This window comes from Loxodonta africana, chromosome 15, assembly GCF_030014295.1.
Source record: "Loxodonta africana isolate mLoxAfr1 chromosome 15, mLoxAfr1.hap2, whole genome shotgun sequence".
Classification (NCBI taxonomy): domain Eukaryota; kingdom Metazoa; phylum Chordata; class Mammalia; order Proboscidea; family Elephantidae; genus Loxodonta; species Loxodonta africana.
In genome coordinates this window covers 59,778,070-60,066,427 of record NC_087356.1, presented here as the reverse complement: position 1 = coordinate 60,066,427, position 288,358 = coordinate 59,778,070, and the positions used below count along the sequence as shown (strand labels likewise).

General features: G+C 44.2%; 6 protein-coding genes across 14 annotated transcripts; 4 read left to right on the top strand and 2 right to left on the bottom strand.

Annotated features, from left to right (window-relative positions):
* Positions 1-151,823: 151,823 nt before the first annotated feature.
* On the bottom strand, positions 151,824-161,062 carry RPUSD4 (RNA pseudouridine synthase D4). 2 transcript variants are annotated; one of them, XM_003417478.4, is made up of 7 exons: positions 160,835-161,062; positions 160,303-160,468; positions 158,826-159,027; positions 154,441-154,534; positions 154,220-154,364; positions 153,525-153,622; positions 151,824-152,996 (listed from the first exon to the last, which is right to left on the bottom strand). In XM_003417478.4, the coding sequence occupies exons 1-7, from the start codon at positions 161,015-161,017 to the stop codon at positions 152,757-152,759; spliced, it is 1,128 nt and encodes a 375-aa protein (XP_003417526.2). In that variant the 5' UTR covers positions 161,018-161,062; the 3' UTR covers positions 151,824-152,756. The 2 variants fall into 2 exon arrangements, with proteins under 2 accessions (XP_003417526.2, XP_023412836.2); XM_023557068.2 differs by having other exon boundaries at positions 160,767-160,952.
* A 58-nt stretch (positions 161,063-161,120) lies between these two features.
* On the top strand, positions 161,121-239,179 carry FAM118B (family with sequence similarity 118 member B). Of its 3 annotated transcripts, XM_023557069.2 has the most exons (9): positions 161,121-161,205; positions 202,475-202,567; positions 206,785-207,037; positions 217,489-217,716; positions 220,676-220,804; positions 223,983-224,268; positions 235,657-235,760; positions 238,346-238,402; positions 238,666-239,179. In XM_023557069.2, exons 2-8 carry the CDS (start codon positions 202,482-202,484, stop codon positions 238,367-238,369), a joined length of 1,110 nt encoding a protein of 369 aa, XP_023412837.2. In that variant the 5' UTR covers positions 161,121-161,205; positions 202,475-202,481; the 3' UTR covers positions 238,370-238,402; positions 238,666-239,179. The 3 variants fall into 3 exon arrangements, with proteins under 3 accessions (XP_023412837.2, XP_064124960.1, XP_010595437.1); XM_064268890.1 differs by lacking the exons at positions 161,121-161,205; positions 235,657-235,760; XM_010597135.3 differs by lacking the exons at positions 161,121-161,205; positions 235,657-235,760 and having other exon boundaries at positions 238,343-238,402.
* A 256-nt stretch (positions 239,180-239,435) lies between these two features.
* SRPRA (SRP receptor subunit alpha) lies at positions 239,436-245,524 on the bottom strand. 2 transcript variants are annotated; one of them, XM_023557067.1, is made up of 14 exons: positions 245,308-245,524; positions 244,612-244,695; positions 244,152-244,315; positions 243,826-243,986; positions 243,411-243,591; positions 243,144-243,297; positions 242,626-242,717; positions 242,404-242,522; positions 242,194-242,280; positions 241,707-241,879; positions 241,389-241,602; positions 240,835-240,998; positions 240,649-240,747; positions 239,436-240,492 (listed from the first exon to the last, which is right to left on the bottom strand). In XM_023557067.1, exons 1-14 carry the CDS (start codon positions 245,422-245,424, stop codon positions 240,364-240,366), a joined length of 1,938 nt encoding a protein of 645 aa, XP_023412835.1. In that variant the 5' UTR covers positions 245,425-245,524; the 3' UTR covers positions 239,436-240,363. The 2 variants fall into 2 exon arrangements, with proteins under 2 accessions (XP_023412835.1, XP_003417466.1); XM_003417418.4 differs by having other exon boundaries at positions 243,411-243,573; positions 245,308-245,523.
* Positions 245,525-245,730: 206 nt separating this feature from the next.
* LOC100664817 (FAD-dependent oxidoreductase domain-containing protein 1) lies at positions 245,731-253,670 on the top strand. 4 transcript variants are annotated; one of them, XM_064268886.1, is made up of 12 exons: positions 245,752-245,934; positions 248,279-248,499; positions 249,186-249,296; positions 249,604-249,722; positions 250,977-251,071; positions 251,384-251,485; positions 251,835-251,911; positions 252,075-252,235; positions 252,414-252,543; positions 252,757-252,861; positions 253,074-253,332; positions 253,515-253,654. In XM_064268886.1, the coding sequence occupies exons 1-11, from the start codon at positions 245,850-245,852 to the stop codon at positions 253,326-253,328; spliced, it is 1,461 nt and encodes a 486-aa protein (XP_064124956.1). In that variant the 5' UTR covers positions 245,752-245,849; the 3' UTR covers positions 253,329-253,332; positions 253,515-253,654. The 4 variants fall into 4 exon arrangements, with proteins under 4 accessions (XP_064124957.1, XP_064124958.1, XP_064124956.1 ...); XM_064268887.1 differs by lacking the exon at positions 248,279-248,499 and having other exon boundaries at positions 245,731-245,934; XM_064268888.1 differs by lacking the exon at positions 253,074-253,332 and having other exon boundaries at positions 245,751-245,934; positions 253,515-253,670.
* Positions 253,671-256,846: 3,176 nt separating this feature from the next.
* Positions 256,847-262,955, top strand: LOC100660605 (FAD-dependent oxidoreductase domain-containing protein 1). The gene is made up of 11 exons (XM_064268311.1): positions 256,847-257,603; positions 257,841-258,067; positions 258,788-258,898; positions 259,189-259,307; positions 260,568-260,662; positions 260,977-261,078; positions 261,427-261,503; positions 261,667-261,827; positions 262,006-262,135; positions 262,349-262,405; positions 262,666-262,955. Exons 1-11 carry the CDS (start codon positions 257,477-257,479, stop codon positions 262,918-262,920), a joined length of 1,461 nt encoding a protein of 486 aa, XP_064124381.1. The 5' UTR covers positions 256,847-257,476; the 3' UTR covers positions 262,921-262,955.
* Positions 262,956-270,077: 7,122 nt separating this feature from the next.
* TIRAP (TIR domain containing adaptor protein) lies at positions 270,078-281,382 on the top strand. Of its 2 annotated transcripts, XM_010597134.3 has the most exons (7): positions 270,078-270,167; positions 270,754-270,920; positions 275,044-275,103; positions 275,317-275,440; positions 275,651-275,805; positions 277,017-277,595; positions 278,404-281,382. In XM_010597134.3, exons 5-7 carry the CDS (start codon positions 275,739-275,741, stop codon positions 278,421-278,423), a joined length of 666 nt encoding a protein of 221 aa, XP_010595436.1. In that variant the 5' UTR covers positions 270,078-270,167; positions 270,754-270,920; positions 275,044-275,103; positions 275,317-275,440; positions 275,651-275,738; the 3' UTR covers positions 278,424-281,382. The 2 variants fall into 2 exon arrangements, with proteins under 2 accessions (XP_010595436.1, XP_023412833.1); XM_023557065.2 differs by lacking the exon at positions 270,078-270,167 and having other exon boundaries at positions 270,217-270,920.
* The last annotated feature ends 6,976 nt before the right edge of the window (positions 281,383-288,358 follow it).

Here is a 288,358-nt window from a genome sequence, read left to right as displayed (position 1 = left end):
CGCACCTGCACAGTCTCCTGCTCCCAGTGTTCAATTCCCTGGCTGGGGCTGTAGCCCCTCACTGCCCCTGGTGGAAGGTCACATAGCAGTCACAAGTGGATGTTCTACGCATGTCTCTGGGCCTGGTCTTCTCCAACTGCTTCTGAAAGGCAACTTTAAGGAAGCTTGTGGGCTATTTTTAGATACCCTGCCCAATTGTTCTGGGGAATGGCTTTGTTTTTGCACCTTGGCCCATTTCTTATTATTTTGTTTGCAGATTTGGGGGCCCCTCTGTTCCCTGTCTTACTAAGTCTCTAGGTTCCACACTCAACTACCTATTACCTCCCTGGGAGTATGGTCTATTTCTCTTTTACTTGTTTCTCCTCTAACCACAGCAGTCTCTTCACTAATTCTCAAACAGACACCCTCCCATCTCAGTGCCTTTGCTCCCTGTCTTAGCACTGCAGTGTGGACAGTGCACACCAGGCCACATGGAACGAGAAATGAACGTGAGGTGAAAGGTTAGTCTTCTGAGAAGCTTGGCCAAAAGGGAAGCTGTCTAGGGTAGTAGCTAGAGAAGGACTTCCATTGAAAGGAAGGTTTAATTTTCTGTTTTTAATATGGGAGAGACTTGAATAAGTATGTATGCTAAGGAAAGGCAGAGCTTGAAGATTCTGGAAGATGGCAGGATAATGGAGTATGATCCTAGAGGACACAGGAAGAAATGGGATCCCAATACAAGCTCCTTCTACCAGAAACATTCTTTCCTATTGCAGGCCAGGTTCCCCAGGAAACAGACCCCGAGACTCTTGAGATATTCACGCAGGAGAATTACTGGGGAGTCATCTTGAGAAAACAACCTGTGAGAGAGCAAAGACAGAAGAATTAGGCAGAGCAAAGTTGAATGATGATGCAGCTGACCCCGTGGAGAGCTCTGGAGCTGGGGTGGCCCTTCAGAAACATCCCTAATTGAGGAAGGGGGCTGCTGAAGCAGACAGATTTATAGAAAGTGATGAGCAGTTCAGGACATTCTTTCCTGATGGACTCCCTTTTCTCCGTGAAACAGAAATTATTGAGAAAGAAGGTTTGGGGTCTTGAGAAGAGCTGTGGAAGTCTGGAATGGCCTCGGATGACAGTGGGAATTGGGAGTCACATGATAGGATCACAGTGTACTCTTGAGAGTACAGCGGAGAGCAGGTACCATAAACCTGTGGTGACACCATCTGCAGGCCTGGGTGATTTTCCTCAGCAGCGCTCAGCATCCAGCAGTTCAAGCAGAGGAGGAGACTGGAGCTAGATTCATCTAAGGTAGGTTTCTGAGTTTGGGGGGTGTTCCCTGCCCTATGGACGTGCCTCCTGTCCCAAATTAGGCTGAGAAGAGGGGGCCTATGTGTCTTGCCTGTACTTGAAGCTTTCTTCCACCCCTCAGGTTGCTATTTATGTTATCTTGGCCAGATCACCACTCTAAAAGTTGAAAAAAGGCAGAGTACAAATCAAACCATTCCCAGAATCAAACTTGAGGATGATTTACAGATCAGTGACTCAGATTCACGTGGATTAAATTTTCCTCTAACTATATATACTTGGTTAGAAAATCCTTAGAGCTGGGACTTGGGAGTGATGGATTCTGTGTGGACACCCAAGCTGTTACAAAGGGATAATTGTGTGTTCGTGTCCCAGTCCCTGGATCATTGGCCAAGGTCTGCGATCCTCTGCTGAAGACCACATAAATTCCCATGACTTCAGGCCCCAGGACCAAACTTCTAGGAGGCAAGACTTGTGCACCTGGGTAATAACCCAAGCCAAACCTCTAAGGAGGCCAGCCTGGGCCAAAGCTGGCAATGTGTGGCTAGCTTCTGCTACCTTCACCTATTCTTTCTGTTGAAGAGGGGAGGGGGGAGTGGGCTTGTGAACACAGGGCAAATGCCAAAATGGCCTCAAGGACGATAAGCTCAAGGTCAGTTCAGATCACTTCTTCCGTGTTAAGAAGTCCAAAAAAAGAGGATAGCAGGTTCATTTCTGGAATAAATGAATTCGGAGTGAATGTGAAGAAGAGAAGACCAATATTTCGTCAGGGACAAAATAAAGAGTCAAGAGGCCCAAGTTCTAACTCTGGCTTTGTGATTTTAAGATGTCACTATCTCCTCTAGGTTTTGGTACCATACCTGTCTCAGTTTCCTAATGCTGCTGAAACACAAATACTACAAGTGGGTGGCTTTAAAGAACAGAAATTTATTTTCTTACAGTTTCAGAGTATAAAAGTCCAAATTGGGGTTTTGGTCAGATTGATTCCTCCCTTGTAGGTAGTCCTGGGTATTCCTTTGTTTCTTAGTTTGTAGGCAGTCCTTACGTGGTGTGGCATCTGTCCCTGCAATCCCTCCCCTCCCCTCCACCATTGTTCTATCTCTGAATCCATTCTGCTCTTTTTGTAACTCATAAGTGATTCGATTTAGAACTCATCCTGCTCCACCGTGCTCAATTAGCATAACAAAGAAAACCCTATTTCCAGACAGTATTACATCCACAGGTATAGGGGTTAGGATTCTAACACTTATTTTGGTGGGGGACATAATTTAATCCATAACAGTACCAAACCAAGAAAAACCAAGTCTGTTGCCATCAGGTCGATTCTGACTCCTAGTGACCCTATAGGACAGAGTAGAGCTGTCCCATAGGGTTTCCAAGGAGCAGCTGGTGGATTCGAACTACTGAACTTTTGGTTAGCAGTCGAACTCTTAACCACTGTGCAACCAGTACACTCATGCGAAAAAGGAAAGGTTTGGATTGGTGAAGACTAAGGGTCTTTTCAGAACTTACCTACCTGGTTCTGTGTTCTGTATGCCTCAATTTAAAGCCATCCTTATTCTGCTATATCCATAATCTTTCTTCCTCCCGGTGGGGCATCGGGACATTTGGTGAGCTAAAAGGTATTGGGCTTTTCTTCAGGACCGTTTCTTGCTTGAAATTCAGTCAGTTCTCGAAGCTGTCATTCATTCAGTAAACACTCGATTTCACTCTACCACTGTAGCTAGAAGGAAATTAGACACATGGCAGCCTTCTGGGAAAGAAAATAAGAAGCCGACCTGGGCTCCCAGGGACCAATGAATTGGGCAAAAAATAGATTAGAGGCCAGCACTCAGACCCCAAACTTCCTCCCTTTCAGCTATCTAAGAGAGAAGTCTCTTTTTCCAGCCCTCACTTCCCCTCCCCTTACCTCTTAACCCCATAGTGAGGATGGAGAGGGGAAAGAGATAGAGAGGGGTGATGAGGCTTTGTGTCAGGTGGTAGGAGCTGGCAGCACTCCAGGCCTTGATCTCAAGGCTGCATTCCCTGAAAGGAATGATGGTGGGAGGGAAGCTAGTCAGAGTCTTGAGGCAGGATGCTGGCGCTTTAAGGATGGACTAGGCACGACAACAGCTGTCCTGCAGTTGGAGCTGAGCATCTGAACCTTGAGTTTGTATTTCTATAAAAACTCCCTCACTCCTTCTCCTCTACTCATTGCCTTGCTGTATGATGGGGTTATCATGAAGTTTAGAAAAATAAACAGAATCTAACCATAACTGTCTGAAAGTGCTAAATTACCAAGAAAGTCATAACAGATTAGCAGTGCAAATTAAGCCTGGGTGGGGAAAGGCCAGCACACTGAAGAGCTGGGAATTACCCACAAGAGTGGTGGTTCCTTGTCATCATTCCTTCTCTAGCATGAGCTGTCATTACACTTCTGCTCTCTCTGAAGGCTGAGGCAGATTGTCTCTAGAGACTGAGGCTTAAGAACGGGGAGATTTCATCAACAGATGAATGGATAAATAAATTAGGGTCTATTCACACAATGGAATACTACGTATCAATAAAGTACAATGATGAATCCATGAAACATTTCATCACATGGAGGAACCTGGAAGTCATTATGCTGAGTGAAATTAGTCAGTTGCAAAAGGACAAATATTATATGAGACCACTACTATAAGAACTCAAAAAACAGGTTAAACACAGAAGAAAATATTATTTGGTGGTTACTAGGGTGGGGAAGGAGGGAGGGAGAGGGGTACTCTTTAATTAGATAGGAGACAAGAATTACTTTAGGTGAAAGGAAAGACAACACACAATACAAGAGAGGTCAGCACAGCTGTACTAAACCAAAAGCAGAGAAGTTTCCTGAGTACAACTGAATGCTTCGAAGGCCAGAGCAGCAGGGGCAGGGGTCTGGGGACCATGGTTTCAGGGAACATCTAAGTCAGTTGGCATAATAAAATCATTCTGAATCCCAATTAGGTGAGTAGCATCTGGGGTCTTAAACACTAGTAAGGCGCATCAACTTGTCTCAACCCACCTGGAGCAAAGGAGCATGAAGAACACCAAAGACACAAGGTAATTATGAGCCCAAGAGACAGAAAGGGCCACATAAATCAGAGACTACACCAGCCTGAGACCAGAAGAATTAGATGTTGACTGGCTACAACCGACCACTGCCCTCATGGGGAACACAATGGAGAATCCCTGATTGAGCAGGAGAGCAGTGGGATGCAGACCTCAAACTCTCGTAAAAAGACCAGACTTAATCATCTGACTGAGACTAGAAGGACCTTGGAGGTCATGGTCCCCAGACCTTCTGTTAGCCCAAGACTGGAATCATTCCCAAAGCCAACTCTTCAGGCAGGGATTGGACTGGACTATAAGATAGAAAATGATACTGGTGAGGAATGAGCTTCTTGGCTCAAACAGACACATGAGACTATATGGGCAGCTCCTGTCTGGAGTGGAGATGAGAAGGCAGAGGGTGACAAAAGCTGGCTGAATGGATAAGGGGAATACAGGGTGGAGCGAAGGAGTGTGCTGTGTCATTAGGGGGAGAACAACTAGGAGCACATAGCAAGGTGTGTATAAATTTTTGTGTTAGAGACTGATCTGATTTGTAAACTTGCACTTAAAGCATAATCAAAAAAAAAAAAAAAAAGAACGAGGGGCTTTAAGGTGGGAATAGTAGCAGCCAGGACAATGGACTGAAAGTGCCTGGGCATATACATGGAGTCTGAGGTGGTGACTGGTAACTTGCTCCAAAGAACAACAGTATTTGATAGAGGCTGCACCAGATTGAAGGAGTTTCCTTCATCTGTCTTGTTTGGTTGTGTTCCTCCCCACCCCTCTCTTGTCATCCTCTTTCCCTCAATCCTGTTGGCCACCTAAGTTTGCCAGCCAGGGGTAGGAGTCTCATTATTTGTTCTCCCCCTTACATTTAAAAATAAATTTCCTATTAAAAAAAAAAAAAATGGAGGATATCTCTTTTAAAATCAGCCACTCTACAGGCTTGGAAAGAACTGACTAGTGCCATCTAGTCCAACCCATTCCCTACCATTTCCTCCCCTTGCAAGTTAAACTCTCTGTTTTTTCTTTTTCTGTGTTTAATTAAAAAAAAAAATTATTGCGGTAAAATATACATAACAAAACAGTTGCCATTTTAATGTACAATTCAGTGACATTAATTATATTCACCACATTAAAGAACCATCACCTCTATCCAGCCCAAAAGTTTTTCATTGCCCCAAACAGAAACTCAGTATTTCTTAAGCATTAACTCCCACTCTTCTATCCCCCTAGTCCTTGGTAACCTCTAATAAAATTTCATCTCCATGTATTTGCCTATTCTAAATATTTCATATAGTGAGATCATACAGTATTTTTCCTTTCATGTCTGACATTTCCCTCAGCATAATGAGTTGGAGAAGACCCTTGACGGGATGGATTGGCACAGTGGCTGCAACAATGGGTTAAACATAGCAACAGTTGGGAGGATAATGCAGGTCCAGGCAGTGTTTTGTTCTGTTGTACATAGGGTTGCTATGAGTCAGAAACAACCCCACCACACCTGACAACAACAACAATATTTTCGAGGTTCATCCATGTTATAGGATGTATCAGAACTTCATTTCTCTTTATGGCGGAATAATATTTCATTGTATGGATATACTATATTTTGTTTATTCATTCATCTGTTGCTGGACACTTGGGTTGTTTCCATCTTCTGTTTTAAAAGACAAGCTTCTTTATCTTCCCCCCAGGAACCTGTAGGGAGGCCTAAGGATTCAAAGCTCACAGTATATTAGAGCTGAAAAGGAGGTCGGAACATTGGTCTAATCCTTTACTTTACAAACAAATAAACTGAGGTTCACAGGGAGAAAGCATCTTGCCCCAAATCCCTCAGCTTGTGAGTGGAAGAGCTGGGACTACAACCCAGATCTCTTGAACCCCCAATATAGATCCACTCTCTGTAACAGCAAACCTCCAAACCTCTCATCTCATTACCCAATTCCTCTTTCTTCAACCTTAGTTATCTAGTGCAGCTATAACAGAAATACCACAAGTGGATGGCTTTAACAAAGAAGTTTATTCTCTCACGGTCTAGGAGGTTAGAAGTCCGAATTCAGGGTGCCAGCTCCAGGAGAAGGCTTTCTCTCTCTCAGCTCTAAGGGAAAGTCCTTGTCATCAATCTTTCTCAGCAGAGGAGCTCCTCCGCGCAGGAACCCCAGGTCCAAAGGACACGGTATTCTCTTGGCTCTTGTTTCCTGGTGGTATGAGGTCCCCATGTCTCTCTGCTCACTTCTGTCTTTATATCTCAAAAGAGATTGGCTCAAGACACAACCCAATCTTGTAGATTGAGTCCTGCCTCATTAACATAACAGTCGCTAATCCCATCTCATCGACATCACAGAGATACTATTTACAACACATAGGAAAATCACATCAGATGACAAAATAGTGAACAATCACACAATACTGAGAATCATGGCCCAGCCAAGTTGACAAATATTTTTAGGAGACACGATTCAATCCATGACACAACCTGTCCCTTCCTCATTTTTCACTGGATCCTTCTCAATGAATTTGCATATTTTTGGCCAGTTTGCAATTATAGCTTCTATGGCTTTGAAGTTTCCATATCTTAGTCTTAATGTTTCCTCAGTTCAAGTCAGTAGCTTACATTTTTTGAGCACCTACTGTGTGCAAGGCACTATGTGCCAGCCATGCAAAGATGACTAAGGCCCGGTCGTTGTTCTTGAAGATGGATACACACCCAGCAAGGAAGCTTCTGGATTTCTTTCTTACAAATAATCTGAGCCCTTCCTGTTGACTATACATCCCTGCGCCCCACTATGTCTTCAGGGTGTATGCAGGGTGCATTAGGAAGTAGAGGCTACCAAGTTAAGCTATAGTCTTCAAGATGCTGTTCTGGGTTCTGGAGGAGAGTCCTCCTAGCTCTCCTATCCCCCAGTCCAGGATACCAAAAAAAAAAAAAAAAAAAACAAACTCATTGCCATGGAGTTGATTCCAACTCACAGTGACCCTATAGAACAGAGTAGAGCTGCCCCATAGGGTTTCCAAGGAGCACCTGGTGGATTAGAACTGCTGACCTTTTGGTTAGCAGCTAAACTTTTAACCACTACACCACCAGGGTTTCCAGGATACGTGTGAGAAATAGGTTTTTAGTTAGCCAGCAGATTTAGGCTCAGATAACCTGTGCTTGTACTATACTTCTACAACTTATCAGCTATGAGACCACAGGCAAGTTATCTAATCTTTCTAAGCCTTGGTTTCTCCTGAAATGAGGCTAGTGAAAGCTACCTTGTAAGACTGTTGTGAGAGTCAGATAAAACAAGTGAATTTCCTAGCTCCATGCCTAGCACACAAGAAGAGACTTCCATAAATGCTATCACCTTCCTTTCTCTTGAGTTCTCCTCTTAAGTGACTGTATCACCCACAGCATGAAGCATGCTGCAGGGTGTCAATGCCTGTTTATCAAGAGGCTATTTTACTGTTGATTCTCTACCAGACACAGTGGATAAGGCTGATTTCCCACCTTTTAAATGTGGTTACCACCTCAATCTACCTAACTTAGACCCTCAGACCTGGGCTCAACACATACCCCTTCCTGCTGACCAAGCTCCCTCCCTTTGAGTCCAGCATTGCAAAAGAGTAGGCTGCCCTAATATGAGCCACAACTCTGTTTTGAAGAAGGTAAGATGAGGGGAAGTGGGGGTTTGTGGGTGGGTTGGGTATAATCCCAAAGGAGAAAAATCTTTCCCTGATGCATTATGAAAGATGCACTGGGTGTACTGTCAGAAGATATGGGTTGGACACCTAAACCTTCACCTGTTGTTTATGTGGTCTTAACCTCGCTGAGCCTCCATTGCCTCCTCTGTAAAAAGGGAATACAAAGGCTGTTTCGTTTAGTTGTTGTGAAGATTAGATTTGAAAAGCCATGTGAGCTAGCATAATAAAGAGGAAAGGCCCACATCAATATTATTTTTTCTCTCTTTTTTTTTTTTTTCTTGTTCCCCTACGACAACTCAAGTAAGGGCAGGCCTGGGCCAAATTCAGCTCTGGGGAAAGACAGTTTAGTCCTTGCTGAGCTGGAGAGTCCCATTTCACACTCTGCAGTCAGGGACACAAGCATGCGTCTCTCCACCTGAGCTGGGGAGGCAGGAGGTGAAGGGTGGGACTAAGAACCGGGAGCCCCAGAGCTATCACCATCTCCATCTATCTCAGGGAGTGCTCTTGGCAAGGAGCAATTGCTTCAGCTGCCAAGGTGAAATCCATCACTGGGGCCCTGGACTGAGATAAGATACAGGAATGTAAATCAAGGCTCCCAGAGATAAGAAGGCTCAACCTGGGGCCTAAAAAATGTAGCTATCCTGCCAGCTGCCCACTTCTGCAAAATTGCAAAGCATGAGATTGGGCTAGGTGGGGAAGGAACTCAGACCCCAGACTCCCTCCTCAAAGTGGGAGGAACCTCAACTTTGGGCTTCTCTCTTCTCTTTCTCTGTTTCCACAAGCCCCAGCCTGAGAGGAGCAACAGACATTTTTATTGAGTCCCTCAGCACAAACCTGAGAGGCCATCCAATGTCTTCAGAGATTAAGGACAAAGGTTTTGAGGTCAGGCAGTATGGGTTCAAATCCTAGCTCTTCTACTTAGTGAATTCCTGGGTGGTGAAAACAGTTAACGTGCTCAGCTACTAACGGCAAAGTTGGAGGTTCAAATCCATCCTGATGTACCTGGGAAGAAAGGCCTGGTGATCCACTTCCCAAAAATCAGCCATTGAAAACCCTATGGAGCACAATTCTACTCTGACCCACGTGGGCTTTCCGTGAGTCGGAGTCGACTCAGTGGCAAGTGGCGTTGGTATACACTTACTGTGTAATCTTGAACAATGTCCTTAATTTCTGTGAGCCTCAGTTGCCAAGTGGGATAATATCAATGCTGTTTTACAGAACTGTTTTCAAGTCTACATATGACAATTTTTATGGAGCATTTAGTAAAGTGCCTGGCACATAGAAATTGCTTAATCAATAATAGCTATAGTTTGGCAGATATTGGAGGAGCCAAATCCTCTGCAAAGACCCCTCTCTAACTTCCTTTTTATCTCATTCGTGCATTCATCTCTATAATTACCTGAACAATATTCCCCCAAAACAAATCTGGTCACATCGCTCCCATTTACTGAATGTTACTGAATAATGGCACTTCTCCTTGCCACCCCTTTCCAAGCCTTTGACAAGAGTATCAGCATATATATAAAGAATTCCCCTGACCCCCTGCCCCCACAAAAAAAAAAAAAAAAAGCCTGCACGTAAGTTTATATATGACTGGCTAAAATGGGAGAAATTACAAAGGAACTCTGAGTACACTCAGGTCATGACAAAAATAAATTTGTTAACTGATACCTGGAGGCCAAATATAGGATTCCAGGGTAGAAAGTGGCCAGGGAGATATGGGAAGGTGAATGAATAGTGACAGATAGGGAGTCCCCTGGGTCAGAGGAGTCATTTCTGCATCTGAAGGAGGCCCTTCCTATCCTTGAACTTCCTCCCAGCCTTATCATCATCTTTCCCTCTCTTCATTAACAATCAAGACACAAATATCTACTCCGTGCCTGGTTTTGGAAGGTGGTGGAAGTTTATAAATTAATCCTGCTCTAAAAGTGCCTACAATCTGATTAGAGAGAAAATCAACAAACTTGGGATGTCTCAAGGAGTCAGAGGGCCTGGTCTCATTACAGCTGAAGCCCATATAGAGATGAGGTGGGCTGAGGGGGACAAGTGATGAAGGCCCTGAAGAGTACAAAAGCGTTTAGATTGACTTAGTCAGCAAAGGGAGCTGTACGGCTTCTTGAACAAGAAACTTGTATGATGGACTGTCAGAGACCATGCAAGTGCATGTAGGAGGGCTGGACCTAAGTTCAAGACTTGACTTTGCCACTTACTAGCTGTGTGAGTGACACTGGGCACGTGAGGTAACCTCTCTCTTGGGTTTCTCATTTAGAATAGTAAAGCCTATCTTCCAGGTTTGTCTCAAAGCTATGAGGCATCATACATAAGGCCACTTTATGTAAATGCATGGATTGTGATAACTGAAATTGTGCCAAAGTAACTTTGAATGGGATGGGTGTGAGGGGGAGATGGGCACTGGGGGGAGGGCGGCAAGCTGGAGATGCATGGAGGGCTGCTATGGCAAGGCAAATGGGCAGTGATGAGGGTGAGCTGGGAGGGCGAGTTCCCATAATCTTCCTCTTTATCACGTCTATCCTGCTTCCGCCTGTGCTGGGAGCTGTGGAGAAAAAGTCAGATAGATGTAAACCCTCTCTAGGCCTAAAACCGCCCGTAAGAGGTCAACAGCTAAGAAGATGAGGGAATGACAGAACAAGAGTGGATATACAAATAGACAAGATTAACTATTCCCATTGTATACACAAGAGGCTTTGCTAACACTCAGCCAATTAGAAAACTAATCTAAACAGCCACCGACTTCCACATCTCTTCAGAGCTCTTTCAAACAGCTGTTCAGCTTGCACTTGCTGCCTGCCTTTCCGTAGGAAGTGACTGAGACTTTTCCTTGGGTCTGGTTCCCCACTTGAACCTCAAAGTCTCCTCAAGAGCAAAGGATTGCATCTCTTCCGTTCCCTGAACCTCGCTCTAGTGTCCTGTATGTCACTAAGTACAATGCTCCTTCCTCCTCACCCCCTCTGAGAAGCCTTCCTTCCTTGGCGCCCCCACACACAGGGGCCATTATAGCCATTTCCTTGTTATACTGCCATTTATCTGGGAGGCATAAAAACAAAAGGGTTAAAAGTTAAGTCTTTGAGGTCTGGAAAAATTGAGCTCATAAACTCCTAAATATCTTACCTACCATGACCTCTCTGAGATTCCATTTCCTCACGTAAAAAAAGGGTAATAATTGTACCTACCTATTTTTTATTAAGAATTAGGATCCCTGGTGGTGCAGTGGTTAAGAGCTTGGCTGCTAAGCAAAAGGTAGCAGTTCAAATCCACCAGTCACTCCTTAGAAACCCTATGGGGCAGTTCTACTCTGTCCTACAGAGTCACCATGAGTCAGAACCAACTCATAGGGATTAAAAGAGAAAGTGTATATAAAAGAATTTAGCACAGTTCTTGGCATCCTATAAACACTCCATACATGGTATTTGCTATTATTGTTAGTACTTCTAACACGATTATAACTATCATTGTTGTTAACTCTGAGTTCCCTGAGGGTGGGAAACAACTATGACTTCTGTGGCAGGTAGGCTCTAAAATGGCTCCTGATAGTCTCCAACTCTGGTATTCACGCCCTTGTGTAATACCCTTCCCTTCAGTGTGTGTGGGACCTGTGACTTGCTTCTAACCAATATAATATGGGAAAGTGGCAAGATATCACCTACGTCAATAGGTTACACAAGATTGTAACTTTCAGCTTGCTGGCAGACTCTCTCTCACCTTCTCAGCTTGAATGATTTAATGAAGTAAGCTGCCATGTTGGAAAGGCCCATGTGGCAAGGAATGAAGGCAACCTCTGGCCAATAGTAATCTAGGAACTGAGGCCATCAGTCAAACAACCCACAAGGGACTGAATTCTACCAACAACCACATGAGCTTGGAGGTGGATCCTTCCCCAGTTGACCTGCAGATGAGACTCCAGCCCTGGGCAACATCTTGAAGAAAGATGTGAGATATTCTAACACAAAAGACCCAGCTAAGCTGTGACAAGACTCCAGGCCCATAGAAATTGTGAGATAATAAATGTGTATTTTTTGCCACTAAGTTTATGGTAATTTGTTTTGCAACAACTAATACAACTTCTTTATATTCACAGTGCAGTACTTGGCACAGAGTGGAAGTAAAGTATGGGTTAGTGGATGAATGAATGATGGAGACTAATACATAAACTCATCAGGGCCTGAAAAATGTTCTGGGCTGTAAACACTGGCCTAGGTCTAACGAGAAGACTCTTTTCCAGTTGTCGTTGTTGTTAGTTGCCATTGAGTTGGCTCCAACACATAACAACCATAAGCATAACAGAACAAAATGTTGCCCAGTCCTGTGCCATTCTCACAATCAAAAACAACACCATGCATGATGAAAGGTGAAGAAATTGAAGTGTTCAAGGATTTCATTCCACATGGATCAATAATCAATGCCCAGGGAATGAGCAATCAAAAAAACAAACAATGCTCCCAAACACTTAGAGAAGAATTGACACCAATTCTGTTTAAACTCTTCCAAAAAATGTAGAAAGAATATACCTGAACTCATTCTATGAAGCAAACATAACCTTGATACCAAAACCAAACAAAGACACCACAAGAAAAGAAAATTACAGGCCAATACAATTTATGAATACAGATGCAAAAATTCTCAACGAAATACTAGCAAACAGACTCAAACACCATATTAATAGAGTCATACACCGTGACCAGGTGGGATTTATTCCAGGAATGCAGAAATGGTTCAACATTAGAAAATCAATCAATGCAATACACCACATCCATGGAATAGAGGAAAAGAACCACATGATCATCTCCACAGATTCAGAAAAAGTATTTGATAAAATCCAACACCCTTTTTTGATGACAGATATCAAAAAGATTGGACTAGAAGGAAAGTTCCTTGATATAATTCAGGGCATATATGAAAAGGCAACAGCCAACGTTATTCTCAATGGAGAAAGACTGACAGCTTTCCCTTTGAAATCAGGAACAAGACAAGTGTGCCCACTCACACAACTTCTCTTCAATATTGTATTAAAAATGCTAACCAGAGCAATAAGACAAGAAAAAGAAATAAAAGGTATTCAGATTGGAAAAGAAGAACTAAAATTATTTCTGTTTGCAGATGACATGACCCTATATATAGGAAATTCAAAAGAGTCCATTAAAAAAAACTTCTAGAGCTAATAGAATTTAACAAAGTTGTGGAGTACAAGGTCAACAAACAAAAAACCAGTTGGGTTACTATACACCAGCAATGAGAAATCTGAAAGGGAAATTAGGTAAACAATTCCATTTACAACAGCACCTAAGAGAATAAAAAATCTAGGAATATCTAACCAGGGATGTGAAGGATTTTTAAAACACTGCTGAAAGAAATTAAAGAAGACTGAAATAAATGGAAAGATCTTCCATGTTCAAGGATTGGAAGACTTAATATTGTTAAGATGTCAGTACTACATAAACTGATCTATAGACTCAACACAATCCCAATCAAAACCCCAAAAGTCTTCTTTACAGAAATGGATAGACCAATTCTCAACTTTATATGGAATGGCAAGAGGCTCTGGATAGCTGAAACAATGTTGGAAGAGAAGAACACAGTAGGAGGACTCACACTTCCTGATTTTAAAACAAATTATACAACTAAAGTAATCAAAACAGCCTGGCACTAGAATAACAATAGACACATAGACCAATGGAATAGAATTGAGAGTCCAGAAACAAACCCACACATCTACGGTCAAGTGATGTTTGACGAGGGTGCTAAGTCGATTTGATGGGACAAGAAGACTCTCTTTAATAAATAATAAAGAGTGCTGAGAAAATTGAATTTCCACGTGCAAAAAAATGTAACAGGATCCATGCCTCACACCATAGACAAAAACAAATTAAAAATGGATTAAGGACCTACAGATGACACTAAAACCATAAGATTCTTAGAAGTCCCTTAAGATAAACAATAACACCCAAGAGGAACATGCTCCTTAGAACACTCAATTATACGAGATCAAAAGGGCAACATTTGCCCAAAAGCAAAGACGAGAAGGCAGGAATGGGGTAGAAAATCAGGACAAAAGGAAACTGGGAATCTAGGATGGAAATGGGGAGAGTGCTAACACATTGTGAGGAATGACACCAATGTCATGGAACACTTTACATACAAACTATCAAATAGGAAACTAATTTGCTCTGTAAACTTTCACCTAATTCACAATTAAAAAAAAATTTTTTTTTCTTAGAAGAAAATGTAGGGACAATGCTGTCGGGCCTAGTTTTAACAATGGATTATCTGTATAACAAAAGCACAAACAGCAAAAGACAAAATAGATCAATGGAACTTTATAAAAATTAAAATTTTTTGTTCATCAAAAGACTATCAAAAAATGAAAAGAGAAGCTAGCTACTGGGAGAGCATCTTTGGAAACCATATATCCGATAAGAATCTAATAACCAAACTATATATAAAACTTCAACAACTTAACAACAAAAAAGTAACAAAAATCATAAAATGGGCAAAGTACTTGAATTGACATTTCACCAGAGAGGACATTCAAAATGGCCATCAAACACATGAAAGATGCTCAACATCATTAGCCATTGGAGAGATGCAAATCAAAAAACAAAATAACACACACACAAAATATTCAACGTTGGCAAGGATATTGGGAAATTGGGACCTTCATCCATTGCTGGTGGGAATGCAAAATGATACAGCATTTGTGGAAAACAGTGCGGCGATTCCTCAAAAAACTAAAAATACAAACTACCATAAACTACACAAAACCAAACTCATTGCCACTGCGTCAATTCTGACTCAGAGTGATCCTATAGGACAGAGTAGAACTGTCCCATAGGGTTTCCAAGGAGCATCTCGTGAATTCAAACTGCTGACGTTTTGGTTAGCAGCCAAGCTCTTAACCAGCAATTCCACTCCTAGCTATATACCCAAAAGACTTGAAAGCAGAGACTCAGACAGATATTTGTACACCAATGTTAACTGCAGCACTATTCACAAGTCAAAAGGTAAAAACAACCTAAATGCCCATAACAGATGAATGAATAAACAAAATGTAGTACGTAAGTACAATAAAATACTACTCAGCCAGTAAGAGAAATGAAGTTTCAATACATGCTACAATATGGACAGAGCTTGGAGACATTATGGTGAGTGAAATAACTCACTCATAAAACGACAAATATTGTATGGCCTCACTTATATAAAAAGATAAGAACAGGTAAATGTATAGAGACCAGAGTTCCTTAGTTTCTACCAGAGGCAGGAGGGAAAGAGAAAGGGGAGGGGGGGAATTTTGCTTATGGAGTTCTGAGTTTTGGTTTACAGTGATGGGAAAACCAAGTTGATTAAGGGTAGTATTGTACAGCCAAGTAAAGTAATTGCTGTCAATAAGTTGAAAAATCTTGAATTGGCAGAAGTTGTGTGATAGATACATTGACAATAATGACAAAAAAAAAGAGTAGCTACTGAGGCTGCTTGTGTACAATCAAACACCTCATGGGATTTGAGACCTTCGTTTGGAGGCTTAGGGTCATTATCTCATGGAACATCCCAGTTACTTGCCCTAATAACATGTTCAGCACTTCTATTCTACCAGCTAGTTTGCTGTGTAGCACCTAGGGCCTTAAAAGCTTGCAAGTGGCCATCCAAGACATGACAATTGGTCTCTATTTTCTCCTGGAGCAACAGAGGAAAAAGGAGAGTCAGGAATAGGAGGAGGAAATGGAATGTGTGGCTAATTGCCTCCATGATCAACTGCCTCCTTTGCCATGAGACCAAAAGAACTGGATAGTGTCCAGCTACTTTACTGAACATTTTGATCAAAGACTGTATAGAAGAACCCTCATCAAAAGGGGGAAATGCAGAACAGAATTTCAGATTCTCATAGAGTCCAGATTGTCTAGAGCCATGAAGGCTGGATGAACTCTTGAAACTATTGTTCTGAGATAACTTTTAATCCTTAAACCCAAAATATCCCTGGAAGTCTTCTTAAAACCAAACAATAGTGTAGCTTAACTAGTAAAGAATGTCTGCTTTGAATATTGTGCTCTTTTAAGATCTATCCACATGGGATCAAATTGACAAAAAGCAACTCGAAAGATTAGATAGGAACCTTAGAGGGCAGTGAGTTATGTTAATGGGGGAGAAACAATTCAGAAAAGGGGGGAAAATGTTTGCACAATGTCACTGAATTGTACATGTAGAAATTGTTGACTTGGTGTATGTTCTGTTATGAATATTCTCTACAATACCAACGACAAAAATAAAATGTAAAAAAAAAAAGAAATCAAACAATGTATTGCATTGGGCAAATTTTCTGCAAGAGACCTCTTTAAAGTGTTAAAAAACATCCCTTTGGTGACTAAGGTGGGCCTGACCCAAACCATGGCATTTTCAACCACCTCATGCGCATGAGAAGCCTGGACATGCAAAAGGAAGACCAAAGGTGAACTGTCGCATTTGAATTGTGGTGTTGGCAAAGAATATTAAATATACTATGGCCTGCCAGGAGAATGAAAAAATCAGTCTTGGGAGAAATACAGCCAGAAGGCTCCTTAGAAGTGAGGATAGCAAGACTTCATTTTGCTTACTTTAGACACGTCATCAGGAAAGACCAATTGCTAGAAAAGGATATCATGTTTGGTAGTGAAAAGAAGGGAAACCTCCATGAGATGAACTGACACAATAGCTACCCACTGCCTATATCTTTTGTCCATTTCTCTCCCTGTCCGTGACCCCAGGCCCCTCCTCCCCTCCACCGTCCTTGCTCAGCTTCTGGGTCCTGCATTTAGTCATTCTCTCTGAATTTTTATTTTCCTCCCTAAAAAAGTCCAGCTCTCTCTCAAATATCTGACCCTGGTGAACTGGAATAATTTCTGATGGAAAGCAGTCTTGTCCAGAAAATCCTCTTACCCACCCTGCTCAAGAATGTGGCTGCTGCTGATATTAACACAGACCTGCAGGCGTCTGCAGTGAGTGAGGAGCCGTGCCAGCAATGACCTCAGCCTGCACAGCAGGGCTCTCACCTATGAAAAGCCACAGCTCTGGGCTGCATCACAGCAGGACCCTCCCCTCTCCGAGCCCTTCCCCTGCTTGGCACCCCCACTGCATCCCTACTTTAATGCCCGGGTCACGACTTTTCTCCCGAGGCTGGTGCCACAGGCCGGGAGGGTGGTGCCATTAGGCCTGCGAGGGATGATGCTGTAGGTTCCTGTGTCTCTTCACATCCAAGTGGCCTTAGCTGAAGAATGGGACCTCATGGTTGGCGGCCCCGTTTCCTCCCCTCTTCTCTTGACTTGCCCCTCTCTGCCTACCCCACCAGTTCCAAGGGGTCCTGTTCAGTTTGAGAGGTATCAAACTTCTCTCCTTCTGCAAGAGGCACCCTCTCTGGAAACGCTGGGGCTCTGAGCAGAAACCGGAGACTGGGAAGCCTCATAGCGAAGCCTTCTCACTGTGCAGCTCAGCTTTCATCTGGGCCTTGGATTTTGCCCTAATCCAGCTCCCGTTGCTGAACCTGAACATGTCTAAAATGCAATAGAAACTCTTGTCAGCTTTTGGATTTCCCTCTCCTACTGGAAAGCTAAGAGAACTAGGGAGGCCCCAACTATAATCTGTTCCAACTTCCAAACGCCACAGTCTATCTCTTGATAATCCCAATAATTTTAACAACAGCTAACATGTATCTGGAGCCCTGGTGGTGCAGTGGTTAAGAGCCACGGCAAGCCGTGGGTGCTAACCAAAAAAAGAGGTCAGCAGTTCGAACCCACCAGCCACTCCTTGGAAACCCTAGGGGGCAGTTCTACTCTGTCGGATTACTATGAGTCGGAATCAACTCAACGGCAACGGGCTTGTTTGTTTTTTTGTTTGTTTGTTTTCAACATTTGCCTAACCCATTACTGAATACAAAGTATTTTTATGTATGCTCTTTCTCACAACCCTGTAATACTGTATTTTTAGCCCCAATTAACAGGTGAATATATTGTGGTTTGGAGAGGGTAAGTAACATTTTCCGGGTTCCATAGTGAGCAAGGGGTGGAACAGGAATCTCTACCAAGGTTTGTTGACTCAAAACCCCATACTGTTCCCCTATTGCTCACTCTCTCAAATCTGTAGTGGCCATTTCCCTTTAGTTTCACATCTTAATTACGTGGTGATCACTTTAAACAGAAGTGTACACACTCTGTTGCCCACTCCTGCTCCTTTAGCCATGGTCTTCTCCCCTGCCAACCCCTGGAGAGCCAGAATGACACACTCTATTCAGATTAGCAACGGACTGACCCCTGGCCTTCAGGTCAGAGTCCTAGGCTTTAACTTCTGGCTCCCTTTAAGAAGGGTGTGACTTTGAGCTGGTTACCGCACTGTTCTAGGCATTATAATGTGAAGATGGTAAATTGGATGATCTTTGAAGTCATTAGAAGCATTTAGCTCTAAAATTATGATCCTTTGATTCACTTCCCGGCTGGGCTCCCTCTTGGGAAAATGACTTGGACTGTCACCCTATGAATGCCACGTGGACTGTGGCTGAGGCTCTAGAGCACTTACCTAGCTGCTCCAGAGATGTGGGGGGCACTGCGCATTCCTGGCTCCTTTGTGCAGCCTTCCAATCTCACGTCGCTGTGGGCTCTTGCAGGTGAGACCACGCACTCCTCAAGGCCTCTGTCCTTGATTCTCATTGATGGATGGCTAGTGCCCAGCCTGGCACCACACCAGACAGGCTGGCACTTTGTTGATCTCATCGGGATGTGTGTGAGCCTGGGCTGAAGCTTATTCACAATCCCCATGCTCAGGGACACCCTAGAGCCTGCAGCTGCTCCCAGCTGTCTGGCTGGAACAATGAAGATCTGTCAGGTTTCCCAGCTGAGCCTTCTTTGCGGGGGTATTCAGCTTGCAGTATTCACTGGAGGCACCTCAGCTGCTTCCTGCTTCTTGGGTCTGCATCAGACCAGAGCCCCCAGAATCTGTGGGGTGGGGCATGGAGAGAGTTTCCTCATCATGTTATAGCAAGGAGTCCAACTTCCTAGGCCCGAAGGGACTCCACTGATCAAGGGACCCCTGGATCTCTGCTTCCAGGCATGGTGAGCAGCCACAGGGCCAGGAGTACAGTTCAGTGTTCAGAAATCTTTGGGAAGGTGGTTTTGTAGGTCACCTCTTCCAGTATTTAATCACTCTGATAAGACTCTTCCAGCAACTATCTTTCCCATAGTCAAACCATTTGTATAACCCTTAGTTTGAAGGGTTTGAAAGGTTTATCCTGCTGCCTGTCTCCCCAGTCAGCTGTCCTTCCATGACCAAGCATGCGACTTGCTGTGTCACCTACACACATGTCCCCCGCCCCTTTCCACTGCAACCCTAGTACTTTCCTTGGCTTTAGATCTCTGCCACAAGACTTATCTCCTCCCAAAAACTGCTGTGAGTGCTACCATGAGACCCTAGCTAGTCTATTCATTCTCATTTCGCTCTCTTCCCAGCTTTCTAAATAGTAATGCCAACTTGGTAACTTTTGCCAACACACTTACCTTTGTAATCTGTAGGTATTTCCTGTCACTATTGATTTTATGCTTACACGAATACCTACTCCACAAACTGGGAGCTCTTCCAGGGTACACACCAGGTCACCCCCTTCCCTTCTGAACTGGTGGCGCTTGAATTTCTGATTATTGACTATCAGGAAGTTCCGCCTAAGAGCTAACCCTCTGGCTACAGTTGGAGCCCATTTCCTGTTCGGTTGGGGCCTGGAAATGTGATAAGGGGTTTGGCCAGTTGCCAAGGCTGCCTGGTCCTCAAGGCCAGTGTGGAGATGTGAGGGTAAAATGCCTCCTGTTACATCAAAAGTGCTTCAGAACATTGCACAGTGGAAATGCGGATCTTCTTTGCACCCGACCTCCTGTCCCACCCAGACTGTAGTAGTGGAGAGACACCCCCAAGAAACACTTGTCAAGGGCAGTCACCCCCAGAAACGCATAGAAGGATAGTGCTGGGCTGGGGACACGTGGAGGGTCAGCAGAGGCAAGGTAGGGGCCCAGGTATCCAGCTCCACCCTCTGCTGCCCCTGAGAACAGGCTGGCTTGCTGGAGGCTTTTCTTGAGTCCTAATGAAAACCAAGTCGGAGCAGTGATGGAGGTGGGGGAGTGGGGGTGGGTGCAGAGCTGAGTTTACAGGCGCTTGCGTTTTCTTAACAGCTCCCTCCTCACACATTCCCCAGCATTTTTCTCTTTTATTAACGTGGCATCTTTCCCAGGCCACTTTATGGGGCCGCGTGTGTTTTCACTTATACTCTGATTGGGTTTGATCATGTTTTTCCCTACAAAGAACCTTCAGATGTTGATCAAGACCTCCCCTGCCCCTCTGCAAGGGCCCAGGCGAAGGAGCTAGGTCAGTCACAGCCGGACCCAGAGGCTCATCTCTCCATGGGACCCCAAGGGCGCCACTCTGTTTCCTACAGCATTAGGCACTTTACTGCATTAGGTTAGTAACTCATTTGGACCCAAGATAATACAATCTGGTTGGATTACTCACCGAAATCTTAAACAACTTCTGGCTCTAGCCCCAGAGGGCGAAGAGGAAGATTTGCCACAACTGAGGATTTTCCAAGAAAGGTACTGTAAACTCTGAAGGCCGCTGCCAAAGAGGAGCTCTGAAAAGGTTTTGACCAATAGCAGCTCTAGTGGGAGACAGCTTTTCCAGGAGTCTGCTTTCAAAGGCATGGCAGGCATTTTGGGATAGTCGAGATTTGGGATGCTTATTAAAAAAGACACTCAGGTTCCTTGCAGAAACCCCTTTCTCTTAACTCCTCTTTTCTCTTGTCAGTTCTAAGGGCCAAAACCAGGGTTTGGAGTTGTTTGGTTTTTTCTCTTTGAGCTTGGCTTTGTAAATACCACCCCACCCCCCAATCAGTCTCCTGATGTCTGGAAGATTGAGGTCACCCCACGAACCACTGTTCTGTCTCACTCAGATGTGAGGTGGCAGGCATCGTGGTACTCTCGTAATCCTTGAAACATTTCTCACCCTCTCTGAGCTGCAGGTCCTTCCTCTGCAAACTGAGGATAATAATACGTATCCTGCAGGGTTGTGAGGATTAAATGAAGTAATGTCTGTAAGGGACCTGGCATGTTAGAGGCCTAAGGAAATGCTAAGTATTTTTGTTTCTATTACTAACAGTAAGAAATTAACCAATATTCACTGACTCATTTGGAGAATCCGCTTCTGTTCCCTCATCCATCACCACCTTCATCCTGGCCCTCTCCCACTACAACCAGTCTTTTCCAGGATGTCTGTGGACAAAGTCCAATTCCCCAGTGTGTGCTCCAGGGCCACAATCTCTGAATCCCCTAGGAAATGTCGCTCTGAAATCATGTTCCTGTTGTCAGCAGCCTCTGGAAGAGGCCCCACAAGCCTTGATGTGGGAAGTTTTACAGGTACTGCTCATCTGGCTGGCAGATGTCACTTTGCTGCAAGGCAGAGTTCTGTCTTCCAGATGGGAGGGTGCCTGGGAGCCTTGAGGTAGGACTGGTTTTTCTCTGCTTGGAGCCACTGGGGAAAAATGCATATTGCCTCCTTCCAAAATCCTGGGGTCTTGAGCCAACTTATACGGAACTGACTGGGCCCTTGTCCCCTCAAATCCACATCCTGGCAATCAGCTGACTCCATCCCTCCCACCATCTCCAACACACATCTGAACACACACACACACACACACACACACACGCAAGAATATTTCTAAGCAGAATGAGAATAATACTAGATAACAGCAGAGAAAACACTGGAGTTTTCCTCACTAGGTAAAAGAATTACATTTATTTCAACATTTCTCAAGGAGGTAAAACAGGATACAGAGGCCCTCCCACTTTGGGGCTATCCCACGACATCTGAGCATTTTCCCAAAGGGAAGACAGAGAGAGGTAGCAGTGGCCAGTGCCTGAGTTCTCTTCCCCATCTCTCCCCTCCCAGGAACATCACGGGGGAAAAGGGGCATTGGTGGTTCAGTGGTCAAATGCTCACCTTCCATGTGGGAGACACAGGTCCGATTCTCAGCCAATGTACCTCTACTGTCATCATTACCCCTCAGTCAGTGGAGGCTTGCATGTTGCTATGATGGTGAATAGGTTTCAGCAGAGCTTCCAGACGAAGAAAGGCAATCTGCTTCTGAAAATCAGCCAGTGAAAACCCTGCGGGCCACAATGGTCCAATCCGCAAAGATCATGGCGACCAGACAGCATTTCACTCCATTGTCCTTGGGGTCACCGTTGAGTCAAGGGTTGACTTGATGGCAGCCAAAGACAAGTAACACCAGTGCCTACGCCTTCACCCGCAGAAGGTCCATTTCTGCCTCGACAAAACGAGACTATGTCTTGTCCATTAGGAGATGTTGTCCAACCTTATTGAGTTGGACTTGTTTAGGGAACTTTATGCAAAAATGCTCTCTACCTCATCACTTCTGGTAAAAATGCTTTTAGTCACGGGGGGTAGAAAACCCATTCACACCACCACGTATAAAGAGTGGAGACAAGGATAACTACAGTCAGAGAGAAAATTTTCCAAATAAATGAAGTATAGCCAGGCCTCATAGTTCCTCTCCTCGTGGGCTACATGGTCTCATCTCTACTTTTCTCTGTGCCTAATTTTGGTTTCACCGTATGGACCTCACTCTAGTCTTCATTGAACAAGAAGTATTAGCTTAGATCCCTACAACTACATGGTACAGAATCTGGGATTTTTTATTTCAAGCTATTAAGTGAGAAAAATGGTTGTTGTCTACCCAATAATTTGCCTGGCCTTTATTCCTTTTTTTTTTTTTATTCCTGGTCAGATTAGCTGTAGCTGATTACGGCAGCAAGGGCTGAAAGTAGAGAAACAGATTCTCAGAGCAGCAGGCAAAGGTGGTATCCCACCCACATATATGTAATATACCCACTGTGCGGTCCTGGGCTGTGAGAGGGACAGGTAGTACTCTCCGTAGGTGGAGCCATTTGTCTCAGCCAGGGGACTGGAGGTCGAAATCAGTGGCGAGGGGTGGGGGCAGGTGGACAGGGAGCAGGCACTGGAACAACTGCCACCTCCGTAGCACTCTGGGGATATTGTACAACTTCTCAAAAGAGGGCTTAATGAGGGCCTGTCCTGTAAAAATAGCACTGGATTCTGATTCCAACTGCCACTAAACCACAGAATGACCTTGAGAAAATTGTGTCATTCCCCCCCTCCCCTGTCTTAATTTTCCATTCAAAAAAAAGACAAAGCCAAAAGCAAAACAAAACAAAAACACTGGTAAATTAAATCTTTTTAAGTGCCTTTCTAACTAAAAATGAAACCTGTTGCCCTCAAGTCAGTTGTGACTCATAACGACCCCATGTGACAGAGCAGAACTGCCTGTAGGGTTTTCTTGGTTGTAATCATTACAGAAGCAGATTGCCAGGTCTTTCTTCTGCAGCTCTGCTGGGTGGGTTCCAACAGCCAACCTCTGGGTTAATAGTTGGACACAAACCATTTGTACTGCCCAGGGACCTCTAACCCCAAAGAATTCCCTAAGCCTATGTCCTTGCCACCCCCCTCCCCCACCCCATTCTCCTAATTTCCCAGAGATGCATTTGAACAGAGCTGTTTGACCATGATTTAGGTGGGGTCTTGCCAGCTGCCCCTTTCCCATGACAAACCACGCATCCCTAGTGATTAGTTCTTGTCAAAAGCTTTCAAGCCTAGCCCTTCAGTCATCCAAGAAAGTCCTGGGCCTTCCTCAGGGTGACAGAGGCCGGAAGCCTGACTTCGAGAAGCAGGTTTGTTTCTGAGCTTCTGAGGGGCCAACCGCAGGGCCTGAACACACATTCTCTGGCCTTGCCAAATGGACAGGCTGGGCACTGTGGCCCATCCTCCTGGGAGTCTCCCAGTTTGGGCCACCTGAGGCTGTGAGGACAGGAGAAGCTATAGGCAAGGGGTCAGTACAAGCACTCGGAAAGGCAGGGGGCATAAGTAGAATGGCGCTGGATAGCAAGCCTGGGAAATGGTGTGAATTCCAAGGGGAGGATGGCAAGGGCAGGTGAAATTTTTATGTGTCTTTGGCAGGAAATGATTCACATTCAAAGAATATGCAAAATGCCATTCGAATCAGCACCTGTTCACTCTGGAGCCAGTGTCTTCGGCCCATGGCATCTGAGGTTGAGCCTGGCTCTGGGTCTCCCCAGGGAAGGAAATATAGTACATTGAGATCCACTCTGGTGTTGACAAAGGCGCTACCCCTAAGTGGGGTGGGGAGAAGGAAAGTGTCCTCGGCCTCCATGGCTCCTTCCTGGCCCCAGTGGCCTGTCACACCGCCTTCCCCCTCCAGCTCAACCCCGGGCAGATGGCTGCAAATTCTGCAGGGACCTCTGAGCATTCCCTTGGCTAACAGCCACATTCCAGAACAGCATATGTTTCATCTCAAGCCCACAAGGTTTGCAACTTCAAGTGGAGCCAAAGAGAAAACCTTGGCTCAGGCTGCAGATTTCTTAGAAAAGGTGGGGGTGGGGAGGAGGACGTCAGGGAGGGTGAAGCTGTCTCAACGAAGAAGAACGTCTGAGTTCATGGAAAACCAGGTCCGAAATCTGTGACACCCTCACTCCTGATTCGTAACTCCACATCGCACCTACCAGGAGAAGAAACAACAGAACCGCCGAGCTACCTCCCGTCCAAACGCCTCTCATGCTTCCACATGGTTCTCCAACCTTCTGACTCAGCTCAGCCACTCTGCCTCAACTCACGGTCCCCTGAGTCAACTGCTCGGGGCCTAGGGCTGTGTGGGGTGAGGGGGAAGAGAAGAGGGGTTGTTCTCTCTGCACCTTGAAAAGTACCTGGACTTCACCTCCTCTAGCCTCCATCAAGATGTGGATTTCTCTGGTCTTCAGCTGCTGAAAGCAGGAAGGATTTAGGAAACACAGAGCGAAGGTAGATGGAAAGAGACAGGAAGGGTTGTAGGGTGGGAGAAACAAGAAGGTGCGAGCGAGAGCGGGGTGGGGGCAGAAGTGCAGAGAGGGGCTGGAGAAGGGCTGGAGGGGACAGCGAGGTCTCCTGGTGGTGAGGTGCAGGGGTGGAGCAGCAGGAAGGCGTTCCTCTGGGGTTCTGCTCTGTGGTAAGCAAACGCATTTCTGACAGCAAAGTAAACTGTGGTGTGCTGAGTTTACCCAGCTCCAGTAAGCAGAATTTGGAGTGTTTAATGTTTCCTTCCCACTGAATCAGTGGGCAGGCACTGAACATCGCCACTTGCTGTCTTCTGGGGAGTAGGGCAGAGAACCAAGTAGAGGGCTGTCAGCAGAGCCTGGGTCCCGGACCCCAGCCCAGGATGTGAGATTTGGAAGGGAGCTGGGAAGTTCAGCTACCATAGGTCCTAAGCTCGCCATCAGAGACAAAGAACCTAAATCACAACTCACTTCTTTGTCCCACCTCCTCCCTGCCTCACTCCCAGTCTACCCATCCACACACAACCATCCAACACTCTGCAGAGCATAGTTTTTGCTGCCATTGAGTTAACTCCAACTCATGGCAACCCCATGTGTGTCACAGTAGAACTGTGCTCCGTAGGGTTTTCAATGGCTGATTTTTTTTAAGTAGATTGCCAGGCCTTTCTTCCAAGGTACCTCTAGGTAGACTCCAATCACCAACCTATCACTTAGCAGCTGTCGTGGATTGAATTGTATCCCCCAAAAGTGTCTGTCAACTTGGCTAGGTCAAGATTCCCTTGACTGATTGTATGATTGTCTACCATGTTATCTTCTGATGTGATTTCCCTATATGTTGCAAATCCTATCACTATGATATAATAAAATGGATTAGCGGCAATTATACTGATGAGGTCTACAAGATTACACAGTGTCTTAAGCCAATCTGTTTTGAGATATAAAAGAGAGAAGTGAGCAGAGAGATATGGGGACCTCATACCACCAAGAAAGCAGCACTGGGAGTAGAGCACATCCTTTGGACCTGAGGTTCCTGCACTGAAATGCTCCCAGACCAAAGGAAGGCTGATGACAAGGACCTTCCTCCAGAGCCAACAGAGAAAGAAAGACTTCCCCTGGAACTGGTGCCCTGAATTTGGACTGCTAACCTACTGGACCATGAGAGAATAAAATTCTCTTTATTAAAGCCATCCACTTGTGGCATTTCTGTTATAGCAGCACTAGATGACTAAGACAGCAGCTGAGTATATTAACCATTGCACCACCCGGGAACTCCTCTGCAGAACATAGCCTGTTTATTTTTCTCATTGTACTTTCTTCATTAAATATCTCACGGATGAGTTTGGGGTTGAACCCTGTTGATGGGGGCTGGAGACTCAAACAGCCATGTTTATGTGACTGGATGCAGAGGACAGATGTACAGACCACAGAATAAATCGGGAAGACACCAGAGCTCAGCACCCAAGAATAAAATAAACCAACACTGGCACAATGCCCAGCAGTGTTGTGGGGTTTGTGCTAAGTGAGGATGAATGGGTTGAGCTATGCAGACAGCTAACTTTCCTTCTTTCCATCCAGGGAGGCTCCTGGGAAGTTACAGCTTGTGCAAGGTTCTTAAGTGAAATGGAGGAGAAAGGTGTGGACAGGAGGGCCTTTCAGGGAGTGTGGTAGACAGAAAGACAGGTTAGGGGGTAAGAGGGCCAGACAGGTGGTACATCTACCATGAGAGCATGTGCAAAGGGCAGGGAACAGACTTAGGGGAAGGAGGAGGTGGAGGACAGAGTGACCTTTGGGTACAGAGACAGATGCTGGTCCCAGAACTGTACCAGAAGGCTAGAATCCTGGGCTGCCATTGCCCCCTTCCCATCCCATACTCATAGGAAGGGAGGTACACTCTGGCCCTATAGAGCCAGGGGTGGATGTGTGGTGGGGAGGATGAAGATGCCACAATGACACCAAGAAGCAGCCCAGGCCGATGACCAGAACTTGGTATCCCCCTTAAGTGGTGGACATGGAGAGGGAGGGAGAACATAGCACACCAAGGTACAGGGCAGCCAGGATGAGTGTGGTTTAAAAAAAAGCAGGCCATTCGCTGCCTGGGAGTCAGGCAACTAGGGTGTGAGGATACTGGTCAGGGCAATAGTGGTGTGTATGAATTGTCGGTATGTCGTACTGTGATGGCTTGCCTGTTGCTGTAATACTGGAAGCTATGCCGCCAGTACATCAAACATCAGCAGGGTCACTCATAGTGGACAGGTTTAAATGGAGCTTCCAGACTAGGAAAGACTAGGAAGAAAGGCTTGGTAATTGACTTCCAAAAATTAGCCAACAAAAACCTTATGGATCACACCGGCAAAATTCTCACGAAAGGAGAGACTGAAAGGGCTGACTCAAGAGGGGGAGAGCAAGTGGGAGTACGGAGTAAGATGTATGTAAACTTATATGTGACAGACTGATTGGATTTGTAAACATTCACTTGAAGCTTAATAAAAGTTAATTAAAAAAAAAAAAAAACTTATGGATCACAAAAGAACGTTGTCTGACCCACTTCCTTTAGATCCACCATCAGGAGAGATCAATCGCTGGAGAAGGACATCCTGTTTGGTGACGCGGAGGGCCAGTGAGGACAACGGAGACCCTTGGTGAGGTAGATTGGTAGAGTAGCCATAAGGACGGACTCAAACGTGCCACCAATTAAGAGGATGAAGCAGGAGTGAGCAAGATTTGGTTCGGTTGGACATAAGGTCACCATGAGTCGCAGTCAACTTAACAGTAGCTATCTGTTTTTTTATCTGTCTGTCTATCTATCTATCTATTATATAAACGTGAGGGAGCTGCTATGGTATTTGTGAAATTAACTCAGCCATATTTTCCCGAGTCTCAATTATTTCACCTCTACAAAATATTTTAAAATAGCTCCCCGAAAGCAGGGAGGTAGAACAGATGAGCAGTTTTCAGATGAGGCTCCAAAGAGCACTGGGAGCTCCTCAGAGTCACACTGGACCACAAGGCAAGGACAGGAAAGGGGAGGCAGGTAGGAGCTCACACACAGGTGGGGCTTATTCCCAGCCCCTATTTTAACCGGAACACCTCAACTTTATCTATTTTATTTTTTTATGCTTTTATATAAGATTTCCTTGAAAGAAAGACTCACTATGTTTTTTTAAAAAAACTTAAAAACCACTTAAGTATAATTTCTCTCAGCAGTTCCCCCCCAGCTTTAGGAAGTACAATGCTGCAAAGGAACACGCAGCGAACACATATACCAACTTTTTGGCACAGCTCCCAAATTCAAACACTCTGACTGGTTGTCAGAACATTTGTTCTCATTTTTTGGTTGTTGTTGTTCAAAAATATATGATCAGGATGAGTATTTGTAACTCTCCTTCCCTTCATTTGGTTCAAGAATGGAAAAACATAGTAAGGCTCCACACTCCTCCAGCCTGTGCCTGTGGCAGGCATCACTAATCAATAACAACACTCTCCCACTGAGCCAGGAGACAGTCTCTGAATCTCTCTAAACAGAGTGCTCCAGGCAGCTGCCTCCAATCAGGAAGAGCTGGTGTATGAGTTGAAACCTCTCTGCTAGCAGAGATTTGGTTGGGTGTGTGACTCCAAGAATACAGAGCTGAAAGGACCACCACTGTCACTGCCCATTCCAATGTCTTTCCTGGTTCCTGGATCTTTAGGACAAGGTGCTGGTCCATATTTCCAACGGGGGACCAGGCCTGGCCTTAACTTCTGAGGGAAGAACTTAAAATTTCCCTGTTAACTTCCTGGGCCCTTGAGAAAGAGGGCTGCATCGTAGGGGAAATAGGGCCATATCTCACACTTGGCAATCTATTCAAGGTTCAGGGACAGTTACCATGTATGACTTTGAACTCTAGCTTTATATCTTCAGACTGTTCCCATCTGTTTATGCTCTACAGTTCCTGAAAGACTCTTAGGAAAAAATTTAAAGGGCTTTGAACTTGTTTAAAGGGGAAGTATAAAAAGAGGCAGAGACAGAACTGAATTCCAATTCCAGGGCTGGCTTGGGAAAGGTCATGATTATTCCATTGGAAGTCTCCAGAAAGGGGTGTAGGGAGCAGGAAGCAGGAAGCAAGTAGTCTGGGAACACTTTGAGGGCAGGGGACACTGCATACGAGTCAAGACAGAAGAGATGAAAAGGTGAAGGGGGATGAATCAGATGGATGGCTTTCAACTTTGTAAATAAGCAGAAGGCTTCTTATTCAAGGTCCTGGGTGGGGCAAACAGTTTGTGCTGGACCACTACCATAAAGGTTGTCCATTCGAACAAAGAAAGGCCTGATAATCTGCTTCTATAAAGATTAAAAACCCAAACCCAGTGCTGTTGAGCCGATTCCGACTCATAGGGACCCTATAGGACATAGTAGAACTGCCCCACAGAGTTTCCAAGGAGCCCCTGGCAGATTCGAACCGCCGACCCTTTGGTCCATAAAGATTACAGCCAAGAAAACCCTATGGAGCACTTCCACTCTGTAACACATGGAGTCACCTTGTGTAGGAACTGACTCGTCAGCAATGGGTTTGGCTTATTTGGTCCCTTCTTACTCAGATCTCCAGGAGATCAACCAGTGAAAAGGAGCAGCTCTGGTTGACTATGGAGAAGAGGCCTCCCTTGGAGCCCTGATGGCACAGTGGTTAAGAGCTCAGGCTGCTCATCAAAATAACGGCAGTTCAAATCCACCAGCCACTCCTTGGAAAACCTATGGGGCAGTTCTACTCTGTCCTATAGGATGGCTATGAGTCAGAATCTACTCAACAGTAATGGGTTGGTTTGGCTATTTTTTCCCTCTCCAGACTCGTGGGAGTGCAGTTATTGCCTGGGATCACCCAGCTTGTAAGTGGCTCAGCCAGGCTTCGAACCCCCAAGTGCTAATTACAAAGCAAACCCTGCATCATCCCACGGCCCCTCAGTAACAATGCTGGGCGGCTGCTCTGCTCACCACACCAGGTCCAGGGCCTAGAAGATGCGTGGAACGTAGAAGGTTCTCTGTAAAAGTTTGTGGAATGAATGAATCTATAATAACTGTCCTTTCTATTGACTCAAGAACTCCCTACGTGGTACAAATGGTTAAGCACTCAACTACTAGCTGAAAGTTTGGCGATTCGACCCACCCAGAGGTGCCTCAGAAGACAGGCTTGGGATCCGCTTCCGAAAGGTCAGAGCCGTGGAAACCCTATGGAGCAGTTCTACTCTGCACACGTGGCGTTGCCGTGAGTCAGAATCCACTCAACAACAACAACATGTTGACTCAGAGCTCTGCAAGTTACAAAGCACTCTGTAAATTATCTGCTTTGAAGGTCTACCTTCAGGAGGCTGGTTTCTTTGCTGTCTGGGCCCAGAACAGTCCTTCTGGGGCTGGGGGTGTGGCTGTAAACTGAGGCTCAGCAGGTGTGATCTTTTATCTCTGCATCTGGGCAGGGAGGTGCGTCCAGAGGCTGGAAACTTCAGGCTTCCTCTAAGAAGCCTCATTCCTGCCCTTACTTGGTCACTGAGCTGTGATCTGTCTCAGGACCCTCCAACGGGCTCCTCCTCACACTGTGCTCTGTGTATACCTTTAGCACAAACACTTCGGAGAGGTCGTGGAGAAAGGGGGTTCTGTGGAAAGCAGAGGGTGTCCTGGGGGGCCCAGGGAGAGAAGTCCCCTGCTATTTGTGGGGGGAGGACCCCACCCCGCCCAGGCCCCCTCCCTCACTGTCTCCTCCTCTCCTGGAGACAGATGAGCGTATCCACTGCAGTTCCTCCAGGCCCCCTCCAGCACCCACTCTCCACCTCAGACCCTGTGCACAGGCCTGCCAAGTTTGGGACATGAGAACAGGCCTGGCTCCCTGTGGGGAACATAGGGGGTGGAGCCAGGCCTGGCTGGGCCTCCAGGCTGGCCTGCCCTGGCCCCAGGGTTTAATAAACTCCAAGAGAGGTTTTCAAAGGCCACTTGATCTTCCCCATCAGGCAGCCCCTGTCTCCCTTTCAGAGCCGCGGGACTGGAAAGAAAAAAACGCTCAATGAACAAGGAGGCCAGAAAAAGCCGAGCCGCAGGGCACCTTCTATGAATTTCTGATGAACACACGGCCCTGTCTCCTGGGTCCCAGCCCAGTGCCGTCGGGGATGTTAGTTTAAGTCATTTTGCACGGTTCACTGGCTCTCTGAGAGGGGCTTGTCTCCAGCCTGCCCCTCTCTAACAAGCTCTTTTTACTTGGGGCTTCTCTGAGCCGAGACCTCAAACAATAGCAGCTTTCAAGGGGCTGGCCCTCCTCTGGCTGCTTCAGGCTCCCAGCCCCAGCCTCGTCCTCCCCACCCTTCTCTTGGCCTCCAGCAGTCACCTGCCTGAAGGCCTGCCCAGGGCCTGGCACACTTTAGGCCTTCAGAAAACATTTGTTCCCCCTCCCTTCCTGAGGCAAACAGGCAAAAAAAAAAAAAACAAAACCATTGCCCCTAGAGTCTATTTGGAATCAAAGCGACCCTATAAGATGGAGTAGAACTGCCCCACAGGGTTTCCAAGGCTGTAAATCTTTATGGAAGCCGACTGTCACATCTTTCTACTGCAAAAAGGCTGGTGGGCTCAAACTGCTGACCTTTTCTGGTTTGAACCGCTGACCTTTTGGTTAGCACTGCAGCCAAGTGTTTTAACCACTATACCACCAGGGCTCCTTCTACGAATGGGCAGAGGGGGAGTAAATATGCTCTGAGAAGCAGGCCCACCTGGTTGGACAGCTCTAGGGTACAATGGACAACATGAATGATGCCCCACACATCGTGCAAAAGGGATCCTGGGCAAGAGCAGCTAGCTCAGCCTGACAGTCAGGGCTTTCTGAGGCTATCCAGCCCTTTTGAAACTTTTGAGCAACTTCCTCCTCCCCTTCCCCCCCCCCCCAGGGGGAGTCCTTCCATGGTGCAAAGAGTTACTGGGCTCAGCTGCTAACAAAAAGGTTGGCGGTTCGAGTCCATCCAGCGGTGCCTCAGAAGAAAGGCCTGGAAATCTAACCCTAAAGATTACAGCCAAGAAAGCTCTATGGAGCACAGTTCTACTCTGTAACACGTGGGGTCACCAGGAGTCAGCATCAACTCATCGAGCACTGGTTTCTGGTTTAATCTGAGGAGACTACTGGCTTCCTCAAGGGCTATAGAGGGCCCCTCATCAACCAGGGAACCAGCAGAGGACTTACAAAATTGCCAGGGTGCCTAGGCCTGGCTGATTGATGGAGGAGCCCGGAAGGAGAGCGAAGCAGGCATGGAAGCGCCACCCCTGACACCCCAGCCAACACTCGCACTGGTCTGAGAAGAGGGCAGCTTCCCCCTCAGGCACAGGAGGTAGACCATTTCTCTCATCAGCCAGGGGGCTCTCTCCATTTTCCCAGCCCTCTTTCTTTACCCCTAGGCTCCCTCTCTTGCTCAGGATGGTGAGGAGCAGAAGTCCAGCCTTCCCTACCTCTAGTCTCCCCTCTGGCACTGTCGTGTCTTGAGAAAATACTCTAGGGAAAAAGAGGAGATTAATTAATCAGTAGAGTAGAGTCATTTATGTGTTTAGACTAAACCTCTGGCTAAAAGAAACAAACAAACAAATAAAGTTCATAAAAAAGAGGCAAATCAATATTTTGACTCAAGGAGAGTGTTGCCTTGACGTTTGGATCCTTTGATGGTGACCTTTGACCTGGGGAGCTCCAGAAAGCTTTTGAGCGACCATTCCATTGACATTCCACTCTGGGAGCGGCTCCAGCCTGCTCCTAAAACACCTGCCAGCAATTACAGGCCATGTCTCCAGTGCCCTAGGCCCCTCCTTTGGGACCATAGGGTCACTTACCTTTCGAGAGCCCCAAGCAGCCCCCCTTTGGGAAGTTGCTACCTAGGAGCAAGCCATTTGTTTGCCCAGTTATGTACCCTCTCACCAGCCTCCAGCCCTTACCTTACCCACCTGACCCTGCTCCGTACCAGTCACGTCCCTATCCAGTGCTAATAACCCTAGTAGTTTTGTGTTCATTGAAAAAAGAAAAAAAAAAAAAAAACCACCCCCCAAAATAATTGTAAAAGCTCAGGCCCACCAAACCTGAATTGGCGTCAGGCTGAACTAGTTGACTTTCTGTAGAGTCTGATGTCTTTGTCACACCTCCCCCAGCCCTGACAATAAGCCCAACTTCAGTTTCCATTGCATTCCCCATCCCTTGTACAGACCAATACTCTTCGCACACTGGGAGCTATGACATCACCTCTAGCAATCATTACGGTAATCCAAGAGGTCGAACTCCAATGACTCTTTGTGGCCAAGGTAGAAATAATTCTATTTGTCAAAGGAGGTTCATTCCCAGGGGCTTGGTTAACCAGGTGTTACAGGAACAGGATCAGACAGGGCCAGGTCACAGAAGGCAGGCCCAGTTTTTAAGCTAATTGGTCTCTTATCAGCTGAGTGGTGCTGGAACCTCAGACTTCCCTGTCTTGAGTTGCTGACAGTCCTGCATTGCGAGGAGGTGGCAGAGGGACTGGAGACAGTGGATGGAAAAGTGTTTCAAAGTGGGTGAGTCCATTTGTCAGATATTGCTGCTGTCGTTAGGTGCCTTGGAGTCAATTCCGACTCACTACGTTGACCCCATGTGTGCAGGGTAGAAATATTCCACAGGGTTCTCAAGGCTGTGGTGTTTTGGAAGATTTCCAGGCCTGTCTTCCGAGGCGCCTCTGGGTGAGTTCCAATCACCAACCTTTAGGTTAATAGTCTAGCGCTTAACCATTAGGCAGTCCAATCAGAGGCTCCTAAGACAGTGCTAATCGGGCAATATCTTAGGCCTTGATACAACCCAGGGTCAAACAGTATGAGATACTTAATGGCATGGACTGTGTCCAAGCCCTGACAGTGTACCTCTGTTGCAGGGCATGGAGAGACCAAGGCCCCCTGCTGACCAAGGCCCCAGGGGGAAGGTTCCCATCCAGCCTTGCCCACTGCCCCTCATTGCCAGCACTAAACAGATGCCCTGTCACACACTGTTCCACCTCCCTGCCTTGGCTGCAGAGCTGGACAGGGAAGCCAAGGGAGGAGAACAGGATGTGGGTGGAGAGCCTCACCCCCTCTACCCCCTGCAGCCCTGGGCAAATCAGGGGAAGGAGGAGGAAGAGCAGAAGGAAGCCACATCTGGTTTGAGTGAAGTTCCCAGCAGGGAGAGCAGGCTGGAATGCCAGAGGAAAAGGCTGGAGTTGGGGGGTGGGGGAAGCAGGGAGGGCTGGCATGGGCCCTGGCCAATCTAGGAGAGGAGAGGGAAAGTGGTTGGGGCTGGGGGAAAGCAAATAAACAGAGTGGTTAAGACAATAATAATAAAGAGGAGAGTCATTAAAGTGAAGAATGGAGATTGTGTCACACCCAAGACAAACAGAAACTAAATGGCCAGCATATTCAGTCTGCAGATGTCTGGCACTGAGGGAAGACACAGACGTCGACCCACTCCACCAGCAACAGCTGGAGAGCAGGTGGACAGGAGCCCCAGCCAGAGAGGCCTGCGAGGCTGCAGGGGAGCCATCCCCAGAAACGGGCTTCTCCTCCTCCAGCCTCAGGCCAGCCTGCCCCTAAGGTATGGCCCCAGCAAGAAGGGAATGGGAGGAGGAGAGGAAGGATGGGGTGCCACCCTGGAGGAGGCTTGGGCTCTCTGCCAGTTCAGTCTCCTTCCCAACTGTAGGGCCCTCCTCAGAAGGAGAATCCAGAGCCTCCCCATATTCTTATTCAGATGGAGTAATTTCTTCAAGTGGCCTCCCTGAAATGCTCTCTCTTTACTGGTTGGCCAACAGCTAATCGCCATGCTCATTTTAATGATTCCTCAGGGACTCTAAGACAGGAGTCAGTCTTTCTCCCTCCTGACAACTCAGGCCTCTGAGCTGACCTTCGAACTGTACCCAGCTGAGGGGTAAAGGAGATGGGAACTCGGTGTGCAGGGTATCCCCTCACTCATTGACTCGACAGTCTACTATGTGTCCCTGGCACTGTGTTAGGCACCTGGGTGTTACAAAGATGAATAAGACACAATTCTTCCACTAAAGGCATTTACAACCCAAGAATAAAGATAACTAATACTTTTTGAGTACCCATTCCATAATAAGCACTCTGCTGGATGCCTTCAAAAGGTCTACCCTAGGCGTCTGTCATGGATTGAATTGTGTCCCCCCAAAATACATGTATCAATTTGGCTAGGCCATGATTCCTAGTATTGTGTGATTGTCCACCATTTTGTCATCTGATGTGATTTCCCTATGTGTTGTAAATCCTATCACTATGATGTTAATGAGGTGGATTAGCAGCAGTTATATTGATGAGATCTACAAGATTAGATTGTGTCTTAAGCCAATATCTTTTGAGATATAAAGGAGAGAAATGAGCAGATGAGATGTGGGGACCTCATACCACCAAGAAAGCAGTGCCAGGAGCAGAGGGTGTCCTTGGGACCTGGGATTCCTCAGTCAAAAACTCCTAGACCAGGGGAAGATTGATGACAAGGACCTTCCTCCAGAGCCGACAGGGAAAGAAAGCCTTCCCCTGGAGCTGACACCCTGAATTTGGACTTCTAGCCTACTAGACTGTGAGAGAATAAATTTCTCTTTGTTAAAGCCATCCACTTGTGGTATTTCTGTTATGGCAGCGCTACATGACTAAGACAGCATCCAGATTTCAGCAAAGTGGTAGGATACAACAAAAATCAGTGGAATTCCTCTTTACAAACAAAGAGAACCTAGAAAAGGAAATCAGGAAATTAATACCATTTACAGTAGCCCCCCGAAAGATAAAATACTTAGGAATAAATCTAATCAGGGACATAAAAGACCTATACAAAGAAAATTACACAACACTACTGCAAGAAACTGGAAGAGACCTAAATAAGTAGAAAAACATACCACGCTCTTGGATAGGAAGACTCAACATCGTGAAAATGTCAAGAGTATCCAAAGCGATCTACAGATACAGTGCAATCCCAATCCAAATTTCAACAGCATTCTTTAACAAGACAGAGAAACTAATCACCAACTTCATATGAAAAGGTAAAAGGCCCCAGGTAAGCAAAGCATTATTGAAGAAGAAGAACAAAGAGGGAGGCCTCAGAGTACCTGATCTTAGAACCTACTATATAGCCACAGTAGTTGAAACAGCTTGGTACTGGTACAACAGACACATAGACCAATGGAACAGAATTGAGAACCCAGATGTAAATCCATCCATCTATGGGCAGCTGCTATTTGACAAAGGGCCAAATTCAGTTAAATGAGGAAAGGACAATCTGTTTAACAAATGGTGCTGGCATAACTGGATGTCCATCTGTAAAGAAATAACACAGGATCTATACCTCACATCACACACAAAAACTGACTCAAAATATATCGAAGACCTAAATATAAAACCTAAAATGATAGAGGAAGAAAAGATAGGGACAATACTAGGGATCCTAATACATGGCATAAAGGGAATTCACACCATAACAAACAATGCACAAATGCCAGAAGAGAAACTAGATAACTTGGAGCCCCCCAAAATTAAACATTTATGCTCATCAAAAGAGTTTACCAAAAGAGTAAAAAGAGAGCCTACAGGCAGAGAAAAAATTAGACAAGATTCTAGCCTCTAAAATCTATAAAATACTTCAACACCTAGACAACAAAAAGACAAATAATCCAATTGAAAAAATGGGCAAAGGATATGAACAGATACTGCACAAAAGAAAACATTCAGCCCCAGAGGAGTACTGCCCTAAGACACCCTTCTAACTTGGAACTGAAATCACTCCCAGAGGTCACCTTTCAGCCAAATAACAGACTGGCCTATAAAATAAACAATAACATGTGTGAAGAATGTGCTACTTAGAACAATTAACTATGTGAGACCAAAAGGGCAATGTCTGCCCAAATGCAAAGATGAGAAGGCCAGGAGGGGTAGGGAAACTGGACCAATGGGAAAGGGGAACCTGTGATAGAAATTGGGGAAGTGCTAACACACTGTGGGGATTGCAACCATGTAACAGGACAGTATGTGTTTGAATTATTGAATGAGAAACTAATTTACTGTGTACCTTTTCACCAAAAGCACAACATAATATTCAAAAAAAGAAGACATTCAGGCAGCTAGCAGACACATGAAGAAGTGCTCATGATCATTAGCCATTAGAGAAATGCAAATCAAAACTACAATGAGGTACCATCTTCCGCCGACAATACTAGCACTGATAAAAAAAACAGAAAATAATAAATGTTGGAGAGTTTGCAGGCAGATTGGAACTCTTATACACTGCAAGTGGGAATGTAAAATGGTACTACCGCTATGGAAAATGATGTGGTAGCTCCTTAAAAAGCTAGAAATGGAAATACCACATGATCCAGCAATCCCACTTCTAGGAATATTTCCCAGAGAAATAAGAGCCATCACACGAATAGACATATGCACACCCATGTTCATTGCAGCACTATTCACAATAGCAAAAAGATGGAAACAACCTAAGTGCTCATCCACAAATGAATGGATAAACAAATCATGGTATATACACACAATGGAATACTATGCAAAGATAAAGAACAATGATGAATCTCACAACATAGACGAATCTGGAGGGCATAAATGAAATAAGTCAATCCCAAAGGGCAAATATTATATGATACCACTAATATAAAAACTCAAGAAAAGATTTACACACAGAAAAAAACATTATTTGATGGTTATAATGGAGGAGAAGGACGGGAAGGGCAAGCCACTAACCAAGATAGTAGACGACTTTCAACTTTCGTGAAGGGAAAGACAACACACAATATAGGGGAAGCCAGCACAACTTGACCAAGGCAAAGTCAATGAAGCTTCCTAGGCACATCCAAACACCTTGAGGGACCGAGTTTCTGGGACTGAGGGCTGGGAACCATAGTTTTGGGGGATATCTAGGTCAATTGGCATAACACAGTTCATAAAGAAAATGTCCTACATCCTATTTTAGTGAGTAGCATTTGGGGTCTTAAAACCTTGTGAGCAGCCATCTAAGATACATCTATTGGTCCCATCCCGTCCAAGGCAAGGGAGAATGAAGAAAAGCAAAGACACAAGGAAAATATTAGCCCCAAGGACTAATGGACCACATGAAGCACAGCCTCCACCAGCCTGAGCCCAGAAGAACTAGATGGTGCCCAGCTACCACCACCAACCACTCTAACTGCGAGTACAATCGAGAGTCCCAAACAGAGCGGGAGGAAAATGTAGAACAAAATTCAAATTCACAAAAAAACACCAGACTTACTGATGTGACAGAGCCTGGAGGAACCACTGAAACTATGGCCCCTGGATACCCTGCTAACTCAGAACTGCAGCCACTTCTGAAGCCCACTCTTCAGACAAAGATTAAAACAGGCCTAGAAAACAAACAGTAACACACGCCAGGAATGTCTTAGTTCAATCAAATATAGAAGACCAAATGGGCAACTCCTGTCCAAAAGCAAGACAAGGAAGCAGGAAAACTCAATGAACGGACACAGGGACCCCAGAGTGGAAAGGGATAGAATGCTGTCACATTGCGGGGATTGCAACCGATGTCACATAACAATATGTGAATAAATTTTTGAATGAGAAATTAACTTCAGCTGTAAACTTTCACATAAAGCAAAATACAATTTTAAAAAAAAGGTCTACCTTATTTATTCTTCATAATAACCCTATTAGGTAGTGTTTTGGTCATCTAGGGCTGCTGTAACAGAAATACCACAAGTGGATGGCTCTAAGAGAAATTCATTCTCTCAGAGTCCAGGAGGATAGAAGTCCGAATTCTGGGTGCCAGCTCCAGGCGAAGGCTTTCTCTCTCTGCCAGCTCTGGCGGAAGGTCCTTGTCATCAGTCTTCCCTGGTCAAGGAGTTCCTCAGCACATGGCTCTGTGTCCAAAGGACACACTATTCTCCTGGCTCATGCTTCTTGGTGGTATGACGTCCCCATGTCTCTCTGCTCTCTTCTCTTTTATATCTTAAAAGAGATTGGGGGGGGCGGAGCCAAGATGGCGGACTAGGCAGACGCTACCTCGGATCCCTCTTACAACAAAGACACGGAAAAACAAGTGAATCGATCACATACATAACAATCTACGAACCCTGAACAACAAACACAGATTTAGTGACGGAGAACGAACTAATACGGGGAAGCAGCGATTGTTTCCAGAGCCTGGAGCCAGCGTACCAGTCAGGTACGGCACAAGCACAGAGAGCTGCTCTACCCCCCTGAACTAACCCCGGGAGGGGGACCAGCCGGTTCCACGGGCGGCGTGGGACGCAGCCAGTAGGAGAAGTCCCCGGGAGGCAGTGACTGGTCCTGGAGCAGAAGGAGCAGCATCCGAGCCGGGGAACCGTCCCGCAGGGATTTGGACTGGACGCAGGTACGGCATAAACACGGACAGTTGCTCCACCCCCCTGAACTAACCCCGGGAAGGGGACCAGCCGGGTCGCACGGGCGGCGTGGGACTCAGCCGGTAGGAGAAGTCCCCGGGAGGCAGCGACTGGTATTGGAGCAGGGAGAACAGCGTCCCAGCCGGGACACTCGGTCACGGCACAAGCACGGGGAGCTGCTCCACCCATCTGAACTAACCCCGGGAGGAGGCCCAACTGGTTCTCGGAGGTGGAACGGCCACACGGCTGGAGGGACGAGAAGTCCCCGGGAGGCAGCAACTGATTTTGGAGTCGAGAGTGCACCGTCCCAGTAGGGGAGCCTTAACGCTGGGCGTGGGGCTGGAAGCGGAGGATCTGACCGTGACTCCAGCGGGCCAGACCCCCCGGGGGCAATCTCCACACAGCCAGCACACATAGGCGACGCGCCCGCGGGAATCTCAGATATAATAATCATTCCAAGCAAGACAAGCAACTCTGGCTATATTCTGAGGTGCTACTCTCCTATCTCTCTGTTCCCTCCCCCACCCTCCCCAGGCGGCTTCATTAACATCCGAATAGCCTGAGCCAGAGGGAGAACTCTGATAGGGATCTGACTGCATTTTTTTTTTTTAGCGGATTTTCTGGAAAAACTAGTTTCCCAGTGACGGCTCGGAGACAACAATCCATATCAAGCCACTTAAAGAAGCAGACCATGACAGCTTCTCCAACCCCCCAAACAAAAGAATCAAAATCTTTCCCAAATGAAGATACAATCTTGGCATTATCAGATACAGACTATAAAAAACTAATTTACAGAATGCTTAATGATATCACAAATGAAATTAGGATAACTGCAGAAAAAGCCAAGGAACACACTGATAAAACTGTTGAACTCAAAAAGATTATTCAAGAACATACTGGAAAAATTAATAAGTTGCAAGAATCCATAGAGAGACATGTAGAAATCCAAAAGATTAACAATAAAATAACAGAATTAGACAATGCACTAGGAAGTCAGAGGAGCAGACTCGAGCAATTAGAATGCAGACTGGGACATCTGGAGGACCAGGGAATCAACACCAACATAGCTGAAAAAAAAATCAGATAAAAGAATTAAAAAAAATGAAGAAACCCTAAGAATTATGTGGGACTCTATCAAGAAGGATAACCTGCGAGTGATTGGAGTCCCAGAACAGGGAGGGAGGCAGAAAACACAGAGAAAAGAGTTGAAGAACTCCGGACAGAAAACTTCCCTGACATCATGAAAGACGAAAGGATATCTATCCAAGATGCTCATCGAACCCCATTTAAGATTGATTCAAAAAGAAAAACACCAAGACATATTATCATCAAACTTGCCAAAACCAAAGATAAAGAGAAAATTTTAAAAGCAGCCAGGGAGAAAAGAAAGGTTTCCTTCAAGGGAGAATCAATAAGAATATGTTCTGACTACTCAGCAGAAACCATGCAGGCAAGAAGGGAATGGGACGACATATACAGAACACTGAAGGAGAAAAACTGCCAGCCAAGGATCATATATCCAGCAAAACTCTCTCTGAAATATGAAGGCGAAATTAAGATATTTACAGACAAACACAAGTTTAGAGAATTTGCAAAAACCAAACCAAAGCTACAAGAAATACTAAAGGATATTGTTTGGTCAGAGAACCAATAATATCAGATATCAGCACAACACAAGGTCACAAAACAGAACGTCCTGATATCAACTCAAATAGGGAAATCACAAAAACAAACAAATTAAGATTAATTAAAAAAAAAAATACACATAACAGGGAATCATGGAAGTCAATAGGTAAAAGATCACAATAATCAAAAAGAGGGACTAAATACAGGAGGCATTGAACTGCCATATGGAGAGTGATACAAGGCGATATAGAACAATACAAGTTAGGTTTTTACTTAGAAAAATAGGGGTAAATAATAAGGTAACCACAAAAAGGTATAACAACTCTATAACTCAAGATAAAAACCAAGAAAAACGTAACGACTCAACTAACATAAAGTCAAGCACTATGAAAATGAGGATCTCACAATTTACTAAGACAAACACCTCAGCACAAAAAAGTATGTGGAAAAATGAAATTGTCAACAACACACATAAAAAGGCATCAAAATGACAGCACTAAAAACTTATTTATCTATAATTACCCTGAATGTAAATGGACTAAATGTACCAATAAAGAGACAGAGAGTCACAGACTGGATAAAGAAACACGATCCATCTATATGCTGCCTACAAGAGACACACCTTAGACTTAGAGACACAAACAAACTAAAACTCAAAGGATGGAAAAAAGTATATCAAGCAAACAATAAGCAAAAAAGAAGAGGAGTAGCAATATTAATTTCTGACAAAATAGACTTTAGACTTAAATCCACCACAAAGGATAAAGAAGGACACTATATAATGATAAAAGGGACAATTGATCAGGAAGACATAACCATGTTAAATATTTATGCACCCAATGACAGGGCTGCAAGATACGTAAATCAAGTTTTAACAGAATTGAAAAGCGAGATAGATACCTCCACAATTATAGTAGGAGACTTCAACACACCACTTTCGGAGAAGGACAGGACATCCAGTAAGAAGCTCAACAGAGACACGGAAGATCTAATTACAACAATCAACCAACTTGACCTCATTGACTTATACAGACCTCTCCACCCAACTGCTGCAAAATATACTTTTTTTTTCTAGCACACATGGAACATTCTCTAGAATAGACCACATATTAGGTCATAAAACAAACCTTTGCAGAGCCCAAAACATCAAAATATTACAAAGCATCTTCTCAGACCACAAGGCAATAAAACTAGAGATCAATAACAGAAAAACTAGGGAAAAGAAATCAAATACTTGGAAAATGAACAATACCCTCCTGAAAAAAGACTGGGTTATAGAAGACATCAAGGAGGGAATAAGGAAATTCATAGAAAGCAACGAGAATGAAAATACTTCCTATCAAAACCTCTGGGACACAGCAAAAGCAGTGCTCAGAGGCCAATTTATATCGATAAATGGATACATACAAAAAGAAGAAAGAGCCAAAATCAGAGAACTGTCCCTACAACTTGAACAAATAGAAACTGAGCAACAAAAGAATCCATCAGACACCAGAAGAAAACAAATAATAAAAATTAGAGCTGAACTAAATGAATTAGAGAACAGAAAAACAATTGAAAGAATTAACAAAGCCAAAAGCTGGTTCTTTGAAAAAATTAACAAAATTGATAAACCATTGGCTAGACTGACTAAAGAAATACAGGAAAGGAAACAAATAACCCGAATAAGAAATGAGAAGGACCACATCACAACAGAACCAAATGAAATTAAAAGAATCATTTCAGATTATTATGAAAAATTGTACTCTAACAAATTTGAAAACCTAGAAGAAATGGATGAATTCCTGGAAAAACACTACCTACCTAAACTAACACGTTCAGAAGTAGAACAACTAAATACACCCATAACAAAAAAAGAGATTGAAACGGTAATCAAAAAACGCCCAACAAAAAAAAGCCCTGGCCCGGACGGCTTCACTGCAGAGTTCTACCAAATTTCAGAGAAGAGTTAACACCACTACTACTAAAGGTATTCCAAAGCATAGAAAATGACGGAATACTACCCAACTCATTCTATGAAGCCACCATCTCCCTGATACCAAAACCAGGTAAAGACATTACAAAAAAAGAAAATTATAGACCTATATCCCTCATGAACATTGATGCAAAAATCCTCAACAAAATTCTAGCCAATAGAATCCAACAACACATCAAAAAAATAATTCACCCTGATCAAGTGGGATTTATACCAGGTATGCAAGGCTGGTTTAATATCAGAAAAACCATTAATGTAATCCATCACATAAATAAAACAAAAGACAAAAACCACATGATCTTATCAATTGATGCAGAAAAGGCATTTGACAAAGTCCAACACCCATTTATGATAAAAACTCTTACCAAAATAGGAATTGAAGGAAAATTCCTCAACATAATAAAGGGCATCTATGCAAAGCCAATAGCCAATATCACTCTAAATGGAGAGAACCTGAAAGCATTTCCCTTGAGAACGGGAACCAGACAAGGATGCCCTTTATCACCGCTCTTATTCAACATCGTGTTGGAAGTCTTAGCCAGGGCAATTAGGCTAGACAAAGAAATAAACGGTATCCGGATTGGCAAGGAAGAAGTAAAGTTATCACTATTTGCAGATGACATGATTATATACACAGAAAACCCTAAGGAATCCTCCAGAAAACTACTGAAACTAATAGAAGAGTTTGGCAGAGTCTCAGGTTATAAAATAAACATACAAAAATCACTTGGATTCCTCTACATCAACAAAAAGAACACCGAAGAGGAAATAACCAAATCAATACCATTCACAGTAGCCCCCAAGAAGATAAGATACTTAGGAATAAATCTTACCAAAGATGTAAAAGACCTATACGAAGAAAACTACAAAGCTCTACTACAAGAAATTCAAAAGGACATGCTTAAGTGGAAAAACATACCCCGCTCATGGATAGGAAGACTTAACATAGTAAAAATGTCTATTCTACCAAAAGCCATCTATACATTTAACGCACTTCCGATCCAAATTCCAATGTCATATTTTAAGGGGATAGAGAAACAAATCACCAATTTCATATGGAAGGGAAAGAAGCCCCGGATAAGCAAAGCACTAACTGAAAAAGAAGAAGAAAGTGGGAGGCCTCACCTTACCTGACTTCAGAACCTATCATACGGCCACAGTAGTCAAAACAGCCTGGTATTGGTACAACAACAGACACATAGACCAATGGAACAGAATTGAGAACCCAGACATAGATCCATCCATGTATGAGCAGCTGATATTTGACAAAGGACCAGTGTCAATTAACTGGGGAAAAGATAGCCTTTTTAACAAACGGTGCTGGCATAACTGGATATCCATTTGCAAAAGAATGAAACAGGACCCATACCTCACACCATGCACAAAAACTAACTCCAAGTGGATCAAAGACCTAAACATAAAGACTAAAACGATAAAGATCATGGAGGAAAAAATTGGGACAACCCTAGAAGCACTAATACAAGGTATAAACAGAATACAAAACATTACCAAAAATGATGAAGAGAAACCCGATAACTGGGAGCTCCTAAAAATCAAACACCTATGCTCATCTAAAGACTTCTCCAAAAGAGTAAAAAGACCACCTACAGATTGGGAAAGAATTTTCAGCTATGACATCTCCGACCAGCGCCTGATCTCTAAAATCTATATGATTCTGTCAAAACTCAACCACAAAAAGACAAACAACCCAATCAAGAAGTGGGCAAAGGATATGAACACACATTTCACTAAAGAAGATATTCAGGCAGCCAACAGATACATGAGAAAATGCTCTCGATCATTAGCCATTAGAGAAATGCAAATTAAAACTACCATGAGATTCCATCTCACACCACCAAGGCTGGCATTAATCCAAAAAACACAAAATAATAAATGTTGGAGAGGCTGCGGAGAGATTGGAACTCTCATACACTGCTGGTGGGAATGTAAAATGGTACAACCACTTTGGAAATCTATCTGGCGTTATCTTAAGCAGTTAGAAATAGAACTACCATACAACCCAGAAATCCCACCCCTAGGAATATACCCTAGAGATACAAGAGCCTTCGTACAAACAGATATATGCACACCCATGTTTATTGCAGCTCTGTTTACAATAGCAAAAAGTTGGAAGCAACCAAGGTGTCCATCAACGGATGAATGGGTAAATAAATTGTGGTATATTCACACAATGGAATACTACGCATCGATAAAGACCAGTGACGAATCTCTGAAACATTTCCTAACATGGAGGAACCTGGAAGGCATTATGCTGAGCGAAATGAGTCAGAGGCAAAAGGACAAATATTGTATAAGATCACTATTATAAGATCTTGAGAAATAGTAAACCTGAGAAGAACACATACTTTTGTGGTTACGAGGCGGGGAGGGAGGGAGGGTGGGAGAGGGTTTTTTATTGATTAATCAGTAGATAAGAACTGCTTTAGGTGAAGGGAAAGACAACACTCAATACATGGAAGGTCAGCTCAATTGGACTGGACCAAAAGCAAAGAAGTTTCCGGGATAAAATGAATGCTTCAAAGCTCAGCGGAGCAAGGGCGGGGGTCTGGGGAACATGGTTTGCGGGGACTTCTAAGTCAATTGGCAAAATAATTCTATTATGAAATCATTCTGCATCCCACTTTGAAATGTGGCGTCTGGGGTCTTAAATGCTAACAAGCGGCCATCTAAGATGCAGCAATTGGTCTCAACCCACCTGGAGCAAAGGAAAATGAAGAACACCAAGGCCACACGACAACTAAGAGCCCAAGAGACAGAAAGGGCCACATGAACCAGAGACCTACATCATCCTGAGACCAGAAGAACTAGTTGGTGCCCAGCCACAATCGATGACTGCCCTGACAGGGAGCACAGCAGAGGACCCCTGAGGGAGCAGGAGATCAGTGGGATACAGACCCCAAATTCTCATAAAAAGACCAAACTTAATGGTCTGACTGAGACTAGAGGAAACCCGGCGGCCATGCTCCCCAGACCTTCTGTTGACACAGGACAGGAAGCATCCCCGAAGACAACTCATCAGAAATGAAAGGGACTGGTCAGCGGGTGGGAGAGAGACGCTGATGAAGAGTAAGCTAATTATATCAGGTGGACACTTGAGATTGTGTTGGCAACTCTTGTCTGGAGGGGGGATGGGAGGATAGAGAGAGAGGGAAGCCGGCAAAAATTGTCAAGAAAGGAGAGACTGAAAGGGCTGACTCAAGAGGGGGAGAGCAAGTGGGAGTAGGGAGTGAGATGTATGTAAAGTTATATGTGACAGACTGATTGGATTTGTAAACGTTCACTTGAAGCTTAATAAAAGTTATTAAAAAAAAATGTTATAACCCATCTCATCATAATTCTATTTTAGTGCTCATGATGTCCTAAATTTGGCCACCACCCATCTGTCAGTTTTTCGTACTGTGGTGGCTTGAATTTTGCTGTGATGCTGGAAACTATGCCACTGGTATTTCAAATACCAGCAGGGTCGCCCACTGTGAACAGGTTTCAGCAGAGCTTCCAGCCTGAGACAGACTAGGAAGAAAGACTTGGTGACCTACTTCTGAAAATTAGCCAAAGAAAACACTATGGAACACTACAGAATATTGCCCAACATTGTGCTGGAAGATGAGCCCTCTAGGCTGAAAGTCACCACACAATGGCAGAAGCAATGGACTCAAACATGCCGAAGATCTTGAAGATCAGGACCAGGCAATGTTTTGTTTGTTTGTTTGTTTCTTCTGTTTACACGAGATTGCAATGAGTCCTGACGACAACAATAAAAGTCCCTTCAAGTCAAAAAAAAAAAAAAAAAGAGATTGGTTTCAAACACAACCTAATCTTGTAGATTGAGTTCTGTCTCATTAACATAACTGCCTCTAATCCTGCCTCATTAACATCATAGAGGCAGGATTTGTAACACATAGGAAAATCATGTCAGATGACAAAATGGTAGACAATCACACAATACTGGGAATCATGGCCTAGCCAAGTTGACACAAATTTTGGGAGGCACACAATTCAATCAACAACAGATAGGAATTATTACCTCATTGTTCTTACAGGGGAGGAGGCTGAGGACCAGGGCCACTAGGTGCTTTTTCCAGGGTCACAGAGCTAGTAAAGGGATGATCTATTATTCGAACCCAAGTCCATCTGATTCCAAAGCCCAGTGCTCTTGACACCATAAACAATCATAAAGTGAAGCAGAATTTGACAACTGCCAAATCAAACCACGTGGTCTTAAAGCAAGGGTCTCCTGTTTCACATTCACCCCTGCTCCCTGCCCCCTTAATTAAAACCAAAACTCATGGTCCTTCTCTGAGCAGCAGCAGGGAGGGGCTGGCACACCCCATCCCCAGCCAGGTCCAAGTGCCTGCAGGTGTCTAAGGAACGCTAATGGTTCACGGATTGGGGGATGGTCCACACAAGGCCAGGCTACGGCATTTGCTTCCCATTAAGCCCGCTCCCCTTCCTCTCCAGCCCCTTCCCCGGCAACATGCAGCTTTCAGGAACCAATTACCATGCCAAGAGTTTCTATCCCTCTGAAGCCACTGACACTGCTAACCAGACACAGATGGGGGAGGGTATGCCCGCCGTCCATTTCAGAGCAGGGCTTGCTTTGCCCCGAAGGACCACAATAGACAGAAGAATGGCTGGATAGTCCAGTTTCAACTCAGTCCCCAAAAGGAGGGGAGGTTTCAAAGAGCAATACGGTTATTATGAATGGTCTCTGTAGGGTTGGCTGAGTTGACTTGTACCTTCCCAGAGCTGGAGAGTCAGGAACCAGGGAGAACTGTGGATTTCAGAGACAGGCCAGGGAATCCATACAGGAAGAACGATGACTAGGTTTGAAATGAAGGTACAGGCCGGGAGAAATACCCTGCTGAAACCTTTGGTTAATAGACAGAGGTATCCAGAGTCTAGGTAACTTAAGTTCAAACAAATTGGGTTAAAACCTGTTCAGAAACTAGTCAGACAGGCTGAAACCTCATATTCCTCCTCTATTTCTTAGATTTCCCCACCAGCCTCACCATATTCTCTGACTCTTAAAATCCTACCCAATTTTCAGTTTTCCATAAACTCCCCATATATTCCTGGACAGATTTTTTTTTTTTCTTATTTTTAGTCCCTCAGCACACTGATTGTATTTTTTCAATTACCCAGTTTATTTATAACATATCTAAGTGTGAATTTATTTGTATGCATCCTTCTCAGAACTCTATATTTCTTAAATCTGAGGATGAATACATCAATTCTGGAAAATTGAATACTGTCATTCTCCCATTCTCTCTATTATTTTTTCTTCTGCAACTCCTTATAGAGGTAGTTTGGGCCCTCTTGTTCTATTCTCTATGCCTTTTAACTTCTCTTTCATATTTTTTATCTCCTCATCTTCCTGTGCTGCATTTGAGGTGATTTCCTCTGATCTGTCTTTCAGTTCATTAATTCTCTATTCAGCTTTGTCAAATATGCTGTTTGACGCATCCATTGAGTTTTTATTTCAATGACTATATTTTTCATTTCTAGAAAGTTTTACTTTGTTTTTTTGCCTGTTCTTTTTTAAAGTATTCTATTCTTTATGATTCTTTTTTTATCTCTTTAGTTATTTCAAACATGATTATTTTAAAGTCTCTCTCAGATTGTTATGTCGTTTATGTTATTGGAATGTTAAACCAGTTTGATATATCTATGGACTTTCCCCAATAGCGTACCATTTTCTTATGTGGTTTATAATTTTTTATTGTTAACACAACTTCAAAGGGGATTGTATTTTGCTGTGAGAATAATGTTTCTCTGGGGTGCATTCTTCCAGAATAGTTTTCTATTTCCTTCTGCTTGAAACCACATGAGTTTTATTGGTCTGGAACCTATGTTTATATTAACTTCTCAGCTTTGGGCTGCCAGCAGTGTAAATTCAGACACTATAGTCACATATGTATAGCTTAGACCAGGAGCTTCTACTTCTCACAGGAGATATTTATTCTATTCAGAGCCTGTGGGTATTTTTCCAGTCATAATTTCTCTGCAGGTGCATCACTCACGGCGTTCTACTTTTTGCAGAGACCTCAATTTTAGCTCTTTGCCTCTTATGAACTAGAGATCGTGTCACCTGCCCCCCGTATTAGCATGAGAACCACAGTCCAGGCACTTAGGGCTCCATCCAATCTGACATCCTCCAAGGCACAATCCCTGTGGCTTCAGCTTGTGGAATTTACCACTCAGACTTTCAGTGCTTTGTTTATCTATTAGCAATTTTTTCCTTGTGCTTTGTATTCTAGCTCATAAGTTTTTGCAAACGGATCAAGCACTCTTTGAAAGTCGCGTCTAATTCATCTTTGTTTCTCCTGCAGTGCCTAGCACAGTGCTCTGTCATAAGCCTCCTTACTTATCAAACATACACCATCCTTGTTATTATTGTTAGCTGCCATCAAGTTGTCCCGACAATGGAACAAAACACTGCCCAATCCTGCATGATCAGTTGCAGATCAGATGGTTGTGATCCACAGGGTTTTCATGAGCTGATTTTCAGAAGTAGACCACAAGGTCTTTCTTACTGGTCCATCCTAGTGCAGACATTCCACCAAAACCTTTTCAGCATCACATAAGCCTCCAGGGACAGATGGATGGTGGCTGCACATGAGGAGTTTTGGCCAGGAATTAAACCCAGGTCTCCCGCATGTAAGGCAAGAATTCTACCACTGAATTACCACTGCCCCCTACATCTTCCTTATACACCTGTTACGGATTAAATTTGTCCCTCCAAATTACGTGCTATAAGTCCTAACCCCTATACCTGTGGAAGTAATCCCATTCGGGAATGGGGCTTTCTTTGTTATGCTAATTAGGCCATATCAGTGTAGGGTTTGTTTTAAGTCAATCACTTTTGAGATATAAAAGGAGCAGATTAGACACAGAAGCAAGCAAGCACAAATGCGGGAAAGATAGATACCACATGCAGCTCTCCAAGAAATGCTGAGAAGAACTCTACCGAAGCTGAGACAAGGATTTTCCCCCAGAGCTGTTCTGCTTGTTAGAGCCACCCACTTGCTGTTATATCAGCACTGGGAAACTAAGACAACACCCAAATAAGACTCCTTCATATACACAGAATCTGATAAGCCAGGCGGGCAGAGAGGCCATCAAAGGAGGAGGCACAGAGCACAGAGGAGAAAAGAGGAAAGGCAGTGTAAGGACAAGACACTTCTCTGCTCTCTTCGAAGTTACAGTTTGTTTCCTAGGCAGCAATGCAAGTCCATACATAGAGATTCAGACGATAGTTAGACCAGGTTCTATCTAGCTGATCCCAGGCACTTATCAGCTGGGTGAACTCAGGAAAGTCGCTTTAGCTTTTGCAATTGTAGAATAGTAGTGGGGGATAGTAGGGGGATGGCCTGGGTGATCTCCAAGATCCCTGCCAGGTCCAACAGCCTCTAAAGCTACAAGCTGGACGCAAGCATCAGACACCTGTTATGGATTGAATAGTGTCCCTCAAAGTTATGTGTTGTAAATCCTAACCCCTACACCTGTGGATGTCATCCCATTTGGGAACAGGGTTTTCTTTTTTATGTTAATGAGTCATATCAGTTTAGGGTGTGTTTTAAGAGAGGAACAGCCAGGAAACTGGGATTCTCACTCTGTCCCCCATCTTTTTTCTCACCCTTAATTACCTTCCTGGAATTTTTCTTCTTCCCTATCCCTCCTTCCTCTGGCTTCTGATTTTCTCCCGATCTTCTTTCACCTTTCCCTGCTGCTCTTCCAAGTCTATCTCCCAGCTTTGTCCTATGTCTGCATCTTAGGAAAGGAGGTGGGAGCCGTGGTGGCAATGAGATCTCCTCCAGTGGTGGGGAGATGAGCCTCATGGATGAGCAGAAGGGAAAGACGATGACATAGTGACCCAGCACCTGGGCAAGCAGAAATCCCATCTGCCTCCAGCTTTAGGGGTTTCATGAGCCTTGGACTGGGGACCCTGTATCTTAATGAGCCTCTTGAGCCAGTTCAGAAACAATGAATCAAAACCAGCTGGAAGGCTACCCTCTGACCCAGTTAATGACTTGTTTATTGTCAGAGCAGCAGTGCATCATATAAGAGAATTTCAAAGTGTCACTAATTGGCAGAGGGCCAGTAAATAGCACCATATAAATCTTAACTCTTTGGTGACTCATGGGACATAAGTATCCCAACTACTTTTTATGTCTCTGGAGTTCTTTGGGAAGGAAGTAACCTGATTTTAATGTGTTTAGCTTTAAGGCGGGAGCCTTTTGAAATGCACGAAACTCAAAAATCCTGAGTGGGAGTCTCATTTTTGTGTAGACTGAGCATTGTCTTAGGTTATGCTTCCCAGGTGTGTGAATTTTCTAAACTTTTGACAGGTTTGCCTTTGTGTCCATAAGATAAGCTTCCTAACTGTTTCCCAGTCACTATGTTCTCAAGAGAGTGTAACTTATCGTGAGAATAAGCTATTGCCATGCAATCTTCATTCATTCATAGTGGCCATTTTCTCCTTTATGCCGTTCATTTTTTCCAGGTGTTACTGACTCTCTTCTTTTCTAGCTTCTGGACAGTAAACAATGTCTTTCCAGTAAGGAATAATGCATTGTAGTGGTACTTTACAAGAGACTTGAACTCCTATAAGTTACTCTTACATGCATTCATTGACTCATATCAGTAGGATTTACTACTTTCAGCATTGGCTAGAACATATGTAATCCCAGATAATGAGTATCAGAGAGTTCACTGGGACATATGAAATCCCAAATAATGGGTATCAAAATCCATAACTCATAACAAAATTCTGAATTGATCTTTTAATCTGCATGCCTTCCATTAGTGAAAACACACGATATCAACAAAAAATTCAAAGGAGAAAATAATTGGGTCACCAAAGTTAAGGTGCTTCAATGAGGGCTGAGGACAGCTACAGATGAGGCACACAGAGGAGGGTATTGGCAGGGGATGGCAAAAGGTACAGGGAGAGCACTCTTGTCAGCTACTGCTGCTTCTTCCCTGGGTCCATACTACCTTGAGGAGAATTAGGTGTTTGTTCTGTGACTGCGGAAAGGAAAGACAAAGCCCTGTGGTGGTCCTACTCTCACTGTTGGTGACAGTGTGCTACATACCCCTATCCCAAGATGTCTAATTTCCTGGGCACTGTATTATGGGAGAAGATGTCCACTTTCTGAGGACAGTCTCATTTGAGGTGAGATTAATGGATTCTGAAGAACTAAAGTCTAAGGTCTTCATACCCATTTATATACAGAAATGTTCTGTTTACAGAAGAACCTTGGCAAGACCCTTATTTCAATGGGCCTCTTAGGGCAGAGCTGGGAGGACAAGAAAGAAATGACTGATGGGATAAGAGAGGCCCCTTCCCATTCAGGACAATCCATGAGCTCCTACTGGGAAAAGGACAAGTAGACGGCCAGAGATGGGTGATGAATGAAAGAATGGATGTTCCTTTTTGTCCACTCAATCCTCTCATACATACAACCTGATCCTGCCCCTCACCCATCAGCAGCTTTAATTTAACGGAAGTTTTGCAGAATAAGAAAGCAAGAGTAAAAGAAAAAGGAGGGAAAAAACAAAAATTGGGGAATGAAAGAGGGGATTAGAGGGGAAGACACGAGGTCGGCATTTCAGACTGGCATTGACCTCCTGCCAAAGGCTTCAAAACCATCCTCTCCCTTCCCACACCTCCAAACACTGGGTCCTGATAACCGCAGCAGGTAGGGTCAGGTCAAGAAACCTCTGCTTTGAGGCCTGCTGGAGACTGGATGGTCTACTTCCCAGGCTCTGTGGAAGAGTACAATGATGGAGGAGGGGGCTAGGGGCTGATTCCTTAGGGTTGACTACTTTGTGTCTGGGCAGTGATGAGCCCAAAGGGGCCCAGCCTAATACCAGCTAAGTTTATGACCTGGGATATCAAGAAGCCATGTGTGGGCGGGGGGGGGGGAGTGGGGGGTGGAAAGTAAGATCTATATGCAATAGAGCTCACAAGATGTCCTGGGGTATCAAAAATGAGAACCAGTGCTGCCCAAATTTATGAAGCATACATCAGAGCCAACAGTGCAGCCAAGAACCCACAGGCAGGTTCCATTACTACAATCTCTATTTTACAGGTAGGTTACTGGGATTCAGATTCAGGATAGATTGAGTCCTATCAATCCATCAACCTAGATGAAATGGACAAATTCTTAGAAGCTAACAACTTACCCAAACTGGCTCAAGAAGAAATAGAAAGTCTCAAAAGACTTTTTATTTTCTATCTTTTAATCAGATCAGTGATCAAAACTCTCCCAATTAAAAAATGTCCTGGACAAGTTGGCTTCACTGGGGAATTATACCAAACATTTATAGAAGAATTGACATCAGTCATGTTTAATCTCTTCCAAAAGTTAGAGAAGGACGGAATACTCCTTAATTCATTCTATGAAGCAAACATAACCCTGATACCAAAACCAGAAAAAGACACCACAAGAAAAGAAAACTACAGGCCAATATGCCTTATGAATACAGATGCAAAAATCCTCAACAAAATACTGTCAAGCAGAATACAACAGCATATTAAAGGACCAAGTGGGATTTATTCCAATAATGCAGGGATGGTTCAACATCAGAAAATCAATCAATATAATATACCACATTAGTAGAACAAAGGAAAACAACCACATGATTGTCTCTATGGATGCGAAAAAGCACTTGATAAAATCCAACATCCTTTCTTGATGAAAAGTCTGAAGAAGATTAAAACAGAAGGAAAGTTCTTCAATATGATTCAGGGCATATATGAAAAATCAACAGCCAACATTATACTTAATGGAGAAAGATAAAGAGCTTTTCCCTTGAAATCAGGAACAAAAAAAGAGTGCCTGCTCTCACCATTTCTCTTCTACTCTACATTAGAAGTCCTAGCCAGAGCAACGAGACAAGAAAAAGAAATAAAAGATATTCAGATTGGAAAAGAAGAAGTAAAATTATCTGCATTTGCAGATGACAAGATCTTATACGTAGAAAATCTCAAAGGTTTCACAAGAAAACACCTAGAGCTAATAGAAGAACTTAGCAAAGTTGCAGGGTACAAGGCCAACAAAAAAAAATCAGTTGTGTTTCTATACACTAGCAATAAGAAGCCTATAAGGGAAATTATTTCATTTACAATAACATCTAAGGGAATAAAATACCTAAAAATAAATTTAACCAGGGATGTGAAGGACTTATATAATAAAAAATTATAAAACACTGCTGAAAGACGTTAAAGAAGACTTAAATAAATGGAAAGATCTTCCATGTTCATGGATTGGAAGACTTAATATTCTCATGCATGGACATGGAAGATCTTTCCATTTATTTAAGCCTTAAAAATTAAAGATTTTTGTTCATCAAAAGACTTTACTAAAAAAGAGTGGGAAGATAAGCCACCGATTGGGAGAATATCTTTGGATACCACATATCTGATATGAATCTAACAAACAAAATATATATAAAACTTTAACAATGTAACAACAAAGAGACAAACAACCCAACCATAAAATGGACAAAGTACTTGAACAGACATTTCACTGAAGAAGACATTCAGATGGCCACCAAAGACATGAAAAGATGCTCAATGTATTAACCATCAGAGAGATACAAATTAAAACCACACTGAGATACCATTTCAATCCCCCTAGGACAGCTAAGACTTTAAAAAAAGAAAGAAAGAAAAGAACAAGTGTTAGCAAGGATGTGGGGAAATTGGAACCCTTATCCATTTCTGGTTTTCAAGGATTTCGTTTTCCTTGGAGCCACAATTAACACCTATGGGAGAAAAAAAAAAAAAAAACCTATTGCTGTCGAGTCAATTGCAACTCATAGTGGCCCTATAGGGCAGAGTAGAACACCTTCCAGGGTTTCCAAGGAACAGCTGGTAGATTTGAACTGCTGACCTTTTGGTTAGCATTCTGAGCTCTTAACCACTGTGCTACCAGTGCTAGCAGCAGTCAAGAAGTCAAATGACGTATTGCATTGGGCAAATCTGCTGCAAAAGATCTCTTCAAAGTGTTAAAAAGTAAAGATGTCACCTTGAAGACTAAGGTGAGCCTGATTCAAGCCATGGTATTTTCAATCACCTCATATGCATGTGAAAGTTGGACAATGAATAAGAAAGACCAAAGAAGAATTGATGCATTTGAGTTATGGTATTGGCCAAGAATGTTGAACATACCATGGACTGCCAGAAGGACAAACAAATCTGTCTTGGAAGAAGTACAACCAGAATGCTCCTTAGAAGCAAGGATGGTGACACTTTGTCTCATGTACTTTGGACATCTATCAGGAGGGACCAAGTTCCTGGAGAAGGATATCATGCTTGGTAAAGTAAAGGGTCAGCAAAAAAGCAGAAGACCCTCAACGAGCCGGACTGGCACAGTGGCTGCAATAATGGGCTCAAACATTGCAATGATTGTGACGAGGCACAGGACCAGGCAGTGTTTCATTCTGTTGTACATGGGGTCACTATATGTCAGAACCAACTCAATGCCACCGAGCAACAATAATCAATTGCCAGGGGGAATGCAAAATGGTAGAGCTATTTTGGAAGACAGTGTGGCAGTTCCTCAAAAAACTAAAAATAGAATTACCATATGATCCATCAATTCCACTCCTAAGTACATACCCAAAAGACTTGAAAGCAGAGATTCAAAAGTATACTTGTACACCAATATTCATTCCAGCACTATCCACAATAGCCAAAAGGTAAAAGCTACCTAAATGCCTATCAGTGGGTGAATGGATAAACAAAATGTGGTATATACATACAATGGAATACTACTCAGCCAGTAAGAGAAATGAAGTCTTCAAGAATCCTGATCAAAAGGGGGAAAATGTAGAACAGCATTTTAAATTCTCATGGAATCCAAATTGCCAGGAGCAATGGAGACTGGAAGAATCCCTGAAGCCATTGCCCTGAGATAATATTTAAACCTTAAACCAAAAATGTCCTCTAAAGTCTCCTTAAAATGATAATTTAGGTTAACTAGTAAAGAATATCTGCCTTGAGTATTGTGCTCTTTTAAGATCTATCTATATGGGATCACTCCCACATATCTGTCAGTTTGTCATACTGTGGCACCCTGTGTGTTGCTGTGATGCTGGAAGCTATGTCACCAGTACTCAGATAACAGTCACCCATAGAGGATGGGTTTCAGCTGAGCTTCCAGACTAAGACAGACGAGTTGTGGAATGACATCAAGGACATCATACATGAAGAAAGCAAGAGGTCATTGAAAAGATATGAAAGAAAGAAAAGACAAAGACAGATGTTAGAGGAGACTCTGAAACTTGCTCACGAATGTCCAGCAGCTAAGGCAAAAGGAAGAAATGATGAAGTAAAAGAACTGAAGATTTCAAAGGGTGGCTTGAGAAGACAAAGTAAAGTATTATAATGACATGTGCAAAGAGCTGGAGAAAGAAAACCAAAGGGGAAGAACAAGCTCGGCATAGCCTAGGCTGAAAGAACTGAGGAAAAAATTCAAGCCTCGAGTTGCAATAGTGAAGGATAATTATAGGGAAAATATTAAACGACACAGGAAGCATCAAAAGAAGATGGAAGGAATACACAGATTCATTATACCAAAAAGAATTAGCCGATGTTCAACCATTTCAAAAGGTGGCATATAATCAGGAACCGATGGTATTGAAGGAAGAAATCCAAGCTGCTCTGAAGAAACAAAGCTCCAGGGATTGAAGGAATATCAATTGAGATGTTTCAACAAACAAATGCAGTGCTGGAGGTGCTCACAAGTCTATGCCAAGAAATATGGAAGACAGCTTCCTGGCCAACTGACTGAAAGAGATCCATATTTATGCCTATTCCCAAGAAAGGCAATCCAACCGAATGTGGAAATTATAGAACAATATCATTAATATCAGACGCAAGCAAAATTTTGCTGAAGATGATTCAGAAATGGCTGCAGCAGTATATAGACAGGGAACTGCCAGAAATTCAGGCCAGTTTCAGAAGAGAACGTGGAACCAGGGATATCATTGCTGGTGTCAGATGGATCCTGGCTGAAAGTAAGAATACTAGAAGGATGTTAACCTGTGTTTTATTGACTATGCAAAGGCATTCGACTGTGTGGATCATAACAAATTATGGATAACATCCCAAAGAACGGGAATTCCAGAACACCTAATTGTGCTCATGAGGAATCTTTACATAGATCAAGAGGCAGTTGTTCGGACAGAACAAAGGGATACTGCTTGGTTTGAAGTCAGGAAAGGTGTGGGTCAGGGTTATATTCTTTCACCATACCTATTCAATCTGTATGCTGGGAAAATAATCCGAGAAGCTGGACTATACGAAGAAGAAAGGGTCATCAGGATTGGAGCAAAACTCATTAACAACCTGCAATATGCAGATGACACAACCTTGCTTGCTGAAAGTGAAGACAACTTGAAGCACTTACTAATGAAGATCAAAGACCACAGCCTTCAGTATGGATTACACCTCAACATAAAGAAAACAAAAATCCTCACAACTGGACCAATAAGAAACATCATGATTAACGGAGAAAAGATTGACGTTGTCAAGGATTTCATTTTACTTGGATCCACAATCAACAGCCATGGAAGCAGCAGTCAGGAAATCAAACGACGCATTGCATTGTGTAAATCTGCTGCAAAGGACCTCTTCAAAGTGTGGAAGAGCAAGCCTGTTACCCTGAAGACAAGGTGCGCCTGACACAAGCCATGGTATTTTCAATCGCATCATATGCATGTGAAAGCTGGACAATGAATAAGGAAGACCGGGAAAAATTGACGCCTTTGAATCGTGGTGTTGGCGAAGAATGTTGAATATACCATGGACTGCCAAAAGAACAAACAAATCCGTCTTGGAAGAAGTACAACCAGAATGCTCCTTAGAAGCAAGGATGGCGAGACTGCATCTTACATACTTTGGACATGTTGTCAGGAGGGATCAATCCCTGGAGAAGGACATCAACCTTAACAAAGTACAGGATCAGCAGAAAAGAGAAAGACCCTCAAAGAGGTGGATTGACACAGTGGCTACAGCAATGAGCTCAAGCATAACAATGAATTTAAGGATGGTGCAGGACCGGGCAGTGTTTTCTTCTGTTGTGCATAAGGTCACTATGAGTTGGAACTGACTCGCACCTAACAACAACATATGGGATCAAATTGACAACAGCAAGTCAAAGATTAGATAGGAACCCTAGGGGACAGACAGTTTATGTGAATGGGGGAGGAACAACTCAAAAAGGGAAAGCGAGAATGATTGTGCAACTCAAAGCATATAATCAATGTCACTAAATTGTACATGTAGACACTGTTGAACTGGTGTATGTTTTTGCTGTGTACACTCTCAACAACAAAAATAAAATAAATTATTAAAAAAAAACTCCCCCCAACACTGTCATTGGTCTCTCAGTTTCCCTTCCTGGAGACCACCAATACTTCCAGGGTCTATGCATCCTTGGGAGCACTGGTGGTGCAATGGTTAAGCACTTGGCTGTTAGCTGAAAGACTGGCGGTTTGAACCCATCCTTTGGCTCCTAGGGAGAAAGGCCTAGTGATCTGCTTCTGTAAAGATTACAGCCAAGAAAACTCCATGGGGCAGTTCTACACTGTCATATGGGGTCGCTATGGTCAGGATTGACTCGACGGCACCTAATAAAAACAACACGTATCCTTCAGAGTCCCTGAGTGGTGGAAACAGTAAATGCACTCAGCTGCTAACTGGACAGTTGGAGGTTCAAGTCCACCCAGAGGTGCCTCAGAAGACAGGCCTAGTGATCTACTTCTGAAAAAAAATCAGTCATTGAAAACTATTGAGCACAATCCTACCCTGATATACACAAGGTCGCCCTGAGTCAGAATCAGCTTGAGAGCAATTGATTTGGTTTATGTATCCTTCAGAGACAGCCTACTTGTAGATCTTTAAAAAGGGAAACACCTTTCCCCAATGAAACAAACTTTCTGGGCTATTTTGGAGACTTCCCTGCATGGCAGAAGAGGGATAACTCTATGACTTCTGGCTCGTGTAGAATAGCAAAATCCTCTCTAAGATTCTACATACCAACACACACTTCTTATTCTCAGAGTAATAATAGCTAATACTGTGTGTGTTAGGAGCAGTGGTGGTGCAGTGGTTAAGATCTCAACTGCTATAACCAAAAGGTCAGCAGTTTGAATCCACCAGCTACTCTTTGGAAACACTTTGGGGCAGTTCTACTCTGTCCTATATGCTGTGTGTCAAAATCGACTCAACGGCAACAGTTTTTAAGTTTTTGGTATTGTGTGTGTAGTATGTCTCTTAGTAGTACGTGTACTAACGCTAACAGTAAGTAACCTTACAGTTAGTACTACTATGTCACCCCAGATATAGAAACTGAGGCTCCGAGAGATTCAGAAAATTTCCCCTATCCCATTTAGTAAGTGGCAGAAGGAGAATTTGAACCCAGGCCTGTCTAATTGCAGATCTTTGACTCTTAACCACTATGCAGTTGTTTCTAGAAAGAGAAAGGGGAAGGTCTGGACAGAGCAGAACCTAATATCAAGGCTCCCACTTCAATTTCCTGAAAGAGCACGCTTAAGTTTCTTTATGAGATTTTTCTTACCCACTCAGTCTTTGCAGTGAACTTCAGGTGAGAAAGATCTGTGTCAGGGAACACACGTGGTGCACACAGAGAAATACCCTCTGAGCAACCTGAGTATATAGGTCTCTCTTGAGCAAATGCCATATGGAAAGAAATCTCTTTGCAAAGAAGACCAGAGCCAGCATTCAAGAAGGAGGTACTGAGAGATCCAACATTCCTGGATTTGATCCCTCAATAGCTGCATTTGAATGGGCCCTGGAAAGACCTATGTAACCCCCACATCCACTTTGGGCTCCTGGCCGCAGGGTAGAAACACCCTGGTCCCTCTGAAGACACTGGAGGGGCCTCTGCCGACAGGCTTCCTGGGAGAAGCCGACCATCATGTCTGACAGAGATGATTGCACTAATAAGGTGAGAGGTGGCTGGCAGAGCCCTGCCTTGGCCCCAAGCCTGCAGTTAATGAGACTTCACAGGGAGAAAGTGCCTCCTGGGTGAGCGGGGGTGGGGTGAAGGGGCCCCAGAACAGCTGGAGGCCGGCAATCTTTAAGGCTGTTGATTAGGAGACAAAGAAAGAACTTTGCTCCCTGCGCCAAGGAGGGGTCAGACTCAAGGTATCCCTGGGAAGTGGCAGGGGAATTTATGAAGTGAGGAGGTAGCCGGTTTGATGAGCTGTCTGCTGGCCCCTGCCCTAACACTGTTGCCTCGACTCCTGCAAGCATTGCAGAAAGCATTCAACTGGAAAAGGCAAGACCACAGATCTTGCCGGCAAGCTGGGCAAATGAGTGCCCAGGAGTCCAGGGCGCCTGGAGGGGCTACGGGGGAACGAGGAACACATCATGACATGGATTGTAGAACAGGTTGGAAAGGGAGGAGACAGTGACAGCCCTTTCCTGAGTTCTCCCAAAGTCCAAAACCTCCTACCACTCACTTCCCAACTTGCCCCCAAAGCTGGACACCCACCTGAGGTAAGTGAACAGTCCGCAGTTGTGGTTGTGGCAGTCCCCAGCCTCCGAGGACAGTCTCATTATCATAAGGACTGCCCCCCATACCATTCCCACCCCAAAATTCTTGGACATATAAGGTGGAAAGGGGTGTGGAGCTTAAATAGGATAGAGTGGCTTTCAGCTCCTCTGAACAGGTGGGAAGTCAGGCATTGCATTTGGGGACATTGAAGAAATGAGTGAGAGGAGGGATATTACATACATTCAAGACTGTAGATTCAGACACTTCAGTTTCATAAATGACCAGGTTTTCATGGAAACCACAGTCCTTTTTTTTTTTTTTTAATGAAAAGAAGATGTGTTTTGGAGTGTGTGTTTGTGTTTGTGTGTGTGCGCGCGCGCACGCATAAGCACATGCGTGTGAACTTTAGCCCTTTAGAAAGACCAGAAACACAACTCGGGATGGTTCTCCCTGGCCATGTTAGCCAAGAGTGTAACTTCTTCCTCTAGCTCACCCATGTGGGACCCCTTCTTCCTCCTTCTACATCAGCTACTCAGCCCAAGGGGGCTGCTGGTAAATACTCTGACACCCACCTCCCCAACCAGTCCCACTAATCCCTCCTCCTCCCCCCACAGAACTTTCAGCTACCAGGAGCTCCCTCCGCCCTCCACCTGACCTTGCTCTGAGGAGCCTGGGCCGCACCCCAGCAGGGAGCTAACACGATGCCAGAGCCCATCCATCAGGACCAGCACGACGTCCCTGCTCCCTGCTCCCCGCCCGCACTGGGCCCACCGGAGGGCCTCCGGGAGCCCATCTGCTGCCACTTCCCCCACTGCAGCCCCTGGGTCTGACAGCCACTGTGGAGAAGTGATGAGCCCCTTCCCAGCCTGCTTCTCAGGCTGACAGCCACCCCCTCCGATCTGGTGACCCACTGGGATCCACAGAGACCAAAGCTTCAGGTCAAAGATAAAAAATGCCTGGCTATTCACAAAAAAATAAATTAAAAATGAAGGGCTCATCTGCATGTTATTTACATAACTAGCTAACGCCAGAACAGAAAGGACCTTCCCATTCCACTGCTGCTTTCCACTGTGTCCTCAACATTTTCTCCCCAGAGCTTCCCACGTTTCGCCCCCAGTCCCTGCAGAGTGGGCTTAAGCCTCAATCTTACCTCCAGCTCCCTCACTCCCCTGCTGCCCACCCAGCCCAGTACATGGCAGCACCCTGAGAAAAGCCAAGTCCCAGCATCCTGGCCTGTCCTCCCCACCCCCTGTAGACGCCCGCTGTCTGCAGGAGCGTGGGACATAACCAGAGGCTGACCGGGCCTGCCGAGGGCTTCGTTCCAGCTCTGCAGGTCTACAGGCCTGGGGAGAAGGCAGCAGGGCCGGCCCAGAGAGTGGAGGGGGTGGCTCAGAGTCCTGGGGCCGGCAGCAACAGCTCACACAGGATTTTTCTCCCCGCAGTGTTCTCTGCTCAGAGCCTGTGGGCCCCGGTCAGAAGCTTCCAGGGCTATAACAGGCTTTAGTTTATACACAAACAGCTGCGTTTTCCTACTACTGTTTACTGGGAAAGGGGCCCACCCCAGCATCCTCCCAGCTAGCTTGGCCTTAATCGTGAGTTTTAAGCCTGGCTTGGCCTGTCTGGGAGAGAAGGACAGTACAGCCTGTGAACGGGCACGTTATGGGGTGGTGAACCCAACTCCTGGGTCTGTTATTCTGTCTCCACCTCTGTTTCTCCATCTCTCTGGACTTCAGGTTCTGCTGTCTCCCAAATCCCTCATCCCACCCAAGTATAAACAAGCATACCAACCAAAAACCCAGCACGGTCGAGTCCATTCCGACTCATAGAGACTCTATAGGACAGAGTAGAACTGCCCCATACAGTTTCCAAGGAGCACCTGGCAGATTCGAACTGCCGACCCTTTGGTGAGCAGCCGTAGCACTTAACCACTACGCCATCAGGGTTTCCTAAACGAGCATAGAGAAGGATAAATGAGCATAGGAAATGGAAGCCAGTCATTTCAGATTTAGATTATTTGTCAGGCAAAGGAGCCACATGTGAGGTGGCTGAGTGGCCTGGACGCCTTCTCATCCCCTGAGGGTCTGCACACTGGAAATGCATATGGCCCCCGCTCCTTCCACACACACACCACCTAACCACCTCTCCCAAAGCCCTGTTACCAGGAAGCCTTCCCATGGATGGGCCACGTGGAAAAAGGGCAGATCTTCACCCCGAGGCGGGTGTCTGAAGGGGGTAGGATCAGAAGGACAGGCGCTGCTCCTAGACAAGTGTGGGAGGGCCTATGTCAGGCCACCCTGGCTGAGTTCCTGAGCCTTGCCTAAAGATGGCTAAGCCCCAGCCCCGGGGCCACAGGGAAGATAAGCCAGACTCAGGACCTGTTGTGATGTGTTAGGGAAGATTGCAGCCCTAGAGCCACTCTGTAGCTACCAGGGCCCAGAAGGGGGATGGAGGAGGAAGGTATCTCTCTGTCCAAAGCAGCTGGCCCTGGGGAGCAGAAAATAGTGAGCCCATCCCCTCCTGCCCTTTTTGAACCACACTGTAGCCACCTCTGGACAGGCAGTAGGGTAGGCTGTGGGTACGGTGAGCACAGAACCAGGCTGGGACCATTCACCTCAAGGCTGTGTGCCACAATGGCAAGTGCTTGGACCCTGGAGGCAGACTGCCTGATCCTCTAACTGAATAATCTTGAACAAGTGATTCAACATCTCTGTGCTCCAGTTTCCCTTCTTAAAATCAGGATGAAGAACTTACTTCCTATGATTGTGGCAAGGGTTAAAGGTGTTAGCACACACACAACACACTTCGAATGGGCCCAGCACATAGGAAGTGCTCAGTAATACTAACTGTAATATTCCCATCCACCACCCCTCTGTCAGTTTGTGGTACCATGATTGCTTGCGTGTTGCTATGATGCTGGAAACTATGCCACCAGGATTTCAAATACTAGCAGGATCACCCATGGTGGACAGGTTTCAGCAGAGCTTCAGAGCTTCCAGACGAAGACTAGAAAGACCCGGCAATCTACCTCCGAAAACTGGCCAATGAAAACCCTATGGATCACAACAGGATATTATCGGTTACGTACAGTGCTGGAAGGTGAGCCCCCTAGAAAACACTCAAAATACACAGTGGCGACAACAACGGATTCAGTCATACCAATGATCGTGAAGGCGATGCAGGACCAAGCAGCATTTAATCCTGTTCTACACACGGTCGTCACGAGTCAGAGCCAACTCAAGGACAACCAACAGCAACAGTATCCCCACAAAGGCCAGCATCGAAGAGTGACGGAAAAGGGGGAATCAAGGTTTGGGGCACTCATTTCTGTTTCAGTCTCCACACACTAAGGGACAACAGAGGTACAATGGCTGGAACCATCTCCAGGAATTTTATGTCTATCTTTACAATCTTTCTTTAGGAAAAAAAAAAAAAAAAAGTCAAGGAATCAAATTTCCACATCTCTAGTCTAATGCATGCGAAAGCTGGACGATGAATAAGGAAGACCAAAGAAGAATTGACGCCTTTGAACTGTGGTGTTGGCAAAGAACACTGAATACACCATGGACTGCCAAAAGAATGAACAAATCTGTCTTGGAAGAAGTCCAACCAGAATGCTCCTTAGAAGTGAGAACGGCGAGACTATGTCTCACATACTTTGGACATATTATCAGGAGGAATCAATCTCTGGAGAAGGACATCATACTTGGTAAAGTAGAGCATTATTGAAAAAGAGGAAGACCCTCAAGGAGATGCATTGACACAGTGGCTGCAACAATGGACTCGAGCATAACAACAATTGTGAGGATGGCGCAGGACTGGGCAGTGTTTCATTCTGTTGTACATAGGGTTGCTATGAGTCAGAACCTACTGGATGGCACCTAACAACAAGTTTAGTCATTCAGCCCCTGTCCCTCACCCTTCAACTTTGCTTCTCAGTGTGGCACAAGAAGAAAACAGGGGCCTTGGAGGCAGACAAACGAGGCTGAAATTCCAGTTCTGCCTAGGGCTGGCTGTGTATGTAGCTTTAAGCAAGTGACTTAAATGACTTGACCCTGCTCGGCTATAAAACACAGCTAATAATACCTAGGGACCGTGGTGGTTCAGTAGGACCATTCTCGCTCCCATGCGGGAGACTTGGGTTCGATTCCCAGCCAATACACCTCGTGCATGGCCACCACGCAGCTTGTATGTTATTATGATGATGAACAGGTTTCAGCAAATGGACTAGGAAGAAAGGTCTAGTGATCTACTTCTGAAAATCAGCCAATAAAAACCCTATGGACCACAACGGTCCAACCCACAACAAATCATGGGAATGATGCAGGATTGGGCATTGTTTTGTTCCATTGGGCACGGGGTCGCCATGAGTTGGGGGTGACTCAACAGCAGTTCACAACAACAATAGCACCTTTTGTACCTGACGAGCTGTGAGGATTAGACAGAATACTTTACACTAGTGTGCCTACAACAATGGGAAATGGCTGTCCCCTTCCCCCGAGAGGGGAAAACTTTGACTTCTGAGCAAGCTCTGTGTTACCAAGGGCAAGTTACGCAGCCTCATGCAGATGGGAGCCTCTCTCAAATCTCCTCAGATAATGTTCACAGAGGCCTCAGGGAGATGACAGAACACCAGACACAAGGATTCATTAGAGCTTTCGTTCGGAGTGAGAGACAGTTTGAGTCCAATCAACTCTCTGCTCCCAGAGAGACTCTCAAAGATGGGCCAGACAGAGATGGCAGGTTCCTACTGTGAGAAGAGTGGCTCACAGAATGGCTTTCAATGCATTCCTGGGAGAGAGATTTATGGCACTTGTTAGGCCTTTATAAATCACACACCCATGTGGCCCGCTTTGCCACCTGGCAGGTGGGCTCAGCACTCTGGCTGTCCCGATGATAGCATCTCTCTCTCATACACACCCAGAGGCACGCACACACACACACACACTCAGCCAAGGCCTTCCACGCAGGTGAACGGATATCCAAGCACTCAGGACAAGGCTGCCTGCTTGCGCACACACACATACATATACACACACACACAACCTGCGCTGTCTCCTTCCTGTGGACATAACAGCAAGTCATCTCCAGCTCCCTGCCAGAGTGGCAAAATGCCCCGTGGGCTGTGGCCCCCAGGCTCCCCTAACCCCCTCCCTGGGGAGAGTAAGGAAGGAGGGAGGGGCAGCTGGAGTGAGAAAACAAACCTCAGGCTCATTATCCCCCATCCCCAGCCTCTGCTTACAGAACAATTACAGGTCTCTAATCCAGAACAAAAAGCAAACATGGCTGTCCTCATGTCGCCCTGCTTCCTCTAATCAGGGCCCTGGACTCTAGCTCCCGTTTTCAATACAAATGTTCAATTAAACTTTCCTGGAGGTTTCAGTAATTGGGTCCCAAAGGAAGAGGTTCCCACAGAGACTGTGAGACTCAGAGACACTGAGACCCAGGAGGTGCACATATAGATAGCAACAGAGAACAGCAGACAGGGAGGGAGACAGTGGGAGAGGGGAGAAGGGACACCCCCAAAGACCCCCTTGGAAGGGCCACAAATCTTAAGGCTTCAGATTCACCCTAATAGTCAAGAAAAACTTTTCTGGAACTGTCTGCCCACAGATTCTGGCCTACTCTGAATTGGGCCGAGAGAGGAAATAAATCTTCGAGAACAGAGCACATACCTGCCTTCGGCTGCTATGGACTCATTGCCTTCTTGCTCATGGCACAGTAACCCTCTCCAGGGTTGCAGGCTCCTGCCCCATCAGCCTGAATCCCTGCCTCCCAGTGCCAACATCTCTGCCAGGTTTTGCCCAGGGTTGAATCAAGACACTTAGCCCTCCCCACCCCCACATTTGCTATGAATTGTTACGGGTAATAACCCCTCTTTTTTCCTGTAATATCTTAGCTGGAATGTCCTCAAAGGCAGGAATATTCTACTCCTATTCATTTTTATTCATAGAAGACTCAGAGAAGAGAAAAATCTGGTCCAAGAACACCCTGCAAGTAGGGCCTGAGCATGACCAGAATCCAGGTCTCTGGTGTCCCCAAGTTCTTTTCATCCCGTACCTTCAATCCACATAGGGAGGGGGCACGTCTGGGTTCCAGCCCAGCTCCATGGCTGACCTGCTATAACATAAGGGAAAGAAACTTCCCTCTTCTAACCACTTCCAGGGATTATTTTCCTCTATTGGAAACTTTCTCCTGCAAATCCTGAGGATGCTTCAGACACAGGACATCAGAATTCAAGAAGACCAGGCTCAAGACAATTTTTTAGAACAGCAGGAGGAGGTAGGGTTTAGTAGTTCTCCTTTCTTTGTTTTTTTTTTTTTTTTGGTTCCGTCTTGAGAAGTTAAGTTATAAGCCAGTCTGGGTAGGGGGGACTAAAGAAGGAGCCCAGCTGGCCCTCCTAATTACAAACCCTAAAGCTCTCTTGACAGATTTGTCTGGCAGTGTGGGATTGACTCTTCAAAACCCACTACAGGTTGCACCTGGTGGTCTTTGCTCATGACCCTTACACTACAGACAGGGTTGACTGGAAAAGGAAGATGTGGGGGGTAGGGGCCAGAAGCCCCTTCATCAGAGTGGAAGAGAGACAGACTCCGGAGACCTGGCTAGAGCACCCTTGGACAGGGCCACAGAAGGAATGGATGAACCTGGATGTTCAGGCCTCCACTTCAGGAAAGACAACTGTAGGTGGGTGTCTTAGTCATAGTGCTGCCATAACAGAAATAGCACAAGTGGATGGCTTTAACAGAGAGAAATTTATTTTCTCACAGTCTAATAGGTTACAAGCCCAAATTCAGGCCATCGGCTCCAAGGGAAGTCTTTCTCTCTCTGTCAGCTCTGGAGGAAGGTCCTTGTCCTCAATCTTCCCCTGGTTGAGGAGCTTCTCAGGCTCAGGGACCCTGTGTCCAAAGAATACACTCTGCTCCTGGTGCTGCTTTCTTGGTGGTATGAGGTCCCCAACTCTCTGCTTGCTTCCCTTTCCTTTTATCTCTTGAGAGATAAAAGGTAGTACAGGCCACACACCAGAGAAACTCCCTTTACCTTGGATCAGGGAGGTGACCTGAGTAAGGGCGGCATTATAATCCCACCCTAATTCTCTCAACATAAAATTACAATCACAAAATGGAGGACAACCATACAACACTGGGAATCATGGCCTAACCAAGTCGATACACACATTTTTGGGGGGACATATTTCAATCCATGACAGTGGGTTTCAACTAGAAGGTTCCTGGTTTGCCTCCTCTGGTGACCTCTATTAGTGTGGGCTGATGGCTCTCTGGTGCTTCTCTAAAACCTCATCTATCAAGCCTTCCCCAGACTGTGGGGTTACTACCTCTGGACCCCGTACCCTTGCTTCAGGAAGACTTGACGGTTACAGTCCAGCCCAAAGATGCTCATCCAGTATGACTAGAGCGGGCCCAAAGCCTCCAGCCAGGCAAGGCACGGGCCGCCCTTCTGGAGCCAGAAGCCAGTATGTGAAGTCTGTTGGGAGAGGAAAAGCAGATTGGGAGACACTCCCATGGCAGGGAGCCCAGGAGGCGAGCGCTGAGCCAGGAGCTTCCAAGGGAGTCTGGCTTTGGGCTTTAGGAGTCCCTTGTTCCCATTAACAAAGGCTCTAGGCCTCGAGTGCTCTGGAGAGGGTTGTTACTCTGAGCCAAAACACAAGACAGGAGGGACTTTTCTTGAGAGGTACCATTCTTTCCCCTCTGAGGCCAGATTCAGGGCTCCCTGACTCTCTTATCCTGGGCCAGGACTAGGACTTCCCTTCCCATGAATTAGGAGCAAGGACGATGCAAAAGAGAGGAAAAGGGTCATGTTTCCTTGGCCCTAAGCCACAAGTCCTAGGAAAGTGAAAGGGAAGGGCAGAAGTACCAAGATTCTCATGTCATCTGACTCGGGATTGGAAAATCAGATTTGTAAACTTAATGGCTTTCCAGTCTCACTTTTCTCAGTTGTCCCGGAAGTGTGACCACAATTGTGCTGGTAATTCCCCTCCTTCTACAACCCTCTTTTATACTTACCACTCTACCTGATTTTGGCACTGGATTGTCAGAAGAGGCAGGTGAACACTGGTGGTGGCCAGCCCAGGCCATGTGCTCACATATTCTGGATGCTTCTGATAAGGATGCTTCTAATGGTAATGATGATGATTTACTTTGCCTTCATTGAAGAAGCCTTTTGGTTATTGATCCTGCTTGGAGACAGTCCCAGGATGAGTCGGGCTATGAGAGAAGACATGAAAGAGGCCCTAGTAATCAGTTCCACCAGGAAATAAGCTGTGTTGGTGGAGGTAAAAGATGAATCCTAGGAGGTTGTAGACTGAAAGTGAAAAGAACATTACTGGGATCAATCTGTGGGAACAGAGGGAGGAGCAAGGCAGGGGAAATTGGTGAAAGTGAGGGTGGCAGGATTAATAGGCTTCCAGCCACGGTCCTATTGGATAAAGTGCAAATTCAGCAGAAGAAGACCAGGGCTATTGCTGGAGACTGTTCACAATAGAATGGAAATGCCCTAGGGATGTTTGAAATTCATCTTATAAACAATAGGTATTATGGATTGCAAGATATTTGCAGGAATATTTTCCTCCACGAAAGAGAAAAACATTGCAGGAAGAGGTATGTAGATTCCCAAACTCCATTTTCTCTTGGTGCCTTCACACCTTTTCACATGTAACTCCATCTGCTTGGAAAGCCCTCCCTTCCCCTATATACCTCTTCTTTGCTTCCCACTCCTCGCTAAGCTAGGTAGTCCTTCTCTGTGCTCACGGAGTTAGTGTGAGAATTGAGTTAAGTCATGTAAAACCCTTAAACAGAACCTGGGACATAAGCACTCAATAAAGATTGATATTTGTAGTTGTTAGTCAACCACAGTACCCTTTACACACCTCTACATGTAGCACCTACCTCTTTTCTGACAGTTTGTGGTACTGTGATGGCTTGCATGTTGCTATGATGCTGGAAGCTATGCCACCAGTATTTCATATACCACTGCGATCACCCATGGTGGACAGGTTTCAGTGGAGCTTTCAGACTAAGACACACTAGGAAGAAAGACTTGTCAATTTACTTTTAAAAATTAACCAATGAAAACCCTATGGATCATAAAAACATTGCCCAATATAGTGCTGGAAGATGAGCCTCTTAGGTTTGAAGGCGCTCAAAATACACAGTGGCAGAAAAAATGGACTCAAGCATACCAAAGATTGTGAAGATGGTGCACGACCAGGCAATGTTTTGTTCTGTTGTACATGGGGTCACCATGAATCAGAGCCAATTTGATGGCAACTAACAACAACAAGCATGTAGCACATGGTTTGTAGTCATATGCTTGCTTATTCTATCCACTTGACTGTGGCTAGCAAGAATTACTTCATTAAATGCCTTTGTATTCATAGAACCTGGGGTATGAGATTGTGCAGAGCCTGTTGTATGGTAAAAAAAAAAAAAAAGTTGTATGGTAAGTGATCATTAAATGCTGAATGAATAGGTAGATGAAAAATAAGTGACTATGCACCTGAATTTAGCGACCATTTCAAGAATAGATTTGACACATTGAACATTAATGACTGAAGACCAGATAGGTTGTGGAATGACATCAAGGACATTATACATGAAGAAAGCAAGAGGTCATTAAAAAGACAGGAAAGGAAAAAAAGACCAAAATGGATGTCAGAAGAGATTCTGAAACTTGTTCTTGAACGTCGAGCAGCTAAAGGAAAAGGAAGAAACGATGAAGTATAAGAGTTGAACAGAAGACTTCAAAGGGCAGCTCGAGAAGACAATGTAAAGTATTACAATGACATGTGCAGAAACCTGGAGTTAGAAAACCAAAAGGGAAGAACACGCTGGGCATTTCTCAAGCTGAAAGAACTGAAGAAAAAAATTCAACCTCGAGTTGCATTATTGAAGGATTCTACAGGGAAAATATTAAACGACGCAGGAAGCATCAAAAGAAGATGGAAGGAATACACAGAGTCACTATACCAAAAAGAATTGGTTGACCTAACCATTTCAGGAGGTAGCATATGATCAGGAACCAGTGGTACTGAAGGAAGAAGCCCAAACTGCACTGAAGGCATTGGCAAAAAACAAAAAACAAGGCTCCAGTAATTGATGGAATACCAACTGAGAAGTTTCAACAAACGGATACAACAGTGGAGGTGCTCACTCATCTATACCAAGAAATTTGGAAGACAGCTACCTGGCCAACTGACTGGAAGAGATCCATATTTTTGCCTATTCCCAAGAAAGGTGATCCAACCGAATGTGGAAATTATCAAACAATATCATTAACATCACACCTAAGCAAAATTTTGCTGAAGATCATTTGAAAGTTGCTGCAGCAGTATATTGACAGGAAACTGCCAAAAATTCAGGCCAGATTCAGAAGAGGACACGCAACCAGGGATATCATTGCTGATGTCAGATGGATCCCGGCTGAAAGCAGAGAATATCAGAAGGATGTTTACCTGTGTTTTATTGACTATGCAAAGGCATTCGACTGTGTAAATCATAACAAATTATGAATGACATTGTGAAGAACAGGAATTCCAGAACACTTAAGTGTGCTCATGAGGAACCTGTACATAGATCAAGAGGCAGTCGTTCAAACAGAACAAAGGGATACTGCGTGGTTTAAAGCCAGGAAAGGTGTGCATCCCTTCACTATACTTATTCAATCTGTATGCTGAGCAAATAATCCAAGAAGCTGGACTGTATAAAGAAGAATATGACATCAGGGTTGGAGGAAAATTCATTAACAACCTGCATTATGCAGATGACACAACCTTGCTTGCTGAAAGCAAAGAGGATTGAAGCACTTACTGATGAAGATCAAAGACTACAGCCTTCTGTATGTATTACACCTCAATATAAAGAAAACAAAAATTCTCACAACTGAGCCAATAAGCAACATAATGATAAACAGAGAAAAGATTGAAGTTGTCAAGGATTTCATTTTACTTGGATCCACAATGAATGCCCATGGAAGTAGCAGTCAAGAAATCTGATGCATTGCATTAGGCATATCGGCTGCAAAAGACCTCTCTAAAGTGTTAAAAAGCAGAGATGTCACCTTGAAGACTAAGGTGCACCTGACCCAAGCTATGGTATTTTCAATTGCCTCATATGCATGCAAAAGCTGGACAATGCATAAAGAAGACCAAAGAAGAACTGACACCTTTGAATTACAGTGTTGGCAAAGAATACTGACTATTCCCATGGACTGCTAAAAGAAGGAACAAATCTGTCTTGGAAGAAATACAGCCAGAATGCTCCTTAGAAGTAAGGATGACGAGACTATGTCTCACATACTTTGGACATGTTATCAGGAGGGATCAGACTCTGGGGAAGGACATCACGCTTGCTTGGTAAAGTAGAGGGTCAGTGAAAAAGAGGAAGACCCTCAATGAGATGGATTGACACAATGGCTGTAACAATGGGCTCAAGCATAACAACGATTGTGAGGATGGCTCAGGACCAGGCAGTGCTCCTTTCTACTGTCCATAGGGTCAGTATGAGGAACTGACTCTATGGCACCTAACAACAATAACATGCACTTTTGAGTTGCATTATGAGCAAAACATGTGCCTGCCACCAGAGGTGGCCATATCCCTTGGACATGTGTTCCTTCTCCCCCCATTCACTGGTTTAGACGTTCAGCCAAGAGCCTGTGGTCCACTGTCTTAGGAGCGAGTTCATTTTGCTTTTCTCCAAGGCAGCCAACATCAACAGCAACATGGAGATGAAAAACAGACCAGGACCGATGAAAGTGGTTCCTTCACCAGCTGAGGTTCCAAACTTTAACTCTTCTAATGAGACCCAGCTAGGAGTAATCAGGAAGTATCTAAAATTAGCTGTTTTAATTTAAGCAAGAGGGAAAAGGACTGACTCAGAATGGAGCACAGTCTCTAGTGGAGAGTCAGATTCCAAGAAACTTTAGGAAAACCAGAGCAGCATCTAGTGACCCAAATGGGCTCAAGACCCCCATGGCTCAATACTTGATCACAAATTAGAACGATTCATTGGTTGTTTGTCCCAGAACCACTGTGTTTCAAGTTAGAGAACAGAGGCCTGGGAAATATTAGCTGGAGTTGGATTGTAGGAGACGTTTCTCCTAACTGTCTAACTTCATTATTTTGGGTCTCACTTCCCACCACTAAAACTTAGGCACATAGTAGGTGTTTCACTGCCTTTGTCAAATTTTTCCTGACTATTCTGGCTCATAAAAAATGGGATCCCTAAATTCTCTGAACGACTAAGAGAAACTTACTGTCTTACCATTCATTTATTAATCCATCAAACATTTACTGAGCACCTACTATAAGGTAGATACTGAGACAGGGAGTAGGGATTCACACAAAGAGGAAAAAGACACAGAGCCTGCCTTAAGGAGCTCAGTGCTGGGGAACACACATGACAATACTGCAATATTATGTGATAATTGCTATATCAGAGGTAATAGATGTACCAGGGATAACAGGTGCACAGGTAGAGAAAAATCTAGGTCTGCCTAAGGGAATCAAGAAAGATTTCATTTGATACAGCACATGTTGCCTTGTGTTACTAGTTTTTTACTTCCTGACTTCCCGTATATAAGCAACTTGCAACCAGAGTATGCGTTTTCTAATTCTTCATATACCAACCTGCATAGAACCTTTCACATAGTGTTTTTGTTGTTGTTAGCTGCCATCAAGCTGACTCCAACTGGTGGCGACCCCACACACAACAGAAGGAAGTGGTGCCCAGTCATGTGTCATCCTCACAATTGTCAGCACATTCAAGTTCATTGTTGCAGCTACTATGCCCATCCATCTCACCAAGAATCTCCCTCGCCCTCTCTGGCCCTCTACTTCACCAAGCACAATGTCCTCCTCTAGCGACTGATCCCTCTTGATGACATGTCCAAAGCAAGTGAGTTGGACAATGTTTGTTTTTCATCGGTGATTGCCTAGGAATGTAGAGATTTTTCATTACAGCAAATGGTGGCTGATTCCATTCCTTTGACAATCTATAAAAATAAACTGAAAAGAGTTAGGATGAGAACCCTTGGATCAAGCCATGGGTGCCTAGTGAGGCTGTAGTATCTTCTTCCTTGAAATTTTTCAAACACAGGAAAGTTTACTGCCTTCCAGGATAATTTAGATGTGGCCCTCCCTAAGAGCAAGATAATGGATTAGATGACCTCCCAAGGGCCTACTGGCTCCAAGAACTGTCTTGTGTTCACAGTGTCCCAACAAAAGGCAAGAGATCATATCCTGTGAAGAGGGGAATTGGGGAATTAGATGGGTGGTGGTGGTGTTAGTTGCTGTCGGGTCAATTCTGATTGATGGCGACTCCATGTGTTACAGGGTAGAAATTCTCCTGTGTGAATAATAGCCAACATAAAGTTAATTCCCAAAATATGAAGATAACTCATATCCCCACTTACCCACTTCATCATTTCAACACCAGCCACCCACATGGGACTTTCTCTTTCTGACCCTAAGCACCCAGAGTCAGGTCTCCACAAGTTAGGACTCTCCTTCCAACGAAAAAACCAAACCCATTGCCGCTGAGTCAATTCCAACTCATAGTGATGCTACAAGCCAGAGTAGAACTGCCCCATAGGGTTTCCAAGGAGCTGCTGGTGGATTCGAACTGCTGATCTTTTGGTTAGCAGCCGAGCTGTTAACCATCGCGCCACCAGAAAAAAAAAAAAAAACCACATTCCCATCAAGTCGATTCTGACTCATAGCTACCCTATCAGATGGGGTAGAACTTTCCCATAGGGTTTCCAAGGAGCGCCTGGTGAATTCGAACTGTCACCCTTTGGTTAACAGCCGTAGCTCTTAACCACTGCTCCACCAGGGCTCCTGCCAAAAAAAGCAAACGCCAGCCTCTCTGCTCTTTCAATAATTCACTAGAATGACTCACAGAACTCACTGTATACTTACAGTTAAAAAAAAAAAAAAAACAGAAAGGATAAAAGCATAGAGATGCATCAGGCAAGGACTAGGAGAGGTACTGGTACCACAAGGCTTCCGTTGTCCCCAGGAACATGCCGCACTCTCTCATGTACATAGGTGTTCTCACCAGCACACGAGGCCCCAAAAGAGAGTGCTTCAACGCCCCAGGTCCCCTAGTCATTGGGACCTCAGCGTTTATGCATGACTTGGGCCTAAATGCACAGTTATGATCCATCCAATCAACGAATATGCATGACTGCATCAGGCTCTCTCCCTTCCTGAAGTCAGTTCTCCAGGTGTGGAGTCTGAGTCACCTTTACTTGACTGGCTATTCTGAAAAACAAAGAGCGTCTTAATTGCTCAGGCTACTTCCAGAAGCTAGAGTCAAAGGGCCAAACCAAGTTCTTTGTCCTACATCTTTGTAGGGTTTTCTTGGCTGTAATCTTAATAGAAGCTGATGTCAGTCCTTTAGTAGCACTGCTGAGTGGGTTCAAATCACTAACCTTTAGGCTAGCCACCAAGCACAAACTGTTTGGGCCATGTAGGGACCTGCGTGGGAAACCCTGGTGGCATAGTGGTTAAGTTGCTACAGCTGCTAACCAAAATGTCGGCAGTTCAAATCCATCAGGTGCTTCTTGGAAACCGTATGGGGCAGTTCTACTCTGTCCTATAGGGTCACTATGAGTCAGAACAGACTCAAAGGCAATGGGTTTGGTTAGGGACCTACATAGAGGGGTGGAACTGAGGATAATATCTGAATTCTTAACTCAGCTTTCACATCTGGTCCCACTCATCTTCTCTGCCTCATGGTCAAAATTTTCCTTGCTCCCTGGCACACCTACCTCACCAACATTCTGAATTTCTGCTCCCCAGACTCAACAGGTCCTCCACAGGTCTATACCTTGGCACAGGCTCAGGATCCCCTTTTCTGTCTTTATCCAAGAACCTCTACTTATCCTTTAAGAACCAACTCAAATACCACCTCCTCAATAAAGCCTTCCCTTATTTTCCCAGGCAGAGAAATCACTCAGTTTTCTGAGCAACCCTAGCATTTTATTTCTATCTCTGTTGTAATACTGACCATGCTATACTTATAAATGAGGCTGTTTTGATTAAAAAAAAAAAAAAAACAAGGGCAAAAATGATCTGGACCTCAAAGCCAGGCCTCTCAAAGCATAGTTCTTCCCAGTTCAACCACAGCCGAAGAAGTAAAACTGAAACAGACCTGAATTTTTAAAATTTAGGTGAACTGGAAAGATAACTGGAACTGGAAAAAGTATGAGTGGAAGCCCTGCTAGAAACCTAATCTTCCTCTTAGAAAACAAGGACAGCATACAGGTCACATAGCAACCGAATCTCTTGCCTATCAGATTTTGAGCACAATGGGAAGCAGCAGTGTCATGCTCAAAGATGGCGGCTGAACACACTGCTTTGAACTGTGTGTTGCCCTCCACGGTCCTGCCAGTAATCCAGTCTCAACCATCAGGCTTCTGAAAGGGCTCACTACGCCCCTTCCCAGTCTCGCATTCCAGGGCTTCAACCTGTAATTTTTCCCATTTCAGTTATCACTCTGGATCACCTAAACTGTAAAAATGCAGGACTGTTCCAGTTTTGCTTCATCGGCCATGACTGAACCGGTTCAAACTGGTTCAAAGCTCTGCCTCAAAGCCTGGAAAATATTCAGGGCACCACTGAGTTCATGAACTCGCACTGAAGCTCCGGTGCTTAATAGGAGTGTCAGCATTGCCTTGTGTCCTCGAAATCAGAGATCCCTGGGTGGTCCCTCTGGGGATTCTCCACTAACATGTCCCACTATTCCCTTTTTCATTCTCAGTACCTCCACTTCCCCCCGCCTCCGCCGCCATGTAATCGGTCACACCAAATTCTATCAATTGAAGTCCAAGGTATTTCTGAAATCTGTCCACTTTTCCCTGTTTCAACTGCTGCCCCCCTTAGTCCCAGCCAGTGGTTCTCAGCCATGAAGGCATATTGAAATCACCTGACTCTACAGCTGTACCATGGTTTCCCTCTATTCTTAGGTTAGAGACCACATTCCTTACTTTGGTGCCATGGCCATCACGGTCTGGCCCTCGCCACCCTTGCTAGCCCTTCCAGCCTTTTCTTTGGCTCTTCTCCTGTGCTTCCTGACACTGGCCTTTCTGTTCCTTCATGTGCCATGCTCTTTCCTCCTTGGAGCCTTCTTGGGTGCCATTTTCCCTGCCTGGAGAGTACTTCCTCTTTCTCTCACCTAGGTAACACCTTCTTCTTCACCCCCTAGAGGCAATAGGGTTTAAGAACATGAGCTCTAGAGCAAGACAGCCTAGATTCAAATTCCAGCTCCAGGACTGTATCTACTGAGTAGGTAACCTTCAGCATGTAAACCTCTTTACACTGTAGATTCTTCATCATGGTGTTGCTGGCTAGGGTTGAAGCCTCACAAAGTGACTGTGGGCAGAAGAGTCACCCAAAGGTGACCAGCGCAGTGATTTATTTAGATGTCCACCTCCCCTACTTTCTGCTAACTGCTTATGGAAGATCATGTCTTATTTACCTGGACCTGTGACTTCGCCTGACACTTAGTAAATACTCACTGTTCATTTTGCTGAATGAGAATGAATGTCCCTGTCCATGTTCCTAGATCAGACCCCTGCCTGGAGCTCCCTCTAATCTTCCAGTATTTGGGGTACTGGGCCCATCTCCAGCTTTCCCGAAACAGGACAATTTACAGATAGAGAAACATGGCTTCCTTTCTCTTTCCCCCATAAAAAAAGCAGAAAGCAAGTCTGGGCATCAAAAGCCTCTTTAAAACCAACATTTTGATGACTTAAGGATAAATGAATGAGAAACATACGGCTTAAATTTCCTTTATGATACACAGGGGCTCTTTCTGGACTCACTTTCCATTGCTGCCAAGCTAACGATGAGAGTGAGAGTTGCCCAATTCTCACATCATCAAGAGATTACTCCCCATATTTGGGAAATTTTCATGTGGCGAAGGAAGAAACGACAGCCAGTTCCTGAAGTCAGCTATGTGCCTAGTGGCTCTCTTGCCTGCTTCAGTGTCTTATGCCAGTCAAAAAGCGGTCTGGGGAGGTTGGGGGGGCCTTTCTGGAGCTAGCAGAGGGGTGGAGCAGAAGAGCACAGGATCTTCCGAAGATCAGAGACCAAGATGCTAATCTGGGATTTACCACTAGTAAAGCCACATAACTTCCCTGAGCTTTAGTTTTTGCCTTTGCAAAACGGGAATAATGGTCCTTGTTCGACCTATGCTGGAGTTGTAAGGACAGATGAGATGATATATAGTACAATGTCTGGTACACAGCAAAATGTTGTTGTTCTTCCTTTCTTCTTAGCCTATCTTAGTCTGGAAGCTCTGCTGAAACCTATTCAACAACACGTAAGCCTCCACTGAGAGACGGGTGGTGGCTGTGCACGAGGTTCATTGACTGAATCAAACTCAGGTCTCCCAAATGGAAGGCAAAGATTCTACCACTGAAGTACCATTGCCTTCAGACAGCAAATAACCAAAACCAAACCCATTGCCCTCGAGTTGATTCCAACCCATAGCGACCCTATAGGATAGAGTAGAACTCCCCCACAGGGTTTCCAAGGAGCAGTTTGTGGATTCAAACTGCCCACCTTTTGGTTAGCAGCCGAACACTTAACCATTGCGCCACCAGAGCTCCCACATAGCAAATAGTCAACATTAATTGACTCTAAAAACAATACAAAAGTCCTGGCTCCTGGTGACCTTGAGTTTGTGCTGTTTTCAGAGTTGGCTTCATTCGTTCCCTTCAAGTTGGAGCAACTGAGACTGCTTCAGTGGGAAAGAAGAACCCAGGAGACTTGGCCCTTAGTTTTGGTGTTGTTGGGGAGGAACCAGTGAGGAGATGCAAAGTTCAGGTAGTTAATTCCCAATGAAGTGAAAGCCCTCACTTCCCGAAGGCCCATTTCACATTCAGAGGGACTGGGGAATGCCTGTGATTTGGGTGTCTTTTTTAAACCTTTCAAGATTGACTTGCTCTGGCAAACAAACAAACAGCTCAGAGTCACAGCAGAAACCAGTTGGCAGAGCTTGAGGTAGAAAGCACTGGTTATCCCACAGCAGGAGGCAAGCCCGTGAGCAAGGCCATGCCCAGGTGGGTGCCAATCTGAACACATGGGTCCTCCCTGCCTGCTCTCTGTTGTTTATGGTGAAAACAAATTCAAGAAAAGCCCAAGCAAGGGTGTGGGAGTGAGGTGGGGCCTAGGGTGGGAAATCAGGCAGCAATGTGGAAGGGAATAGATGACGGAAAAAGATGAGTAGCTGCGGCTAAGTAACTGACAGCCCATAGTTTTTCCTTGTGGGAGCCTCCTCCCATCTCCTGCTCCCACCTTCTGTTTTCAAACTCTGTTTATTGAATTATATGTTAAGAGCCTACTCTGGGTCAGAGTGGTGAACAAGACAAAGTTCCTGCCTTCACTTAGAGCCTAGCAGAAGCCAGACATGAAAATAAGCCATGACAAGTGTGCTGGGCGTTGAGAAAGAGATGGGCAGTGTGCTCCAGGAACATATACCAGCCAAGCCTGATGGGTCTGGGTGATCAGGGAAGGCTTTCTGGAGAGAATGGTATCTAAGCCGGGACGGAAGGATCAACAGGAGTTTGGGAGGCAAATGGCTACAAGGGTGGAGAATGGGAAGAGTGTTAAGAGCTGTCCCGGTAAACGGTCAGTGTACAAAGGCCCTGGTTGATATATCTCCTTTGAGCAGTTTTTTCTTTTTTGCAGACATTCCATTTTGCCTTCCTGCATTTACAGATTTACAGATGGATACAGATACATGTGTAAATATCTGAGTTCTTTTTCACATGGTCCATAGACCCCTTGATATTGGAGTATGTGGCATGATATAGCTGGGATAGAGAATGTCACCTCACTTCACACGCTAGGGTATTGGAATTTCCACTCAGACTCAGGGAGACCCCTACTTACATGGGCATTTTCATGTTCATCTCCCCAACAGCACTGTCCTTTCCAACATTTTCATCAATGGCTTGGATGAAAACATAGGGATTACACATTGCAGTGGTTAAGAGCACACGGTGGAGTCATATGGACTTGGGTGCAAATCGCTGCTCCACAGTTTATTAGCTCCTGTAACAGTGGGAAAATTAATTAACTTCTCTAATCCTCAGTTTCTTCATGTGTAAAATGGGGCTGATAAAAGTGCCCACCTCATAGATTGTTGTCAGAGTTAAAGGGGGAAAAAAATCCATATAAAGTGATTACAGAAGCACTGACACATACGAATATACCACACGCATCCGCCATGTTGGAGAGAGAGTCGGGACAGACAAGACACCAACAGCGCCCAGGTGAGAAACTCCAGGTCTCCGAGTTGGGACCTATAGGCCAAATCAGTCAAGATAAAATAACAAGAACTAATGCAAAGTCCTCACTTAAATTGCACACACTCACACACACACACACACACACAGAGTGTTATAAGGGTGGGTTGTGGAAACCAGCAGAACGTATTTGGTGGGGAAAATGGGTTTTAGGAAGTCATAGGCACCTCACGCACAGCCACCGCTCATCCGTCAGTGGAGGCTTGTGTATTGCTATGATGCTGAACACATTTCACCAGAGCTTCCAGGCTAAGACGGACGAGGAAGAAAGGTCTGGCAATCTACTTCTGCAATCAGCCAGTGAAAATCACAATAGTCCGATCCCATTGTACATGGGCTTACCATGAGTACAGGCCAACTCCACAGCACCTAACAATGACAAGGCACATTAGGAACCCGAGTTTTGTACGGCTGCTAAAGATAAGGGTCACCAGTGATCTCAGGTAGTATTTAGACTAAAGAATGTGATCATGCAGCTCCAGTCTGTGGGTCAAATCGCCCCGAAGGATTGCAGCAAGCACATGGCACACTTTGAGAGGGATGTACTCAAGTAGACAGAAGCCAGGATGACGCAAGCACTGAAATTCATGGTAAGGAATGTTTGAGGGATCTGGCATTTTTAACCCACAGAAGAGAAGGCTCCCCAAATGCTATCTTCCGTTTAGTCATTCAAACATGTATAGAATGTCTATCATCAGGTAATGTGTGTGTGTTACTACAGCAGCCAGAAAATCTCCCTCTTCAAGGTCTTTTTGGAGGATACCACCCAGATCCCTTCTTCAAGGCTGACAGACCATTCCCAGCTGCTGGGAGTGTAGGCTGCCGGTGGTCACACCCTGTCCCTCACTGGGAACTGCCTTACCCGAGGCTGTGCTTCCTCCCAGGGGCAGGCCTGATACAGAGAATGAAAGGCCTGGCATCCTTGCCACAATATGGGAAAACTCTGAAGGGCTATCCCAGCTCCAGACCTCGTAATGGCACCAAAGGAAGCCTCAGTTGTAACTGTATTGGGATCAGCCTATCCCTCAGCCTACTCCCACCAGTCTCTTTTTTTAACAGGTAAGCCTCCCCATCAGAGTGTGGCCAGAGGAGAGACACAAACAAGTCACAGGCAATTGCAATACAACTGATATGGGCTAGATGTGGGGAAACCTTGGGGGCATAGAGGTTAAGAGCTATGCTGCTAACCAAAAGGTCGGCAGTTCAAATCCACCAGCCCCTCCTTGGAAACCATGTGGAGCAATTCTACTCTGTCCTATAGGGTCTCTATGAGTTGGAATCCACTGGAAGGCAATGGTTTTCGGTTTTTGTTTTTGTTTTTTTTTAGGTGTGGGGACAAGGTTCCTGGGTGGTGCAAGCAGCTTGTACTGCACTACTAACCTAAAGGTTGGCAGTTCAAACCCTCCCAGAGGCACCGTGGAAAAAAGCCTGGAGATCTACTTCCATAAAGATTACAGCCAAGAAACCCCATGGAGCAGTTCTACTCTGTAACACATGGGGTCGCCATGAGTCAGAATCGTTTGGGTTTTAACATTTGGTTTGGTTTTCAAACAGCACGAAGTGCCCTGGGAGTGCAGAGGAGGGACACCTAACCCAGGCTTGGGTGGTCAAGGAGGATCCCAGACAAGGCCATCCGAATTGAGATCCAACATGGCAAAAAAGATGTTTAACCTCCAGCTAGCCCTAAATAAAAGGAAGGAAGACCAGGCTCTTTCTTCTGAGCCCAAGCACAGCCGGACTGATGACCTTAGAGGAGTGGCTCTGCTCCCCACTGACCCTTCAGGTCTCTTGGATCACTGCCTAGAGCCTGGATGGACCAGGGCCCTTGTTTTTTACTGCTGGACACATCCAGCCCTTCAGAGTGACCCAGAACAGGGAGAAGCTGCTCTACATTTTGGGAATCCATTTTGCTACCCACCCCCAACCCCATCCTAAATGAAGTTGAGCTCAGAGATTAAAAGCTCATTCCTCTACAGGAAATGAAGGGCTATTGCCAAGACCGCCCAGCCGAGAAAATATGAACAAGATGACTCGTGCCGCTGACAAACTCATAACTCTTAGAGCCTCAAGGGAAGGCAGGAAGATGGGCCACCATCCCAGGCACTCCCATATTTGTTCTCAGCCGGGCTTCACCCCCAGAGTGTGGGAGTATGGGAAGTCCCTGGCTGCTGTGAGATCCACAGACATAAAATGTCCTGGCTCCCATGACTATGAATGGCCCATTCAACGAGCAGAGAGGCATGGCAGCCATACGGAAAAGCACAGGTTCTAGACCAGCTTCGTAAACAACTGGCTATGTGATCGTGAGCAAGTCAGTTCATCTCTAGGGACTTTGGCTTCTTTACCTATACAATGAGATTGTTGAGCTTCTGGACTTCTAAGATTTCTTCCATCCAATTCTATTTTCCAAAGAAGGGAATGGAAAAGCTGACCAATATGACTGGAACCTCACTGTCTGACAGCTGATGTCTCTAATCTACCAGTCCTATGTACGTCTGCTGCTGTTCTTATAGGTGAGTAGTGGACCCAGCGAAGTCAGTGAAACATCGCTTTAAAACCATTCTGGTGTTTCCCTCAGGATTCCAGGCCAAGGTGAAGGCTGATTAAAGCTTCAGACTGAGCAGGCAGATGTTTTCCTTACAGGTTTGGATGTCAGTTCGGGGCATCTCCCACACTGACTCTCTCACCCAGACTTCTCCCTCTACGTTCTCAGCACCCTGAGTCCACTTCAAAAGTCCAACATTGCCTCTGCCTTTTGTACAGATACATTGACCTAAAATTTAGGTAAGAGATGCCCTTGATGGAGCCTATTACTCCATCAGTCCCAATCTTTTCTTCAGGGAATGATTGAATCAAATGAATCAGCAAACATTTATTAACTGTTAAGTGAAAATCTACATGCCAGAGCCTATGGGGCTAGCAAAGACTATGAAACAGTCCTTTCTGTCTGTAGGGGCATGGAGAATTATGGGATATGAGTTTCCTCTTTCCCTTGACTATATCCCCATGGACAATTGTCAATTCCTAGGTGTCGTCTCCTATGCTGGGGCTGCCCAGGTGGCCACATTTTCCATGATACCTGGGTAGCACAGTTAGGACAGGGCTCCCTCTGACAGGGCTCCTAAGCCAAGATGTATACTTCTGCAAATGATGATTGGAAACCATTATTGCTACTAGCAACTGGGAACATCCTCTGTTATCTGGGAAGGCCATTTATTCTGAAAGAGTGACACACAGCATCAGGAAGAGCTAGCATGAGAGATGAATTAGTTACCCACTGCTACATAACAAATTACGACACACTTAGCGGCTAAAATAACACACATTTATTATCTCACAGCGTCTGTGGGTCAGGAGTTCAGGCATGGCTGAGTTAGGTCCTCTGCTTCACGGTCTCTCACAGTCTGCAGTCAAGGTATCAGCTAGGGCTGGGGTCACATCTGAGGCTCAGCTGGGGAGGATCTGCTCCTAAGCAGGATTCTTGGCAGGATTTGATTCCTTTGGGTTGTTGGACTGAGGGCCTCAGCTCCTTGTGTGCTGTTGGCCAGAAGCAGTCCTCAGCTCCTTGCCATGGGAGCCTCTCCAACAAGTTACGAAGACAATTGAAAAAGCTGATTGTAAGACGGAAGTTACGATCTTACATAACGTAAGCAAGGAAGTGACATCCCATCACCTTCACTGTATTCTATTTGTTAGAAGTAGGTCACAAGTCCTGCACATACTCAAGGGGAGGGGATCACTCAAGGGTGTGAATACCAGGAGGTGGGGAAATAGCCATCTTAGAGTCTGTTCAGCACAAGAGAGGAAGAAGAAAAAGAACACGGCCTATAGAGTCTCCAGCAAAATCACCTCTGGCAACCAATATGGGGACATGAGTCATAGCCAGGCCAGCTTCCATCCAAGAGGTATGTGTGCTGGACGTGAGAACCAGGTGGTGGCACCTCAGGATAAGGGAAAGAGTGTCAGAACAGACACACCCAGAGGCCAGGTGTGTGGTGGGTGACCATGGGATAGCCATGTGTTTCCCGAAAGAAGCGACAGGATTTAGTCACCATTCAGAGCAAGGAGGGGAGGCCATTGTCTAAAAACTCAGGAAGGGATGATGCAGCCCCCATGCCCTCGCTACAGCAACACACAGTATAACAAAGAGACATACGGGTCCACCACCCATATGTCTGTCTGTTGTACTGTGTGTTGCTGTGATCCTGGAAGCTATGCCACAGGTATTTCAGATACAAGCAGGGTCAATCCATGGTAGACAGGTTTCAGCAGAGCTTTCAAACTAAGGAGGAAAGACTAGGAAGAGAAGCCTGGAGATCTACGTCAAAAAATTAGCCAGTGAAAACCTCATGGATCACAACAGAACATTTGTCTGACTCACTTGCTTTGGATGCACCATCAGGAGGGAATCAGTCGCAGAAGGAGGGCATCATGGTTGTCGAAGTAGAGGGCCAGCAAGAGCAAGGGAGATCCTGGGTGAGATGGATTAGCACAGCAGCTGCAATGATGGCCTCCAACATGCCAGCACCTGTGAGGATGACACAGGACCAGACAGCATTTCATTCTGTTGTACACAGGTCATCATGAGTCAGTCAGCATGATGGCAGCTATCTATCTGTATCTGCTAGATTGTTGAGATACAAAACTATCTTTAGGGAGCTGTAGGGTAGGGGTGGAGAACTCTCGGCATAATTGGCCTTCTTTCCCCAGAATTCAGTGTGTCCTTCAGAGGCATCCTCATTCTTTGCCTTCTCCGAGTTCCTCTCCTCAAGCAGCTTCAGTGATCACAAATCTGTAAAACACTTTCTCTCCCCTGTGACGAGGGGCTCCTGCAGCATGAGGCTGTGGTTGAACTCTCAGGTCTGGAACTCCTACATACCTTGGGAGGTTCTGAAGTTGGCTCCTCTCTGCCATCTCAGTCAGGCAACCACACTGCTATGTAGGTCCCTCCTGCGAAAAGGCCCCAGTTGAGGGGACAATTTAGCTCAGGGCACATTGGGCCAAATTCACACAAAGACACCATATGGGCTAGTTGTAGCCCTGCCCCCAAGTCCCATCATAAGCTAGAGGCCACCACAGAGGCCAAGTTCAGCTAAGACTCCAACCAGTCACTTGCCTTTCTACATTGATAGGATCTTGAGGAAGTAACCTGCTTTTCATGGGTTACTAAGAGGCAAAGCAAGCTAGGAGATAAGGGTCAGCTCTCTGCTTTGAAAGGAGATCCTTTCCAAAGGGTGAGTTCTTCCCTTCTTCCCCTAGCTCCTCCAAGTTCACAGTCCAGCACCCAGCCTGTCTTCCACCATGTTCTTCTCCTCAGTTGGCAATGCTCACCAGAACAGCAACACATAGTGCCATGGCATCACAGAGAGATGGGCAGTCACAAGAAAGCCTCCCAAGGAATAGCAATCCAGATAGCAGAGGGCAGAAAACAGAAAATAATACTACTGCCCACCATTTATTAGAATGCTTACTTTGTGCAAGTCATTACTCAGGTGCTTTACAGACATCATCTCATAAATCCTCCCAACTGCCTGTGAAGGCATTAATAATAATATAATTGTTTTACAGACTGGGAAACTAGTTGGAGAAAGAAAGATTAGAGAAGAAAGAAAATCAGAGAGATTAACTTGACCAAAGCCCATAGCTGATAGAAGGATGATGGGGCCAGTACTTGACTCTATGCTCATTTTCAGTACTTGACTCTATGCTCATTTTCAACCTTGCCTGTCTTCTACAGACCTTCTAAGACAAAGATAGGAAAGTTCCAGATCACCTGCTTAGAGACAAGCGAGGAACCTGGGGGTCATAGTTGTCACCTTCCATTTCCTATCCTTCACAAATCCAGAGGTCCCGAGAGTTTTATCTTCCCCACAGACTATAAGTTTTATTTGAATAATTCAAAGTAAATGATTAAAATATTCTTATTAATTGATGGAGTCAGTGAAGGGGGAGGATTAAGAGAAGGCGAATAGAGAGATCATATGGACTCCTTGGGTGGTACAAACCGTTATGTGCGCAGCTGCTAGCCAAAAGGTTGGTGGTTTCAACCCACCCAGAGGCACCTCAGAAGAAAGGACTGGCGACCTGCTTCTGAAAGGTCACAGCCTTGAAAACCCTATGGAGCAGTTCTACTCTGCACACATGAGGTTGCCATGAGTCAGAATCGACTCGACACCAACTAGTTGGTTAGCCTGAGTAATCTCCAAGATTTACCTCCAAACTACATAAAGCAAGTACCTCTCCTTCACTATTTACCTCTCCTTGCCTTTTTGTACAAAGTACATAACTTATTCAATCCTCTGACTCATAGAAAAGGTGCTTCAGGCTATTGAAGATTCCCCTGAGCCACTGGAGATGCTGAAAAAACAAAGACAAAGGGCGGCGTGCCCTCCTGACTGCCTGACTCAAGATGAAGCAGGTAAAAGAAATTCTATTGCTGAGAAACGGTACAAAAGAGTTAAAAGTAGAAGGGCCCATATTTCCAAGGGTGTACACACCAAATCCTGAGGAGCAGAAGTGACAGAGATCAGAGAGATCCCACTATTCATTAAGCAAAGGGGGCTATTCTGACAGTAAGCACTCACAAAATGGTGTCCACAGCTTCCTCCATCATCTGGGTTAATTCTAACAGGACACCCTCTGAGGGAGAAATTGTGGAGTTGCTAATCTTAGAGATTTTTAGAGATGAGAAGACCAGGGCTCAGAGCCAGGGTGACAAAGTCATAAGGTGAGTCGATGGCTCCACACTCCATGCTCTGGGGCAGTGACATGAGCAGGAGGAAAGAAGAAAGGTATAAAGAGGAAGAGCTTTTCAACAAATGGTGCTGGGAAAACTGGATAGCCACAAGCGAGAGGATGAAGTTGGGCACCTACTTTACACTGTACACAAAAATTAACCCAAGTGGATCAAAGACCTAAATTTAAGAACCAAAACTATAAAACTTTCAGAAGATAACACAGGCATAAATCTTTGTGACCTCGCATTTGGCAAAGGAGTCTTAGATATGACACCAATAGCACAAACAACAAAGGAGAAAGACAGATAAATTGGACTTCATAAAATTAAAAGCTTTGGTTTCAAAGGAAACCATGTAGAAAGTGAAAATATTACCCACGGAATGCATGGAAATGTTTATAAATCATGTATCTTATAAGAGACTTGTATCTAGAATATACAAAGAACTTCTGTAAATCAACAATAAAAAGACAACTCAATTTAAAAATGAGCAGAGGGTCTGTATAGACATTTCCCCGAAGAAGATATACAAATGGCCAATAAGCACATAAAAAGATGCTTAGCATCATTAGTCATCAGGAAAATGCAAATCAAAACCACAATGAGATACTAAGGTGATATCTAGGTTGTCTAGTGCTGCCATAACAGAAATACCACAAGTGGATGGCTTTAACAAACAGAAGTTTATTCTCTCACGGTCTAGTAGGCTAGAAGTCCAAATTCAGGGTGCCAGCTCCGGGGGAAGCCTTTCTCTCTCTGTTGGTTCTGAAGGAAGGTCCTTGTCATCAATCTTCCCTTGGTCTCAGTGCAGGAACCTTGGGTCCAAAAGATGTGCTCTGTTCCTGGTGTTGCTTTCTTGGTGGTATGAGGTCCCCATGTCTTTCTTCTCTCTTCTATATCTGAAAAAAGTTTGACTTAAAACACAATCTAATATTACAGATTGAGTCCTGCCTCATTAACATAACTGCCACTAATTCCACCTCATCAACATCATAGAGATAGGATTTAGAACACACAGGAAAATTACAGCAGATGACTAAATGGTAGACGATCACACAATATGGAATCATGGCCTAACCAAACTGATACACATATTTGGGGGGGACACAATTCAATCCCTGACAGGTGAACACTCTATAAACCATAAACCAAACTGGTTGCTGTCCATTTGATTCTGACTCATAGAGACCCTATAGGACACAGTAGAATTGCCCCATAGTGTTCCCAAGGCTGTAATCATTACAAAAGCAGACTGCCACATCTTTCTCCCAAGGAGTGGCTGATGGGTTTGAACCACCAACGTTTCGGTTAGCAGCCAAGCGCTTATGCACCACATGGCCTCCTTTTTCACACCCTCTGGGATAGCTATGTTGGAGCCCTGGTGGAGCAGTGGTTAACAGCTACAGCTATAAACCAAAAGGTCAGCAGTTCAAATCCACCAACTGCTGCTCGGAAACCACATGGAGCAGTTCTACTCTGTCCTATAGGGTCGCTATGAGTCGAAATCGACTTGATGGCAACAGGCTGGGTTTCGTTTTGGTTAGGATAGCTATAATCAAAAAGTCAGATAATACAGGTGTTAGTGAGAACGTGGAGAAATCAGAACCCTCATTCACTGCTGGTGGGAATGTAAAATGGTGCAGCTGTTCGGAAAACAACCTGGCAGTTCCTCAAAGGCAAAACAGGTACCACGTGATCCAGCAATTCCATTCCTAGGTATGAAATGAAAACCTAATGTTTATAGCAGCATTATTCATGATAGATGAAAAGTGGAAACAACCCAAATGTTCATTAATTGATGAATGGATAAATGTAGTACATCTATACAACAGAATATTATTTAGCAATAAAAAAAATGAAATACTGATACATTCCTACAACATGGATGAACCTTGAAAACATGCTGAGTGAAATAAGCCAGTCACAAAGGACTACATATTTCACGATTCCACGTAGATGAAATGTCCAGAATAGGCAAATCCATAGGCAGAAAGCAGATTAGCGGGAACTTGGGGGTGGGTGATGGGTAAGGGGTGTGAGATTTCTTTTTGGGGTGATGAAAATGTTCTGAAATTGACTGTGACAATGATTGCTCATTTGTGTGAATATTCTTAAAACCACTGAATTGCAGACTTTCAAAGGGTGGATTGCATGGCATATGAATTACATCTCAATAAAACTGTTTAACAGAGAAAGAAAGAGATAACCTCATTTTCAAGGATAGAGATTCGTAACTTGGGGTCCATGAACCCACTGAGCTTGTAAGTGTGAAAACATTTGTGCATCTTCTAAGAAGCCTGTAGCTTTCATGGCATAGTGGTTAACAGCTCAGGCTGCGAACCAAAAGATCGGAGGTTCAAATCCACCAGGAGCTCCTTGGAAACCTTCTGGGGCAGTTCTACTCTGTCCTGTAGAGTCACTATGAGTTGAAATCGGTTCTACGGCACACAACAACAGGTGTGAGAGCATTCGTGCATCTTCTAAAGTTTCTAAAGACAAGAAAGAATCCCCTGCCTCAGGCTGACTTGAAGGTTGGGAAAGGCTCTCTTGGGAAGCTCCTTTACACTTAAACACAACCCCTCCTTGGTTCCCCTGGTGGAGCAGGAGGAGCAGCTCCGCCCACCTCCCCTTCTCTGGCCAGATTCCATTTCCCGTTCTGTTTATTTTATGTTCGCTCAGCTGTGGGGAGCTGGGTTAGCCACAGCTCACCCAGAGCAGCCGCTCTGACCACAGCCTGGAGTCCCGGCTCTGAGTGCTTTCAACCTCTTCCCTTCTCAGTCCTCTTCCTTTCCCCTGCCAGCTTCCCCAGAGGTGGACATCCCCTCGCTTCCTCCTGCTCCACGTGTTGTAGCCTTTAACTGGAAGCTTGTCTCACCCTGCTCTGACCTTTCCCTAAACTTTGATGTTTAGTGACCCAAAAGTAGGGTGACTATGAGACCTGGTTGCCTGCAGACATTTCTGGTTTCTGCTTGTTGTCCTGGCATAACTATCGAGTACCACCTTTCATTCTCAGAAGTTGACCAGCAGCAAAAGCATGGCTCCCTGGGGTGGGGAATTGCAGCTCTCAGCGATAATCACAGCTGCAGTACCGGGTATCCCCAGGTGCCAGGCACCGTGAGAAGCCTGTTACTGCCATTTTTCACCAGGCTCTAAAAAGAACCCTGCAAGATATGATAATTTTAATGGTCACCTTACCTAAACGGGGAGTCCTGGTGGCCAAGTGGTTAAAAGCCCTTCTGCTAACCAAAAAGTCAGCAGTTGGAATCTACCAGTCACTCCTTGGAAACCCTATGGGGGCAATTCTACTCTGTCCTATAGGGTCACTATGACTTAGAATCGACCAGACAGCAACAGGTTTTGTTTTTGTTTTTGTTTTTTTTACCTAAAGGTGGAATGCCCATGGCTTCCTGGGATAGGGAGCACTCCCAAGACTCCCAAAGCCATCCCCACCTGTGGAAGTTTTCACCCCAATCTCAGCAGACAGGCTTCCATTCTGTCCTGCTTTTTAAGACCTCAGCAGGAAGGATGGCACTGCCTCTCACAGGTCAGGCTTTGACTCCCATCTTGTCTCTCCTCGGTGGAGATGGAGGACCACTCTCCCTACAATTTTCTTTAAAGGCAACCCTGACATTCCTCACTAGCCCCTCCAGCTCCATCCATACCACGCTTAGCTTTCTCCTCCCCAGACTGAAAAATCCCCACCCCTCGATGTTTCATTACTCCTACTTTCATCAGCTCCTTGAGATCATAGGCCATGTCTTTTCCACATTCTTTCTCTTGTGATGGCAAACCATAGGTGCTGGATACATAAATTTTTTCCACAGTCTAGCTAAAGGTGCCAATCCATTGCACAAGGCCCATGGACCGTGAGGAGCCCAGATTGCTGGCGACAGTCGTAGGTGGCTCAATACAACCCTCTCCAGGAGACTGGGAACTAGAGGGGACCCTTGTGATTGTAGGAAGAATGGTGAACAGGGCAGGTGGGAGGGGCATTTCCTTCTCTTCCCATAGCCACCTCTCTAGAATTGCATACTCAGGGCTCTTCTCCAGGACCTGTCCTTTTTTAGCCAAACCTACTTCCTCTGCTCAAAAGAGAAAGGAAAGAAGTCATTTGCTGTATGCAGGGGCATGCAATGAAGAAGCAGGCCTTCCTAGATCTTGTATGCCCCTGGGGGTTTGTTTCTTTTTGTTTTTCCTTTTTGATAGTATTTATTACCCATTTGACAAGCATTTATTAAGCACTTTCTATGTTCCGGGCCTGTATTAGGCACAGGGTGTAATCATGAACAAGAGAAAGGAGGTGTCTCTGTCCCCTAGAGCTGTCTTTGATCATGACTTCCAAAGCTGGCCCCAGGGCTATTCCTAGAATGAAATGAGACACTGTTTTCTTGGTTCCCATACTCTGGATAGGAGCTTTGATAGTTAAGTGGCAGAATTTTCACTTTCCGTGCGGGAGACGGGGTTTGATTCCTGACCAGTGCACCTCGTGCACACATCACCGGTCTGTCATTGGAGGCTTGCATGTTGCTATGATGCTGTCTTAGTCATCTAGTGCTGCTATAACAGAAATACCACAAGTGGATGGCTTTAACAAACAGATTTATCTTCTCACAGACTAGGAGACCAGAAGTCCGAATTCAGGGTGCCAGCTCCAGGGGCAGACTTTCTCACTCTGTCAGCTCTGGGGGAAGATCCTTGTTATCAATCTTCCCAGGTTTAGGAGCTTCTCAGCTCAGGGACCCCAGGTCTAGAGGATGTGCTCCCCTCCTGGTTCTTCATTCTTGGTGGTAGGAGTTTCCTCCGTCTCTCTGCTTACTTCTCTCTTTTATATCTCAAAAGAGATTGACTCAAGATATAGCCTAATCTTGTAGATTGAATCTTGCTTCATCAACATAACTGCCTATAATCCTGCTTCATTAACAACATAGAGGTAGTCTTTACAACACACAGGAAAATCATATCAGATGACAAAATGGTGGACAATTGCACAATATTGGAAATTATGGCCTAGCTGAGTTGACACATATTTTTGGGGGGACACAATGCAGTCCATAACAGATGCTGAACAAGGAGCCCTAGTGGCATAAACAGTTAAGCGCTCGGCTGCTTGGCAGTTTGAACCCACTCCATGGGAGAAAGACCTGGCAATCTACTTCCATAAAGATTACAGCCAAGAAAACCCTATGGGGGCAGTTCTATTCTGTCACACAGAGTTGTTATAAGTCACAATCAACTGGATGGCACCCAACAACAACAACAACAATGATGCTGAACAGGTTTCAGTGGAACTTTCAGGCTAAGACAGACTAAGAAGAAAGGCCTGGCACTCTACTTCCAAAAATCAGCCAATGAATACCTACGGATCACCACGGTCCAGTCCTCAACTGATCATAAGGATGGCACAGGACTGAACGCTGTTTCCCTCTATTGTGCCTGAGATGGGGCCCACTCAATGGCAGCAATAACATGCTCTGGATACCTCCGTACTAGTGGGAACCTTTACATAGGGGCCCATGAGGGGAGTCAGAGAGTGTCTGGCTAACAATCAAGTTTTTGAGTCAGAACTGTTTTCAAATCTCAGTTGTTTCCCCTTGGGCAAGTTGTTTTATCTCCATCTTCTCTTTTCCAAAACCTAGAGAATGCCACCTACCTTGCGGGGTTATTTTGAGGGCCCAACGAGAAAGGGCTGTAATATGCTTAGCATGCTGTCTGGCACCTGAGGACACCCAGTTTGGGAGCTGTGATTATCACTGAGAGCGGCAGTTCCCCACCCCAGGGAATGGCAATGTTTCTGATGCCTGGTGACAATGTGCTCCAAGTTGCTAAAAATACAAATTTCTAAGCCCCAACCCAAACCCACTGAACTGGAAACTCCAGGGATGAGGCCTGGGAATTTACATTTTTAGCTTTCCAAATCCAGGCCCACCCGTTTATTTTCCCAAGCTCTTATTTGGGAGAATGGAGGTACAGTGGGGCTCCTCTGAACTGCCTCTGCACCCCACCATCCCCTCCCAGCCCTCCTGCCTCCACTGTGGAGCCGAGCGCCTCCCTCCCACTTCCTTCTCTAGGGCCGTGGTGGGTCCCTCTGAGTGAGGCGGCTGCTCATAAAGCCCCGATAAAAGGCGAGACGGACAGGAGAGGTCAGCTCACACAAGCTGCTCTGCCTTCCGTTCCATTTCCAAGTGGTAGTCACCTCATTAAACCCGGTCTCCCCACCGCCCTCCCCAGCCTCACCACCAAGGCCACCCCACACAGCCCCACACTCACACCCTCCTCCTGTCAGCCCCACCATGGAAGCCACAGTCTGGCTTGGAAAACAAGTGGCCAGGAAGAAGATGGGTGACGTCCTGGAGAACCCCCACCCCACTTTGGCAAGTCCATCCCCCCAAACTACCTTAAAGCCTGATGTAGAGAATGTGCTCAGAAATGTTTCTTAAACCCCAGTGTTACAAATTCGCAAACTGACACTGAGCAGCCAATCACAACGTGCACTTGGAAACCAGAGCCAGCCCTTCAAGCACCCTCCTGAGGGGACATGCGGGCCAGAGAAGGAAACACAGGTTTTAGGGGCAAACCCAGGTCCTGGCAATGCCAGAGATTTGCTGGGTGCGTGGGGCTGGCTTTTCATCTCTCCTGTTCTCAGTTTCCTCATCGGTAAAGGGAAGGTGACTGACATGATCAAATGAGGTAAGGAGTTACCAGTTGCCCTCAAGTCAACTTCGACTCATGGTGACCTCACATGTGTCAGAGTAGAACTGTGCTCCACAGGGTTTTCTGTGGCTGATTTTTCAGAAGTAGAGTACCAGTCCTTTCTTCCAAAATTCCTCTGGGTGGACTTGAACCTCCAACTTTTGGTTAGATGCCAAGCATGTTAACCATTTGCATCACCCAGGGGCTCCTTCAAATGAGATAGTGCCTATAAAAGAAGCTAGCTTAGCCACTGACTCCATGGAGGGCACGGTGGGAAACACCACACCCCACAGAGCTTGCTTCTGGGATGAGAACTGCAGGAAGGCAAGGTCACACAGAAGGAAGGACCTAAAGTCAACCGTGGGGTTTGGAGATGGTTCCCTGGGAGAGGGACGTCCAAACTGAGGCCTGAAGGAAGAGGACATTGGCCAGGCACAAGGCAATGGCGGGGGGGGGGGTACCAAGAGCAAGCTACACAGGGAAAGGTATGTGCAGAGGCCTCTGTGGAGGGAGTAGTTTCCAGTGGCTGCCATAAAGCAGCTTATAAGAGCAGAAATTTATTGCCTCACAGTACTGGAGCCTACAGGTCCAAATTCAGGGTGTTGGCAGGGTCATGTTCTCTCTGACGTCTCTAGGGGAAGCTCCTTCCTTGTCTGTCCTGGCTTCTGGTGGTCGCAGGTGTTCCTTGGCTTGTAGGTACGTCTTCACATGGCTGTCTTCCCTCTGTCTGTCTCTGTGTCTCTTTTCTTTTATAAGGATACCACTCAGATGGGATTAGGGCCTCCGCTATAAGGTAGCTGCAAGTCAGAATCGGCTCAATGGCAACAGGTTTGGTTTTTTTTTTACTGGAGCCCTGGTGGCATAGTGGTTAAGAGTTTGACTGCTAACCAAAAGGTCAGCTGTTCAAATCTACCAGCTGTTCCTTGGAAATTCTATGGGGCAGTTCTACTCTGTCCTAGAGGGTCGCTGTGGATCGGAATCGACTCGACAGCACCTAACAAAAACAACTCCAGTATGGGAATCCCTGGGTAACGCAAATGGTTAAGCCCTGGCCTACCAGTCGAAAAGTTAGCAGTTCAAACCTACCTGTGACACCTCAGAAGAAAGACCTGGTGATGTTTCCAAAAGCTCCCAACTTTGAAAGCCCTGTGGAGCAGTTCTACATTCAACACGTGGGGTCTCCATGAGTTGAAATCAATCCGATGTTAATTGGTCTGGTTTTGGTTTGGACTCTGGTATGACCTCACGTTAACTTAACTGATGCCATCTTCAAAGACCCTATTTCCAAATAAGGTTATGTTCACAGGTACCAGGAGGTTAGGACTGCAACATACCTTTCTACGGATGCTATCGGAAACCCTGGTGGTACGATGGTGAAGTGCCACGGCTGCTAACCAAAAGGTCAGCACTTTTCAACTCCACCAAGTGCTCCTTGGAAACTCTGGAGCAGTTCCGCTCTGACCTAAAGGGTGGCTATGAGTCGGAATCGACTCATTGCCAACAGGTTTGGTTTTGGCTTATTCAATTCATAACACTGCAAAACGGACCTTGTCACATTGACAATCAGGGAGAAAGAGAGCCTGCGACTCCAGTAGAGGGAGTAAGTGGAGCAAGCAAGGCGGAAGGGAGAGAGGGCCTTCCAGACTGTGGGGAGGATGCCATACTCTGTCTGGGGAACAGTGGGGACACTAAGATACCTTAAGCAGGGTAATGACATGATTCTTCTTTCAGTCTACAAGCCAGTTTATGAGCCAAAGGAGAAAGCCAATTTTATAGTCCTTTCTCAGGATTATGCCCGGAACCCACTGTGCAGAAAGGTCCTTCCCCTTCACCTATGCTCTGTCCACTGTTCACTACGGGAACAGACCATCCTATCCCTGCCATCAGCACACTCAGAAACTTCGGACTTGATATAAGGCTGAAGACACCCTTTAGGCAGTGGAGGGTTGGGATTTCTGCACAAAAGGTTTATGGGAAGCAACCACATTGTAAGAGAGGTCTGGGAACTTGTCTTAGGACAATATTGGCAGTGGAAAACGCTTTGGCAGTTTCTTAAAAAGTTAAACGTAGAACTACCGTATGACCTCATAATCTCCAATCCCAGGTATATACCCAAAAGAAATGAAAGCAGGAACACACGCAGAAACCTGGACGTTCATGCTCATTGTGGTACTGTTCAAAATAGCCAAAAGGCAGAAACGACTTAAATGTCCATCAACAGATGAACGGATAAACAAAATGTACATAGAGTGGGGTGTAGCTCAGCCAGAAAGAGAAATGAAGGCCTGATGCTTGCTACAACAGGGATGAACCTTGAAAACATTAAACCAAAAAACCAAACCCAATGCCGTCAAGTCAATTCCGACTCATAGCGACCCTTATAGGACAGACTAGAACTGCCCCATAGAGTTTCCAAGGAACGCCTGGAGGATTTGAACTGCAGACCCTTGGGTTAGCAGCTGTAGCACTTAACCGCTACGCCACCAGGGTTTCCTTGAAAACTTTATGCTGAGTGAAATAAGCCAGTCACAAAAGGACAAATACCATAATATCCCATTTATAGGAAGTAGGCAAATGTAGAAGACTAAAGTTTATTAGTAATTACCAGGGGTGGGAGAGAGATGGGGGCAGGGTTAGCCCTTAGGGGGCACTGAGTTTCTGCTCATGGTGGTGGAATGATTTGAAGAAAGGACAACAAGAAGAACGTAATCCATGTCACTGAACTGTACATGTAAAAATTGTGGAATTGGCAAATGTTTTGTTATGTATATTTTTACCACACAAAGAGCAATTTGCAGAGCAGGCACAGTGTGTACTTCGATTATATATTTATTTGTTGGGGGAGCTGGTGGAGACCAAGACAGGTTAAAGCCACCTCTCAGCCTACAGAGCCTCCAGCTACAGCATGTCAAAGAATAGGGGGCCATCCAGACTGCGGCTGCTGTGAGTGGTGTCCCTGGAGCTGGGACCAGGGTGAGACAAGTGAGGCCCCTGCTTGCCCCACATAAGTCCCAGCCCTGGTGGTCCTGGCGTGGCTGTTTTGGTGCCTGCCACAGGGGAACCGCGTGCTCCTTGCCCCTCCCTAACCTTTCCCACCTCTGCTCTTTCCCACAGAGGTTTTGTGGGGCTTCAGTGAGTGCTGTGACACCCTCCCTCCCTCACATGGGGGACAGGTGAAGGGGGACTCAGTGCTCCCCAGTCCTCTGACTCCCCAGCACCCCTTCACGTTAGAGGCTACAGCTGAGCCTCACCTAAGATGGGTGCTCTCCCTGGTGGTGCTTGACAAAGGGGAAACTGGAAAGAGGGTGGGGCTGCAGCGCCACCCAGAGGAGAGAGGGGGAATTAACACCAAGGGAAGACACCCAGAGCGCGGCCAGAGAGAGGCATGCGGAGGGGAGGAAGGCGGACAGACAGCAATGAGGGGAGAGATAAAACCTAAACAAGGAAGAGCCACTAGATGGGTAAAGCACACGGGAGCAGCAAGAGGAAGAACACATCAAAAGGCTGCCAGAGAGAAGGTGCAGAAATCATGACAGAGGCAGACAAGTAAAGACGGACTGAGGCAGTGTTATGGATTGAATTGTTTACATGTTGAAATCCTGGCCCCTGTGACCTGTAAATATCACCCTGTTTTTAAATAAGGATTTTTCTTTTGTTATGTTAATGAGGTCATGCCAGTGTGGGGTGGGTCCTAAACCTAGTCACTCCTGAATTACAAGAAGAGCAGAACAGACACAGAGACACAGGGGGAGGGAGCAGACAATGGAGACAGGTGTACCTACACGCCAGGAACGCCATGGATGGCCGGCAGCTACTAGAAGCTGAAGTAGACGAGGATGGACTCCCCCTCAAGCCATGCCCTGAATTCAGACGCCTAGCCTCCTGAACTGTGAGAAAATAAATTCCCACCCTAGTATTTCTGTTGTGGCAGCACTAAGAAACTAAGACAGCAGTCAGTTATATCTCGGTGCTTGATCCTGTCATGAGGATTCCTGACCTCAGTCCTGGGAATCAGAGCCTAGGAGTGTCTCTGTCACTAAATGCCTTCCTTTCCCAGTTTCCCACCTGGAGCTCTAGAGGAAGCTTCAAGCCACCCCATCCTCTCTGTGAGGTCCTGGCTGCAGCTAAAGACTCCGTAGGACAGGCTGGCTGGGTGCTGGGTCTGTGCGTGGTCCAGCCAGAGCCAGCCTTTGGGGAAGGGGGCTGTTTTGTGGGGTCCCAGGGACAAGGAGCACCTGAGAAGCACAAGAAGGAATCTAAGACCCACCAGCCAAACAGATCCTCACAGTCTCCTTCCAGGACAAGCAGAGCCAAAGATAGGGACTTTCTGGGTGTTTTGACATTGAGGGGTGGCTTGCCTACTGCTGCTGAGCCTGTGGCTATAAAACAACAAGCTCAAGGACTTGTCATTTAGTCAAGGGGACTCAGGCTTCCTGGTCTGCCGAGGCTCTGAGCCATTGTTACAGAAGTCCCCACCAAAATACGTGTTGTAATACTAACCCCTTATACCTGTGGATATAATCCCTTTTGGGAACAGAGCTTTTCTTTGTTATGTTAATGAGGCCACACCAATGTACGGATGTGTCTTAAACCAATCACAGTTGAGGTATAAAAGTATAGATTAGGCACAGAAGAAAGCAAGCACAGATGGGGAAGATAGAGGCTACATGCAGACCTCCAAAGAAATGCCAAGAATAAGCTGAGGCAAGGGTTTCTCCCCAGAGTGGACACACAGAGCCTTCCCCTAGAGCCTGTCCTCTTCTAGCCTCCTAAACTGTAAGAAAATAAATTTCTGTTCATTAAAGCCACCCACTTGTGCTATTTCTGTTACAGCAGCACTAAGAAACTAAGAGAGCCAACGACAGCTTCCGCTTCTGGGTGCTGGCCCTTCCCCACTCTCTCAGCCTCCCCTGGGCTTCTCCATCCTCTGCCCTTCATGCTCCCCTTCCCCACAGTTCTGAGTCCAAGGTCCTCCACCTGGCTCCTCTCCAGCCATGTCCCTTCCAGCTGCAAACCATATGCTCCAGTAACAGCAGATTCCTTGCAAACCCACTATAAACCACACAGCACTTTCTGCTGGAATGCCCTTCCCTTCTCCCCACCTGGCAAACTCTTACACACCCTTTAAGACCAGCCCCTCCAATCCAGGCCACACCTGCACTTTCTTAGTGGCCTTATAGAACCCTGGACACATCTACAAATTACTTCTCCCTCATAGATTTGCGTATCTGAAACCTGGGACCACCTGCAAGGCACTCCAGGCCAGGGGCTGTGATATCTTCGTGCTTGCAGCGCAGCTGCCCCACACACAGCCTGGGCCCGAAGGGTGCTGGAGGAACGGATGGTGGGTGAACAAATCAGACAGTCGTGATGAGAAGCCACACCTTGTCACTTACTCCCAGATGGTTCTCCGTGCCATTTCTGTCTTTCCAAGTAGACTGCAAGCACCTTGGGTGCAGGAACTGTATCGCTGGCTCCACTTGCCTGTCTCCCGTTTCAGACCACAGTGGGCACAAAAGGCTCCTATTGATGATAGGAAGTGTTGGAGTTTTGCTGTGTCCCAAGGGACTCTCCTGAATTCTTCAAGGCATCCCCAGGCCCCTGAGCTTCTGGGTGCCAGGGAAGGCACCAGGTCCACACCAGGCTTTAAGGAACACAAGGTCAGAGACACGCCACTCTTCCCAGTACCCCAAACCCTGGCCTGTGGCCTATTCAGGCTGATTCCAGAACAGCCCAGGGAAGGGGCTGACTAGGGAACTGGCAATGGAGGACTTCACTTCGGGAAACGCTGAGGCAAAGGAGGCAGAGAGCCGTACCAGATGTGCTGCTTTACGACTGAGATGACACCCGGTGCTGCTCTCATAAATGAGCACTGTGGGGAGAGGAGCTGTGTGCAGCTGCTGCTGCTGTCACCCCACCCCACCCAGCCTCACCGAGTGGCTGTGGTTACCTGCCTAATGGTTTTGGAATGAGCTGGGCTGGGGCCCTGGGCCTAGAACCTCAGCTCGAGAACTTTCTCTCCAGACAAACTCAACCCCAGTAAGGGCCAGGCTTGATTAGGGTGGTCAGGCCATGCAGCCCAGGGGGTGGAGGAAGGTTGGGCCTCGGGGGTTTTCTGCTGCTCTCTGGTTGAGGGCCCAGCTCCCACAGAGGTTAGGGCCCTCCCAGGACAGGCAGGCCACATGTGGGCTCTGGGAGTCACCCAGGTGTCCCACCCCTGAGAATACCTCCTGGCAGCTCACGCTCTGCTCAACATGTGCCTGAACCAGCACCCATCTAGCAGCAGGACAAGGCACTCGGTCACCTGCCTCACCTGACTGTCATTCCTGTCCCTTCAGCCTGTGGTAAGTCCACCACAGGGAGAGAACCCAGGAACACCCCCTCCAGGCAGAACTTTGCATAGAGGTCTCTTCCTGGCCCTGTGCCAGTACACAAAGCCTAGGGGTGGGGAGGCAGGACAGGCACAGAGCCCCTCAGAGAGCAGTCTGTGACCAGTGCCAGCTGGAGGTGTACACAAAGGTGGCTGTGTTCCCATCCCTGTGGGCCCTGGACCCTGCTCATCCCCAGGTGTCTGGAGCCGCCTGGCCTCTTCAGCCATCACGGGAATGGGAACCCAGCATTGACAGCTCTTGTCTCAGCCCTCTAGGCCTTATTAATGCTGGGGGAGGTGAGGACAACTTAATTCCCTGACCCAGACACAGGGCTGCCTGTCACATAGGGCAAGGCATCAGTGCCCCTCCCTCCCTAGGAGGCAGCACTGGGGAACAAAGCCCCTGGCCTCCCCATGCCCCAGGGCTCTCCCCTCTGCTCTGCTTCCAGCTCTGACCTCTCCTGCCCTCTCTCTACACCAATAACAGGCCTGATGGCAGCTAACGTGCCTCAGGAGGAGGGGGTGAGTGATGCTGCGTGCTGAGTGAGCCTGCTCCACAGGAGAGGAGGGGAAGAAGCTTTTCACATAGCAATCCCCTCTTTCCCTTTTAGGACAGGGAAAGGAGTTGGGGTCAGATCTGGGGGCTCCCTTACCCCAAGTACCCTGAGTTTCTGGATCCCAAACTAGAACCAAAAAGCCGTGTGTCTTCATGCCTCTTGCCTTCAAACCACCACACACTCTTCAAGGAGCCCAGGTCCTCAGCTCCTCAGGTGGACGCGCCCCGAGGAGCTGCTAGCACTGCCGTTTCTTCCCTGGCATCTTCCCATTTCCCAGGGTCCTTCTCTAGGTCAGGGCCACTGCCGGGGTGTTGGCCATGTCCTTCACCCAGAGTCTTTGGTCAGCAGCTCCATCTGTGGCGGACAACCCAGTTTGGGAAACACCTGGGTTCCCACCTTATCCTCAGGGTGGTCTCCTGAGCTAGCTTGGGGGCTTCTCACATGAGTTCCTGGGGCTCTAGCCCCTTGGGCATCACCCATCAGTATACACATCAAGGTCACTACCATGTCTAGCTCAGAACTCCATTGAAGGGGACCTTACACCTTTTCCTTTTTTTATTATTTTTTTCCTTTCCAAACTCTCCCCAATACAGTAGCAAGAACAGTATAGTTAAGGCTGCTCTTCATTCCCCTCCCACCTCCTGAGAGACTAATGGTCCCAAAGAGCATAACCATGAGACCTGCAAACTCTATAGAAAATTTGGTGGACATCTAAGACTGCCGCTTAAATTAGAGGGACTATAGCCCCTTGGATAAGAATGTGAGTCCAAACCTTAGCCTTCCACTGCCCAGCTGTGTGCCCCCAGGCACTTTGTCTAGCCCCATTTCTTCATCTCTAAACCATCTACCTGTCTTAGTTAGCTAGTGCTATTGAAACGCAAATACCACAGGTGAATGGCTTTAAAGAACAGAAATTCATTTTCTCACAGTTGTGGAGGCTGACAGTCCAAATCTGGGTCCCGGCCCTGTTGATTCCTTCCTTATCAGTAACCCTGGGCCTTCCTTGGTTCCTTGGTGTGTAGGTGATCCTCGCTTGGCGTCTGTCTTCCCCTGTGTGTGTGTGTGTGTATCTCTGTGTCTAGGTAGCTGCTCCTATAACTCAGAAGTGATTAGGTTTAGGATCCACCCTACACTGGCATGCCCTCAACTGATTGATGGCATTACAATACATTACATTGTGGAAGGTGGATACATTACAGTAGATGGGGTTATATCCACAGGGATGGGGGATAGGATCCCAAAACATATTTGGGGTGGACACACTGCTATCCGTAACATCACCCCATGGAATTGTTAGGAGGGTTAAATGAGATGATACAAATAAAGCACACGGCACCATGCCTGGCACAACAGAAGTGCTCACTATACGTGCACCACTACTGCTACACTGACCCCCTCGGTGGTGGTTGGTGGGCTCACTCTCTGGCCTCCCTCCCAGCCTGGGCACCGGCAGAATGGTCAGGACCTCTGGGAAGATGCCCCTCCAGCAATGGTCCAGACTTCAAACTTGGATCCACATTTTGAGTTCCTACACTGATCTCCTCCAAGATGCTGAATTTGTAGGCACCAGGCAAGGGGCTAAGTGTGTTGTTTCTTCTTCCAGACAGGTAATTATGGCATAATCAGACTACAGCCAGAAGGGATCCTGGAAGTTGTTTTATCTCTCTAGAGACTGAGATCTAGACAGCATAGACTTTGTCTCATCCCGCCATTTTACACGCAAGGGCACTGAGGCCCAGGGAAGTTGTGATACAGCTAGTTACAGGCAGAATGAAAAATAAACCCAGGCTTCCAAAATCCCTCTTGAATCATTTTTCCATTATAAGACACTCCTTCCTGTCCCAGCCACTCACCTCATTCTTTCCTGTTGTTCCAGCTCAGTCGGGGCCTGGGAAGGCTGGAAAGAGGACAACTGGGACGCCTTTGTTGATCTCTAAGACGCCTGGCTCATCTGACAGACAGACTAGGGGTAAAGCCTAGTTCTGCTGCCCACCTGTTGTGTGACCTTCAAAAATCAGTCCATCACCTCATTGTCCTCATCTGTAAAATGGAAATGAAAATTTAGAAAGAATATTATAGTCCCCAAGATGTTATTATTGGATCAATTTGTGCGGGGGGGGGGGGGAAACGTTATTATTGGAAGGTTTAAATAAGCTAACACATATAAGAGCCTCCGTGTGAGCAACAAAGGGGAGTATTATAATCACTGCTACCATCTGCTCCCTGGGGCAGTGACCCAGGAAGCCTGCCCTCTGTACAGGAAGAAGGAAGGGTAAAACTGGGTGTGAGTACAGACCCTCTAAGACTTCTTGCTTTCTTTCCTTCTTTGACTTTTCTTCCCTAGGCCAGAAAAGTAGGAAAACGGGGCAAAATCTGGTTTATAACACCAGGGAAAAAAAAAACAGGGAACCTCTTCTGGAAAATCCTGTAACTTTAGACAGGAAAAAGGCCAGACGAACTGGCTGGGCCAGGATGAGCTGGCAGTCATTCAGGCCTGGCTCTGAGAGGCCTGATGTGTGTGTGACCTAAGGAACACGAGGCGCCCCAGGAACCATGGCTCTCACCCACCTTTTCCTGTCTGTCTTTCTGCCTGGGCGTATCTTTTGCTTTCATCCCCTCTTCCTGGGATGGGAGCCCTCAGGAGGTGAGCTTCTTCCTTGCAGCCAGCAGCGTGTAAGGCCAGGCTGGGCAGCCCAGTGCTAGCAGTATAGCTGACAGGACTGGAGCATCCAGTGGGGAGTGGAGCCCCATGACCTCTGGGCCCCCTTCCAACACTGGCCTTCCCTGATTCCAGGGGAGAATCCTCTTCTCTGATGCAGAATTGGGTGTTTTATGCACATTGTAATACCACAAGCCCCTTAAAACCAACTGCACACGAAGTGGAGGCTCTGGTCTTGGCCCAGTCCCTCCTCCCCAGGTCCCTGCCCTGAGCCCCTCCCTCTCTCACCTCCAAAGAGGATGCCTTCCCAGGCCTGGAGCACATCACTGGGCAGGCAACAAGGTGGCACTTGGGAGGGAGAGAGGCTGAGGATGGGGACCAGGAGCCCAAAGCCCATCTGCCTGGAGCAGCCCCAAGGCCTAGGCTGAAGGGACTGGCCCCAGAGAACAGAGAGATGGAACAGGTGATGAAGACAGGCTGGCGTCTTCCCCCTTGGACGCCTGCGATGGGAAAGGAGATTGTCTCCAGCCCCCTTCCCCCGACCCTCACCTCCTGCCCCCTTCCTGACCTCTGGGGCCCACATCAAAGTGGGGATCCCTTCCCCTGCACAGCGCCCTGAATTGATCCAGGTCATCACTCCTGGCTTCTTGGAGTTGCTGACGGACAGATGCTAATGGCCCTAGAGTGCTGAAAGAAGACCCAGCTTGGGCTTTACACAACCTTCTCCCTCAGAACGGGCTCCCCAGGCTCTCGCACCAGGGGGCCTGCAGTCCTGCTGGGTGCTTTCTGGGCACCGCCCTCCCCACTCCCCTGGAAGAGTCTGGTGGGCATGTGCTGGGAAAAAGGGGTGTGCGTTGACCTCTGACCCTGGGGTTCAGAGCACACAGGTGAAGGTGGTGGGTGTTACGGTGGGGGTGAGGAATCTGAGTCCTGAAGCCAGGTCAGAAAGGCTGTGGGAGCAACACTGCGGGGGGTGGGGTCTGTGGGAATGAAGGAGCTGGGCTGCCTTCTTGTCGTTGCTAGTTGCCGTCAAGTTGATTCTGACTCACGGAAACCCCATTCGTGCAGAGTGGAACCGCTTCATAGGGTTTTCAAGGCTGTGACCTTTCAGAAGCAGATCGCCAGGCCTGTCTTCTGAGGTACCTCTGGTTGGGTTCAAACCGCCAACCTTTCAGCTAGTAGCTGAACACTTAACAGTTTGTGCCACCCAGGGACTCCTGGGCCTGCCTAGGAGGACTTTATCATCCAAGAAGCTTAGAGGACGAAATGGATGAGGCAGCTGAGACACTCAGGTTTTACATGTCTAAAACACATCATTAAAGCAGAGGCTTCCAAACTTTTCATTGTCTTCCTGTCTTTTATTGCTTTTATTCATCAAAATCATATATAACTATCAGTCAGTGCTTCCAATCAAAAAACAGCAATTTTTTTTTTTTTTTTTTTTGCTACTTGAGCCAAAATTAAATCATCCAAGAGCTAAGGGCTCTGACATTTCCCCTAAACTGCGCAACCGTGTGGTGGGTACAGGCATGTTTCTCTCAGGCTTTTGAAGGTTGAGACCAGCTTGATTGTACTTTCCACAGTTTTATAATGAACATGTAGTACTTTTATAACAGAGTGTTCATGAATCAAACCCTATTTCAAATTCACAATGGGAGCCAGAAGTGGCGGATTGTAGTGTACACCAACCGGTGAGCTCCCCCTCCTGCCCCTCCACCAGAGAACAGAAAACTCCAGAATTATGCTAGCTAAAAGCGTACATTTACAATGCTGGATTAGCCAAAGTCAGGGTTTTCAGGAGGTAAAGAGAACCAAATAAATGACTTTGGTGAAGGATGCCCTTAAGTGCTGTCAAGTCAATTTTCAGCTCCTAGCAACACCGTGTGACAGAGTAGAACTGCCCTACAGGGTTTTCTAGGCTGTGATCTTTACAGAAGCAGATCGCCAGGTCGTTGTCCCACGGAGCAGCTAGCGATGTGTTTAACCATTGCACCACCAGAGCTATTTATCTAGTGGAGGATACTTGATTAAAATCTTTTCCCATTTTTTGGAGTAATTTAATCCAGGTGAGGGATAAAATCTGGGGAGTTGGTGCCATCTGGTGGCAAAATCAGAAACTGCAGTTATTTCTGATTTTGCTTCACGTTAATATTTTAATAAAACTAAATTGTAAACTATGAAATTGCCTATATTCATTCTAGTTTGACCTCCACAAATGGAAACTTACCATCACAGTTCCATGGGGGAAAGAACAGTCTTTTCAGCAAATGGTGATAGGACAACTGGCTATTCACATGCAAACTTGGACACCTTCTTTATACCATACAAAAAAATTAATTCAAAATGGATCATAGACAATAGAGAGAATCAACAAAACCAGAAGTTGGTTTTTTGAAAAGATCAATAAAACTGACAAACCTTTAACTAGACTGAGACGGAAAAAAAAGAAAAGACGCAAATAACCAAAATAAGAAATGAAAGAGGAGACATTACAACTGACCCAAAAGAAATAAAGAGAATTATGACAGAATATTATGAACCATTGTACGGCAACAAACTGGACAACACAGATGAAATGGACAAATTCTTAGAAGCACACAACCTATCCAAACTGGTTCAAGAAGAAATAGAAAGTCTCGACAAACCCATAACAAGTAAACAGATCAGATCGGTGATCAAAAATCTTCCAACAAAAAAAATTTCTTGTAGCCATAAAACAAAACAAGACTAAAGAGGCACACCAGCCAAAGGGCAAAGACTAGAAGGCAGGAGGGGACAGGAAAGCTGGCAATAGGGAACTCAAGGTAGAGAAGGAAGAGTGTTGACATGTCGTGGGGTAACCAATGTCACAAAACAATATGTGTACTATTTAATGAGAAGCTAGTTTGTTCTGTAAACCTTCATCTAAAGCACGATAAAAAAAAAAAAAAATGTCCTGGACAAGTTGGCTTCACTGGGGAATTCTACCAAACATTTATAGAAGAATTGACATCGGTCCTGTTTAAACTCTTCCAAAAATTAGAGAAGGAAAAAACATTCCTTAATTCATTCTGTGAAGCAAACATAACCCTGATACCAAAACCAAACACACTACAAGAAAACTAAAGACCAATATCCCTTATGAATACAGATGCAAAAACCCTCATCAAAATACTAGCAAACGGAATCCAACAGCATATTAAAAGAGCCATATACCATAATCAAGTGGGATTTATCCCAGGAATGCAGGGATGGTTCAACATTAGGAAATCAATCAATGTAATACACCGCATCAATAGAACAAAGGAAAAGAACCACATGATTGTCTCTATGGATGCAGAAAAGCATCTGATAAAATCCAACACCCTTTCTTGATGAAAAGTCTCGAGAAGATTGAAATAGAAAAGTTCCTCAATGTGATTCAGGGCACATATGAAAAACCAACAGCCAATATTATATCAGGAGGGATCACTCCCTGGAGAAGGACATAATGCTCGGTAGAGGGTCAGTGAAAACAGAAGACCCTCAATGAGGTGTATTGACACAGTGGCTGTAACAATGGGCTGAAGCATAACAACTATTGTGAGGATAGTGCAGGACTGGGCAGTGTTTCGTTCTGTTGTATGTTGGGTCACTATGAGTCAGAACCAACTCGACAGCACCTAACAGCAACAACATTATACTTAATGGGGAAAGATTGACAGGTTTTCCCTTGAAATCAGCCACAAGAAAAGGGTGCCTACTCTCGCCACTTCTCTTCAATATTGTATTAGGAGTCCTAGCCAGAGCAATAAGACAAGAAAAAGAATCAAAAGGTATCCAGATTGGAAAAGAAAAAGTAAAATTATCTCTATTTGCAGATGACATGATCCCAAATATAGAAAATTCCAGAGAGTCTGCAAGAAAACATCTAGAGATAATAGAAGAATTAAGCTAAGTTGCAGGGTGCAAGGTCAACAAACAAAAATCAGTTGTGTTTCTATACACCAGCACTGAGAAATCTAAAAAGAAAATGAATCCATTTACAATAGCATCTAAGAGAATAGAATACCTAAGAATAAATCTAACCAGGGATGTGAAGGACTTATATAATGAAAACTAAAAATACTGCCGAAAGAGATTAAGGAAGACTTAAATGAATGGAAAGATTTTCCATGTTCATGGATTGGAAGACTTAATATTGTTAAGATGTCAACACTACCCAATGAGATCTATAAGTTCAACGCAGTCCTGATCAAAACTCCAGCAGCCTTCTTTACAGAAATGAAAAAAACGATCCTCAACTTTCCATGAAATGGCAAGAGGCCCTAAATAGTTAAAGCAATGTCGAAAGAGAAAAACAAAGTAGGAGGACTCACATTTGCTCATTTTGATATACATTATACAGCTACAGTAATCAAAACAGCCTGGTATGAGTATAACAACAGACACATAGACCAATGGAATAGAATTGAGAGTCCTCTTAAAACTAAACAATAGTTCAGCTTAATTAGTAAAAGAGGTCTGCCTTGAGCATTATGCTCTTTTAAGAACTATCTATATGGGATCAAAATGACAACAACTTGAAAGATTAGATAGGAACCTTAGGAAGCAGTGAGTTTATGTTAATGGGAGGAACAATTCAGAAAAGGAGCGTGAGAATGGTTCCACAACTTGAAGAACGTGGTCAATGCCACTAAATTGTACAGGTAGAAACTGTTATGTATGTTCTCAACAACAACAACAAAAAGTTATGAAAAAGAAAAGAATCATAGGCTTAATTGTAAGAATCTAAAACTATAAAACTCTTAGAAGAAAACATAGGAGTAAATGTCTATGACCTTAAATTGGTTTCTTTGGTAGTGTTTTTTAAGATATGACACCAAAAGTATAAGTAATAAGTGGAAAAATAAATTGGACTACATCAAAATTAAAAACTTTCGTGCTGCAAATGATATTAAGAAAGTGAAAAGACAACTCACGAAATGGAGAAAATTTTTGCAAATCATGTATTGATGTATCTGTTAAGGGTCTGGTACCACAATATGTAAACAACTCTTACAGCTCAATAATAGACAAATAACCCAATTTTAAAATGGGGAAACAATTTATATAGACATTTCTTCAAAAAAGATACATAAATGGGCAATAAGCACATGAAAAAATGCACATCGCTAGTCATCAAGGAAATGAAAATTAAAACCACAATGAGAAAGCACTTCGCATGCACCAGTATGGCTATAATCAGAAAGACCGGTAAGGTAATATAAGCACTGACGAGAAATTGGAACCTTCACACATTGATAAGGAACCCTGGTGGTTCAGTGGTTAAGCAGTCTCCTGCTAACCAAAAAGTCAGCGGTTTGAACCCACCAGCTGCTCTGTGGGACAAAGATGTGGCAATCTTCTACCATAAAGATTACAGCCTTGGAGACCTTATAGGGCAGTTCTACTCTGTCCTATGCAGTTGCTATGAGTTGGAATCGACTCAACAGCAAACAACAACAACAAACATTGATGGTGGGAATGTAAAATGGTGCAGCCACATTGGAAAACAGTTTGTCAGTTCCACAAAATGTTACAGAGAGGCACCATTAAAAAAAAAAGTTGTCTCTGAGTTGATTCCAACTCACGGTGATCCCACGTGTTTCAGAGCAGAACTGGGCTCTGTAGGGTTTTCCATGGCTGTGATCATGTGGAAGTAGATCACCAGGTCTTTCTTCCAAGGTGTCTCTGAGTGGACTTGAACCACCAACCGTGCAGTTAATAGCAGAACACTTAACTGTTTGTGCCACTTCAGTACTCCTACAGAGGTACCATATAGCCCAGAAATTCCACTTCTAGGTATATATCCAAGAGAAATGAAAGCTTACATCCACACAAAAATCTGTACGTGCGCATTCACACCAGCACTATTTATAACAGCCAGAAAATGAAATCATCAACCGATGAACAAACAAAATGTGGTATATCTGTAAAATGGAGTATTATTAGCCCATAAAAAGGAATGATGTACAGATGTATACTACACTATGGACGAACCTTGAAAATATTAGGTAAATGGAAGAGTTAGCCACAAAAGACCACATATTGTATGATTCCGTTTATATGAAATGTCCAAAATAGGCAAATCTATAGAGACAAAAAATGGATTAGTGGTTGCCTAAAGCTGAGTGTGAGTGGCTGGGGAGTGACTGCTGTTGGGTGCAGGATTTCTTTCTTTCTTTTTTTTTTTTTTCTTTAAATTTCAAGCATTTTACTCCTTCAAAGACGGTATAATTTTTAGCAACATTGTTTTTTTTTTTTTTTTGGTTTGGTTTAGTTGTTGTCATTAGGTGCCCTGAAGTCAGTTCCACCTCATAGCAACCCTATACACAACCGAACAAAACACTGTCCAGCATTGCACCATCCTCACAATCATTACTGTGTTTGAGCCCATTGTTGCAGCCATTGTGTCAATCATCTCGTCGTGGATCTTCCTGTTTTTTGCTGACTCTCTACTTTCCCAAGCAAAGTGTGTTTCTCCAGGGAATGGTCCCTCCTGATAACATGTCCAAAGTACATGAAACGAAGCTTCAGCATCTTCACTTTTTTTTTTAGTTTTTATTGTGCTTTAAGTGAAAGTTTACAAATCAAGTCAGTCTCTCACACAAAAACTTATATACACCTTGCTACATGCTCCCAATTACTCTCCCCCTAATGGGACAGCCCGCTCCCTCCCTCTACTCTCTCTTTTCATGTCCATTTCTCCAGCTTCTAACCCCCTCTCCTTCTCATCTCCCCTCCAGGCAGAGATGCCAACCTCGTCTCAAGTGTCCACCTGATACAAGAAGCTCACTCCGCACCAGCAACCCTCTCCAACCCATTGTCCAGTCCAATCTATGTCTGAATAGTTGGCTTCGGGAATGGTTCCTGTCCTGGGCCAACAGAAGGTCTGGGGGCCATGACCACCGGGGTCCTTCTAGTCTCAGTCAGACCATTAAGCCTGGTCTTTTTATGAGAATTTGGAGTCTGCATCCCCCTGCTCTCCTGCTCCCTCAGGGGTTCTCTGTTGTGTTCCCTGTCAGGGCAGTCATCGGTTGTAGCCGGGCACCATCTAGTTCTTCTGGTCTCCGGATGATGTAGCCGCTGGTTCATGTGGCCCTTTCTGTCTCTTGGGCTCGTAATTACCTCGTGTCCTTCATTCTCCTTTGATCCAGGTGGGTTGAGACTTATTGATGCATCTTAGATGGCCGCTTACTAGCGCTTAAGACCCCAGACGCCGCTCTTCAAAGTGGGATGCAGAATGTTTTCTCAATAGATTTTATTATGCCAATTGACTTAGATGTCCCCTGGCAGTATTTCTTTATGGGACCATAAAAATATTCTGCAATTAGTGGTGATGACTGCATAGTTCTGTGCATTATTCACTTTAAGGCGGGACATTTTACGGTATGTGAATTATATCTCAATAATATTTTTACATGGCAATTTATATGTTTCAATCTAATATATTAATTGAACTCATTCCATGTGTCAGGAACTCTTCTGAGAATTGTATATGCAGTATCTCATTTAATTTTAAAGTAACTCTCTAGAAACTGTTTTTGTCCCTGTTCTGCATGTGAGGGAACTAGAGCTCAGGTAAATTACCAAAAGTCATAGGAAATGGATAGCAAAGCACAATTTGAGCCCAAGCCTCTCTGGCTCCAGAGCCTGAAAACTTAACCACAGTGCTATAGCTGCCTCTCTGTTTGATAATCTTTTTTTTTTTCCTTTATTTATTATGCTTTAAGTGAAAGTTTACAAATCAAGTCAGTCTCTCATTCGAAAACTTCTGCACATCTTGCTATGTTCTCCTAGCTGCTCTCTCCCTAAAAGACAGCATACTCTTCTCCACCCTGTATATCCCGTGTCCATTCAACCAGCTCCTGTCCCTCTCTGCCTTCTTATCTCGCTTCCAGACTGGAGCTGCCCATATAGTCTCATGTGTCTACTTGAGCTAAGAAGCTCACTCCTCACCAGTATCATTTTCTGTCTTATAGTCCAGTCCTATCCCTGTCTGAAGAGCTGGCTGCAGGAATGGTTCCAGTCTTGGGCTAACAAAGGATCTGGGGATCATAACCTCTGGGTTCCCTCCAGTCTCATTCAGACCATTAAGTCTAGTCTTTTAACAAGAATTTGAGGTCTGCATCCCACTGTTCTCCTGCTCCATCAGGGATTCACTATTGTGTTCCCTTTCAGGGCAGTCATTGGTGGTAGCCAGGCACCATCTAGTTCTTCTGGTCTCAGTCTGATGTAGTCTCTGGCTTATGTGGCTTTTTCTGTCTCTTGGGGTCATCTTTATCTTGTGTCTTTAGTGTTCTTAATTCTCCTTAGCTCCAGATGCATTGGGGCCAATTGATGCATCTTAAGTGGCTGCTTGCTAGTGTTGAAGACCCCAGTGGTTAATCTTTTTTTGAGGGCTGACGATGTGCAGGGTGACACAAAGATGAAAGACTTGGCACCTGCCTCCAAGAAGCTCAGAGTCCAGGAGGAGACAGATATGGCTATAGGAAACGATTAAAATGTGCTGTCATAAGCACTGAATGATAAAGATGGGCTCGTGTGAATGGTGCTTGGGGAGCACCAGCGTGTTTTTCATTATAAGACTTTCAGTTCTTGTTTTTTAATCATGGCATGTAGAACTTTGATTAAAATAAAAATAATGAGAAACCATTTTCTTATACTAATCATATGACTAGGCTTCCCTGGGTGGCACAGTTTTCACCTGACTACTAAAAGGTTTTTTTTTTTTTTTTTTAATTATATGACTTAATACTAAATGAACCAAAAAAAAAAAAAAAACACCAAACCCATTGCTATCGAGTCAATTCCAACTCATAGCTATCCTACAGGACAGAGTAGGACTGCTCCACAGAGTTTCCAAGAACTGCCTAGTGGATTTGAACTGTCAATCTTTTGGTTAGCAGCCGTAGCACTTAGCCCCTACACCACCAGGGTTTCCTAAAAATCTTTTAACCGGTTGGTTCCTGGGTGGTGCAAATGGTTAAGTACCTGCCCTGCATCTCTCCCTCCCTGCTACCTCTGTCCAGCTGAGCCACAGCTAAGCAACTTGGTCCTGTACCTCTCCTTCCCTGTTGGCCCCATTTAGCTGCACCACAGCTGAGGGATTCAGCCCCATACTGCTTCCACCCCACTGCACCACAGCTCAGAGACCCAACTCCACACCCCTCACTCCCTGACAGCCCCAACCAGCTGTACCCCAGCTGAGTGTCCTGGCCCTGCACCCCTCCCTACCTACTGTCCCTGCCCCCCTGCATGACAGCTGAGTGACAGGGTGCCATGTCCTTCCCTCCCCATTGGCCACACCCTGCTGCGCCTCTCCATTCCTGCCAGCCCTGCTCCTCCTTGGTCATCCTGACAGAGCACCTGCTAACTGGAGAAAATCACCTTCACAGGCCTCACCCTTCTGCCCCATACAACACTTCCTTTGCCACCCACTGGCCCCACTCTGCCACCACAGCTAGAGTGTCCCTGACACTCAGGCCCAAAGCTGCACCAAGGCCACACCTCCCCTCCCCTACTGGCACTTGACCAGCTGCTGAACAGGGGAAAGCAAGCCCATACCACTCCCAGTCAGACATCACCATCCATCTGGCAAGGGGCCGTGAATGCTCCCACACTGCTGGACAAACATCAGGAGGCAGACAGCATTCACCCGTCCACTCTCAGACACTTTGCCAAACCAGTGTACAAACTAGTAGGCTCACCCTGACTGCTCCTCCCCTTCCCACCCAAACAAGGTAGTGAGCACTATTGTGCCTACAAATGAGCAAGCAGTGAAGCACACCTGGCCATCCCACCCTGGCATATCAAACAAAACAAAAAAGCAGATTGAAATAAACAAATACACAATCAATAAATAAAGAAAATAATACCTTAATGTCTAGGAAAGAGAAGACAATATCAAAACATACAGAAAAGCAGAAGAAGATGGCTCCAGCAAGTTACCAAAATAAAGAATCGGATAACCTTCTGGTAGAAGAAAAGGCACTAGAAGTACCTGATATGGAATTCAAAAGACTAACATATATGGCTGTAAATGAGATTAAGAAAAAGATCAAGGAAAACAGACAAAATCAAGGAAAACACAGGCAAATCAATAGAAGAATTCAGGAAAATAATACAAGAACAAAACATCAAAATAAATAAAAAGTTAGAAATCATACAAAAACTGCAGCTAGAAATTCAAAACAAATAACAAAATTTCAGAAATAAACAACTCAATAGGTTTTAGGAGCAAAGTTGAAACAATGGAAGACAGAGTCAGGGAAATTGAAGGCAAATCCATTGAGACTACTTTGTGTAAGGAAAAATCAGAGAAAAGAGCAAAGAAAATCTAAGAATTATGTGGCATAAAATCAAGGGCAAAAATTTGCATGTGATCACAGTTCCAGAACAGGGGGAGAATATGGAAAACACAAAGAAGATTGTTGAAGATTTGCTGGCAGAAAACTTCCCAATTAGGAAAGATGAAAAGCTGACTATTCAAGAAGCTCAACAAACTCCACCTAGGATAGACCCCAAAAGAATGTCATGAAGACTTATCATAATCACACTTGCCAAAACCATAGACAAAGAATCCTGCGAGCAGCTTGAGAAAAATGAAAAGTCACTTACAAAGGAAAAACAGTAAGACGAAGCCCTGATTACTCTGCAGAAACCATGCAAGCAAGAAGACAATGGGATTTCATAATAAAGCCTTGAAAGAAAACAACTGCCAACCAAAAATAATATAACCTGAAAGATTTCTCCCAAATAAAAGGGCAAAAATAGGACATTTTCAGATGAACAGAAATTAAGGGAATTTTGTAAAAACCAAACCAAACATACAAGAAATACTAAAGGAAGTCCTTCAGTTAGAGAACCGACAACAACCTGAGTGTAGAACACAGGACAGCAACAGCCAGATATCAACCCAGGTAAAGAACTCTCAATAATAAAACATAGCTAAAGGATTTAAAACAGGGAAACAGAGATGTCAATCTGTAAATGACGACAATGTCAAAAATAAATAAATAAAAGGGAGAATAAAAACGGTGTAGGTATAGAACTTCAAATGGAGAGGAAGTCAAGGAGATATCAAGTAATAAAATACTGGTTTAAACTTAGAAAGATAAAGGTAAATTTCAAGGTAACCAAAAAGAAACAACAAACCTACTCATCAAAATAAAAAAAGAAGAAAAACCTAAACACTCAGTAAGTACAAAATCTAGAATAACAAAGGAAATGAAAAGAAAATCCACAAACAAAAGGAAAGTAAGAGGAACAAAGAAAATGTCAGCACCACACACACACACACACACACACACACACACAAAGACACAACTAAATGACATCAATAAACTGTCTTAGTTATCTAGTGCTGCTATAACAAATATACCACAAGTAGATAGCTTTAGCAAAGAGAAATTCTCTCACACTCTCTTGTTGTTAGGTGCCATCGAGTCGGTTCTGACTCATAGCGACTCTTTGTACCACAGAACAAAACACTGCCTGGTCCTTTGCCATGCTCACAATTGTTGTTATGCTTAAGCCCATTGTTGCAGCCACTGTGTCAATCCATCTCATTGAGGGTTTTCTTCTTTTTTGCTGACCCTCTACTTTACTAAGCATGATGCCCTTCTCCAGGGACTGATTCCTTCTGATAACATGTCCAAAGTCTGTAATACGCAGTCTCACCATCCTTGCTTCTAAAAGGTATTCTGGTTGTGCTTCCTCCAAGACAGATTTGTTCATTCTTTTGGCAGTCCATGGTATATTCAATATCATTCTCCAACACCACAATTCAAAGGTGTCAATTCTTCTTCAGTCTTCCTTATTCATTGTCCAGCTTTCACATGCATACAATGTGATTGAAAACCCAGACACATAACAAGAGAACAGAATGAAGAAATTAAAAAAAAAAACTTCCAACAACAACAAAAAAAGTCCTGGCCTGGAAGGCTTCACTGAAGAATTCTACCAAACATTCAGAGAAGAGCTCACACCAGCACTACTCAACCTATTTCAGAGCATAGAAAATGAAGGAATACTCCTGAATTCATTCTATGAAGCCAATGTTTCCCGATACCAAAGCCCGGCAAAGACATCACAATAAAAGAAAATTACAGACCATGATCTCTTATGAATATAGATGCAAAAAATCTCAACGAAATTCTAGCCAATGGAATTCAGCATCATATAAAAAAAAAAGTTCCACTACGACCAACTGGCATTCATTCCAGGAATGCAAGGATGGTTCAACATCAGAAAAACAATTAGTGTATCCCACCACATAAATAGAACAAAACAAAAGAATCACATGATCATCTCAATGCAGAAAAAGCACTTGATAAAGTTCAATGCCTATTCCTGATAAAAACTCTCAATGAAATAGGTATAGAAGTGAAATTTCTCACATAATAAAGGTCATCTATACAAAACCAACAGTCAATATCATTCTCAATGGAGAGAAGCTGAAAGCATTCCCCCTGCGAATGGGAATAAGACAAAGATCCCCTTTGTCATCATTCTTATTCAATATTGTGCTGGCAGTCCTAGCTAGTGCAATAAGGCAAGAAAAAGAAATAAAGGGCACCCAAATTGGGAAGAGATAAGTAAAGCTATTCCTATTCGCAGATGATATGATACTATACATAGAGAATCCCAAGGATTCCACAAGAAAATACTGGAACGAATAGAAAGATTCAGCAGGGTAGCAAGTTACAAGATCAACATAACAAAAATCAGTTGGGTTCCTATACACTAACAAAGAGATTATGAGGATGGAATAGGATCGGGCAGAGTTTCGTTCTGTTGTACATAGGGTCACTATGAGTTGAAACCAACTCGACGGCACCTAACAACAAAAACAACAAAGAGAACTTCGAAAAGGAAATTAGAAAAAAATACCATTTATAATAGCCTCTAAAGACCAAAAAAAAAAAAAAGCTTAGGAATAAATCTAACCAGGGACGTAAAAGACCTGTAAAAAGAAACTACAAAACACTACTGCAAGAAACCAAAAGAGACCTACATAAATAGAAAAACATACTGTCTTAGTTATCTAGTGCTACTGTAACAGAAACACCACCAGGGGATAGCTTTAACAAAGACAAGATTATTTTCTAATGGTTTAGTAGGCTAAAAGTCCAAATTCAGGGCATCAGGTCCAGGGAAAGCCTTTCTCTCTCTGTCAGCTCTGGAGGGAGGTCCTTCTCATCAATCTTCCCCTGGACTAGGAGCTTCTCCACCCAGGAACCCTGGGTCCAGAGGACATGCTCTGCTCTTACACTGCTTTCTTGGTGGTATGAGGAGCCCGAGTCTCTGCTCGTCTCCCTTTCCTTTTACCTCTCATAAGATAAAAGGTGGTGCAGGCCACATCCCAAGGGCTCCCTTTACATTGGATCGGGGATGTGATCTGAGCAAGGGTGTTACTTCCCACCCTAATCCTCTTTAACCACAGGCAAGAGATTACGATTTATAACACACAGGAAAATCACAAAATGGAGGACAACCACACAATACTGGGAATCATGACCTAACCAAGTTGACATATATTTTGGGGGAACACAATTCAATTCATGACACTCTTTCCTTTGGCCCCCACAAAATTCATGTCCTTGCCACATGTTAAACACATTCACCCCCATCATATCATAGCAAAAGTCTTAAATCAGCTCCAAGTCCAAAATCCAAAAATTCCTCTTCATCTGTGAAATCTAGAATACAAGTTATCTGCTTCCAAAGTACATTGGTAGAATGGGCAAGCACAAGCTAGACATTTCCATTACAAATGGGAGAAACTGGAGGGAAAGAAGGCATAACAGGCACTGAAAAGCCAGCAGAACTCATTACATTAGCCCTTAGACCTTGAAAATAATCCTCTGTTCTCTAAGACCATTTACACAATGGCCCTGCCCTCCAGGCTCTAGGTATTGGCCAGACTTTCTGGATTCCGAGCGGAGGCCCCTCAGCCCTGGGCTTCAGCTCTGCTTTCAGACCCCCTGGGACAGCAATTCTGCTCCCTCGGCTTTAGGCACACCATTCTCCTAGTCCATCTGAGTGGCGACTCCACCCTTAGAAACACCAGAGGCCACGGCTCCACCCTTTGAAACCCCTGAGGTTGTGGCCATATGAGGTACCTCAGCCTTCTGTGTTCCTTGTCTCTTCAGTTTCTACTTCCTTGTTCCTTGGCCTTTCAGGCCCTGGGGCCTCTCAGGCCGAGTCTGCCCTGCTGGGGCAAGTGTTCCAAAGCCCATAACCCCACTGATAAGTGCCTGGAGCCACCCCACTCGGCCAGTAAAATTCGACTGAAAGGAGCGAGGAGGGGGCCAAGATGGCTGACTAGGTAGATGCTACCTCGGATCCCTCTTGCAACAAAGACTCGGAAAAACAAGTGAATCGACCACAGACACGACAATCTACGAACCCTGACCAAAAAACACACATTTAAAGAGTTGACCTGAGTGACAGAGACTGAGAACGAACAACTACGGGGAAGCAGCGACTGTTTTCAGAGCCTGGAGCCAGCGTCCCAGCCGAGGAACTTTGGCGCGGGGCTTAGGACTAGGCGCAGGGGAGCTGAGCACTGCGTCCTGTGACAGCACAAACATGGGGCGCAGCCCTACTCCCCTGAACTGGCCTCGGGAGGGGGCCCAGCAGGTCCGCGCAGGTGGCTTGGCAACGCGGCTGGTGGGAGGAGAAGTCGAAGGTAAGCAGCGACTTGTTTTGGAGCTGGGAGTGCAGCGTCCCAGCTCGAGAACCTTAGCACCAGGCTATGGACTGGGCACAGGAGAGCTGAGCTCAACATCCTGTGATGGTGCAAACACGGGGCACTGCCCCAGCCCCCTGAACTGACCTGGGGGGGGGCCAAGCCGGTCCACGCAGATAGCGCGGCAACACGGCTGGCCAGAGGAGAAGTCACCAGGAGGCAGCGACTGGTTTTGGAGCCGGGAGTGCAGCGTTCCAGCCGGGGAACCTTGACGCTGGGCTTTGGATTGGCAGTGGAGGAATTGACCGTGGCTTCTGTTTTTTTTTTTTTTTTTTTCTGAGACAACGCAAGCAGGGGACGTGGGCCTGACCCTCGGGGGCAATCTCTACCCAGCCAGCGCACACAGATAAAACAGTCATCCCAAGCAAGATAAGTAACTTTGTCTATATTCCGGGGTGCTACTCTCTCCTGTTTTTCTGAACCCTCCCCTCCCCTTCCCAGGTGGCTTCATTAACATTGGAATTTCCTGAACCAGAGGGAGAACTGCCCCGTGGTTTTTCTTTCCCTTTTTTTTTTTTTTGGTCTTTTCCTAACCTATTCTTCTGGCCTGAGAGAAGCAACCACGAAAAACCCAGGGACCAAAAATCCTTCCCTAATTGGACTAAAAACACAGAACCAGCTCCAGCCAAGCATATGTGATCCACAGTCTCTGGCTTTCATCCCTACAGGGAACAAGGTGGCTATTATAATGCAAAGGCATTTCTGATAGGGATCTGACTGCATTTGTTTTAGCGGATTTACTGGAAAAACAATTTTCCCAGGTCTGATATCTCTGCTTATTCAACAGAGCCCTCACTGACCCACAACAGGGCTGAAGCTCCCCCCAGACCACCTAGCCTCCTGCCTTAGGGGTCTAAGGAGGGTGACACCTACTAATCTGTAGAGGTACTTGCAATGGGGGCCTAAGGTACAGCTGCAGAGACCACCCACCAAGGTGCTTTAGGAATAGAGACACACCTACCTCACTGACACTTGGGGGAAGCCTGTCAGCATCCTGCCCTCCTGGAGTGTGAACCCCAGCTGCTACTAGATTCTGGTGCACACAACTATCACCACTACTTCTCAAGGTGAATAGGTGACAGTGTGCATCACACACTTGATGACCCAAAATCACATTCTACTCAAGAATAGTGAATGGACTCAGGCATATATATCTGGTAACAGCCCAAACCAGCTGGTAATAGGACATAAGTAAGTCAAGGGCTACAACAATCAAGACGGCACAATCTAGTAGCCCATCCACGTATATCAAAAGAAAACAAAACAAGATAAGACTCAGTGAGCAAATATAGAATAAATCACTACAACGTCTTAGTGATGGCTCGGAGACAGCAGTCGATATCAAACCACATAAAGAAGCAGACCATGACTGCTTCTACAACCCCCAAAACTAAAGAATCAAAATCCTTCCCAAATGAAGATACAATCCTGGAATTATCAGATACAGAATATAAAAAACTAATTTACAGAATGCTTAAAAAAAAAAATTTTTTTTTTTTAGTTTCAAGACATCAGGGATGACCTCAGAAATGAAATAAGGCAAACTGCAGAAAAAGCCAAGGAACACACTGATAAAGAAGTTGAAGAACTCAAAAAGATTATTCAAGAACATAGTGAAAAAATTAATAAGTTGCAAGAATCCATAGAGAGACAGCATTCAGAAATCCAAAAGATTAACAATAAAATTACTGAATTAGACAACGCAATAGGAAGTCAGAGGAGCAGACTCAAGCAATTAGAATGCAGAGTGGGAAATCTGGAGGACCAGGGAATTAACACCAACATAGCTGAAAAAAAAATCAGAAAAAAGAATTAAAAAAAATGAAGAAACCCTAAGAATCATGTGGGACTCTGTCAAGAAGGATAACTTCCGTGTGATTGGAGTCCCAGAACAGGGAGGGACAACAGAAAACACAGAGAGAATAGTTGAAGATCTGCTGACAGAAAACTTCCCTGACATCATGAAAGACGAAACAATATCTATCCAAGATGCTCATCGAACCCCATTTAAGATTGAGCCAAAAAGAAAAACACCAAGACATATTATCATTAAACTTGCCAAAACCAAAGATAAAGAGAAAATTTTAAAAGCAGCCGGGGATAAAAGAAAGGTCTCCTACAAGGGAGAATCAATAAGAATAAGCTCAGACTACTCAGCAGAAACCATGCAGGCAAGAAGGCAATGGGATGACATATACAGAGCACTGAAGGAGAAAAACTGGCAGCCAAGGATCGTGTATCCAGCAAAACTCTCTCTGAAATATGAAGGCGAAATTAAGATATTCACAGATAAACACAAGCTTAGAGAATTTGCAAAAACCAAACCAAAGCTACAAGAAATACTAAAGGAAATTGTTTGGTCGGAAAACCAATAATATCAGATACCAGCACAACACAAGGTCACAGAACAGAACATCCTGATATCAACTCAAATAGGGAAATCACAAAAACAAATTAAGATTAATTAAAAAAAAATGCTCGAAACAGGGAATCATTGAAGACAATATGTAAAAGATCACAATAATCAAAAAGAGGGACTAAATACAGGTGGCATAGAACTGCCATATGGAGAGGGATACAAGGCGACATAGGACAATACAAGTTAGGTTTTTACTTAGAAAAAAAGGGGTAAATATTAGGGTAACCACAAAGAGGTGTAACAACTCCATAACTCAAAATAAAAACCAAGAAAAACGTAATGACTCAGCAAACATAAAGTCAAATACTATGAAAATGAGGAACACACAATTTACAAAGAAAAACGTCTCAGCACAAAAAAGTAAGTGGAAAAATGAAATTGTCGACAACACACATAAAAAGGCATCAAAGTGACAACACTAAACACATACTTGTCTATAATTACGCTGAATGTAAATGGACTAAATGCACCAATAAAGAGACAGAGAGTCTCAGACTGGATAAAGAAACACGATCCGCCTATATGCTGCCTACAAGAGACACACCTTAGACTTAAGAGACACAAACAAACTAAAACTCAAAGGATGGAAAAAAATATATCAAGCAAACAATAAGCAAAAAAGAGCAGGAGTAGCAATATTAATTTCTGACAAAATAGACTTTAAAGTTAAATCCACCACAAAGGATAAAGAAGGACACTACATAAAGATAAAAGGTACAATTGACCAGGAAGATATAACCATATTAAATATTTATGCACCCAATGACAGGGCTGCAAGATACATAAAACAATTTTTAACAGAACTGAAAAGTGAGATAGACACCTCCACAATTATAGTAGGAGACTTCAACACACCACTTTCAGAGGAGAGGACATCCAGTAAGAAGCTCAACAGAGACACGGAAGACCTAATTACTACAATCAACCAACTTGACCTCATTGACTTATACAGAACTCTCCACCCAACTGCTGCAAAGTATACTTTTTTTTCTAGCGCACATGGAACGTTCTCTAGAATAGACCACATATTAGGTCATAAAACAAACCTTTGCAGAATCCAAAACATCGAAATATTAAAAAGCATCTTCTCAGACCACAAGGCCATAAAAGTGAAAATCAATAACAGAAAAACTAGGGAAAAGAAATCAAATACTTGGAAAATGAACAATAACCTCCTGAAAAAAGACTGGGTTATAGAAGACATTAAGGAGGGAATAAGAAAATTCATAGAATGCAACGAGAATGAAAATACTTCCTATCAAAACCTCTGGGACACAACAAAAGTGGTGCTCAGAGGCCAATTTATATCGATAAATGGACACATACAAAAAGAAGAAAGAGCCAAAATCAGAGAACTGTCCCTACAACTTGAACAAATAGAAAGTGAGCAACAAAAGAATCCATCAGGCACCAGAAGAAAACAAATAATAAAAATTAGAGCTGAACTAAATGAATTAGAGAACAGAAAAATAGTTGAAAGAATTAACAAAGCCAAAAGCTGGTTCTTTGAAAAAAATTAACAAAATTGATAAACCATTGGCCAGACTAAAGAAATACAGGAAAGGAAACAAATAACCCAAATAAGAAACGAGATGGGCCACATCACAACAGACCCAACTGAAATTAAAAGAATCATATCAGATGATTACGAAAAATTGTACTCTAACAAATTTGCAAACCTAGAAGAAATGGATGAATTCCTGGAAAAACACTACCTACCTAAACTAACACAATCAGAAGTAGAACAACTAAATAGACCCATAACAAAAAAAGAGATTGAAATGGTAATCAAAAAACTCCCAACAAAAAAAAGCCCTGGCCCAGATGGCTTTACTGCAGAGTTCTACCAAACTTTCAGGGAAGAGTTAACACCACTACTACTAAAGGTATTTCAAAGCACAGAAAATGACGGAATACTACCTAACTCATTCTATGAAGCCACCATTTCCCTGATACCAAAACCAGGTAAAGACATCACCAAAAAAGAAAATTACAGACCTATATCCCTCATGAACATAGATGCAAAAATCCTCAACAAAATTCTAGCCAATAGAATTCAACAACGTATCAAAAAAATAATCCACCGTGACCAAGTGGGATTTATACCAGGTATGCAACGCTGGTTTAATATTAGAAAAACCATTAATGTAATCCACCATATAAATAAAACAAAAGACAAAAACCACATGATCTTATCGATTGATGCAGAAAAGGCATTTGAAAAAGTCCAACACCCATTTATGATAAAAACTCTCACCAAAATAGGAATTGAAGGAAAATTCCTCAACATAATAAAGGTCATCTATACAAAGCCAATAAAAAAAATTTTTTTTTTTTTTTATACAAAGCCAACAGCCAACATCACTCTAAATGGAGAGAGCCTGAAAGCATTTCCCTCGAGAACGGGAAGCAGACAAGGATGCCCTTTATCACTGCTCTTATTCAACATTGTGCTAGAGGTCCTAGCCAGAGCAGTTAGGCTAGACAAAGAAATAAAGGGCATCCGGATTGGCAAGGAAGACGTAAAATTATCTCTATTTGCAGATGACATGATCTTATACACAGAAAACCCTAAGAAATCCCCCAGAAAACTACTGAAACTAATAGAAGAGTTTGGCAGAGTCTCAGGTTATAAGACAAACATACAAAAATCACTTGGATTCCTCTACATCAACAAAAAAGAACATCAAAGAGGAAATAACCAAATCAATACCATTCACAGTAGCCCCCAAGAAGATAAAATACTTAGGAATAAATCTTACCAAAGATGTAAAAGACCTATACAAAGAAAACTACAAAGTACTACTACAAGAAACTAAAAAGGACCTGCTTAAGTGGAAAAAAAAAATTTTTTTTTTAAGTGGAAAAACATACCTTGCTCATGGATAGGAAGACTTAATATAGTAAAAATGTCTATTCTACCAAAAGCCATCTATACATACAATGCACTTCCGATCCAAATTCCAGTGTCATTTTTTAATGTGATGGAGAAACAAATCACCAACTTCATATGGAAGAGAAAAAAGCCTCGGATAAGTAAAGCATTACTGAAAAAGAAGAAAGTGGGATGCCTCACTCTACCTGATTTCAGAGACTATTATACAGCCACAGTAGTCAAAACAGCCTGGTACTGGTACAACAACAGGCACATAGACCAATGGAACAGAATTGAGAACCCAGATATAAATCCATCCACATATGAGCAGCTGATAGTCGACAAAGGCCCAGTGTCAGTCAATTGGGGAAAAGATAGTCTTTTTAACAAATGGTGCTGGCATAACTGGATACCCATTTGCAAAAAAATGAAACAGGACCCATACCTCACACCATGCACAAAAACTAACTCCAAGTGGATCAAAGACCTAAACATAAAGACTAAAACGATAAAGATCATGGAAGAAAAAATAGGGACAACCTTAGGAGCCCTAATACAAGGCATAAACAGAATACAAAACATTACCAAAAATGACAAAGAGAAACCAGATAACTGGGAGCTCCTAAAAATCAAACACCTATGCTCATCTAAAGACTTCACCAAAAGAGTTAAAAGACCACCTACAGACTGGGAAAGAATTTTCAGCTATGACATCTCCGACCAGCGCCTGATCTCTAAAATCTATATGATTCTGTCAAAACTCAACCACAAAAAGACAAACAACCCAATCAAGAAGTGGGCAAAGGATATGAACACGCACTTCACTAAAGAAGATATTCGGGCAGCTAACAGATACATCAGAAAATGCTCTCGATCATTAGCCATTAGAGAAATGCAAATTAAAGCTACGATGAGATTCCATCTCACTCCAACAAGGCTGGCATTAATCCAAAAAACACAAAATAATAAATGTTGGAGAGGCTGCGGAGAGATTGGAACTCTTATACACTGCTGGTGGGAATGTAAAATGGTACAACCACTTTGGAAATCTATCTGGCGTTATCTTAAACAGTTAGAAAGAACTACCATACAACCCAGAAATCCCACTCCTCGGAATACACCCCAGAGAAATAAGAGCCTTCACACAGACAGATATATGCACACCCATGTTTATTGCAGCTCTGTTTACAATAGCAAAAAGCTGGAACCAACCAAGGTGTCCATCAACGGATGAATGGTTAAATAAATTGTGGTATATTCACACAATGGAATACTACGCATCGATAAAGAACAGTGATGAATCTGTGAAACATTTCATAACTTGGAGGAACCTGGAAGGCATTATGCTGAGCAAAATTAGAGGCAAAAGGACAAATATTGTATAAGACCACTATTATAAGATCTTGAGAAATAGTATAAACTGAGAAGAATACATACGTTTGTGGTTACGAGGCGGGGAGGAAGGGAGCGTGGGAGAGGGTTTTTTACTGATTAGTTAGTAGATAAGAACTGCTTTAGGTGAAGGGAAGGACAATACTCAATACATGGAAGGTCAGTTCAACTGGACTGGACCAAAAGCAAAGAAGTTTCCGGGATAAACTGAATGCTTCAAAGGTCAGCGGAGCAAGGGCAGGGGTTTGGGGACCATGGTTTAAGGGGACCTCTAAGTCAATTGGCAAAATAATTCTATTATGAAAACATTGTGCATCCCACTTTGAAATGTGGCGTCTGGGGTCTTAAATGCTAACAAGCGGCCATCTAACATGCATCAATTGGTCTTAATCCATCTGGATCAAAGGAGAATGAACACCAAGGTCACACGATAACTATGAGCCCAAGAGACAGAAAGGGCCACATGAACCAGAGACTTACATCATCCTGAGACCAGAAGAACTAGTTGGTGCCTGGCCACAACCGATGACTGCCCTGACAGGGAGCACAGCAGAGAACCCCTGAGGGAGCAGGAGATCAGTGGGATGCACACCCCAAATTCTCACAAAAAGACCATACTTAATGGTCTGACCGAGACTAGAGGAATCCCAGCGGTCATGGTCCCCAAACCTTCTGTTGGCCCAGGACAGGAACCATTCCCGAAGACAACTCATCAGACATGGAAGGGACTGGACAGTGGGTAGGAGAGAGATGCTGATGAAGAGTGAGCTATTCGTATCGGGTGGACACTTGAGATTGTGTTAGCGTCTCCTATGGGGGGGGGGATGGGAGGATAGAGGGAGTTGGAAGCTGGCAAAATTGTCACGAAAGGAGAGACTGGAAGGGCTGACTCATTAGGGGGAGAGCAAGACGAGGTATGGAGTAAGGTGTATATAAACTTATATGTGACAGTCTGACTTGATTTGTAAACATTCACTTGAAGCTCAATAAAAGTTAAAAAAAAAAATCGACTGAAAGGCACTCAGTTCCCTTGCTCCATGGGTCAGCAAGCCTAATTCCACTAATAAGGGCCCAGAGGTACCCACTCTGACAGGAAGCCTCCTGCGCACAGGGACTCAGCTCTTTTTCTCCGTGGGTCACCTCCAGCACTGTCTGGTCCTGGTCTCCTAGAATCGGTGTCAGTTCAGAGCCAGTATCCAGTAATCCCCAAAAAGTCTGATTATTTCCTTTTCCCCAATGAACAGTCACTCTCGTTAAAGGCCATAGATCCCTATGGGGAAGGCTGGGAGATAGATTAACAGTATAAATTTTTGGCAGTGTATTGGAGTCCCTCCTCAAGGGGACTTGGCCTCCCCTTCATTCAAGGGGCTGTGAGTTTGTAAACTCTCTCAAGTCTGGGAATTGATTGAGGGGCCGTGACTCTCTAATCTGGCAATTCAAGTTAGACTGCTGTTCACCTGACCTAGAATTCACCCGTTTGTACAGATCAAGTAAATATTTAGATTTCCTGTCTATTTCACTCCTAGAGACACCATGACTAAGTAGCCACTTTCATAAGTCCAGATTATTCTGATCACTCCTTTGACTCTGCTGTCCATTACTATAACCATGCCTACCTTGTCTTTGTCGATTGAGTGCCTCCACTTGGCCCCTACTACCACAGGGTCCAATCAGCCCCATTGTAGTTAGGTGTCCTAATTCAGTTAGGGCAGTTGCCACTGTCAAATCTGATTTACATAAAATAGCAATCACAACAGTCTTCAGGGATGCTGGGACTCCCTTCACAAATTTGTTCCTCACAGTTATGGTAAAAGATGTGTCCTCTGGGCATTTCATATGTGAGTCTAACCTGATAAATTCACTCTAGCATGCCAATTTCCCTAAGCCTTTGGATATTTTCTCCTACAGTATACCAAGGGAGGTCTGGTACTTCAACTTGATTTAGTGTAGGCCACCGTGTAATCCATGCTTCAGCAACCCAACCAAATAAACTATTACATCCTTTTCTAACTTCTCGAGCTGACACATGGAAAGAAGAATCTGTGCTTAGTGGACCCATATCAATAAACTCAGACTGATCCATTTTCATGTTCCTTGCACAATTGCCCCACACTGTTAATAGCCATCCCCACACATATTCCCCAGGTTTCTGTTTGTACATATTAGAAAAGTCAAGCAGTTCTTTTGGAATGTAGCATACCTCCTCCTGGGTCACACTTTGTACTTCACCTTTTGGGGCTTGCTGGGCCTTAAGTCTAGTTATAGGTCTAGAAGCCAGAATTGGTAGTATGGAATTGTTTTTGAGAACATTCAGCATTGTCTTGCAAAGCATCTGCCTCAGGCAATGCCCCAGGCAATGACTCAGGCAAGGGCTCTTTAGAGGCAGCTGGCTAGGGCTGAACTCCTAGACAGGAGTGGAGAGGCTAATGGTTTTTCTGGGCAGCAGTGGTGTAGCAGACAAACACAAAGTAATCTCTTTAGGTGTGAGTGGTTCTGTTGGCAGGAGTGATTCAATGAAATTTAGGGGCTCAGTGTCTCATGCTTACTGATTATCTGCCCATTGTTCCCATTTCAAGTTTCAGGATCCCATTTCTTCTAAATCAATGCCCTCAGTTTAACTTCAGACACCTCCCGAGGTTGGCAATTGAGCTGGTATTGTAATTCATCGACTCTTAAAATAAGACTCTGGTTTTCGTTTTCAGCAATATTAGCTCTGTTACTATGAGAAATAACACTTTCTTTGAAAGCACAAGTGGAAGATTTGAGGTCATTTTTGCAGCACTTGAGCTTTGACTCTGAAGCCCTGAGCACATCCCTTTCTTTCACCAGTTGGTCTAGCGAAAGCAGGACCAACCTCCAGCTTTCTTATACTTCTCATTATTGAGAGAGATAGGGTTAACTGTGCTGGTGGAACAAAAGAGCTTTTAAAAAGATTACCATCTAGAAGTTGGGTACATGAGAACCCACCCTGTCAACATGAGATAGAATTGGGGCAGCCCATGAATTACTAGCTCCTTCTTAGTGTCTTTCTAGTCCCCTTCTTCCTTTGCAGGCTCTGTATGCACAGAGGAGCAGAGTGTGACTGCTGTTTGACCTTCCCTAGCCCTCTGAAGATGGCGATGTAGTACCGAAGATCAAGTGTGCTTGCGCTATATCCCATAATAAGTGATGCCAAGGGCTGCTGAAAGGACTCCATCTTGAATATCAGTGGGTTCCATCTTAGATTCCAGCTGTGCACACAACCTAATTAACATACACCACCATTCTGAGAAGTACCTGCCCCTTGAAAGAAGTCCACAAAATATTCATTACTCTATTGTCTCCACCGAACCCACATAAACCCTAGCCTTGCTTCCCTTTTTGAGTCAGTCTTTTAGAGAGGCTTAGATCCCCCCTGACTTCTTTGCTTAACTCAAGCAAAATAAGTCTTGCTGAAGATAAAGTTTGTCTTTTGCATGTATTCTTACTCGGGAAAAGACAAGGACCCTTTGTATCAGATTGGCAATTGGTAACATTAAGACAAAATAGTAGAAAGTTATCATATATGCAATCACCCAGAGCCTTGCCTTTCACCAATACTTGATCTACTGGTGGTGATATTTTGGATATTTGAATTGCCACCTCATGCCATGGATTAGCAGTGCCCTCTTCGCTACTGGAAGCAGAGTCATCAAGATCTTTAAAACTAACCAGACTTGAGAACCAATTTAGAAAACTCACTCTTACAATTTTGTTCCTCTAGAACCAATCTCAGTACCAAATGTTTTAGGCTCTTTAGAGAAGCAAAACCAGTAAAGCATATAATTATATATATACAGAGAGAGAGAGATTTATATCAAGGAAACAGCTCACGCAATTGTAGAGGACGGAACATCCCAAGTCTGTGGATCAGGATAGAGGCTTTTTCTCATTCACGTAGCCACAGGGGCTGACAAACCCAACATTGGCAAGTTAGGGAGCAGGGCTCTTTCTCACAGGCTGTGAAGTTTGACAAATCCCAAGATTGGCAGGCAAGACCATAAGGCTTCTCCTGATTCACGTAGCTACAGGGGCTAAGGCTAACAAACCCAAGAGCGGCACATCAGAGAGCAGCACTCTTGTTCACAGGCTGTGAAGATCAAGAATCCCAAGATCAGCAGAGAAGCTGCTAGCTCAAATCCCAAGAACCGGAGGTCAGACGAACAAGAGGCAGTTGGAGGGTCCAGAACAAGCCAAGAGACTTGGCAAGGTGAGCAGGAAGGAAGTATGCGGTGGTGGGTAGAGAGATGAAGCCTGAGGGGGCAATGAGCCACCACAGGCCCCACCCCTGCCAGTACCACTTAGGAGATTCCATCATGGGAGTGATTGCATATCAAATTTCAACAAAGAAGTGATCATAACATTATACAACTGCCAAAACACTGAGAATCATGGCCCAGCCAAGTTGACACACAATCTTAACCATCACACATACCACACTCCTGAGTAGGAAGACTCAACATTGTAAATATTTCAATTCTACCCAAAGCAATCTATAGATATAATGCAATCCTGTTCTAAACCAAGAGCATTCTTTAACAAGATGGAAAACTAATCACCAACTTTATATGGAAAGGAAATAGGTGCCAGATAACCAAAGCATTACTGAAGAAGTAGAATACAGTAGCAAGCCTCACACTACCTGATTTCAGAACCTACTATATAGCCACAGTAGTCAAAAAAGCCTGGAACTGGTACAATGACAGACATATAGACGATCGGAATACAATCGAGAACCCAGACATAAATCCATACACCTTTGATCCATTACATGAGGAAAAGACAATCTCTTTAACAGATCATGCTGGCAAAATTGAATGTCCTTCTGTAAAAAAATGAAACAGGACCCATACCTCACACCATACACAAAAATTAACTCAAAATGGATCAAAGCCCCAAATATAAAACCTAAAACTATGAAGATCATGGAACAAAAATAGAGGCAATATATATGGCATAAATAGTACACAAACCATAACTAACAATGCACAACATCAGAAGAGAAACTAGATAACTAGGATCTCCTAAAAATCAAACTCGTATACTCTTCAAAAAACTTTAGCAAAAGAGTAAAAAGAGAACCTACACACTGGGAAAAAAGTTTTGGCTACAACAAATCTAACAAGGGTCTAATCTCTAAAATCTATAAAATACTTCAACACCTCAACAACAAAAAGACAACCCAATTTTAAAAATGGACAAAGGATATTGTGATCACTAAGGTTGTGTATCAACTTGGCTGGGCCATGATTCTCAGTGGATTGGCAGTTATAACATAGTTTGGCAGTCATATGATGTCATGATCACTTCCGTGATGAGATTTGATATAATATGATCACCTTTGTGATGGAATCTGCTGTGAGTAGACAATCAGTTGAAAGGGAGTTTCCTTGGGCGTGTGGCCTGCATTGAATTATAAGTGGACTTCCTGGCAATGCTCGAGGGTTTTGCTTGCACTGGATCCTGTAGCTGGCTCCTGTTCCTCTGACCTCCAGTTCTTGGGACTTGAGCTAGCAGCTTATGTGCTGTCTTGACTGCCGAATTTGGAATTTGTTGGTCTTCACAGCCTGTGAGCTACAGCCCTGCAGTCTGACTTGCTGATCTTGGGTTTGCCAGCCCCTGCAGCTACATGAATCAGGAGAAGCCTCGAGCCTGATCCACATTTCTGCCTCTACAACTGTGTGAGCCATTTCCTTAATATAAATCTCTCTCTACATATATCTGGAAACCCTGATGGTGTAGTGGTTAAGTCTATGGCTGGTAACCAAAAGTTCAGCAGTTCGAATACACCAAACCTTGGAAACCCTATGGGGCAGTTCTATTCTGTCTTATAGGGTCGCTATGAGTCAGAATTGACTCAATGGCAATTGGTTTGGTTTTGGTTTATATACATATTTTTACACACATTACTGGTTTTTCTTCTCTAGAGAACCCAGCGAAAGACATTAGGTACCAAGAGTGGTTCTAGAGAAACAAAATGAGTTTTCTAAATTGGTTCTCAAATCTGGTATGTATTAAATATGTTGGTGACTCTCCTTCCAGTATAAAGAGGCCACTGCTAATCCACAGCAGGAAGTGGCAATAGAAATACACAAAATATTACTGCCAGTGGAACAGCTACTGGTGAGCGGCAAGGCTCTGGGTGATTTCACATTTGATACCTTTCTACAATTTTGTTATAATAAGAAGCATAAGGAAGCTGGTTGGTTGGTCCTACTTTCACTAGACCTATGGAGAAAGAAAGAGATGAGCTCAGGGCTTCAGAGTCAAAGCTCAAGCACTGCATATGTCACCTCAAATTTTCCAATTATACCCTGAAAGAAAGCCTTATTTCTTGTAGTAACAGAGCTGATATTGCTGAAAACCAAACCTTGAGTCTTACTGTAGGATTGGCTGCATTACGACACCAACTGAATTCCCAAACTCAAGTGGTATCTGAAGTTAAAGTGAGGGTGTTGATTGGGAAGAAATGGGATCCTGAAACTTGGCATGGGGATATACAGGCAGATAATCAGGAAGCTGGGGACACTGAGCGCCTAAATTCTGTTGAATCACTCCTGCCAACAGAACCAGCTCTCTCACTCCCATTTGAAAAGATTACTCCATCTTTGTCTGCTAAGCCACTCTCCCCAGTAAATCCATTAGCCAGCTCCTCAATCCCCATCTGATTAGATTAACCCAGCTGTGTTTGGAGAGCCTTTGGCTGAGTCATTTCCTGGGGCATCAGCTGAGGCAAATGCCTTAAAAGACAATGTTGAATGTTCTCAAAACACATCTGCATCACCGATTCTGACTTCTAGACCTATAACTAGACTTAAGTTTCAGCGATCCTCAAAAGGTGAAGTACAAAATGTGATCCAGGAGGAGGTACGCTACACTCCAAAGGAACTGCTTGAGTCTTCTAATATGTACAAACAGAAACCTGAGGAATGCGCATGGAATGACTATTAACAGTGTGGGGTAATGGTGCAAGGAACGTGAAGATGGATCGCTCTGAGTTTATTGATAGAAGCCCACTAAGCACAGAGTCTTCATTCAATATTTCAGCTTGAAAGGTTAGGAAAGGATGTAATAGTTTATTTCATTGGGTCATCAATGCATGGATTACGAGGTGGCCTACACTAAATCAAGTTGAAGTACCAGACCTCCCTTGGTATACTGTAGGCTTAGGGAAATTGGCGTGGTAGAGTGGATTTATCAGGCTAGACCCACAGGGCCACACATGGAGTGCCTAGACAACACACCTTTTACCCCAACGGTGAGGAACAAATTTGTGAAGGGAGTCCCAGCATCCTTTAAGATTGCTGTGATTGCTATTTTATGTAAGGCAGATTTGACAGTGGAAGCTGCCCTAACAGAATTAAGTCACCTAACTACAATGGGGCTGATTGGAACCCACAGTAGTAGTGGCCAAGAGGCAGCACTCAATCAACAAAGACAAGGTGGGCATGGTTACAGTAATGGACAGCAGGGTCAAAGCAACAATCAGAATAGTCTGCACTTACAGCTTGGCTACTTAGTCTTGGTGTCCCCAGGAGTAAAATACACAGGAAATCTACTAAATATTTACTTGATCTGTACAGTCAGAGAAATTCTAGGTCAGGTGAACAACAGTCTAACTCGAATCACCAGAATAGAGAGTCACAGACCCTCAGTCAATTCCCAGATATGGGCGAGTTTACAAACCCGCAACCTATTGAATGAAGGGGAAGCTGGGTACCTTTGAGGAAGGACGGCAATACACTGCCAAAAACTTATACTGTTAATCTTTCTCCTAGCCTTGCCCAAAGGGATCTACAGCCTTTTATTAGAATGACTGTTCATTGAGGAAAAAGAAATTATCAGGGTTTTCAGGGATTACTGGATACTGGAACTGACACTAATTCCAGGAAACCCAAAATGTCATCGTAGCCAGCCAGTCAGAGTGGGGGCATATGGGAGTCAGATTATTAAATGGAGTCTTAGCTCATGTCCATCTCACAGTAGGTAGAGTGGGTTCCCTAACCCATTCTGTAGTGATTTCCCCAGTTCCAGAATGCATAATTAGAATAGATATACAAACTGGCACAACTCCCACATTGGATCTTTGACAAGTGGAATTAGGGCTATTATGGTAGGAAATGCCAGTGGAAGCCATTAGAACTACCCTCTACCTAAGAAAATAGTAAACCAAAAGCAATATTGTTTTCCTGGAAAGATTGCAGATATCACTGCCACCATCAAGGACTTGAAGGATGCAGGGTTGGTGATTCCCAACACATCCCCATTCAACTCACATATTTGGCCTGTGCAAAAAACAGATGAATCTTGGAGAATGACAGCAGATTATCAGGTGGTGACTCCAATTATCTGCTGTTCCAGACGTGGTTTCATTGCCTGAGCAAATTAATACAGCTCCTGGTAAACTGATATACAGCTACTGATCTGGGTAATGCCTTTTTCTCCATACCTGCTTCTAAGGACCACCAGAAGCAGTCTCTCTTCAGCTGGCAAGGCCAGCAATACACTTTTAGTGTCCTACCTCAGAGCCATATCCACTATCCAACCTTTGTCATAATTTAGTCACCAGGGACCTTGATCGCCCTTCTCTTCCACAAGATGCCGCATTGGTTCATTACATTGATGCTGGTTGGACCTAGTAAGGAAGAAGTATCAATGACTCTGAACTTATTGGTAAAACATTTGCATGTTAAAGGCCACGAAATCAATTCAACAAATATTCAGGCACCTTCCACCTCAGTGAAATTTTTAGGGGTTCAGTGCTGTGGGGCATATCAAGATATTCCTACTAAAGTGAAGGATAAGTTATTTCATGCAGCTCCTCCCACAACTAAAAAGGAGGCACATGCTGGTAATAGGGAACCCAGGTCTGAGAAGGGAGAGTATTGACATGTCATGGCGTCGTTATCCGATATCACAGGACAACGTGTGTACTGTTTGATGAGAAACTAGTTTGTTCTGTAAACCTTCATCTAAAGTACAATTTAAAAAATAAAAAAAAAGGAGGCACGGCACCTGGTGGGCCTCTTTGGATTTTGGAGGTGACATATTCCTCATTAGGGTGTGCTGCTCTTGCCTATTTATGAAGTGACTCAAATAGCTGCTAGTTTTGAGGGGGGCCCAGAACAAGAAAAGGCCCTGCAGCTGGTTCAGACTGCTGTGTAAGCTGCTTTGCCACTGCGGACATATGATCCGGCTGATCTAATGGTGTTTGAAGTGTCAGTAGCAGATATAGATGCTGTTTGAGGTCTTTGGCAGGCCCTTATTGGTCAATCACAGCACAGGCTCTTAGGATTTTGGAGCAAAGCTCTACTATCCTCTGCAGATAACTACTTTCCTTTTGAGAAAAAGCTTTTGGCTTGTTACTGGGCCTTAGTAGAGACGGAATGCTTAACCATGGGCCAGCAAATCACCATATAGCCTCAGCCATCATGAACTGGGTGTTGTCTGACCCACAGAGTCATAAGGCTGGATGTGCACAGCAGCACTCCATCATTAAATGAAAGTGGTATATACAAGATTAGGCTCAAGCAGGACCTGAAGGCACAAGTAAGTCGCATGAGGAAATGGTCCAAATGTCCGTGGTCTTCACTCCTGTCACATTACCTTCCATCTCCCAGTCTGCACCTATGGCCTTACGGGGAGTTCCTTATGATCCTTTGAATGAGGAAGAGATATCTTGTGCCTGTTAACAGATGGTTCTGTGCAATATGCAGGCACCACTCGAAAGTGGACAGTGGTAGGACTACAGCCCCTTTCTAGGACCTCCCTGAAGGACAGTGGTGAAGGGAAATTCTCCCAATGGGCAGAACTTCAAGCAGTGCACCTGGCTGCTCCCTTTCTTTGGAAGGAGAAATGGCCAGATGTGTGATTGTATACTGATTCATGGGCTGTGGCCAATGGTTTGGCTGAACAGTCAGGGACTTGGAAGGAACATGGCTGAAAAATTGGAGACAAGGAGGTATAGAGAAGAGGTATGAGAACAGACTTCTCTGAATGGGCCAAAGAAGTGAAGATATTTGTCTCATGTGAATGCTCACCAAAGGGTGGCCTCAGCAGAGAATTTTATCAAGTGGATAGGATGCCACGTTCTGTGAAAACCAGTCATCCTCTTTCCTGAGCCACTCCTGTCATTGCTCAATGGGCTCATGAACAAAGTGGCCATGGTGGCGGGGGGGAGGTTATGCATGGGCTCAGCAACATGAACTTCCACTCACCAAGGGTGACTTGGCCATAGCCACGGCTGAGTGCCCCATCTGCCAGCAGCAGAGACCAATGCTGAGTCCCCTATATGGCACCATCCCTCAAGGTGATCAGGCAGCAATCTGGTGGCAAGTCAATTATATTGGACTGCCTCCATAATGGAAAGGGCAGTGGTTTGTTCCTACTGGAATAGACACTCTGGATATGAATTTACCTTCTCTGCACGCAATACTTCTGCCAAAACTACCATCTGTGGACTTACAGATGCCTTATCCACTGTCATGGAACCCCACCCAGCATTGCCCCAGATCAAAGGACCCACTTCACAGCAAATGATGTGCAGCAATGGGCCCATGTTCACAGAACTCACTGGTCTTACCATGTTCCCCATCATCCTGAAGCCGCTGGCTAGAGGGCTATTCCCAGAACGATGAAATGGCCCTCTAAAGACACAATTATGGTGCCAGCTAAGTGGCAATATCGTGCAGGGTTGGGGCAATGTTCTCTAGGAGATTGTATATGCTCTAAACCAGTATCCAATATATGGTGCTCTTTCTCCCATAGCCAGGATTCATGGGTCCAGGAATCAAGGGATGGCAATGGAAATGGCACTGCTCACTATTACCCCTAGTAACTCACTTGCAAAATTTTGCTTCCTGTCCCCACAACCTTATGCTCTGCAGGTCTAGAGGTTTTAGTTCCAAAGGCAGGAATGCTTCCACCTGGAGACACAATACTGATTCCATTGAACCAGAAGCTAAGAATGCCACCTGGCCACTTTGGGCTCCTTATGCCTCTGGATCAACAGGCAAAGAAGGGAGTTACCATAATTGGCTGGTGTGATTGATCCTGATTACCAAGAGGAAATCCAACTGTTATTACATAATGGTGGCAAAGAAGACTATGTCTGGAATGCAGGAGAATTCTTAACGCATCTCTTAGTACTCCCATGCTCTGTGATTAAGGTCAACAGAAAACTATAGCAACCCAATTCTGACATGACTACTAATGGCCCAAACCCTTCAGGGATGAAGGTTTTGGTCACCCCACCAGGCACAGAACCACAACCAGTTGAGATGCTTGCTGAAGTCAAGGAAAATACAGAATGAGTGATGGAAGAAGGTAGTTCTAAATAGCAGTTATGATCACATGACCAATTGCAGAACCTAAGACCGTAATTGTTATGAGTATTTCTGCCTTTTATGTGTGCATCAAATATTTTTTTTTGTTTTCTTCACTTATAAAATATAAGATGTAAACTGGGTGACTGCATTTTCAGTTGTATTTGTGTTAGTTGTATTACATTAGGCACAAGTATGACTTTATAATTGTCTTTATTTAGAGACTACGTATGGTCTAAGGAGATGTGTAGAGGTGCCAAACTGACAAGGGATGGACTGTGATTGTTAAGGTTGTGCGTCAACTTGACTGGGCCATGATTCTCAGTGGTTTGGCAGTTATAATATAGTTTGGCAGTCGTATGATGCTGTGATCACTTCCATGATGAAATCTGGTATAATGTGATTACCTCCATGATGGAATCTGCTGTGAGTAGCGAATCAGTTGAAAGGAAGTTTCCTTGGGCATGTGGCCTGTATCAGATATAATGGACTTTGCAGCAAGACTTGCGGGCTTTTGCTCGTACTGGATCCCACAGCTGGTTCCTATTCGTCTGACCTCTGGTTCTTGGGACTTGAGCTAGCAGCTTACCTGCCATCTTGCCTGCCGATCTTGGGATTCATCAGTCTTCACAGTCCGTAAGCCAGAGCCCTGTGTCTGACTTGCTCATCTTGGGTTTGCCAGCCCCTGTAGCTACACGAATCAGGAGAAGCCTCCAGCCTGATCCACATTCTCTCTACATATATTTATATGCTTTACTGGTTTTACTTCTCTAGAGAACCCAGCCTAAGGCAGATACGAACAGATACTTCACCAAAGACGACATTCAGGCAGCTAACAGACACATGAGGAAATGCAATCATTAGACATTAGGAAAAAGCAAATCAAAACTACAAAGAGAGGCCACCTCACCCCAACATTACCTGCACTAATAAAAAAAAACAGAAAATAACAAATGTTGGAGAGGTCACAGGGAGATTGGAATTCTTATGCACTATTGGTGGAACATAAAATGGTACGACCACTATGGAAAATGATATGGTGCTTCCTTAAAAAGCTAGAAATGGTAATACCATACAATCCAGCACTCCCACTCCTAGGAATATATCCTAGAGAAATAAGAGCCGTCACACAAATAGACATATGCATACCCATGTTCATTGCAGCATTGTTCACAATAGCAAAAAGATGGAAACAAGCTGAGTGCCCATCAACAGAAGAATGGATAAACAAACTGGTACATACACACAATGGAGTATTAAGCAACGATAAAGAACAATGATGAATGTGTGAAGCATCATGCTGAGTAAAACAACTCAATCACAGAAAGACAAATATTAGACGAGACCACTGTTAAAAAATTCAATAAAAGGTTTACACACAGAAAAAAAAATCTGTTATGGTTATGATGGAGGGAAGGGATGGGGAAGACAAATCACTAACTAGATAGTAGACAAGTGTTAACTTTGGTGAAGGGAAAGATGACACATAATATAGGGGAAGTCAACACAACTTGACGAAGGCAAAGTCATAGAAGCTTCCTTGGCACATCCAAGGACCTTGAGGGACCCAGTTACTGGGTCTGAGTGCTGGAGACTGTACTCTCAGGGGACATCTAGGTCAATTGGCATAACATGGTTTGAAAGGAAATGTTCCACATCCTACTTTTACGAATACTTTCCAGTGTCTTAAAAGCTTGCAAGACTGATAGGGAGGCGGGGCAAAGATGGCAAAGTAGTCAGACACTTCTGGTGGTCCCTCTTACAACATAGACCCTAAAAAACAAGTGAATTGATTATATATATGACAAGCTAGGAACCCTGAACATCAAAGGCCAAGTTAAGAAATCAGATTGAGTGGCAGGGGGAGGGAGAGATGATGCAGAAGCAGCAAGGAGTTGCCAGACCTGACTCGGCAGAAACCTGCACCCTTCAGCCCCAATACCCTGGTACGACCGCAGTGGGGCTGGGGGTAGCATTTGGGATGCAGTTACTTTGGTGAAAGAAGGTGAGCAAAGTGGTGCAGCCTTGATTCCCCAGCATGACCACAGTGGGGCCGAGCCAGCAGCACAGAATGTACGCACGTCCCTGGAATCAGTGATAAACAGCGCCCTCAGCACAAGATAATGGATTTCATCCAATTTACCACATGGATCTTACAGTTCTCCCTTTTGAAAGAACTCTCTCCCATATATCTGATCCCTCCTCCCTCTGCCCCGAGCCAGCTTCAGTGACAGTTGATTTCCCTGGGCCTGAGATAGGTCCTGCTACGCTGAGCCATTCTTCCAGCTGTGGAGAAGGAACAAATTAACAAATGGGGGAAAAATAATCTGCCAGCTCCCCTAATCTGGGAATTTAGGGCAGAAGCAGTTCCTGTCCAGGCACAAGTGGTCCACAGACTTTGCATGTCTTTCACCCCTCATGGAGCCGTGTGGCCGTTTCAGCAGCTAGGGTCTGGTTGTTACACTGCAAGGGTGTATGTACTGTTTCAGATGTGCTATGGAAAGGGAGATTTTTGACATTTGATACTGCTCTGCCTATTAAACAGGGTCCTCACCTACCCACATGAGGGTAGCTCCACCCACGTAACCAAGCTACCTGCAACAGGGGTCCAAGGATAAGTGGTGCCTCCCAGTCCTTACAGTTAAAAGCACTGGGTGCCTATAGCATGGCTGCAGAGCCCACCCACCTGTGTGCTCTAGAGAACGGGGACACTCCTTCCTCATAGACACTCAGGGGATGATTGTCAGGCCCCTGCCTTGCTCAGAGTGTGACCCCCTGCTGCAATCAGAAACCTGTGCATACACCAATCACCACTGTTCCTCTAAGACTGTAGGTGAGAGCCTGCACCATACACGTGGTCACCGACTACCTGGACACCTGAGCTGAATCCATACAAGAAAAGTAAATGGGCTCCTAGGATCATATACCTGGTAATAGCTCTAGCCATCTAGTGACAGGATGTTAGAGCTTCAAAGGCACAAATAATCAAGCTAGCTCACTCAAGCAGCCTATTTGGGCATATCAAAACAAAACAAAGCAAGAAGCTACGATATAGTAAGCAAACAAAAGAAATTAATACAATAATTTATAGATGGCTCAGAGAGAACAATCAATATCAGATCACATAAAGAAGCAAACCATGATCACTTCAATAAGCTCTCAAAACAAAGAATCAAGGAAGCTCCTGGATGAAGAGGTCTTTCTGGAATTACCAAAGGTAGAATACAAAAGATTAATATACAGAACTCTTCGAAAGACCAGGAAGGAGACCCGACAAAACGCAGAACAAGCCAAGGAACATACAGATAAAGCAGTTGAGGAAATTAAGAAGGTTACTCAAGAGCATAATGAAAAATTTACTAGGCTGCAAGAATCTACAGAGAGAGACAACAATCAGAAATTCAGAGCATTAACAATAAAATTTCAGAATCAGACAACTCAGTACAAAGCCAGCAGAGCAGAATTGAGGAAATTAAGTCAGAATTAGTAAGACTGAAGATAAAACATGTGGCAACAATATAGTTGAAGAAAAATCAGATAAAAGAATTTAAAAAAAATGAAGAAACCTTAGGAATCATGTGGGACTCTATCAAGAAAAATAAGCTACAAGTGATTAGAGTACCAGAACAGGTAGGTAAAACAGAAAATAGAGAGAGAACTGTTGAAGATTGGTTGGCAGAAAACTTCCCTGATATCATGAAAGATGAGAAGGTATCTATCCAAGATGTTCATTGAGCCCCGTACAAGGTAGATCCCAAAAGAAAGTCACCAAGACATATTATAATCAAACTTGCCAAAACCAAAGTAAAGAGAATTTTAAGAGCAGGTAAGGATAAACGAAAAGTCACCTACAAAGGACAGTCATTAAGAATAAGTTCGGACTACTCAGATGAAACTATGCAGGTAAGAAGGCAATAGGATGACATATATAAAGCCTTGAAGGAAAAAAATCGCCAGCCAAGAATCATATATCCAGCAAAACTGTAACTCAAATATGAAGGTGAAATTAGGACATTTCCAGATAAACAGAAGTTTAGGGAATTTGCAAAAACCAAACCAAAACTACAAGAAACACTAAAGGTAGTTCACTGGTTAGAAAATCAATAACATTAGGTAACAACCCAAAACTAGAATACAGGACAGAGAAACCAGATATCAACCCTGATAGGGAAATCACAAAAATAAATCAAGATTTAAAAAAAAAAAAAAAAAGCTCAAAACAGGAAAGCAGCAATGTCATTATGTAAAAGATGACAACATTAAATAAATAGAGACTAAATAATGTAGTCATAGATGTTTCATATGGAGAGGAAGTGAGGGGGATATAGGGAGAAAAAAGTTTGGTTTAAACTTAGAAAAATAGGGGTAAATAACGAGGTAACCACAAAGGAGACTAACAATCCTACACACTAAAATAAAATACAAGAAAAACATAAAGACTCAGCAGAAACAAAATCAACAATGAAAAAGAGGAAAACACAGTTTACAAAGAAAAACTACTCAGCACAAAAATTAAGTGGAAAAAAAACTGTCAACAACACAAAAGACATCAAGGTGGCAGCACTAAACTCATACCTATCCATAATCACGCTGAATGTAAACGGACTAAATGCACCAATAAAGAGACAGAGAGGTGTAGAATGGATTAAAAAACACAATCCATCTATGCTACATACAAAAGACATACACCTTAAACTTAAAGACATAAACAAACTAAAACTCAAAGGATAGAAAAAAATATACCAAGCAAACAACAATCAAAAAACAGCAGGAGTAGAAATACTAATTTCTGACAAAACAGACTTTAAAGTTAAATCCACCACAAAGGATAAGGAAGGACACTATATAATGATTAAAGGAACAATATACCAGGAGGATATTACCATATTAAATATTTACACACCCAACAACAGGGCTTCAAGATACATAAAACAAACCCTAACAGCACTGAAAAGCGAGCTAGCTCCACAATAGTAGTAGAAGACTTCAACACATCACTTTCAGTGAAGGACAGAACATCCAGAAAGAAGCTCAATAAAGACATGGAAGATCTAAATGCCACAATCAACCAACTTGACCTCCAAGACATATATAGAACATTCCACCCAACAGCAGACAAGTATGATTTCTTTTCCAATGCACATGGAACATTCTCTAGAACAGACCATGTATTAGGTCCTAAAGCAAGCCCTAAAAGAATCCATAACATCAAAATATTACAAAGCATCTTCTCTGACCATAAAGCCTAAAACTAGAAATCAATATCAGAAAAAACGGAAAAAAAATCAAATACATGGAAACTGAACAATACCTTGTCAGAAATTATTGGATTATACAAGAAATTAAGGACAGAATAAAGAAATTCATAGAATCAAATGAGAATGAAAACACTTCCTATCAGAATCTTTGGGACACAGCTAAAGCAATGCTCAGAGGTCAATTTACAGCAATAAATACATACATACAAAAAGAAGGGAAAAATCAAAGAATTCTCCCTACAACTTGAACAAATAGAGAGCAACAAAAGAAACCCTCAGGCACCAGGAAAAAGCAAATAAAAGTTAGACCAGAATTAAATGAAATAGAGAACAGAAAAACAATTGAAAGAGTTAACAAGACCAAAAGCTGGTTCTCTAAAAAGATTATCAGTAAACCATTGGCCAGACTGACAAAAGAAAAACAGGAGACAAAACAAATAACCCAAAGCAAATAACCCAATATCACCACAGGCCCAACTGAAATTAAAAGAATCACAACAAAATACTATGTAAAATTGTACTCTAACAAATTTGAAACCTAGAGGAAACGGACAAATTTCTAGAAACATACTACCTACCTAAACTAACACAAACAGAGGCAGAACAACTAAATAAACCCATAACAAAAGAAGAGATTGAAAAGGTAATTAAAAAACTCCCAATAAAAAAAAGCCCTGGGTCGGACGACTTCACTGGAGAATTCTACCAAACTTTCAGAGAAGGGCTAACACCACTACTACTAAAGGTATTTCACTGCATAGAAAAGGGTGGAATACTCCCAGACTCATTCTATGAAGCCAGCATAACCCTGATACCAAAGCCAGGTAAAGACACCACAAAAAAAAAAAAAAAAATTACAGGCCAGTATCTTTTTATTATTTTCTTATCTCTCATGAACTTAGACGCAAAAATTCTCAACAAAATTCTAGCCAATAGAATTCAACAACATATCAAGAAAATAATTCACCACCATCAAGTGGGATTCATACCAGGTATGCAGGGATGGTTCAACATGAGAAAAACAATCAATGCAATCCATCACATAAATAAAACAAAAGTCAAGAACTACATGATCTTATCTGGTGTTTCCTTAAAAATCTAGAAATAGAACTACCACACGACCCAGAAATCCCACTCCTCGGAATACATCCTAGAGAAATAAGAGCCTTTACACAAACAGATATATGCACACCCATGTTTATTATAGCACTGTTTACGATAGCAAAAAGATGGAAGCAACCAAGGTGCCCATCAACAGATGAATGGATAAATAAATTATGGTATATTTACACAATGGAATACTACGCATCGATAAAGAACAGTCACGAACCTGTGAAACATTTCATAACATGGAGGAACCTGGAAGGCATTATGCTGAGTGAAATTAGTCAGGTGCAAAAGGACAAATATTGTATGAGACCACTATCATAAGATTTTGAGAAATAGTTTAAACTGAGAAGAAAACATTCTTTTGTGGTTACGAGAGGGGGAAGGGAGGGTGGGAGAAGGTTTTTACTGATTAGATAGTAGATAAGAACTATCTTAGATGACAAGAAGGACAACACACAATACAGGGGAGGCCAGCACAACTGGACTGGACCAAAAGCAAAGAAGTTTCCTGAATAAACCAAATGCTTCGAAGGACAGTAGAGCAGGGGCGGGGGTTTGGGGACTATGGCTTCAGGGGACATCTATGTCAATTGGCAAAATAAATTCTATTAAGAAAACATTCTGCATCCCACTTTGAAGTGTGGTGTCTGGGGTCTTAAATGCCAGCAAGCGGCCATCTAAGATGCATCAGTGAGTCTCGACCCACCTGGATCAAAGCAGAATGAGACAGAAAAGGCTACATGAACTAGAGACTATATCATCCTGAGACCAGAAGAACTAGATGGTGCCCAGCCACAACTGATGACTGCCCTGACAGGGAACACAACAGAGAACCCCTGAGGGAGCAGGAGAATGGTGGGATGTAGACCCCAAATTCTCATAAAAAGACCAGACTTAGTGGTCTGACTAAGACTAGAAGAATCCCGGCGGTCATGGTCCCCAAACCTTCTGTTGGCCCAGGACAGGAACCATTCCCGAAGCCAAGTCATCAGACATGGATTGGACTGGACAATGGGTTGGAGAGAGATGCTGATGAGAAGTGAGCTACTTGTATCAGGTGGACACTTGAGACTATGTTGGCATCTCCTGTCTGGAGGGCAGATGGGAGGGTAGAGGGGGTTAGAAACTGGAAAACGGTCATGAAAGGAGAGTCTGGAAGGAGGGAGCGGGTTGACTCATCAGGGGGGAGTAAGTGGGAGTATGTAGTAAGGTGTATATAAGTTTATATGTGAGAAACTGACCTGATTTGTAAACTTTCACTGAAAGCACAAAAAAATTATTAAAAAAAAGAACTACATGATCTTATCAATTGATGCAGAAAAGGCGTTTGACAAAGTTCAACATCAATTCATGATAAAAACTCTCAGCAAAATAGGAATAGAAGGAAAATTCCTCAGCATAATATAGGGCATTTATACAAAGCCAACAGCCAACATCATCCTAAATGGAGAGAGTCTGGAAGCATTCCCCTTGAGAACAGGCATCACCACTCTTATTCAACATTGTGCTGGAGGTCCTAGCGAGAGCAACTAGGCTAGATAAAGAAATAAAGGGCATCCAGATTGGGAAGAAGTAAAATTATCTCTATTTGCAGATGACATGAACTTAAACACAGAAAAACCTAAAGAATCCTCAAGAAAACTACTGAAACTAAGAGTTTAACGGAGTATCAGGATACAAGATAAACATACACAAATCAGTTGGATTCCTCTACACCAACAAAGAGAACGTCGGAGGGGAAATCACCAAACCAATACCATTTACAATAGCCCCCAAGAAGATAAAATGCTTGGGAATAAATCTAACCAGAGATGTAAAAGAACTACACAAAGAAAACTACAAGACATTACCGTAAGAAACCAAAAGAGATCTACATAAGTGGAAAAATATACCTTGCTCATGGATAGGAAGGCTCAACATTGTAAAATGTCTATTCTACTCAAAGCAATCTATAAATACAATGCAATCCCAATCCAAATACCAGTGGCACTTTTCAATGAGATGGAGAAACAAATCACCAACTTCATACGGAAGGGAAAGAGGCCCCGGATAAGTAAAGCATCACTGAAAAAGAAGAACAAAGTAGGAGGCCTCACACTACCTGGTTTTAGAACATAGTATACTGCCACAGTAGTCAGAACAGCCTGGTACTGGTACAACGACAGATACATAGACCAATGGAACAGAATTGAGAATCCAGACATAAATCCAACCACCTATGAGCAGCTGATATTTGACAAAGGCCCAAAGTCTGTTAAATGGGGGAAAAGACAGTCTCTTTAACAAATGGTGCAGGTATAACTGGATGTCCATCCGCAAAAAAATGAAACAAGACCCATACCTCACACCATGCACAAAGACTAACTCAAAATGGATCAAAGACCTAAACATAAAATCTAAAACGATAAAGATCATGGAAGAAAAAATAGGGAAAATGCTAGAAGCCCTAATACATGGCATAAGCAATATACAAAACATCGCTAGCAATGCACAAACACCAGAAGAGAAACTAGATAACTGGGAGCTCCTAAAAATCAAACACCTATGCTCATTCAAAGACTTCACCAAAAGAGTAAAAAGATTACCTACAGACTGGGAAAAAGTTTTTAGCTATGACAATTTCGATGAGCATCTGATCTCTAAAGTCAACACGATACTGCAAAAACTCAACAACAAAAAGACATATAACCCAATAAAAAAATGGGCAAAGGATATGAACACATACTTCACCAAAGAAGACATACAGGTAGCTAATAGATACACAAGGAAAATGCTCACGATCATTAGCCATTAGAGAAATGCAAATCAAAACTACAATGAGATACCATCTCACCCCAACAAGGCTGGCATTAATCCAAAAAACACAAAATAAACGTTGGAGAGGTTGTGGAGAGACTGGAACACTTCTACACTGCTGGTGGGAATGTCAAATGGTGCAACCACTTTGTAAATTGATTTGGTGCTTCCTTAAAAAGCTAGAAACAGAACTACCATACGATCCAGCAATCCCACTCCTCAGAATATACCCTAGAGAAATAAGAGCCTTCCCACGAACAGATATATACACACCCATGTTCAGTGCAGCACTGTTTCCAATAGCAAAAAGATGGAAGCAACCAAGGTGCCCATCAATGGATGAATGGATAAATAAATAATGGTATATTCACATAATGGAATACCATGCAACCATTAAGAACAACGATGAATCTGTGAAACATCTCATAACATGGAGGAATCAGGAAGGCATTATGCTGAGTGAAACTAGTCAGTTGCAAAAGGACAAATATTGTATGAGACCACTATTATATGAATTCTAGAAAAAGTTTAAACACAGGAAAAATTCTTTGATGGTTACGAGGGTAAAGAGGGAGGGAGAGAGGTATTAATTAGATAGGAGACTAAAACTATTTTAGGTGAAAGGAAAGACAACATACAGTACAGGAGAGGTCAGCACAACTGGACTAAACCAAAAGCAAAGAAGTTTCTTGAATACAACCAAATGCTCAAAGGCCAGAGTATCAGGGACAAGGGTTTGGGGACCATGGTTTCCGGGGACATCTAGGTCAACTGGCATAACAAAATGTATTAAGAAAACGTTCTGCATCCCGCTAGCAAGCATCTAAGATGCATCACTTGGTCTTAACCCACCTGGAGCAAACGAGCATGAAGAACACCAAACACATATGCTAAAGATGAGCCCAAGAGACAGAAAGGGCCACACAAACCAGAGACGACATCAGCCTGAGACTGGAAGAACTAGATGGTCCCCGAGTACCACGGATGACTGCCCTGACAGGGAACACAAAATAGAATCCCTGACAGAGCAGGAAAACAGTGGGATGCAGATCTCAAATTCTCATAAAAAGTCCAGGCTTAATAGTCTGACTGAGACCAGAGGGACCCTGATGGGCATGGTTCCTGGACCTTTTGTTAGCCCAAGACTGGAAACATTCCTGAAGCCAACTCTTCAGACAGGGATTGGGCTGGACTATATCACAGATAATGATACTGGTGAGGGGTGAGCTTCTTGGCTCAAGCAGACACGTGAGACTGTGTGGGCAACTCCTATCTGGAAGTGAAACGAGAAGAGGGGGACAGGAGCTGGTTGAATGGACACAGGGAATACAGGGAGAGGAGGAATACGCTGTCTCATTACCGGGAGAGCAGCTAGGAGTACATAAAGACTGGCTTGATTTCTCAACTTTCACTTAAAGCACAATAAATAAATAAATAAAAAGCTTGTTGGTGGCCATCTAAGATACATTTATCAGTCCCACCTGACAGGATCAAAGAATGGTGAAAACCAAAGACACAAGGAAAATATCAGTCCAAAAGACTAGTGGGCCACATAAACCACAGCCTCCACTAGACTGAGCCTAGAAAAACTAGATGGTGCTCAGCTACCACCACCGACCGCTCTGAAGGGATCAAATAGAGGGTCCCAGGTAGAGTGGTAGAAAAATATAGAACAAAATTCAAAGTCACAAAAAAAGACCAGACTTGCTGGTCTGACAGAGACTGGAGGAACCTCTGAGCCTATGGCCCCCAGACACACTGCCAACTCAGAACTGAAGACACTTCTAAAGTCCACTTTTCAGTCAAAGATTAAACAGGCTTATAAAACAAACAATAACACATGTGAAGAATGTGCTTCTTAGTTCAACCAAAATTACACGACCAAAAGGGGAACACCTGCTCAAAAGCAAAGATGAGAAGGCAGGAATGGACAGGAAAACTGGGTGAACGGACACAGAGAGTCTGGGGTGGAAATGGGGAGAGTGCTGACACATTGCAGGAATTGCAATCAATGTCACAGAACAATTTGTATATAAATTTTTCAATGAGAAACTAATTTGTGCTATAAACTTTCACCTAAGACACAATTCAAAAAAAAAAAGGGTAAAGGCTCAACAGTTTGAACCCATGCAGAGGTGCCTCAGAAGACAAGCCTGGCAATCTGCTTCCAAAACATCGCAGCCTTGAAAACCTTATGGAGTTCTACTCTGCACACATGGGGTCACCATGAGTTGGAATCAACTTGATGGCAACTGTGAAAACAATCACTACTTCAAACCAGGTAAAGTCCATTTAAGGTATGTTCCAGTCCCCCTTGCTGTGTAATCCCAGCTTCCCAGGCCAGGGGCCACACCAACCTGAGGTAAAACTCCTTTTAATTTTCAAAGATTAAAAACAGCCACAGTACCCAGCACAACGCAATGCTCAGGCAGTTGAGATCCCATCTAGGATCAGAGAAATGTTTAATCTTCATTTTAAGCCTAAGAAAAATCAGTAGGGAAAAGAAAGAGCTTCCTCTATGAGCCCGGAACATCAGCAGAAGAAAGAGATTCAGGAATCAGAGAAGGAATTGGACTCTAGATCTACTTGTCTCCTTTGCCATGAGAACAGAAGCGGATGGCGCCCAGCTACTATTACTGAACATTTTGATCAAGGAGTCAATAGATGGATCCTCATCAAGCAGGGGGGAAAATGTGGAACGTAATTTCAAATTCCTATAGAATCCAAACTTACTGGACCCACTGAGACTGGAGGAACCCCCAAATCTACTGCCCTGAGATAATATTTAAACCTTGCACTGAAACTATCTGCTGAGGTTATCTTTAACCAAACAACTGTTTGGTTTACCAATTGAACTTGCCTTGTGCATTATCCTCTTTTAAAGAATCATCTGTATGAGATCAAACAGACAACAGTATGAGAAGTTTAGGGGGCAGTGAGTCTAAGTCAATGGGGCTAAAATAATTTGGGTAGAACTAGCAAGAGTGATGACACAATGTAAAGAGTGTAACCAATGTCACTGAGTCGTACATGTAGAAATTGTTGAATGAGTTTATTTTTTGCTGTATTATATTTTCACCCAAAACAAAATATTTTTAAATGCCAAAAGCAAAAGAAAGAGCTTCCCTTCCCTTGCCCCTGCCCCAAGCACCCCCACAGTTCCGAATGTTAGAACAGGTTTCTCTGCAGGCTGCTCTCCCTCACCCAGCCCGGCAGAGGGGGCCTGGCCATGACACCCACAGCCCCAGTCACCCTATTCTAATAAGGAAGTACCAGGACACAGGCCGACAGCAGTGGATGCGTACTACTACCTGGTCCCCTTGGAGTGGGGTTCCATAGTTACCTAAGATTTCTCTGAACACCCACTAGACCAAGGGTTGGCAAACTACAGCCTCTTGGCCAAATCCAGCCTACCACCTGTTTTGTATGGCCTGTAAGCTAAGAACGGAATGGAGCCCTGGTCGTGCAGTGGTTAAAAGCTACAGCTGCTACCCTAAAAGGTCAGCAGCTTGAATCCACCAGCTGCTCCTTGGAAACCCTATGGGACAGCTCTACTTTGCCCTACACGGTCACTATAAGTTGGAATTGACTCGACCTCAATGGTTTTTCTTTTTTTTAATGGGTGAGCTAAGAATGGCTTTTAAATTTTTCAATGGTTTTAAAAAAATCAAAAGATGAATATTACTTAATGACAAGTGAAGGGCACATGAATTTCCAATTTCACAGTCCACGGATAAAATTTTATTGGAACACAGGCATGCTGGTTCGTTTATGCCTTGGCTATGGCTGCTTTCATGTGACAATGGTTACGTGGCTGTGACAGGGACCACATGACCTGCAAAGTCTAAAACAGTTACTATCTGGCCCTTTACAGAAAATATTTGCTGACCCCTGCTGCCAGGCTCTAACCACAAAGGGTTGGGTCCCACCCCTGCTGTCAGTGTCCCATCCCAAAAGAACTCCTGGGATGAATGGCCCAGCTTGAGACGCAGAGCCTGCCCGCTCTCCCTCTGCATGTCTACAACAGCCTCTGTTCCTAGACCCCATCGCTGTTGGGGGCCCTGGAACCAAATCTGGACCCAGACAAACCTGCCACACCTCTCCCCACAGGCCCTCCTCAGCTAGGGCCCACAGTTTCCCCTTCCTTCCCTGAGCCCTTGCTGGCTCCTGCTGCCCCCAGGCTGGGCTTCCCTTCACTCTAAGCACGCCAGGCAGCCTCAAGCAGTGGCTTCCTCTCCAACCACACTCAGATGGCAACTAGTTATGAGTGTGTGCTTAAAATTTTAAAAGGACATTTCATATTTACAAACACCCCCGTTGCCATTGAGTTGATTCCGACTCACAGCGACCCTAAAGAACAGAGCAGAACTGCCTCATAGGGTTTCCAAGGAGCGCCTGGTAGATTTGTTTGAACTGCTGACGTTTGGATTAACAGCCGTGGCTCTTAACCACTACATCACCAGGGTTTCCTACTTATAAATGGGTATTTCAAATATAAACACTTTTTTTTAAATCATACTTTTTATTGCTGACTAAACAACATACAAAATATTTCAGCTTATTTTGGTAACTACACTCGAATGGCTCTCTCTGCCAGACCCCGGTTTAGCGTCGCTGTTAGTCCTTTGGGGGTCATGGAGATGCTGACATTGGCCTCAAGGAGTGTGGGAAGGGGCAGCAGAGCTACCTCTGCCTGTCTCCTGTGTGGAGACCTTGTGTCCCAGGGCAGCTGAGGAATTCTCAAAAAGCCATGTGTGGCTAGCTGCTAGCTCTCACCTCAACAACCGGCACAAAGCCTAGCATTAAAAAGAATGCCAGTGGCCAGGGTCACGATGACACTGAGCAGAATTAACAGGACACAGAATGGGTCTTTTTTTTAGAACAGTTCTGAGAGCCCACCTCTGCCTGCCAGTCTAGGGAATGACATTTCCTGCCTCCTACTGACTTCTTCATTTGCAAACCACACAGCTAATCCTGTTGCTCCCCACTGATGACAAGTTCCTTGAGAAGAGCGAGCACCCCACATACTTTCAACCTGAAACACAGTCGCTATTTGCCAAATTAAAAAATACAGATCCACGTCAGGAGGAGGCCAAACAGGATAAATGAGGAGACAAATCACATGTTACTTCTCTAAATGTGTCCTCACTCGGTCCTTCTCTCCCACATTTTCCAGTCCTAACTTGCATTCCCCTCACCTGCACTAATACCCTCCTCCATCTCTGTGGGAGCTGCCGTTTGTCTGTCTCCCTGAATCAAAGCCATGACCAATACTTTCTAAGAGTCACATTCTTGTACCTTTATCTTGAGAAGCTGGGTTACTAGAGATAGGAACATCAGTCAAAATATATCTAGGCCTTTTATAAAGAAATAGTTATCTCACCTGTGCTTAAACCCATTACGCACTATGGTAATAGGCATGACAGAAACAGAGAAGGGGTTGGAAAGATGTGTTATCAATACCCCAAACCAAACACACTAACATTGAGTTGATTCCGACTCAGAGCAACCCTTTAGGACATGGTAGAACTGCCCCACAGGGTTTCCAAAGCTGTAAATCTTTACAGAAGCAGACTACCACATCCTTCACCAGGGAGCAGCTAGCTGGTGAGTTGGAACTGTTGACCTTCCCGTTAGCAGCCAAGCCCTTAACCACTGTGCCACCAGGGCTCCTCATTACCAATACAGAGAGCATACAAAGGCTGCCCTAGGCCTTCCCCGATGGTGCTGCCGCTCCAGCTTCCTTCACCTCAGCCCGAAGGAATGTAAGGAGTATTTGTTTACAAGAAACTAGATGGGAGCTAGCTGGATCAAACTGAACAGGAAGGCAAGGTTGTTTCTACCCCGAGTTGTGTTCAGCATGGCCATCTCCTTCCTGAGACCCAAGAACTGGGGCTGCAGTGTGACAGATCACTTTTGTGGGGCCTTTCTCACGGTAGTCTTGTAACTCCCACCCAAGTGATTGGGCGGTACTGTGCAAATACGGTAACTGTGGCCCACCAAGGGGACTGGTCAGTTTTGCCATCCTGCTAGGCTTAAAATAAGCCATCCCAGAGGCAGGAAAAGAAGAGCTCACCACCTCCAAGAAAGAAGAGCCAGGAGTAGTGCACATCCCTTGGACCTGGGATCCCTGTGCTGAGAAGCTCCTGGAACCAGGAGGCTGAAAGAAAAAGAGAGCTGTTAACACTGAAGATGGCAAGAAGCCGTGGCAGAGAAATGGTGGCAGGAGAGACTGGCAGGAGATGGCACAGTGGGCTTCCCAGCCCACAGAGCAAGAAACCTAAGTGCCTTTGGGCAGGAGGTTTCCTGGAGTGGTGTGCCTGTGGGCACTTGGTGGAGCTAGATGGGACCCACAGAGCTGGAACTGAGCGCCTTCAGGTCGAGGCTTACTGGTGGAGGGGGGTGACTCTGGGGAATTTATCGGCAGAGCTAAAAGATCTTTGTAACACTTGCCGCAGCAGGGCAGAAGCCAAGGACCAGAGAGAGCCATGTCTGTGGGCACAGCTGAGAAGAGGCTGTCCTAATGGAAGAACCATATTGTGAGCTTCCTGAAACTGAACTGTAACCTGTTACCTCCCTAATAAACTCCATAATCATGAATATTGTGAGTTCTGTGTGGCCACTGCAATGAATTATTGGAACTGAGCAGAGAAGTAGAGAGTACCATGAGAGGGATGACTGGTGTCAGAATTAATAAAGATGGTAGAGAGACGAGACGTGTCTGACCTCTGCCTCATAGGAATCAGCCTTGGGTTGTTGATCTTGATTCTCCTGCCCCCTTGAGAAGTCATGCCATGCCATTTTCACAGGAGCCTTGTTTCCAAAACAAAGACTTTAAGACAATAGCAACGACCTGCTGATATGGCATAGTGACCCTATAAGATGGAGCAGAACTGACCCATAGTGTTTCCAAGGAGCAGCTAGTGGATTCGAACTACTGACATTTTGGTCAGCAGCCATAGCACACTCATAGCTCTTAACCACTGCACCGCCAGGGCGGTGATTATATACTTAAAAAAGGGTGAGGGCAACACCTTTATAACCACACATTAGCACATTTACTGACCATCAAAAGTCATTCCCCAGTCTAGAAAGGGCAGATAACTACATGTAGCTAAAACACCAACCTCTGATCCAGAAGTTTCAAGCTGGTACCTTTCCCCAAATGTCTGCATCACTGGGGTCCTACAGGTCAAATATGCCCTGCAAATATGGTCTGCTTGCTGCCCAAGTTTTTTTTTTTAATTTGATTTAGCTCGCAATATACTGGGAGATTTCACATAACCATCTAGGTTTCCTGATTCTCTGGAAACATTAGAAAGATCCCTGTGGCGATCACCAGTTGGAGCTAACAATTGCCTTCTTCAGGCAGCACAAGATCTCTGTAGTTTTTGTCCCCACCAGTGTCTTATACCTGCTGACTTCACTCATTTATTTTACTGCTGTTTACACCCACTTACATCTGCTTTCCTTCCTGATCCAAATTCCCCAGCTCGATCCCTCTCCAGTCACCCCCATCACAGGCTTCATGGCAACGAGAGCAGTAAACGGGCCCAAACCAGAGCTAGACAGAAATCCTGGATCCCGCTGACGTGTTTACCCGTGCTTTCTTTCCAACACTGAGAATCTTCCTGATAAAGCTCTACTATTGGATGACTACAGTTCCTGACCACGGATTCTGTCCTTCAGTTCTCCTTCTTTTCCCATTATTGACCCAATCTGCTCAGTTCTCTGTCCTTTTTGGAGATTCTGAGGCAGGGAGACTTCTCAGACTCTCTCATAGCTCGGACAAACCATCAGTAAAGGGACTTTATTCTCCATTCTAAGCCCTGACGCAAGTTTCGTCAGCTTATCACATCTGGATTTTCTGGAGGCTGGTCCTCGTGAGAAGTCAGCAGAGTCACCAATGGCATCTTCATTCCCATTATGGAGAACAAAGAGTTCAGGGGCCACCCTGCCTAACAGTCTTCACTGCACTCCCAGGTGCCCTGCTTCATCATTTTCTGTTTCATCCTTACTGGGCATTTCTAAGCCCAGGCGGCTCAGGGAACGCACAAAGAAGCGAGGAACCTTGCAGACCAAGTTGAGTTCCTCCTTCCTGGACCCCATAGCAGGCAGGACTAGCTGCCGGGCATGCAGGTGAAGAGGGATGTAGCGGGTCTTCGACTGCTCCAGCCCCAGCTTCTTCAGGGTACCAGCAGACAGCTTCTATACAAAGAAAAGATGGACCCTTGAGAGCAATACCAACAGTTCATCCTTGGCCAACAGGCAGGGGCAGAAGACTTCCAGTGAAGGGAAACCAACTACGCCCCTGCAAGACACAGCAATGGCTCTCCCTCTTTAGGGGCATATCTAAGAAGGTTCAGATCTCAGATAAGAGGAAAACTACCACACCGGGGAGGCTCTTACAGGCCAATGCTCTGGCTTTCCGGAATGCGCTATAACAGAGTCAATGGATGAGAAAGATTCCACCTTGGTTCATTAGCAGTAGCACGAAAGGCTGATTTTAGCCTTTAGAAAGGCTCCTCCCCCCACCCCCCAGCCCCCTAACAATGAAGTGGTGAGTTTTCCAATAGATCCTGCAGTCCCAGGAGAACAGTAACTAGCTGCTTCTGCATCCTCTAGAAGCTGGGCAACCAACACAGTTACCCTGTCTGAAGAACCACTCTGGGACTTTAACAAACCCCCAGAGGTCTCCCCCTTGTTTTGCTGCGCATTGGGTCAAATTAATATTACCTGGGGGGCCAACCTATTCCAATCTGAGTACTTATGATCACCAAGGATTGGACAATCTAATCCAAAAGACAGGTGAACTCGAAGCTGATGTTTTACTCCTGAAACAAACAACAAAAAAAAAAATCAAAGAAAAAGAAAACTTACGAGAAGCCACAGAAACAATACCACTGCTGATATTTGCTTCTAAGCATATTAAATCAAAGCATAATAAAACTGGTGAAACCCCAAATACAATAAGGTATAAAGAATAACATAACAAACCATAAGCTATGCAGCACCACCACCTAGCTTAAGAAATAAACAATATACTGTCAAAGGCTCCTACGTACCCCTCCCCAGGCACATTCTCTTTCCATTATCGATAACCATTACCCCAAACTTGGTGTCTATTATTGCCATGACTTTTTTAAATAATTTCACTATATAACGATAATGGTAAATAGCATTGCTGTCTACATTTTCAAATAAATGTGATCAAACCGTTTATAGTCTTCTGCTATCTACTTTTAATAGCCGTCCCTTGCTTTCCCAGTCTTGGATTAACACCAGAAACACTCTCAAACAAGTCAACTACAATCCCAGCCCCCCCAAAATACCAGTGCTCAGGACAAGGGCAGAGCCCAGCGTGAGGCCCTGGACAGAGCTCAGGAGCACTGAGCTTCTGCTATCCCACTGTAGGCTCGTGGCACCCTCACCGGTAACTGGGTGGAGCTCCAAGAGGGCAGAGGAGAGAGTGCTGCTTAGCAGCTGGTACTGCGTCACAGCAATGTGTGCATTCCGGCTGCTACGCACTTTCACCATCGTCCCATTGTCCATGCGGTAGCTTGGGGACAGCGTCATCTGAAGCCAGAGATGTCAGATGTGATCTCAAAGGAAGAGCAAGAAAACCCACCCCTCCAGAAGGCAGCTCACCCACCTTGCGGTGCTTCTGCTGGCCTTGCACCTCCTTCTCAATGATGGGGATGTCAACAACTCCTGCTGAAGGCGTGGGGACACGTACGGTGATGGCCCTGGGGGTGACACAGATCCCTGCTTTAGCCACAGCAGTAAAAGCAGAGCTTCTTGGATTTGGCCACTTAGAGGATCGAACACTGGACCATCTGCACTAAATGTGGTCAGTTCTTAAGATCTATGGGTCCCAGATGATTCTCTGGGTGAAGTGCTCAGCCTGAGAACTTGCAAGTATTCTTATTCGCATATCCTTTTTGCTACAAAAAGTAATACATGTTAATTGCAAAATAATTGGCGGGGGAACACCAGAAAAACAAAAAAGTTATATTAATAACTTGATCTTTCATTCTAGCCTTTAAAAATGTACGTGTGTATTTTAAAATAAAAATAGGATGATATGGTCTTACAACCTGTTGTTTTTTTGTTTTTACATACTAAAAATTGGTAGGTCCTGCTTGCATACTAAATCAACGAGCACATGAATAAATGAATTAATGGACTGAATGAAAAACTATTTGCCAGGAAGGAACAGAGCCCAAAGAAGTCTCAGGAACCACACCAGCACTCAGTAACTTGTTCCAAATTTCTTTTGACTGAGGTCTCCCTGTCATCACTTTACAGTCAGGTAGAACACTAGGTTTAATCTGTCCTTAAACGTATGCCTCCTTCAGGTCAACCAAATAGGAATCCTCCTGGTACTTAGTGGCTTATCACTACAAATAAAAAATTGAAAATAACAACCCAGTAGAAAAACAGACAAAATATTCAATTCCCAGAAAGAGAAATTCAAATAGTCAAGGGGTTAACACACCACCCAGACAGTATTTCACACCCTGGGCACCTTGCTTAAGATTAATGGCAACCGTGAGTTTGGGCTGCTATCTAACACACTTTGCCATACTTAGACTGAGCCGTAACTACTAGGTTACCCTTCCTGTTGACACAGCAGTACACCTCAAACATCTTCAGTCAGGAAATAGTCACTGAATGCATGAGCCACTGATCTAGGTGGGCACTAGTGCCATGAAGATGAACAAGACAGTAATCCCTGCTCTCACAGAATTCATGTTGAGCAAGACTCAAACATATAACTCTAATAAAAAGTCCTCTATCATAACCAAAAAGGAGCCCTGGTGGCACAGTGGTTAAGCGTTCAACTGCTAACCAAAAAGCTGGCAGTTCAAATCCACCAGCCACTCCTTGGAAACATTAAGGGTAGTTCCACTCTGTCCTATAGGGTCTCTATGAGTTGGAATCGACTTGACGACAATGCGTTTGTTTTGGTTTTTTATTGTAATAAGTCATCAAATGTTAACTGGTTGCTAATTGGTTGCCTACTATGTTCTACTTCCAACTTTTACTTCCTGTACTCAGCACTTAAGGGGGTTCCAGCCTACTTCCCCAGCATCTTCTCCAACCACCCCCCACTCCAAACTGGACTATGTACCTTACTCCTTGGCTCATGCCACTCCCACAATCTAGAACACATTCCCCACTTCCCCTATCTAATCCTATTCATTCATCAAGACCCACGAATTGATTTCAACTCCCCCACAAAGCCTGATAATGAGAGCAGTTACCGATTCTGAACTCTCACACACAATTTTCACAAATACAACTTATCTTTTCTGGGCTTACTTTTTGATTACTTGTGTACATAGTTACAATTTCTATTTTTTATTTCTTGAGCTCTTACTATGAGCTAGGTACTGTGTTAAACACATCTCATCTTTTTCTTATTTAACTCTCCTATCAACCCTATTAAGGAGCCCTAGTGGCACAGTGGTTAAAGAGCTCAGCTGCTGACTGGAAGGTCAGTAGTTCAAACCATCAGTGATCTCCACAGAAGATGTGGCAGTCTGCTTCCATAAATATTTACAACCTTGGAAACCCCCTGGGGCAGTTCTGTAGAGCCACTATGAGTTGAAATTGACCCGATGGCAATGCGTTTGGTTTTGGTTTCGGGATCAAGCCCATTATTCCTATTTTTCACAGGAAGAAAACAAAGCTTAGATAAGTTCAACAACTTGTCCAAGGCCTCATAGTTGATAAATGGTATAGCTGAGAGTTGAACACAGATCTAGCTGAGCTCTTAGCTACTATGCTAAACTTCATCTAGTGCCTTACATTTCTTATTACCGTGGTTCTTAAGCATGATTGTACATCAGAATCATTTGTGAAGTTGCAGACCTTTTTAAAAATAGAGATGCCCAACCCCTATACTCTCACCAAATTTAGGCATCAGAGCCTCTGTGGATGGGTCTTAAGCATATAAATTTTTAAAAAGTTTCCCAGATAACAAAATACCTGTAAAATCTGTAATACGAAAAGAACAAATACCCAAAATATAAAATAAATACCTACAAATAAAAAACAGAAAATAACCCAGTAGAAAAATAGACAAAATAGTCAAGTCCCAGAAAGAGAAATTCAAATAGCCAATAAACATGAAAACCAGCCAACATCACTAATCGCTAGTCCGTAGGAAACAGCAAGTAAAACATCAGTTTTTACCCATCGGAGTGGTAAAAGTTTTAGAACAAGTAGCTATAACAGAAAGTCCTCTATAATAATATAGACCAAAGTTTCTTAGGGGTCAGCAGAGGTGGGAGGGAGGGGGAAAGTGGGAGCCATTGTTCAGGAAGCAGGGAGTATTGTTTATGGTGATAAAAAATGTGGTAGCAATGATTACAGGTTAACATCAGTAATGCTGAGTCAGCAAATGCTGTATTTTTATATACATTTTTACAACAATAAAAAAGGATGGATTGATCAGGCGTATGGGGAGGTGGGTATTCAACACTAGCAGGAAAATAAACTGATTTAATCTTTTTGGAGAGCGATTTGGGTTGTAACTATTAAAATTTTAAATGTGCACGCACTTCACCTCAGCCATTCCATTTGTACAGATGTATCCTAAGGCCATACTTACGTATTCTCTGTAAACCAAAAAACCAAAACCACTGCCGTCCAGTTGATTCCAACTCATAGTGACCCTACAGGACAGAGCAGGGCTGCCACATAGGGTTTCCAAGGAGTGCCTGGCAGGTTCGAACTGCCAACCTTTTGGTTAGCAGCCGAGGCTTTTAACCACTGCACCACCAAGGTTTCCGTTCTTTGTAATAGGCTCTGAAAAATGGGAGTTTACCTAAACATCCATCAAAAAGGAGCTAGGTAATTAAATTATGATGTATCTACACAATGGACTACCACAGAGCCATTAAAATGTACACTACAAAATGCTTCAAAATATTTATTATTCAACTGAAAACAGCGGGTTGCAAAACAATGCAAAATACGCTACCACACAAAAATATGCTTACACACCCCCAGTATAACTCTGGAAGCTTACACAAGACACTTGTCACAGTGACTGCTTCTGGGGAAGAAAACTGAGTGGACGGGGAGCAGAAATAGATGGGGTTTTTTTTTTTGTTCATGTATTTGTTTCCTGCTATAAAAACTCTCAGGTAGATTCATATGTACCAACATGGAAAGAGTCCCAAAATACAAGAGTTGTGGGAAAATGAAGTACAATGTATATTGTATGATGTGACACATATACAGCCACTCCCAGGATTACCAGCGACTTCCACTCTTTCACAAGTCTGTCTTTAAGTCGAATTTGTATGTAAGTCGGAACAGTTAGGGACAGTTGATAACTAATGTGTTAGTTAAATGTCTTAGTACATAGTGTACCTTTCTATGCATAAAAACATCAAACACTTCCAGCTACACTAAAACATCTTTAACTTAATAACACAGTAATAATGTCTTGATGTAGCAAGATAGTGCCTCTTTTTATTATGAACCACTGTATATACCTTGAGTTTTTAATATAATAGGCTCTATGGGGATGGACTCGTAACTACGAGCTGTATGTTAAGTCAGATGTTCATAACATGGAGACTGCCTATACACAAACACATATACAGATGTACTGTATATAACAGACTTGCATGTAAATGCATTGAGTAAGGACCAGAAGAATAAAAATTAAACTAACAATGGTTGCCACCTCAAAGGAAGAGACTAGAATGGGGAAGTGGATGGATTCTCCAAACATCTTTGGCTTTATGTGCTTTTTATCACATGGATAAAATTATATTATCACTTGTATAATTAATTTTTGATAATTTTGATGTACAACCAGAATTAAGAACCACGAACCACTATTCTATCAGACCATAATATTCTAAGTGCCAAAGCTGGTTCATATACTTTTTATATCCCCACAGGTCCGAGCACAGTGCCTTCTATTACTAGGAGTTCCTGGTGTATGAATGGATGAGCAGACGAAAGGGATGCCTTTTTTCATGCCACCTCTACCACCACCAATGGGCCTCATACCAGTACTTCTTGGCCACCTGACGGGTTTTAAACAACTGCTGGACTTGATGTGCCACTTCCTTCTCCCAAGCCAACACCATCACACCCGTAGTTTCCTTGTCCAGCCGGTGACACAGATGCAGGGGCTCTGCCTTGTGGCCACGCAGCATCTTTGCCAGGATAGGCAGTACATCCGTGATGCAGAGCTGGACACCAGGGCCGCCTAACAAGGGAAAAGCCAGAGGTCTGAGTGGCCGGAAAAGGTCCCACCATAGAATTCTACTCGGGGACAAAAAGCCCTTTCTGGTTTCTTAATGTTTTCTGGAGCCTTGCTACCTGAAGTGTGGTCCAGGGACTCGCAACATCGATATGCTCAGAGAGCTTGCTAAAAATAGAATCTCAGGCCCCCAACCCAGTCTATTGAATTAGAATCTGCATTTTATAACAAGATGCCCAGGTGATTCACAAGCACATTAAAGTTTGCGAAGCACTGTCTTTGCACACGCTTAAAAGAAAATCATCCTAAAATCAGAAATCAAAATGGGGAGGTCTGATATTTCACTATACAAGGACAGGCTTGAGAATTTGGAAGTCAGCTCTAGTGAAAAATGCAACACCCTCATAAAGCATTAGATAAGAGTGGATAAGAGGACAGCTTTTGGGTTAGACATTTCTGGGTTCTGCTCTATATATGCTCCCAAACAGGCATTTGACCCTGGACAGATTACTTCATCTTCCCACCTTCAGTTTTCTCATCTATAAAATGTAAATATCTCGATAAGAACTATCTCACAGGGAATGGGAAGGCAAGACGCTGTTGTGGAGATTAAGAGAAAAATTTAATTCTTTGTCTTTATGCTCAAACTTCTCCAGATCTCCCCAAAACGCACTCCCTTCTTCTATCTAAAATATGTCTTTTTTCTCTGAAGAACTCTTTCCCAAATGTATTTTTTAAGTCTCAGTCTTTCTTTGACTCACTCCATCTGACAACTGCATTCAACGTTTATCCAAAAATATTTCAGTGCCCATTAAGTTCCAGGCACTTGGGGTTTTAGGGTGTATATTCCATAGATTTGTTTTTTCTTACGTATTTTTTCCTCTTTCCTAGTTTTAATGAAAAAAAACCTGAGGACAAGGACCCCCTGGCTTTTCTAGTCTTTACAGCACTCTGTGGGAGTCTCCACACAGAGCATTTCATGAATCACTACTGACTGTCAGATGTCTTTAAGTGCCATAGGCAGTACACGAAATTCAACAGTTACAACTGATTTCAGAAAGTGGGTTCTGTCTTATTTATCTGTGTCCTCAGTAGGGCTTTATATAGACTATTGCTCTGTTGCTGCTGTGTGCGTTGAGTCGATTCTGATATTTCTCTATTCAGGTTTAACCAATCTTGAATGCAAGGGTGGGAGAGCCCCACAAGGGCATGTACCAGGGCTGCCCCTATTGTGGGAGAAAGCAGCAGCAGGTCCCCCTCCCTTTCCCACATGGTCCTTACCATGCACCGGGAGCCCGTAGGGCTTGTTGATAACCACAAGGTCCTTGTCCTGGTGGAGAATCCCCCGGTTCAGGGCCTTAGCAAGCACGTTGGGGTGCACTCGCTGCAGCTGCTGTGTGAACCGCACTAGCTCCAGCACCCTCCGCTGAACAGGGTTTGTGGGCACCTGAGGGGGAGAAGGAGCGGTGGGGAATGCCTGGTAAAAGCTTTCAGTAAAGTGTGAGAACTTGGGTAGGGAATGACCATCTTTGCATTAATGTCGCTCTTTCCTCGAGTAATTTGAGAACAAGGGTGCGTGCCTGTCTCATCGAAGTATCTACGTGATGCTCACGACCTGCCAAGCAGAAGTCAAAGACCCAGCCCCAGGAAGACACCGCACCTCTAGTAGCCCTTCGCTTTCTCCCCTTTCTCCCACCACACGTCCACGACATTTACTGGATATACCTGTCAGAAGATACTCCTACCTCACTCCCCATTGGGAAAACCAGTGAGCGTACTGTCTCTTGCGAGTAGTGGTCCCTTTCGGACTCACCGGCTCCTTCTTTTGTTCCTGTTTCTGGGCTCGGAGCCTCTCCGCTAATCGCTGGGCATTCAGAGGCTTAGAAGCAGCGGCGGCAGAACAAAATGGCTTTGAGACGAGAGGGAAGAGATTCCCCCAATGCTGGCGGGTACCGCAGACCCAGAGGCCAGGCACGCTACAAGTGGGCGCCGCCATCTTGTCAAGCAGGGAGGGGCGAACCCAGACCACGTGACGAGGTCAAGAGCGGGAGGGACGGGGTGGGCTCCGGGAGTCACGTGGGGAGTGGGGCGGAGCCTGGGCGAGTCACGTGGGGCTGTGCGCGCAAAGTGCGGCTGCGCGGGCCGGTAGCTGCAGCTGGAGCGGCGGCGTCTGGAGGAGACACGGTGAGTGTGTGGGGAAAGCAGGCTAGGACGGGGAAATGCCGGTGCCTCAACGCTTTAACATTTTCCGCGCGCTCAGGATTTTCGTTTTCTGCCAGCACTGCCCTGGGAAGCCGTTCCTCCCTTTGGGAGACGATCCTACTCAGAAACACTTCCCCGCCCCCGTAGAAGCGATTCCTTAGAAAAGCTCACCCCTAAAAGCTTCCTCAGGCACCTTCCTCGTCCCTCCTGGCAACCGCATCCCGGGTGTTCGGCTCGTCCCCTAAGGGACGCGTCGTGTCCCCTCTCGCTTCCTTACTCCTCAGCCTTCGGAGATGCCCGGATCTCTGGAGCCTCACCTCCCCGACTCTCAACGTCTTTGTTTCACGTTGTAACCTGCCCTTCTCTCCTAGAGATAATGGGAGACCTTCCGTTTTCTAGGGGCCCCAGCCGGTATTGCCTTCCCAGAGAGCACCTTGGACTTCTGTCCTCCTTCAAGAATTATTTCCTGGGGGTCTCCTCTCCACCTCCCCTCACCCTCCACCTCCCCTCACCCTCCACCTCCCCTCACCCTCCACCTCCCCTCACCCTCCACCTCCCAAAAAATAGACTTACGGGACACAGACGTTCCCCTTCTCCCCTCTGCCTCCTTAATTTTTTCCCCCTCGTAGTTTGCAGCCGCCCAAACCCTCTCTCCCATCCCCAGATTACAAGCGACCCTCTTTGCCTTCACAAAGCGATGGCTGGAAAAACGAACATCTGGTTGAGATGGTAGTGTTAACATACCTTGGCCATACCTGCCATTTATTAAGAAATCCAATGCCGAGTTCTGAAGGGGTGTCCTGAAAACTAAGGGATCTCTGTAGACGACAGAAGAAACAGTTTTTTACGGCTGCTTAGAATTGAGGCTGCCTGAGGAGTTAGAGTAGGTCTGGAGGCGGAGGCACCTTCAGAAGGAATTGGCAGGAGGGAGCCACCTCGAGCATGAAATAAAGTTAAACACGTAAGTGGAGCTAGCCTATAAAAAAACCAACCAAACCCGTTGCCGTCGAGTCGATCCCGACTCAGAGCGCCCTAAAGGAGCTGGCCCGTAGAAGACTTTAAATGGAAGAAGAGTTTAAACTAGGTGTGATGTAGTGGGGAATTTTGGTAGCTTCTTGAGGAGAGGGGAGACTCCTTGAGTGTGGAACTCTAGAAATGAGCCTGGTATGTGAATGCAGGACAGATTGAAAAAGGAAGAGCTTTGGGTAGCAGGAAAATCATCTAGGATGCAGCAGCCTGGACGGAAAGTAATGAGATTATGCCTCATTCAGTGGTATTTGACTCCCTAGGTGTATTGTACTTTGAGTTTGAATTGCTTAAATACCATTGACAGCTGGTATTGAACTGTGTGTGAGTCCCTTCAGGACTTACTCATTTTTTTATCCCCATGCCTGGCACGTAGTAAACTCACAGATACTTGTTAGTTGGCTGAAGTACATCACGGATGTGTTAGGTGTGTCTGAACGTTTGAATCGTCTTATTTCTGTCAGTTTTTGATGTGAAGAATGGGGAGAAATATTTTTATGAAGAGTAGGAAAGAAGGTTTGTGTGTGTTTCTGTAAAAGGCAGGTGAGCAGGATATAAATAAAAAGAATTCCAAGGGATATTGGGAAACATCTGCTGTTAACAGGTAAGATGTAGGTTTATTCAAGTCGAGAAATTCTTTCCTAAAATAATTACTACCTTTTACTGACATACTCCAGACCTAGATTCTACTTTTCACTAAATGGTTGCACATCACTTGTTACTTAGGTACATGAAGCCCCGTTTCCAGGGGTTATACTTGCTGCATCCTAACAAAGGGGGAAAAATTATAGTTCTCAAATAATAGACCCTGAAATTTGAGCATCAGGCCTTAAATTCACACCATTACATTAATTACAAACCTGTTTTGGGTATAGAACTTTTATGGCTTTGTGTAGGGCCTGGGAGAACTTGTTTCTACCGTAACCTGTCCCTGTGGCATTCAAAAAACAACACCTGTATTTGTAGAATTGGCTTGTGGCAAGAAACAAAATGAGGAACCTACTCAGACGTCATTGCTGGTGACACAGAGCTTGTGTTCTTGGGTTTCAGGTTCACCCAAAGCATGCAGTGCAGTGTTATGTCTAAGAATAAAAACACTGGTTATCCGTTTTCTGGAGAAGGAACTTTTAGGATTTTCTTGGTTGAAACTGTGTAAGAGAAATTTAAAGGATTCTAAGTTTTTTGTTTGTTTGGTGTCACAGTACAGCTTTAGCCAATATGGGTGCTGAAGTTACCGGGTCTTAATGTTCCTCCTATGCATCTGGTGAAGTTGCCCTCTGAGTATGCAAATGTCTTTTTTTATTGTTGTTGTTTAATCTGTATTACCTCCTCCCCCTTCCTCATTCAGTTGATCCTATTTTAGGCGGTTAATTTTTTCATCTTCTGCACCAATCTTATATTCTCTTTTTGGTTGAGAACTCCTCTTGTTTGGATTCTCGGTACAAGGAGGAAAATGCCACTAGTAGTGTATTTATGCTTAGAGAGCATAGCTCTGTTGAAACATGGCTTAATGACGTAGATTTTGACGTATCATAATATGTGCCCTCAAAACTACATAAAGAAGAACGTGGTAACTAGTTTCTAAGTATATTTTCTAATCTATGGAAGAACAAAAAGGGTGCTTTGACGTTTCACAAATATGAACAAGGACTGATTAATAAAGAAACTTGTCTTTAAGTATCAAAAATTAAGATTAATTAGTGGCATAAAGTTAAATTCTGCGTCCCCAGTGATTTGCTAGTTGCAGATTAACCAGAGATTCCATTCCTTGAAGAGCAGTGTCTTAGATCTAGTGCTTCTGTAACAGAAATACCACAAGTGGATGGCTTTAGCAAACGGAAATTTATTCTCTCACAGTTTAGGAGGCTAGAAGTCCGAATTTGGGACACCATCTCTAGGGGAATGCCTTCCGTCTGTCAGCCCTGGGGGAAGGTCCTTGTCTCCTTTCAACTTCTGTGGGCCTGGCATTCCTTGGAGATCTTTGTGTGTGTTGGTATTAGTCTTCCCCTGGGTCTAGGAGGTTATCAGCACAGGGACCCTGGGTCCAAAGGAGGCACTCTGCTCCCAGCTCTTCTTTCTTGGCGGTAGTCAGGTCTCCGCTTGCGTTTCTTTCCTTTTATCTCTTGTAAATTAAGAGGTGCAGGCCATACCCCAGGATGTTACATCCCACCCAGATCATCATTAACATGACCTAATCCTGCCTCATTAGCATAACGAGTGGCTCACTCCCAAATGAGACTATAACCACGGGCATAGAGGCAAGGATTTACAGCACATCACAAAATGGAGGAAAATCGATGACAAAATGGAGGACAACCACACAATACTGAGAATCAAGGCCTAGCCAAGTTGACATATATTTTGGGGGGACACACTTCAATCCATGACAAGAAGGAAGTCCTTGGACATTGTTTTGTGGTTTTAGAGAGCTTAAAAGAAGCAATTAGCAGGAACTTCCTGGAGGTGTCCTGGAAAGTATAGTAGTTGGGAGCTAGGAGATCTGGGTGCTGGTACCAGTTCTGCTACTTGTGACTGTAAGTAAGTAATTTAGTTTTCAGTTTCTTGTCTTTTAAAAGAAGATTCTTACAGCTCTAAGCTTCTATGACGATTTTCCACTGACACTTAAGTACTTCTCCTTTGGCCTTAATAAGTGCAATATTATCTCTAACACGTTATTTCAGGCTTGTCTCAGTTGCATTTACCGTTGGCACAGGGAATCAGGATTTGCTCTTGTCCTGAGACTTGAACCTTGGGCTACCTGGGCTAATGTTTATATGTGGAGGTTACTTAACTGAGTGGTGTTAGAATATACTTAAGATATCCTAAATGGAGCATGGGAGGGGATGCAGATAGAGAAAAATATACCAGGTTCTGTATACGCCTGTAACTCGAGTGTTAGTCCTTTCTTCCATACCAGCATTTGAAGGAAATTCCACTGTACTTTTGTCCTTCATTATATGTTTATTCAGCTTTTGAGGAATTACCAAGGCAGGGCTAGCTTAAACCAGTGCTTCCCAGACTTTTTCATACTATGGGACACATGAAAATAATTATTCTGTCACAGGGGAAAACTGGAGGTGGCCCACAGAAAGTAACCTGGGAACTCTGGCAGCATCAAAGGCTGAGGAGATCCCTGTCCTGTGGCACATCTAACCATTAGGAAGGTAGGCTTTATACATCCTGGATCTTTGACCTAAAATCCTGCCTAACAAGGGGAATTGTGTCATTGGCTATTTTTATTAAATTGGCCACTAATCTGTTTCATGTTTATGCTCTTAGCTAGTTTATTTTTAAAGACCCTACTTGTTCTTACAAAGTGGCCTGGGAGATGCTTTTGTCATGATGTTCCGGCCTCACTGGATTATGGGCTGTCTTGTTCTACCCATGTATAGAAGATAGGGAATATCCCGGATCAGGAGTTCAAGGAGTAAATGGTTTTTCTTTAAATAGCTTATTTTATATTTTCCTTTATAAAAATAATACTTACAGAAAATGTAAAAAATAGAAAGGGAAAAAATCATTCATGGTTCTGTTTCTCAAATAGCATTGATATCGTGGTCCTCCCCCCCCCATCTTTTTATCATGATTTTTTTAAAACATTGAGTAACATTTCAAATATTCACAGAAGTAGAGAAAATAAGGATCCCCCCCCATGTGCCTGTCAGCCAGCTTCTACAATTACCCAACTCAGACCCTGTCTATTCTGCACATCTACCCTTACTTCCCAGATGATTTTGAATCCCAGACATACCATTTCATCTGTGAATGCTTCAGTGTATATCCCTAAAACATGACTTGTTTTTAATATAACTACAATACCATTGTCACACCTTAAAAAAAAAAAATGTGTTCCTCAGCATCACCAAGCAGCCAGTCAGTGCACAGATGTTCCTGTCTCTCTTTTTTTTTTAATGGCTGATTTTTTTTTTTTAATTTACTTATTGTGCTCTAGGTGAAAGTTTACGAATCAAGTCAGTCTCTCATACAAGAAGCCGTCATACCCCACCATGCACTCCCAGCTGCTCTTCCTTTAATGAGAGAGCACATTCCTTCTCTCCACCCTGTATTCCCCTTGTCCATTCAACCAGCTCCTGTCCCCCTCTTCCTGCTCATCTCAGCACTAGACAGGAGTTGTCCACATAGTCTCATGTGTCTACTTGAGCCATGAAGTCCACTCCTCACCAGCATCATTGTCTGTTTTATAGTCCAGGCCAATCCCTGTCTGTAGAGTTGGCTTCGGGAATGGTTCCCATTTGGGCTATCAAAGGGTCCGGGGACCATGCCCGTCAGGGTCCCTCTGGTCTCAGTCAGACCATTAAGCTTGGTCTTTTTATGAGAATTTAAGATCTGCATCCTACTCTTCTTCTGCTCCATCAGGGACTCTGTTGTGTTCCCTATCAGGGCAGTGATCGCTGTAGCCAGGCACCATCTAGTTCTTCTGGTCTCAGGCTGATGTAGTTTCTGATTTATGTGGCCCTTTCTGTTTCTTGGGCTCATATATACCTTGTGTCTTTGGTGTTCTTCATTCTCCTTTGCTCCAGGTGGGTTGAGACCAATTTATGCATCTTCGATTGCCACTTGCTAGCATTTAATACCCGAGACGTAATGGCTGATTTTTATTTTGATAAGCTTTTTTGATTGTGGTAAGTATATAGGTAACAAAACATTTGCCATTTCTGCAGTCTTCACATGTACAGTTCAGTGATACTATGTTCATCATGTTGTTCAACCATCAAGATTAACCATTCCCCAATTTTCCTAGCACCCTTACAAAAGCACAGTGCCCCCAAGCACTGTGTCTTCTGTTACACATTTTTAACAGTTTGATTTGTTTGAATTGCGATCCAAAAACAATCTACAAATCGTGTACACTTTCATGGGCAGCACCATATGGGGCATATAGAAGAGACATGTGGAGTGTAAAACCTTGAGGATGAATAGAGCTCAGAGCCTGAGAGCTTCTGGTTTGGAGTCAGACAGACTGGGTTTCAAATCCTGGCTCTGCTACTTAGTAGCTGTGTCATCTGGTGTAGGTTACTTATCCTCTCACACTCTTAGTTTTTTTATCCTGTAAAATGTGGCTAATAACATCTCCCTTAGGACTGCCATGAGGATTGAGTGAGTGGGTGCATGTTAAAGCTCATGGTAGAGCCCAGCACATGGGTGATGGTCAGTAGATATTAGCTATTCCCAGCACATAGGATAGCACCACATGCATAAATGTTTATTGAGGTATGGATTTTAGTCTAATTCTGCCACTCAGGTGACTCACTTCAAGATTTTAGACCTTAAGCTGCTCCTCCAGAAAGAGAAGTGGGTTGAACTACTAGATCTCTAAAATTCCATTCAGATCTCTCATGTTCCAGGGCTTGCTGGAAGTGAGGCAACTTGGTATGTACAAAGAGTAATGAGCTCTGAAACACTCAACTGGAGTTTCAGCTGAGCTTTGTCCTTTACAAGTGTTAACTCTCCCTGACCCCAGCGTCTTCATATATAATGTAATAAGATTGTTGTGATGGGCAGTAAGATAAATATTTACGGTGACTTAAAGCGTAGTCCCTGGGTGGTACAAACGGCCAAATGCTCAGCTACTAACCAAAGATTGGCAGTTTGAACTTACCCAGAGATACCTCGGGAGGAGGGCCTGCCACGTCCAGAAAAAATGAAACAGGATCCGTGCCTCACGCCATGCACAAAAAACAAGTTAAAAAGATTTTAAAGACCTAAAGGTAAAAACTAAACCCATCCAAATTCTTAGAAGAAAATGTAGGGGCAACGCTGTCAGGCCTGGCTTTCGACTGTGGATAATATAATAACAAAAACACAGACAACAAAAAACAAAATAAATTAATAGGACCTCATTAAAACTAAATGCTTTTTTATTTAATTAACGAGAAAAGTGAAAAGATGAGCTACCAGTTGAGAGGATATCTTCAAAAACCGTAAATTGATAAGAATCTCATAACCAAAATATACGTAAAACTTCAGCAACAACAAAAAGACAACCCAATCATAAAAGGGGCAAAGGACTTGAGTAAACATTTCACCCAAGAGGACATTCAGATGGCCACCCACTAAACACGTGAAAAGATGCTCAACGTGATTAGCCATCAGAGAAATGCAAATCAAAACCACAGTGAGATACCATTTCACTCCCACTAGGATGGCTGTCCAGCGGTGACAGCGCAGTGGTTAAGAGCTCAGCTGCTAACCAAAAGGTCAGCAGTTTGAATCCCCCATTTGCTCCTTGGAAACGCTATGGGGCAGTTCAACTCTGTTCTGTAGGGTCGCTATGAGTTGGGAATTGACTCAACAGCAATAGGTTTGATTTGGTTTAGGCTGGCTGTGATGGTTAAGGTTGTGTGTCAACTTGGCTGGGCCGTGATTCTCAGTAGTTTGGCAGTCATGATATAGTCATGTGCTGTTGTAATTATCTCCGTGATGAGATCTGATACAATGTAATCACCTCCGTGATGAGCTCTGCTATGAGCAGCCAGTCAGTTGAAAGGAAATTTTCCTTGGTATGGCCTGTATTCAATATATATGGACTTTCTGGCAAAGTTCCCTGGCCTTTGCTGTGCTCTGGATCCTGCTTGCAACTTGTCTTCATCAGAACTCTGGTTCTTGGGACTTGAGCCAGTAGCCTGCCGCCTGACCTGCTGATCTTGGGTTCATCAACCCCTGCAGCTCTACAAGTCAGGAGAAGCCTCTAGCCTGACACCTGACCCCTTGACTTGGGACTTTCCAGCCTCTGCAACCCCATGAGCCATTTCCTGGATATAAATCAATCTTCCCCACCCCCATATATATATTTGCTTCACTGGTTTTGCTTCTCTGGAGAACTCAGCCTAAGACAGTGGCTAAGATTAAAAAAATAAATAAATAAACATCGGCAAGAATGTGGGGAATTGGAACTCTTATCCACCGCTGATGGGAATGCAAAGTGGTATAGCAGTTGTGGAAAAGAGAGTGGCAATTCCTAAAAACAAAAACAAAAACAACAAAAAAAAATAGAACTACCATATGATCCAGCAATTTCACTATTAGCTATGTACCAAAAAAAACCTGAAAGCAGAGACTCAGAGACTTGTATACCAGTGTTCGTTGCAGCACTATTCACAGTAGCCAAAAGGTAAAACAACTTAAATGCCTATCGATGAATGAATGATAAAATGTGGTACATACATACAATGAAATACTACTCAGCCAGTAAGAAATGAAGTCTTGATACCAAAAACCAAACCTGTTGCCATCGAGTCAATTCTGACTCACAGTGACCCTATAGGACAGAGTAGAATTGCCCCGTAGAGTTTCCAAGGAGCGCCTAGCGAATTCGAACTGCTGACGTCTTGGTTAGCAGCCGTTGCACTTAACCACTATGCCACCAGTGTTTCCAAGAGAGGAATAGAAGGAGGAAATGGAATGTGTGGCTAATTGCCTCCATGAACACCCTGCCTCCTTTGCCGTGAGACCAGAAGTACCGAATGGTACCCAACTGCCATTACTGAACATTTTGATCAACTATTCTATAGAAAAATCCTGATCAAAAGGGGTGAAATGCAGAATAGGATTTCAGATTCTCATGGAATCCAGTTGTTTGGAGCCTTGGAAGCTGGTTGAGCCCCTGAAACTGTTGCCCTGGGATAATCTTTAAACCTTAAACCAAAAATTTCTCTTGAAGTCTTCTTAAAACCAAACAGTAGTTTAACAGAGTGTCTGCCTTGAGCATTGTACTCTTTTAATATCTATCAGTATTGGTTCTAACTGACAACAGCAACTCAAAAGATAGGAAATTTAGAGGGTAGTGAGATGACATTAAGGGGGGACAACTCAGAAAAGGAGGACAAGAATGTTTGCACAGCTCGAGGAATGTAATCAGTGTTACTGAGTTGTACCTGTAGAAACTGTTGAAGTGGTGTATGTTCTGCTCTGTATATCAACAACAATAGAAATAAATTATAAAAAATAAAGGCCTGGCCAGCTACTGAATAATCAGCCATTGAAAGCGCTGTGGAGCAGTTCTACTCTGCAACACATGGGGTCTCCATGAGTCAGAATTTACTTGATGGCAACTGGCACTATCGGTAGGGACTCGAATTATTATTCAGTAACATTCATAATTACAAGTTAAAATAAAATTACATTAGAGCATTTTCAGAACTTTAAAGAACTACAGTGTGTATTTTATGGGATTATATAAATGAAAATGACCAGAGTAATCATTGTGAATATGGGAAAAGGAATGTAAACTGAAAGGAGGGTGAGCCTGGCTTCCAGAACCAGGAAAATTGAGGAACTGTTAAACCCTGTGGTTGGATAAAAGTCAGAGGATATCAGGATCCCTAGAGAAATTCAAGAAGGCATTTAGAACAAATAGTTGCTTAGGTAGACTAAACCTCTTTTCTGTAGTGGTTGAAAATTTTTGAGCAAGGACTAATAAAATATGTGGATTGTTGGTGGTGTGTGTGTCTTCTTTTAAACTGTTAGTGATTGGAACAGTATGCCTCTCATTACATTGTTTAATGAAGATAACTGTTGCATTAACACTTGTTTAACTGCTGTTAACAAGAGTTGTTAACCAATTTAGAAAACCAGTCCACACTGAGATCCCTATGTGCTAGTCAGCAGTTCTGCAGCTTGCTTGATAAGAATCACCTGAGGCGCTTGTGAATATTACCAGATTGCTTCTATAGAAATTTTGTTTCAGTAAAGGCTGAAATAGAGCCCAGCAGTCAGTTTCCCTCCCTCGGCTCCCACTCAGCAAGCAATCTGGGGATTCTTCAGAAAGCTTTGGGGGACACTGCTAGAAGACTGGTTAAAAGCAGTGTAGACAAGCAGGACTGGGCCAAGAGTTCTTTCATTTCGGGGTATACCAGACAAGAGATAAGGCTGCTAAAAGATGTAGAGAGAAAATCTTCAAATTTTAAAATGCTGCTACTTTCTTTTGTTTTTATCAAAGTAATTCATGTATGTGGTTTAACAAGTCAAATAGTACTAAAAAGACTGATAATGAAGAAAACAGTTCTCCTCAGTCCTCCCCACTTCACTTTCATTCTTTAAAACAACTACCCAGTTCTTTTCCCCTTTCCTCTGCATTATCTTCATATTTTTAAATTATTTGATATGTTACTTCTTTTTTTGCAGTTTTGCACCTGTTGATTTCCTGCTGTGATAGATAAGGGCTCAGTTCTTCTGCCCCACCCCTTGCTTCCCTTTCCATACCTGCCATCCCCTAACAGAGATGCATTGTAATTTTTGGTTAAAACAGGCAGCTTTTATGTACTTCCACCTCTGCCAAATATAGTTCACTGTTGAGCCAGATGAGCTGTCACAGCCACAGCCACGCCTCTCATGTTTCATATACATCCCGTTACTTTTTCCCCAAATGGCCCAACATACCCGCCATGATCTTATTAATAACATTTTTCATGAACTCAAATATATCACTTCCACTTTTTTGTTGGAGCCCTGCGTCTTCTTCCTCCTCTCTCTACAGCATTCCACCTGTCTTCCTGGAACCATCCTTCACTCTTCTGTGCTCGAACCCGTGTCTTCCCCTTTCTTGGTTTATGACCTTATCTTCTTCAAGCACATACTCCAGTAATTTCATAAGAAGTCTCAGAATGACTTTATTTTGCCTACACACTGGTTTGATGGTTTGGCAGGTGTGATGGTTAAGGTTGTGTGTCAGCTTGGCTGGGCCATGATTCTCAGTGGTTTGATAGTTGTATGATGTTGTGATCACATCCGTGATGAGATTTGATATAATGTGATCACCTCTATGATGGAATCCTCTGTGAGTAGCCAGTCAGCTGAAAGGGAGTTTCTTTGAGTGTGTGGTCTGCATCAAATGTAAGTGGACGTTCTAGCAAGGCTCGGGGGCTTTTGCTCGCTCTGGATCCTGTAGCTGGCTCCTGTTTATCTGACCTCTGGTTCTTGCAATTTGAGCCAGCAGCTTACCTGCAGTCTTGCCTGCCGATCTTAGAATTTGTCTGTCTTTGCAGCCTGTGAGCAAGAGCCCTGCTCTCTAGCCTGCCAATCTTGAGTTCACCAGTCCTGTGACTCAGGAAAAGCCTCTCCCCTGACCCACGGACTTGGGACGTTCCAGCCTCTATAACCATGTAAGCCATTTCCTGATACAAATCTCCCTGTATACATATTTTGGAAACCCTGGTGGCATAGTGGTTAAGAGCTACAGCTGCTAACCCAAAGGTCAGCAGTTCGAATCCACCAGGAAACCCGATGGGGCAGTTCTTCTCTGTCCTGTAGGGTCGCTGTGATTCGGAATTGACTTGATGGCAAGGGGTTCAGTTTAGTTTCAGTTATATACTTATTTATATGCTTTACTTGTTTTGCTTCTCTAGAGAACGCAGCCTAGGACAACAGGTTATAGAATTCTAGGTTGGAAGTAATTTTCCCTCAGAATTTTGAAGGCATTTCTGTACCGTCTCCTGATATCTGAAATTGCTCTAGAGGCATAGTGATTCAAATCTGTTTTATGTGACCATTTCTTGGTTTGGTTTTTTTCTTTTCTCTCTCACTGGAAATTGCATGGATATTCTCTCTCTATCCGTGGTGTCCTGAGATCTCATGATGATGTACCATGTGTGGGTCTTTCTTCATTGTCCTGGGTACTTGGTTGAGCCTTTTATTCTAGAAATTCATGTCCTTCACTTCTGGGACATTTTCTCATCTTATTTCTCTGATTTTTCTAACCATCTTTTTTAAAATCTGCTTTCATAATTTCCATTCTTCTTATATAGTACAACAGCCTCAAAGTGGGACTGTTACAGTTTATTGGTTTTCTTCTGCTCACTGTGTTGGCTCCATTTCCTCCAGGTTATTCAGGGCCTTTGCACTTGTACTTCTCTCTGCCTGGATTGTATCTTCCCTCAGACATCCAGTGACTTGTTTCCTCACCTCCTCAAGTCTTTGCTTAAATGTCACCTTAGAGGGGTGATCTGGCTTTGTAAAAGTACAAACAGCCATCCTCCTTCCCTGCCTTATTTTTCTCCAGGAGTGTTTACCACCATCTAGCATACCACATATTTTATTTGCTTGTCTCCTCTACCACTCAAGTATAAATTCTATGAGGGCAGGGATTTTTGTCTGTTTTGTTCACCATCATATGTCTAGTATCTAGAACAACACCTGGCTTATAGCAGATACATACTAAATAATTTCTTGAAGGAATGAATGAGCACTTTAATGTTGGGATTTCTTCAAATATCTGATGATCCCTGGCTGTTTGTTCTTTTTTTTTTTTTTTAAAGGATGGAGTACCAAGAAGAGCTTTGTTGAGTAGTGGGCATTCCTGTAGGGAAAGTAATTGGTATGTGTCTTAGTTTCCTATTGCTGCTGTAACAAATAACACAAGTAGGTGGCTTTAATGAACAGAAATTTATTTCCTCACAGTTTAGGAGGTTAGAGGAAGGTTCCCTGTCTGTCCACTCTGGGAGAAAATCCTTGCCTAAGTTTCTCTAGCCCCAGTGTTCCTTGGTGGTCTCTTCCATTTGTGCTTGCCTGTCTCTGTGTCAGATCTGCTCTTTTTACGTCTCAAAGTGATGAGGTTTAAGATACATGCTACACCAATGTGGCCTTCCCTAATATAACAAAGAAAACGCTTTTACAAGTGGGATTACATCCACAGGTATACCAACCCAAACTTGTTACCGTGGAATCAATACTGACTCATAGTGACCCTTTAGGACATAGTAGGACTGCCCCATAGAATTTCCAGGGAACAGCTGGTGGATATGAACTCCTGACCATTTGGTTAGCAGCCAAGTTCTTTACTATGCCACCAGGGCTCCCCCACAGGTATAGGGGTTGGGATTCCAACACATATTTTGTGGGAACACAGTTCAGTACATAACATTTTACCCTTTGGCCCTCCAAAATTTATGTCCTTCCCATGTGCAAAATACATTGACCCTATCACATCACCGCAGAAGTCTTAAATCAACTCTAAGTGCAAAATCTGATCTTCTGAATTATCTAAATCATCTTGCCCAGTATGGATGAGACTGTAGGCATATCCCATTCCTGGGAAAAATTCCTCTCCATCGGTGAACCTTTGAAACCTGGAATACAAGTTATCTGCTTCTGAAGTACAGTGGTGGAATGGGCACAAGACAGACATTCCATTCCAGATGGAAGAAATCATGGATGCCAAATAAGTCCACAGCCCAGCAGAGCAAATTTCATTAGCTCTCAAGGCTTGAGAATAATCCCATTCTCTGGGACCATCTGGGCAATGACCCTACCCTCCAAACTCTGAGTGTAGTCGGTGTTCTCCAAATTCTGGGTGGAGGCCCCTCGGCCCTGGGTGGAACACCTGCCTTCCAGGTCCACTGGGATAGCAATTCTGCTCTCTCAGCTTTGCATGGCCCCATTCGCCAGGTCCACCTGAATGATGACCCCAACTCATTGGCCCTGGGCAACTCTGCTTTCCTGGCCCTTGGGCATGGCAGCCCCACCTTCTCAGCTGTGGGCAGTGGAACCATTCTCTTGGCACACATGAATGGACAGCCTTCCAGAACCAAGGTCCTGGTGACTGGGCTCTTTGAAACCCGGGAGACCTGACTCTACCCTTTGAAACTGAGGTAGCCTTGCTTCCCATGTTCCTTCCAACAGTTCTGCTGATCTCTGAACTGCTCCTGGGATGGTCATTTTCTTTTCTTGGAGGACAACAGATGTTTGCAACCGAGCAGCTTCCTGTCTCTATAATTCCAAGAGGCGAACGGCTTTTCTTCGTTTCATTCTTTTTCTGTCCCTTTCATTCTAAGCCAAAGAAATTTCTGCAGGATTGGTGGATAAACTCCGTCAGTCACAGGCCTAACCTGTACAGCAGGAGATTGTGCAGCCACGCCCTTGGTGAAAACTTCAGGACACATTTCCTTAGTTTGTACAACACAATCTTCCAAATCTTTAACTTCTGCCTTCATCTTGCACAGTTCATTTTTAAGCCTCTTTCCTCCCACAGTTTGCTATCAGCAGCAAGGAAAAACCACACTGCATCTTAAAGATTTTGCTTAGAAATCTCCTCAGCTAAATATCTGAGTTCATCACTTACAAGTTTTACCTTCCACAAAACATTCAAACATAATTCAGACAAGGTCTTTGCCTCGCTTTAAAAATGATCGTCTTCCCTTCAGTGCCCAGCGACATGTTCATCCTTGTACAGCCTCACCAGGAGCACGTTTAAGGTCCACGTTTCTAGCAACATTCTAGTCAAGGCGATAGCTGCTTTCCCCACAGTCCCGGATTCTTTCGGAGCCCTCATCAGAATCACCCTTAATGTCCATAATTATACCAACAGTCTCTTCAAGGCTATTTAGTGCCTTACCGTGAAACACGTCAAAATTCCTTCAGCCTCCACCCATTACCCAATTCCAAAACCCTTTCCACATTTTGTAAACCTCGGTGGCATAGTAGTTAAGAGCTATGGCTGCTAACAAAAAGGTCAGCAGTTTGAATCCCCCCAGGCACTCCTTGGAAATCCTATGGGGCAGTTCTACCCTATCCAGTAGGATTGCTGTGAGTCAGAATTGACTCGACAGTGGGTTCGGTTCAGGTTCCACAATTTAGGTATTTGTTAGTTAGTACAGCACCCTTGCTTCTCAGTACCAAATTCTTAGTCTTCTGGTGCTGCTGTAACAGAAATAACACAAATGGGTGGCTTTAACAAACTAATTTTCTCACAGTTAGGAGGCTAAGAGTCCAAATTCAGGGCACCAGCTCTAGGGGAAGGCTCTCCCTCTGTCCACTCTCAGCTTCTGTAATTCCACATTCCTTGGTGATCTCCAGGTAGTGTCTGTCTTTTCCCCATTTGTGCTTACTGGTCTCTGTGTCTAATCTGCTCTTTTTATAGCTCAAAAGTGATTAGGCTTCAGACACACCCTACATTGATTTGGCATCATTAACGTAAGAAAGAACCCTATTCCAAATGGGACCATATCCACAGGTATAGAAGTTAGGGTTACAACACATATTTGGGGGGGACACAGTTCAATCCATAACAGTCTATGTATTGTGTGTGTGTTTGCAGGTGTTCATTCAGCTGGCAGTGTTTCGGTTGCCGGGGCAAGGATAACCTTTCATCGTGCACCTTTTGACATACCTGCTGTTTCAGCTCTTCACCCCTGCCTGATGTTCATGACTCTGGAGCCATTCCAATCATTGTTCTCTGAATCTCTGGGTTTGGAGGTGGAGAGTGGGACGGAGGAGATAGATGAGATAGATCCCTAGCTTAGCAGGAGGTGAAGGCGAGAATTTGTGTGTTAGTTACAGAGGCTTTATGCCAACCCACATTTTCAGCTCTGCCCCTAACTCCTGCTTTCCCACTGTAAAAACGTATTGACAGATCCATCTGGTGACGTTTTCTCTGTTTTCCTCACTCTTGGTTTTATGTTTTTAAGGTTTTTTTCTCTGCTGTCATTTTAATAGGTACTTGGAAAGAGAGTAAGAGGTAAACTTGCAGACAGAAGTCACAAAGTTATACATTTTAAGTATCATGGAAAGTAACACAATGGTATCTGTACATCACACAGTGGGAAACATAAATGGCTGGTGGTGGTGGTAGCTGCCGTGGAGTTGGTTCCACCTCATGGCAACCCCTTGTACGACAGAATGAAAGGTTGTCTGGGACTCTGCCAGCGTCAGGATTGTTGGTGTGCTCGAGTCCGTTATTGGAACCACTGTGTATTTTGAGTGCCTTTCAGCCTAGGGTACTCATTTTCCAGTGTTATATCAGACAGTATTTTATGTTGTGATCCATAGGGTTTTCATTCTTAGTTTGGGAGCTCCGCTGAAACCTGTCCACCATGGATGACCCTGTTGGTATTTGAAATACCAGTGGCATAGCTTCCAGCATTGTAGCAACACACAGACCAACACAGTATGACAAACTGACAGACAGCTGGTGGAAATTAAAACCAGAAGCCTACCCTTCAGCTCTTGCTTATCTTAAGGTACCTTTGCCCACTTAAGGGTCAGCCTTACCTAAGAGATACTTTGTTTTTAACCCTATGGCAAAGGAGCAGGCTTGAGATCTACTGGCAGGACTAATACCAAGCCTAAAATAATGCCAGCCCCCCCGTGTGTGATCAGACTTAGTGTTTCACTGCCATTTTATAGGTTCTTTAAGAGCCATGTACATGGACAGGGGGAGGGTTTGGCCATCTGCTGACTCCCTCCTGGGCTCCCACTCATTCAATTTGTCCCAACTTTCTCACTGCCCTCAGCCACTAGAAGTGTACTATTTATTTACTCTACTTTGGAAACAGGCACTACTGTTCTTTTAATGAATCCACTAGTTACTTTAAGAAGTTAATATTATTAAGACACTAATGTTACTGATGGAAGCCCTGGGTTCTTACTCAGCATGACTTGTATTGGCCAATAAATGAGAGACCTAGGTAGGAGAACAAAAAAGCACCTTTATTGCATTGTATAAGGAAATGGAGTCAGTTGGTGCTTACTGCTGCGGAGACTGCTCACCAAGGGCAGGCAGGTTACTTTTAAAGGGGTTTTCAAGTAGCGAGTTCATACGAGTTACATCAGCAACATTCTGAATCATACTACACAGGGTGCAATGGGGTTTACATATAATCTTCAAGCAAAAAGATTCAGATGCAAAGCTCAGGGTTGGGGCTTGGGGAGCCCAGGAAAGGAAACAATTTTGTAGTACAGCACTGTAGGGGAGGAAGCCAGGTAAAGCATACAGCACTGTGGGAGTTCTGTCTCCTCTCATTTCTCTTTGGACATTGGTCATTCAAGACCATTGTTCATTTTTAACTATATCCTGGCTCGAAATTGTTTGGCATATTTTCGAAGAGGGGTAAATATTGGACCTAGGCCTTTCGTTTTGGCTACTGACCTTTTGTTGATTTATAACTACTAAATATTAAAAGAAAAAGAGTGGCTTTTATGCCCTGTTTATGTGAATGTCTCACTAAAAGATTCCCATTTTTTTCCCCTTCAGATTGTCTTAGCTATTGTCTTTATGGAAACCCTGGTGGCGTAGTGGTTAAGTGCTACGGCTGCTAACCAAAGGGTCCGCAGTTCGAATCCACCAGGCACTCCTCGGAAACTCTATGGAGCAGTTCTGCTCTGTCCTGTAGGGTCGCTGTGAGTCGGGATCGACTCAACGGCATTGGGTTTGGTTTTTTTTTCGTTGTCTTTGTACCTCAGGGCCCAGTTGATGTGTCTTTATGAGTCTTTGTGAGCCCAGCTCCAGGTGGGTCACATTCTCTATGCTCAAGGACAGGGAATAATTATTTCAATGTAATTTTTAAAATCATTGCCTCTTGTTGATCAGAGATTGGAGATAACACATAGAGGATCAATACCTGGACTTAGTCGAGTTCCTAAATGGCGGCCATCGCAGGCTCTTTAGACTGAGTGCTGGTTTTCCACTGGATACCATTTGGTTCTTCACCAGGATATTAAGAGTAGTATTTTCTATCGTATTGCTGGAGTGAGCAGACTCAATGTACATCAACATTTTAGCCTTCTTTTGCCCTTTTAGGTGTGTAAGACAATAGAACATAAATTTTATTATGCCTGATACTATCAGGATACAGACTAAGATTGTCAGTATCCCTTGCAGTAGTGATCTAGCCCATGTACTTTTTCCTGGTGGTAACCAACCAAATAAATCTGGTGTTTGTAAGGCTGTGACAGTGTGTAACCAAGTTGCTTGCTGTTTAATTCTTTGTATATCCTGTTTTACTTCTCTTGTGTTATTTATCCAAATGCAACAAGAGGTATTTGCTACAACACAGACTACACTTTTTTGGGCTATTTTGTTATCTCATGTCATCTTGGCTAATGAGGTCAGAGATTACTGTTGTGTCTATCTCATTAGCAACTTTGTTATTTGTCCCATAATGACTGATAAATTTCTTAAAAGATTTGTCTAGTTCAGCTATACCGTAACTAGGAATGAAAGCTACCAGTCACACCATGAGTGTTGTTACAGTGGATTTCTTTTTGACTCTTGTTTTATTTTGATAGCGTGTAACAATTTAACATTACCTTTTCAGTATTTACAAGTATCATAACTATGAATATCTAAAAGCAGTCTTAAAATTCTCAAAGTGCATTGCCCATGCATTCACCAGGAATCTAAACAAGAGATTGCCCACATAAACTTACTGTCATTTGGAAAGGGATTGTTTAAAACCAGTATAGTTGGGTCTATCACACATAAAGTTTGTTTAGAGAAAACAGAAGGCAGAAAAATTCACATGTGACAACGAGATTTCCATTAGAGGATACATGATTAACAAGATGATACAGGATGGCCCTCTCCTGTTGGAAGTCTTCAGGTAATCTGCTTAAAACACTAAGTATTCTTCTTGAGGGCAGGCTGTCCCCCTTTGGTCTGCCTGTTAACAGTCATGGATCACTTTCTCAGAAGCAGTAGTGTCACAAGGCTGTTTTTATGAGAGAAAAACTTCTAATTCAAGAGTTACAATATCTAAACCCAGTAGCCAAATAATTCAGAAAGCAAAATGGTTTCTCGTATCTCGAAAGTAGGACGTTCAAACCTCAGCAGCATTCCCACATAAAACCCATAGCTTCCTAGCGTTTACTCAGTCTTGGGTAGTTAATTTTTTTGTTCCACGTGATTCTGAATCAGCCACAGTCAGCTTCTGTGTAGGAATTCTGGAAATGTTATTCAGTCTAGTCACAGTCCATTTTACAAGTCCAATATAGTCCATCTTTTTGTTGAGATATTTTGGTCAAACGTTCTCAGCAAATCAGCAAAGTAAAAACTTACCTGCAGCTGACAAAACTTCATATGGCCATGATTAACTTATAAAAATAATAACTCTTATAGTGAAAGACCTGATAGAAATTAATTATAAGCATAACGCAAAGGCCAAATAAAATCAGTTAAAAAAAACTTTAGATATACCAAGATTATCAAATTTTTCAATACCTGGATAATAATAAAAGGAAACTTCATAGGTAAATGATGTGAATTCTCAGTCAAACCATTGGCTTTGATACAGTTGCGAACAAGGTAGCAATCAAGAAATAATAAAATTATAATATTACGCATTTGGTGTCTAACACTACTCAAAACACAAAAGGAAATACTGACATATCAATCTTAACCCGGAGAGAATCAGGCATTTTTCTTAATTTTGACAACACCTTTGGTGTAATAAAACTTTTTAGCACTTTTATGAAAAAAATTTTGTGGCTTTCCATGAAGTTTCAGAGTTGTCAGGAGTTTATTATCGGTCACTGTGAAACAATACTTAAGTTATTTAACCAAAGATCTTAAAGTACAAAACCTTGGCTTTTTTCTAAAAGCCATGTGGCTTGGTTTTCAACTCAGGAATCTTGTTCTACTGAGAGGCCAAACCTCTGCCTCCGAGGCAGATTACACAAAGAATAAAGTAACTTTCAACTCAGAAGTCAAAGAAAATGTTGTTTTAGCAGCAAGAAACCCAGTTCTTTGTTTTATATTTTATTTAATGTTAAAACTCCAAAAAATCTCATAAATTAAGCCATTAAACTTTAGTCAGACAGATAAAACTTTTGACCATATCAAATAAATTTCTTTTTAATAAACCTCTTAAATGCTGTCTTTGTTGCATACCTCTTATGTTGCATCCCTTTAAATGGCAAAAATGAACACACTCATTAGCAGACCCGAATATACACATACATATATCCTTTCTCTTGTGGCATAAAAAGCAAAAGTATATAAGAGCTTAATTTAACATCAAAAAGCTACCTAAAAGGCCTTAGAAATTATTTGAAGCCTGTATACCATAAAATATAAAACTGTTGTTGAAATAAAGTCTGTTTAAACATTCTAAGTTTTCATTCAACTTTTACTGTTTCTCATATATTCCCAATCTAATTTAGCCCTTAAAGATTTTATCAGCTGGCTTTAGAAATCACAGTCTGTTCAACTGACCAACTCACGGATATGGATGTAACCTTAAGTGTCTGGCTAGGGTTGAAAACATCCTCCCAGGCCATTTCACATGTGTCTCATTGTGATTCTTATTTGACCTTGGGGACTGGGGAACCCTAATGTTGTCCCACCCCCTCTATTTTTTGACTCGTGGTAGAAGATAAGATTAGGCCATTCTGATTCATTTACATATGGTTAAATCGAGTTAATTGAATTAAATTAAGTTTTGAAAACCTATCTACCCAGTGAATACTAAAGTTCTTTAGCAATTTTGTAAATGAATCCATCAATTCTTGGCTAGGGAGACTGGGGGAGGGGTACAGGGGGAATCAGTCATCCTAATTCATTTACATATGTTTAAATTGATCTAGGCATTTTTGAAAGGCAAAAAGAGAACTAATTTCTTTCACTTTTATTATTCCCTTGGAAAGCACTTTTGCTTTCTCTTTATCACAACATTTTATCTACCCAGTAAATACCAAAGCCCTTTAGCAATTTTTTTTTTCGTTTTTCATACTTTGGAGCAGTTAATTTTACTGTAAGACAAAATTATCCTTTTTCTTTAAATAAAACTCATGTCATATAATGTCTAGCTTAAGTTACTTAGAAACACTTTGCTTTTATGATTGACTTAAACATAAAGTTTTTCAATATAGCTCCTAAAAATCTAAATCATAAGACAGGCACAAGACAATTTTTCTGGGATGAGGAAAGAACTGAGGTTCTAAGATAGCCTTACCAACAAACAGCAGTTGTCAGCCATAACCTCCAACCTGATACCGACAGAAACTTAGACACGACATTTTAGACCAGAACCAAGCTCTCAACAAAAGGACACGGAAACACCACATAAACTCACCAAACAATTCTGCACAAAACAAGGATGTGCATATAGAAGTTTTTGGTAAGATTGACAATTTAATGGCAAAAACAGGTTCTAGATAAAACTTATTAACTTGCCAAAGCCTCAGATGGAGGACTGTTAGACTATTTGACAAAACCTGAGCATCAAGCAAAGTTCCCCAAAGACGAGGAGACAACACAAATGAAAGCTCATTTCCCCAAAGTAGTCACTGAAATTCCAAACTACTTCTGGTATACTCCATTTATAGTGTGTCTAAATATGGACCCCACACCAGTGTCTCAGTAGTAGGGGCAGAATCCAAACTCATTTATCAAGGATGTTAAGCTGTAAGGGTCGAGCTTTTGGTTTCCTTGTTGTTGTTGTTTTTTTTTTTTTACTGAATTCATTCTGCTGGCTAGAGACCTAACCTCCTGTTTTAGACCTTAAATATACTAGTTCCTCCAATTGGAAAGTGAAGTATCCACTGATGATTTTAATTTTAACATTGTGATTCTTTATTGAGAAACGATATCGTAAAACGGGACTACCACTTCTCCCTCCAAATTTGGCAGAACAGAGCACTGTTTTCCAGGTTTTCTCTGGCCACAAGAAGAAACCTAACGAGGAACGCCGTGGAGTTTGGAAAGTGTTTCGGTCAGACCAGTGTGTACCTTTGTTGCGTGAGTGTTTTCTTGTGGGCGACAGGCAGCCTAGCGCTCCAGCTTGTCTCACAGCCACCTTATCCTGTCCCAGGAGTCTTCAGCACTCATGATGAGTGTTGGCGACCACCTAAATGGCTTTTACTGGCCAACTCATACCCGAATTTTTGCAGCTTACAGTGGCTCAGAGCTTTTTGAAAATAGAATTAACCTCTTTAATGTTTCACGTGCGCAAATCTGGACCTAAACTGCAGTTCACCAAGGATTACTAGACATTACTCTTAAAAGAAAGGATCCAGCAAAAACCTAAGATTCTGCTTAACCAAATAACCAGTTTTTCAAACAAATATGCCAAAGAAAACATGAGAAAAAGAACAAAAAGAATAAGCAAAAACTCATTTTCTGAGCGCACTCACCCCCCATTGGTGTTGAAGGGATGTGGAGTGGGAACACATGGGTCCAGAAGATAGGACCTCTCTATCCTAGCTTCTGCTGTACAGTCCAGGTCTCTGTGAGGTCAGCTGGATTCACAGTTTTAGAATCCCTGCAGTAACTAACTCTTGTAGAGTGAAAACACAAAATTTGGTAAAGCAAAAAGAACGGTTTTATTCTGCATATATTCCAAAAGACGAAAGTGGGAAGCAGACAAGCATGCTACCAGAGCCGTGTCTTTCCGAGTCTCTGTTCCCAGTTCTTGAGAGTGCATCTTAAAGCAGGCTGCGTTTCGGGATCCCTTGAACATTCTCCCTTCTCCAGACACACACACTTACACACTCACACAACCTAATCAAGTACACCAACTTAACAGGTACCTGAGCCTTTTATGCCCTCAGTGGTCAATTCTTCCCTCTTCTCGGGACTCTTCCAGGGCCTTACCCAGGAATTACCCTCTTACTTCCCAAATAACCTCAGATTCTTATGCTTCTTGGGACTCTTTTAAGGCCTTACCTAGGCACCTAACAGACAACCCAGATGCCTTCCATGTCTCACAGCTGTCATGGGGTGGAGGGGTAGGAACCAGCTTTCAGAGCTGCTCCAAGGTGTCTAGGAGAAATCTGGGGGCGCCAGACACCTCAGGAACCGAGCAGATGGCTCCTGGCTGGCTCGCCAGAAACTTTACCGGGTGGAAGCCCCAGGCTCTTATTCAACATGACTCGTACTAGCCAATAAACGAGAGACTGAGGTGAGAGAACAAAAAAGGCACCTTTATTTCATTGTACGAGGAAATGCAGTCATTCAGTGCTTACTGCTGCCAAGACTGCTTGCCAAGGGCTGGCAGGCAGGTTACTTTTAAAGGGGTTTACAAGTAGAGTTCATACAAATTATGTCAGCAGCATTCTTAATTATACCACGCAGGCGCAATGGAGTTAACATATATAACCTCCAAGCAAAAAAAAAAAAAAAAGCAGGATCCAAATGCAAAGCTGAGGAGGGGGAGCCCAGCAAAGTAAAGGATTTTGCAATAGGATACTGTAGGGGTGGAAGCTAGGTAAAGAATACAGCACCGTGGGAGTTCTTTCCCACTGAAGGTTGGCAGCTCAAACCCACCCAGTTGCTCCAGGGGAGAAAACGCCTGGCAATCTGCTCCTGTGAAGATTACAGCCTAGGATACCCTGTGTGGCAGTTCCACTCTGTCACATGGGGTCAGTATGAGTCGGAATCAACGCGATGGCACACAACAACAGCAACAAGGTCAATGAAGGGAAAAAAGTTTAAAAGAAAACAAGAAGGAAGGCTTAAATGTAAGAAATATTTATGGTGCAAAAGCAGGGGCAAGCTCGTGTGAGTAAAGTTTTCAGTTAATATGGATATGAAACCAGGATGCTCAGACCTTCAACCCCAGGAAACTAGGATCAGTGTCACTTGCAAGAATGGGATGCTCCTTAGTTGTTCTTAAAAACCACTGTCCAGTGCTGGCATACCTGGATATCCATTTGCAAAAGAATGAAACAGGACCCATACCTCACACCATGCACAAAAACTAACTCCAAGTGGATCAAAGACCTAAACATAAAGACTAAAACGATAAAAATCTTGGAAGAAAAAATAGGATCTACCCTAGGAGCCCTAATACAGGGCATAAACAGAATACAAAACATTACCAAAAATGATGAAGAGAAACCCGATAACTGGGAGCTCCTAAAAATCAAACACCTATGCTCATCTAAAGACTTCACCAAAAGAGTAAAAAGACCACCTACAGACTGGGAAAGAATATTCAGCTATGACATCTCAGACCAGCGCCTGATCTCTAAAATCTACATGATTCTGTCAAAACTCAACCACAAAAAGACAAACAACCCAATCAAGAAGTGGGCAAAGGATATGAACACACATTTCACTAAAGAAGATATTCAGGCAGCCAACAGATACATGAGAAAATGCTCTCGATCATTAGTCATTAGAGAAATGCAAATTAAAACTACGATGAGATTCCATCTGACACCAACTAGACTGGCATTAATTCAAAAATCACAAAATAATAAATGTTGGAGAGGCTGCGGAGAGACTGGAACTCTCATACACTGCTGGTGGGATTGTAAAATGGTACAACCACTGTGGAAATCCATCTGGCGTTATCTTAAACAGTTAGAAATAGAACTACCATACAAACCAGAAATCCCACTCCTCGGAATATACCCTAAAAATACAAGACCCTTCACACAAACAGATATATGCACACCCATGTTTATTGCAGCTCTGTTTACAATAGCAAAAAGCTGGAAGCAACCAAGATGTCCATCAACGGACGAATGGGTAAATAAATTGTGGTATATTCACACAATGGAATACTACGCATCCATAAAGAACAGTGACGAATCTCTGAAACATTTCATAACATGGAGGAATCTGGAAGGCATTATGCTGAGCGAAATGAGTCAGTTGCAAAAGGACAAATATTGTATAAGACCACTATTATAAGATCTTGAGGAATAGAAAAAACGGAAAAGAACACATACTTTTGTGGTTACAAAGGGGGGAGGGAGGGAGGGAGGGAGGGAGAGGGCTTTTTATTGATCAATCTGTAGATGGGAACTGCTTTGGGTGAAGGGAAAGACAACACTCAAAACAAGGAAGGTCAGCCTAATTGGACAGGATTAAAAGTAAAGAGGTTTCCGAGATAAAATGAAAGCTTCAAAGGATAGCGAAGCAGGGGCTGGGGGCTGGGGAACTTGGTTTGAGAGGACTTCTAAATCAATGGGCAAAACAATTCTATTATGAAAACACTCTGCATCCCACTTTGAATTGTGGCACCTGGGGTCCTAAATGCCAACAAGCAGCCATCTAAAATACATTAATTGGTCTCAACCCACCGGGAGCAAAGGCAAAGGAAGAACACCAAGGTCACACGACAACTAAGAACCCAAGAGACAGAAAGGGCCACTTGAACCAGAGACCTGCAATATCCTGAGACCAGAAGAACAAGTTGGTGCCCGGCCACAATCGATGTCTGCCCTGTCAGGGAGCACAAGAGACAACTCCTGAGGGAGCAGGAGACCAATGGGATACAGACCCCAAATTCTCATTAAAAGACCACACCTAATGGTATGATTCCGACTAGAGGAATCCCAGAGACAATGCTCCCCAGAACTTCTGATGGCACAGGACAGGAACCAACCCCGAAGACAAATCATCAGGCATGAAAAGGACTGGTCAGTGGGGGGGAGAGAGATACTGATGAAGAGCGAGCTAATTAAATCAGGTGGACACGGGAGAGTGTGTTGGCAACTCTTGACTGGAGGGGGGATGGGAAGATAGAGAGAGATGGAAGAAGGTAAAATTGGCACGAAATGAGAGACTGTAAGGGCTGACTCAATAGGGGGAGAGCAAGTGGGAGAAGGGAGTAAGATGTATGTAAACCTACATGTGACAGACTGATTGGAATGGTAAATGTTCACTTGAAGCTTAATAAAAATTTAAAAAAAAAAAAAAAAAAAAAAAAAACCACTGTCCAAACAACCAGTATGTCAACAGTCGTTGTGGCCAGTTGTTTTTCGTTTTGCTTTTTCTACTTAGCTGTATTTCACCTATTTTCTGCAGACCTAGATGCAGTCTGTTGCATGTATAATCAGGGAGGGAATCTTGTTTCTGTGGGCCTGGCACCTCAGCTGCTCCTCCCTCGGCTCAGTCTTGCACTGACCTCCTTTACTCTTTATGGGAGTGTTTTTAGGTCCCTTCTACCCTGCTTTTCTCTCACCAATTTTTTTCTTCACTGTTTGCACTGGCCGCTCTTCAAGACCTGCTACACTCCTTGGAAACTCTCTGGGGCAGTTCTCCTGTGTCCTGTAGGGTCACTGAGTCGGAATCGATTCGAGGGCACACCACAACAACAACCTGCTCAGTGAGGCATTGCTTTAAAGCCTTTCTTCCCAGTTAGTCTAGTCTTTCTAGTTCTTAGGGCCTCTGTGGCACTTACCACTGGGGTTTTTGGGGTTTTCTTTTTTGAGCTTTCAGATTTTTGTTTCAGATTTAAACAGTGCTTTTATCTCTCAGCTAATTTACAGATCAAAGATTTTTTTTCTTTTAGTTAATTATTGTTAGAAAAAGAGTAGTATATTGCTATTTTAAGGTTATGAATTTAGCCACTTTCCTAGGTTCCTTTTGATCCATCATTCTCTTGTTTCTGAGAGATTATTGAAACTGATCCGAGGTCTTTTAGATACAGTCTTAAAGTACATGGCAAGTTTGTCAGAATCAGAACATGCTGCTACTTGAAACCGAAAGAATGAAATAATCACCTATACTCCTATCACCCAGGTTATTTCTACCAGTCAGTGACACATGATAAGGGAAACAGTTTTGTAGAACTGTTCTTGATTTTTCTAAGTTTGAAGTACTTCTGTGCTGTCTAACTGAAACTTTTAAATAGGTATCTCACAGGTCTGAAGCATAGGAAAGGGCTGAGCTGAAGAAACGGATCTGGGAGTCATTAGAAGTTAGTTGGTATCATGGATTAAATTGTGTCCCCCCAAAATATGTGTCAACTTGGTTAGACTGTGATTCCCAGTATTGTCTGGTTGTCCTCCATTTTGGGATGTTGCTCTGTGTTATAAATCATAATCTCTGCCTGTGGTTGAAGAGGATTAGGGTGTGATATAACACCCTTGTTCAGGTCACATCCCTGATCCAATGTAAAGGGAGTTTCCTTGGGGTGTGGCCTGTACCACCTTTTATCTTACAAGAGATGAAAGGGAAGCAAGCAGAGAGTTGGGGACCTCATACCACCAAGAAAGCATTGTGGGAGCAGAGCACATACTTTGAACCTGAGGTTCCTGCACTGAGATGCTTCCAGATCAAGGGAAGACTGATGCATCACAGGGACCTTCCTCCAGAGCCGCCAGAGAGAGAAAGCCTTCCCCTGGAGCTGATACCCTGAATTTGGACCTGTAGCCTACTTGACTGTGAGAGAATAAACTTCTCTTTGTTAAAGCCATCCGCTTGTGGTATTTCTGTTATAGCAGCACTAGATGACTGTGACAGTTGCTATTTGAAGCCCTTGGAGTAGATGAAATAATTGGTGGTGGGGGGAGGAGGGAATGTGTAAGGTGCATAGATAGGAGAGCCTAAGACAGCGCCTCATCCTGAGGACCAGCACTGTTTCGGGAATGGACACAGGAAGAAGAGCTTCTGCCAGGGGATTGGGAGAAAAACCAGGAAAATACGGCCACAGGCTTGTGCATGGAAGTGCATTGGATGGTGTCTTAGTTACCTATTGCTGCTAGCGCAGAAATGTCACCTGTGGGTGGCTTTAACAAACAGAAGTGTGCTTTCTCACAGTTTAGGATCCTGGAAATCAAATTCAGAGTGCTGGCTCTAGGGGAACGCTTTCTCTCTCTGTCAGCTCTGGAGGAAAGTCCTCGTCGAAATGAAATGCTTAAGGGTATTTTTTAATTCCTTCTTTTCCCTCACTGGAAGATTTCTCCATAAGAGATTCCAGTGTTTCAGAAAAATAATTACACAAACTCTTCCAAGCCCTTGGAAAGGTTCTTAACCAAGTATGCACCATTATAATGCTTTCCAGTGTGAATGAGCATGCTTAAGAAAAAGATCATGAACAGATATATGCAGATTAGGATAGAGCCTCACCTTTAAGTTCTTTCTATTTGGCTGTTTTGTTTAGAGTTTTCCATAGGGGACACCTGTTGGTTGTCTTCCCCGGTATCTGTTCTCTAGAGTCCACCCCTCTCTGTGCCTCGTCCTGTTCACAGGGTTGCCTCAGAACCAGCCATGTCCAAGTGCGGCATGGTCTGAACTGCCCTTTAGACTGCAAAAAAATAATTACCACTTAAAAAATAGTTTAGCATTGAATCCTTTGGCAAATTGAAGACCCTCTATAGTGCAAATATTTCCAACAAAATTGATGTATTTCGTAAGATTAAACAGTGTGTGTATATGCTTAAACTTCCTTAAAAGGTGTTCATTTCAAACCATCTGAATGCGTGTTTTATGAACCATAAATGTTTTCAAAAGCACACCAGGCTCAAAATGTAAATCACAGAAATTTGCCACATAATTGCACATTGCAAACAGAAACTCAGTAGCACTAAATCCTTTTCTTTGATTGGTTGAAATTTTCCATGTGTTTCCAAAATTATCCCTGTCTTAAAATGGGCATACAATATCGCCATAGCCTTGTGCATATAAGTGCACTGGATGCTGTCTTAGTTATCTAGTGCTGCTATAACAAATACTGTAAGTGGATGGCTTTAACAAACAGAAATTTATTTTCTCACAGTTTTAGGAGGTAAGAAGTCAAATTCAGGGTGCCGGCTGTAGGGCAAGGCTTTATCTCTCTGTGAGCTCTGGAGAAAGGTCCTTGTCTCTTCAGCTTCTGCTTCCTGGGTCCTCAGAGATCTCCATGTGTCTTGGCATCTATCTTACTCCATCTCTCCTCTGCTTGTTTAATCTCTCTTATATCTCAGAAATTGATTCAACATATACCCTGCACTAATCCTGCCTCATTAATATAACAGAGACAACCCATTCCTAAATGGGATTATAACCACAGGCTTAGAGGTTGGGATTTAAAACACATATTTTTAGGGGGCATAATTCCATTTTTAACATATTCAGCAGCATCTTGGTTTCGGATGCACAGTAAACCAAAAAAATCCAAACCCACCATCGAGTCAGTTCTAACTCGTGGTGTCCCCATATGTTACAGAGTAGAACTGCTCCACAAGGTTTCCTTGGCTGTAATTTTCACAGAAGCAGATTGTCAGGCCTTTCTTCTGTGATTCTGCTGAGTGGGTTTGAACCGCCAACCTTGAGGTTAGTCGAGCACAAACCACTCACCACCTAGGCATCTGGATGCACGGTAATGTCTATCAAGAACCACGCCCATCGTGTCCAGTGAGGTCATTAAGGCTGTTTATAGCTAATCCTTTCCATGTTGTTTTATTTTTTTCATAAATAGTGTCCTTTTGTAGTTCCTGCAACTTCTTTCTCTTTGATTCCTTTCCTGATTTGTCATGGTTGTTTTATATTTGAATCCTGTTCTGTGAGGTGCTGGTCATTGTTTCTGGCTTAGTTTCATGAGGTCAAAGCTGAGGCAGATCACTAAAGAAATCTTCAGAAGTATGGGGCTTTGACTTTCTGAGGCAAAGCATTCCATTTTCTCCTCATAGTGAGAAAGGAAAATAGTGCAAGTTCATAGAACCGTGGGCTTCAAGGGCCCTTGAGAAGTTTGCCTGGCCCTTTCTCTCCTTCCTCTAGTCAGGACTGTACATGAATCACCCCAAAATTTAGTAACCTATGCTGTTTTTCTTTAAAAGGAAATGCTGTAACCTTTTTTGGCCTACTGTTCTAAGGAAGGTCAATTGCCTAGCATTTATTAGCCTTTCAATAGCTGTTGAATGACAAAGTTAAAAGAGAAATTGAATGTTTTCAAAAACAAGCTTATTCTTAAAAACGGAGGCGGCGGGGTGGGGGGTGATAGTTGACCTCCTTTAACTTCACAAGGGGGAAGGAGAACCAAGATCAACAGCCTAAGGCTGATTCCTGTGAGGCAGGGGTCAGACATGCCTTCTCTCTCCGCCATCTTTACCAACTCTGACACTGTCCCTCCCAGGGCACTCTCTACTGCTCTGCTGGGCTCATTGCAGTGACCACACAGAACTCACAGCCCATACTTAGGATTATGGGGTTTATTAGGAAAGTAGCAGGTTCCAGTACAGGCTCAGGAGTGTTCTACAGTCCTTCCATCAGAACAGCCTCTTCCCAGCTGTACTAGCAAGCACCCCTCTCCCTGGCCCTCAGTCTCTACCCAAAGGCTCTCGATTTTCTCGCTCCAAGGGCTGGGAAGCCCACTGTGCAGCTCTCTGCTGTTGCTTCTTGCCATCTTGAGGGTTACAGCTCCCTCTGTGTTTCCAGCTTCCAGGAGCTTCTAAGCACAGGAATCCTGGGCCCAAAGGACACATTAGCCCTTCTTCCTTGGTGGTGGTTGGATTCTGCCTTTTCCGCCTCTGGGGTGGCTTATTTCAAGCCCAGATGGATGGCAAAACTGACCAGTCCCCTTGGTGGACTACAGTTACCATATCTGCACAGTCCCGCCTAGTCACCAAGGTGGGAATTACAAGACCGTGGTAAAAAAAATCACACAAAATGATCCATTATGCTGCACCGTTTTTATTTGGTATTGTGCTACTTGGGTTTTAAACGTAATTAAGAAACCATGATGGGCGTTGTCATGGATTGAATTGTATCCCCCCAAAAATGTGTGTCAACTAGGTTAGGCTATGATTCCCAGTATTGTGTGGTTGTCCTCCATTTTATGATTGTAATTTTATGTTAAGAGCATTAGGATGGGATCGTAACACCACCCTTACTCAGGTCACCTCCCTGATCCCCAGTGTAAAGGGAGTTTCCCTGGGGTGTGGCCTGTACCACCTTTTGTCTCTCAAGAGGTAAAAGGAAGGAGAAGCAGAGAGTTGGGGACCTCATACCACCAAGAAAGCAGCAGTAGGAGCAAAGCGTGTCCTTTGGACACAGGGTCCCTGCGCCCGAGAAGCTCCTTGACCAGGGGAAGATTGAGCTCAAGGACCTTCCTTCAGAGCCAACAGAGAAAGCCTTCCCCTGGAGCTGACACCCTGAATTTGGACTTGGAGCCTACTAAACTGTGAGAAAATAAACTTCTCTTTGTTAAAGCCATCCACTTGTGGTATTTCTGTTATAGCAGCACTAAATGACTAAGACAAGCATGTACTCAGTTATTTTTTTTTTTTTATCCATTATATCTGTTTGAAACATTGTGCACTTGAACTTAGACTTGAAAGTAATATTGTAAAATATGTAAGCTGGACTCCAGTGATTGCTTTTTTGTGTTTTTTAGTGTTGGAGAAATTTGGTCTGTTTTCTTTTTAGTAAACTCGAAGAAAAATTTTACATCTACCTTGTGTCTTTCTTACACATCTATCCTTGGTTTTCCTGTTAATGGGTTTGGGTTACATGTTCACAGTGTAGGAACTTCTGAGATGTTTTGCCAGGTGTCAACAGCAAATTCACTGAGTCACAACATCCAGCTACACTTGAGTTTTTAATTAAAAAATTTGCCAAGCTTTCATGTCCTCAAAATATAACTTTTTTTTTTTTATTGTCAAACTCAGTACTGTTTAAGTCAGAAATCAGGGAAACAAAAAGGGGTGGGGGGGACTCGGTGAATATTCTTTCTAAATATTTTTATTATGACAGAAGAGTCTTCCCTTCTTTAAGACTTGTCACATTTCGGCTCATGATGATTCTTTCCGGGATCACCCAGACTTGGATCAATCTGCATTTATACATAGCGTGTTGTATGTGCTATGTTGACATGAAGGCATCACCATACATACCTCACAGTAATAACAAATTTAATTTTTAAGGACTCTTTGGAACAGGAAGTCTTACCCTTGAAGATTTATTTAATCTAATTTTTAATAAATAACATGTCATTCGTGATGGAATTGTTCATATGGTCACATTTTTGAAAGTCTTCTTCCTTAGCAACATACGTCGTCGTTTCCGGGATATACCTAGAATGTCACAGGAAGGAAAGTAGTGACAAAGAAAGACATTACCATTCTTTGCACAGTAATATCAACTTCAGTCCCTAACATCTAATTCAAATCAGGTTTTAATTTGGATGTTTCGGTTTTCCTCCTTGAAACAGTTTTATTCCCTATATGTGATGTATTATTTCCGTTTTGTAATTGAAAATAACTGATAAAAACAGTATCTGAGCTCTTGAGCCTTGTCTTGCTATAACAGACATACCACAAGTGGATGGCTTTAACAAAGAGAAATTTATTCTCTCACAGTCCAGTAGGTTAGAAGTCTGAATTCAGGGCACCAGCACCAGGGAAAGGCTTTCTCTTTCTGTTGGCTCTGTAGGAAGGTCCTTGTCTTCAATCATCCCCTGGTCTAGGAGCTTCTCTGCACAGGAACCCTGGGTCCAAAGGACTTGCTATGCTCCTGGTGGTTGTTTCTTGGTGGTGTGAGGTTCCCGTGTCTCTACTCACTTCTCTGGTTTGTATCTCAAAAGATAGTGGTTTAAGTCACAATCTAATCTTGTAGATGGAGCCCTGCCTCATTAACATAACTGCCACTAATCCCATCTCATTAACGTCACAGAGATAGCATTTACAACACATAAGAAAATCACATCAGATGACAAAATGGTGGGATCACACAATACTGGGAGTCATGGCCTAGCCATGTTGATAGATATTTTTGGAGGATATAGTTCAATCCATAATAAGCCTAGAATACTAATACGGTTTATTTTCGGGTTTGAGTTAAAGGGCTTTCTAGAATTTGGGCTTATACTTCTCAATCCTTGAGAGCTTTCAGAAACCATACAGACCTCTAATGAGGTCATTCTCACGTTGTTCAGGTGTGGGTCATTGTTTCCTGTAAAATGCCAAGAATAAGTGGTATCAGTCTGCCATTTTCTTGACCAGTGCCCATGTTAAAGCACATTTTCGGGAATTGAGTACATTACAGATAGGACTGGATGGAAGTTAGAGGGTGTCAGACACAATTTAGGGCTAAGAGTAGGAGCCAACCCAGCTACCCATAGATAGGGGAAATGCTTCAAGATGGGGGTAAGTGGAGGAATCAGATCCTGACAGTTGAAACATAATTCCTGTGTATCACCTCTGTGTGTTACCAGGTGGAAACCCCAGGTTCTTGCTCAGCATGACTCATATTGGCCAAGAAATGAGAGACCAAAGTGAGAAAGCAGAAAAGCACCTTTGTTTCATTGCACAAGGAAAGGAGTGAGAGCTGCCGCCGCCAAGACTGCTCCCCAAGTTACTTTTCAGGGGTTTACAAGGAAGGAGTTCACACAAGTTATGTCAGCAACATTTTTAATCCCATTACACAGGCGCAGTAGGGTTTACACATAACTTCAAAGCTGTGGGGGAGGAAGCCAAGCAAAGGAAACAGGATTCTGATGCAAAGCAGCTTGAGGTTCTGCCGAATGTGTATTTTGTGCGTTAAGCAAAAAAAACTAAACCCATTGCCGTCAAGTCGATTCCAACTCGTAGTGACCCTACAGGACAGAGTAGAACTGCCCTCTAGGGTTTCCAAGGAGTTCCTGTTGGATTTGAACCACCGACCTTTTGGTTAGCAGCCGTAGATCTTAACCACTATGCCAGCGGGGTTTCTATTTTGTCCATTAGGAGGAGAAAAATGGAATGTTTGTTTTATACACTGATGGGAGAGGCTGCAGTGTATACTGTAAAAGTGAATTCACCAGTTACCTGGGCAAAACACTTCATTTAATGAGATCACTGTGACAAGCCTGCTGAGTGCTCATCTGTAGGACCTCCTGTTGGATGTCTCTTCCTTCCTCTCTGCCCTCATAGCTGCTAAAAACCAGATGTGTTGGCATAACTCCAAAAGCCACAAGAAGAGGGGTTTGATTTCTTCCCAAGTCAGAGGATGACTATCTTTTTAATCTTAAAAAAATGAAGTTAACCCCATTCTGTCTTGATGCTAGAAAAGTGAGCCTTTTTTATTTTTTTCGATTTAAAAAATAGAGGAAAGAAAGCTTGCTGTAAACATGACAGATTCTTTTAAAGCAAGAAGTGTACCACCTTCTCAGGCTACTGTCACTTGTAGATCTTTTATTTCCAGGCAAAGATGCTGCCAGAGCTTTTCTCTGCATTCGATGTTTCAGTCTGCCACGCACCCGTGTGTATTCGCCCAAGTTCCTTCTGGCATGTTAATTGTTTGCGCTGAAGACTACATACTGGAAACCCACGGAGAGACACATGGCTCAGAATGAGGAAGGCAGGCTGGGAGGTCTCGCTGGCCTCTTGCCTGGAGAGAGGAGCCCGTGTTGTTTTCTTTGCTAGCACTACAATGCTAGGAGAGCAAAAGCTGCGTGGTTCTTGGATGTTTTCAAAGTCACGTGTCCTCTAATCTGTGCAAACTTAATTCATCTTGGTAACCAGTCCCTTTTGTCTTGTCCCTTTCCTGTGTTTCTTATGTATTTGTCCTAGAACACTCCCCTTTATATCTACATTTTTCCCTTCTCCTGCCAGATGCAAGCATTCTGTTTCCTGTGCAGCTAACATGTTTCAAAGTATGGGTCGTATCTTTATATATATATATATATATATATATATAAAATAACATTTTGTGTCTTTGGTGAGAGTTTACACAGCAAATTAGATTCCCATTTAACAATTTGTATACAAATTTTTCAGTGACATTGTTTACATTTTTCACTGTACGTCAACGTTCTCATTAATTCCATTCTGGTTGTTCCGTTCCCAATAATCTAGTTTCCCTGACCTCTTACCTTCTCATCTTTGCTTTAGGGTAATTGTTGACCAATGGGTCTCATATAAATGATTTTTTAAAAGAATGCAATATTCACAGGTTATATTCTTTTATTTTCTGAGCCACTTCTTTTATTTAGCTAAGAGGTAACCTCAGGGGATAGTTTTAGTTCCAGGCTTAAAGAGTCAGGACAGTAGTCTCAGGGAGTCTTCTAGCCTCAACCGGTCTAGTAAGTCTGGACTTTTTAAGAATATGAGTTCTGTTCCATGTTTGTTTTTTTTTTTCCAGTTCTATCAGGATCTACCTATCGTGGCCCAGCTCAAAACAGCCATAGCGATAGCCAGGCACTATCTAGTTCTTCTGGTCTTAGGGTAGATGAGGCCATGGTTTATGTAGACTATTAATCCGGTAGATTAGTTTCTTTGCTGAGTGTGGTTTTCTTCTTTCTGTCTTGTTCTAGATGAGTAGAAACCAATACTTGTAACTTAGATGGACACTTGCAAGCTTTTAAGACTCCAGACACTACTCACTAAAGTAGAATGTAAAATATAAACTTTATGAACTGTATTACGCCAATTGACTGAGTGGTCTTATGAGACTGTGGGTCCTAAGGCTTCAAACCCAGAAGCCCAAACTCACGAGGTGTTTGGTTATGTCTAAGAAGTATCTGTAACTGTTCCACCTGTGTGGTTTATTAAACAGTCATGTGTTGCTTAACATCCATGATTAGTTCTGTGAAATAGGACGTTATATAATTTTGATGTTATATGAACGCCATGTTACATACTTAGCAAAGCTATATGAGATATCTTTTGTTTCACTTCAAAATCGATACTTCTCCTTTGCCTCTTGCTGCTATCGCTAGCTCTGGTTTTGCTGCATTTGGAAGCCGTGATGCCCTTCACAATAATATTTTTGAAAGAAAGTTAAACAGAGATAATGCTGCAAACTCAAAGACATGATTGGATGCTGCTGCCTATGAGTTGAAGCACACACTGTTATATGGTAAACTTTATTTGTAAGTAGGGGAAGTTCACATTAAAATAATGATAGAAAGATAGTACAGTACATACATAAGCCAGTAACATAGGTGTTTATTATGACTATCAAAACATATGTGTTATAGGTTACATATGTACTGTACCATTATATGCCTGGCAGTGCGGTCACTTTGTATACAAGAGACAGGAGATACACATGTTGCATATGGGAAGCTGTCACGTTCACTACATCAGGTCACGTCTGCTACATCCCGTTCTACCATCAGAATTTCTGAACTCCGTTACAATCTTGTGGGACTGTGGACATATATGCAGTCGGATGGTGCCCAAATGGACATTAGGGATATATGTATACATAGCTGTATATAGATACATCTGTGTCTGTGTACATATGTACACACACAAATATATATACTCTTACACGTATATGTATATATACACGTATGTTACCACACTTTTTCTTTTTTGCAGAAGTGGTGGTGGTGTTGCAAAATTATATGTGTCTTATCCTTTTCTCTTGTGGCATCATTTACCTTGGTCAGACTGTGTTCGTGTGCTTCATCCACATTTGGTGCTACGTTTCCAGTCACCAAAGCTAACAAGTGTCTACTGTCTAGAGAGTGATTACCCATCCCCGCCCACATCCCTGGCAACCACCAATCAATGTTGATCTCTGTATACCTAAATGTTCTTGTCTTCTTATAAAAGTATGATCATACAGTATTTGTCCTTTCGTGATTGACTTGTTTCACTCACCATGATGTCCTCCAGATTCATCCACGTTATAATATTTTTCAAGAACTCATCATTATTCTTTATGGCTGTGTTGTATGCCATTGTATGTATGTACCACATTTTGGTTATCCATTTGTTCGTAGGTGGGCACTTAGGTTGTTTCAATTTTTTTGTTATTGTGAATAGTGTTGCAGCGAACATAGGTGTTCAATGTCTGTTCGTGTCTCTCTGTCATATCTTATATGAAGACTGAGGCCGTAAAATTTTTGTTAATGAGTTTGTTTTCTGAGCATTTACCAAGTGTCTGACTTTGATCTTGCCATGCTCTGTTGGCCTCTGTTGGCAGAAAGGCATTTTCCACTTCTGCTATACATAGCTAGTTCTGTTAAAATGAAGACTCAAATAATGATCAGGTAAAGAAATAAATGGGTGAACTAGTTGGTTAGGAATTTAGGAATCTTGTGTAAGACTTTTACAGTGAGCATTGAAGCTTTTAAGCAGTAACTGCTTAACTCTAAAATAGATTCTCTTTTTTTCCCCTCTTGTAAAAACAATACTCTAGAAGGAATAAGATAGCATTTATGCTTAGATGCCACTGGCGTATACATGTCAGGTTGTGAGTATCATATGAGGCATCCTTTAGACTGAAGAAAAGATGTTATCCTGTTAGAAAACAGGATGAGTAAATAATCCAGTGTTGGGTGGGCATATTGAATTACTTCTTATTCGTTGTCTAAATAAGAAGACCCAAAACATTCCAGTAATGACTTGTCAGGAGCTATTGAACATTTTTTTTTTTTCTTAATTTTAGTAGATGGAATGGACCTTCAGAACAGTTGACTTGGTAAAGAGAAAAAGTCCAAAAGCTTAGTATTCAGGGTAGATGTCAAGAATTGACCGCCTATCAATAGAATCCAGCAAAAATGACCTTGGGTATTTTGCAAGAGAAAAACGATTCTACTGACATAGGCTTCTGGTGGTGAGACATACCTAACAAATAATGATTGTCGTCTGAAAGAGTTGCTTCGCAACAACCAAAAAAATATGGATACGGTAACACAGATATGTATACAGGCATATAAATATGAGTATGAATATGTGGGTACATATGTGTGCATAGAAAGAAGTATCTATAGGCCTATGTACATTACAAGTATGTGTGTGCATATAGGGGACACAGGTACAGATACTTCTTAGACATAACCAGACACCTCACAGAATTGGTTTTCTGGAGGTTGAAGATGTAGGGCCATAGTCTCATGGAACAACTCTGTCAATTGGCATAATATAGTTCATAAAGTTATGTTCTACATCCTAGTTTGGTGAGTAGTGTCTGAGATCTCAAAAGCTTGCAAGCAGCTAAAATACAGCTGTTGGTCTCTACTCATCTGGAACAAAAGAGAAAGAAGGAAGCCAAAGACTCAGGCAAGAAACTAGTCTACAGGACTAGTAGTCAACACGAACAACAGCCTCCTCTGCCTTGAGACTGGAGGAACTAGATGGTGCCTGGCTATCACTACCAACTTTTCTAATCAGGGCCACATTTAATGGATCCTTACAGAACAAGAGAAAAACATGGTACAGAACCTCAAATTCTTAAAACGTTCACTTAGTGGACCCGTTGAGACTAAGGGACTCCCTGAGACTATCACCCTGGTATACATTTCAAACCTTACACCAAAAGTATCCCTTGAAATCACTTGTTAGCTAATAACAGATTGGATCATAAATAATACCACCCATGAGTAATGAATGAGCTTCTTTAAAAAAAATCAACAATAGGTGATCAAATGGTCAAAAATTACTCTAAAGCAAAGATGAGAAGGTAGTGGGGCAGGGAAACGTTACAACCAGAATGGAATGAATGCGAATATAATGACATTCTGAGAGAATTGTAACCAACGTCACTGAATGATTTGTGTAGATACTGTTAAATGGAAACCCTGGTGGCATCGTGGTTGAGAACTACAGCTGCGCTAACCAAAAGGTTGGAGGTTCAAATCCACCAGGTGCTCCTTGGAAATCCTATGGGGCAGTTCTACTCTGTCCTTTAGGTTCGCTATGAATCGGAATTGACTCAACAGCAGTGGGGTTGGTTTTGGTTTTATTGTTAAATGGGAACCTAATTTGCTGGGTAAGCTCTCACCTTAAGCACAATAAAAAAAAATTTTTTTTTAAGTGCTTCATCCAGCTTCTGAATTTACTTAACTGCCATGATTAAGTCACCAGAGTGCCTACTTTGAAGCAGCTAATACACATTACACAGAATTTAAGTAAATCTACTTTCTAGGATGTAGGAGCATAACTAAGAGCATAGGATCGGGAGGCAGACTGCATTGGTAGTACACAGAGCCCAACTCTTCTGTGCCTCAGTGTTCTTGTCTGTAAAATAGGACAGTAGTAATAGCACTTCAGGATCATGGGGATTAAATTAGTTAATATTTGCAAACTGTGTGGCATATGGTAGGTACTTTGTAAGACTTTTTTACATAAAACTGTGGTTTAGTAGCTGAATTAAACTTTGAACTCTGAAGATACCCATCTTTAAAACTTAATAAGAACTAAACTACTTCCCTAGTCGTCTTTCACAATGCACAGTGTTTGTCTTATGCTGAGTTCTCTACAGAAGCAAAACTAATAAAGCATATAAATATATGCAGAGAGAGATTTATATCAAGGAAATGGCTCATGCGGTTGTTGAGGCTGGAACGTCCCAAGTCCACAGGTCAGGATAGAAGCTTTTCCTGATTCACATAGCTGCAGGGGCTGGCGAGCCCAGGATCGGCAGGTCAGGGGCTCTTGCTCGTAGACTACAAAGATTGACAAATCCCAAGATTAGCAGGCAAGACTGCAGGTGAGCTGCTAGCTCAAGTCCCCAGAGTGGAGGTCACACAAACAGAAACCAGCTGCAGGATCCAGTGCAGCAAAAGCCCCCGAGCCTTGCCAGAATGTCTGTCTGTATTTATTGGAGGCCACATGCTCAGAGAAACTTCCTTTCAACTGTCTGGCTACTCACAGCATATCCCATCATGGAGGTGATCATATTATATCAAATCTCATCATGGAAGTAATCCCAACATCATACTATTGCCAAACCACTGAGAATCATGGCCCAGCCAAATTGGCACACAGCCTTAACCATCAAGTGTTTTACGTGGATGTAATAGGTTTAGATGATGGGTTTAGGGAACCATATTTAAGGAAAAAACATGTACCCTTTTTGTTGCATACCTTTTAAAAATAAATGGATGGGTTGTCTTGTGTGTGGGAGAAGTAACCAGCCTTCACTGCTTCTCCAATCTAGAGCATAGACTCTTTAGAGTAGGAAGTGTTCTAACGGCAGTTACATCCTGACTGCTGGCATTAGCAAACTGGGAAGCTGCTAGGCTCTCAGAAATGATTCATACAGTTAAGGGAGGGTGGCAAAACCATTACCTGATGTACATCCTACGTTTAACAAAATAGTTGAGTTTCAGAAAAATTCAGCTTGCATTTTGTGTAGGTATTTCCTATTTGTCTGGTTGTAAGAATCACGTGAAGAGTCTGGAGATTCTGGTTCAGTAACTCTGCAGGAGAGCCTAGGAGCGTAGACTTTCTCTAAGTATCCCGGGTGATTATTCAGTTAAGGCAAGATTCGCTAAGTGATACATCTGTCTTCTCTAAGCCCCAGCTTTCTTACCAACTATTTTAGTTACTAGCGCTGCTTTAATAGAAGTACCACTAGTGGGTGGCTTTAACAAGCAGAAATTTATTTTCTTGCAGTTGAGGAGGCTAGAAGTCTGAATTCAGGGTACCGGCTCTAGGGGGAGTCTGTCTGTTTTGGAGGAGGGTCCTGGGCAGTCATGTTCATGTATCTTCCCCTCTGTGTGTGCTTGCTTGCTTTTAATCTGCTTTTTTATATCTCAGGAGTTTGAGGTAAACACACCCTACACTAATACTGCCTCATTAACATAACAAAGAAAACTCATTCCCAAATGGGATTATAACCATAGTTATAACTTGATTCCAACTCATATCGACTCTATAGGACAGAATAGAGCTGCCCCCTAGGGTCTCTAAGGCTATAATTTTTACAGAAACAGACTGGCACATCTTTCTCCCGAGGGGTAGCTGGTGCGTTCCAGCCTCCAGCCTTTCAGTTAGCAGCTTTAACCCCTGTGCCACGAGGGCTCAGCTACAGGTATAGGGGTTAGGATTTACAACACACACTTTGGGGGGATACGATTCAATCCATAACATCAGCAGAATCAAAGATTTGAATAGAAAGGTGATCTACTTCTGAACTCGTATCTGTGATTTTATATTAGTGACAGTGATATCAAAGAAGCATTCTATTATGTGTGATGAAATATGGGGGGGGGGATGAGCCTTCTGTTTACCAGAAAAATTAATTCAGCAGACTTTAAAAAATATTTTAATAAAAAAGCTTTCTAATAAAACGCTAAACTTCCAGTAATAGTAGTTCAGTTCTTTCCAAATACTGCATATGAAACACACAGAACTGCAGTATATGCGTCGTCTTCCGTAGTGTGTGCATACTGAAAGTATTACTGCTATTTTAGAACTAACAGTCCTTAGATTTAGCAAGCTTATTAATGTTCTGAGCAGTTAAAAATTCTCTTTGTAATTCTTCTTCCACAGTCAGTCTTTTCCTTTTGCTAGTTATCTCGTCACCTGGAGGTAGTTGATCGGTTTCCAAACATCTTTGCTTGGTAATACTTTTACCCCTTTTCACAGTGTCTTGATTTAAAAGTCTAGTTAGCTAGAGAGACATGCCCTGCTGCCTCTGAGGACATAGTTGTCTAGTAAAGAAGGAATGTTTCATCAGCAAATTAGTATTGATTGTTCTGTTCTTGACTTGCTGATTTCTTCAGCTGATATTAAGTGGATGATTGGGGCTATTATTAGCACACTGATCATGAGTCCTCCCTCCCCAAGCCTGTTTCATGTGGAAGGATAACAGGTATTTCCTAAACTCCGCGACGTGATGACCAGTCGTTGACATGAGTTGACATTGTTTTTTGGGGAGCACTCCAGGAGCAAAAAGCAAGGTGGCAGTATGGAGCACCAAAATCCTATAATTTCAGAGGTTACTTCTTTTAGATGAACTTAAGTTTGGAACTCTGGTTAACTAATGAATTTCTGTTAAGCAGGGGATATCTCCAGAATACCATTAGGATATACAACTTATTAAGCTAGTATTTACTGTTTATACTATTTTGAATTGTATGGTTTAAAGATCTAATCATCGTCCATGGCGTTTAATCTATTTTAGAAACTGGATGGCTTCTACAGGGAGCCAGGCCTCTGATATAGACCAGATTTTTGGATTCTTCAGTGATGGCGCACCCCCCACCAAAAAGCCCAGGTAAACAAGGGAAGGGAATCTGACGTAGTAAATTAGCATTCATGTTGGATAAAGAAAACTAACTTGCCCTGTATTCCAGTTGTTTTCACTAATTAATATTGACCTTCATTTTAAAAAGTCAACTTGTTTTTATTTTGGATTTAATCTTTAGTTTTTATCAAGGTTATACATGTAGCTAATTTTAAAAGTTAGTACCTCAAGACTCCACTCCTTGTCAGAGACCATCACCTTCAACTTTTTTTATGTTTCTTCTAGTATTTACATCCATATTTGTAAATATTCTATGTGTACTGTTGTTTTTTAAGCTTTTTGTTTTATTTCTAATTACAGAAGATAAAGATTAACCTTGCTGTCATGAATCCCCCCGAGTTGCAAAACCACCCCCTCACACACATCACACATCGCACACGTTGCCCACCACCTCCCAGTATGTTTTAAATCGCCATTTTTGGTTAAATCAGTTTTTAGTATTTATAACATTATAATAGTTTAAATATTATTTATAGCTGAGTGTAATAATATGCTATGATTACATTTCCTTTCTGAATTATTTTCCCCTATTTTGTTAAAAGATGTTCTCATTTTTTTCCTTTTTTTTTTTTTTTGCTTTGTTTTCTGTGTACCTGTGATTAATTTCTTCCCAAAGTCTGTGACAAAAGAATAAATCTCCTAGACATGGTAAAACACATCAGTAGATTAACAGATTTATTTGTTTCTTGGGTCCTTCTCTCTGGGCTCTGTTCGCTTTGGGCAGTTGCTCTGCAGGCCTGCTGCATTTCCAATATTGCCCCCTCCCTTTACCATCATCCTTAGAATTATGTCGCTCCTTGTTATGGATTGAATTGTGTCTCCCAGAATGTATCAACTTGGCTAGGCCGTGGTTCCTACTAGTGTTGTGTGGTTGTCCACCATTTTGTGATCTGATGTGATTATCCTATGTATTGTAAATCCTAACCTCTGTGATGTTAATGAGACAGAATTAGAGGCAGTTATGTTAATGAGGCAGGACTCAATCTAAAGGATTAGGTTGTATCTTGAGTTAATCTCTTTTGAGATATATATGAAAGAATCAGAGAGGAAAAGGGACCTCATGACACCAAAAAAGCGCTGGTAACGGACCACATTGTTTGGACCTGGGATCCCTGTGCTGAGAAGCTCCTAGACCAGGGGAGGATTGATGACAAGGACATTCCCCCAGAACTGACACAGAGAGAAAGCCACCCCCTTGAGCTGGCACCCTGAATTTGAACTTCTAGCCTCCTAGGCTATGAGAGAGTAAATTTCTGTTTGTTAAAGCCATGCACTTGTGGTATTTCTGTTATAGCAGCACTAGATGACTAAGACACTCCTCTTTTGGATCCGGGGTTTCCTGGATCTCATGCCTTGTTTTTTCTTGTCCTCCTTCATTTCATTTTGCTGAAGTATATCCTCATGTGGCTTCCTTAGTAAGGATCCATAGGAGAACAGTTTATGAAGACATTTGAAACTGTCTTTATCATGCTCGTGTTTGATGGTTTGGCTAAATATAGAATTTTAGGTAGCAAATAATTTTCTAAGAATTTTGAAGGCATTGCCCATTTTCTGCCGACACGTAACTGTTCCTGCCAAAATAGCCGCTTGTATTCAGATTTCCAGTCCTTTGGACTGTGTGTCCTCTTATTATTAGAAATTCGTAAGGCTCTGTTTTATCTTCATTAATCTGAAATTTTACAATAATGCGTCTTCACTTAAAAGAAATTTTCTTGTGTTATTTGATAATTTCCTTTACGAATTTTTCTCTATCTTTGTAGAACTCTTGTTTTCAGACTTCTGGATTAAGTCTCTAATTTTCTTGAATTTTTTTCATTCCTTTTTTGTTTTTTAATTCTGCTTTTAGAAGATTTTCTCAATTTTATCTTCTAACCTTATGAATTAATTATTTTTGTTTACAAGAAGTCTTTTTGTTTTCCTATTCTTTTTTTATAGCATTCTGTTCATATTTCATAGATGCAATTTTTTTAAAGCTAAGTGAGAATATAGTTTTCATTTAAATTTTCCTTCTTTCTCTTGCATTGTCTCTTGTTTCCTCCAAATTCCTTTCTGTCTGCTAGTTTGTTTGGGTCTAACTCTCGTGTTTGGGACTTCCCTCAAATATAAGATGACCCTTGTTTTGTCTGCTCATATTTAAGAGAAAACTCTAAAAGGCCAGTTGGAAGATCTGTGTGTGCATAAGGACTTGTTCGTGATGGGGTTCCCTGCAGATATCAAGCATGGGCCAGGCTCGGCAGATGAGGAGCTCCTACCTGGCAGAATCTGTGGGTCTTTTCTCTCACACTCAATTTCTCCAAATAAGAATCCTTCCATCTTCTAACTAGATACGGGGTGGGGTGCAAGTAAAAGGTTGGCTGCCAGTGATCTGGGAATCTCCCCCAGGGGAAGGGGGTTGGAGGGAGTCTTATATTTCACACACAGACTGACTTATCTCCCTGTTTTCACACTCCCACCCTGTCCCCCTGAGCTGTGCCAGTGTCCCCAAATACAGAGTCCTATGGCTCAGCCTTTCCAGAAGGCAAGTCTCCAGCCTTCTGCCAGGAGGGGAAGGACATTCAGAGTTCTGACTGCTTCAATTACACACTTGCAATTAATTTGCCTATTTTAGCCCCACCTGCACCTTCATCTTCAAATGAACTAGAATATTCCCAAGGTTCTACAAGAATTGGCTTTTACTTTACAATTTCTAAAATTGTATTGACCTCTATTGTCTGCTGTTCTTTTCCCATTCTCCTTATAAATTTATGCATTTAAAAAAAAAAAAAAAAACTCTTTTATTAGTGGTTTTGGGAAGGACCCGAAATAAAACACAGCTGTTAATTTTTTCCTTTTTAACTGAAATTTTAAATTAAGGAAAAGTATAACTCAGATCTATACATATGTATGGTAAAAATTCAAATAGTACAGCAATATCAGGTGAGAAGTAGGAGTTACTTATCCCCCCAGGCCCACTTCCCAGAGTGAGCCACTGTTTACAGTTGTTGCAAATCCTAGAAATTTTCCGTGCGTGTGTTTGTATATGTTCCACTCCCCTGATTCCCCTGAGCTGACATTCATTTTTCATCGTTTGCTTCTGATATCTATTATCAGTCTTTCCCAGTAGACTAAACTTTTGAGATCAGGGACTCCATTTTGTTCATAGGTACACTTTTAGTGCAGTTTTTAGGTTTTTCATATTTATCGAATGACAGGATGCAGGGACTGGTGAAAGGGAACCCAAAATGAGGTTTCCCAAGACTGAAAATAATGTCCCTTTTTTAGATTATGCCAAAATGCTGATCCTGTTTTTATTCATTTTGTTATCATTTGGACAGAAGGTTGCAGATGGCAATTTCTTGGGTAAAAGCATACTGTCAGCAGTTATTAAAGTGAAGAAACGTATTTCAAACAGGGATTTTAATACAGTCTCCAGAATAAGGAGAGAGGTTCAAAAAACAAACAAAAACTTGCCCCATGCTATCTTGCATGAAGCTTCAGGACAGAAGTCTGTCTGTGCTTATTATCATGCTGAGAAAAGAATGTTTTTCATTTTTTGTCGTATCCTCTGAGTAGTTATTTCTTTGTTGTTTATTTAAGTATGTGAGATTCCTGTGTTCTCAGAATTCTGATGGCCACTTTATTATTCTTTTCTTGCCTGAGGAAATGTAGAGAACTGAGGGCAGATTTGTTCCCATGTTGGCTATCTCATGCTCAGTTTTATCTTAATAATGTTTACAAAATTGGGGGTTAAATTTGTTACTGACTTTCTTTCATCTCTGTTGACATTACTCAACGATAGGAATCTAATTTTTTTTTCCCTCTCTTTCTGGAATCCAAATCGTACATAAAAAAAAAATTGATGTCAGTTTAAAATACAATTTAGTTGTTAGAACTCTGCTGAGCTGTAATATATTTGTACCTTTTGCTAATACTAGTGGGTTTTCTTAGGTTGAGAGGAATATAAAGGAGAAAATTGCTTTCAAGATTACTTGTTAGGATTCCTGAAGTCAGTTTATTCCTTTGCAAGCACTAACACAATAGTCTGGTCTTTTTACTTGAGCTAGTTTGGAGAAGTGTCAGAAACTGGTATTTGTCATCTTGGTGACTATAAAAGTTATAGCTAAACCTATGGTTTTAGTCAAATTGTCTTTCACATGCCTCATACATGTTGGGTGTTCCCGTTTCTCTCACTTGTCTTACTTTTTTAGGAAGCTGCTTCCAAGCTTGAAAACTAAGAGGCCTCAGGAACTTGTGCTGGTGATCGGAACAGGCATCAGTGCTGCCGTTGCCCCTCAGGTTCCAGCCCTGAAATCCTGGAAGGGGTTAATTCAGGCCTTACTGGATGCTGCCATTGATTTTGATCTCCTGGAAGATGAAGAGAGCAAGAAATTTCAGAAGTGTCTCCATGAAGACAAGAACCTCGTCCATGTTGCCCATGACCTCATCCAGAAACTCTCTCCCGTGAGTAACCTGTGTGCCATGGCATTTGAAATCTCTCAAAACCGTGACTGCCATGCCACATACAGCAGGGATCTTCATTTCTAGATTGTGGATTTGCATCACAATTTGGCTCTCCTGCAAAATGTCTATTTATGGACCCTACTCAGTTATCTTGACCCCATTTCACTTTGGGTGTGTGTGTGCGTGTGTGAGAGAGAGAGAGAGAGATGTTGAGGCCTTTATATGTACAAAAATGAGACCTTGTCCTGTTAGCCTTGTGCTTTGAATTATTTTTGTTGGTGATAATTAATTTGCATTTACATTTTCCACACTCATTATTATAAAAGCCATATTCCCTAGCATCTGCATTTTAGGGGACCTCAGAAAGATTGGAAATATTCTTAGCACTTTATGGATGAAGCAGACCAGTTTTTAATGTCCTTTTTTTTTAAATTAAAATATCTTATTGTGTTTTCAGTGAAAGTTTTCACAGCAAATTAGGTTTCCGTTTAACGATTTCTATACAATTTGTTCAGTGACGTTGGTTACATTTTTCACACCGTGTCAGCTTTCTCATTATTTCCTTTCTGGTTGTTCCATTTCTGGTAATCTAGTTTCTCTGCCCCCTTTCGTTCTCATCCTTGCTTTTGAATAAATGTTGACTGCTTGGCCTTATATAGATGATTTTTTTAAAGGAGCACAGTTGTAAAAATGGTGTGTTGGGGGCGTCTGACCTCCCCTAACTTCACAAGGCGGGGAGGGAGAATCAAGAGCTACAGCCCAAGGCTGATTCCTATAAGGTGGAGGTTGGACATGCCTTCACCTTCCAACCGTTTTACCAATTCTGACACCAACCGTCCCTCCCACGGCACTCTATTCTCTGCTGTGTTCGATAATTCGTTGCAGTGGCCACACAGAACTCACAGACAATACTCATAGTTATGGGGTTTATTAGAGAAGTAACAGGTTACAATTCAGGTTCAGGAACGCTCAGGATACAGTTCTTCCATCAGGACAGCTTCTTCTCAGCCGTGCTCTCAGGCACACCTCTCTCTGGTCCTTGGCCTCTGCCCTGCTTGGGCAAGTGTTAAGAAAGCTCTTTTAGCTCTGCTAATAAGTGCCCCAGGGCACCCTACTCTGCCCAGTAAGACACTCAGCTCTAACTCCCTGGGTCAGCAAACCTGGATCTGCCAAATGCCTGGAAGCACCCTTCTGCCCAAAGGCACTCAGCTTTCTCGCTCTGTGGGCCAGGAAGCCCACCACACTGTCTCCTGCCGGTCTCCTGGTTCTGCTGCTGCCATTTCTCTGCTGCTGCTTCTCACTGCCTCTCATGGTCTCTGGTGACACAGCTCTCTCTCTGTCTCCTGGAAGGTCTCAGTACAGGGATCCCAGGTCTAAAGGATGCACTCTGCTCCTATCTCTTCTCCTTGGTAGTAGTCAGGCCACCTCTGTCCACTTCTGGAATGGCTCATTTTACGCCTAAAGGGATGGCAAAACTGACCAGTCCCCTTCTTTAGGGTTCCATATACCTTATTTGCATGGTCCCATCCCCACAAGGGTGCTGTGAGACTTATTTGCATTATTAGCAAGCTGTCCAGTCTCCTTGGTGGGCCACAAGCACCTCATTTGCATAGTCCTGCCCAGTCATTTGGTGGGAGTTACAAAGACTATGGCTGGAAGGGTCACATAAGTAATTCACTGCACCACAACAGTACTCACAGATGGTATTGTTTATTGTATGAGCCAGTCTGTTATTTAGCTAAAAAATGACCTCATAGAATAGTTTTGGTTCAAGATTTAAAGAGTATTTCAGGGTGATAGTCTTGGGGAGCCCTCTAGTCTCAACTGGTCCAGTGAATCTGAACTTTTTAAGACATTGAGTTCTGTTCACCATTTTGCTTCCATTCTCTCAGGATCCATATATTGTCTTCCTGAAGAGAATGGTCAAGCACCATCTAGTTCTTCTGGTCCCAGGATAGATGAGGCTGTGGTTTGTGTAGACTATTAGTCCTGTAGACTAGTTCTCTGAATATTTGGTTTCCTTTTTTCTCTTTTGCTTCAGATGCACAGTGACCAATTGTATCTTAGATGGCCACTTGCAAGCTTTTAAGACTGCAGACACTACTCACCAAATTAGAATGTAGAGCATAAACTTTACGTACTGTCTTATGTTATTTGACTGAGTTGTCCACAGGCTATGGTCCTAAGCTTTCAGACCCTGTAAACCAATTCTGTGAGGTGTTTGCTTTAGTCTAAGAAGTATCTGTGTTTGTGTCCCCATGTGCTTTACTGCATATATGAATGTGTACACTTACATATATATACACTTGCATACAGATACATCTATCTGTGCCCATGTACATACATAAACATGTAACCACATTCCTGTTTTTTAATTGTTGTTGCACAGTTGTATATGTCATACCATTTACTAAAAACATCCATTTTTCTTGGGTACTTCTTAGTGACGTCATTTACCTTAGTCAGCCTGTGCATACTTTACACACATTCAGTGTTTTTAATGTTCATTTTAAAGGCAGTCACTGAAAATACTTTTACGGAATTTTGGTCTCGCTTTTTTGTCTTGTTCTATACTATCCACCTGAGCTGGGTACCAACTCCTGACATAAGTAAAAGGCCTCCTTGTCTTGCTTTGTCTTTAAGTTTCTGCAAGTCAGAATTTACCTGAGATGTATCAGGGACAATAGAATTCTTACTCCTTGAAAAGTCAGTTATCAGTGATGAAGTTTTTTCTTCCAGACCCTAGGGCTATAGGAAAGAGGTGTCATTATAGGTTAGCTGAAAAAAAACACGGGCCGTTAAAATTAATTTCCTCCTGTTTCACGACTCATTGCAGAAACTTAGATTGTTTTACTTCCTCTTTTCATTTCCTTGCCCTTCACTGGGAAACTAACCTAAAACATTGTAAAGATTTGATAGGTTTTAAAGAGCTAATGGGACTCGTCCCCCCTCAACTCATACCATATATAAAAATTAACTCAAAATGGATCCAAGATCTAAATGTAAGACTTAAAACTGTAAAACTCTTAGAAGAAAACATAAGCGTAAATATTCATGACCTCAGATTTTGCAAAGCATTTGTAAATAGGATAGCAAAAGCAGAATCAGCTAAAGAAAGAACAGTATGGTTAAAAAAGAGAGATTGGTTGAAAATAGAACACTGAATATCTGATATTAAGGAATTAATATTAAAATTTTTAGATATGATAGTGGTATTAAGGTTGTGTTTTCTATTTAATGGGGGGAGGCACTTATATTTTAGGGAACATACTGGAGTATATATGAATGAAATGGTACAATGTCTGGAAATTGCTTCAAAAAAATTTAATGGAAGGGGATGTGGCGGAAGGGGCGTTTAAGTTAAAAAAGATTGGCCATCTATGATACCATAGTAGGAAATGGATATGATGGATTCAGTGCAACAAGCTTGGGTTTCTGAATCAGGAAGACTGTCATTTAAATACACTGGGACTCCGGGCAAATCCCTGAACTTCTCAGAATCTGTCTTTTGCCCCTATAATACTGGTAAGATATTACTTAACTCATGGAGTTCTGTGCAGAGTAAGTGAGATAATGGGTATAAAGTGTCTGGCACATGGTAGTTGCACTATAAATGTTAATAATCTTGGGGGAAAAAGGATTCAGAGTTTATTTTTCGTTTTTACTGTATATGGAACCAGAAGGATATGAGTTACAGTGTAGAAGGAAATGAAGTAACATTGGATTCAGTTCACTGTTTTAAACGAATGAGGAAATGGCCTTGGAAGTTGTGTGGGAGTTTGGCATTTCCCTTTGACCATTGAGCCTCCTCGTTTATATTTTCATTCCTTTATCTTTGCTTATAGAGGTCACTGGTGGGGAGTTTAGCTCTGTTGTCACCTGCTTTGAGAGAGAAAAATGCTTATTTTAAATCTGAGGAAATCAGTGCAGCCACCAAAGCCTCTCTCCTTCCTCTCTATGTTCATATGCAAGATTTAGTAACTTAAAGAAGTAGTTATCTAGTGCTGTTGTAACAGAAATACCACACGTGGATAGCTTTAACAAACAGATTTATTCTCTCACAGTCTAGGAGGCTAGAAGTTCAAATTGTGGGTTCAAGCTTCAGAGGAAGTCTTTCAGTCTCTGTCAGCTCTAGGGGAAAGTCCTTGTCATCAATCTTCCCCTGGTCTAGGAGCTTCTCAGCGCAGGGACCCTGGGTCCAAAGGACACGCACTCCTGGCTCTTCTTGCTTGGTGGTAATGAGGTCCCCCTGTCTCTCTGCTCACCTCTGTCTTTTATATCTCAAAAGAGATATAATCTTGTAGATCCCAGTCCTGCCTCATTAACGTAACTGCCTCTGATCCTGCCTCATTAACATCATAGAGATAGGATTTACAGCACATAAGAAAATCACATCAGATGACAAAACGGTTGACAGTCACACAATAGTGGGAATCATGGCCTAGCCAAGTTGGCACACATTTTTGGGGGACACAGTTCAGTCCATAACAAGGACTAAAAGATGTTTAGCTACAACTAAGTGGCTCAGAGAATTCATTTCCGGGGTTTAACCTTTAGTATTTTTTTTCGTAGAAGGAGGAAATTATATTCCGCATCCATGATTACCTGATTGTCTACCAGGCTTTTTTATCTGTGTGTGTAGTAATTAAACTGGTGGTGGAAAATAGTGTCTATGATTGTGTATATGTATGAGTCAGAGTACAAAATGAAGTTGTAAAACACAACAAAGGAAATTCATCATATTATTTCATTTTAAATTTGGTTTTGCTCTTTTGAATAGATACTATTTACACACCGTGGAGAAATCAAAACATTTAGGTACATCGAGGCATCTCAACACCCGCCTGTGTCCCTGCCTGCTTCCTCCCCCAAACCCACCCTCCAAAAATCCTATTAGTTTTTCGCGTATCTTTCCGGTGTTTCTTTTTGCAAATATAAGCAAGTTAGGACTATATTTATTGTTATCTCGCTACCCATGCCCCCACCCCCAACTCAAAAGATAGCGTTCTAGACAGACTTTCCTGTACCTTGTTTGTTTTACTTAACAGTATATCCTGGAGACCTTTCCATTCCAGTCTCCTGTACATGGGTACCTGGCTTGTTTCCAGTCGTTTGCTGTTACAGATAACCGAGCAGTGATTACCTTTTATATGTCATGTTATTTGTTTGCAGTTATATCTGCTGGATACATTCTAAGAAGTGAGATAGCTAGGTCATGGCATGATGAATGGTTTTGTAATTTTGGTACACATTAAGGGATATACCACTGTTTTGATAATTTTGACACTTATATGTAGTGAAGTTCGTTAGAGTTATAAATTCGTCACTCTTTGTTTCTGATCAGATTGCTCATTGTGATTAAGCTGTGCAAGGGTCCCCAGTTAGTAGCCTATGAGTTCTTAATGTGATGTAATTATTTATGACATTATGTAATGAGATGGACAAAAGTTGGAAAACATGACCCAAATCCTTGGCCATGTAAATTAGGGGGCTTTAGCGTCTTTTTAGCACTAGAAAAGAATCTTTCTGGTAAGGAAGAAGTACAAGTATCTCTATGTGAAGATGACATGAACTTATACACAGAAAAACCTGAAGAATCCTTAAGAAAACTATTGAAATTAATAAAAGAGTTCAGCAGAGTATCAGGATACAAGATAAACATACAAAAATCAGTTAGATTTCTCTACACCAACAAAAAGAATATTGAAGAGGAAATCACCAAATCAATACCACTTACAGTAGCCCTCAGGAAGATAAAATACTTAGGAATAAATCTTACCAGAAACGTAAAAGACCTATACAAAGAAAACTACAAAACACTACTGCAAGAAACCAAAAGAGACCTACGTAAGTGGAAAAGCGCATACCTTGCTCATGGACAGGAAGACTTAACATTATAAAAATGTCCATTCTACCAAATGCAAGCTATACATACAATGCAATTACGATCCAAATTTCAATGACATTTTTTGAGATGGAGAAAGAAATCACCAACTTCATATGAAAGGGAAAGAGGCCCCAGATGAGTAAAGCATAACTGAAAAAGAACAAAGTGGGAGGCCTCACACACTACCTGATTTTAGAACCCATTATACCACCACAATAGTCAAAACAGCCTGGTACTGGTACAGCAACAGATACGTAGACCAATGGAACAGAATTGAGCGTCCAGACTTAAATCCACCCACATATGAGCAGCTGATATTTGACAAAGGCCCAAAGTTAATTAAATGGGGAAAAGGCAATCTCTTTAACAAATGGTGCTGCCATAACTGGATATCCATCTGGAAAAAAATGAAACAAGACCCATACCTCACACTGTGCACAAAAGCTAACTCAAAGTGGATCAAAGACCTAAATATAAAATCTAAAACATAAAGATCATGAAAGAAAAAATAGGGACAATGCTAGGAGCTCTAATACATGGCATAAACAGTATACAAAACATTGCTAACGATGCACAAACACCAGAAGAGAGACTAGATAACCGGGAGTACCTAAAAATCAAACACCTATGCTCATTCAAAGACTTCACCAAAAGAGTAAGAAGATTACCTACAGACTAGGAAAAAGTTTTTAGCTATGACTTTTCCTATCAGAGTCTGATCTCTGAAATCTCCATGATACTGCCAAAACTCAACTACAAAAAGACAAATAGCCCACTTTAAAAATGGGCAAAGGATATGAACAGGCACTTCACTAAAGAGGACATTCAGGTAGCTAACAGATACGTGAGGAAATGCTTAGGATCATTAGCCATTAGAGAAATGCAAATCAAAACTACAATGAGATTCCATCTCACTCCAACACCAAAACCAAAAAACCAAACCCACTGCTGCTGAATTGATTCCGACTCATAGCGACCCTATAGGACAGAGTAGAACTGCCCCCACAGAGTTTCCAAGGAGCGCCTGGTGGATTTGAACTGCCGACCACTTGGTTAGCAGCCATAGCACTTAACCACTACACCACCAGGGTTTCCAACAAGGCTGGCATTAATCCAAAAAACACAGAATAATAAATATTGGAGAGGTTGTGGAGAGACTGGAACACTTATATATTGCTGGTGGAACTGTAAAATGGTGTAACCACTTTGGAAATTGATTTGGCACTTCCTTAAAAAGCTAGAAATAGAAGTACCATACGACCCAGCAACCCCACTCCTTGGGGTATATCCTAGAGAAGTAAGAGCCTTTAGATGAACAGATACATGCACACCCATGTTCATTACAGCACTGTTTACAATAGCAAAAAGATGGAAGCAACCAAGGTGTCCATCAATGGATGAATGGATAAATTATGGTATATTCACACGATGGAATACTACGCATCGATAAAGAACAATGATGAATCCGTGAAACATTTCATAACTTGGAGGAATCTGGAAGGCATTACACTGAGTGAAATTAGTTGCAAAAGGACAAATATTGTATGAGACCACTATTATAAGAACTCAAGAAATAGTTTAAACAGAGAAGAAAATATTTTTTAATGGTTACGAGAGTGGGGAGGGAGAGAGAGACAGGGGTATTCACTAATTAAACAGTAAACGAGAACTATTTTAGGTGAAGGGAAAGACAATACACAATACAGGAGAGGTCAGCACAGTTGGACTAAACCAAAAGCAAAGAAGTTTCCTGAATAAACTGAATGCTTCAAAGGCCAGCGTAGCAGGGGTAGAGGTTTGGGGACTATGGTTTCAGGGGTCATCTAAGTCAATTGGCATAATAAAATCTATTAAGAAAACATTCTGCATCCCACTTTGGAGAGTGACGTCTGGGTTCTTAAATGCTAGCAAGCAGCCATCTAGGATGTATCAATTGGTTTCAGCTCGCCTGGACCAAAGGAGAATGAAGAACACCAAAGACACAAGGTAATTATGAGTCCAAGAGACAGAAATGGCCACATAAACCAGAGAGTACATTAGCCTGAGACCAGAAGAACTAGATGGTGCCCGGCTACAACTGATGACTTTTCTGACAGGGAACACAACAGAGAACCCTTGAGGGATCAGAAGAGCAGGAGGATACAGACCTCAAATTCTCATAAAAAGACCGGACTTAATGGTCTGACTGAGACCGTAAGGACCTCTGGGATCATGGTCCCCAGGCCTTCTGTTACCCCAGGAGAGGAACCATTTCGAAAGCCAACTCTTCAGATAGGGATTGGACTGCAGTATAGAAGGAAACCCTGGTGGCATAGTGGTTAAGTGCTGCGGGTGCTAACCAAAGGGTCAGCAGTTTGAATACACCAGATGCTCCGTGGAAACTCTGTGGGGCAGTTCCACTCTGTCCTGTAGGGTCGCTATGAGTCGGAATCGACTCAATAGCACTGGGTTTGGATAGGATAGAAAATGATACTGGTGAAGAGTGAGCTTCTTGGATCAAGTAGACACACGAGACTATGTGTGTAGCTCCTGTCTGGAGGGGAGATGAGAAGCCAGAAGGGGTCAGAAGCTAGCTGAATGCACACGAAAATAGAGGTGGAGAGAAGGAGTGTGCTGTCTCATTAGGGGGAGAGCAACTAGGAGTATATAGCAAGGTGTATATAAATTTTTGTATGAGACACTGACTTATAAACTTTCACTTAAAGTATGATAAAAATTTTTAAAAAAAGACTCTTTGAACCTACTGACTACAGGATATAGCAGGAGGCTGTTTAGTGATGGGTGTACCCTGAAACAGTGATCGACCAAACCCAGATAAAGTACTGGGAGTGTTGCCACCAGTCAGAGGTGCTCTTTCACCTCTGTACTCTGATTTTTCAGCTGTGAATATATCCGTTTACCATTTATTTGGTAGGTATGATTAAAGAATTGATCATTTTATAAAATACTTTGAAAAATGAGGGAAACTGGCAAAATAAGTTGTGTTTTTGAATCTGCATAGATGGTTCCATGGAAAGCTTATCCGAGTATTGGGCTCTTAGAAAGGTTTGTGGGGGAAGCCAGGAAGATAGGGGAACTACTTTGAGGAAAAATGGAAGAGCTAAATGTCTACTGTCTAGCAGCTAAGTTTTTTTTTTTAGCAGCTAAGTTGCTGGTTCCAACTCACCCAGCAGTCCCAAGGAAAGAAGTCATGTAGTCTGCTTCTGTAAGGATTATAACCTAGAAAACCCTATGAAGCAGTTCCACTCTGTAACACATGGGTCGCCGTGACTATGGATGGACTCAGCAGCAACAGGTTGAGGTTTTGTTTTTGCTTTTTGGTAGCAGCTAAGTGCAGTTATTTGTAGCGTGCATGGGAAATACTGGAACCTTTGAAACTCGTTCTTCCTCTGATATTATAGAATGGGGTTTCAGGAATAGGGTTGTTGTTGCTAAGTGCTATCGAGTCAGTCTCGGCTCATAGCGACCTCCTGCGACAGAGTAGAACTGCCATAGGGCTTTCTCGGCTGGAATCTTCACGGAAGCAGAGCCCCAGGTCTTTCTCCTGCAGAGCTGCTGGGTGAGTTGAGTTGCCAACCTTTTGGCTAGCAGCCAAGCTATTTGATCATATCATATTAATAGTTACTTTCCCATTTCAAATTTCCTTTGTCCCGAGGCTACTTGGTCTTTTAAGTTATAAAGCCAACTTCTCTTTTGCGGTTGGTCTTATATTTCCCCATTAGTCCTCAGAGGTCAAACGGTTATTTAAATGAACCATGTGCTGAGAAATAAGGAGTCTGTTTAGAAACTTATTGCAGTCTGATATCATTTTTAACACTTGCAAAATGCAAACATTTTATAGCCTTAATTATGCTAGGTGTTCTTCATAGCCAACCTGCGAACAAATTACTGAATTATGCCAGGGAAAAAACAAGCAGGGAGAAGTTAAGTGGTTTTTCTGAAATTCATAAGCAGCTCTAAAAAGCACCTAGGATGCTACATCACATTTAGAGCTTTCTTTTAATGGCCATTACCTGGATAAGGAAAATTTAAAAAAAAGAAAAGCATCGAGGTCTAATTCGAGGGCTGGTGCCGTCCCTGGGTTGCGAAAACAGTTAAGTGCTCGCCAACTACTAACCAAAAGGCCTGGTGATCTGCTTCTGAAAGGTCACAGCCATTGAAAACCCCATGGAGCACAGTTATACTCTGCACACGTGGGGTTGCCATGAGTCGGAATCTGCTCGACAGCTACCAGTAACAACAGCTGTGCTTTCTACCTCAGCTGTCATCTTGTCCTGGTAGTAATTCACATCTCTTTGCCGTGCCCACTTTTTTCATTTTGTAAAAATGCCTATTTAAAGAGTTTATGTTGTTTGCATGTGATGTAATAGCGTTTCCTATGTGCTAGGTAGCCATTATGCTAAGAACTTGGCATGTAGCATCCCATTTCCCTTTTTACAACCCTAATATTTAACCCCTATTTTAATTATAAAATATTCTTCAAAAATTTGCTGTAACTGTAATTTTAAAAAATATCTTAGCAAGACACCAAGAATTAATTTTTGTCTTTCAAATTCCTCTCTAGCGTACCAGTAATGTTCGATCCACGTTTTTCAAGGACTGTTTATATGAAGTATTTGATGACTTGGAGTCAAAGATGGAAGATTCTGGAAAACAGCTGCTTCAGTCAGTTCTCCACCTGATGGAAAATGGAGCCCTAGTATTAACTACAAATTTTGATAATCTTCTGGAACTCTATGCAGCAGACCAGGGAAAACAACTTGAATCCCTGGACCTCACTGATGAGAAAAAGGTAGAGAATAAAGCATTAGTCACTTCTCACAAAAGTGGGCTATGTATTCTCATCAGAAAATCCATTTTTTAGTTGGTATATTGTATAGTATCAGTACTTATGTAGCTCTAAAAGGGAAGATTCTTATTCTTGAGGGTTTTTTTTGAGATTAGTTACTGATATACAGTAAAATGCACAGATCTTAGTAGTATTCAGTTCTGTGAGGCTTGTTAACTGTAACCTGACTTAAAGCAAGGTTATAAGAAGTCATTTGAACTGTAAGATCTCTTCAGCACTTAAGTAGTATCAGGTAGATATAGTACTCATTTAGAGTTCTCTCCTAGGGCCTTTTTTTTTTTTTTTTTTAATGTATTAGAAATGTGTGATAAGTACTTTGTAATGTCTGGAAGAGCAGCTTTCTAGGATTTCCAGGCCAATTGATAGCTGGAAGCGTCAGCAGACTTTTTTTTCGATGTGTCCCATGTCTTAGCCACCTACCACAATACTGAGTTACAGATACAGGTGAGTGCAAGGAACTGTGAGATGAGTCCCTAAGGCCTCATTTCTCCTGCTTTGTGCTTTGTGTAATTTACTTCTGTATTTTGCTTTTCTCAGGAACCTCCCTTTGTGTCCAGTTTATAACCCAACTAAATAGAGTTTAAACAGGCAATTGCTTCGCCCACTGGCATTCACTGCCACAGTACTGCCTCTGCCTGAGTAGTAGCTGTAATACCAGTCTTGCAGTTTCGCTGACCTTGATGCCAGGTTTTCAAAGGGAGAGAAATCAAATTTAAAGAAATGGTTTTTTCTGGCTAGAATGTTTTCTACCTGTTACCCTCATGCTTTGTATGGTCAGCTCCTTCTCACCCTGTAAGTTTCAACTTCAGTATCACTCTAAGAGGTCATCTCTGACCATGCTGCTTAAAGAAGGGCCCCATGCTTATTTTTTGTTTCATCCCCTTGTCCATTTCCTTCATAGCAGTTACTACAACTTGAAATTTTTAATCTCGGCTGTTCATCTGTTTGTTTTGACTGCTTACCATGTCAGCCTTTCTTACTTAATGTCAAAAATAGTACCTGGTATATAGGTAAGGGGAGCCCTAGTGGTACAGTGGTTAAGAGCTCGGCTGCTAACCAACAGGTCAGCAGTTCGAATCCACCAGCTGCTCCTTAGAAATCCTGTGGAGCAGTTCTGCTCTGTCACGTAGGGTCGCAATGAGTTGGAATCGACTTCATGGCAACAGCTTTTACATAGGTAAGCAGCCCTGATGATGAAGCTCAGCTGCTAACCAGGTCAGCAGTTCAAACCTACCCGCCACTCCCTGGGAGAAAGATGTGGCATTCGGCTCCTGTAAAGCTTTACACCCTTGGAAACCCTATGGGACAGTTCTACCCTGTCCTTTAGGGTCGCTATGAGTCAGAATTCTACTTGAGAGCATTGAGTTTGATTTTTGTTGGTATACAGTGGGTGTACAGTAAATAGTCTCTGAATTAACAAATGATTAAATGAAACTTGAGAATTAGTAGCTAGAACAACTTCCATGTATTTCTGCCATAATCTCCAAGGGTCACCCGAGTATTCCTGAGCATCAGAAGCCGAAGTATCTTTTCAAAACTAAGGATCTTTATCAAACTAGGTATTTCTCTTTGCATTTCATCCTTGAGCCTCAAGATTGCTTTTGGATTTTTAGCCCACATTAGGGGCAATGTTTAAAGCCACTGACTGGTAGTCAGAATGGGGCTTACTAATACTCAAATTCTACATCGCTGTGCCTCTTGGCTGTTTTTCCTAATCCGTACCATATTTCTCCAGGGTGTTAATAAATTTATACTGCCTCAAGTCCTTGTGAAAATGGGTCCATGGATTCCAGATGGCTGTTGTTATCATTCTCATCTAATTGATTGTTCTTCATTTGGTAGCTTTTTAGGTAATTCAGAGATGACAAGTGATTCTTCTATCACTTATCTATTGCCTACCCCTCTGTCAGTGGAGGCTTGCATGTTGCTCTGATGCTGAGCAGGTTTCAGCAAAGCTTCCTCACTAAAGATGGACTACAGAGAATGGACTGTCCATGGACTACTGCTGTGGATCACTATGGGCTGACCTGCAACTGATCATGGGGATGGAGCAGGACTGGGCAGCGTTTCCTTCTTTTGTGCATGAGGTTGCCATGAGTCAGACATGTTCAGTGCCAGCTAACAGCAGCAACATTGTTGCAATAAGAAACTACCCTGAAACTTAACTTCCCTAGAAACTTTAAAACAACAAACAAACATTTTATTTGCCCATGATAATATGAATTAGCAGTTTGGCCTGGGCTCAGTGGGCAGTTCTTCTGCTGGTCTTACAGTTACTCACATGGCTGCAATCAACTGGTGGCCTGACCAGGGCTGGATGGAATAAAATGGCCTCACATGTTTGTTGGCGCAGGCACTTGGCTGGGCCATGTATCTCTAGCAGGCTAGTCCAGGCTTCTTCACACATCAGCTGGGTTCCAGATTCAGCAAAGGAGAGAAATAAGACTCATACAGACATTTTTCAGGCTTCTGTTCATGCCATGTGTGCTGATGCCCCATTGGCTACAGCAAGTCATATGGCCAAGCCTGGAGTGACTGTGAAAAAGGGCTCCACAAGGGCACAGATAAAGGTGGCTTGATTCATTGGGAGCCATTACTCACACAGCCATCCACTGCTCTCATGTGTGTCATGAGTGGAAAGAGCCCCTATTGTTTCTGCAAATGAAGACAGGTAAATTCTACTTGTCGATATTTTCAAAGAGAAGTACCAGACTTGCTGCTGTCAGTTCTACCTGAGTTGGAAGCCTAGGCCACTTTAATTTTTGTATTTCTGTCCTGTGATACTATGAAGCCAGGGAGTTAGGCCAAGAGACAAGTCCTCCAAAACAGCCTCTTGCCCATCGAGACCTTGAAGCAGCTGCTTCACCCACCAGCTTTGTTGAGCTGTGTTTGTGTCATGCAGGTTCTTGAGTGGGCTCAGGAGAAGCGGAAGCTGAGCGTGTTACATATCCATGGTGTCTACACCAACCCCAGTGGCATCGTCCTGCATCCAGCTGGATATCAGAATGTGCTTAGGAACACTGAAGTTATGGTGAGTGATCTCGGGAAGTCTTTCCAGGGAAGCCTGTCTAGATAAGTCACGTGTCTTAAAGAGGAAATGTGTTCTGCATTAGTTAAAAACTGGAAGGTCAAACAGTCTTCCTATGTTCACACCATCCTGGTAAATGTAGAGCTTCTCTTAACATTTCAAACCATAGAGTTGTCGTTTGCACTCCATCATTGGCATCATCATCACATACTGTCTTAGTCATTTAGTGCTGCTACAACAGAAATACCACAAGTGGGTGGCTTTAACAGAAATTTATTTTCTCACAGTTTAGGAGGCTAGAAGTCCAAATTCAGGGTGCTGGCTCTAGAGGAAAGCTTTCTCCCTCTCTGTCAGCTCTGGAGGAAGGTCCTTGTCTCTTCTGAGCTTCTGTTCCTGGGTTATTGTCTTAGTCATCTAGTACTGCTATGACAGAAATACCACAAGTGGATGGCTTTAACAGAGAGAAACTTATTTTCTCACAGTCTAGTAGCTAGAAGTCCAAATTCAAGGCGTCAGCTCCAGGGGAAGGTTTTGTCTGGAGGAAGGTCCTTGTCATCATTCTTCCCCTGGACCAGGAGCTTCTCCACTCAGGAGCCCTGGGACCAGATGATGCGCACTCTGTTCCCAGCACTGCTTGCTAGGTGATATGAGGTCCCCAACTCTGCTTGCTTCCCTTTCCTTTTATCTCTCATAAGATAAAAGGTGGTGCAGGCCATACAGCAGGGAAACTTCCTTTACATTTGATCAGGGGTGCGACCTGAGCCAAGGGTGTTACGTCCCATTGTCTTTAACCACAGGCAGAGATTATGATTTATAACACTTAGGAAAACCACAAAATGGAAGACAACCACACAATACTGGGGATCATGGCCTAACCAAGTTGACATATTTTGGGGGGACACAATTTAATCCATGACAGTGATCTTCCTGTGGCTTGGCGTCTTTCTTCCCCCATCTCTGCTACTTAGCTTGGTTGTTTAATCTCTTCTATATCTCAAAAGACATTGACTCAAGATAGACCTTAATCTTGCCTTATTGACATAAAAAACAACCTAAACCTCATTAGGAACCTTGGTGCTGCAGTGGTTAGGAGTTCGGCTGCTAACTAAAAACGTCAATTTGAATCCATCAGCCACTCCTTGGAAACCCTATGGGGCAGCTCTACTCTGTCCTATAGGGTCACTATGAGTTGAAATCGACTGGATGGCAGTGGGTTTGGTTTTTGTTTTTTTTAATTCTCATTAACATAACCTAATCCTGTCTCATTAATACAACAGACATAACACATTCGCAAATGGGGTTATAACCACAGGCAGAGGTTAGGATTTACAGCAGCTTATCTTTTGAGGGGACAGAATTCAATTCATAACACATACCAGGAACACATTGTTACCCTTGTTCATTGTTTGGTTTATTAATGGTTAAACACTCAGCTGCTAACAAAAAGCCAGTGCTTAGCAATCTGCTCCTGTAAAGATTTCATCCCAGGAAGCACTATGGGGCAGTTCTGCTCTGTCCTGTAAGGTCACTATGAGTTGAAATTGGCTGGATGGCACACAACGATGACAACATACCAAAAATTATTTGGGCAGCTTTTTACTGGCTTTTCCTGACCACTGCTAGAACATATTCTAAAGAGATGTGCAAGTGGTGATGGGATTTTATTGAATTAACAAAACACTTACGGTTCAATGGGAAAAAAAAATTTTTTTTTTTTTTTTTAATTAGACTCTGGTTATAAAATGAAGGTTTTCTTCTTTGTGAAAAAGGTCATGGATATTTTGGAATGTAAGCTTTGGACTCACGTATACACTAGCCCCTACCTCTGAGAAAAGTGTGCGTTCTGGCTATCTTCAGGACTGGGCCACAGAAAATGATAGCACCTTTATGTGATATGGCAAAAGAAAGACCAAGAAAATGTGATGTTCTATAAAGCATGGGGGATTTTTTTCAACTAATCTTTCCCTAACATTTCCTGTAATTGTACCAATCACTAACATTGATTGATCCCTCAAGCAAAATCACTTCTAATGTTTTTAATGATGAAAATACAGTCGGTTCTCATTATTTATGGTCTACAAAGTCAGCACAAACACTGAACTAGTGAATACTGAACCGTTGCTCCCGGGGGAAATACAGGGTTAGGCTCCTGCAGGCCTCTGGTCACATTTTGATCAGCCGAGCAATACATAGTCTTACTTTATGTGTGTGTTTGTTTAAAGAAACCCTTTTAATGTACATTGTTAATTCATTAACACTGAACTCACGGTCAGCAGCTCTGTAACTCATGCCTGGACAAAGCTTATTTAATACATACGTTTTTTCTCTGTAAGGCACAGCACCGCTTTCTTATAGTTAGGAACACTAGACAGCACTTCAACATTGTTTGGGGGCCATTTTAAACAATGAAATCCACCCACCCGCCCCCATCCCCCACCCCCCCCCAGGAAAGCACAAAAATGGTAAAAATATGGCACTAAATAGACCGTGAAAAGGACACTTGTTTACAATATGAGAGCCAAAATAAGAAGGGAGAGCATCACTTTCTTCAACCTTAGCTGGGACCGTATATACCTAGTGACTCAAAATTTTCAGTGCTTCGTCCACAAATGTTCACAAAAGCACTAGAACTATTGATTTGGGGGTTACAAATAAATTTTTAAAGTAGGTGAACTAAAAAATATGGGATCGACTATATACACACATACACACACATTTATGGTCTAAGTATCAGACTTTCTTTAGCAAATCTGGTCGTGGTTTTGTCTTCTCTGGTGATCCATGATTCAGTTTGTAAGGCAAAATAAAGCAAATATGACCCAGGAAATGGAAAGAGTAGGAGAAGATCTCAGCCAGTGTCTAAAGGCCTTTTGGTACACAGATCAAAAAAAAAAACTACAAGACAGTAGACCAGTGCCAAGCCTATGAAACCTTGATTAGAGAACCTACAGAAGAATGCCAGGTAAAGATAAAATTTTAGACCAGTCACCAAGTTATAGTAATTAACTAGTAGGAGATTAAACTCCTTCATAGAATGTATCTACCTTCTTAACTCTCTGGAACGCTCTCTTGGTTAGTGGGTCATCACAGTCTAAGTGTGGCAGTTATGAATTGACTTTAATATTTCAGACGTGTCTCGTGTGTGTTCACAGTGTCATTCATATGTCTCTTTTCCTTCAAGAGAGAGATTCAGAAGCTCTACGAAAACAAGTCATTTCTTTTCCTGGGTTGCGGCTGGACTGTGGATGACACCACTTTCCAAGCTCTTTTCCTGGAGGCTGTCAAGCATAAATCTGACTTAGAACATTTCATGCTGGTTCGGAGAGGAGATGTTGATGAGTTCAAGAAGCTTCGAGAAAACATGCTGGACAAAGGGATTAAAGTCATCTCCTACGGAAATGAATATGCTGATCTTCCCGAATATTTCAAGCGACTGACATTTGAGATCTCAACGAGGGGTAGATCAGGTAAGATGTATTTTGAACTTGAGTGATCAGAGCAACAGCTCTTCAGCCATTTATGTATTTCTGATGGGTAAAATCATTATCAAGATGAGAAATACAACACCTAACCAAATGACAAAGGGAGATCAGGGTTAGTCTTCAAGTGAGACTAAAATGCCCTTTGGGGTAGGAAAATGAGAAATGGTATCCCTAAACGGTTCAAAATAGAAGTAGGGATAATGGGAAAATGTATGTTAAGATGTTCCGCCTCACTAGTTATCACTGAAATGCAATTAGAATTTAGATAACAAAATGGAGAAGAATGATAACTTTTTTTTGGCTAAGGGTGTGAGGAAATGAACGTATTTATGTACTGTTGGTGGGAAGGTGGTTAGTACAGCTTTCCTGGAGGAAAATTTGGAACATGAATCAAAATTTAAAACCTTTGACCCAGAAACATCACTCAATGTAATTTATTCTAAAAGGAATTTCTCCTAATGGACAATTTCACAAAGATGTATATGTAAGGACATAATCAGGGTTATATATAATGGCAAAAAATTTGAAGCAACCTTACATGTCCCAATCAATAGGGGATTCTATAGACATACCAATATTTATTCAATGGAATATAATGAAGCCAATAAAAGAGAAAATGTATACCTGTTTTTATTTTTATATGCCATAAAAATATGTCAGCGATATATTGAGTGAAGGAGAAAAAAAGCAGATCTTAAAATAGTTGTCCCATTCATGTAAAATTGTAAATCTATTTTTGTGTGTATTTACATAGAGGAATATCTGGAATGATGTTTACTAAATTAACTCCTGCTTTCTTTATGTGGTGGGATTTAAGATGTTTTTAAATTTTGTGTTTCTATGTTAGTATTTTCTACAGTGATTATGCATTATCTTTATAAACACACACACACAAAAAATCAAACATTTCAAATTGTCAAAGAGCAAACCAGAGTCTCTGTTAAAATTAAAGCAAAGAGTTTTTTTAAAGGAATAGAGCGATCCAGATCAGGCAGCACTTTGTGAGGATTCACAAAGACACTCTGGCCAAAGGAATATTTCACAGAGTTTAAGTAAAGAAAATATAGGAACTTATAAGGAAAAAAACTCTGATTGGTTGACATTTATAAAATCATGCTTTAACAGACACAAGATAATTACGAGATCCCTTAAACATTGTTTTGCTAATCATAAAGTTTGAGTCAGTTAACATGTTGTCAATCTATGGATATTTTAGGGGCCAGCCTGAGTAAGTGTTCTTCCTGGTAGCATCCTGTGAGAGGAAGAGAGGGAAGAGGAGCTCGCAGGCTTCATGAAGTATTCTGGCTAGCTAACTTTTGAGAGTCAGCTCAAACTGAACAGTAAACAACAGAATAGAGCCTGGCCTACCATTTGGGCAGAAGCTTCTCCTCATGTCAGTCACCTAGATTTTTGGGGCTCCTTCACAACCCCCCTTTTGGTCAAGAATTTCTATAGAAATTTTCTGATCTCCATTGTAACCATGTTTTCTTCTGCATGGACTTACTTTCCTTGTGTTTATTAGATGGCTACCTATTAAAATAGGCTTTTAAGACCCCAGACACTCTCCATGAAAGGTAGCATGGCACCATCTGTTCCATCTTCACCATGCCATAGCTTGGACCTCTGATTGTGTAATTTTTTAAGAAGGAGTGTGTCAGAGCAGGGCTGAATTAATAGGAGTACTTGGGAGAGAGGAGCATCAGCCAAGGTAAAACACCAAACTGTCCTCTAAGGAATTGCTGTTTCTTCAAAATACGTGATCTTTTATGTAGCAAGTAGTGTTTCACTGTGAGTACAAGCACCTGAAAAGCATTTCATAAAACGCTTGATTAATTCTATAATAATTCTTATAATGATTTAAAAAATGCAGTTTGTAAAATTGAACATAGCCAAAAACCGCCTCGATAGGTAGCCAACTGAAAATACCAAGAAAAAGGGGAGTTGGACATAGAGGGTAGTTGAGGCCATGTAGCTTTCTGGTGAACTTGTTCAGGATCTTGTTCCACTTCTCCTGATTATTTATGCAAGTACAACAAGTAGTATTAGAAATTGCACAAACTCCTCCTTGTGCCAGAATTAAATCAATGACAATTCTGTCATCCAACACAACTTTGGCAAGAGAGCTTAAAGACTCTTGTTGGGCTTCTGTGCTATTGGCTAGTTCATTTGTTATTTGGAGCTTAGTAGCAGACAAATTACAAAGAGATTTTTCAAATTTGGAATACCCACAAGTGGAAAAAAAGCTCCAGAGAAATGCCCATCCATCCCCAGATCTGTGCATTATAGGGTTTTCATAGTTTCTTTTGTGTTGGGAAGAGTTTCAGATCATTGGTCCAGCGCACACTTTCATTTTAAGAGTGGAAGTTCAGGAGAATGCCTAAAAACCCGAGTGTGCATTGACCTGTCATTTTTAAACCATCTAGGCGTGGTAACGCCCAAGCATAGAGTTTGTTATTTGGATTTGGTTTTTTCTTGTGGAGTATTTTGATCCCTCACATAAAAATATATATCCATGAGGAGCACAGAACATATCATTTCCAGTGTCATTTTGTGGAAAAGAGATGGTTTCGTTGATTTTTTCGAGCCATTCTTCAGTCAAAGAGTTGTTACAAATAGACGATAGCCCCCAATGTGTAGAGTAGTAAGTGCTAGGACAAAAGGGTACCTTTCCTTTGGTATTACCACAGGTCCTTGTATAAAAGTTTGAAGATACCTGGGATTCCTTGGGCGTGTGAGTGACCACTGAGTACGTGGGTAAAACTTCTCTGTATTTTTGGTACAGTTTTTCAAACTTGAGTCTGTATCATTGAATCAAGGGTGTTAAGTTAAATTGAAACATGGCACTCAGGGACTTGTTAATAATTCTGGAGGGTGCTACAACCTGACACATACATAGCCCATTTAAAGGAATTATTAGGGTTTACAGTGGAATCAGGTACAGAGCTATAATTAAACACAGGTACAACTAAGGGGTCTGAATAAGTATTCCAGATTTGGGGATTTGATTGCAAATCCAAGAGTCAGATTACAAGCACTAGCTGCTGATTGAGTTAATCTTACAAAGACATTATCATGTCAGGCATCAGCAAGAGTCATGATATACAGTAAGAGAATACTTAAAAAAGGCTTCATAGTATAAGAATACTAGCAAAAAAGTAATACAGTAAGCCAAATATTATAAAAATAATAGCTATGATAAAGCAAATTTCTCCTTCAGTTATTTGCATGAAAAAAGAGGATATTAAAACAAGGGACAATACCAACAAAGTACCGTACAGCAGTCAATAGAAGGATAGCTATAAATATGAAGCAAATGGCAAAATTGTCAATAGTCTGCATAAAAAGTTAACAGTCAATAAACCCAAGCCTGTAAAATAAGGCATTTCAAAAACAAGTCCAATAATTCCAAGCGCTTACATGAGGTCTTCTTCCTCGACCTTGGGAAGAGCTGTCTGCTTCTGACATTGTCTGCTTCTGGCCACAAGGGCGTTTATACTTCAGGGTAAACCCTTCTGTAGGTTTAACAGTCCAGGCAGGGGCTTTAGCCTTCTTTAACTGAGACAGATGGATCCAAGTTTTAACTCCCTGTAATTTAGCAGTACCAGGGTTAGTGAGAAGGACCAAATATGGCCCTTTCCAACAAGGCTCCAGGAATCATCTAATTGGTGCCTCTTCCAATATACATAGTCACCTAGTTTAATAGTAGATAATTTTTTTTATTTCTAAATTTTGGCTGTCAGAAGTTTCTTTGACTCATGAAAGGTATACTCTTTAGAGCCCTGAATCACAGATTGACGATATTTCAGTAATTCAGGTTGAGCTAAATTGGTAATAGGTAATAGGTTGAGAAATAAGGAAGGGGCCATAGTCCTTCCGGTAATAATGTCATGCAGGGTTAATTTATATGGCCTGAATGGAGTGTACTTCAAATTTAGAAAGGACTAAGGGAAGGACCCTAATCCAAGATAAACTCAGGGATTCAGAAAGTTTGGCCAACCGGATGGATTTTTATTATACCATTAGTTCATTCTACTAGCCCGGAAGACTGTGGATGGTAAGGGCAATTAAGTCTTCGATAAATAGGAAAAATCTTACATATTTTCTAATTACTTGTCCAGTAAAATGGGTCCTCTGCAGAGAATTGTTGGTGCTCCCCAAGTGGGAATTGTATTTTCAAGAAGTTTCTTAACTACAAAGGTTGCAATGGCATGGCCACTAGGAAAGGCCTTTACACAATGTGAAAATCTGCAAATCATCACTAATACATATTTATAACCATTTGAAGGTAGGGGCTGGTTAAAACATAATCGCAGTTCAAGCATAGGTCCTGAAGGTAATGGGCATTTCCCAGGTGAAATTTGAAAAAGTTTGCCTGGGTTATAGAGGGAACAACAGAGCAATGATACGGCAGCATGCCTGGCAGCCTCAAAAAATTGTGCCTACCAGTATTTCTTCAAAACTGCAATCATTTTATCTCATCCTAAATAGGATTTTTCCTAGAGAGCTTTCAGGGTAATGACATGAAATGATTTAGGCAAGACAAGCTCTGATTCAGCCAGAGCTTGTTATGGGATCCTAAAAACAACCTGCTTTCTTCCATTTTAAAATTTCATCAGTTTTAACTAATTGTTGGTTTTTTAATTGATTTTTCTAAAGTTAATTCTCTAAGATTATGATTATTTCATTTTTTCATTAGGGCTATGATAACTTGAGAAGTGACACGTGTTTGGCTGTTCTGTCAGTAAGGCTGTTCCCTCTGATCTCTGCAGTTTGAGGGACTCCTTTAGGTCAATGAGGTTGTATCTTTATCACAGCAATCTCAGAGGGCAGTAGTAAAGTATCTAAAAGTTCCGCTTCTAAAGCTCCATTTTTTATGGCAGTTCCAGAAGAGGGTGGAAATTTTGTTTCCATAACATGCCAAAATCATGAGCCTCTCCAAAGGCATATTTAGAATCCGTGAAAACAGTCACAGACCTCCTTTTAGCAAGTTTGTAGGCTCTAATTGTAGGCATAGTGATTAAGAGCTATGGTTGCTAGCCAAAGAGTTGGCAGTTCAAATCCACCAGGCGCTCCTTCAACCCTATGGAGTAGTTCTACTCTGTCCTATAGGTTTGCCATGAGTTGGAATCAACTTGACGGCAGCAGGTTCAGTTTTTTTAGTATAATAAGAGCAATTAATTCAGTTTGTTGGGCCAAAGTAGTCTCTTGACTTTCAAGAACCTCAGTAGAGGTTGTGATGGCATATCCAGCCTGATAGCAAGAGCTAATAGGATCAGGTTTCAAATAGGAGCCGTTAACAAAGAGAACTAAATTAGGATTTAGCCAAAGGAGTTTCTCCTAAATTTTTTCAGAGAATTAGAAGCTGTTCAATTAAATTTCAGCAATCATGTATTTGGTAATCCTTACTGTCAATTTCTGGAAGGAGAGTGACAGAATTGAAAGAAGCCACAGAATGTAGTCTAATATTAGGTGCAGACAGGAGGAGCACTTCGTAAGAAGTGAGTTGACTGGCAGAAAGATGTTGGGTCAAAGCAGAGTTAAGTATGGCAGATACTGCACGGGGAATATAAACATTTAGAAAATTTTCCAGTATATCTGCAGTGCTTTCAACTAGTTTAATTATGGAAGCAACAGCCGTGATGCATGTAGGGTACTCTAGCTACAGGATCAAGTTGCAGACTGTAATAGTCTGCTGGCCTCTTATGTTCTTCATGTTTCTGGGTTAAAATACCTAAAGCGTTTCCAGAGGCTTCATGTACGAACAGGTAAAAGTCTAGGTGATAGTTAGAAAAGCCTAGCATAGGTGTGCTTGCTAGAGCTTCTTTCAGTTTAATTATAGTTTCCTGATCCTCTGGTGCAATTTGGAAAGAATCTGGTTCAGAGGCTTTCAAATATTTATATAGAGGTTGGACAACAAGGAGAAATTAGGAATCCATGTTCCACAGTAGCTGCAAATCCCCATAAATCCCAGTTAATTGTTTCTTAGTTTAAGGGATAGGAAGAGCAAACATAGCTTCTTTCCACTTAGGATCAATGGAAATGCCTTCTGCAGAAATCAACTGATTAAAATACTTAGCAGAAGCCTAGGCCAATTGAAGTTTTTCTCTAGAAACTTTATGCCCTCTGGCAGCTAGAGGTTCTATTAAGATTATGCTGTCATCAATACAGACTTGTTGGAAGCTTGAGTATATTTGTAAGTTGTCAACATATTGCAATAATTTAGATTCATTCTGAAATTGCAAAGGCTGAAGTATTTGAAAAAAGTAAGTGGGAGCTTCGGTAAATCCTTGAGGTATCACTGTCCAAGTAAACTGTTGGTTGTTTCCAGTGATATTAAGCAAATACTGGCTTTCAGAGTGGACAGGTATACTAAAAAAAGACACTACAGAGATGAATAATAGTAAAATGCATTGCATCTGGAGGAATATTTGGAAGCAGTAAGTGAGGATTTGGGACTATTAGAAATCTAGATATAACAATGTGGTTAACACCCCTTAAGTCTTCAACAGACCTCCAGACTCAATTGTCCAATTTCTTATCAAGGAGTATACGGGTGTTACAAGGGCTGGTGCAGGGAACAATTAATCCTTTAAAAAGGAAGTCTTGAATAATAGGGGCTAATCTGTCCTTAGCTTGTCATTTAAGGGTGTCTTGGTAAAGGCTTAGAGCTGTCTGCTTGAAACTTAATGGGTTCTGCTGATAAAACCTGTCCCACACTGGTAGATGTGGTAGCCCATAAGGTTTTAGGAATTAATGAAAAAAGGTCAGAGGGAAATGGGTTAGAGGGGGTTAGATTGTCTTTATGCATATAACTAATGCTTGTAAAAAGCAAGCAGCTTCTTCACCTTGAATTAATTCTGATTCTAATCCCTCATTAGAGGTTTTTAGGGGGTCTGGCAAGCTTAATAATATTTTGCCTTTTTCTGAAAATTGTAAAATGGCAGCCCCACTTAAACAAAAGGTCTTAGCTCAGCGAATTAACAGGAGAGTCAGGGTTAAGCAGAAAAGGATGTAAATCTTCAATAGGGCCAAGGGTTATCAGAACAGGTTTTGAATTAATCAAAATCTGTTCTCGATTTGTGACCCCTCACAACTTTCGAAGTTTTTGTACTCTGGGGCAGGAGCTTTTTAAAGACGTGGGGTTAATTGCAGAGAGGGTGACCCCAATATCAATTTACAGTTTGCAAGGCTCTCCATTAATGTACGTGGTAGTTTCTCCTTGCGGGTTAAGTGTCACTTTAGGAAAAGCCCCTGTTGTGTCTCCAGAGCCCCTTCATTCCTTATCCAATCAAAAGGTCTCTGGCTTAAGCTGCTTCTTTTGATTATTCTTTAACTTACAACAATCCTTTTTCCAGTGCTTGGGTTTCTTGCAATAATTACAAGTTCCAGGTTGAGTGCCTCCAAAGGGCTTGAATTTATTTTGCTGGTTAGGAGATTGCAGTTGTTGCAATTATACAGCCATTAACTTATTTGCCTTGGAGGTTTGCTTAGTTTCCAAGGTCTGAGAAAGTTCGTGAGCCAGCTTAGCTAGTTTGGCAGTGTGGACTATTTTCCAATCTAGTCAATGCCTTTTTACCAGGGCTGAAAGTTCAGGTTTGAGGCCAGGTATGAATACTGCATTGAAAGCTCCTGTAGCCCTAGAGGATGACAGATCATTTGCAGAATGTTCAGAAACCTTTGAAATAATCTGGTCTGGTTATCATACACATTTTCGTCTTTGTTTTGTGTATAAAAGTGAATTTTTGTCCAATCAGTTATTGGGGAAAAGCCTTTGGAATGGCTTCTAGCAGTCTTTTACTGATAGCCGGAGAATCCTCTAACAGTTGGGTGACTGTTTTATTGAGGTCTAGAGCTAAACTGTCTTTAGGACTTCTCCATTCAGCCTATTCTCAACCACAATTGGATCTTCCCTGGCCTCCAGTTATCATGTGGACTAGTTGATACAAATCAGGAAATCCAGGCTTATAAGTCACAACAAATATTTTAAATTCCTCAGCAAACTTGTTAAGGATCCTCCTACAGTTTTGGCACATCCTTAGCAATTTTATGTATTTCTGAGGATCCTCAGTATCCACACTGGAAGAGATTTTAAAAGGCATTTCAGGAATAGGCTTTATGTTCCCAGTAGGTTCTTTAGGGGAAAAGGGAAGTTCAGACAAAGAGCTATCAGAGGAATCTTTAGCAGTGTCAAAGGAGTGAAAAGGCAGAGGAGGATACAAAGGAGAGGTGGCAGGCAAAGGAGCAGTTGGTCCCGGGGCAGCTTGGGTAGTTGGAACAGAAGTCTGACATTGCAGTTCCTTATTTTGTTTAGTTAATTTATAAGCATTGTCTTGCAAGGAAGCAATTTTACTTTCATTGTGTCTTTTAAAGTTTCAAAATACCAATTAAAATAGGTGTCCCATTGCCTCTGTTTAATTCAGGAGCCTTTCTTTTCTAATTTACTGTGCAGAAAACTCAATTTAGATAATTCAGAATAACCCAAAAGTGGCCACATATTTTCCATACTGTCCTTAGTGAGATGATGCCAAACAGATAAATACAAGCAGGTAGCAGAGCCATAGTGCTTGTCCATAGATCAGGCAGGAGTCCCAAAAGGGAATCCCACACTGCCCCTAGATATGGCATTTCCCGTTTTAAAAGAAGGTTTGAGTTTGTACAAGATTGACTCTCAGACTCAACAAACTCCTGGCAGGGGACGCTGCAGGGTTTGGACAGTGTTTTGTTTAAACCAGTGTGTTCCTTTTTGTTCCACAAGCTTTTGTTTGCAGTTGGCAAGCAGCCTAATGCTCTGGCGTGTCTCACAACCTGGCTTATCCTATCACAGGAGACTTTAGCCACTTCTTGGGGCAGGGAACCACTCTATCAGCTTTTAGCAGTCGTCCTGTGCCCTCGGTTTTCTTTGTGGCTTATGAAGCCTGAAATTTCACAAACTCAGACTTCTAGGACAGTAAATTGCCCAGAACCTCATACTACTGCCACTAGCACAGGCACAAATTCTTGTAAGACCAAAATGAAAACAGACAAGACAAAACAAAGACAAAATGAAACCAGATACTTCAGTAAACCTTAGAGTCCTATGCAAGGAGGCAGAGCTCAATTCAACAGACTATTTTACCCATCAGTGACTCCCATGGATCTACGAAGACGGATGAGCTCAAGGGGCTCACACTTGGTACTGAAGCTCCAGGTTCTTGATTACTCGGGGGCGGCTGCAGCCAACGCACCTTTGAATCCCGCAATTCTGGCACCAAGATATGTCAAAGTGTGAACTGGAGTCTCTGGTAAAATAAAGTTTGATTGAAGGAATAGAGTGATCCAGATCGGGCAGCACTTCATGAGGATTCACAAAAGCACTCTGGCCAAAGAAGTTTTTCACTGAGTTTAATACAGGAACTGAAAAGGAAAAAACTCTGATTGAAATTTACAAAATCATGTTTTAATAGACACAGACAGTTACGAGATCCCTTAAACATTGTTTTGCTAATCAAAGTTTGAGTCAGTTAACACATTAATCTGTGGATATTTTGGGGGCCAGCCTGAGTAAGTGGGAGCATACTGTTGAGAGGAAGGGATGGGAGAGGAGCCCATAGGCTTCCTGAAATATTCTTTTGAGAGGGAAGATGGTCTAAAACAGTGGTCTAGAAGATCACCAGGAGTCTAAATTTATTCCTCTTACTTTTTGTGTGACTGTAGCCTAATAATTTACTTCTTTTTGTAGTTTTCTTTTTAAAGGTAGGCAAAATAGATAGCCTCATCTCAAAGGCTTATTTTAACATCCGGTGACACGTGGAAGTGAACTATAAAGTGCTATATAAATGAATGTACAGTAGTTACCTGTTACCACTCATAACAGATAAAGAACATGAGTCAAGTTACCAATGATCCACAAAGTGGGCTTGCTGTTGTACACAGAATGTATTACTGAAAGTTACATATTAGTATTTTCATTGTCAATCTGATTACATCTTAGGGGAACCTATTAAAGTACAGGTATTTTTCAGTAACGTAAAGTACTTTTCCTGAATTCAGTAATCACTTCCAATTTCTTTTCTGAATCACATTGTGTCTTAGTTATTTAGTGGTGCTATAACAGACCACAAGTGGATTCCTTTAACAAAGAGAAGTTTATTCCCCCACGGTCTAGGAGGCTGAAAGCCCTAGAGCGAGGGCACCAGCTATAAGGGAGGGCTTTCTCTCTCTGTTGGCCCTGGGAGAAGGTCCTTGTCATCAATCTTCACCTGCTCTAGAAGCTTCTCAGCGCAGGGACCCCAGGTCCACAGGGTGTGCGCCACTCCCGGCACTTCTTTCTTGATGGCATGAGGTTCTCATCCCTCTGCTCACTTGTCTCCTTTTATTTCTTGTAAGATAAAAGGTGATGTAGGCCACACCCCAGGGAAACTCCCCGTGTATATCGAATCAGGGAGTAAGGGTGTGGTATCCCACCCTAATCCTCTTTAATATAACCTAAAATTTTGCCTCATTAACCACAGGCAGAGATTAGGATTAAAAGCACATAGGAAAATCACATCAGATCACAAAATGGTGGACAGCCACACAATACTGGGAATCATGGCATAGTCAAGTTGACACATATTTTGGGGGGATACAATTCAGTCCATAACACATTGCTTCAAGTGAAGTTATCCTGTAATGAAAAACTCCACAATCTTTTATTATCTGTTTTTATAGTTTGATGGAACAAGACTTTCAAAAGGCATCACCATTACTAAACACTGAAAACTGTCTACTTTGTTTTCTGGAAGTTTTTTTTTTTGTTTTTTTTTTTTTAATTTGTTGTTGAGACTATACACAGAATATATACCAATTCAGCAATTTCTGCATGTACAGTTCACTGACATTAATTACATTCTTCGAGTTGTATAACCATTCTCACCCTCCTTTTCTGAGTTTTCCTCCCCCGTTAACATAAATTCACTGCCCTTTAAGGTTCCTATCTAATCTTTGCAATTGCTATTGCCAATTTGATCCAATATAGATAGATCTTAAAAGAACACACTGCTCAAGGCAGACATTATTTACTAGTTAAGCTAAACTATTGTTTGGTTTTAAGAAGGCTTCAGGGGATATTTTTGGTTTAAGGTTTGAAGATTGTCTCAGGAAAACAGTTTTGGGGGTTCATCCAGCCTCCGTGGATCCAGAAATTGTTTTGATCAGGACTTTTCTATAGACTTTTTGATCAAAATGTTCAGTAATGGTAGCTGGGCACTGTCTTAGTCATCTAGTGCTGCTATAACAGAGATACCACAAGTGGATGGCCTCAACAAAAGTTTATTTCCTCACTGTGAAGTAGGCTAAAAGTCCATATTCAGAGTGTTGGCTCCAGGGGAAGGCTTTCTCTTTCTTTCGGCTCAGGAGGAAGGTCTTTGTCCTCAATTTTCCACTGGTCGAGGAGCTTCTCAGCGGAGGGACCCCGGGTCCAAAGGATGCGCTCTGCTCCCAGTGCTGCTTTCTTGATGGTATGAGGTCCCCCTGTCTCTCTGCTTGCCTCTATCTTTTATATCTCAAGAGATTGCCCAAAACATAATCCAATCCTGTAGGTTGAGTCCCGCCTCACTAACACAACTGCCACCCATCCTCCCACGTTAACATCATAGAGGCAGGATTTACAACATACAGGAAAATCACATGAGCTCATGGCCTAACCAAATTGATACACACATTTCTGAGGGGGACATAATTCAATCCATGACAGGCACCATCCAGTTCTTCTGGTCTCGTGGTTCATGGAGGCAGTTAGCCACATATTCCATTTTCTCTGGAAGATGTCACAAAATCCTTAGTCTCTTTAGTGAAAGCTATTTGCTATTCCTTCTTGGGGATAAGTTTTTTTGTTCTTATGCTGTTGTTTTCCCACAAGTAGGCTTTCCCATTGGGCATATTCTGTTTTTGTCAAACAAGATATCCAGGCTCTACATATTTCTTTTAACCTACATTCTGACATCTTCTACCCATGAAAGATGGTAAAATTTAAACAAATCCTTCTGGGCAGCTCTTCTGTGCTGCTAATTCTTTTCCTGACAAAAAACATGAGAAGTGTTGTAGAGTGCCACAAATTCTGTCCTCAGCTGTGTAGGCTGCCAAGTAGAGTGGCTTTCCCCACAATTATGAGCTGTCGTTAGTGTTTTGTGTTTTTAAAAAGCACGGATTTCACTGTGGTGGCATCTCCTGTCTGGAGGGGAGATAAGAGGGCAGAGGGGATCAGAAGCTGGCGGAATGGATGTGAAAAGAGAGAGTGGAGGGAAGAGTGTGCTGTCTCATTAGGGGGAGAGCAACTAGGAGGCTACAGCAAAGTACATATAAATTTCTGAATGAGAGACTGACTTGATTTGTAAACTTTCATTTAAAGCACGATAAAATTAAAAAAAAAAAAAAACAGGATTTCAGTATGGCCGGGGGACTTTGTTAGAACGATCGACTGAGTTTATAATTTGACTCTAGCCAAGCAGTTTAAGGTTAAAAGCGTTATTTCATTTTGCAGCTAGGCAAGCTTATCATCCTTGGTTGTGCCTTGAGTCTCTGTGGATGTATATATTGGTAACTGGTAAAGTGTTTTGCTGTTGTTTTTTAACACTGAGCACGAGCTGTCTGTGTACCTGGCACTGTGCTGTGTATTCACTTCTGCAGGGAGAAACTTACTGGCTTCAGAGGGTTCCATGCAATCTAATACATATCTTGCAGAAAAATTAAGTAATGGGAATAGAAAAGTAATTTTCTTATCATTCCCACGCTAAAATAACCCCATCCTTTCTAGTCATACTATGTGCCTTCATCTCCCTTTAATCGGTTGGTTTTCTTCTTTTTGCTGTTATTTTGGTATATTTCCAATTAGTATTTTTGCCTATATTCTTTTGTAGTTGTAAACAAAGTATACATACAGTTCTGGTTCTTTTTTTATTCAGTAGTACTGCATACCTTTTCCCACGTGACTACAGTTTCCATAACCACTGTTTCTAGTGACCATTATATTCCAGTGTAGATGTTACAATTCACCCGTTATTCCTCTGTCAGGCAATTTTCTGACTTTGTTTTCCACCTTTTTCTGTTATAACATTGCAATGAATGCATCTTCACCCCTACCATTTTTTTCTTTCACCAGACAACTTCTTTAGGAAGAGTTCTCAGTGTCATTACTAGGGCAAAGGTCATGAACATTTTTATGGTTGACAAAAAAAAAAAAAAACCCAAACCCATTGCCGTCGAGTTGATTCCAACTTACAGCAACCCTATAGGAGCAGCTGGTGGATTCAAACTGCCAGCCTTTTGGTTAGCATCCAAGCTCTTAACCAACATTGCTAAATTGCTTTCTAAGAGGGGACTACCAATTTATAACCACCACCAATTTGTTTGAGTGCCATGTCTTTTATGTAATTGGCTGTATTTTTTATTACTCTTGTGTGTGTTCATTTTTATACATTCCCCTACACCATTGTCTGTCCCAGTCCTGTCCAGTAGTGTCTTCTGCAGTGATAGAAGTATTCTATAATCTTCATTGTCCAGTACCATAGCTAAAAGCTATGTATGGCTGTTGAGTACTTGAAGCATGGCTAGTGTGAATGGGGAATAGAATTTTTAAATTTAAAACTAAAAAGCCAAATGTGGCTAATGGTACCATATTGCCTAGCGCAGATCTAAAAAAAAATCTAGTCCCTTTTATATCGTGGGAATATCTGCTACTTTTCCCTCTTGAATTTGGTTGAATTGCTCACTTGAGCGTTTTTACCTAAACCTGGCCTTTGAGGAGACTGGTTAGAGACAGCAGACATGCTTGGTCTATATAAAATGTTGTTTTGCTTACAAGCAGTTCTAGTGCCCTCAGAAACCTGACTTATTGCTTCCCTGTTATGACTAATCCAGTTTATTCTTCCCACCCCCTTATTCTCTCCTTCTAGAATGGTTTTCTTTTCTAAAAATGCCATCCTTTCTAGTCATACCATATGCCTTCATCTCCCTTTAATTGGTTATTTTTCTTCTTTTTGCTGTGAATATTTTTAGCTTATCATTTTAACGTCTGATACTGATGTACACTCTTGTTATTCAGCAGGGATGGCGAGAGAAGGTCAGCTAAATGGTTCATCTACAGCACACAATGAAATAAGAGGTATACTATTTCCTATTCTCTTTAGCAGTCAGCAGAAAATGTCTTCCTAGGCCTTAGGATTATGGAGAATACTAACTTCTTTCTCCTGCTTACTTCTCCTGTTAAGAAATCTGTGTTTTCCTAGGAAGTCTATTACAAAACTCTTAGCCTTTCTTATGATTTGTCTTGTAAAGCATTAAAATTTAAATATCTGCAGCTTTAGCAGTATAAACCTGTATGGTGAAATTTCATTATCATTCTCTACCTTTTTTCTCCCTCCACAGGCAGTACATGAGAGGGCTACACACATCACCATTAGACCAAGCTGTGAGGCCCTACTGTGGACAGTGTTTAACAAGTAAACTTAAAAGAACCATCTAGGAAGTACCAACATCCAGAGGTTGAAGGTTGGGGAGAGAGTGGGGGGTGAATGTTCAAGTTTAATCCTTCATGCTGGCTGGTTCTTGATATCCTGCTGCCTGTTCCAGTTCAAGAATGCCCAAGAGACAACGGGACCCAAGCGCAGGCCCTGCCAGGCCGGACATGCTTGTGTGCAGGCAGCCGACCAGTGTGACCCTCCACCGACTGTGGCTACAGCCCTGCATGAAGGACTTGGGGATCCCGAAGCCATGGCATCACCATGGCCCTTTTTGCAGTTTTGTACTCCATACCTGGTTTTTCAATTAAGCTTACTGGCTTTTTTAAAACATGACTTGAAGCTCTAGTTTTCTAGGTCTTTTACAGTGTACAGTATTTTACACAATTGAGCTGTATTAAAAGCCTCTTCATTTATTTCCAGGGCCTGGCTCTACTTTTAGAGTCACTTTAGAAGAATCCTAACCCACGTCGAGCTGCTAACCAGCCTCATTGTTGCTCCATCTTGGGGTGGGGTGATCTCATTCTCAAAACAGCTGTTTACTTTTACCTGGCTCCTAAGAGCATTATCAGTTTCTGCTTTGTTTCGCCTCTTACCATAAGCCCTAGAACAGGTTAGTGTGATGTGGGATTTTAGTTTTGAATCCCTTGTAAAATAACTCGAGGACCTAAAAGGCAATTTATTTATGAAATTTATTTTCTTATATAAATTATGTATTTCTCTGGGCAGACAGACAGCCTTCACCTTATTGCACTAATAGCACATCTGTAATACCAAGCTATAAGACAAGTCCTAACAGGAGGTTTGTATTCTTCAACGTAGCACTTGTCTACCAGGCACTGTAGAGTGAGAAAAAGCCAGGATCTGCTCAGGAGGTGAACAGCGGGCCAGGGAGGGGGCAACGGATACCCTTCTGATAGTTTTCTCCCAGGAAGGGGAACATGCAGGCTTACATCTGGATTCTGGGAGTGAGATAGACTGGGGCTGCGAAGCCCAATGCAGCACTGCAGCTCGGCTCCCTTTACTTCTCAGGGAAGCAGGGGACCCATTTTCTCTCATTGGTAACACATCGCCCTGGCCTAGCTGATGCTTTGGGGAGGCGGGGGTGGGAGTCATCAGAATTAGCAGCAATTAAGAACAGGCCATACATTGCCACAGTGAGGTGGGTGTCATCCTGGCCCCAGGGACCTGAAAGCTGTGTGTCCTAGGAGAATGCCGCTCAAGACCCAGAGCTGACTCACAAAGTCTCTTGTGTATCGTTAACATTGCAGAGCTCTGGTGTTGAGTCTTCCAACCATTGGTCAAAGCTGTAGAGAGACTGAGTCTGGAAGCAGAGTGAAGGGAATGGCTGAGGAGGGGAGTGGAGTCCCATGGCAGGGTGGGCATCAGTGGGCAGTGACTGGAACATGATTAGGCCCACCCTCCTTGCAGATGGAGGCTGGACAGGGAGTGGGGTTAGAAGGAGCTGCAAGCCCCTGGAGCTCCCCTCACTCTGCCTCTTTACTACACTGAAGACAAGTTGCTCACATACTCTGAAGCATATTCTTGATACAGGAATAATGGTCTGTGGGGGGAAGCGGCGATTTGGTATTGGGCAGGAGCCATGTTAAGCCTTCATGAGGGCAGCCACCACAGCCTTAGCGTTGAGGCTGCGTAGGTCACAGTAGGTCTGGCCAGTACCCACAAAGACGATGGGTTTGCTTGTGATGTACGTCATGGAAATAGCAGCTCCCACCTAAAGTGTAGAAAGGGGATACCCAGTCAACTCACCCACTCTCTCAGTACCAGCCACTCTGTACCTAACACAGCTCCCTTGTGAAGGACAAGCACTGGCACACCCTGCCCCCCCGCCCCATGTTCATTTTGTCCTGAGCGTTTTATCCATATTTACCTTGTCATCGATGGTATCAAATTTGGTAAGGACAATGCCATCAATGAGTCGAGGTGTTTGAGCCATAGAATGGTCAGCCAAGGCTCGGTTGAACTTGACCTGGAAAGGAGAAAGGTGATGTGAGCCTGAGAACCACCCAGCTGGCCATAGCGGAGGCTGGAAAGGGAACCAGGCCCTAGCCCTCACCAGCTGATCCACGGCCTCATTGCCTACTAAGGCTTCCCCAACAAACAGCACCAAGTCAGGTGTATTGACAGTAATGAGTTTGGCCAGGGCCGTCATCAGGGGGGCATTGTCTTGCATGCGGCCTGCCGTGTCCACCAGGACCACATCGAAGCCTTGGTTACGTGCTAGAGAGAAAAACAACGGTCAGCTCAACACCAGGACCGCCACTCATGCTCAGTCCTGGTTTCCTAACCTGGCTGTATTAGAAGCCTGTTTACTGTCTGGGGTTCTTGCTTGCCACAAGGTAATCTGGGGAAGAACCTCATCTCTGAGCACAGTGAGGAGAAGGGTGGCAGCAGGGTAAATAAAGGTCAGAAATTCAGGTTGTCTGGTCGGACTGTATGAATGTCGCCTGGAACTACACACGGGTTATCCAGAAGCAGCTGAACTTTCCCTCTCATCATTTAACAGTAAGTTATATAGTACGGTCGGTAATCCTGAGTGTCTGCAAATCCCAAGGGAACCCAAGGCAGAAAGGGGCCCAGACAAGCCCTTCTGCTCCCCGTGCACGGTACCAAAGGCGATGGCTTCCATGGCAATGCCAGCAGCGTCCTTGCCATAGCCCTTTTCAAACAACTGCACCATGGTACGGCCACTGTGATTCTCTGGCGGGTGTAGGGCAGTCAGGCGCCGGGTGTGTGTGCGCAGCTGCTCCACGGCGCCGGCACGAAATGTGTCACAGGCAGCAATGAGTACACTGAAGCCATTCTCCAACAACCAGAAGGAAATCTGTGCAAAAGAGGTAGAGAAAACTGTCGCCTAAAACTGCTTCCATGTTGCTAAGACACAGAGAGTGAAGAAACGTCAGAGGCAGGCTGGGACCCTGCACCTACCTTGGCGAGATTAGTAGACTTCCCCACTCCATTAACACCACAGAAGGTGACGACATAAGGGCGCTGGCGGCGTTGGGCGTCCATGATGTCCCGGAGCATGTCCACACGGCGCTGTGGCTGCAGAATCTGCACCAAGGACTCTTGGAGAGCTTGCTTTACTGTAGATGTCACCGCTGGGCGGAGGGGCACCCATGAATCTCAAGCAAGGGGCTCCAGGGGTGCCCACGACCTTTCTGAGCTGAGGAGACTAGGAGCTGGATGACACTAGAATCTTGTCTCTGGACTCCAGACCACATCTGGTACTGTTCTCAGCACTTTACACAGTGTTATTTATTCCTCCCAGCAACTCTGAAAATCTATCTAGGTTATGTAATGTGGTTACGGAATCTGTCGGAAATGACCTAACTAGTAAGGATAGAGGCCTATACTCTTCACCTTTCAACGTGCACAATCCTCAAAGCACTGCCCGCTTTAGGGAGATACTTACTACTGAATGTCCCCATCACCTTCCCTTCCAACTTGTTGGCAACAGATTCACAGAGCTGGACGGCAATGTCTGCAGCCACGTTCTTCGCTGAAGACAGAGGGGGCCGGGCATGGATGAGTGCCAGGCCAAAAGCTAAGAGGCTCAGCGGTTCAGCTCCCAAACCATCCCTACCCCATGAACGTGATTCAGCCCCAGTTCCTATAAACTTACCAATGAGATGATCACGCATCTTGTCCAGCACAGATTCCATGTCTTCACGACTCAAGCTCTTGGAACCCACGAGGCCCTTCAGCATCCCAAACATGCCACCCAGAGTCCCCTTTGTAGCACTGCAGGCATATGAGATCATGAATGCACATAAAACCAGTGGGCGGGAGTGAAACCTCATCACTTCAGGTGCCACACATACCAGCCCCCACTGAATGCCCCTACCTAGGTTTGGTGGTGCTCTGAGAGGCCTCATCATCATCTGAGCTGCTGCAGTCCAAATCCTGAAGCTGCCCCCCAGGCCCAGTCCCTCGAATCTGGAGGGTGTGGGGGAAAGAGGGAGATGAGGTCAGGGACACTAGGGCTCCAAGGACCAAAAGCCCAGGATTCACCCAGCCACACTGCTCTGGCTCTTTGATTTGGGGAAGCTCCCAATACAACTCAGCCCCTTGTTCAAATCCAGGTACTGCCCTTTTGTTGTTAGGTGCCATCAAGTCAATTCTGACTCATAGGAATGAGCAAGACTGCCCCATAGGGTTTTCTTGGATGTAATTTCCACAGGAGCAGGTCATCCAGTCTTTCTCCCATACAGCCATTGGGTGAGTTTGAACCACCAACCTTTCAGTTGGTAACCAAACTCTTAACCACTGTACTACCACGGCTCCTTTGGTACTGCCCCACTAGTCTCTAGTTTCTCCTCAATTTATTAACGGTAACCCTCACTGCCCCTTGTTGGTTCTTACCAAGTTGATGTCCTCAGGCAGAGCAACCTCAGGAGTTCCATTGGTGGTAGGGGTACTATAATCCAAGACGTCCTTGTTAGCACAGCCACCCAGTGCCCACACCCGGGGCGCTTTTTTGCCCTTCTCCTTTGGAGCATCTGACTTCAGGGACTTGCTGCAAAGAGTTATGGTGAATGTGTGACATTTACCCATGAGTCAGAGAACAGAACTCCCTTGCCTCCCATGGCAAGTAACAATAGGGGGCAAGAAGAAAGTTAGGATGCTCACCTGGACTTCTCCACACCCCTCCCATGCTTCTGCATGAACTCTTCTCGCTTCCTGCGTACCAGCTCCTCTTTGGAAAGCTCTACCCCATTCTCAGGCCCCACTGGGACACCTGTCTTTACTACAGAGTCTGCTTTGCCGGTAGCCAAAGGGCCGCCATCAGAACCTGTTAGGAGAAGCCTCACTGGAGAAAAAAAGACCAAATCCCAACAAAATAGAAGATGAAAAAATTCTCCCAAATCCTTAAGAGGAAACTTGAAGCCAACATCTTGGGGATCACAAGGACCAGGGATGTAGTGAGGGTGGTGGCATCTGACAGAGTGCGGGGGCAAGCAAGGATAAATGAAGGTCGGGGGGCCACCTAGCACGGCATTCATACCTCTTCAAGCCCCAATATGTCAAAGGAACCCAAACTCACCTTCCTTCTTACCCCCCTTTTTTTTGCTGTTCTTTGTTTTTTCCTTGGGCTTTTCCCCACGTGTCTCAATCATGGATCTCACAGGTTTCTTGGCCTTTTCAGAATCTTCAAATTTCTTCATGGTAGTGGGAGCACGGATCTTACTGCTCTCCTCTGCTTCACTAAACAGAAAAGAAAATGGCAGGTCTTCTAACCCATGCAGGAGGAAAAATCAATGTTCAGCAAAAGGGCCCTCATACCAAGACATCAATCAACTGGGCAGCACATTTAGGAGAGTGTCTTTCAGTACACAATTCACAGCCCTTTGGAGAGGGGAAGCCTCTCACCGAAGGAGCCGCAGAAAGTCATTTTGGAAATCAAAGGTGCCATTCAATAGACTTAAAGCACTTTGCTGCTGGATCTCTGTGCGGTACTTGTCCCGAAAAAGCCGGTGCACGTCATCTATCAGTTTGTCCACATAGGTCAGTGTAAGGATCTTCTGAAAACCAACCTGTTCAGGGAAGAAACAGCGAGCAGATCTGCTTACACACCAGCCCAGAAACGAGGGAAGCCAACTCAACCAAGCCTCCAGAGATGGCTCAGCCACCTGGCAGGTTTCCCTGACTTGAGAGGCAGCCAAGCTCTGACTGGGCCCAGGAGCTTCTCCCCCACCCCCACCTTTTTAGTTTTCTCAGTTACTTCACCATACAACACTGGGTAAAATTAACCAGGGTTTTTTGTTTTTGTTTTTCATAATCAGATACGTTGAGAATGTAATCACTACCCCTCTGAAATACCCCCACTTACCACAAACACCAGCTCAAACTGATTGTCCAGTTTATATTTGAGTGTGAGTGCCTCATGGGTGAAGGAGTTGTTACCTCCCCGTTCCTGGAAAAAGAGTAAAAACTAGAGTTCAGACTATTCCTAAAAAAGCCCAGACTTAGGCTCCTCCAGGATTACCTTTGGGAAAGAACCAGACACTCGCCCAAAGCCAAACTTGTCCCCAGGACAAGGAGATGCTGCGACACTTCTCTAGCATTCCCCCAGGAAGAAAATGAGATACCAAGTTAGGGGGTGGTGGGGAGGAGGTGAGAGGGACGTCTAGACACGTGGGAGGCAGAAGGGAGGTCCTCACGTAAACAATCAAATCTACTAGCAGCTGTACACCATTTACACTTTTTAAACCTCATTTCCCCACTTATTTCATCCAGCCTTCGAAACAACAGAAAACGAAATTGCTGAGAGTGCAGAGGGGGGTTGAATGGCGGGAGCGGAGGTGCTAGGTGAAGCGCGATTTCCAGCTGGAGTCCCAGAAACGAGAGGAAGTGGCCGTCCCGATGGCGGGGGATGGTCTGAAGTAGGCAGGAGAAAGAAGTGGGTGGAGTCCCGGTTACCGGTGAGTGGCTAGGGTGGAGGTGAAGCGCGGGGTGGGTGGAGGGGGACGATGGACAAGGTGTCAGGGAGGGAGAGCCCGGAGTTCTCATCCCGCGGGGGCAGTACCTGCAGCAGCACCGAACGAATCAGCGCGTTAACCGGCCCGGTGCATGAATCGCTCACGCCCTGGAAACACCAGAGCACAAGGCCACCCTTGGAGAAAATGGTGAAGAAGTCGAGCATGGCGGCAGCAGGAGAGGAGCTGGGGCCACGGCCGGGAACTCAGAAGACGATCGCTGCTGCTTCCTGCTGCGCCAAGCGCGGGACACGTCACACCAGCAGCCCCGGAAACCAGAACAGCCGCACTTCCGCTCAGAGCCGCCGGGCTCATGCCACCTCCCCCTGAGGTCGCGTAGGGCAGACGCACGCCCGAGGTTGGCCAATGGCACTTGGGGGCCGGACCTGGAAGGCGGTCCGCGGGAGGGTCAGGGGAATACGACAGCCTATAGCGTGGAGGGGCGTGGCCCGCAGGGAACAACCGAGAATAGCAAAGGCAGCTGGCCAATGAGCGCGATCGCCTGGACCGGCTGTAGCGCGGCTGTGACCGCCACTTGCTGCTGGGTCTCCCGAGCGGAGTGCAACGCGCAGAGGTGCCACTCGGAGGTGCCATGCTTCGCAGGGCGCTGCAGCCCAGCATGTGCCGGTGCCTCTCTACCCGGGGGCTCAGCGCACGCAGAGGAGGCTCCACGCTGGGTAAAGTTGAGAGCAGCAGGGGGCAGCATGACCCTGGGTGCCCCTTCCGCCCCGTGACCTTCAGGACACAGGTCCCCAGCCCACGATGGGAAGACAGAGGGTCCGCTGGGTTGGAGGGTGAGAATCAGACTACCGGAGCCTGGAGGTCCTGGGCAGGTGTATGTATCCCTGTTCCGCCCTTCTCAGGTGACAAATCCCACATCCTTCTGTGCCTCAGTTTACCACAAAACAACAGGGAACCGGCCGAATTCATTGGTTGGAAGATGTGCGTTACGTCCTGTTAACGTGCACTGTGCTTAGTGCTGTGGCCCTGAAGGAGGAAGAAGAAAACACTCAATATGTATCTTGGAGGTGCCTGTAGCTGGTGAGGGAAGACTTCAATAGACAATAGACAGTTCAGGACTAGATAGAACCCGATTCGAGAATGCCCTGCACTGCTACGTCACAATGCTAGCATAATTGTAGAAGCTCACAGAGCAGACAGGACCTGAGATCAGCCCGGACGATATTGTCTACAGGTTTGAGGAGGACGTGTGTCCCAGACTATGGAGAGCTGAGCCAAGGCTAGGAGGAGGAAAGTATTGTTCTTTTGCAAGGAACTAACGAAAACCATCTGGATAGCAAAGAATTTGGGTAGGAGTATGGAAAGTAGTGTGGACAGGTAAGGTAAGGCCAGATGGAAGAAAGACCAAATGCTGCTGAGAGGAGTTTGAACATTTTACTGGAGATTGTGAGAAGTCTTGGGATTCTTGAGTTAGGTATGACATACAAAACGATTGATTTAATCAAGACACAGAGGTCCTGGGCGTTACGAACATTTAGAGAGCTGGGCTGCTAACAGGCAGGTTGGCAGTTTGAATCCACCCAGAGGCACCTCGGAAGAAAGGCCTGGCAATCTGTGTCCCAAAAAAGCAGCCATTGAAACCCCTTTGCTGTACAGTTCTGCTCTGACTCACACGGCATTGCCATGAGTTGGAATGGACTCCTCGGCAACTGGTTTGGCTTTGGTTTCATATTGATCATAAGACGTGCTGGGTATTGTGCTAGGCTGGAGATTCACCAGTAAAGAAGGTAGACAGTCACTGCCGACATGGATCTGACAGTATGAGGCGATCACAGATAGAGTTGCAAATGTCTTACATGTTGTAAAGAACTATGAGACTATGTGATAGGAGAACTTGACGTAGCCTAGGGGTCAGGAAAAAGGAGCCCCAGGGGCCCAGTGGTTAACCGCTGAGCTGCTAACCTAATCCACCAGCCATTCTACTAGAGAAAGATGAGGCGGTCTGCTTCTATAAAGATTACACCCTTGGAAACCCTATGGGGCACTTCTACTCTGTCTTCTAGGGTCGTTCTGAGTCAGAATTGATTTGATGGCATCAGGTTTGGGCTTGCTTTAGGGGTCAGAAAAGGGTTCTCTGAGGAAGTGGTAACTGAGCTGAGATCTAAAGGAAGCAAGCCATTAACTAAGCAAAGAAGGGGACAGTTTGCCAGCAGACAGAACACGTGTGTGGGTTCTCTGATGGAGATGAGGCACCATCAGGGATCCAGATGGAAGACCCAGTCCAAGGTGAAAAGCAGCCAGATTGTGCAGTCTTAAAGCTTTTTGGACCTTTGAGTAATGGAAGGCCATAGAGAGGTTTTCACCAAGGGGGTACGTGATCAAATCAGTGTTTAGAAAAGCTCATTCTAGTTGTGAGGTTAGGAGAGAGATTAGGAGCAGAGGAGGGGTGGGCAAGAGAGAAATTAGTGGGAACTGTTAGGAGGCTTTTGCATGTGAGGTCGGGGGAGAGATTAGGGTGGCTTGGTCTCAGATGGTGATGGCAGAGATGGAAAAGGGGCAGATTGGGGAGATTCTGGGAGGCAATCACAAATAGGAGTCAAGTCATCAGGACTTGCTAATAGATGGGCCATGAATGTAGGATTATTGGTGGTGATGAATACCCAGGGTAAGGTGCTACCCACAGAGGGGCCATGCTTCATAGGGTGCTGCAGTTTGGGGTGACCCATGGCCTCTTGGTCCAGCGCCTGGTTCATCCAGGTGGAGATGACAGGTCAGGTGAATATATGCATCTGGAGCTCAGGGGAGAGAGAGGGCTGCACGGGAGATGAATACGTGCAGGCTCCTATCCTAGGCAGAGAGTAGAGAAAGTTGAGCCTTGCAGTGCTGCGCAGGCTGCGTGAAAAGGAAGAGAGATGACGGCATAGACCATGCAGCAAAGCTGTGTGAGAAGGATGGCAGTGGGGACCCCCGCTCAGTCTCTCTAGCCCGCTGTTCCCTCAGCCCAGCCTCTAGCTCCCTGCCACAGGGACAGGCCTCTTTGACCATAACTCCTTCCCACAGATTGGGGTGGAAAGGTGTCTGAGATTAAGAAGAAGATCCGGTCAGCTCTGCCTGGAGGGTCCTGGGATGCACCGTATGACACCAGCCACCTACCCCCTGAACACGCAGACGTGGTGATCGTGGGAGGTGGGGTGATTGGCCTGTCTGTGGCCTATTGGCTGAAGAGGTTGGAGGGGCGGCGAGGTGCCATTCGGGTGCTGGTGGTGGAACGGGACCACACGGTGAGGTCTGGGGTAGGGCAGAGGATGAGTGGGGCAAGAAGGGACTCACTTTATTAAAGACTCTGGGATGAGGAGAGGGGAGGACAGGAAAGACCCCAATCTTGGGGGATCCAAAGGGCGGGGACTATGTTGAGGAATAGTCCCAGGTTCTTCCTCCCTCAACCCAGGAGCCTTGGCAATAAACTGGTATTTGTAAAAGCAGATTTCACAATGTTGGACCTTTGAGATCTCCCAGGCTTGGCCAAGACAGCCTGCATTCAAGCTGTAGTTAATGCCGACAGTGATCCTGACCTCCTTCTTAGGTTCCTTTACTTGTGAAGTTTTTACGCTTTTTAGCAATTCTCACTTGCTGCTGCCAGCTAGCCACCAGTTTTGCTCCTTTGGTCGTATCCTTCTGTTTTCCGTGGGTAGATTCAAGGCGAAGCTCCTGCCCTTGGACTTCCAGACCATTACCATTTCAAACCACTACGTCCAGCCCTTTGTAGATAGCTGACCCTCTGCTGTGCACAACTGCTAAAAGGATTTTGGTAAACATTGTCCTCCAGGCTGCTAACTGATTTGATCATAAACTCCTTGAGAGCAGGACCCCTTTAGCTTAAGTTGTATAACTCGCAACTTCCATTGTATTATTCTGTTCGTGTGTATGAGGGAACTGGTCCCCCTTAACTTTTCCTGTCTTCGCCCAGTATTCGCAGGCCTCCTCAGTGCTTTCTGTGGGAGGGATTCGCCAGCAGTTCTCCGTGCCTGAGAACATCCAGCTGTCTCTCTTCTCAGCCGACTTTCTACGCAACATCAACGTATGTGCAGTAACATTTGGGGGGCTGGGGTAGTGACCCCTCCTGTAGCCCCCCTCCTGTAGCCCCTCTTCTGTAGACCCCCTGCTAAAGCCCAGAGAAAGGAGCAGCCCAGCTGGCTAGGAGATCCTAGGATCAGAGGTGCCTCGGCAACTAGGAATCAGGGTCGCTGGTTTTTCCTCCCAGTGGTGGTGCCTAAAGGAGGGCTTCTCTCTGGTTTTCGGGGCACTGTTGATGAGGAAGCCAGGAGCATCCTTAAGACTGTTCCTTCTTCAAAGCAGCTTCTTTGAGGAATTTTCTTCACACACAGGACTACTTGGCCGTAGTCGATGACCCTCCCGTGGACCTCCAGTTCAACCCCTCAGGCTATCTGTTGCTGGCTTCAGAAAAGGGTGCTGCCGTCATGGAGAGCAACGTGAAGGTGCAGAGGTGGGTGCCAGGACGGCTTCCTGTGCCCAGTGAGCCCCTGCACAAGCCAGGCAGCCAGGAGAGTGGAGCTGACTCTTCAGGAGCTCAGCCCACCAGGAAAGTCAGGTGTTCACAGACCTTGGACGCCCTGGAGCAGGTGCCGTGGTACAGGTGTGGACAGAGCACTGCCACGGGGACTCCAGAATGTGCCAGGTCAGAGGTATCATCCGTGACGTATCCCAGACCTAGGAAATCAGAATTTCTAGGGAGGGGAGTTCTCTAGGCATCTGGTTTTTTAATAAGAACCCTCAGTCAGGGGCTGTACTTTTTCTGTAAAGTGAATATTTAAGTTTTCATAGGCCGAATGGTCTCATTATAACCACTCGGCTCTGCTGTTGTCACACCAAAGCAGCCATAGACATAAACCAGTGAGTGTGGCTGTATTCCAATAACTTCAGAAAAGCAGGAGGTGGACCAAATACATTCTGGTGATGCATTATGGTGGCTGGAGGCTTTGCTTATTTTTATGTTTAACAAACATGTACGTAAGTCCTACCGGTGACATCAAGAAGGTTCCTAGGTGGCGCAGATGGTTTCCACTTGACTACTAAAAGGTTAGCAGTTCGAACGCACCCATCACTGCTGTAGAAGAAAGGCCTGGCCATCTGTTTCCACAAAAATTACACCCAAGTTTTACTCTGTAACACACAGGGTTGTCATGAGTAGGAAATGGACTTGGCATTTGTCCTAAATGCTTTATAGATATTAGCTCATTTAATCATCAGAACATCCTCCATTTTACATACGGTGAAACTGAGGCACAAGGAGCTAGTAGGTAGAGGTGCTGGGATTTGAACCAGGCAGTCTGGCGTGAGAGCGATGCCTTTGCAGACAGCATCACAGAGGAGATACTTGGGCTGATGAACACGATTGTACTACGGGGTGGAGAGGCAGGCCGTTCCAGGTAGGAGGAGTTGGGGGACCACGTTACCTGCCATATAGTGAAAGGACATAAATGGTTAGAGGCTGGCAGGGCGTTTAGTGTGGCTAAAGGGAAACTGTGGGTAGGACAGGAAAGAGGACTCCCTTGCTGAAGGACCTTGACTAGGGGCTTGGTCTTTCTCCATTCAGCAATCAAGAAACATTTTAGGGAAATCTTAGGTAGAGAGGTGGCATGAATGACCTGGACTCACCACTTGTGGGGAGGTCCATAATGCTCCCCTTCTGCACACCCTGTCCCTGCCGCCAGACACACAGACCACACGTTTCTCTCAGGCAGGAAGGAGCTAAAGTTTGTCTGATGTCTCCTGAGCAGCTTCGGAACAAGTTCCCCTGGATAAACACAGAGGGAGTAGCCTTGGCTTCTTATGGTGAGACTTGCTTGGAGAGGGGACAGAACTTTTCTTGGAGATCAAGGGTTTAGGGTCACCTTGTTCGGGCTGGAAGTCTCGGCACCCCATAGCCAAGCTCAAAGAGGGATGCCTCCCTCCTGAGCAGCAGGGCCCACCACCCCCAACCCTCGCCGGGCCATGCTGCTCTGTCCTTCAGCAGATCTGCCTCTGGTCCTGCTGGTTAAGATGACCGTCCTTAGTTTACCAGCCCTAGAGAGGAGTTGGTGGTGGGGGCCAGAGGCAGGAAATACAGTAGACGAAGAGTCCTAGTCCCCCTTTTTCTCGTCACAGGGATGGAGGACGAAGGTTGGTTTGATCCCTGGAGTCTGCTGCAGGGGCTTCGGCGAAAGGTCCAGTCCATGGGGGTCCTTTTCTGCCAGGGAGAGGTCACACGTGAGTCTGAGGCCTCAGGCCCACAGCTGTGTCCTCTACCAACCAGGCCACAGCCCTGACCAGGTCTGATCGCCGCACTCACGGGCTCAGCAAGCATTGTAGGGCTGAGAGGGAGTTCCCTGAAAAGTGGTTCTAGACGTCCCGACTTCAGCTCCTGACTTGGACTTCTTCACGAGCTGAAAATCTCTGTTCGCCCACGTCTATCCACCTCCCTCTCTCCATTTGCCTCAGTGTCTGCAGGGAAGCCTCCATTCTTCGAGCTTTCATTCTCTGTGAAACCGGTGGGGTCTTACATCTCCTTCCCCTTCTCGGTCTCAAGAGCTTATTCTGTATCTCCTCCTTGCCACAGGCTTTGTCTCTTCATCTAACCGCATGGAGGACGCAAGTGGGGAAGAAGTGATTTTGAAAAGGATTCACGAGGTCCACGTAAGTGCCTCACCTGAGCAACTTCCCCAGCAGAGTCGGGGGACAATAAAGGCAATGACTCTCCCTGTTTTGATCTTCTCTCACCCCCTTTCCAGTGTGGGTTAACTTAGGCTCATGGTGCCAGGGTCAAGGCCCTCCATCCACTCTCCCTCTGGTCCTGCAGGTAAAGATGGACCACAGCCTGGAGTACCAGCCTGTGGAGTGTGCCATAGTGATCAACACAGCCGGAGCCTGGTCTGGGCAGATCGCAGAGCTGGCTGGTATTGGGAAGGGGCCCCCTGGCACCCTGCAGGGCACCAGGCTCCCTGTGGAGCCGAGGAAAAGGTGACTTCCCTCAGGGCAGCTGAAGAGGGTATTGAGGGAAGGAAAGAAAAAATATTAAATTGCATGTCTGTGTGTGTCTGTGTGTACACGTGCCCACGCACAGGTACACGTTTGCAACGGGGTGGGAGCCTTTGGCTGTACTGTCTTCTCCATTTCCTGCCCCCACTGGCTATGGCAGGTATGTGTACATATGGCACTGCCCCCAGGGACCAGGCCTGGAGACTCCCCTTGTAGCAGACACCAGCGGAGCCTATTTTCGCCGGGAAGGCCTAGGCAACAACTACCTAGGCAGCCGTAGCCCCACTGAGGTAACCTCTGTGGTTGGGAGGTTCTGGGAAAGAGACACAGACCTTTTGTCATTAGTCAGACTTTTTGAAGGGCCTGCACTATATTACTGAGGGGGAATTGAGATCTTTTTTCCCGTCCTCCACCTCATGGGGAAATGACAAAGGAGTCTGTGGGGCCCGGGCCTGCCCTCGGGTCTCAGGCAAAATAAGCCTCATCCCCACCCCTCACCCCAGGAGGAGGAACCAGACCCAGGGAACCTGGAGGTGGACCACAGTTTCTTCCAGGAAAAGATGTGGCCCCACCTGGCCCGGAGGGTGCCAGCTTTTGAGACTCTGGAGGTAACTCAGACATTGAACAAGACAGGTGACACCAGAGAACCTCTGTCCCCTTGAGCTCCTGTCCTCTCCATACTCCCGCTAACCTCACATCTGTCGGACCCTTCCCACGGGACCTCCTTGGCAGATGGTGGGGGTACAGTATTCTCCCCCTGGCCAGGAGCAAGGGCTGAGGTGCGTACAGCTTCCCAAGAAGGCAGTTTGACACTCTGCAGGTTCGCAGCGCTTGGGCAGGCTACTACGACTACAACACCTTTGACCAGAACGGTGTGGTGGGCCCCCACCCCCTAGTCCTCAACATGTACTTTGCTACGGGCTTCAGTGGTCATGGGCTCCAGCAGGCCCCTGCTGTGGGACGAGCTGTGGCAGAGCTGGTGCTGAAGGGCAGCTTCCAGACCATCAACCTGAGCCCCTTCTCCTTCAGCCGCTTTTACTTGGGGGAGAAGGTCCAGGAGGCCAGTGTCTCCTGAGCTGGTGAGCTCTGCCCTGGACCCCAATCCCCATCCAGAACCCCTGGCTCTACGTCTGGCCCATGTTCAGCCCCTTCACTGCCCAGTTCCTCAGCACCAGCACTCCAGGGTCTTTGTTTTCCCCCAGGGTGGGCAGAACAGCCATGCCCGGCACCTCAGCCCACTTCCCCATATCCGTCTCCTCAGCCAGGTCATTCTGCCCCCATGTGGCAGGGCAGAGAGGCCAACTGCGGGTTCTGAAGTTTTTCCCCTGAAGCCCAGACTGACAGAGTGATGGCGAGACTTTGACACCCACCAAGGTAGTCCAGCTGAACAGAACACTCAGGAGGCCTGAGGACTGTGGTCCAGGACTCGTTCCTTCTGGCTACCAGTTCAGAAAGACTGCCGTTGACTCTCCTTGCAGGCCCAGCCAAGGCCAGACAGTCAAATATTCTGGGGCACCTGGGCCCGGATCATTGACTTGTCAGTTTACTTTGTTTACCAATCAATAAATGTGAGCAGTTCCTCCCTTCCAGTCTCCTGTTCCTTCCACCTTTCATCCCATGGCAGCTGCTTCTGAAGCACCCTACTAGCCCTGGACACCAGGGATGAGGAAGCATAGCCTCCTCCTACAGGAGCTTTCCTAGGTCCTGGGTATTAGGCTTGCTGTTGACAAGCTAGTGCCTCACTTCCCATGTTCCTGCAGGCTTGTGGTTGTAGAGTGAAGGGGTGGGTTCGTTCATTTGTTCAACCAACATTTATTCAGCCCCAGCTCTTGGCAAAGCCCAGATATTACAGACACACTGACAAGCGAAGCACAGTCCATGTCCTCACCGAGCTGTCTTAGCTCTGTCCTGCCCCCGTGCCCCCAGATCACGTATGGTGTGATCAGCTGCAGTGCTGAAGGTCAGCACAGAACGTGGACACCTCATCCTGGCTGGGAGGGGGTGGGGACGGGCTTCGCCCTGAGGCTTCCCAGGGAAGCTGACCTCTGAGCTGAAGCTAGGGCGAATGAGCAGTTTAACAAAGTGAATGAAGGTGGTGGCAAGGAGTAGATTGTCGGCTGAGGGAAAACCATATATAAAGGCCCAGAGGCAGGAATTAAGAAGATCTGAGAGGTTATAAGTGATTTGTTATGGCTGGATCATGGAGTAACGCAGGGGACAGGTGCTGAAGAGCCATGCTAGGGAGCTTGGGTTTTATCCCATGGCCGAGAAGTGACATGATCAGATTTCTCCTTGGAAAAATCCCACTGACTACCTTGTGGAGTCTAGATTTAATATATCAGGGTGGGGGCCAGCGAGGCCAGGTGGGAGACCGGTCCTGCAATGGCAGAAATCCTGGGTGCCTGAACTATCAAGGCCAGGGTCAGAGCCATCAGAAGAGTTTACAGAGACTGTGATGCCAATAGCAAGAAGAAATAGGGTCAAGTCAGGCCCTTGGGTTTCTGGCTTAGACACCTGGCCTTTTGTGGAGATGAGGAGCACCAGGGAAGAGCAGTGTGAGGGACATGCTGAGTGCAGAGTGCCCGCAGAACACCCAGGTGGAGATGTGTCATAGGGCTGGATCTATCAGGGTGGTCATTTATGTGCGGTGGGCTGTACACAGAGACGTGGACATGAGGGAGGAGGGTGGCATCACCCAGGAAAGTAGAAGAGTAGGGGCCGAGGAGGGAACCCGGAGGAACAGCACTGACACTTAAGGGACAAACCACAGAAGAGGATACTGGAGAGGTAGCCAGAGAAGAGAAAAGCCAGGAGAGAGTGGTGTCATGGAAGTGAAAGAGAAGGCAGTTCAAGGAGGAAGTGGTCCAAGCCATGAAACGGAAACAGACCTGAAAAGTTAGATTCAGCATCAGGTAGGTCACGGAGGGCCTCAGGTAGGGCAGTTGCACTTTCTGCGGGAAGGGCCCGAGAATAAGGCTGCCTATACACGGAGGGGCGGGGCCCGCAGGGAAAAACCGAGAATCGCAAGGGCCGCTGGCCAATGAGCGCGCTCGCCTGGACCACCTGTGGCGCAAGGCTCTGTCCGCCCCTTGGTGATGGGTCTCCGGAACAGAGTGCAACGCGCAGAGGTGCCACTCGGAGGTGCCATGCTTCTCAGGGCGCTGCAGCTCCGCTTCTGCCGGTGCCTCTCGACCCGGGGGCTCAGCGTACGCAGAGAACCCCCCACTCTGGGTAAAGTTGAGAGCAGCAGGGGGGAGCATGGCTCTGGGTGCCCCTTCCGCTCTGTGACCTTCAGGACACAAGTCCCCAGCCCACGATGGGAAGACAGAGGGTCCGCTGGGGTTGGAGGGTGAGAATCAGGCTACCGGAGCGTGGAGGTCGTGGGCAGGTGACAAATTCCGCCCTTCACAGGTAACAAATCCCAGATCATTCTGTGCCTCAGCTTACCAAAGAATAACAGAGAGCCAGCAGGATTCCTTGGTTGCAATGTGTTCAGTAGGTCCTGTTAACGTGCAGAACGCTGTGCTTAATGTTGTGGCCTTGGAGGAGGAAGAAGAAAAGAGTCAATATGTATCTTGGAGGTGCCTGTAGCTGGTGAGGGAAGACTTCAATAGACAATAGACAGTTCAGGACTAGATAGAACCCGATTCGAGAATGCCCTGCACTGCTACGTCACAATGCTAGTATAATTTTGGACATACAGAGAGCAGATAGGACCTGAGATCAGCCCTGACGATATTGTCTACAGGTTTGAGGAGGGCGTGTGTCCCAGACTACGGAGAGCTGAGCCAAGGCTAGGAGGAGGAAAGTATTGTTCTTTTGCAAGGAACTAACGAAAACCATCTGGATAGCAGAGAATTTGGGTAGGAGTATGGAAAGTAGTGTGGACAGGTAAGGTAAGGCCAGATGGAAGAAAGACTAAATGCTGCTGAGAGGAGTTTGAACATTTTACTGGAGATTGTGAGAAGTCTTGGGATTCTTGAGTTAGGTATGACATGCAAAAGGATTGATTTAATCAAGACACTTACAGAGTTCCTGGGTGTTACAAACATTTAGAGAGCTGAGCTGCTAACAGGCAGGTTGGCAGTTTGAATCCACCCAGAGGCACCTCGGAAGAAAGGCCTGGCAATCTGTATCCCCCAAAAGCGGCCATTAAAACCCCTATGCTGTACAGTTCTACTCTGACACACACGGCGTTGCCAAGAGTTGGAATTGACTCCATGGCAACTGGTTTGGTTTTGGTTTGGTATTGAGTGTAGGCTGTGGTAGGTATTGTGTTAGCCTGGGGACTCAGCGATGAAGAAGGTAGACAATCCCTGCCGTCATGGCCCTGACAGTATGAGCCAACACAAACAAACTCAGAGTTGCAAATGTGTTATATGCTGTAAAGGAGAGTTCACAGAACTATAAGACTATGTGATGGGAGAATATGACATAGCTTAGGGGTCAGGAAAAAGGAGCCCCGGGGGCGCAGTGGTTAAGTGCTTGGCTGCTAACCAAACCACCAGCCATTCCACGGGAGAAAGATGTGGCGGTCTGCTTCTATAAAGATTACAGCTTTGGAAACCCTATGGGGCACTTCTACTCTGTCTTCTAGGGTCATTCTGAGTCAGAATTGATTTGATGGCATCAGGTTTGGGTTTGCTTTAGGGGTCAGAAAAGGGTTCTCTGAGGAAGTGGTAACTGAGCTGAGATCTAAAGGAAGCAAGCCATTAACTAAGCAAAGAAGGGGACAGTCTGCCAGCAGACAGAACACGTGTGTGGGTTCTCTGGTGGAGATAAGGTACCATCAGGGATCCAGATGGAAGACCCAGTCCAAGGTGAACAGCAGCCAGATTGTGCAATCTTAAAGCTTTTGGACCTTTGAGTAATGGAAGGCCATAGAGAGGTTTTCACCAAGGGGGTACGTGATCAAATCAGTGTTTAGAAAAGCTCATTCTAATTGTGAGGTTAGGAGAGAGATTAGGAGCAGAGGAGGGGTGGGCAAGAGAGAAATTAGTGGGAACTGTTAGGAGGCTTTTGCATGTGAGGTCGGGGGAGAGATTAGGGTGGCTTGGTCTCAGATGGTGATGGCAGAGATGGAAAAGGGGCAGATTGGGGAGATTCTGGGAGGCAATCACAAATAGGAGTCAAGTCATCAGGACTTGCTAATAGATGGGCCATGAATGTAGGATTATTGGTGGTGATGAATACCCAGGGTAAGGTGCTACCCACAGAGGGGCCATGCTTCATAGGGTGCTGCAGTTTGGGGTGACCCATGGCCTCTTGGTCCAGCGCCTGGTTCATCCAGGTGGAGATGACAGGTCAGGTGAATATATGCATCTGGAGCTCAGGGGAGAGAGAGAGCTGCGTGGGAGATGAATACGTGCAGGCTCCTATCCTAGGCAGAGAGTAGAGAAAGTTGAGCCTTGCAGTGCTGCGCAGGCTGCGTGAAAAGGAAGAGAGATGATGGCATAGACCATGCAGCAAAGCTGTGTGAGAAGGATGGCAGTGGGGACCCCCGCTCAGTCTCTCTAGCCCACTGTTCCCTCAGCCCAGCCTCTAGCTCCCTGCCACAGGGACAGGCCTCTTTGACCATAACTCCTTCCCACAGATTGGGGTGGAAAGGTGTCTGAGATTAAGAAGAAGATCCGGTCAGCTCTGCCTGGAGGGTCCTGGGATGCACCGTATGACACCAGCCACCTACCCCCCGAACACGCAGACGTGGTGATCGTGGGAGGTGGGGTGATTGGCCTGTCTGTGGCCTATTGGCTGAAGAGGTTGGAGGGGCGGCGAGGTGCCATTCAGGTGCTGGTGGTGGAACGGGACCACACGGTGAGGTCTGGGGTAGGGCAGAGGATGAGTGGGGCAAGAAGGGACTCACTTATTAAAGACTCTAGGATGAGGGGATGGGAGGACAGGAAAGACCCCAATCTTGGGGGATCCAAAGGGCAGGGACTATGTTGAGGAATAGTCCCAGGTTCTTCCTCCCTCAACCCAGGAGCCTTGGCAATAAACTGGTATTTGTAAAAGCAGATTTCACAATGTTGGACCTTTGAGATCTCCCAGGCCTGGCCAAGAGAGCCTGCGTTCAAGCTGTAGTTCATGCAAACAGCAATCCCGACCTCCTTTACTTTACTTCCTTTATTTCCGAGGTTTTTACTCTTTTTAGCTGTTCTTATTTGGTGCTGCCAACTAGCCACTAGTTTTGCTCCTTTGGTCGTATCCTTCTGTTTTCTATGGGTAGATTGAAGGTGAAGCTCCTGCCCTCGGACTTACAGACCGTTACTATTTTGCACCACCAAGCCCAGCCCTTTGTAGATAGCTGACCATCTGTTGTGCACGACTGCTAGTAAGGATTTTGGTAAACATTCTTCTCCAGGACGCTAGCTGACTTGCATATGGGTTTATTGACATAAACTCCTCTAAGATTATAAACTCCTTGCGACCAAGACACCGTTAACTTCAGTTGAATAACTCGCAGCTTCCATTATGTTACCCTGGTCACGTGTATCAGGGTGCTGGTCCACCTTAACTTTTCCTGTCTTCGCCCAGTATTCACAGGCCTCCACAGTGCTTTCTGTGGGAGGGATTCGCCAGCAGTTCTCCCTGCCTGAGAACATCCAGCTGTCCCTCTTCTCAGCTGGCTTCCTACGTAACATCAACGTATGTGCAGTGACATTTGGGGGGCTGGGGTAGTGACCCTTCCTGTAGCCCCCTCCTGTACCCCCCTTCTATAGCCCAGAGAAAGGAGCAGCAGAGCTGGCTAGGGGATCCTAGGATCAGAGGTGCCTCAGCAACTAGGAATCGGGGTCGCTGGTTTTTCCTCCCAGTGGTGGTGCCTAAAGGAGGGCTTCTCTCTGGTTTTCGGGCGCTGTTGATGAGGAAGCCAGGAGCATCCTTAAGACTGTTCCTTCTTCAAAGCAGCTTCTTTGAGGAATTTTCTTCACACACAGGACTACTTGGCCGTAGTCGATGACCCTCCCGTGGACCTCCAGTTCAACCCCTCAGGCTATCTGTTGCTGGCTTCAGAAAAGGGTGCTGCCGTCATGGAGAGCAACGTGAAGGTGCAGAGGTGGGTGCCAGGGCGGCCTCCAGTGCTCAGTGAGCCCCTGCACAAGCCAGGCAGCCAGGAGAGTGGAGCTGACTCTTCAGGAGCTCAGCCCACCAGGAAAGTCAGGTGTTCACAGACCTTGGACGCCCTGGAGCAGGTGCCGTGGTACAGGTGTGGACAGAGCACTGCCACGGGGACTCCAGAATGTGCCAGGTCAGAGGTATCATCCGTGACGTATCCCAGACCTAGGAAATCAGAATTTCTAGGGAGGGGAGTTCTCTAGGCATCTGGTTTTTTAATAAGAACCCTCAGTCAGGGGCTGTACTTTTTCCGTAAAGTGAATATTTAAGTTTTCATAGGCCGAATGGTCTCATCATAACCACTCGGCTCTGCTGTTGTCACACCAAAGCAGCCATAGACATAAACCAGTGAGTGTGGCTGTATTCCAATAACTTCAGAAAAGCAGGAGGTGGACCAGATACATTCCGGTGATGCATTATGGTAGCTGGAGGCTTTGCTTATTTTTATGTTTAACAAACATGTATGTAAGTCCTACTGGTGACATCAAGAAGGTTCCTAGGTGGCGCAGATGGTTTCCACTTGACTACTAAAAGGCTAGCGGTTCAAACCCACCCAGCACTGCTGTGGAAGAAAGGCCTGGCAATCTGTTTCCATAAAAATTACACCCAAGAAAAGCTTATGAAGCAGTTTTACTCTGTAACACACAGGGTTGTCATGAGTAGGAAATGGACTTGGGATTTGTCCTAAATGCTTTATAGATATTAGCTCATGTAATCATCAGAACATCCTCCATTTTACATATGGTGAAACTAAGGCACAAGGAGCTAGTAGGTGGAGGTGCTGGGATTTGAACCAGGCAGTCTGGCGTGAGAGCGATGCCTTTGCAGACAGCATCACAGAGGAGATACTTGGGCTGATGAACACGATTGTACTACAGGGTGGAGAGGCAGGCCGTTCCAGGCAGGAGGAGTTGGGGGACCACGTTACCTGCCATATAGTGAAAGGACATAAATGGTTAGAGGCTGGCAGGGCGTTTAGTGTGGCTAAAGGGAAACTGTGGGTAGGACAGGAAAGAGGGGTCCCGTGCTGAAGGACCTTGACTAGGGGCTTGGTCTTTCCCCATTCAGCAATCAGGAAACATTTTAGGTAGAGAGGTGGCATAAATGACCTGGACTCACCACTTGTGGAGAGGTCCGTAATGTTCCCCTTCTACACACCCTGTCCCCGCCGCCAGACACACAGACCACACGTTTCTCTCAGGCAGGAAGGAGCTAAAGTTTGTCTGATGTCTCCTGAGCAGCTTCGGAATAAGTTCCCCTGGATAAACACAGAGGGAGTAGCCTTGGCTTCTTATGGTGAGACTTGCTTGGAGAGGGGACAGAACTTTTCTTGGAGATCAAGGGTTTAGGGTCACCTTGCTTGGGCTGGAAGTCTCGGCACCCCATAGCCAAGCTCAAAGAGGGACGCCTCCCTCCTGAGTAGCAGGGCCCTCCACCCCCTACCCTCGCCGGGCCATGCTGCCCTCTGTCCTTCAGCAGATCTGCCTCTGGTTCTGCTGGTTAAGATGACCGTCCTCAGTTTACCAGCCCTAGAGAGGAGTTGGTGGTGGGAGCTAGAGGCAGAAAATACAGTAGACGAAGGGTCCTAGTCCCCCTTTTTCTCGTCACAGGGATGGAAGACGAAGGTTGGTTTGATCCCTGGAGTCTGCTGCAGGGGCTTCGGCGAAAGGTCCAGTCCATGGGGGTCCTTTTCTGCCAGGGAGAGGTCACACGTGAGTCTGAGGCCTCAAGCCCACAGCTGTGTCCTCTACCAACCAGGCCACAGCCCTGACCAGGTCTGATCGCCGCACTCACGGGCTCAGCAAGCATTGTAGGGCTGAGAGGGAGTTCTCTGAAAAGTGGTTCTAGACATCCTGACTTCAGCTCCTGACTTGGACTTCTTCACGAGCTGAAAATCTCCGTTCGCCCACGTCTATCCACCTCCCTCTCTCCATTTGCCTCAGTGTCTGCAGGGAAGCCTCCATTTTTCGAGTTTTCATTCTCTGTGAAACCGGTGGGGTCTTCATCTCCTTCCCCTTCTCGGTCTCAAGAGCTTATTCTGTATCTCCTCCTTGCCACAGGCTTTGTCTCTTCATCTAACCGCATGGAGGACGCAAGTGGGGAAGAAGTGACTTTGAAAAGGATTCACGAGGTCCACGTAAGTGCCTCACCTGAGCAACTTCCCCAGCAGAGTCGGGGGACAATAAAGGCAATGACTCTCCCTGTTTTGATCTTCTCTCACCCCCTTTCCAGTATGGGTTAACTTAGGCTCATGGTGCCAGGGTCAAGGCCCTCCATCCACTCTCCCTCTGGTCCTGCAGGTAAAGATGGACCACAGCCTGGAGTACCAGCCTGTGGAGTGTGCCATAGTGATCAACACAGCCGGAGCCTGGTCTGGGCAGATCGCAGAGCTGGCTGGTATTGGGAAGGGGCCCCCTGGCACCCTGCAGGGCACCAGGCTCCCTGTGGAGCCGAGGAAAAGGTGACTTCCCTCAGGGCAGCTGAAGAGGCTAGTGAGGGAAGGAAAGAAAAAATATTAAATTGCATGTCTGTGTGTGTCTGTGTGTACACGTGCCCACGCACAGGTACACGTTTGCAACGGGGTGGGAGCCTTTGGCTGTACTGTCTTCTCCATTTCCTGCCCCCACTGGCTATGGCAGGTATGTGTACATATGGCACTGCCCCCAGGGACCAGGCCTGGAGACTCCCCTTGTAGCAGACACCAGCGGAGCCTATTTTCGCCGGGAAGGCCTAGGCAACAACTACCTAGGCAGCCGTAGCCCCACTGAGGTAACCTCTGTGGTTGGGAGGTTCTGGGAAAGAGACACAGACCTTTTGTCATTAGTCAGACTTTTTGAAGGGCCTGCACTATATTACTGAGGGGGAATTGAGATCTTTTTTTCCGTCCTCCACCTCATGGGGAAATGACAAAGGAGTCTGTGGGGCCCAGGCCTGCTCTTGGGTCTCAGGCAAAATAAGCCTCATCCCCACCCCTCACCCCAGGAGGAGGAACCAGACCCAGGGAACTTGGAGGTGGACCACGATTTCTTCCAGGAAAAGGTGTGGCCCCCTTTGGCCCAGAGGGTGCCAGCTTTTGAGACTCTGAAGGTAACTCAGACATTGAACAGGACAGGTGACACCAGAGAACCTCTGTCCCCTTGAGCTCCTGTCCTCTCCATACTCCCGCTAACCTCACATCTGTCGGACCCTTCCCACGGGACCTCCTTGGCAGATGGTGGGGGTACAGTATTCTCCCCCTGGCCAGGAGCAAGGGCTGAGGTGCGTACAGCTTCCCAAGAAGGCAGTTTGACACTCTGCAGGTTCGCAGCGCTTGGGCAGGCTACTACGACTACAACACCTTTGACCAGAACGGTGTGGTGGGCCCCCACCCCCTAGTCCTCAACATGTACTTTGCTACGGGCTTCAGTGGTCATGGGCTCCAGCAGGCCCCTGCTGTGGGACGAGCTGTGGCAGAGCTGGTGCTGAAGGGCAGCTTCCAGACCATCAACCTGAGCCCCTTCTCCTTCAGCCGCTTTTACTTGGGGGAGAAGGTCCAGGAGGCCAATATCTACTGAGCTGGTGAGCTCTGCCCTGGACCCCAATCCCCATGCGGAACCCCTGGCTCTACGTCTGGCCCGTGTTCGGCCCCTTCACTGCCCAGTTCCTCAGCACCAGCACTCCAGGGTCTTTGTTTTCCCCCAGGGTGGGCAGAACAGCCATGCCCGGCACCTCAGCCCACTTCCCCATATCCGTCTCCTCAGCCAGGTCATTCTGCCCCCATGTGGCAGGGCAGAGAGGCCAACTGCGGGCTCTGAAGTTTTGCCCCTGAGGCTCAGGCTGATAGAGAGTGATGGCGGGACTTTGACACCCACCAAGGTAGTCCAGCTGAACAGAACACTCAGGAGGCCTGAGGACTGTGGTCCAGGACTCGTTCCTTCTGGCTACCAGTTCAGAAAGACTGCCGTTGACTCTCCTGGCAGGCGCAGCCAAGCCCAGACAGTCAAATATTCTGGGGCACCTGGGCCCGGATCATTGACTTGTCAGTTTACTTTGTTTACCAATCAATAAATGTGAGCAGTTCCTCCCTTCCAGTCTCCTGTTCCTTCCACCTTTCATCCCATGGCAGCTGCTTCTGAAGCACCCTACTAGCCCTGGACACCAGGGATGAGGAAGCATAGCCTCCTCCTACAGGAGCTTTCCTAGGTCCTGGGTATTAGGCTTGCTGTTGACAAGCTAGTGCCTCACTTCCCATGTTCCTGCAGGCTTGTGGTTGTAGAGTGAAGGGGTGGGTTCGTTCATTTGTTCAACCAACATTTATTCAGCCCCAGCTCTTGGCAAAGCCCAGATATTACAGACACACTGACAAGCGAAGCACAGTCCATGTCCTCACTGAGCTGTCTTAGCTCTGTCCTGCCCCCGTGCCCCCAGATCACGTATGGTGTGATCAGCTGCAGTGCTGAAGGTCAGCACAGAACGTGGACACCTCATCCTGGCTGGGAGGGGGTGGGGACGGGCTTCGCCCTGAGGCTTCCCAGGGAAGCTGACCTCTGAGCTGAAGCTAGGGCGAATGAGCAGTTTAACAAAGTGAATGAAGATGGTGGCAAGGAGTAGATTGTCGGCTGAGGGAAAACCATATATAAAGGCCCAGAGGCAGGAATTAAGAAGATCTGAGAGGTTATAAGTGATTTGTTATGGCTGGATCATGGAGTAACGCAGGGGACAGGTGCTGAAGAGCCATGCTAGGGAGCTTGGGTTTTATCCCACGGCCGAGAAGTGACATGATCAGATTTCTCCTCGGAAAAATCCCACTGACTACCTTGTGGAGTCTAGATTTAATATATCAGGGTGGGGGCCAGCGAGGCCAGGTGGGAGACCGGTCCTGCAATGGCAGAAATCCTGGGTGCCTGAACTATCAAGGCCAGGGTCAGAGCCATCAGAAGAGTTTACAGAGACTGTGATGCCAATAGCAAGAAGAAATAGGGTCAAGTCAGGCCCTTGGGTTTCTGGCTTGGACAGGTGGCCTTTCATGGAGTTGAGAAGCACCAGGGAAGAGCAGTGTGAGGGACACGCTGAGTGCAGAGTGCCCGCAGAACACCCAGGTGGAGATGTGTCATAGGGCTGGATCTATCAGGGTGGTCATTTATGTGCGGTGGGCTGTACACAGAGACGTGGACGTGAGGGAGGACGGTGGCATCACTCAGGAAAGTAGAAGAGTAGGGGCCGAGGAGGGAACCCGGAGGAACAGCACTGACACTTAAGGGACAAACCACAGAAGAGGATACTGGAGAGGTGGCCAGAAAGGAGAAAAGCCAGCAGAGAGTGGTGTCATGGAAGTGAAAGAGAAGGCAGTTCAAGGAGGAAGTGGTCCAAGCCATGAAACGGAAACAGCTGTGGATTCAGCATCAGGTTGGGCAGTTTCAGTTTCTGTGGCGTTGGAGGTATGGATGGTTGTGGAGGATGGAGACGGGAATGGGAGTGAAGCCATAGAAGTGCCTCTATTATTACCCCTGCGGTGAAGTGAATTACTTATGTAGTAGCCCTTCTAGCCTTAGTCTTTGTAACTACCACCAAATGACTGGGTGGAACTATGCAAATGAGGTGCCTTTGACTCACTAAGGGGATTGGATAGCTTGCTAATAATATAAATAAGGTGCATGGCATCCTTGTGGGGATGGGACCATGAAAATATGGTATGTGGAAACCTAACGAGGGGATTGGTCAGTTTTGCCATCCTGCTAGGCTTAAAGGGAGAGGTGGGGTCGGGGGGGCGGGGGGGGGAGCTGTAGCATGGAAGACAGTGAGATGACAGCAAATTAGTAGCAAGAGCTATAGCAGTGCAAGGCAGAGCTAAGGGTTGTAACACTTGTCTGAGGGCAAGAAGAAGCTGTCCTGATGGAAGAACTACATCCTGAGTTGTTCCTGTTACTTCCCTAATAAACCACTTAACTAAGTACAGTTGGTGAGCTCTGTGAGCCCTGGCAGGACATTACTGAACCCAAAGCCAGGAGGGAAAGTGCTGAGGGGAGAAGGAGGGGATGCTGGAGATGATGGAGTGGGACAGCAGTTTGGAGAAGTTGGACATTTGGGACACCTTTAACCTCTGCCTCATAGGAACCAGCTTTGTGCTGATCCTTATGAAAGAAACGACTCATTTTACCCCCCTGCGGAAGGGGCCTGTGGTAGGAAGAATGAAGTGGAAGTGAGAGTCGCTGACTGTCAGTTGGGTGAGGGAGCGGGGCGAAGGCATGTGCTGCTGTGAGGTAGCAGATGCCTGTGTGTGTAGGGGTGAGGCTGGGGTGAGGGAAGAGCCAGGACTAATCAGGTGAGCAGAAAAGGAAGGGCCACTGGAACGCAGGGCTGTACGACCGGAAGGAACTTGCCAGGGGCAGGGGGAGAGGGGTGAGTCAGGCCACCCCAGCACCACTGTTAACCGTGCAAGGTGGCCTCCTAAGCTGGCCAGTATTCACTCCCCCTCTTTCAGTGCAGACATCCATATTGGTGGGTCAGAAGGAACAGGGCCTTCACCTGGCCCCTCACCCAGAACCTACGCCTTTCACGACAACAAACGCTGTTTATGAAGTGCGTATTAACGAGTCCTCTGTACCCCACAAACATGCAGAGCGCATATCATTGCATCTATGGATCTGTCTATCCTCTTAAGCTGAGTGATAGGACCATGCCTTCATCTCGTCCTCACACCAAGCTATCACAGGACTTGTACTGTCCTGGGCTTTCAGTAAATGGTTACCTGGGTGCCGCTTGCTCACCACTGGAGCCTGAAGATCAGGTCCCAACCTCAGGGAATTTTCAGTCTAATCAGAGCGCTAAGCATAGGAGCACAAGCTCCAGTTAACACAAGGTGGTATTGGGATTTGGAGTCCCTAAGTGGCGCAAATAATTAACGAGTTTGGCTGCTAACCAAAAGGCTGGCAGTTCAAGTTTCCCCAGAGGCACCTCGGAAGAAAGGCCTGGCGGTCTACCTCTGACAAATCAGCCATTGAAAACCCTATGGAACTAACCGAACACTTTTAATGATTGGTTTTCTACGTTTGAAAGCTTAGCACCCTAGTCTCATGGAACAACTCAGTTGGCACAATATAGTTCACAAGCTCATGTTCTGCATCCTAGTGAAGGGAGTAGCATCTCAGGTCTTAAAAGCTTGTGAGCACCACCTAAGATACAGCTATTAGCCATGACTTGTCAGGACCGTGGGGAGGCAACCAAAATCTCAGAGAAGAAACAAGTCTACAATGCCAATAGCCTACATGAGCCATGACCTCAACTACACTGAGACCAGAAGAACTAGATAGTGCCTGGCTACCACCACTGACAAATCTGACTGGGGCCACAATAGATGATACCAGTTAGAACAGGAGAAAAATGCAGAACAAAGAAATTCTCAAAAAAGGCCAGACTAACTGGACCACCTGAGACCAGAAGACTCCCTGAGACTATCGTCCTGAGACGCTCATTAAACCTTGAACCAAAACCATCCCGAGATCACCTTTTAGCAGAAAGCAGTGACACACAATATAAAGGATATTACCTGCTAGAGAGCAGTACTCTACTAAAAAACCATCTCTTTAGTCTAAAAGGTCAACGTTCAATCCAAAGCAAAGATGAGAAGACAAGGGGGCAGGGAAACCAGGGCACTGGAAACAGAACAGCCAGAACACAATTAAAGAGAATGTTGACACAATGTGAAAAACCTAACAGATGTAATCGATCGATTTGTGTGGAAATGTCAAACAGGAACCTAAGCTGCTGTGTAAGCTTTCACCAAAAACACAATATTATTTTAATAATAATAAGAATCCTATGGAGCGAAGTTCTACGCTGACACACGTGGGGTCTCCTGAGCTGAAGTCGACTCGAGGGCAGCTAGTTTATGTTTAGGCAGCCGTTCTTTACCACCACCCTGTAATATGCTCCGTCAGGGCCGGAACACTTCTCAGGGCCGCCCCCGCGCCTCCGCAGCCCTTCAGAGCCCTTTCCCTGCTGTCTCAACCCCATCACACAGTCCTCACACCAGGCCAGGGCACTCGGCCCCACACTCCACTCCTGGCTTTCAGAGGGCTCCCGGAAGCACGGCCTGGCTCACAGCCGGTGCTTGAGAGATGTCTGCTAAGGGAGTTTGCCATGACTTTGCGGTCCAGACCCACTCGCTGCTCAGTTTGTTTCACAGGTTACTGCTGCCCTGTTCTCGGTTTCTGAGCCACTGTCATCTCAGCCACCAGTTTCCTCACATACATCCAAGCACCACCTAATGGCCAGCGTGACCCCGTTTTTAAGGATCAGCTTCCCAGCGCTGGAGTCTCTGGTGATACAAACGGTTAATGCGCTCGGCTGCTATACGAAAGGTTGGAGGTTGAGTCCACCCAAAGGCACCTTGGAAGAAAGGCCTGGCAAACTACTTCCCAAAAATCGGCTATTGAAAATCTTACAGAGCACAGTTCTACTTACTCTGACCCACATGGGTTCCCCGTGACTCAGAATCAACTTGACCGCAAATGCTTTTTTTTTTTTTTTTCTCACCATGGGGATTTGACGGAAAGAGGAAGGAAGGACAATGTTAAGAAAGATTTTCCTGAAAAAGCTGCAAAAATGAGCCTTGCAGAAGAGTGCTGTTTTGATGAGCAGAGTTGAGAAGAGGGAGGGTCCTCTGGGTGGACAGAACAGCAAGTGCCTAAGCACAGAGGATGGAAAGCAGAAGTGTAGTTGATAAAAAGTGAAAGCAAACTTCTTCTGCACACTGGAGCACTGGGCAGGTGTCTCATCTAATCCTTACAACACCACCGGGGACCAGATATTTTGATCAGGAACGTGACCCTAGAAAGGTTATGAGACTTCCCCAAGGTCACACAGCGAGTAGGTGATGAATCCTGTTTGCCAACGCAGGCCACCTGCCTCCAGAGCCCCCGTGTACAAACCTCACACCCACAGCACTGCCTCAGGTTAGACTAGTTTGTTTTGGCTGGCTGGTGAGAAAAGTAGGAAATCGAGTTGGAAAGGGAGATCGTGAATCTTAGATTAGCCCAATTAAACTACCTCCACTCCCCAGCAATGGATGTGCACGTCTCTAGGATGGGGTTCCCCGAGCTGACGTGCCATGGAACCCTGTTCAGGGAGATACTGATGATCCTTGTATGGTGAAGTCAGTTTGGGGACTGCCGCATGTTCTGTGCTCCCCTTGGTGCTTTGTGTTGTTCATTGTTGGGTAACAGCCCAGCGGCACCTGAACCCAAGGTCCGCCGCATCTCCAAGAGACCGAAGTCAGGCTCTGCAACCAGTGATCGTGACATATGGTTTACTGGGAAGCTTACTGATGGGCCCATGGCCTAGGGTGGCGGCTGGACCAGTTTAGTGCTCTGAAACTGCCTAGCAAGGGACACACACTCACATACCATTTCAGCTGGGACCAAGGCTCATTGTTTTTCTCCCAAGTCCTTGGGCAGCCAGTGTTCCCAGGGACGTCAGGTACAGGCCCAGATGTTTTTCTTCTTGTTGCTAAGCCGTTCCTCGGCCTCGGCCACCAACACAGTATCATGCCACTCCCGGCCTGGTACCTTAGCCTGAGTCCATCCCGAGTTCATCCCCTGAATGCTTCAGGGAAGTGAAAAGCTCACTGCACTAGGGGGGGATGCACTATAGCTGAATAGCATTACCCTACACTCATCAACATCTCAAGGACCCTAAGAAGTCCAGAAGTCAGTGCATCTCTTAGCTTGGCTTAGCATAGGATTTCCCATATCTTGCCCACACTGCTCTTTTTTATTGTTGTAAAAATATGGGAAACACAACATTTGCCAATTCAATACTTTTCACTTGTACAATTCAATGGAACCACTTCCATCATTCAGCTGTGCGACCATCACCAATACCCACTGTCGTATTTTGCATCCATCTCACTCTGCAGCATCTCTGTTAGCAGCCTGCAGAACAGCGCTGCGCTAAAGCCAGTCACTGCCGGAGGAGCAGAGCACAGCGTGGCCGTCACAGTTTGCAGCTTGGACACTTGCAGGGTGTAGGGCGCGCCCCAGGCGCTTCTGCCCGGCTGGTCTGACTTCACCGCCGCCACACTAGGAGGCCTCTTCCACACGCAAGCCCCATTTTACCACTTATGCCTTGTGACCTTTCTTAGAGTCGATTAATTTCCAAGCCTCTTTTTTCTCAATTGTACGTATAGGTATATATAATAATCCGTTGCCGTCGAGTCAATTCCGACTCACAGCGACCCTCCAGGACAGAGTAGAACTGCCTGTCGGGTTTCCAAGGAGCGCCTGGTGGATTCGAACTGGCGACCCTTTGGTTAGCAGCCGAGCTCCTAACCGTTGCGCCACCAGGGCTCCCTTAAGAGGACTAAATGAGTGAAATATGGATTTCTTTCCTTCTCCCCACGTAGAACAAAACCAGGGCTGCAGGTTTTCCGGGCGGGTGTCCGGGAACTCGGGAGCCAGGCTCGGGTCTGTCCGTTAGTGGCGCGGGGGACGCACGCCTACGACCGAGCCGGCCGTCGTCCACCCTCCGCGCCTTCGGAAGGCCAGGGCCCGGCTCCGGGCGGCCGAGTGGGCGCGGACGGAAAGAGGCAGCCCTGGCCGGGAGGACGGAAGGGCGGCCGACGCACGCTCTCCGGGCGGCCGGCCAGGGTCCTCACCGCGCCGGGCGAGCCCGAGCGCAGCCAGCGTCCGGAGGAGGGGCCGCCAGCCGCGCGCAGGCGCCGTTTCCGGGGAAGCCGCGGGCCGCCGTGCCTGAGCGCTGCACTTCCCCTCGGCCAGGGCCGGGTCGCAGGCAGCCCGGACGCGCTGCACAGCCCCGCGCCCAGGTGAGGCCTGGGCTTAGGCGCGGGCGGGAGGCGGGTCTCCGCGCCGGGGCCGGGGTCGGGGTGGCGGCCGGTGGTCGGGGAGGTCCGGCCTGACTTCGATCTAGAGGCACCCCCCCGCCTTCAGTCCCGGGCTTGTTTCTCCTTCCTGGTCCGTCTCCGGGCACATCTTCCCCTGACTCAGCACCTTTCTCATGCCTTTCTTTTCACCTGCTTCCTCTTCACCGCGAACATGTAAACAGAGGTGAAGAGGCCCTCAGAGAGAGCTGTCACCTTTTCTGTGCAGAGAAGTTCATGCAGAGAACCTCTCCTGAAGACCTTGGCTCTGTTGCTATGCTTCTTTAACTTTAGATACTGTTTCTATCACCAAACCAAAAACCCACTGTCCTTGAGTTGATTCCGACTCACAGCGACCCTATGGGACAGGATAGAACTGCCCTATAGGGCTTCCAAGGCTGTAAAACTTTAGGGAAGCAGACTGCCACATCTTTCTCCCCTAGAGCGGCTGGTGGGAGAGCTTAACCCCTGGGCCATCGGGTGCCTTGTTTATCTCACTGTCTCCTTATATCCTTGTCTGTTCTGGCCACAGCCACTCCCTCTGCTTTTGTGATTGCCTTTGTGACAGTGAAGATGCATCGCTGTGTTGAGGGTTAAGGACCTGTGGAGGCATCGTGCTACTACTGCAAGAGTGGAACACTGCGCACCGCAGGCTCAATGCCGTCCTCATGAAGACACGTTAGACATCAGAATACACGGGTAAGTGGAGCTAGGAGGAACATACAGACTCCTGGAGAGGCTGAGGCACCTAACCCAGGGGCCACTGAGGATCAGGAATGACTGTCAACGGAAGTCACATTTAGGGTTTTTTTTTTTTTTTTAATTGTGCTAGTCACAGGTTTTGAGGATTAGGTCGTAGACATCTTTGGGGACCATTATTCTGTCTAGCACAGATAGTGATTCCAGCTTAATAGAAATGTAATATGAATTATAGAAGGTAAGTGTTCTAATGATAAGTGTCAGGACATTCCCTGTATGATAGACATTGGAGACCAGTTCGATATTGGTAATGGTAAAATGGTAGTTAATACACTTTGGATTTTATATAGTGAAACTTGACTACATTTCCCACCCGTAATAAGTTCCTACGTAGAATATTGGGAAAGCATTCCAAGAAACACGATAAGTTTCATACCAATGCTGTTTTGAGGAAGCTCTTTACAAATTTTCTATCAAACCTTTGCGATTATCTAACAAGTGAGTACTTTAAATCGAAAAACCCATTGCCCTTGAATCGATTCTGACTCAGAGTGACCTTATAGGACAGTGTAGAACTGCCCCGTAGGGTTTCCAAGGCTTTAATCTTTATGGAAGCACATTGCCACATCTTTCTACCATGGAGCTGCTGGTGGATTCGAACCACCAACCTTTCAGTTAGAAGCTGAGTGCTTAACTGCTGCACCCCCAGAGCCCCTTACCAAGTGGCTATTTAGGTATAAATTATTCTACTTTATGAATTTTTTGGAAGCACAGGAAAAAGTGACCGCACAGGGCCACACAGCGAATCAGAGGATAGAGCTATTGGAGATTTGGGTTCATTATCTCCTGACCTGCCTGACAACTGGATCTCAATATATAACTAAGTCTGAGGAGCCCTGGTTTCACAGTGGATAAGTACTTGGCTGCTAACCCAAAAGCCTGTAGTAGTTTGAACTCACCAGCCGTGCTGCGGGAGAAAGGTGTGGCAGGCTGCTTCTATAGACTTACAGCTTTGGAAACCCTATGGGGCAGTTCTACTCTGTCCTATAGGGTGGCTATTAGTCAGAATCCAGTTGACGGCAAGGGGGATTACTAAATCTCGTAAATATTAAAGCATATTTGTATATGTGAAAGCTCCCCAACCCTAGCTACACAAGAACTGCAAAGGAACAAGGAGGGGACAGCAGGGCTTTAGACTCCAGAAAGCAGATAGCATATATGGTTAATGGAATTTATCTGCCATCTTGCTGTGTTATCCAGTGTCAAAGATGTGGTTATGTCCTGTGTTTGAACTTTTCTATTACGCTCTTCACAAGGGCTTATCTCACCCACTTCTGGTGACATTGGATTTCTTCTTAACCAAGCAACGAAAAGGACAGTTACCAAAAATCAGCATTGTATCACCAGAAAAGCAAGTCATTTCATGAAATGAGAAATGGAAACTTGTAAATCTACATCTGTTAAGTAGATAAAAATGTTATACTAATTTTTAACCTTGAGACAATCATAAAAAATCAAATGATTTTCGAGGCTGTTAAGTGTTTCAAGGCCGAAATAATGAATTTTAAAATTACATTTGAAAAAGTATTTAAGTAATAAAAAAAACAAATGGCATTATGTCTACTACTGGAAGAAAAGCACCTTGAGCGGTTGAAATGAAGATGTGGAGAGACAGCCATCCCTGAGCAGGAAAAGGATTTCAAAATGTAACACAGTGGTAGAAGGTATTGCCTTGACTTCTGTCTACCACTTAGGTTTGCTTAAATGCAAAGAATATTAGGTATGAAGAGAAACACATATGCACAGGAATGTTCAACTTTTCACATCCTTTGGGCTGGCTGTACCCATCCCAACTCTTCTTTCTACCACTTTGCTACAGTGTAAGTGCACCTTTCTCTCTCTGTCTCTAACTTGGGTGTATTTTTATGACTCATCAGCATCCCTTATGCTCGTCAACATGGTATAATAGTGTTTAGCTTCAGCGAACAGAGCAGTAATATCTCTATAATTGCCGGTGATTTATTTCACTTCTCTGACACTAACTAAATGGGAGGAATTCAATTCCAATTCAGCTACCCATGCAGCACTTCTTCCTCTGACCTGACCCACCAGAGAGAGCTAGGTCAGAGCTCACAAGTTAAAGGGCACAGTCCTCAGACTGCTGAGTTGGCCCAAGACTTCAGATGTCAGCCTCAAGCTTGGGGTTCCTCACTACACCCTAACTTCTGACCTGCTGGTTACAAATCTGGGGTTTTCTCACAGCCCCTCCAGGATGTCAGCCATAAGCTTGGGGTCCCCAGGGTCCCCTTGTTTCTGACCTGGTGGCTCCTACTTACTCCCTCGGGTTTGATGATTCAGTGAACAACTCAAAAAACTCAGGAAAGTGCTATACTTAGGATTACAGTTTTATTATAGCAAAAGGGATACAAATGAAGAAATGCATAAGGTGAGGTTTAAGATTCCCAACTTGAAACTTCCAGGCCCCAAAAGGGACACACTACCTCCTATGTGCATCAATGTCTATCACCAACCAGGAAGCCCATACAGCTTCTGTGTCCACAGCCCTGATTGGGTCCTCAATACATCCGCATGACTGACCAAATCAGCCACCTTCCCCTGAAATTGGCTAATGTCATGTGGTAGGTCTTTCTGACCTGGCCAGCCCCCACCCAAGAGGCACCTCATAGCAACAATCGTGAGGTGTCGTCTGGAGGCCTCATCAAAGACACGTTAGCCACTGAGGAAATTCCAGAGTTTTAGAGGTTATCTTTCAGTCTCTCAGGAACAAAGGACAAAACCGAATTCTTTGTGTAGAGTTTATTGTAAACCCCACAATGTCCAACATAGAGTGGCATTCTGTAAAATTTGAAACCTCTTATTTTAGTGTGTCTACTAATATCACTCTGTGTAAGTTCCCAGAGGGTTTATTTTGTTCCCTGCAGATCTGGCAAATAGAGAGAAAGCAGCCCTTCTGCCAGCTGCTCCATAGCTTTGTCCTCTATAGCCAGGTTCCCTCCCAGACCTTCACCTGGAGAAGTGTCACTTGAACACCACAGCCTCGTCTTGAATCAGGGGCAGGTTCGGCTCCACACAGTCTTCTCCCAAGGACCTAGGCTGAAAGCTGCCACCATCAGGGACATCCCCTGTCATTGTGTTGGGAAGACAGCATGCCAAGTTGTACACTAACTCTTAAAGACTTTTGACCAGAAGTTAATTTAAGATATCCTTGGTCTTTTTCATTTCCATATAAATTTAGAAGTAGTTTGACAACCCGGCCACCACAGCTAAGACTAAACACACACTTTTGGAATTTGGCATAGCGATGATCTACAGATCAATTTGGAGAAAACTGACTTTACAATATTGAGTCTTCTAATCCTTGAATATAATACATCTCTGCAATGCCAAGATTTTTTTAAATACAAACTAACCTGCAACATTTTCTGGCATTTATTATTTGCCAGGTCCCATTAACACTTTACCTACATTATTTCATGTAATCTTTTTTTAAAAAAAGTAATTTATTTTTTGTTGTTGTTGAGAATATACATAGCAAAAACATAACACCAATTCAAGTGTCTACATGTACAATTCAGTGACATTGATTATGTTCTTTGAATTGTGCAACTATTCTCATCCTCCTTTTCTGATTTTTTCCTCCCCCATTGATATAAATTCCCTGCCTCCTAAGGTTCCCATCTAATCTTTCCAGTGGCTGTTGTCAATTTAATCCCATATAGATAGATTTTAAAAGAGCATAATGCTTGAGGCAGAGATTCTTTAGTAGTTAAGCTAAACTATTGTTTGGTTTTAAGAAGACTTTAAGGGACACTTTTGGTTTAAGGTTTAAAGATTATTCTCAGGGCAATAGTGTTGGGGGTTCATCCAGCCTCCGTGGATCCAAAAACTCTGGAATCCATGAAAATTTGAAATTCAGTTCTGCATTTTCCCCTTTTTGATCAGGATTCTTCTACAGAATCTTTGATCAAAACGTTCAGTAATGATAGCTGGGCACCATCCAGTTCTTCTGGTCTCATGGCAAAGGGAGTCTTTCATGGAGTATTTCATGTAATCTTCGCAACAATGCTGAAAAGCAGGTTCTAGTATTATCTCTGTTTTACAGATGGAGCAGCTGAAGCTTAACAAGATTAAGTAGCTTGCCAAGGGCTGTGGTGAGTGGGAGGTAAGTCTAAGAATTCTGACTACAGAGTGTACAGGCTTCCCTACTCTGTAATACTACCTCCCTGAGCTGACAGCTGAGGGAGGAAGGGATGAATGGGTTTTCAGGGGAAGGCAGACTTGGAGGAGAAGTCTTTCCAGGGTCTACTGCTCAGCATCCATCTGCCTGGATACATTATTATTTGACCAAATAGCAACTGTCTTTCTCCCATTTCAGCATTTACACAGGACGTGCTTATAAGGACCTGCCTACCAGCTGCCCTTCCCCAGCCCCAGAATGTACCCCCGGCCAGGTGAACAGAAAACAGTCATTCTGCTGGGTCATGCTGAGCTCATACCCTGTAAGTCTGACCACACTCCACAGATCTGGGTTTGTCTAGAAACCAGCTGCAATCAGAGTAGTGTCTGTTCCTAATCCCACCAGGGGCCTATTTAGAGGTGGAGCCCCCATCAGGCTATAGGACAGAAATTGAACGTCCAGGAGCCCACCCCCTGGGACTAAGAGTAGAGTGGGTAAAGCTCTTGTGATTCCCTCTCTCTGTCCCTTGTAGGATGGCTGCTCCATGAGGTCAAGACTGGGTCTGCTCCCTTCTGCTTTACCAATGCCTGGCCTCAGGGGTTACTTTTGGGTCCAACACTATGACATCACCAACCTCCCTGCCAACTCCTCGCTCCCAGTCCAAGAAGCCCATGGGCAGGATGGCTGGTGAGTAGAACCAGATTCCTACTTCTGTGCCTGTTCCTATGAGTGTAGTCCTCAGTGTCCATATTGATGAGGCAGGAGACCTGCCTGGTCCAAACATGGGGGAGATGCAGGGAGGCTGAGGATGGGGGTGATGCTCCTGGCCTGATTTCAGGGTCCAGGTGCTCTGGGGAGGGTGAGGAGGGGAGACGTGCATCAGCGGACTCGCCAATCCTCTTGGCTCATCGGTTTTCCAGGCCTGTCCCGCTGATCCTCCTAGCCTGGAGACCATGGTTCTGAGTGCTCAACGTTGTGTCTCTTCTCTTGTCATGTAAATCTTTTTTCCAGAACCATTCAGAGGAAGGAGCCAAGCAGAGAGAGAGAAAACTACTCAGCCTCCAGGATATCAAACTATCTGTCCCTATCAAAAGCTAGGGAAGCTGAGTTAATATCATTATGGGGTACTTACACTGTAGCAGACGCTGCATTATCTCAGCTCATCGTCAACGACAGCTAAAGGGAATCCATTTTATAGATGGAGAAATGGAGACAGGGACTAACTTGCTTCAGGTCATACAGAAAGCAAGCAGCGATCCACAGTCCCATCTGTGTGTCTGACTCAAAGTGTGGCTTCCGAATGACTAAGCCCTGTGCTCCTCTGGAGCTCTGAGCAGTAGCCCTCTTCTGTGCTTTTGTTTTACCCATTTAGCAACAATCTGGGATTTCTCTGTACCAGTTAGATGCCAGTGCCCCCTCCTGCCTTTCCATAATGGATAGTTCATCTTAACATAGATTCACCTCCCTCCAGGGCTGGAAGTGGGCTTTGGGGACTGACTGATCCTTATTAGCATAACATAGCTCTACTCACAGCGCTCACCAGCTCACCATCACCGCTCACCGAGGGCTGAATAGTCGGGTCTAGTAGGAAGCTGTGGTTAAGGAGGGCTGGGGGCTCCAGAAATTAGATGGCCTAGGGCAGGGCAAGGCCATCTTTCTCAGTCAGGCTGGTAAGACACTCCCATGTAAGGATTCTAAAGTTGTCATGTATTCCTGGGGCCTTTAAAGATAGAGGGAACTTTTAGGCGAGTCCTGAAGAACATACAAAAGTAGAGCAGCAATGGGTCTCTGAGAATGAGGTGTTTTTTCCGATGGGGTGCAGGAACCCAGACCCCGCTGGGACTCCGCTGTGCCGGGTGAGTGAACATGCATGCCTGAGCTGTGTGTTTCTCCCACAGGCTGGTTCAGGCAGGCCCTGTTGAAGAAGCCCAAGAAGCTGCCCTTCTCTTCAGAAAGCACGCCTGGTGATGTTTCCCGGCCGACCTCACAGGACAGCTCCCCACCCCTGAGCCTCAGCTCAGTCAAGTCTCCCACCCCGCCACCAGCACCCATGGGCGCCAGCAGCAGTGGCCGCTGGACCAAAGACTATGATGTCTGTGTGTGCCACAGTGAGGAGGACCTGGCAGCTGCTCAGAAACTGGTCTCCTACCTGGAGGGCAGTGCTGCCAGCTTGCGCTGCTACCTGCAGCTTCGCGACGCAACCCCAGGTGGCGCCATTGTGTCGGAGCTGTGCCAGGCACTAAGCAATAGTCACTGCCGTGTGCTGCTCATCACCCCAGGCTTCCTCCAGGACCCGTGGTGCAGGTACCAGATGCTGCAGGCCCTGACGGAGGCCCCCACAGCGGAGGGCTGCACCATCCCGCTGCTCTCGGGCTTGACCCGAGCCTCGTACCCTGCTGAGCTCCGCTTCATGTACTACGTGGATGGCAGGGGCCCTGACGGCGGCTTTCACCAAGTCAAGGAAGCTGTCATGCGTTGTAAGCTATGAGAGGAAGGGAAAAACGGAAGGGGACAGGCAGAGTGTGCGATGTACTTTAGCTTTCAGGAGACAGCTTCTATACGCTAGTATAGGTGCAGGCTCAGGAGAGGACTATCTGGGTTTGCGTCTCGGCTCCTTCACTTATTAGCTTGTGCGAAGTTACTTGGGTTAGTTACTTAAACTGTGCCTCAGTTTCCTCATTTGTAAAATGAGAATAATAGTATATACCCTAAATAAGTATATATACTAAATCAGTGTTCAGGACCTGGCCTGGCATGTCAAGTCCTTAATTAAAAATAGATGTTAGCTATTATCATATATTGGAGACCATGAACAGTGCAAATGGTTAAGTGCTTGACTACTAACCAAAAGGTTGGCGGTTAGAACCCACCCAGACATGCCTCAGAAGAAAGGCCTGGCAATTTGCTTCCAAAAGGTCACCGCCATTGAAAACCCTATGGAGCACAGTTCTACTCTGACACACATGGACTTGACAGCAACTGGCATATATTATGTTAGTATTGAGAGCATTAGGTTTCTCTCCCTGAGATCAAGGTGGGGATATCAACCAGGATCTGGGAAGATGCTAGGAGGGACATTGGTTTAGGAAGGCCAAAAGATACAAAAGAATTAGAAAGAATTGCATATGATAAGTATATGCAGGGGTAGGGCATTATGTTACAGTGGGTTGGGAAGTAACAGAAGAGATAAAAAGATAGAAGGAAGAGGCAGGGACCTGAAGGGAAACAGAGATGCTGTGGTCTGGGGCGCGTGATAAGTCCGTGATTCTGTTTGGTCTCTTTCAGATCTGCGGACACTTGGTTGACGTCTTGTGTTACTGTGAGACCCAGAGGTGGAACAAAGCTGGAAAAAAGAGTTGGAGAGCCCATCCAGGGCCTTAAGTTCCAGCAGAAGGTGTGACAAGAGTGGAAGGAGCCAGAATCTGCAGCAGTTTGCATGTGGCCCTGGGACCAGATTGCCCATCAGGCAATCATTGATCATTAATCGTTGCAGGCTCCCAGGAAGGCTTTGTGGAAATTGGGGACTCCCCCAGGAAGGCCATGAGGAAATCAGGGACTCCCCCAGGAAGGCCATGAAGAAGGCAGGGACTCCCCAGGAAGGCCATGAGGAAATCAGGGACTCCCCCAGGAAGGCCACAGGGAAGCCACAGAGTGGAGGCGGTAGGAGATGGTGCTGATGATACCAGGATGACCACCAGGTGCTTTGCCTCCTGCCTAACTGACACAAAGCCTGGCACATACCTTTGTTTTCTTCTCCTGGAGCCAGGCACCAGGGCAGATACGTGTCCCTCCTAAAGAGGTGACTCAATGATTAATGAGCCAGAAGCCTAGGCAGCTGTGCCTTAGCACGGATGGTTTTCCCTGCCACCTGGAGTTAGTTTTACGTGTCAGGAGAGAGCAACAGGCATCAAGTCCTTCACACTCAGCACTGCCATTCTCTCTCCCAAGTGAATCCCACTAATTCACTTCCAGAAGCTACATGAAAGATGCACTCGGCATTGTAATACATTCTACTTTTATTGCATGAGTGTCATTACAGACTCAAACCTAGAAGCCATTCTGAAGGTACAGGAGACGGGAGGGAGCAGATGGGATGAAGAACAAGGAAAAGCAGGGCTGAGCCTTCACCTGGGATCAAAAGGCCACTGGTGACAACAACAAAAAAAGGCAAAATATAAATTAGGATGAAAGAATATTACAACTTCGCACCAAAAAAAAAAAAAAAAAAATAGCCACTGGTGCTTTGTCATAGGGGGATCTCATCAGGGGTTTGGCCAGAAGTGATGCTTTCGCGGTAGCTGTCTTCACCTTTGGAATGAAAACACTCAGCGTTTTTCCTTCTGGCAGATGACCATGTACCTTGTAGGACAGGGAAGGTTTCATTCATCTGTTCTCGATAAAAGCTTGTTGAACTGAGACGAATTTCATTACTCCCTCTTCTCTCACTTCCCCCTGCCACATCCCCTCCTCTTACCTGAAAAAAAAATTATTTTTTAAACGTAGATTCCTTTATTCCATACAAAGGAACGAAGCAATACAATGCACACTCAGGTACCTACCACCCAGCTTAAGAAAACCTTGCAGTCCCTGCAGCGTCGTCTTTGTGCCCTTCCCCTTCATGAGTCACCACTATTCTGAATTTTGAACTTAACATGCTTAGTTTTTCTCTTTCATCTTACTACATGTGTGTGCATCCCTAAAACATATTGCTCAGTTTTACATGGTTTGTATTACACTTCCTATAAGTGGTTATTACGTCTGTATTTTGCATGTTCCTGTTTCTCCCACCAAGTGGCTGACAGTTACCAATGTTAGTGCAGCTCCAATTAGTTCACTTTCATTTCATTATGTAAATAGACCACCATTTAGTCACACATTGTTCTACGAACAGACATTTCAGCCGTTTCCAGTTTTTTTGCCATTAAAACAATGGGCCTAGGAACATTTTTGTACATGCTTCCCTGAGCAAGAGGGTCCCTGGGAGTTAGCCTAGACAGGGAGCAGCTGGGTAGTGAACAAGCACCTGGGTAGTAAAAAACAAGCTTCAGTTTTACTAGATACCAACTTTGCTTCCAAACTGGTTGTGCCAATTTATGTTCGTATTACCCAGTGCCGTCGAGTTGATTCCGACTCATAGTGACCCTATAGGACAGAGTAGAACTGCCCCGTGGGGTTTCCAAGGAGCGCCTGCAGATTCGAACTGCTGACCGTATGGTTAGCAGCCATAGCACTTAACCACTACGCCACCAGGGTTTCCACGTTCATATTATTTGTGTATAAAATTTCTCACTTTTTCATGTCCTTGGCCAAACCAAAAACCAAACCTGTTGCCGTCAAGTCGATTCTGACTCATAGCGACCCTATAGGACAGAGGAGAACTGCCTCACAGGGTTTCCAAGGAGCGGCTGGTGGATCCAAACTGCAGACCTTTTGGTGAGCAGCTGAGCTCTTAACCACTGTGCCACCAGGGCTCCCAAGTCCTTGTCAACATTTAGAATTTTCAGATTTTAAATTTTTTGCTAATCTGGTAAGTGCAAACTAGAATCTTTTACATCTTTTTATCTTTTGCATGAAAAATTATATATCATATACTAAAACGAAAGTTTGGTGAGTTTCCATATACCCAATCACTCGGCTTCAACAATTCCCAACTCACAGCCATGATCTATCAATAGTAACCCTACCCATTCCTTCACCCCGGGTTATTTTGAAGCAAATCCCAGGTATAATTTTATTCCTAAATATTTAGGTATGTATCTCTAAATGATTAGATTTTTTAAAAATATGACCACAGTATAATGGTACCTTTTGAAGAATACCAATTTCATTTTTTAATTTGAATATAAAATTTTTTACCTATTATTTTGTAATCTGTGCTCTTTTTTTTTTTTTTGTCTTATTTAGGAACTCCTTTTTTACTCCTGCATTTTCTTCTAGAAGTAATGCTTTTTACATCTAGGTCTTTAATCCACTTCAATCCTTTTTTTTGTCATTTGGATAACTATCATTTACTAACTAGTCTATCGTGTCCCCCACTGGCTGTGGTGTCACCTCCGTCAGATATTGTCACATAGGCGCGGGCTTATTACTGGTTCTCCGTTCTCCACTGTTTGTGTATCCCTGTCCAGTGCCATCCCAGCTTACCCACTATGGCTTTTAATAGGGTTCAATAACTTGGAGGTCAATTCTTCCTACTCCTCCTATTCGTCAAAATCACTGTGACTTTTTTTGCTCTTTACTCTTCCATATACATTTTTTATTCACCTCGTCAAGTTCCATGAAAAAGCCTGTTTGTAATTTGATTGGACTTACATTTAATTTATAGGCTAATTTTGGGAGAATAGATGTTTTTCTAATAATTGTCTTCCTATAAACGGTATATCTCTATTTAGGTCTTTAAATGTATTTCAATAAAGCTTTATAATTTTTTCCATATCAGTCATTTATGAATTACTTAGCACTTCATATTTTCTGTTGCTACTGTAAAAGGTATTTTAAAATATTTTTTATCTGTTACTGGTATAACAGATTACAATTTATTTTGCATATTGATTTCATATTAAAAAACCTGCTAAATTATTTATTCTTTAAGACTGTAGATTTTATGGGGTTTTCTACAAATAAACCCACTGCCATCGAGTCGATTCCAACTCATAGAGACCCTATAGGACAGAGTAGAACTGCCCCATAGAGTTTCCAAATAGAACACATAATTTGCAAAACGTAACAAAAACTTTTAGTTCCTTTCTTTTTTCATCTCTCTGTGCTATTGAAAACCTTCAGTAAAATGTTGTAAGAAGTGATGATAGCAGCCATCCTTATCTCATTCCTGATTTTAAAGGGACTGCTTCAAACATCTGACCATTAAATGCAGTGTTTGTTGTAGGTTTTTGGTACATATCTTTAATAGAAGTTTCCTGCTATTTCTAGTGGGCTGAGTTTTACTTATTTTAAATGGACTTTAAATTAAATAAGAAATGCTCCACCTCTCACCATGACCAAGTGGGATTTATTCCAGGGATGCACGGATGCTTCACCATTAGGAAATCTATCAACGTAATACACTACATCAATAGAACAAAGGAAAAGAACCACATGATCATCTCTGTTGCTGTCAGGTACCGACGAATGGGTTCCAACTCACACCAATCCTATCCACAACAGAATGAAACACTTCTTATGCTTGAGCCCATTGTTACAGCCACTGTGTCAGTCCATCTAGTTGAGGGTTTTCTTCTTTTTCTCTGCCCCTCCACTTTACCAAGCATGATGCCCTACTCCAGGGACTGGTCTCTCCTGATAACATGTCCAAGGCACGTGAGAAGAAGCCTCGCCATCCTTGTTTCCAAGGAGCATTCTTGTTGTACTTCTTCCAAGAGAGATTTGTTCGTTCTTTTGGCAGTCCACAGTATATTCAATATTCTTCTCCAACACCACAATTCAAAGGTGTCAATTCTTCTTTGGTCTTCTTTTTTCATTGTCCAGTTTCTGCATGTATACAAGGGAACTGAAAATATCATGGCTTGGGTCAGGTGTACCTTAGTCCTCGAGGTGACATCTTTGCTTTTTAATACTTTAAAGAGGTCTTTTGCAGCAGATTTGCCCAATGCAATACACTGTTTATTTCTTGACTGCTGCTTCCATGGGTGTTGATTGTGCATCAATCATTTCTGTTTATCATGAAGTTGCTTATTGGCCCACTCGTGAGGATTTTTTTTTCACTTGTTTATGTATTTTAATTATATATGTATATATATTTTTATTGTGCTTTAGATCAAAGTTTACAGAGCAAATTAGTTTCTCATTAAACAGTTGTCATGGATTGAATTATGTCCCCCCAAAAATATGTGTATCAACTTGGTTAGGCCACGATTCCCAGTATTGCCTGCTTGTCCTCCATTTTTGATTGTAATTTTATGTTGAAAGGATTAGGGTGGGATTGTAACACCACCCTCACTCAGGTCACCTCCCTGATCCAAGGTAAAGGGAGTTCCCTTGGAGTGTGGCCTGCACTACCTTTTATCTCTCAAGAGATAAAAGGAAAGAGAAGCAAGCACAGAGTTGGGGACCTCATACCACCAAGAAAGCAGCACTGGGAACACAGTGCATCCTTAGGACATGTGGTCCACCCACCTGAGAAGCTCCTCGACCAGGGGAAGATTGAGGACAAGGACCCTCCTCCAGAGATGACAGAGAGAGAAAGACTTCCCCTGGAGCCGACTCCCTGAATTTGGACTTGTAACCTACTAAAAAAAAAAAAAAAAAAGGACTGTGAGAAAATTAATTTCTCTTTGTTAAAGCCATCCATTGTGGTATCTCTGTTATGGCAGCAGTAGATAACTAAGACAACAGTCAATACACAAATTGTTTTGTGGCATTGGTTGACAACCCTGAGATGTGTTAACACTCTCCTCTTCTCAGGCCCGGGTTCCCTGTTTCCATTTGTCCAGTTTTCCTGTCCCTCCTGCCTTCTCGTCTTTGCTTTGGGGTTGCTATGCCCATTAGTCTTGTATACATGATTGAACTACGAATCATGTTCCTCATGTATGTTATTATTGGCCCCGTCAAAAAAAAAGCCGTTACTGTCAAGTCAATTCCAACTCATAGCGACCCTTTAGAAGTGTCTAATCTTTGGCTGAAAGGTGAACCTCAGGAGTGATTTCAGTAGTGAGTTAAAAGGGTGTTTGGTGGTCATACTCTAGGGATTTCTTGAGTTTCTGTCAGGCCAGCAAGCCTGGTTTTTGTGTATGTGTGTGTGAATTTGAATTTTATTGTACGTTTTTCTCCTGCTCTGTCTGGGACCCTCTATAGTGATCCCTGCCAGAGCAGTAGGTGGTGGTAACCAGGTACCATCTTGTTGTTCTGGGCTCAGTCTGGTGGAGGTTGTGGTAGTTGTGGTCCATTAGTCCTTTGGACTAATCTTTCCCTTGAGTCTTTCGTTTCCTTCATTCTCCTTTGCTCCATCTGGGATGGGACTAGTAGATGTATCTTATTTGGCCACAGGCTTTTTTTTTTTAATTAATTTTTATTGTGCTTTAAGTGAAGTTTACAAATAAGGTCAGTCTCTCATACAAAAATTTACTTACACCTTGCTATACAATCCTAATTGCTCTCCCCTAATGAGACAACACAGTCCTTGCCTCCACTCTCTCTCCTCGTGTCCATTCAGGCAGCTTCTGGCCCCCTCTGCCCTCTCATCTACCCTCCAGACAGGAGATGCCAACATAGCCTCATGTGTCTACTTGATCCACCAGTATCATTTTCCATCCCATATTCCAATCCAATCCCTGTCTGAAGAGTTGGCTTTGGGAATGATTCCCATCTAGGGGTAACAGAAAGTCTGGAGACCATGGCCTCTGGCGTCCTTCTAGTCCCAGCCTGACCATCAAGTCTGGTCTTTTTAAGAGAATTTGGGGTCTGCATCCCACTGCTTTCCTGCTCCCTCAGGGGCTCCCTGTTCTGTTCCCTGTCATGGCAGTCATCGGTTGTGGCCAGGCACCATCTAGTTCTTCTGGTCTCAAGCTGATGTCGTCTCTGGTTTATGTGGTCCTTTCTGTCTCTTAGGCTCATAATTACCTTGTGTCTTTGGTGTTCTTCATTCTTCCTTGCTCCAGGTGGGTTGAGACCAATTGATGTGTCTTAGATGGCTACTTGCTAGCATTTAAGACCCCAGATGCCACAATCCGAAGTGGGATGCAGAATGTTTTCTTAATAGATTTTATTATGCCAGTTGACTTAGATGACCCCTGAAACCATGGTCCCCAAACCCCTGCCACTGCTACACAGGCCTTCAAAGCATTCAGTTTAATCAGGAAACTTCTTTGCTTTTGGTTTAGTCCAGTTGTGTTGACCTTTCCTATATTGTGTGTTGTTTTCCCTTCACCTAAAATAAAACTTATCAACTATCTAATTAGTGAAACATCCTCTCCCTCCGTCCCTCCCTCCCCCCTCTCGTAACCATAAAAGAATATTTTCTTCTCTGTTTAAACTATTTCTCGAGTTCTTATAATATGGTCTTATACAATATTTGTCCTTTTGCAACTGACTAATTTCACTCAGCATAATGCCTTCCAGATTTCTCCATGTTATGAAATGTTTCATGGATTCATCATTGTTCTTTATTATTGCATAGTATTCCATTGTGTGAATATATCATAATTTGTTTATCCATTCGTCTGTTGATGGGCACCTTGGTTGCTTCCAATTTTTTGCTATTGTAAACAGCGCTGCAGTGAACATGGGTGTGCATATATCTGTTCATGTAAAGGTTCTTATTTCCCTAGGATATATTCCAAGGAGTGGGACTGCTGGATCGTATGGTACTTTTATTTCTAGCTTTTTAAGGAAGTGACAAATTGATTTCCAAAGTGGTTGTACCATTTTACATTCCCACCAGCAGTGTATAAGTGTTCCAGTCTCTCCACAACCTCTCCAACATTTATCATTATGTGTTTTTTGGATTAATGCCAGCCTTGTTGGACTGAGATGGTATCTCATTGTAGTTTTCATTTGCATTTCTCTAATGGCTAATGATCCTGAGCATTTCCATGTGTATCTGTTAGCAGCCTGAATGTCTTCTTTAGTGAAGTGCCTGTTCATATCCTTTGCCCATTTTTAAAGTGGGTTGTTTGTTTTTTGTAGCTGAGTTTTTGTAGAATCAAGTAGGTTTGCGAGATCAGGCGCTCATTGGAAATGTCATAGCTAAAAATTTCTTCCCAATCTGTAGGTAGTCTTTTTACTCTTTTGGTGAAGTCTTTGGATGAGCATAGGTGTTTGATTTTTAGAAGCTCCCAGTTATCTGGTTTCTCTTCTGCATTTTTAGTAATGTTTCGTATACTGTTAATGCCATGTATTAGGGCTTCTAACATTGTTCCTATTTTTTCTTCCATAATCTTTATCGTTTTAGGTTTTTTGTTTAGGTCCACTCACAGGCTTTTGAGACCCCCGTCCCCACTCATCACAGTGAGATATGTAACCATTTCTTTATAGACTATGTTATGCTAATTGAGCTAGATGTCCCTGACACCATGGTCCCCACCTCTCAGCCCATTACCTTGATCCTCTAGGGCATTTGGTTGTGTCTGTGAAGCTTCTATGACTTTGCCCTGATCAAGTTGTGCCAACCTACCCAGAATTGCATACTGTCTTTCCCTTCACCAAAGTTTTCCCTCCCTACCCCTCCCTTTACTCGTAACCATCAAAGATTGTTTCTTTCTATGTGGAAACATTTTCATGTGTTTTTATGATAGCGGTCTCATACAGCATTTGTCCTTTTGTGATTGACTTATTTCACTCAGTGTAATGCCCTCCAGGTTTGCCAATATTGTGAGATGCTTCACAGATTCATCATTGTTCTTTATTGTTGCATAGTATTCCATTGTGTGTAGGTACTATAGCTTGTTTATCCATTCATCTGTTGAGGGACATCTACGTTGTTTCCATCTTTTTGCGATTGTGAACAATGCTGCAACGAACATCGGTGTGCATATGTCTATTCGTGTGACGGCTCTTATTTCTCTAGGATATATTCCTAGGAGTGGGATTGCTGGATCCTATGGTATTTCTATTTCTAGCTTTCTAAGGAAGCACCATATCGTTTTCCAAAATAGTTGTACCATTTTGCATTTCCACCAGCAGAGCACAAGAATTCCAATCTCCTCAAAACCTCTCCAAAACTTATTTTCTATTTTTTGATTTGTGCCAGAAATGTTAGGATGAGGTGGTGCCACATTGTAGTTTTTGTGTGTGGCTTTTTTTTTTTTTTAATTGTGCTTTACATGAAGGTTTACAGAGCAAATTAGTTTATCATTAAACAATTAATACATATATTGTTTTGAAACTGGTTGCCAATACCATGACGTGCCAATAATCTCCTCTTCTCAACCTTGGGTTTCCCATTACCATCTTTCCTGTCCCCTCCTATCTTCTAGTCTTTGCCTCTGAGTTGGTGTGCCCATTTTGTCCGTTTTGTTTTATAGGACTGTCTAATCTTTGGCAGAAGGGTGAACCTCAGGAGTGACTTCAATACTGAGTTAAAAGGGTGCCCAGGGCCTTCCTTCTAGTTTTGATTTGCATTTCTCTAACATCTAGTGATGGTGAGCATTTCCTCATGTGTCTGTTGGCCACCTGAATGTCTTCTTTAGTGATGTATCTGTTCATACCCTTTGCCCATTTTTTAATTGGGTTATTTGTCTTTTTATTGTAGAGGTGTTGGTTTTCCTATAGATTTTAGAGATTAGACCTTTGTTGGATGTGTAGGTTCTCTTTTAACTCTTTTGGTGAAGTCTTTTGATGAGCATAAGTGTTTAATTTTTAGAAGATCTCATTTATCTATCTTATCTTCTGGTGTTTGTGTATTGTTAATTATGGTTTGTATCCTATTTATGCTGTATATTAGGGCCCCTAGTGTTCACCCTATTTTTTCTTCCATGAATTTTAAAGTCTTTGGCTTTATATTTAGGTCTTTGACATATCTTGAAGTAGTTTTTGTGCATGGTGTGAGGTATAGATACTGTTTCATTTTTTAACAAATAGACATCCAGTTTTGCCAGCACCATTTGTTAAAAAAGACTGCCTTTTCCCCCATTTAATGGACTTTGTGGCTTTGTCAAAGATCAGGTGACTGTAGGTGGATGGATTTGTATCTGGATTCTTGATTCTGTTCCATTGGTCAATGTGTCTGTCTTTATACCAGTACCAGGTTATTTTGACTACTGTAGCTGTTCTTCTACTTCAGTAATGCTTTACTTATCCGAGGCCTCTTTCCTTTCCATATAAAGTTAATGGTTAGTTTTTCTATCTCGTTAAAGAATGCTGTTGGTATTTGGATTGGGATTGCATTGTATTTGCAGATTGCTTTGGGTAGAACTGACATTTTCACAATATTGAGTCTACCTATCCATGAACATGGAGAATTTTTGTTTTCTTTATGTTCATGTGCAATTCATACTGAAGGATGTAGTCTTTGATCTTCGTCAGTAAGTGCTTCAAGACCACTTCACTTTCAGCAAACAAGGTTGTGTCATTTGCATATCACAGGTTGTTAATGAGACTTCCTTCAATCCTGACACCACGTTCTTTTTCACATAGTCCAACTTTTCAGATTATTTGCTCAACATATGGATTGAATAAATGTGATGAAAGGATACAACCCCAAAACACACCTTTCCTGAGTTTAAGCCACACATTATCCCCTTGTTCTATTTGAAAGACTGCCTCTATGTACAGGTTCTGCATGAGC

Coding starts and splice junctions, on each gene's coding strand:
- LOC100664817 (XM_064268886.1), top strand. CDS start 245,850: ATGCTTCGCAGGGCGCTGCAGCCCAGCATGTGCCGGTGCCTCTCTACC. Junction 251,072..251,383: donor AGTAGCCTTGGCTTCTTATG/GTGAGACTTGCT, acceptor TTCTCGTCACAG/GGATGGAGGACGAAGGTTGG. Junction 251,912..252,074: donor AAAGGATTCACGAGGTCCAC/GTAAGTGCCTCA, acceptor CTGGTCCTGCAG/GTAAAGATGGACCACAGCCT.
- LOC100660605 (XM_064268311.1), top strand. CDS start 257,477: ATGCTTCATAGGGTGCTGCAGTTTGGGGTGACCCATGGCCTCTTGGTC. Junction 258,068..258,787: donor TGGTGGAACGGGACCACACG/GTGAGGTCTGGG, acceptor GTCTTCGCCCAG/TATTCACAGGCCTCCACAGT. Junction 262,136..262,348: donor GCAGCCGTAGCCCCACTGAG/GTAACCTCTGTG, acceptor CCCTCACCCCAG/GAGGAGGAACCAGACCCAGG.
- FAM118B (XM_023557069.2), top strand. CDS start 202,482: ATGGCTTCTACAGGGAGCCAGGCCTCTGATATAGACCAGATTTTTGGA. Junction 220,805..223,982: donor TTAGGAACACTGAAGTTATG/GTGAGTGATCTC, acceptor TTTTCCTTCAAG/AGAGAGATTCAGAAGCTCTA. Junction 235,761..238,345: donor CCAGTGCTGCTTTCTTGATG/GTATGAGGTCCC, acceptor GTTATTCAGCAG/GGATGGCGAGAGAAGGTCAG.
- TIRAP (XM_010597134.3), top strand. CDS start 275,739: ATGACATCACCAACCTCCCTGCCAACTCCTCGCTCCCAGTCCAAGAAG. Junction 275,806..277,016: donor GCCCATGGGCAGGATGGCTG/GTGAGTAGAACC, acceptor TTTCTCCCACAG/GCTGGTTCAGGCAGGCCCTG. Junction 277,596..278,403: donor CAAGGAAGCTGTCATGCGTT/GTAAGCTATGAG, acceptor GGTCTCTTTCAG/ATCTGCGGACACTTGGTTGA.
- RPUSD4 (XM_003417478.4), bottom strand. CDS start 161,017: ATGGCGGCGCCCACTTGTAGCGTGCCTGGCCTCTGGGTCTGCGGTACC. Junction 160,469..160,834: donor AGGAACAAAAGAAGGAGCCG/GTGAGTCCGAAA, acceptor TCTCCCCCTCAG/GTGCCCACAAACCCTGTTCA. Junction 154,535..158,825: donor CAGGTGGCCAAGAAGTACTG/GTATGAGGCCCA, acceptor TGTCACCCCCAG/GGCCATCACCGTACGTGTCC.
- SRPRA (XM_023557067.1), bottom strand. CDS start 245,424: ATGCTCGACTTCTTCACCATTTTCTCCAAGGGTGGCCTTGTGCTCTGG. Junction 242,718..243,143: donor TGCCTGAGGACATCAACTTG/GTAAGAACCAAC, acceptor CACACCCTCCAG/ATTCGAGGGACTGGGCCTGG. Junction 242,523..242,625: donor CAGAGCACCACCAAACCTAG/GTAGGGGCATTC, acceptor ATATGCCTGCAG/TGCTACAAAGGGGACTCTGG.